Consider the following 288358-nt stretch of genomic DNA (forward strand, 5'->3'; position numbering starts at 1 on the left):
CTTTTTGAAAATGGCCATGCCAGTTTACCCTCGCCAAAATTTTGCGTACGTTTGGAGCGTTATTTACAACAAGCTAGTATGACACAATACAACCTAAAAATCGTAATGCGTTTAAGAAATTTAATGGCGTTAAAATGAATTTGTTATTATCGCTCACTTTGACAGCCCTAATTATTTATTACACATTAAAACAGTTCATATCTGTGGTTTAGATCTGCTTTGTCACTTTGTTGAGTTCATAATATTGACTTTTTAAACACATTTTTAATTCTTATTTCATTTGTAGCATTATCCATTGCTATTCTGATGATTGCATTTTATCATTTACTTTTCTCATGCATTTTAAGCTGTGCCCAGGCTGCACTATAAGCTCTATTGTAAGTGATGTTGGAACCATCCCGTGCTTTAAATCTGGCTCTTCTCTCTCTGTTTAGCATTGCCAGTCACTACACCATAAATTCACATATCTTGAGGCCATGACAATTTATCCTCGCCAACATTTTGCGTAAATTCAGAGCGTTATTTACGACAAGCTAGTATGACACAGTACAACCTAAAAATCTTAACGCATTAAAGAAATTAGTGGCGTTACAATTAATTTTGTTATTATCGCGCTCACTTTGACAGCCTTAATTATATTACACATTAAAACAGCTCATGTCTGCGGTTTAGATCTCCTTTGACTTAATATTGGTGGGATGAAGGACTTTTTAAACACATTTTTTAATTCTAATTTCATTTGGAGCATTATCCAAGTGAATTGCTATTCTGAGAATTACATTTCATTATTTTACTTTTCCTATGCATTTTAAGCTTGTGCCCAGGCTGCACTATAATCTCTATTGTAAGTGATTTTGCACCATCCTGTGCTTTAAATCTGGCGCTTCTCTCTCTGTTTAGCATTGCCAGTCACCACACCATTGGCCTGCGCTGCCGGCCAATCACAGCGCTCCGTATCTGCAGGGCGGTGCGGCTCTAGCTCATTAACATGCAGGTATCCAACCAATGGGAGGCGTGTTTACCCTGCTCCGAGACGCGAGGTACGCAGTTGCACCGGGAGAGAAACCGCTGCTCGGAGATCCGAGCCGAGATCCAGCCAGGCCGGAAGCCCCCACAGTCCCACAGCTGAAGCTGCTGAAGCAGGCTCCTGCAGCCTCACATTGGACATATATACTGTAGGATCTCACCACATGCTCCACTTCAGATTCTCATTTTTTTAAATGGGCGTCGCACCTGGCCTTGCTCCTTCCCTCCCTGTGTTTTTTTTTTGTGATTTTATAATTTATTGTTATGCAAGGATTTAACATACCAGTAAGTAGTAATTTTTTATACACTTTATTTATTTATTTTTTTAATTAATAAAACATTTTAAGGCCTGTTTCCTTATTGTGAGATGACTGTATTTTAGTTTTAAAAAAATAAATATATATGTGACAGGCTGTTCATTATACACAGTGCAGTGCTATAATTTACAAAATAGCAAAACAGGATGTGTGAGGTGTATCCTATGTGGAATAAATCCATGATTTAACGCATTCAGCTGACACCTTTACTATTATATTATATATATTTTTTTACCAATATTATTATTAATAATAACAATGATATGTTTCATTATAATTTGACGTTAGGAGTGTAATTAGATACAATATTTAATTACTAATCGACGACTTATTATGTTGATTTTAATTATCCTATTAGAAATAAGCTTTTTTTTTGCAATTAACAAAGATTTAAAAAACATTATTAAATTGTTAAAAATGTAGGCCTATAGCCTTTATTTTTTTGTTAAGGTGTCGGTGAGGTGTCGATTATGTTTTTAGTCTATTTACAATAATAAGCGGATAATTTGCATTGAGAGGAATGAGCGGGACGTGTTTCTACTCGAGCCCGGCCGAGGTGCACTCTCTGCCGGCCAGCTCAGCCACGGAGGGCCGCTCTCTCTGGCTCTCTCCTCGCAGAGCGGTGCGACTCATACAGCTGTAATTTGATTTATTATCTGCTTTCGATTGGATTCTGTAAATGCAATTGACGGCTGTTTAATGAATTACATTAGAGGGCGTCGATTATTTGAATTTAAAAAATTGTAGCTTATATATTTGTTGGAGGAGGGAAAGAGAGAAATGGCACATTGGAGCTCTGCAATGAAAGACCCGTGGGTGTTTGTGCACTATTGCGCGTAAAATGCATACGAATGTACATTTTTGGGAACATTTTTACAAAGCTGCAATATTTTTTAGTGGACATACAAGAGGTTGGTTGAATGCAACAGCATGGCGAGGCTTGGGGGAAGGTAATGGCTGACTGACTGAGAGGCACTTTCTCAGTATGGAGACAAAGGCAGTCCTGCTGACGGGCGGCCATTCACCTTGGATCTCTGCACACACACAGCTCTGCTCTGCTCTGCTCACACCGAACACTCAGCTAGATCATGCATGCAACAGCGAGGCTGCTTTTTGGAGCCACATGCATGCACACACATTATAGCACAGTGGATGAGATTTTTGTGCATTTTATTGTTGTTGATGTGGCACTGAATTGTAGCTTCAGTGCTGTAACTGGCTGCATGGGAAGATAATTGTGCTGAGGGTGAAATGGCATATATGATTATCTTACACATTGTATTTTTTATTTTTTTTTGGTAATTTAATTCATGGTAAAAAATTATGCTTTTATTTTGCTGCAACCCCATCGAGAAACCCTGTGAATATAAAACCACACATATACTGTATTGAGAAAATTCACTCATATGGATTTATTTCTTTATTTATTTTCCTCATTTTTGGAGCTACAAAATAAAGCTGCCTTCTGTTTTTTCCTGCTTTGTTTTTAATTATTACCAAGGGCTGGATGATTGTTATAAATACAAAAATATATTTTAACAGTAAAATTATTTTTAATTTATGCAATTTTTTTTCTCTCTCTCTCTCTCTCTCTTTCCCTCATCTCTCTCTATATATAATGCTATTTTTTTTGTGTGGCATAGGCAGAGGATGTAGCCTGTAATGTATTTACAACTCCATTTGATTACCTGACCTGAAATAGGTCAAGGCAGATGAAGACAGTGAGAGTGCAGTTATTCACGTGCACACACGGGCACGCGCATACACACACACACACACACACACACACACATAGAGAGAGAAAAAGAGTCTTTCAGGATCTGATGCATCTCTGTTATATGGAGCGATATTTTAATTCTAATCTTTGCTGATTTGTTTCTAAACTTTCTAAACTGACATCACCGCTTCCTTTTGTTGCAAATTGATCGATGCATGATACATATTTTTATTAAATTGCCAAATAAATTAGTTTATTTTGTATAGTTTGCAGATGGTGCAAAAAATAAAACAAATTTGATGGATTTATGCCACTTGATATATATGAGATCACCGTGGTGCAAAAAAAAAAATGTGAGAATAGTGTGAGGTGTGTAATGGAGGTTATATGGAGCCAGAAAAAAACCCGCCTGTATCAATCCGAGACAATAGGACGAGCAGCAGGAGAAGGCAGGCAGGCAGCGTTGTTCACCTTGAGATGTAGGCTTCCATCATTTTAACCCACCCACAACAGGACAGCACAACATCCTCCTCTATTACAACTATATGAGGCTTTTTTTACATTGTTGCAGCAAAAAAAATGCTTATTTTTTGGGGGGTGGAGAGAATGACAGCTCTTAATTGGATAAAATATAGTATGTGCATTATAGAATATATAGAAATGTGCTCGTTTTGCATGCGCACATGAAGTGCTCCTCTCCATATATGATGCATATTATAGGCCTATACATCCTATCACCGGCTGATCAATAGAGCTCAGTGCGCCTCTGGACGCCTCGCTGCTCGCTTCTATCTGCATGACTTCTGGTTATTTTGCATCAGTTTTTAGCTCGAAATTGGTGATTTCGGATAAATGCAAACGATATGACAGAAAGGTATCCAACGGAGCGTCACTAATGATGTGTTTTCTCTTCTATTTCACTGTTTTTTGTTGCATCGTGTGATTCTTTTCTTCCTTTTTTTGACAGAAAAGATGATCTGGGGCTTCGTTTTTGGCTGCTGGGGAAGCCTGCGATCGACTGAATGCAACACATAGACCCCGAAGAAGAGGAAAGGATTATTATATGGGTTGCTATATATTTGATTTTCCCTGACCGTGCCCCCTATCCGGATTTCGGATTACTCGACCACATTCTTCGGGTATGGAAGGACGAGACTTCGCTGCTCCGGCGCACCTCCTCTCGGAGCGGGGCGCTCTGGTGCACCGAGCCGCCTCTCGGATCGCTCCCTCCGGCCACGGCTCTGTGCAGCACGGCGGTCACTTCACACCGGGGAAATACTACCCCTCGCACATACCGATGGCTCCACACTCAGGTTAGTGCAAAAAAAAAAAACACTCATGCACGTCTATATACTGAAATGCTTCCCCATCATCAACATTTATCTATCTTAAAGGTCCCATATTATAAAAAGGGAGATTTTCAGGTCTTTTACATTATATTATAAAGGAGGTTTTAAGTGCTGTATAAATACTGTTAAACCATCAAAACACTCAATATACGGAGAAACACACACAGGAATTCCGAAATTGCACATTTGAAACAAGCCGTTAGGATTTCTGTCCATTTGTGATGTCACAAATATACAATATTTAGACTATTACACGGTTTTAAACGTAAACATTCTAAATGTGTCCCAGTTTATTTCCTGTTGCAGTGTATGTTAATAACATCAGCTGACAGGAATTAAACATGGACCAGAATTGTTGTTTAGCAATGCAATTCCATTGTAATTCCATTGAAATGCGCTAAAACGGAGCGTTTCAGACAGAGGGTAAATACAGGTATATTCAAGCAGATAGTACGAGGAAAATAATGTATTTTTTGAACATTAAAGCATGTAAACATGTTCTAGTAGAAACACAAAATACAAGTATGAACCTGAAAATGAGCATGATATGGGACCTTTAAAGCTTCTTCTCATAATGTTGCACTGTAATAAGCCTGTGCTGCGTTTGAGTGATGGCCTGCATGTGTGCTGCTGGAGCTGGATAGCAGATTTTTTTTTTTTTTTTTTACACAATGATTCAAGATTCAGGATGTTTATTGTCACGCTGGTTGTACAGGTACAAACGTGTGAAATACTTTTTGCTGGGAAGCTCCATTAAGATAATAAGTAATATTACATTTACATTACAATTATAAAGAAGAAATACTTTGTACAAGGGCATATTAAGAATATATACAGGCATATTAAGAACATATATATTAAGAACATATACAGTATATACAGTAAAAGATATATTTTTGTGTGAGAAGGTATCGTATGAATTATCTATTTAAAAGTCTGATGGCCTGGGGAAAAAACTGTTCCTCAGTCTGCTGGTGAGAAGAGTAGACTGAGGGGGGTTTTTAGTGCTCAGGTGTGGCTGTTGACAGAGTTTCCCTATTCAAATAGCAGCTAATAAATCAGGTGGAATTTGATTTGGGTCGATCAGGAATTTTGATTAAAGCTGAATCAACATTTAAATATCTCAAAGGTTATAAAAGGCATTAAACAAATTTGATAAGTTAGGTAAATGCCAGGGTATTTAAAAAAAAAAAAAAAAAAAAAATGGCATTTAATATCTGCTTTAGTTTGGAAGTTGGTTGGTTCCACTAGTGGCTCTGCAGGGCTGAATGTGGAATGAGATTTTTGTCACTTCACGTTAAATTGAGAAGTGTCACAGCAGTGCAAAAAAACCCCTGCAGGGCCATACCCAGAGCCATATAGCGAAGAAGCTGGGTGAACAGGTCTGCATGTTTTTACATTGTATAGTGGTTGCAGTAAGAAGAAGAAGAGCCATAGTAGAAAACCCTGCTTCTATATTGGGCTTCAAAGTGTTGGGGTGCAAATGTGTTCACAGTGCATGCATCAGGTTTAACAAGTGACTTGAGTGTCTCCTGCACCCAAATGTGCACCTTTACAAACATTGGTGTCCAGATAGAACAGCCAGCATTTATAACAACACAGCTGAACAGAATAATCTATAACAGCTGGTGTGTTTTTTTTGGGTGTGGACACATGAACAACAACCCTTTCAAAATACAAAACCATGATCTTGATTTATGATCATTTTTGAGTATATTTAATGAACAGTCGTCCTAATTTTTGTAAAGAACAACAAAAAAAAATATATTTATCGCACAGCTTTGTAATGGACTACATCACACTGCTTTTTTTTATTTCCTCCACCAATGTAAAACAAAAGAGATTTAAATAAGTCACATCGGTGGCATATTGATTCCATCAAACAGTTACACTCCTGAAACAATTTGCTTTGAAAATATGTTAATGTGGCTTCTAAAAAAAACCAACATGTGTTTATGATGCAGCAGCTGAGGAATGGTGGGTCACTGTAAAAGCAAGGAATATTTATCCCTTTAAAGTTATTTTATGTAACGTATATCAGCTAAAATTATCAGTGTAGGTGGCTGTTGTAAGCGGTTAAATGCAGCATCAAAGCAACCTCTAACAATGGTTTGTTTCGTATGCTGCCTTGCATTTTATTTGTTTATTTATGTTTTTTCTTTTATAATATCTTATTAAACGACTCTACTGTATAGGCTAATATTGTGGTTGAATAATCAAAGATGTGTTTTCAAATTCATTGTGTTTATGAAGATTTCATTTGCAAAATCATGCTAAACACGAGGTATAATTAGTCATTCAGGAGAATTCATGGGCACCATTCATCTCTCACCATTCATGTTTGCTTTTGGCAGCACACACACTCTCACACACACTCTCTCTCTCTCTCACACACACACACACACACACACACACACATACTGCCTGCGTGCGTATGTTTTTTTTATTCTTATGGTTGTTGTGTTGAGAGCATGAAGGGTAATGCTGGCCACAGGGTACAGGTGCTCCCCCCCCCCCAAACCAGATTTCTTTTGTATTATTGCACGACGACCGACCCTCCAAATGTCATCACTGTTCAATGAGCAGCACAGGTGGTTTATTGTTCTCCAGCAGCCTCGTCATGGGCGTGACTGGAGACAAGTCTGTCTAATATCCCTCAAGATCTGAAAAAAAACGACTTAATTCTTTACATTTCAGGTATTCTTTTTATTGAATTAGAATAATTTGAGTTATATTATCTAAATCCCCTCTAGGCGCCGTTAGAATTATTTTGTGATTGCGCTCCGCTGATGTGCAATCTTTGATTTATTATCTTAATAATGTTTGAAAATGTCAAGCATGTCATAATGCAGACATGAAGCATAATTCACAATTATTCATGGCATATGTTTTTTTAAGATTGATAAATTAAAATAAAGAAAAGCACACAATGCAAATGTACAATCCATGTGACACAAGAAAATATATATATATTTTTTATCTTTGTTTTATTATTTCTAGATTTAATATAATCAAAATCACGCTATTTGTTTTGCAATTTAATTATTTTCAACATTTAATCAGTTTTATGGCTGGGCCATATGGAGAAAAACAAACATCACAATATTTTTTACTAAGGGTGTAACGACACATGTTGATCGATATATCGATTCAATGATCAACGATCCAATATCATCAATGCAAAGTGAAAACATCAATATCATCATCTTTAAAGTACGCCTTTATTTTGAAATTCCCACTCTATATTTATTCTTTTTTATTAAAGAAAATAGATTGCTTTTCATTTAAATGTCTTCAAGAGCCCAGTAATAAAATTGTCAAATCATATTTTAGTTGCTTTTTGTGAGTTAATATAAATGTAACTGATTATGTTAAATGGGGATATATATTTTTTTACCTCGATATCGATATTGTGACGATATTGTAGGGTTGACTATTGGTGCTTTTACAAAATATTTACACAGAGTTTTTGATAAATAATCATTTACAATGTGGATATGATGACTAAGAGGGTAAAGGTAATAATAGGACAGTCTGGTAAGTTCAGAAAATGACATCACTTTACTGCAACACAGCCTTTAAAACCAGGAAAAGACAACACTTATGCCATATTACGATATCCAAAATCTAAGACAATATCTAGTCTCATATCATGATATCAATATAATATTGATATATTTCCCAGCCTTAGTCAGTTTACCCAGATGAATACAGGCCAGTCCCACTGTGTAAGAGCAGTCCAATGCTCGTATAGGTTGTCTGACCAAACTGCTCCCAGGCTGTTGTTGATCCTGACAGTGCAGGTCATTAGTGTCCCTTCAAGTGTCCCCGTATGCTAGCAACTTTAGCACAACTGAGCTTGTTGTTTGCTGAGTGCGTTGTCTCTGCTCTTTCCCCCCCTGGGGACTAACTTGCACACTGGTTCACATGAATACTTTACAAAGAGCATGAATATTTCAGCGTTGATGTAAAAATGCATTCAGAGGCAGGTTTGTGATGTGGCTCCTTGAAAGGGGCTCCTCTGACTTTGCAGAGGTATTTATTATTGTGAGCGCTCCCCTTCAACCTTCGCTGCTGAAAAGAGTGATGGCGGTTGCAACACCCTCCTCGCCGGGTTCCAGAATTTCAACATATTTTTGTGGAGGAAATCTCTCTAACGTGCACGCTGGTGAGTTTGGTTGCAATCAGGCAACAACAGACACGCTCCCTACCTTCTTGCCCAGTGAAGCATGTTAACTTTGAACCGGTAGAGATTCTGTCAGTGTGCATTTCCCTCCGTCCATCTTCACCTACTACAAGCCAGTCATTTGTAATGCATGTCAGGTGGTCGATTTGTGTTCTGGGAATGTGACATTGGAGCAACTCCTCTTTTTGTGTGCTCGCTGATACGGCGAGACAAAGACCTGTAAACTCATCTTACCCAGTCCGTTTACAAGGACTTTGAAATAGTAATTTTATCTCCTGCTGGCTCCGGCGCAGACTTGGAGACGGTCTTGACTTGGCTGTGAGGCTGGGATTCAGATGTTGGATAGTGTCAAAAGCAGGAGACACAGTGGAGCTGTCTTTACTGCTGGCATTTATGGCCGGGGGGCTCATCTTTCAGCCATATTGTTCTGATCAGTGTGCTCTGGCTGAGGTGTGGCTGTGTGAAAGCGGCAGGGGTTCGGAGGCTGTCCATGGCTGAGCTCTGCTCTAAACACCCCATGTAATCAAAGGTCATATTTGTGTCATCCCGCTCGCTCGGCCTCCCCTTCCTTTGCATCTCCCCTGTCTTCCTTTTCCTCTCTCTCCTCCCCTCCATTTCTCAGGCTCCTTTCTTTCCAGCAGGAAGACCCTTGTGTCTGGGAAGCGGTGGTCTTCCTGCCACCTCTGTTTCAGCCACCCTCCCCTGCCCCGGGCCATTGTTGCAGACCCCAGCTTTGTGTGTGTTTTACGGCTGCTGTTAAAGATAAAAAACAGTCCCTTCCACCCCCTTTTATTGTTTTCTGGTAGGATGTCCCTGTCATTCCCTTGGTTTTTATGTCCTAGCTGGATATCCGAGAAGCTTCCCCCTTCAAAGGTTAGCTATGCTGTCTGCCTTCTCCCATTTTTTTTTTTTTCCAAAGGGGAATAAATAACTTTACTGAGACTTTTATTGAACGTCTCATTGCTGGAATATCCCATGGGTCTGCGGTTGTTGAGAAGACGCTTCAAAGACAAACGCAGGTGTTTGGTGGAGTTAGCGAGGGGCTGGTTACAACCGGGGTCTTTAAAAGAATAAACCTCAGTGAGTGGGTTGTTTCTGGGAATGGAGGCTTCATCTTGGCCTTGTAGCTCTTGTGTTGTGAACACTCACAGTTCGTACCCAGCTTCCCTTTGGCTTTACTTACCCCCCACCGCCCCCCCCCCCCCCCTCAACTCCCATCCTTGTTAACCCCAGACAAGAGTGGTGGCTGGAGTGTGTTGCGTGCTCAGCGTAATTATTTAGCAGCACAGCTCCACTGAAAGCCAGTGGCTGTTCTTTCTCTCTGAATCTAACAATTTTGACACCGAGTACCGATCTGATACCAGTGTTTAATTAATACGCTGTATGCCTCACTGTGTGGAAGTGACTGGGATCTTTCTTTTATGTGTGAGGCAACATTAGGCCTGACTTTAACATCGCTTTCTCAACTTTGTAAAACAAAATGTAACAAATAAATACATAGATATACATTTACTGAATTATTTATTACTAAAATAATTAATTGTGCAGCAGCAACTTGGTAAAAAATCTTCAAATTTAACAAATTACAATTCAAGTGTAAACCGTTTTAATGCAGCAACAAATTGGTCAAAACTTAAACAGGAATTCAAATTCCAGTATATAGTGTATAAACATAGAACTGAATTGAATAGATCGGCTCCATTGTCACCGATACCTGATCCAGCTATTTGAGTCTGTGTCAGCCCGATATCTGATCTGGTATCGGTGCATCCCTAATAGATAATACAGGTGGGGGAAAAAATCGATCCAGCATGGTATTGCGATATTTTGCGTGGCAATATTTAGTCGATATATGGATGTCAATCATCGATCTTGTATTATATAAACTATTAACCTCTTAACACTATTAACCGCTATTCTGTCTTTCAGATGTTGTAGCGGGCTCAGTCTTAAGGATAGAGTGAAGATACTGGTATCATATGAAACTAGAAAATCTAAAGAATCCATTGGTAGCCTATGTTGGGGTCCCTTGACCTCTGACCTCAAGATATGTGAATGAAAACTCTGAGATGAACAGAGTGGAAACTATCTTATTAGATAAAACAGATGTTGAAAAAAAATGCATAATTTGCTGTTGAAAAAAGGTAATAAAATGCAATATATCACAATATGTTTTATCGCAATACTCAGCATATCGCAAAATGTTTTCAATTGCAATAAGATTGTATCATGACATACGTATTGTGGTAATAGATAGATAGAGTGAGTACTTTATTAATCCCAGCGGGAAGTTGTACCGTTACAGCAGCTTAGCAAAAAAAGACAAAGATAATATGCAAAAAAAACAATACAATACTTAGCAATATACAAAACATATCAAAAATAGCTTAAATAATGAGAGGATTTTACTGTTCACATATATATGTACATGTATATACATCTGTGCACTGTGGACATTTTGGGGATTTGGTGAGAGAAATTCAAGATGTGAGCCTCACCTGAGTGAAAAGAAAACCCATGTTAAATATTACATTAAAAGGCTATTTGTAGCCGGGAGCCACTGTGGTGGAAGTACAGTGACAGAACGTGGGTCTCCGGCCAAGTTCCATTTGATTCGGGCCTCACGCGCTCCCTCCCTCTCTCTCGCTCTCGCTCTCTCTTTTCGAGTGAGAAGCTTGGCCTGTTGTCAGGCTCGTTTGTGGATTGTTGTGAGATGACACGGTTCAGACGCGGTGTCACAGGAGTCCCCCTGAATGGTGGAGGTGTTGCTTGGCATCCTACACCTGGCTGAAATAGCACCTTGCCCAGTGCCGCCGCCATCTGTCACCTTCCCCTGACGCTCCCACTGGAAGCCCACATGACTTGCGAGGGCAGTCAATTGCTCTGAAAGGGTAAGTCCCTTGCATATTTTCAAATACCTTTTGGTTACACGGGTAGAATACGCTCGCCATGTTTCAAATGGATTCAGGCATCGGTAAACCCACTAACATCTGGCTGTTGTCTTCAGTGGGAAAGGTTCCAATCGGCATTCATTGCCGGGACAAATGACATTGCAGTAGTCACGGGTATTTATCGGCTCCAGCTCTTATCGACAGTTATGGAAACATGACACCCAGGTGGATACGCTAATATGCGCCCCTTTTCAGGTGCGATGCTATGTGACGCGCCTTGAAGTGAATATATGTTAAATAAAATCCTCAGGGATTTGGACGATTATTAGAATTTAGTAACTTACAAAACTAACCATTGATATGTGGTGAGACGATACATCGATCTGGATCGATGTTAGGGATGTGATGTTCTGAGACTCCTTAGGGAGCAGACGCTTTCACTGTCGGTTTGTAGAGTCCGTCATCTGACTATGTATCGATAACACGCCGCTGATACACCAAAATTAACTAAATGGGTTTTATTTCTGTTAAAAAAAAGTGACGGTGAGGGCAGTGGGCACGTAATCGGTGTGTGCCCGACCACCGCGTAACACCGCTAACACGGACTACCGGGGCAAGCCTAATCGATGTATCATATTCAATGATCAAAGATGCAAAGTGAAAACATCAATACATATCTTCATATTTAAGACACGCCTTTATTTTGAAATTCTCATGTCTGTGACACCAATTTCAGTCCAAGACCACCTCCTTCCTACAGAGCCCAGCAATAAAAACGTCAATTCATTTTTTAGTTGCTTTTTGTGAGTTGATATAATTGTAACTGATTGTGTTAAATGGGGATATGATATCGTCTCATATCGATCGCAGGTCCCTGAAGTGAATCGACTCAAAATCAAATCTTGGCAGACTTTGTAACATCAGCAAATATTGTATCATTTTCTAAAGACTCAATATAATATCGTCTTGTGATGAAAGTTGTGATTTTACACCCCTATTAATATGCTTTCCTCAAAGCCACCAGTCCCATTGACAGAAACAGTCATTTTACCTCGCTGATCGTCGTAAAACACTTAATTCAAACTCCACTAAAACAAAATGAAACTCATAACCTCATCGTCTTTCCACTGTCCCAACAATCACCAACTCTGGTTTGGGAGTTTGAAAGACAGACTGAATAAGTAACCGATTATAAAAAGAAGTAACCACCGTAACATGTTCAGTGTTTACTTATAGGCCATCCACATAGAACGCGGTTTGCGCTGCGCTCGCCCCACACCGAAAGTTCATTCAGTTTGCTTGGTGCAGCTAAAGGCCGTTGTTGCACTGTGAAAACCATTGAAAATGGTCTTCAGAGCACAGTGGTGCTGTTTGTCTATGTGAAAGGCCCGTAACCCCTTCTTCTGGTGTCAGCCGGCGCGCCAGTGCAATGGCATGGCATACTCACAATGGGAAATGAGTCTATCACCTATTTTTAGGTTTAAAAAACCTGCATATACACGTTCATTTTGGTGGGTAAACATTAAAACTCTGCAATGTTTTGTCACTATTAGATCATCATACCAAGCGTCCAATAACCAGTCATCAAAAAATAAGTAACAGCGTCTGGAATTCATTACAGTGAAGTAACTTAAGTGACAGATTTGACATCAGATTAGTGATTTAATCGTTTATTTTCCTTGCATTTTTTTGCTCATCAGCAAAACTGTTCACAGAAAATGAAGGCTTAGGTTGAGTGGGGGTGGAGGGGGGGGAAGCAGGGGTCTGGCTCTGCAAGAGGAATTTGGCGAGTGAGTGGCCATGCTGCCTCAGAGACGGGCTCTTCAAACAGGCCGCCACTCACACTACACCGTGTGGCACGGTGCCACGGAGCCCTCGCCTCCAGCACGGGGCGTGCACACAGGACAAACACAAAGGAGACCCACGGGTGAGAGTGACGGGCAGGGTAATACCTTCCTGTATCGGATTTCAGGGCATTGGATTTCAAAACCTTCCCATCTATTTTTACACTCAACACGAGGAAGTGAGAAGTTGCATTAAGAATCCAACGAGGCTTTTGCTCACTTCCCATGACGAACACACACACACGCACACACACACAAAACTTAGAAAAAAAGAAAATAGCTGGACTGAAAATGTATTGTTGCAAGATTGAATGGACTGATACATTCGCCCAGAGTCAACCGCTGCTGTTTTGTTTGTGATTTGGATCTCTTTTTCTCTTTCTTTCTTTCTGTCTCTCTCTCTCCCCCCTCGTCCTCCCTCACTCTCCCAGTATCAGGCTGCCTCCCATCAGGCAGCCCCGGGCCCACCTCAGTGCACGGCCGTATTGCATGTGACAGCTGTTCGACATTATTAACGGCTCAAGCAGAAAATCCAGATTACTTGTTTTTTAATTTCAATTTTATTATTGTAATCGTTCAGTGAGAAGAACAAAAAAGGGCCGTTGCCCTATTGTTGTTGGCAGATTTGTGGTCAGTGACCAATACTGTACGAGCGTGTGTGTGTGTGTGTGTGTGTGTGTGTGGTGTTGTTTGGGTGGGTGGGTGTTTTTCTTTCCGTGTGTGTGTTCTCCAGACACCCCCCACTAGAGCCGAGGCACCCTGTGGTTGGCTGTGAGGCCCAGACAGGTGCATTGTTAACCCTCTAACGTCTGAGTCTGTCCCTTCTGGATCTGGCGCTAATAGTGCTCCCGGCAGGATTTCATGCTCGTGATGCAGCTTGTTGTGTAGCGGTCCCACTTTTCTGATGGTGCACTCCTTCTCTGAAAATCACATTTTCTCTTCATCTGTCAGACACCAGTTTAGCGTACAGGGTGCCTGTCAGCACTGCCAGATGTACGATAATTATCGTATTTGTACAATGAATTTGCGCTCTGTACAATCTATGATCAATAATGCCAAAAGTGCCTTAATGTACGATAATTTGACCATTTTTTGTTGCTAAAAATTACTGGTTGGTTTTAGTCTGCGCTGTCTCATTTTAATTAATTTCCTGATGAATCCTACATCTGTCTTTTACTAGAGTTGTTCCGATACTAATAACTTTGTCGATCCAAAATAAAGACAGATTCAGCAACTGCATGGCTTATTTTTCGCATTAAATGTTTTCAGAAACACATTTCGGTGAAATAAGAGAATAAAGTTTCCAAACGAGCTGCCATGTTGGTTCCAGTTTGAAAGCTGGGAGCAGCAGCCCACGAGGGAAAGCTTTTGTCCAATCAGGTTCCTTGTGTCCAATGGTGGGGAGCGAGGCGATTCCTCGCGATAAAAACACCCCTGTGGACACGTACCATTAGTGCTCCAAACCTCGCCTTCAATCGCCCAAAAGCACATTCAACCACCATTCGGCCTCGACATGCTTTGTCCTCCTGTGACTGTGACATTTTTCAAATGTAAAGTAGTAATTAGTCCGAGCAGTGCTAACAAAAACGTAAAAAAGCCGGTAATCCGCCAACTTTGTTATTGTTTCTGGCGCATGCTCATTACGCAAAGCAATAATGGGCATGCGCAAAATGAGGAGAGGACGTCATCGTTTCCCAAACGTTTTTTGTGACCCAAAACTCCGTTTGCGTGTGGACGAGAAGCCAAAACGTAGAGGAAAATATCAGTTTTTAAATATATCCGTATACGTGTACACAGCGCCTAAGTCCAAATCTCTGTACAAAAGAACAGGCGGAAGTTTTTGATGTAACATGCTGTATATATTTACTGTAGATATATATATAATGTATGGGAATCATTTTTGAAAGGGAAACAATTAGAAGTTGTTCCTTTGCAGTGCTTCCTTTTTGTTCCCTTTTATGTCATATTTTCTGTATATTAGGTTCCCCATTTCAAACAGCCGACTGTGATCCATATGTGTCGATGGTATGTGGCGGAGGGGCGGATAAAACTCAAATAATGGCTCACGATTGTCATTAGGGAAAACAGCGGGGCGGTGGTGACGCACAGTACCAAACAATGAGGTGTGCCGCTAAATATATGCAGAGAATTTGCCATTAAATATACATGCAGCATGCCTTCTCAAGGATGTGTCAGCCCTTTTGTGGAAAAAAACAAAGATTAGCATCAGGAATTCCATTTTAATAAGTCTCTTGGGACCATCCAACCAGCTGCCTGGTCCTCAATCCAAAGGGAACTTGTTGCTCTCTCTCTTCCTCTGTCTTTTGCATGGATTTCCTGTGCTCCTTCTGACATTGATTAGTACAAAAAAAAATCCCGCTTTCTCTCTCCACCTTTTCTGTTTGTCAAATCACTTGTTTTACAGCGCAATTTCTTGCTTATGTACATGTTTTGTCTTTGATGATCCATGTCCATACCCTGCTGCTCCTCCCTGCAGTTCTCTTTTTACAATTTTTAAAGTGGATCCACCTCATTTTGCAGTTTTAGTTTTTGTCCCCTCTGCCTGGTGTGACCACTAGGCTACACTGCCTCCTCTTCTCTGATACAGTACGTGTCCTGAGGATCTGGGGCAAATGACTGGCTCCTCAGCAACAGATGTGTGTTTGTCTGCTGCTGCTGCTGCATGCATTAGCTGTCTCTGCTTGCCATGCACGCCCGGCCACTGACCTACCCTCTGGTGGGGGGAGGGGACCGAGAGAGAGAGCGAGAGAGCGACAGCGAGACTAGATGCACACTGTCACATGCTGTCATACACTTACTGGTGCATTGCAAGCAGACGTACACACACACACACACACATGCACAAACGCTGGCACACACTCACTCAGCTTGCTTCCCAGGAGGCCGTGGGGCCAGTGGGACAGAGCAAGCTTGAGAGTCTGCTTCGTCTGTTTACATCTAATTATAGAAACAGGACTATTTCTGCAACCGCTGCTCCAGCTTTTTTATATTCTTACGAGAGAGAGAGAGAGAGAGAAGTGAGAGCGAGGGAAAAAAAACAAAGCTTTGACAGCCTTTTCTCACAATGGTGAACGGTTATCTCATCCCCTCAGCGCTGCTACAGTCTGCAGGCTCTCGGTACAGTACAACAGGAGGCAGAGGAGGAGGAGGGAGGATGGAGGAGGGAGGGCGCCTTGTATCATATTCTCTCATCCTCATGTAACATGAATGTGCAAATTTACGAGAAGCGAGCAAAGGCAAACAAGGCGATGTGTTTTCCCCCCATTAGCCTCGCTGATGCGTACGGTTCACAATAAGGAAAAAAGAGAATCATTTCTTCAACCCCTGGCCCCCGCGGGCTCTCGCTTCAACCCGGCGGAAAGCGTTGTCCATCACGCCAGTCAAAACAAAAGGAAGAAAGAGTGTACGTTGAGGATTAGCGTTGTATAAAATGTATCTAGTATTAAAGAGACAGGGCCAGTGCGGTAGTTAATCCTCCAGCTTGGTGGCTGATATCCAGCTGAGTGGCTGTTGTTAGCCAGGGGGGCCTGGAGGAGCGTCGGGGGGGGGGGAACTGTCAGCCCTGTCGGCCCGCCCGGGGGTTGCCAGGTGAGAGCCGGAGCAAGGCAGGGTTGGGCCTGTGTGGGGTCAGACAGGTTGCAGTCTCTTGCAGGTGCGTTCATAAAGAGCCCCCGAGGCCAAATGCACCGCCCGCTGGATGCAACCTGAGCCAGGTGTTCCCCATCCCCCACCCAAATAACCACTACATAATGGAAAAATGTGTGCTTGCATACATACACCACCCAATCCACCTTATTTTATTCCGAGACATGGCAGGTAAATTAATTGGCCGTGAGTATGTAACGTATACGGCGAGATAAAGGTGCGCTGTCTGGCCGAGCCGTAGCGTAACGGCCGTAATGATGGCTCCATTGTGTTGATGTTGAGGGTGGGTAGTTAGCGGCACAGCCAGCGGGGCCCTCGCTGGAGGGCTGGATAGTCTCTGATTAATAGTGGGGAATGCTTTGAAGTGACACCCAAGTGCACCGGCTCACAGGCTAATAGCAATACCATCAGTATTAGGGAGCGCTCCCTCTTCCTCAGTCTTCATTAGCTAACGTTTTCCACCACCGCTATCTGGCCGCCCCTCCCCTCTCACGCCGCCCGCCTCATCTACACACAGGAGCTCTCAGGGTTTTTTATTTTTGCAATTGTTTCATGATTTCACTGTCATTTCTCTCTGTCATGTTTGGTAGAATGGGAGATTTTTTTATTTTTTCCTGGAAGGCGGCGGCGGCGGCAGAGAGGAGGTCTTTAGACACAGAGCTCCACCGCATACGTGAACCAAAGAGTAAAAAAGCAAAGAGACAAAAGTCCGGTATTTTTTGACAACAGCCACTGCCGCCGTTTTTGACTGCTTATTATATTTATTAGAGCTGACCCGAATGCTTCTGATCTTCGACCACTGCCATGGTAATCGACCTCCAAATCAGTATTCGAATGCTTTGTTTTTTGTTGTTTTATATAAGTGTGTAATAATAATGTATAGAATATGAAAATAGAATAGATATAATTTAGTTTTACTTTTGTACGGCACTTTTTAGGCGGATGTTTTACTGGCGTCCGGCATGGATGTATTAAGAGAACTGGATACAGTGTTGGAGGCGGGGCCCCGTTCATTCCTGTGAAAGTTGCTCAGTGGCGCATGAAGCCAAAATGGCTCGACTTCCGACTGGAAAAGTACCCGGATCTTCCAGCGATCTTTCGCATCCACTGGGCCCATTGAGCAGGCGCAGTATAGCATCCGCTGAGCCACAGGGTCAAAGCCGTCACGGTGTCGTCACGGCTTTCTAACTCCGCCTACCAGCCCTCGGTCTGGGGCTCATTCACATGAACGGAGGAAGGGAAATAACTCTGGATTCAGCTATTAGTGCCTTTTAGAACCTAATGATTTAAATAAGGGCTGTTCAAGTGTTCGTACTGGGAAGTTCATTCACCTCAAAAGTAATTATCCACTGAGTTACAGACGTCTCTTTCCCAATGTGAGTCTATGGGAAAAAGTATTTTTGGGCCCAATGGCATCATGTGACGGACACAGAAGTTGTAGTACCGTCGTTTGGCCACTACGAAAATTGGCATCAACAAACAGCGCTCTTCCCAGGGGGCTTGGCGTCCGGTAGTCACTTTCAGTCCAAAATGGTGGAAGCGTAGCTTTGCTGCTGGGTGCTGATGTTGCAATGGAACGAAGAATTGAGTTTCACTTCTTGGCAATATACTTATCTTTTGGTGAACGGTGGCGCGGCCTAAAGAGTCGTTTATGGGATTGATGTGGCACAAGTGGGACATGGCCGGGGACTATTCCCAGGATCCATTTTGATCTCCCGTACTGACAGACGAGCTACAGCTGTGTTTGTGTGTGTGTGTGTGTGTGTGTGTGTGTGTGTATTTAGGAAGCCGAGGCGGTGGAGGCAGGGTTGGGTCTGTCAGCTGTTGGAGTAAAGTAAACTATTAGCGGTGGGAGAAGGCAGTGTTTCCAGCGAAGAATTAGAACCACTTCTAATTGCAGTGAGGTTGGGCTATGATTACATGCTGGCTAATGCACTGACAGACCTCTCACTTGGCTGGCTCTCCGAATGCCGCCGAAATGGCTGAATGCCTTTTGGTTATACAGCGTAATGGGAGGGTGTGTGTGGACGCACGTGTGTGTGTGTTTGTGTTTGTGTGGGTGGCTGCCTGTGTGTATGTGTGATTAAACTTGCTTTAAAAGAGTGGTTTCCTGTGCTTTCTGCATGTTTTTGTGAGCATTTTGCTCGTGTGTGTGTTTTCCGTGTGATAACTGCTTGTTTTTTGAGTGCCTGTCGTTATTTGTAGCGGAGGCAACTTTTTTTCCTTTCCCAAATCAAAACTCAGCTGGCGCAACTGTCTCTGAGCAGTACAGAAGAAGTGTGTTTTTTTGTGTACGTGTGTGTGTGTGTGTGTGTGTGTGTATGCCCACGGGAAAGAGCAATCAAAGGAGCTGTGCGGTGGAGAGATTGTATAAAAGGAGCGAGAGAGGAAACAGAGTGGCAGGCAGCTGAGAGGGCAGCATGTGGGGGTGGACGGGGGGCTGATGCAGGTGCCTAATTCTACCTCAGCCCTGGGCGTTTTCTACTCCATCCATCGCTCTCTCTCCTCCACTTCTGCATGGCTTCTGTTGCAGGGGGGGGGATGCAGTAAATCCACCTGCTTCAATTACAACGCTGATTAGCCGATATATCTGTGACAGTAATCAGACTAACAACACACACACAGATGGATTTATACGGCATTATACTGTAAATCTGTTGCATAAGTAATCAGGTACGAATTTTAAGAAGCTGTGTTCATTTTTCACCTCATGATTTTAATTACTCTTTTTTTTTTTTGCCCGTGGAACAGCTTGTTCTCAGGTGTGCCGACGCCCCCGTTTGCGGCGGTTTTACTGTGTTTTTTTTTTTTTCCGGCGAGTGCTGTAAATCGCATCGCATTCCCAGCATATGGGATGACAGTTACGGGAGTGTGTCTGTTTCTTCATCAGGCCCTTGTTATCTCTCTCTTTTTTTTTTAACTAGACAGAAGGAATACAGACATCACTGGGGGTCAAGAGGTCAGCGAGAGAACTTTGAACACAGTATAGCAGGAATTTTGTTGTGCGCATCTCTGCTGATTGCTTCCTGGGTTAGTCATGGGTCACAGGCGGGCTAAAGGGGATTTCACGAGAGACCTCCACGAGGAGTTTTCATGCTTTCGGAGGTCAGCAGTAGAGCACGGTTGCTAAGGGATCATAAATGGACTCGGTTATGCACATGTGGATTCGTGTGCGGTTGTTAGGGAACAAAGCGGGACATGTGTTCGGTTTATTTTGATGATGTGGAAGGTCTGCAGCTTCCCGGCTAATGTGTGACAGACCAGTGAAGTATGAGGAGAGAAGTGGTCATCCTTGGTAACGGGGCATTACCAGACCCGGAGTCGTCTGAACACATGGAAACCGGATGGATCAATACCACCGGCATAGTGGTGGAGGTGGAGTAAAGTATGCAGCCGTGTGGGAAGGAGAGGATGGTCAGGCTTACTGGAACATGTGATGCTGCAGATGTCTGTTATTCTAGAGAAAGCTATGAGGTCCGCAACGTATTAACGCTTTTTTATGTGTGTGTGTGTGTGTAAATGTGTGTATCACCATTTGACAGATCTCCTTTCAGAAAGTGGAGCTGCTTTGAGGATCAATACTGACACACTGTCTGCACACAACACACACACACACACACACACACTTTTTACGCTCACTGTCTCATCTGTCAGTCGACAGAGTTTTTTCCCGCTCTGTGGCTTCTCTTTCCAGCCAAGCAGATGGTGAACATTCAAGTATGAAAGCAGATCCTAAGTCCTTTTTGGATCTCCATCAATTCGCCGGTCTCTGGGACCCGTCCTGCACGGGGCTCAAGTTTCTCAGCACCAAGTAGAGCCCTCTCCGGTCTCCAACCAGGGCGTAGTCGCCGCCGCCTTTACCTCCCTCCTCAGCGCACATATGTCCAGTGCTTTTTTAATCAGTTCAGCAACGCTCCGCATTCATTTTGAATGGTGCTGAACAAGGCAGTTGCTCCTTTTGCTCCCCACCAACTCAGCAGACACCTCCAAACCCAGCAAGGCGCCTCTGCTCTTCCACATCCTCGCCCAGTGTGTGACACCCTACTGTGTGCATATAGCTCTGAAGAGCTCATTTCCCTCGTCTCCCTTCGTCTGTCTGTACCTGCAGCAGCACCTCCACCCAGTGTGTGTTTTTATGTGACAGAATAAGCAGGATTTATTTCAGCACGCGTGCTAGGACCCCTTTAACAGGCCTGGTTTGAAGGCGTACCACTTTGAAAATGCCCGCACCGCTCCTCCTAACTGTAAGTGATTTTTACGAGACGTGTTTCTGTGCCAGTCAAGGCAGGCCGCTGCGCCACAACCAGATTGGTGGATGCCACTGCAGCACACACCATCTGGGAGACAGTGCGTGTGATTATGCACATATGTTTGTGTAGGTGTGTGTGTGTGCGTGCATGTAAAGGCAGAGGGGGCGGTTAGCGCTGGCTGTGAAAGGGGAAAAAAAAAAGTTTTTGAGGGAGGCCTCATACTGCCCCTGCCCGCGTCTAATGATTTATGAGCTTGTGAAGGAAATCTCCCATTTGTCACTTTTCATCTCTTCTCTCCACGTCATCCTTTTTTTTTTCTCTCTTTCACTCTCTCTCAGCTTTTCCCCCAAATCTTCCCAACATCTGAGAGGAAGGAGAAGAGAAAAGGAAAGCAGCCAGGAGGGAGCTGCTTTCTTTCTTTCCGTATCTGGTTAAAACCATGTTGGGGAGAGGACAAACGGCTTGTCTTAGTGGATATGTTTTAGTAAATATTCATAGGTGTTGACATGCCAGCGTAATGTATTTTGTTTGCGGTAAGGATGCGTGTCATTAGGCAGGGTATACTTTCTGCCTGTAAATAATTCAAAGCACTTGTTATGGTGCTGTTCCTGCTGCACTGTGGTTTGAGCGTTATTGTAGGCAAAAAAAAAACACTGGGTCTTGTGTGCGATGCTGTGTGGGTGTGTGTGTGTGTGTGTGGAGAACATTTGTGGCCACAGGGACACACAGGTTAGCCGGTACATTACCGCACTGGGGTCACCGTTGGGTCAACTGCAGTCTGGAGCCTTAGTGTGTGTGTGTGTGTGTGTGTGTGTGTGTGTGTGTGTGTGTGTGTGTGTGTGTGTGCACTCATTGTGTGTTAGTGTGCACCTTACTCACTCAGGTGATGGCTATAAATCTGCCTCACCCTTTCCTGGCTTGTTGGTTGTCCATGGGGGGGAGGGTATTCAAAGCGAGGGAGGTACGACGGAGTGTTAGGGCCACATTGAGGAATAATAAATGAATCTGAGATTTCGAGAATAAAGTCATAATATTAAAAGAATTAAGTCAGAAGTTTACAAGAAAAAAGTCGTAATATTATGAGAATAAATTCATAATATTATAAAGTAGTAATTTTAAGTATTATTTTAGAGGGGAAATAGAGCAGCTTATGAAGTTATACTTTAGTTTCAGATTTCAGAAATAACGAAATACTTAATCTCTTTCCAGGATCTTGAAAATATTGTGCAAGAAACTGTGTTTATTCCAAAGAAAGAACCACACGGACCTGCTGGGAAAACTGACTCTTCTGTGGAAGAGGAAATGACTGTTTTTCTCGTAAAGTTATGACTTTATTCTCGTAATATTACAACCGATTTTTTTCCCCCCTCAATGTGGCCCTAATACTCTGTCGTAGGGAGGAGAGAGGGTAAAGGGTTAGAGGGGAAGAGAGATAAATGAGGGAGGGGGCTTAATGAGAGCCCTGGCTCACATGATTATGGCACAGGCTGATAGAAATCAGGATCTTTCTCAAAGAAGTCAATTAACCCCCTCCCCCTCTGCCATAATTATGCATGGATTGCTCCACTGGCTCTTTACTGATAGCTCAGCTCAATATGCAGACTCATGCTGCCTGCGTCTACCAGGGCTTTGTGTGTGTGTGTGTGTGTGTGTGTGTATTGTGAGAAGCATTCGTCAACCTTTTTTTTTCTTCTTCTGGCAGTCTGCTGCTTTAAACTTTTTTTCAAAGCCATTAGTTATCCCCGACCCCCCTCATCTTTCTTCTCACCTGACAAGCCAGTACCACGGTGAGCCAGGAGGGGGCTCCACCCCTGGGAGGCCTCTCGGTCATTAGTGCATTAGAGGCTATAGATGATGGCTGCGGTCAGAGTAAATAAGCGGCGTTGTAGAATATCAACAGGACCAGGCGGCTCCTTCACAGCGCCCACTGTTGACATAACTGCTCTCTTATCTGAGGAGTGCAAAGCCCGGCCCCACAATAGAGCACTGTGCCAGAACAAATACAGTAAGGAGATAGAAACCACACGCTGGCCGTGAGGGAATGTGTCGTGTCGCATGGCGCTACCAGTCAAAGCTGCTGCATATGCCGGCATCGAATGTGGCACAAAACGATGCATGACTGATAAAACGGAGCCGTGCAGCAGAGGTGTAACGAAGTTGCGGTCCCTGGTTTGTGCTACCAGACCGCCTGGTGTTCATGTGAGCTCATGAAAATAATGGGGTGTTTTAGGATCTGGGTAATCTGGGTGAAGGACCTGGACTCTGCTCTCGCGCTGCTCAATCTGGCACAGAGTGAAGGCCAGCCTGACAGTCAGGAGCATTCATGCCAACCTTGAGACCTCAAAAATAGGGGATTTCAAAAGCAAAGCCGAAGATCTGGGGCTCCTCGTGCATTCTGGTGACTTTTAAAGAATGAAAACTGCGAAGTAATTATAATTATACAGTACACTGCAACAGCAGTTTTATGGTAAATGCTTTTAATTTTAATTTTAATTCTCAAGAATGAATGCAGAGTAATTGGCCTCTCTTGTGTGAACTTGTGTTCATTCAATCATTTCCTGCCCCTTCTTGAGTAGGCCTATTTCTCTCTCCTTCTCTCACTGACCAACCCAGTCGCACAGCAGTTCGTGAAATCGTCACAAAATTGAACGTATTGATTCATGTTCATAGACACAAATTTAAATTTTTTTTGTAATGGTCAGCACGTAATCAATTTGTATGTAATTGTGAACTGGGCAGTATAAAGAGCAATGATAAAACGCAGGACTTTCGCCCAGGAGACTGGTGTTCGTACCCCGTTTGAAACCAGAAGTCAACGTTGATTTATTTGCTACGTAACTTCCGTACTTAAGTTACAGCACTTTCAGAGTTATTCTAACCCAAACCACGATCTTTTCCTAAACCTAACTAAGTAGTTTTGTTGCCTAAGCCTAACCAAGTCGATCTATTCCTAAACCTAACTAAGTAGTTTTATTTTGAAAAGACTGGAGCGGAAATTGAGACGTGTGTTGTTGAAAGTCGTGCTGAGCCTCACAAAAAAGAAGGGAAATTCGTGTCTGTGTAAACAAATCAAATATATAAAATTTTGTGACTATTTCACAAACTACCGTGAGACTTTGTTGAACTCGCTGAAAGTCCTTTCAGACACAAAGCGACAACGGCACCACTGCGCTCTGAAACGCGTTATATCCAATGGCTTGTGCCACGCCACGATGGCTTTAGCTGCATCGAGCAAAGCACGACTTTGGGTGCAGCGAACACTGTTACGATATTGTGTGCTGAACCCAAAACCACATGAGGTGTCGCTGTATTGTCGTCCGGGAGGAAACAGTAGAGCTTATACACGCTGTACAGCGCCAGAAACAGGTTGAGATAATGAAAAGGAAAAAAAGTGTGAACATTTGTCATAAATCGGGAGAATTGTGACCCCGGGAGGAAACCGTGAGAGGGCAATGAAAAAGTCCTCCGGGAAAATCGTGAGGGTTGGCAAGTATGGTCATGAGGCGAGCTCCGTCGTCAGGCTTAAGTGAACGAGCAGTTTGTGGAAGTTGCGGCTGCGGCTATCACTCGTGTGTCAAGCTGAGCAGAGAGAGAGGGTACAGAGAGAGAGAACGATGGCGGCGGTTTGCTTTTCAACCCCTTGTTTAAGCACCTGTGTCACATTTGCTATTTTTCTGTGTCAAAACATTTCAGTAGGCCCTCTTCCCCTCATTGCCTCACATCACCCTAATAACTCTTCTTTATTCTCCCTCCGCCTCCCCCCTTCCTCTCCATTATGGCCTTTTGCGAGGTCTACGCTGCAGCTTGGCTCACACCGGCGTTGTGATAACCTGCTGAAAGCTGTTGCTCTCCCGTGGATATGAGGACACCCAGCTGAGGTTTCTCCCTGCGCTACCTCTCACTCGTGCTTCCTCCCTTTATAACTCCGCGACCACGACTCGCTGTCATTCCCTCCACAGAAATCATTTCGCTGGTCGGGCCCCGCCACATAGCTTGAGGCTTTCTGGCCCCAACGCGTAGGCGCTGACATGTTTTATGGCCGGCAGAGCTAAGCGTATATTAAAGAAAAATAAGAAAAGCCAACATGTGCACTCATAGGCACACTGTTCAAAGTGGGTTTAATGGTTACTCTGGGATGTAGGGTTTTTATTTGAGGCCCCAAACACTGCCAGTAGTACTATTGAGCAGTTGGAAAATATATGATTTTAATTTCCATCCTGTTAACATATATATATATATATATATATAGTGGTATTTCTGTGTGCCTTTTCAGTGTATCTGTGTGTGTGTGTGTGTGTTTGAGGATGTGCTATGGCAAACAAAACGAGCAGCTGCAGCACATCTGTTAACTTCGATCAGATGCTGCAAGCCTCCTGTAACCCCGCAAGGCCTCCCTCCTCCTCCTCCTCCTCTTTCTGAATACGATAAATACAGAGCGAGGGGGGGATGACACGTGACCGTCCGGCCCGCCCACCTGTCCGGCGGACTAGATGTGATCACGGCAATGGAGATAGACGACTGCAATGGTCGCTGCTGTGCAGCCAACCAACCAACCAGACAGACAGACAGGCCATGAGCAGTTGATCAAGATGATATCCCTCCCCTCTGTCTCCCGGGTTTGACCTTGGATTGCGCCTTTCCTGCTCCTAGCTGTTAAAGCCTACATCAAGCTAACCAGCTGGAGAAGGGAGAGGAGAAGCTTTTTTTTTATTTTTTATGGCCGCCCTGCTCTATGTTACACTTCATCTGCTCATGTTCGGGGTGAGGATGACCTTCTCTCCTCCGTACAAATTGCAGGAAATGCTCCTAATTTTTACTCATCTCTGCTCAAGTGTGTTGCTGCAGATGTTGAGCAGGCCCCGGCATTCCACGGATGACCAGTGTCAGCGGTCGGGAGAGACATACCTCATCTTTAAAGTTTGTCAGATGCGTTTCGTAATAGAATTTACTGTGTGATTTGGCCGACCTTGTAAGTGTAGGCTGCTCCAGTGGGGAAAGGAGGTGGTTATCTGTATGGAGCATTGTCCTTCCAGCTAAGAAGCTTTGCAACAACAGAAGTCAAGGAGACGCTGGCGTATTATACAGTGTGTTCTTTACAAGGTAATACTGTATATATCGTTTGGCCTTGGCTGCCCAGGTGCCTCCCCCTCCCCTTGTCTGTAGGTTATCAGAACAAAAAATGCTTGCATTTGTCTTGGCCAACGCGACAAGAATTAAACATTTCTCCTTTGTTCCCCTTGTGAACCAGCAGCAAATTATATTCAGGGCTGCAGAAAGACCTTGGGCCGGCTGTTGCGGCGGCGGCTCTCGGCTCCGTTATCTGCGCTGTTCTGTCTCCGCGCCCCTGACAGGCAACATCAGACGGAGAGAAGCCAGAGCAGGGAGCTGCCTTCTGTTTCTCTCACACACATCACTCCGGGACTTTATCATATTACAGGCCGATCCAGGAGAGCTCAAGAGGACGGCAGCAAAAGCAGTGTCTCAAACCAGGCCCCCTCATGTCCAGCACTGCTCTCCGTGACCTAAAGGAGGCGCCGGGCCACAGATGGACAAGGGAGGGAGAGAGGATGGGAGGACGGGACATTCCGACGAGCCCCGGTTGCCAGTTGAATGCCGGGACGCTGATTTATGGGCGGTTCTGATGGAGGGAGGGGGTGAACCTGTGACTCCCCATAAAACAAGACGTTCATTACCCTCCCAGGCCTCGGGAAAACTGATGGACGAACAAGAGCGGAGAAACAGAGCGCGAGTGTGGGACGAGGGAGTGGGAGGGAAAGCGTTTTTTAAAAACCCCCCAAAAAATGAAGAGAAAGTGTTTTCCATTTTGAAGCACGCGGGATGACGGCAACCGAGGGAAAGAGAGCGAGGTGATGAGGGAGGACAGAAATATGGAGCTGAGCAGCAGGGGGAAGGAGGGAGAGTGATGGAGGGATGATGGAGAGGGTGTGAGGACGGAAAGGGAAAACTGAGAAGGGGAGTGAGTGATGGGGCTCGAAGGAGCAAAGGGAGAAGAGGGGGATGAAAGTGAAAAAAGGGAAGACAGCAGGCAAAATCTGCCCCAATGAGTGGAGCTGCTTGCAGATTTATGTGGTGTTGTGGGTATCATTATACATCAACCAGAGGAGATGGGGAGACTCGAGCAATGTGACGCCTCTAGGGTTGTGTGTGTGTTTATCTGTGTATGTACTGCACCGCACTTTTATTCTCCATCCTCGCGCTGCTCATGTCTCCTCCAAAGCAAACTGACTTCTGAGTTTCGACAGAACACACTCGCCCGTGGTGAGGTAACATCCACCCACATCCACGCTCCACTTTTCCGAAGCCTATCTATCTAGCGCCGCTGGTTGAGAGAGGAGAGCTCTAGACCACCCAGGACCGGGTAGTCAAAGAGCTGCTTTGATGTGGCACAAGCATATGTGCAGTGCATGGGCACAATCTCTGCTAAAACGCACTCGCAAAACACAGTTTTACTGCCTCCTGTGCGGCATCATTACTCCTCGTCACTGGAGCGGTGGGATGCTAGAAAAGAAAAAGAACAAGAGAGTAAGAGAGAGAGAGAGAGAGAGAGAGAGAGGCAGCCACCTCCTGTGCCAGGCAGTGCCAGGCTGAAACACTGGAGCCGTATGGTCACCCTGAGGGAGGGGAAACCTGCCCAGTCTAACCACATCTCAATTAACCAATTAAGTTCAAAAGTTAACAGGGGACTAATTAGAGAGAATAGTGCTGAGCACTTGTTTTAATCTGCCTTTTTTTCCCCCACTACCAGGCATGTCTGCGTCCGTGACCTGGCTGGCTCAGCTCTGGCTGCGTCGGCTGAAAACATGGCACGCAAGCCGCCGTTAGTCACCCATCCATCCCCATTGGCCAGCGCATAAAACCCGATGGATTTAGACAGATCAGTCATCAGCTGTAAAACAAACCAGATCCTCAGCATTCCACGTGATGTTTCCAGTGGAACAGGAGAACCGTGAAAATCCCATTTTTGGAGATTGAGAGACCTGTGAGAGAACGTTGAGGACAGTTTTTAGTCATATCTGGCCGTTTCCTGTTTGCCCTCCCCCCTCCTCTCCTCCCCCTCGTATTTGGTCCTGCAGATGGGTTTTAATGGATGCCAAATGGGAGGTTTAGTGCCTTGCTATTGGCCTGTTGGAGTCTCATTTTAACACCCATCACATTAAATGACTTGTGTTTAGGACTCGAGGCTACGGCGTGCTCCTCTCGTTGACAATATGCCCCGGGCGGAGAGTGTTTGTAACTTACCACTAAAAGTACAAATTTTATCCCTGTGTTCAAGAGGAAGACGAGGAGGAGGGGGTTGCTATATTGGCTGCTACCACCAATAAAAGATATGTGGGCTATGTGACACAATTGTAGTGGGGCTGCTTTGAGCCCCGCAGCCAAATGCAGTGTGTTTGGAATCAGGCTGACAGCTAGATAGAAAGAGAGAGGTGAGAAATCCCTCTTTGACTCTGCTCGTTTTCCAGCGGGGATATCTTTGTGCTCTGATATTTTTGGGGGCTTTATATGAAGGCTGTGACAATTTTTAAGTTCCTGCATGGTTGATTAGCTGTGTGTGTGTGTGTGAGTGAGGAAGAGGGTGAGAGATGTCAGGATGCAGTTTGAGGGGTGAAGGACTTCCCTGTTGTACGCTTGGCCCTGGAGGATTCCTCCCCACTTCCTTCTCTTCCTCCCCCCTCCTTCGCTCATCCCTTCCTCTGCGAGATCCACAATGCTGGGAAGAAATGTGTCATTAACAGGGGAGACCAAAATAATGTTTATGGGCTCAAGCAGCACTGAAATCATTTTCCATATCAGTGCAACTGCATGGGCCCTGTGGGGGAGTAAATCTGATTTTCTCCTCCCGGTGCCAATGGGAAACATCATGGGAAAGAAAACAGATTGGATTGTTAGAGAGATGGCCTGACGCAGCTGTGGGCGGCTCTTTTTTGTGTTTTGGTGTGTAACTGTGTGTGCATGAGAGAGAGAGGAAGACGACTAGAGAGAAAGCAAAATACAAATGCGGATGTTTAGCGTGCATGTGGAAGAGCAAAGGAGATGGATGAGCCCCACTATGGTAATCACAATTTCATGCCTCAGGAATAAAGAGGCGGAACGCAGCAAACGGCCCTGAAACGCCCTCATGTAACAATGGGTCAGTTAACAAGCGCACTCACCAAAGTTTGGACAGATAACAAATGGTTCTCCTTGAGGAGTGTGTGTAGCTGCCCCGGATACAAAGAACAAAGTGCTTCTGGCCCTGCGAGCGCTCAGCAAAACGCCAGGCCATTATCGGCCATTCCGTAAGAAACATTTGAACCAAGACGCGAAAAAACAACTGCTTCATTAGGTAGCGCGGAGGGGGATTTAATAAAGTAAAACGCTGATTGAAATAACACAGCGGTGCTTGGAGAGAAAACACTCCTGGCCTCGGTGTAATATGCAACTTCCTGTTACATCATGAAGTTCTCAGAGGAAGGATACAGAGTGAGAGAAATTGAAAGCGTTTGGTGTTGTGACATGGCTTTTCTTGTGTGTGCTATTAAATCGGTGTTGTGGGAGTAGGGAATGTGAGTGTGCATGTGTGGGTGGGTGTAAAAGGAAGGTAATGGGCCTTGAACTCATTTGTCCCGGCCCGGTCCCGCTGCTGTTTCGAATCTGTCCTCCCACCTCCTGCGTCCCGGCCTAGAATGTCTGCTTGTTCTGCACAGAGGAGGCCAGTGACTCAGCACACTGCCGCACGTTCACACGGATCACAGCGAGCACACCTAAACACAGGTCCGAGTGACGAGGCCCAAACCTAACAGATCTGTACTTTTACCTCAAGGCTGGCCCACAATAAAACATTTTTCACATCTTAACAGATGTTGAAAATGTGAGAGGTCCAACACATAACCACATGTTATGTTAAATTTAACAGTTTTGTTTCTTCTGGTGTGTGAAGAGCAACGATTTGGCCAAAACAGCCAAAACACCACACTCTAACAGATTCATTCATGAACAACAAGAGTCCCGACTAAAAATGGAAATCTCACAAAATCTCTCGCTATCAAACGTGGCAGACGACGGGCGACGGGAATATTCACAATGAAAAAAGAAAAATAATGAATGAGAAACATTAAATAAACACCTGTGTTGTTACCTCAAATTAAAAAGTTGGTCCTCCATTTCTGAGATTTCTTTATGCTTTGCGTTTTGCATTCGCTCATGCATTAGCCGTGGCCGCCATGACAGCGGTTGTTGTCCTTCCGCTTCAGTCAGCTTGGTTTCCAATTGGCTATCGTCCTTTCCCATGTTATTGCGTCATCAGCTGTCCTCGGGGTTCCCCACACACAACAGGATATCCGATCGTAAATATTGAACATGTTTTTGAAAGGCTAAACGCCAACAAATATGGATTGAAGCAGAATGTATCGCTACATTTTGCTACTTAGTAGCAAAAAATACATATATTTAAACAGTTTTATATGCAGACTTTTGTATAAATTATCCAGTAAATGTGTTATTATGATTTTAGTTATACATTAGCAAATCGAATTTTGACAGCCCCGGTTGGGAACCACTGGAATACATCCATGTTAGAAATGCGAGTAACAGCCGGGCAGAGTTTGTTGTGTTGCAGTACAGAAAGTGTAGCTTAGTGTTATCTAAAAGATCTTCAACGTCACTGCTGAATATTCAGAGGATTTCAACAATGTGGACGAGGTCTTTGAATTCGATGGTTGCCCGTATTTATTTGAGCCAGAGTATACAGCTATTCAGATTTCACTACGAGACTTATCCTTTTTGAATGACGAATACAGACCTGCTGATGTGGAAAGTTATTTCATCTCACGCAGGGTCGCAGAACATCCGTGCTAACTGGCCGCCCGCTGTAGTCTTTGCGGTGTGTTCGAGTTTTTTGGCCAAGACGAAGGCGACGCAACAGGCGACCTTCGTCGCCGCCAGTTCTTTGATGTCGGGTTGATGTGTCTGGTCCTTTAGACGACACACTTCCTGGTCTGCATCTCTGCAAATAGCTGCACTGTTGCTGTGTGTCCAGCTCTTTATTTACTGTGCCCATAAAACACCTCTTCAGCAGGAACTCTTCCAGACGTTGCTATCTCTTCCTGTTGGCCATCATCCCCTCCTGCCTCCACACCACTGTTGGCACAGGAGTGATAGGATTAGAGGTTTGACAATGATTACCTTCTCTGAAAAGGGGCCTTTATGAATGATTAATTGTGGTTAATTCAAGGTGGAATACCCCTTGGAGAGGCTGGCCAGGTAGTGGCACACATGTGATACCAGCTGATGCTTTTGCAAATAGCGCAGGAGGGTGAGAAAGAGAATAGATGGAAACATATTGGTGGGATGTGTGCATGTTCTTTGACACCGCTCCACCCCTACTAGAACAAAATATCCCTCAGAGACATTTTCTCCTATCTGTTTTCTCCGCAGCATCACAGCCTGTGTGTGGATCCATTGTTGTTTTCAGGCTCCGTGCCAAGCCAGGGCGAGCCAGTTGGACTAATTTGCTTAGGATTAGAATCTCTTATCCCTATCATGTCAACTTGTATATTGTATAAACAGCTGGGTGAAGTGCGCGGGGGTGCTTTGGTCGACCTCCCCCCACCGAGCCAAATTTATTTACATAGTACTCAAAAAAGAAATTCCCAGAATCCATTTTGCCCCCGCCATCGCTTCAATCGCGAGCAAAGTGGCTGACCACGAAGCCACTCTGCAAACACAGGCTGTCAACTTTCATCGAGACGACCACCACACACACAATCGCGCACACACACACACGGAGGCTCGCATATGCTCGGCGACACACACACTCCCACACACTCCCTCTGCTGCTCTCAAACGTTTCTCACACCCTTATCTACACTTCTTAGTCTAAACTCTCGCCCCTTCCCTTACCCCTCCTCTGGATGTTGCCCTGTCGTCCGTTCTCACTCTCTTCTTCCTCCATCCGTTCTTCCAACTGCTTCTTCTCCCGCCCCCGCGCTGACCACATCCACTAAACTCACTCCACAGGCACGCAGTGTGGAGAGTGTCGGAGGCGTGCGCTGCTGGCACTTTCCCCCACCTCTGCACTGGGCCCGGCTCCAGGACCGGACCGCCTGCTCTCTCTCTGTCTCTCTCTCTCTCTCTCTCACTTCAGTGTGATCAGACCTGCCTCCTACTAGCGTTATAGAGGGGGCTCCGCTCCCTTAAAGTCCCACCATACATCCACCCACCAACCCAAAAAGTCAGAGAGGGAGTTTGTGACACACGGGGGGGGCAAGCAACTACAACAAAAAAACAACTGCAACAGTTGTTTCTGAAGTGAGGAGGAATTTGGCTACCAGTTGAGCTAATGTTTTCAAGATGACTTTGACTGTTTGAAGGAAATCCCCCCTCTTTAGTAGCCATTTGAAATTCCTTCTGTGTTTTATTGTGAGGAAGTAGGCGCTGGGTTAGTCAGCGGCCCTCCGGGGTAGCGTGTGCAGTCTGTCTGGGGCTGCCGGTGCGTACAGCTGCCCAGTTCAATCCCGGAGTGTTGCTGGAGAGGGTCCGAAAACTTTAGTTGTGTGTTTATGAGTGAATATGTGTGTGGAAAGTCTGGCTGGCGTCTGAATTCCTGGGGCCGAACATGGAGCTACATCGGTAGGAAAGTCTGATGAGAAAGACACATCCTGCTCAATATGTTTTCACTCGGTAAGTTAAATTTGAAATGTCTTATTTCTTCCATCGCTTCTGTTTTCGGTCTCGCTTTCAAATTCGTCACTTACTCGAGTATTAAAGAGCCAAACCAGGCCACATAACAAACTCCCAGTCTAATATGTAACCAATACATGTTCTGGTGTCATAAAGCAGTGCCAGCAGCTACTTCAACTAGCCGCAGGATTTGAAGCAAAAAGGTTTCTTGTCTTCTCTTTGATCGTCTAACTCTCGCTGATATTGATTTAATTTATTTGAGACGAGAAGGAAGAGGGTGTGTTTTTTGTCACAGTCAGGACATGACAGAGGGAGAGTATATGAGCTGTGATCGTTCATCGTGAAGAGCCACAGAGCCTGGCTGCCACATGGCACTGACCGCTGACAGTGCAACCTCGAACTGGATTGTGCTCACTGACTCTTTCTTTGATCGGAGGGCTTATATAGCAGCAGCTGTGTGTGTGTGTGTGTGTGTGTGTGTGTGTTTCTATCTCCTGGCATTACTTCTTCTTCTTCTTCTTCTTCTATCCTCCCCTCTCTGGCTGATCACTGAGCTGTGGAGAACAGGTTGATGCAGTCACACCTGCAATTTTCTCTCTCTTCTTCTCTTGTCACCATCACTCTCATCTTCCGTTGTCTGTCTGGCGTCCTTGTCTAGACGACACGTCCATCCGTCCCTTCAGGCTGCCATCTGCAGATAAGACGGAGAGCGGCGGACGAACCTGGCTCGTTTTTCAAGAGCAGACGGGGAAATATGATGCACGGTGGAATAATTGTACTTTATCTTCTCTTAGACAATAGGCATAGTCGTAGATCTTGTGTTATGTGTGTGTGTGTGTGAGAATGGGTGTGTGTTTCTCAGGGAGGAAATTTTGATCTGATTCCCAGCATTCAAAAGAACAACGTGTTGTGGGTGGGTGCTTGTTGTCTTCTCAGCTTTTTTTTCCCAGCACTGTTTGGCCCACATGAATCCCTTTACATCCTATTATTGTTTAATTCCTTGTTAAGAAACCAAACAACCACTCACCCTGGAGTTCCATTAATGAGAAGGGGCGAAGAGATTATGACACCTCCCTCCCTGCAGCCTAACAATTCATTAAATTCTGGAGAAAGGTGTGTGTGTGTGTGTGTATGTGTGTGTGTGTTTAGGAGCTTGGGTGGGGTTTCAAGGTAGGTTGGAGAGGCTGTTGTTGCTGAGCAGCACACTGACCAACTGCATCTGCCCACTGCTGTTGTAATGGCGAGCGTTCAGCCTCCTCGCCTCGAGCGCTGTTTCTCTTTCGTTCCCATGACAACTGGGCCTCCGTTCTCCCCGCACCGCCTCCCCGCCTGCTGCTCACTCCGTGCCGTGCACGAGGGCCTCTGCCTGGGCCCACGTTACTCTGTGTGCATGCATGTGTTTTTGGACTCCCTCACCCTACACGCCCACGCCGGAGCGTGGGTGGAGTAGCACTTAACACCTCCACCTCCAGAGGTTCTGGGATATTTGTGTGTTTTGTTTCTTGTGTTTTGCACATTTGAACCCATTTTGAACACGACCGTGCTAGAGTGAGGGGCGTCAGGGCGGGATGTTTAGACGTCAGGAAGGGAGGTGGGGTTCCCCCTTACCCACCCCCCCATCCTGATGCTCCGCTCTCCTTTAATTCTCTAATAGGATTAATCTTCATCGCTGTCAGGGATCGGCGCCGATTAGGGTGCACATGACCCGATTTTTTTCTTAAGAGCCCATACAAGTGCACTGCTGGCACCGCTTAAGAACCGTAGAAATAAATAAACAGGGTTAAAAAAAAAATGCAGGCCGAGGAAACGCAACTTTTACAAGGAGCTGGCATAGCGGTGGCAGGCTCCCTGGATCCATGTCATCATTTAATAAGCTGCTAAATAAACAGTTACGGCGAGTCCAGCGCGGATGCTGTCATGGCTCGGACCTTTGCTCTGCTTGTTCTGCACTGCTTTGGTTGGCACCCAAGGCAGACCAGCCCACTTTAATAACCTGTGTGTTTTCTCACCGACACCTCTGATTCATTAAGCTTTGAATGGGTTTAAGGCATCGTATTAAAACAGTGTGAGTGTTGCTCAAGTCCTTTGGAGAATGCAAGGCGAATGCATTTTTGCGCAGCATCATGTGCCGTATATTTCTCAGCGGGAAGTAGACATAACACAGAGGGAGGGTTCATTTACTGAGTGACAGGCTGTGGAGTCAGCAATGTGACAGAGGTGAACGCTGCAGCATTGTTATTCTGTGCTACAACAGCTCAGATTGGACCTTCTCCCAGTACAGACCCCTATGGCCAAACTCGATCGCGGAGAGGTCTGGTTGTGTATGAGTTGAGACCCTCCTAAGGTTTTCCTTCAATCCCCTTCTCCCCCTAACATCAGCTTAGACTTCAAAGATCCCCCTCCCTGACATCTAGACATTCCCCTTTTTTATGTATTGTCCCTCTCCTCTCCTTGTCTTTCTAGCAGCGGCTCTCTCCTCTCTTGGTGTGTGAAGAGGGGCTTCACGGCCTCTCTCTGTCACTCTCTACGTCTCTCTCACCCGTTCTCTCTCTCTCTCTCTCTCTGGGGCGAGGCTGTTAATAATGCAGGAGGATTAGCTGATTTATGTGAGCCGGAGGCGCTGAGGAAAGCTGGGGTTCCTGGGGGCGACAGGCAGAACGAGAGGGGCCGAGGAGTGTGCGATGTTGAGGGCGGTGCCATACAGGAGCCCTGGGTGTCTGGTGGTGATGATGATGGGGGCTGGATGTGTGCCTAGCGAGCACGCTGGCAATAATCCACCACCCCCACCACCACTGTCCCCCGAACTCCACCCTGCACTCCACAGAGCTCTGCCAGGAGCTCTCCGCAGGGTCAGGGGTGATAGGAGGTAGCAGCGGAGAAGGAAGGAAGGGAGGGAGGGGGGCTGAAAGGGAGGAAAGCATGGATGCTGTAGTTAATGCCATCAGCCTACCTCCCACCGACATGTACCATGTTGCTATGGCACCCATTCCTACGTGTCTGCCTCCTTTAAGATATTTAAAGACTTCCTCATCATGTATGTGTTTTATTCTGCAAATGTTTTTATAGTGGAAGTCCTCCTATTATTTGTTTGCATGTGATCTGTATTTCGTCCCTACCATTGCATCAGAAAGTTGATTTTGCTGACTTTGACTCAAAAGGTTGACTCATAACCCTCACAATAGACCCACAATACAAGTCAACAGTAGACGTCACAAGGAAGTGGTGTACATCCCCTGAAAGCTGGTAACCTGAAGATTAATTTGAGATGCGGCTCAGCACTATGTGTCAAGTTGTTCTAGTCATAAATCATAAATAAACATTAATTAAATAATTAATAAATTAAAATTGTGAAAGCATATAAGGGTTTAGAACATTATGATGGAAGTATATGATGGTTATTCCCATGCTCTATTGTGTAACATAAGTTGTTGCAGCATTTTTTTGGTTGATACCATTTGGCACACAGAATTGCTGAATTAAACCAATTTTTACCAATCAAGAATTGATAGAAAATGATCAATAATCCCTTCAAAATACAACATTAAGACACCAAGACCTTGAGGAACACCATAGGAAAAACATGCTATGATTTGGTATCAAACACGTTCCACATTTGGTGATTTCTGCAAGAATTGCATTTTTCAGCGATTGGATAGTGAGCACTTCTGTTCTGGAAACTGCTCAGAAACCCCCTTATTGTCAATCTACCTAAGAAAGCCATCCATCCTCTGAATGCTCTAGGTCTCTAGTTTGTGGCTGTAAAGTTTCATGAGGCTGTGATTATCCTAGAGGTCACCACAGGTCATTTTATACAGTGAGGTCAAGTATAAAAAAATGGTGGGCTGCCTAGATCAGCCATTCAGATTTGGCTCCCCTTCCTATGTCACATGCGGGCTCATTACAATATCTCACCCACGGCTTGAGAATAAACTTTGCAAAGGTGCACCATATTTTTCTTGCAAGCCAATTAGAGCAAACTGGAGGTTTTCTGGAGGGGGTCTTAAAGAAACAGGCGCTAAAACGGAGAATTTCGGACGGAGGGTGAATAGAGGTATATTGAGACAGACAGTAAAACAAAAATGTTTGTTTTTTTTTAACATTAAAGCATGTAAACATGTTCTAGTAAAAACCTCAAATACAAGTATGAACCTGAAAATGAGCATGATATGGGACCTTTAAAGCAGGTTTTCCTGTTGTGACAGAAAATCCATAAAACAAATGATGACCAGCAAAAACAACATTACTAATTACCAATATGGGAAACAAGGAACATAAAACACTTTTTATATTTTCTCCTGTGGCCAAATTTTGGAGGCGTAGTGTTAAATGTGCTAGTTAGGAGACTGTTCTTTTGTGAGTTTGTGATAGACCCTTGTGTGAACACACACACACACACACACACACACACACACACACAGGGTTGATTTTAAGGCAGTTTTCGAGGTAGAGTAAGGTAGGGGATTGTGGGGGATTTCCACCTGTCTGGGGTGCAAAGTGTGACGGCGGCGTGTCTGTATGTGTGCAAGACTACGTGTCCATGCCTATTTCTATGTGTGATGTGTGTGTGTGTGTGTGTGTGTGTGCCTCTGCATGCTCCTGTGCTCTGGCCCATGAGCCAAAGGCTATTCGGTGCAGCAGACTGATGGGTTTATCCCTGCTGTCTGCCCGGAGGATGCGCTCACTCACCGCTCGGCTGATTAAGACTTCCACGCAATTGTTCTCCTCACACTCCCAGAAAACAGATCGATTCATGTTTGGACTGATTCATGCTTAAAGAAAATCAAATCACACGGCCGTTCCTTGTTAGATCAGCTCGTCATGAGGGGCTGATAATGAATTTTTACCGTGTTGCTCTCCCCCCGACGTTTTCACAGCTACAGCCCCCCGTGCGCACAACGTAAGAAAAACACCAATGTGTGAGTTTGTGCAAGTATGTGCATGTGTGTGCTCTCATCCGGGCGCCATACATATGCATGAGACTTTCACGGCAGTGTGACTTGGGGGAAATGAATGTGCAAAGAGTCGGGCACCCGGGCCCCTCGCTCAAGTGCACTGGCGGGCGCGTAATGGGAATGTAATTTAAGCAGTGGTTAATCAGTGTGTTTTCTCCAGCTTGCCCAGCAATGCATAATAGACAATCAGCCCCCAGTCACACGGGCGTTGCTACGAATGGTCAATTACTCATCATAGTCTTGTTAAACACACAGTTCAGCCAGCCAGGGACAGATTGCTCTGCTGGTGCCATCATTATGGTAAAGAACAAAGCAAAGAAATGCTATGTGTCAGAAAGAAACAGGGAGGGGAAGAAGAGACAATGAGGGTTGGGGAGGAGGCATAGTGTGTTTCTGCTCATCACGATATGGGGCAGAGGAGGGAAAAGGGAAGAGAGGACACTGTGACAAAGCAGAGAGAGAGAGAGCAAGGAAAAAGGAGTAAAAACGGAAACAAAGAAGAAAGTACAGGATTGTCGGAGTCATGCAGAGCGAAGGGAAGAAATAGGAGGTGAAATGGAGCAGAGCAATGAGAGAGATTGAGGGCATGAAAGTGAGAGATGGAGAGCATAAGATAATGGAGGGAGGGAGAGAAATTGAGAAAGGGACGCTGGGGAGCCGGAGCAAAAAGTGTGTGAGAGCGAGAGGGAGAGAGCCTGAGAAAGTGTGTACTCAGCTGTGAGATGAGACCTCTGTCTGCCCATGGGGAGAGGCGGTGTGAGAGGAGAGACGACGGCAAGGGGAGAGGATTCTGCTGCCAGAGAGGGGGGGGAGGAGAGTCTCACACTCTCACTCATTCACCCTTCTCCCCAGGGGAGCGAGCAAATTTGCCTGCCGTTGTGATTCCACCTAGACAGCCAGTGGGCTCCATCCTTTTACATCTACATCTGATTTTTTTGGCTGGACCGCAGAGGGCCAGCCCTACAAACGCAAAAGTCTGTCATTGAGTGAGTGATGAAGTTACACGATTGGTTTGCCAAATGTTGGAGTTTCCTCATTGGCCGTTGCTCTTTCAAAAAGGCAGGAAAAGTCCTTTGTTTACGTTTTCAGTGGGGGCGTGTCAGCGGTTCCACTCACCAACCGAGTGCTCCTCTTTATCAGCCTAAGTCCCGCCCCTTCCGGTGGACCCCATGGGACCTTATTTTGGAAAAAATATGAACGGCGAGCGACAAATAGTGTTTTGATCCCGTTTGAATTGCACCATGAATCACACATATAATGTTTGTCAATTTAAAAGATAATTTTGCAAGTCAAGAAAGTCTCAATTTGTCGTAGTATCATTTAGTTTTGTGTGAAACCGCTCAGTGAACTACATCTCTCGTCTCGCACAATAAACGTCACCAACACTAGCTAGCTAGCTAACGTAGCTATGTTCCACGCACAAATGAAACGGTATCTTAGTGGATGTGTTTTGTCCAGAAACTCGTTGTGTCTCGCCGTTGACAACCGGTCATATTTTTTTCCGAAATAAGGTCACATGGTGGTCCACCGCCTGTTTATCCGGTGACGGAGGGCCTCTCAATGCTTTCCATTCATTTCCTATGGAAAACAGGAGGAGCAGTGCATTGTGGGAGTGTTGCGTCGAGTTGGAGAGGGTCTGTATTTGCATAAAGTTGAAATATCTCAACTTGATGCGAATGAGCCCGTCCGACTCACTAAACTTGGACCCACTGTCAAAAAAACAGATCTAGTTCTAAGATGAAATGAGTTTCAGCAGTGGCATCGCCTATTTCTCGTTTAAAATGTTTTCAGAAGTAGATTTTGGTGGATTGTTTAGATGGAATAACGGAAAGTTTACGAGCAGGAAAGTTTACCATATTGTTTCCTGTTTGAAAAGGCGAGCAGGAAACCAGGGACCAATCAGGTGCATTCAACGTCAGCGCTTGAACGTCCAGTTGAGTGGAGCAGCGAGTCCCCCAGTGTCCTCACAGGACGTGGTGGACATGTACCGCTGGATTTAACATCACAGACATGACCACGGACTATTTGTGTAACAATGTAGCCACAGACTGACCACACACGGTCCAGCCATGTACTCGGTTCTGACTGAGTCTTGTTTTCTTAATTCACACTCATGGTCACAGTGTACACTTCTAATTCTAACCATGTTTTCTCTCCTTCCCATTTGTCCCTGTGGGTATGCAGGCAGTGGATTGATGGGCAACTCCTCCGCCTCCTTCATGGGGACCTTCCTGGCCAGTAGTCTGGGCTCCCCCCCTTCCCACCCGTCTCACCCGTCCCGGCCGCCCTCCTCACCCTCTTCGCCCTCCTTCCGTGGCGGACCCCACTCCAGCACCTCGCAAATCTGGTTCCCCCATTCGCATGAAGGTACCTTAAAAGATCACACACACAAACACACATCTGACCACAGCATGATATTCCCGTCCTGGCAGTATTGGGAGTATACGGAGCTTTGCAAAGGGTGTATTGTTACTCTGATATTGTGTATTTTTAGGCCGTTTTAGGTTTCCACCAAAAGAGCGGCTTGTAATCATCCAGCAAGAGCCAGGCTCCCACCCTTTTATTTGTGCACCGAAATAGGCCCGGGCCCAGCATGTTTTGGGACGGAGTACAGTGCCACGGTTTCTGGATGGGGACACAGGGTCAAAAGTTCAGCCGAGGAATCTTGCGGTATTCGATTCACGTCAGCAGGAATGTCACTCAAGACTTCTGTGAAGCAGCACGCGCCTGTAAAAAAAAAAAAGTTGCAGTGATTGCAGAGCTTTCAGCTGGTGTCTCCATCACAGCGTTAATAGGGTAGTTCCCACCCGACGCTCAGCATTACAAAAACCCCTGGCAACACACACACACACACACACACACACACACACATACACACATACACACACAGTGAAGGAAATATAAACACACTCAGTTCCAACACCTCACATTTCTGCTCAGATACAGCCAGGAAGTCAGACAAGGATAGAGTAGAAAGATTAATCTGCTGGGGGTATTTCGGGAATCCAAATGCTCAGGATGACAGATAAATGTAATGCCGCCCACTGATATATTAATGCAAGGTCTGCCTTCCTGTGACTTCACTTGTGTCACTTTTTTTGGATTTACACGTTCATAATCTTTCGCTAATTACACCATCTAGTGAACCACGGTCTTTGAAGTTGTCTTGTTATTTAAGCCCTCTCGTGTTTACTTATTTATTTATTTATTTTTTCTAAGAATAGCCCAGCTGTGAGTCCACGGGGGGACGCCAGTGGGGGGAGTGTTTGTTATTTGTGGTCACTGATCAGCGGCGCCCCAGTTGCGTGATGTGTGGTTGGGGCTGATTGGGAGCAGTGCAGCTGAGATGCAGTTTTTTTTTTGTGAGTGTTAAGCCATTGGATGCCTCCCAGCCACTTCCTCTCTCCCCCCCACTCCGCCACCTCGCTCTCATGTCCCGGCCACCAGGGGTTGAGTCAGTGGACAGCTGCTACAGTGGTGAGAATAGGTGACGACTTCTCCAAACAAACATAGAGACAGGATGAATGAGAGACATTTTCCCCTCATTCTGTGCGCATCAGTGTTCCTTTTACCTTCGTATAGTTTCAGGGTTTCATTGTCAAGGATTTTCTTCTTGTGCAAAAAGTAGAATAATATTAATAAGAGTGATGATGATAATGCCAAGCCTAATAAAAGTAATGGAGGTGATTATGACTGGGATTATTACTCAGTTGGCAATGGAGGCCATTATCTCTATTGCAGTTTAATTGCATATAACGCACTAAGAGCATGATTGAATCCAGACTGTTCATCAACCACATTCAGCTGTTCCCTCCTCAAGATAATTGCATATTGTCTTTTTCCTGTTTTGCATAAAAAGCAAGTCATCAAAATGAGCGGCACAATTACCCAGACTCTCGCCTCCTCTCTCCGGGTGTTAGCAGAACCCCACCAGCAGCAGAGCAGCCACTGTCTCGTGTGTGTGTGTTTGGTGTGTGTGTGTCGGAGCATTAGTGTGTCACTTGTAACCTTAAAGATATTCTCTGGATTTTTTTTTTTTTTTTTTTAGGCGAGGTGTGTTTTTAAAGTGGCTGTTTGCATGCAAATCCGAGCATAGCAGCTCGAATTTGTATTCAAAGATTACTGTATGATCCTCGTGTCTCTGGCATATATACCTGTCACGGTGCAGAATGTCTTTGTCTCTGCTGTTCTTCTGACACATTCGCCACAAATTAAAGAGCTAAAATCTAACATGTATCGAGCAATAGATGAACAATGATCTCATTAGTCATTCGCTAACCAGTCACTCAGGGCTGTGTGTTGGCAAGAATCTGGCGATACGTTACGTATCATGATACAAAGGGTACGATTCAATATATTGTGCTACTCTAAGCAATGCGATATATTGTGATTTTTAAAAACTAATTTTAGGAAAACTTAACAAGATAATAATGCATTAATTCACATTAGTTTTAATGCCACTAATTTCTTTAACTCATTATCTATATTATTATTATTATTATTATTATTATTATTATTATTATTTTTATTTTTATTATTTTTATTGTTATTATTATTATCGCAATTGATCTTTCAGAGGTTGTTGGGGGCTGCTATCATATGAAACTACAAAAACCTAAGGAATCCATTGGTACCAGCCATGTCATACTAGCTTGTCGAGAAGGAGGTTAAATAACGCTCCAAACTTGCGATCAATATTGGCAAGGAAAAAACTGTCGTGGCCATTTTCAAAGGGGTCCCTTGACCTTTGACCTCAAGTTATATAAATGAAAATGGGTTCTATGGGTACCCACGAGTCTCCCCTTTACAGACATGCCCACTTTATGATAATCACATGCAGTTTTGGGGCAAGTCATAGTCAAGTCAGCACACTGACACACTGACAGCTGTTGTTGCCTGTTGGGCTGCAGTTTGCCATGTTATGATTTTAGCATTTTATTTTTTGCTAAATGCAGTACCTGTGAGGGTTTCTGGACAATATATGCCATTGTTTTGTGTTGTTAATTATTTTCCAATAATAAATATATACATACATTTGCATAAAGCGAACATATTTGCCCACTCCCATGTTGATAAGAGTATTAAATACTTGACAAATCTCCCTTTAAGGTACATTCTGAACAGATAGAAAATGTGCAAATAATTTGCAATTAATCATGATTCAATGTTTAATTTAATCAGTTGACAGCCCGAGTTCATTTGGATCTAGATCTGAAACAAAATTCACATAGTGATAGACAATGAAAAGACATGTGTTGACAATGACAATAATAATAATAGTGTATGGAGACAGATAATAATAAACCATGTCTGTGAGAAACAAGCTGACAATCATTAGTTTTTAGTAGTCCACACAACAAAAATACATCAGATTTGGAAAGAGCTTTGAAAGCTCAGTTATTGGGCAAAAATCCGAGAGAAAAAGATGTGTTTTCAACTTAATCCGTATTAGCGCGGACATTTGTGCGGACATGGTCTGAGTATGTGCGGAGAGGGCCAGTTAAGTCATGCACACAGACCACATTTCTACTGGGAGCACGAGCGACAAACCATTAGCTGAGTGACACGTTAAGCAAACCTATAAATAACGTCAGCGCATAACAGCGTTGGTACGGTCGTCTGGATCGAGATAACTTTGGCAGAGAGATTCAGTGAATGTGGTAAAGAGAAAAAAGTCATGTGTTGACTTTTGTTTCAAGATTTATTGTGTCGTAGAAATGCTGGGATATTTATATATAAGGTGACAAGAACTAAACCGTTGGTGGCTTTCATGATGTCAGAGAGTAGCACCACGGATTAAAAGAGGTTATTTAGTGTCAGATTGATTGCCAAATACAGTAACGGCCATTGTGTGTTCATGGGATTGTTCATTTGCTGAGCGGAGACGTGGACTCACTGACACAGAGACGGAGATAAAGAGCGAGATGGGGGGTAGTGTATGATTGTGGGTGGAAGAGAAAACAAAACAGTGTAGTGACCATTTTAATAAATGTAATGTAAAGTGTTTTTCACAACACCTGGTAAAATGGATTAGGCCCCTCTGAGCTTTTGAGAGATTTATTTTTTATGTTAGGAGCCGTTATATAAACCCTGAATAAACCCCCTCCTCCCCATCCCTAAATCAACTGAAAATTAAAAAAGAAAAATGGACTTTAAAAAAAAAAAAAAAACCTGCGGGCTCCTCGCAGGCCTGAGGCCAGCTGGCTGCGCTCCAAATGACTTCTTACGTTATGCCAAAAACAATCGCAGTCTCATATCTCTGTCAACACGTATAGACACACACACACACACATGCACGCACACACCATTGCCTGCACACACCTGTCTAATCCACTTCTGTTTGATACGCCTTTCCAAGCCTATCTTCAGTTGTCCATCTTTCCTTCTGCTCGCTTTTTCCTTTTGTGGGATTTAAGCTGCATCCCCCCCCCACCACCACCACCACCACCTCTCTTCTCGTCCATACTCCTGTTTCTTTCATTCTCTCTCTCTCTCTCCCTCCCTCTCTCTCTTGTGCCAGCCTGCATCCCTTCCTTTCAATTAGTCAAACCTGAAGAGATCCACCACAGTACTGCCCCTCCTCCTCCCTTTCTGTGTCTTGATGGTTCTGTCACTTTTTCTCAATTAGCGGACCTGACAGGCAGCTCAGCCTGCTCCTCCTCTTCCTCTGCCATGCTCTCTCTCTCCGTCCTTCTATCTCTGAGCCGATGTAACAGGGTCGTTATGTACCCTATATCTATCTTGCTCTCTGGTTTTTATAATTACACTAAATTGACGGTTTATTTTGACTGGTGGAACCTCCAAACCCAAGAATATGTGCCGTTCAGAGCCCCTCCTCCTTCATTTCGTCTTCTGTGGTCCCTACTATTAATGCCCTTTGCCCCTTCCCATCTCCCTTTTCACCCGATTTGACTGTTATCACGCCATTCAGTAGGCATTATCAGTCCTTATAAGCACCATAGATGTGGGTTGTTAGGGGCCTACTATGTTGTAAAAGTGAAAGTGAAACTTAAAAGTAACATGTTCTAACCCGTTGTAAAACTGAATGAAACGTCACATTTTGAACACAAACCAAAAAGCCTCTTTAGGTTTAGAAAAAAAAACAGTTAAGTTTAGGGAAAAACATCATGTTTTGGGTTAAAATAACTACGAACACAAAAGACAACTACACATCGTTGGTTTCACACGGGATGCAAATTCCGGTCTCACACTGTCTATAACTACAGCGCCTGACTTTCGCTTCGGCTCCTTTTATAATTACTATAGTCGCTGGAGGTCATGTTCTTTTATACCTTGTTTTTTGGTGATCTACCATGTGAATAGATGATAAGACCTACTCGTGGGTGTAGTAGGCCCCTACTGACCCACATTTATGGGGCTTATAGCGACTGATAACGTCTATTTAATAGCCTGACAACAGTACAATTATCCCGTGGGAGAGGTGGATGTCATTTATTTTTGCTGATTTATTATCCATCCCATTATTTATCGTACTGTTCTGTTTATAATGTCTATCCCAACCTGTCAATATATTGATTTCAACGAACTGACATTTAAAAATAGCCTTTTTAAGAGTAAATGCTGCTAGCTTAAAGTTACGGCGAATTTACCTAACTTCTGTACTGTATTCGTGTGTGTAGGAGCTGGAACGGGCAGTAGATATAGGCCAACTATAAAGAGATCCCGGTGTCACGGCGTCTTTACTATCTGACCAACACAACGCAGAAGTCCACCGGTTGTTACACCATTTCCCCGGAGACGATACACAAGTCGACATTTATGTTATTTCGCCTTTTAGCAAAAGGTATAAGAGGGAGGAACGAACCACTCTGTCGTCTGCCTCTAATTCAGCTTAATTCTTCGCTGCCTCTAGGTGCTGTTCTATATCCAGCCCCCTTCTTTGTCCTCCCTGTCGGCCTGCTTCTCTCAACCCACCACGCTTGTGTGAGAAATATCCTCAGAACTTCTGGAAATCCCTCCCTGGGATTGCAGCTCTGTTTGTTCTGCCTCTCGCCCCTGCTCCGCCCGTGGAAAGGAGGGCATGCGCTGTGAACTCCCCTCTGTCATTCACTTGCCGATGCTGACTTGTTTATGTGTGTGTGTGTGTGTGTGTGTGTGTGTGTGTGTGTGTGTGGAAGGAAAGAGAGAGCGAGGCTGCTGTGCAGTCAGCAGACTGCACTAAGACCCTGCTCACGTCGCCTGCAGCAGCAGCAGCAAGCGGCAGCAGCTTCCCTTGTCCTGGCCAGATTAATGGCTGAATGGGCTCTGCCGTGCCCAGCAGTCCCCCTCTTGCCGCCCCACTGGAGGGCATGCTGAAACTGAGCGGGCTGGCATTATCGGGCACAGCCAGACCACGCTGTGAAAAGGGATTACGCCGTCAATCGTCACGCTCACAAACAACATGCTGCCGCAGAAAAAAAAAAAAAAAAAAGCCCCTCTCCCAGCTTGGATAAAGACTGCCAAACAGCTCTGTGCTTTTCTCCCTCAAAAAAATCTGAGAAAAAACGTCTTGCTTAAACAAAGGATCCCCCCCATCCCCTCTTCTCCCACTGTAGATGAATTGGCATAAATGTGTGTGCTTGTTAATCATGACAGCAGAGAAAGAGACAGACAAAGGGGGGACAGATAGAAAAATAGGTAAAAGAGAGAAAAAAGTGAGGGTATGTAATTATCGCCCCGCTGCCCTCCTCAGAAAGCAGCACCTCCTGTGTTATTGCAGGACTGTTTGCCCTCTCTGAGCATTTCATTAATTAAGACGGGAGCATGCGGAGGCCGCTCAGAGACGAGGTCATTAAGCCCACCACAACACTCCTCCCTCCCCAGAGCCGGCTCACAGCACCGGCCCCATTGTTCCGCCGGCAGAAAGTGAGACATTCAACACTCGGAGCTCCTGTTAAATCCACGGCGCTGCACACACACACACACACACGCACACACACACACACACACACACACACACACACACACACACACACACACACACACACACACACACACACACACACACACACACACACACACACACACACACACACACACACACCACATGAACTGCATCTGCGCTTTCCGGGATCAGGTCGCACGCTTGCCAACACAAATACGTCTGTCTTTCATTTAGTTTGTAGAGCCCATGTTTTCCTCTCTTATTATCCCCCGCCTCCTTCCTTCGCTCTCTGTCTACGAGTTGAAAGTGAGACTGGAGGGTGGAGGCAGGTGCAAAAGGAGACGTGAGACACCTGAACTTCTCCAGATGACTCAGGGGGTCACTGAGATGGTTGATCGTGGCGCTGGTGTACAGTAGACGTGCTGTCTGAAAAGAAACACAAAATAACAGCACAAGTCTCTTCTCTATATATATCTGTCTCTTCCTCCTTCTTTTTCCTTCTTGCCTTGAAATTGGTTCAGTCCAGTGCTTGAAGTGGAAAAAAATAAGTGCCCCTTATTCACATGTTGGCGTGTGTATCGGTCAGTATCGGCAATTCTTGCAATTTATTCCTATTCCCATTCCTTTTAGCATGTTATACTGTGTCAGTCATAATCAGCTGTGGTTTTATTGCTATATTATTATAATACTTGGGCGATGCATCTTCTACAGTAGGCCTATAATACTCCAATAATATTCCAAGTGAAACATAATAGGGTTAAGGGGGTGTATTTGTATATAATGTTAATAGTTAAAGTGTTTTCCTGTGTTATTTATAGTATCGCTGCTGTATAATATATTATAGGATGCCTATAGCCTGGAAGATATAAGGAGATATTGGGTTTTGGGACTCTTCCCTCAAGAAAATTGGAAGGTTTTTGACCTTTTGCACGATTATTATTACTAATTAAATGATTATTATTATTATTAATCACAGCCTTCGTCTGAATATTAAATTCTTCTGAAAATGTTTGCCCTCTAAAATCATATTCTAAAAATCTAAATTTGTATCCATTATCTGTAATAATGGATAAAATGATTAATTATATTTGTTCACAAATAAAAAAAAATATGACGGAGTATCAGGGCCACATTGAGGGAAAAAAAAATCGGAGATTTCGAGAATAATAGTCATAATATTACGAGAATAAAGTTGTAATGTAGTGAGAATAAAGTCATAATTTTACGAGAAAAACAGTCATTTCCTCCTCCACAAAAGAAGCAATTTCCCCCAGGTCCATGTGGTTCTTTCTTTCGAATAAACACAGTTTCTTGCACAATCTTTTCTTATGATAACGTAGTGCTGATGCGTTCTCACCCCCCCTCCCTCGTCCAGATGCTCTCCACATAGTTTTTATGTTCATACGGCTTATGAGGCGCTGCGGCGTTATGAATCGCCATTATGAATCTCACAGAGAACCTGATATGGAGAGAACAGAGGAGAGTACCGGCAGCTTGTGAGAAGTTCCGGTACGCAAGAAAAAGTCACGGTACGCAGAGTAAAATGTAGAAATGCCGGGACTGTGTACTGGTGAGTACCGGCCCACATTGAGCACTGGTTCACTCATGGTACATATAGGTTAGTTTTCTTCTTTCCTTATTAATATCTCTGTAGCATGGAGTAGATGGGGAGGAAACTGGTTTAGTCATGGCTGTATCACATTACATAATATGCTCCGTAGAGGATATTCACTGCAGTTTTATAGCACTGATGTCAGCAAAGAGTTTGCCAAAGTTACAGCACTTTGATTTTTATTAAATCTCTGTCTCGTGTGAAATAATTAATTATACGGTTGTAGCGAAGGGCTAATTCAATTCACATTGATTTGTTTAGATGTTTTAGTTACCCAATTGTGGTGGAAGTGGGTTGTCATAGTGATTCTTTGTCCTAATATTGCGCTGGGCTTTCATCTCAGTCCATGTTTTCTCTCTCTACTCCACCTTCAAAGTCCTTTGTGGTTTTGAACGTCCCGTTGCAAAATGAGTTTTGTGTTTGGTCTAAATGTCCTCCAGATGGGTTTGATGCAATAAGCCCAGGTGTACTGGCTTACAGGCCCAACGTCCGAACGACCTTTTGCCCCCCGATGTAGGTCAGCAAAGGTCGGCCGCTCCGGCTCTTTCGTCATTGTAAACACAAGCTTCAGAATCCGTCCTTATCACTCCATTCAGATGGACAGCGGTGCCACTGCCAGCTCTGAGAGCGAGATAAAGAGAGAGCCATATGTTTCAAAGACAAATTTCATACATTAGAGCAATCCCCAAAGCTTGTCTTGTTTTGTTTGCTTTCTAAACTCAGGCAGGGAAGGCAAACACGACGGGCAGAGCCAACACTTATTTGCGTATGAACGCCACCAGCTGCATTGGACCTGAAGGATTATGCTGGGTTAGTCTGGATAACTGCATCTCGGAGGTTATTGTCCTGTCTTATCAATTCTCCCCCCCCCCCCCCCTCTCTCTCTCTCTCTCTCTGCTCTCCATCTCAGCAGCTCCAGGGTATCCTCGATTCTCAGGGAGTCTGGCCCACACTTTCCTTCCCATGAGCCACTTGGATCACCATGCCAACAGTGGGGTTCTCTACGGGCAGCACCGTTTCTATGACACGCAAAAAGGTGAGGCGCGAGATGATTAAAATTCAATCAGACAGAAATAAGACATTTAAATCCAATTTATACAACATAGTATGGTGTAATTTGATGTGGGATATTGATACAAGGATGCCTGGGGACGCTATCATGAGAGCTGAATAATCTAATTCTGTCATTGCCTTTTCCTTTCTTGACTAATGCGCTTGTCTTTACTGCCTTCCTTCCTCTCAGAGAACTTCTATCTCCGAGGTCTCCCGTCCCAGCCGCCTCTCATCTCAGCCAATCACAGTCTGCCGCCGATGTCCAGGGCAGGTTCAGGACACTCTCAGGGGTCCTGCAGCAGAGATAGAGATCCAGGGGTAGGGGCGGGTCTGCATAAGGGTCTCAAAGAGGCGTCTGTGGAGAGAGGAGTGGTACCTGTGAAGGACAAGGAGAGGTCCAGTAGCAAACAGGAGGCGAAAGAGAGACAGCAGCAGCAGCAGCAACAGCAGCAGCAGCAACAACAACAACAGCACCACAGCCACCAGCCGCCACAGCCCACACACCACCACCATTCCCACCCCCATCAGCAGCACCCACACTACCCACAGCACCCACTGCCCCTGGAGGAGGTCAACAGTCGGGCCCTGGAGAGGCACAAGGCGGCCCTCACGATGGAGTACAGCAAGGAGCACCCTCAGAGTATGGGCAAGCCCCTCAGTGCCTGCTTGCACAACGGCAAGATGCAAAACGGAGATGCAGGAACTGGAGCGGGGGCTAAGAACTCCATGTCCAGCTGTGGGGGGGAGGGCACCGCCCTCGGGGCCTTGGGGGGTGGGGGGAGCAGCCAGGGCAGACATATGGTGTCCAGCGGCATTAGCCGCTGCACCAAAGAGGGGGTGAGTGGGGAGATGAGGATCAGCGAGCAACCTTCAGACTGTCTGGAAAGGGGTCAGGCACCGCTCCACCACTCCCTGTCCTACTCTGTGCCCCCACCCTTACACATGGGCTCTGCTGCCGGAGGGGCACACCCCCATCCGCATCCTCACGCTCACCCCCATACGCATCCTCACCCAGGGGGCTTCCACTGTCTTCAGCTCCACCCCAGCCACCCACACCACCCACATCATTCCCACCACGCACACCACCACCCGGACTTCTTCTGCCCGCCCCCTCCTGCTCCTCTAGCCAACCCTGCCTCACATGAGAGGGGGCCAGCCAATGTGGGGCGAGATCCTAAAGTCACAGGGCCTACATTTGTGCCATCTGTGGCAGGCCTCGGGGACAAATCTAGTGGGCCATTCCAGCTTGGTAACCCCGACTGCCACGGTGTGGGCGGTGGAGGGGGAGGCGGCAACACCAAGGATAAGGTGATAGAGAAGAATGGAGGCAGTGGGCACCATAGTAGTTGGCACAGGAAACAGCAACAACAGCAGCAGCAGCAGCAGCAGCAGCAGCAACAACAACAACAGCAACAGCAGCACCCATACAGAAAGACAGAGAAGGCTCCAGATTGGATGCAATCCCACCACCAACACCTTCAGCCCTCACAGCTTCCTCCACCCCCCCAACTGCAACAGCCTCCGCATCCCCAACAGCAGCACCAGGTTGTACGATCACGCAGCGCCGAGTGTATCAACAGCGGCGTGGACATGGATGTGTTCAGACCCTCGCTGCCCCAGGGGCCCAAAGCTGGACACTCTGTCCCTCATTCTGTCAACACTTCTCCTTACAGAGACTGTTCCCATCCAGGACCCCAACCCAACTCCTCCCCACTTGGAAGTAAAAGCATGGGTCAACACGCCGGGGCTGGAGCGGCCCATGGTCCCGGAGGTAGCTGCTCCTTACAGAGAGACGGTCAAAAGGTAGCCAGGATACGCCACCAGCAGCACGGCCGACCTGGCCCGGATGCTCCGTCTCCTGCTGAGCTGAACCAGGGGGCTAATCAGGAGCTGAAAAGAAAGATGGAGATGTCTCCTTATGGTTACAGCAACAGCAGCGGGCAGCACCACCACCAGCAGCCCCCGGTGCCACCCTGGGCCATGAGGCCTCCCCACCACATGCCACAACAACCCGAGGAGGAGCAAAGGAAGTCTTACATGGAGTTAGGGAGCACTGGTGGGCAGCTCTCCCAGCAGCAGCAGCAGCAGCAGCAGCAACAACAGCAGCAGCAGCAGCAGCAGCAGCAGCCGGGAATGAGCCTGCCACCTCCCCAGCCTCCCCCCGCACCTCCCCTCAATCAGCAACAGCAGCAGCCACAGCAGCAACCTGAGCCCCAGGGCCCAACTCAGGGGGAGAGCAGCGCCATGAAAAGCTTACTAAAGTACAGCAACCAGCAACAGCCGCTGCTCCTCTCCCAGAAGAGTCCCTTCGGGGGGCTGGGAAGCCTCAAATCAGGTCCTGCTGGGGGGAGCTGTGCCATGCAGGGCAACAAACAGACTCTACCTACCCGAAAGGGCCCAGCCAATGACAACGAGCGCCCTGATTACAGCGGGCGGGGCCGGGAGATGGGGGACGCAGGTCACGGGGAAAGTGAGGTGCGACAGCCGCCAGTGGGGATCGCCGTGGCCGTGGCCAGACAGAGGGAGCCACCTTGTCGTTCAGCGGACAGTCATCCCAACAGCCGACAAGGCAGGGTGCATCCCTCAGTGAAAGGTAAGCAGTCTGGGTCACTGACTCATAAACAGAGGTGAAGGGAATGGAGAGCGTTTTTTTTTTCTTATCCGTGACCTCTTGATGACCTACTAGCTGGGAAAACAAAAGAAAACAGAAAGCTGAAAATGCATGAAAAATATTGGTGGCTCTGAGCCTTGGGATGAGACAAAAAAAACATTAAGTAGAAGTAGAAATACCATAGCCTAAAAATACTACATTTCAACTGATAAGCACTGTCAGTACTCTACGTCCCTTTGTGAGTCATAGTAGTGTTTTGATAAATTGTGTGAGACTTGGGAACATGTCCTTGCCAGGTGAGAGCTAACGGTTAAGCTAATGTTTGTCTTGCAGGACCGCCCCGCTCCATGTATCCTTCGGATCCCACCGCCGAAGAGGAGAGGAAGAGGATGAGCGGGGAACAGATAGGTTTGACTTGCTTGGACAGAGAGAGAGATGCATATATCAGGTAAACAACTCTACTGTAATGTAGAATACCCATTTCAAATCTGTCATTGTTAGAAACCTTCAGTGGTTTTCATTTGCATTTCCTCATGTTTGTCTCATTGTGATACCAGGGATAATAAGGAAAGGGTGGAGTTTGCAAGAATCCACCCCTCCAACAGCTGTCACGGAGACCTCACCTCTCATCTCATGGTCCCAGGCGGGACTTCCCTCCAGTCTGGCCAATTAGGAGATCCTGCTGCACATTCTGCTCATCATCATTGGATGCCAAGAACTGGAAGCCCATCCCTTTGGATGACAGGACACTCTTACGGTACGACATCATTAATTTGGAAATTAAGATTGTTCTTACACATCCCAGCTGTGTGGCTTTTTACAGTTACAGTAACGACAGCAGTACAGTCCTGCTTTTCCTTTTTATGGAAAAGGTAAAAAACAAAGGTGTTTCAATGCTCCATCGACTCACAGGTCATTTATGCTTTTATATAATCTTGCTCAGCAGCAAATATTGAGTTTCCTTTAGTGCCTACACAACTCTGTGTCATCTCAAATTTGTGCAGAATTCTAGCACCCAGGATTTTACATTATGCTGAAGAGGACACATCATTTCAACTTCAAGGTGCTAAATTCGATATCCAGAGCATCAATATAGCAGCAAATAACTCTTTGCTATGTGAAGATATGGAGGAGTAATGTCTACCTGAGCAGAGAATGAAGTCGCTCTCCCTCTGTGTGTGTTGTAATCCTTGATTTGTTGATATAGCCGGGCCGGCTGGGCGTTATTATCGCGTTAACTTTGACAGCCCTAGTTTTACCTAGTATGTGATGGGTATATAAATCTAAACTCATTCTTTCTATTAAGCAGGTATAGGTCATACGGCCCTGCACCAGAATCTGCCCCCAGGTTTCTCCGCGGCCATGCCAGGCCCTCTGCAGCCAGTCCTGCCTCTGCCTCAGGACCCCTCCGCCCAGCTGGTGGTCCTGCCCACTGAGCCCCCCGCCCATCCTGCGACCCACCACCTGGGTATGCCATAACCTTGATTTCTCCTCTCTAAAGCGTATTTATATGCATGTGCTGCCACACACACATGAACATTATTACATTAACATTAAAAGAACCGTCGGTTTAGTTCATCAGCAGTCTTCGCAGGATCACTTCCTGCGAAGACTTGCTGATGAATTTCCCCTTTAATGGGCTCATTCACAGACGCCACGATTCCAACATTTCCTGCGCGCCACCTGCTCGGCCCAGCAGGAATAGGGCTCTCAACGGGTTAGGGTACTCATCCGAACACACACATGCATACACTGAGTGCCACACCAGAGAAAGAGGAAGTGAGAGAGTGTGAGAGAGAGAGAGAGAGAGAGATCACTTCTCAAAACTCATTGTAGACGCATATTCAGCGAGCAGGCTGTGACATTTAATTAGCTCACGATCTTCGACGGTACGTTTCCCTCTGTGCTCCACGGGAGTTTCAGCTGAGAAGGGAAGTGCATCCACAAGAAGCTTTCCCACAGGAAACATCCAAGTTTATGTCTCTGAACAAGGGTTGTTGGTGTGTTGAGGAGAAAGGGGGTGGAGGGGCGAGTCGAGGGGGAGAGAATAGAAAAATTGGGATTTTGAGGCTCCTATAGGCCCACTACTTCCCAAGTGGGTCATAGCACATCACCCACACCACGAGTTGTACTGATCCTTAAAGCCACATAATAAGAAAGGTTGTCCACCCACAGACATGGGAACTGAGCTTCCTGCTGGGCCCTTTCGCAAACCCTTTCCTGCACTTGGGCTGGGCAGGTGGGACTTTTTTTTGGGGGCGGAAAGTCCAAGCTGAATGCTCCGGCGAGACACATTTCCCGCCCAGAGTTTTGACCTCTAATCAAACTACAGCTATCATCATCTGTTCACATTTCATCATTGTCATAACTTTTTTTTTTCCAGCATTCCAGCTAATTCTCAAGGCAGTTCTTAAAAAACAGCTTTCTGTTCAGAGCGGGGGAGAGTGTGGGATCGCTGCAGCCTGGGGAGATGTTGCTCTGTGAAGTCAAAATCTTTCTTTTTTTTAATACATTTGTCTATGTCCTTGCGATGAAATGTGAATTCAATGATTTTTAAATGATCCATAATGGTTTCACTTTATTTGAAATGGGTGTGTGGGAGGTAGATAATGACAGGATAAGGATATGGATAACTGTATTCTAGTGTTGTTGTGCGTAGTGTTGATGATGAATCCAAGAGAAAAAGGTTGTGCGTATGTGCGTGCACGTCTTTTTGTTCTAAGGTAGCCCCCTCCATCACAATCCTCCTCCTTTTTTTTCTCATTAGATGTGATGGAGCAGCCAGGGCTGTGGCCCCCTGTGTACGGCGCCCGGGGCCCACCCTCCCACATGCAGCATCCTGCTGTGTACTCCCGATCCCAGTTTCTACGGCAACAGGAGCTGTACGCTCTCCAGCAGCACCAGCAGCTCCAGCATCAGCATCAACACCACCACCAGAGCCACCAGTCGCAGCAACCACAACCACAGTCTCAAACCCAGCAGCAGCAGCAGCAGCAGCAGCACAGAGCTGCACATGGCATGGACATGCAACATCATGCCACTCACAATTCACAGGTGATTATTATATTCACAATATGCAGGAAACATTAAGAATTTAGTGTGAAGCAAGTTTGATTAACACCTATCTATCTATCTATCTATCTATCTATCTATCTATATCTCTATACCTCTCTATATCTATCTCTATACCTCTCTTTATAACTCTATCTCTCTCTATCCCTCTCTTTATATATCTCTATCTATCCATCTCTTTATATCTCTATCTCTCTCTATACCTCTCTCTATATATCTCTATCTATCCATCTATCTATCTAGCTATCGCTATCTATCCATCTCTCTATATCTCCATCTATCCATCTCTCTATCCCTCTCTATATCTCTATCTATCCATCTCCCTATATCTCTATTTATCATCTCTCTATCTCTATCCCTCTCTCTATCTATCTATCCATCTCTTTATAGCTCTATCTCTCTCTATACCTCTCTCTCTATATCTCTATCTATCATCTCTCTATATCTCTATCTATCCATCTCTCTATATCTCTCTATACCTCTCTATATCTCTCTATACCTCTCTATATCTCTATAATCTCTCTATCCATACAAAAGAGAAGAAGCAGAGTGAGTGAGTCACGAGTCAGCTTTTCTCACATGACTATTTAGTCTATTTTTAACTCCCCTAAAATGTTCTGGGATGCTGACTTTCTCTCAGGAGTGAGAGCTGGAGTAATGGAGTAAATCACTGAATCGAGGCTGCGGAGCAAGTAGCTTTTTGTGTCACTGACTAGATTGCAAGGAGCTGGTTATTATGTAGAAGTGAAAATAACTTAATTTTAATGCCACAGATGCAGAAGAGGCCGGAGGAGCCCTCCAATGAACTAGAGGAACTAATTTCGGAGCCGAGAACATCCAAACCTGCCAAGCCCTACTCCTACAACCCACCTCAGAGGAACACGTCTCCCCCCGGGGCCTGCGCCGCTCACCTGTCCCCTTGTTGTCAGTCCCCGTCGCTGCGACCGCATCCCAAAAGCACTCCTTCTACACCCTGCCCCGCTCCCAGCCCCGCCGCGGCGGCCCCTCACTCACCTGCCATCAGCCCCGCCCCGCCTCAGATGCTCAAGGGGGCTGAATCCCAGGACAAGCGAGGAGAGGGACAGCCCGCACAGGATTACCCACAATCCCTGGAGCCCGGTAAGCAAAAGCATCTAGATGCAAACAAAAATATACAAATGTGCCTCAAAGTCTTCCAGCTGCCTTTGATGCACTGTGTGCTGCGGCTTCAGTATGAGTGATAACATCAAATAAAAGCCCGTCAAAGAACATGCTGTTTGTAATCAGCTTAAGATGCAGCTAGTTACAGATGTTAAAGGGGAACTACGGCCATTTTCATTGGCCATATTCCTATGGTCTAAGACAGTCCAAAAAATATTAGTAAACATGAACAACCTTCTCCCAAATCTAAAAACTAGAGTGCTAAAGCGCAAACTTGTGATGTCATAGGGTATAAAGTGTGGAACTGCTCCATAGACAATGAATGGGGAGAGAGATTTAATCTATTTTATTTGTGTACATGGAGATAAATTTCCTTTTTTTTTCAGCACAACTTTCAACAACGTAGTCTTCAGAATCCAAATCAGAAATACTTTACTGATCCCCGAGGGAAATTTGTGGCGTTACAGTTGCTCTTGTATAAACATAAGACATGTAAGAAAATAGAAACAAAGCAGTATGTAACATATAAATTATATACATAATGCTATAATATAAACAAAATATATGTAAATAAATATAAAATCTAAAATTAAGAAAAAGAGAATATTAAAAATATAAATAAATATAAATATTTATATTAGGACGTGCAATAAATAACATATAACCACAGTGCAAAAAAATTAAATACAAAATGCTGAGAAATGGGATCTATCTTTCCTACGAATGTCTAGCAGCACATGACGCACTTGTCAATTTCCACTCTAGTCTTTTCAAAATAAAACTGCTTAGTTAGTTTTAGAGAAAAGATCGACTTGGTTAAAAAATAACACCGAGAGTGGCGTAACGTAAGTACGGACGTAACATGACAAAAACTACTTGATTAGGTTTAGGAAAAGATCATGGTTTGGCTTAAAATAATTCTGGAAGTGGCGTAACTTACTGTATGTACGGAAGTTACGTGACAAATAAATCAACCCTCCTGGGTGAAAGTCCGGTGTTTAATGACCCATCCATCCACCTGATCTCCTCTCCACGTAGCGTTTGCAGCTCTTTTTTCCTCCCAGTTCACAATTACGTGGCTTACATAAGAATTGATTTTGTGCTGACCATCATGAAAAAAAGGGAAATTTGTGTAAAAGTACACAAATCAATACATTAAATTTCAGCGTAAAAAAGAAAACAAACATTCTGTGGGTCCATAAACTCAGTCTCCCATTCATCGTCTATGGAGAAGCTCCAGAGTTTATGCTTGATGACATCACAAGTGTGAGACTTACTTGTCTGGTTTCTGGCTTTGAGAGAGAGGAGCTCATGTTCACTAATATTGATTGAACTTTACTAGGCAATGGAAATAACATGTTGGAACTCTTAATTTGGGTGGTATTCCCCTTTAAGCCAAATAACTGACACAGCAAGAGAAAGAAGGCCAGTGAATTCTAGGATCACCTTGTACATTATATCCAGTGGTAATTGGAATAGCCACTGTTGTAAATGATCCTTTTTGTCTGCTGGTGTGGTGGTAATATGTGTGGGTGGCTCTGTTGGCAAGCCCCTGATTGACTGAACAGCTCAAAGCTGCAGAAAATGGCTGCCGGCTGAGCCGGGGCTTTCCGCTACCGTTACCTCAGTAATGACTGAGAAACACCTCAATAGCAGCCCCTCGCCTCTCCTCCACCCCCACACAGGCCCCGCACTCTCTTCATCATCATTAATGTCTGGCTAACGGCCGCCGCACGCCAGAGGAATTGTGTCAGGTGCTCTGATAAACCAAAGCCTGGCTCTCTTCAAATAACACACTCGCACAAGGTTGCATGTGGTCCTCTACCCTTCCTACCGCTGAGAGATCAAGGCAGATTGCAGCTCCTTTTCCTGGTTTTTCATCGCTTGTGACCTCAAAGGTGGCGAGGGAATTACGTTTAGAGTGGGTTCGATGGGGAACGACTTTGGATTTGCATAAAATTGTGCTTTCTTTTGCATTTCAGCCAAAATATCACTTACAGAATAATGTCATTATGAGATATCTTTGTGGGAATTGTTTAGCCAGTATTGACAATTGATGATTTTATTATCTATATTTCTTTCTCTCCATAGACTTGCCTCCTGGATACATCTACCCGGCGATTGCCATGGGCTACAGGAGCGGTCCCTCCCCCCAGGATGTTCGACTGGCTGAGCCAGCCGACCTGGAAGCGGTCCAAGTGGAGCCTGCTGAGCACGCTCCCCAGTCTCTCTCCAGTCTGGGGGAGGAGTTAGACTGCCAAGCGGTGGTCAGGCCCCTTCCAGAGCCACTCCCACCTGAGGAAGTGGAGCAGGAAGAGGAGGAAAGAGTGGTTGAGCGAGTTCTGGAGCAGAGGGAGGAGGCGGAGATAGCGGCGGTGACGGCAGCCAACTATAACGTGCCTGTAGAGAGAGAGGTGGAGGAGCAGGGCCCCGCTGAGGAAGAGGTGCTGGTTTGCCTCCCTGCTAAGAGCCCAGTGTGCGAGGCCGCCTCCTGTCCGGTCCCCCTATCAACAGAGGAGCCTGAAAGGCCAGAAGCTGTCATCACCTTGGAAGAGGAAGAGGATGACGAGGCTGCGGGTGAGGAGAGCCGGGTGGAGCACGCTCAAAAGGTCAACATGCCTGGAGAGCAGGAGCCAGAACTCCCCACCATCATCGAGCTTGACCCCGCTTCCCCTGCAGCTCCCGAGCCTCAGTCCTCGTCCCTCGAGGGAGCAAAGGACGGCGAGCAGCAGCACAAGAATGAGACGACCCCCGATGACGCCTCAGGGGATTTTGCGTGTCTTTCCCCCGCCTCAGCTTCCCCCCCTAGCCCAATCCAGGCGGCTGTCGCCCACAAACCTCTCGTGCCCTGCTACTGGAGTCTGGAGCTGCTGATCGCTGCCGCCTTCTGCACAGACGTACCCCCATTTCCCCTGTTCCCTCTTAGCGCCCCATCAGTTGCCCCGTCGCATCCCAACCCCCACCAGGGTATGCAGCTTCTGAGTGAGCTGGCAGATCTGGAGCTGCAGCAGCAAAAGCGCACCTGTGGGAAAAGCCAGGGTGAGGGACAGCGGGTCTTCCATTACTCATACACATTAACACGTGCAGAACACACACTCATATCAGCATTATCTCACATAGTTTACCCTCCTTCTCCTCCGCGTCCACCGAGACAAACTCCCACTCCCCCCCTCAGGCCTAGCCTCCGTCGCTCGGCGTTCCCTCCCAGATACTCCTCTCTTCCTGCTGGTCTCGAGAGCCTCTGGTGGATTCTAACACGTCCCCAGAGAAGCTGTCTGCATGCCTGTTTGCCGTTTCTCTTCTTTGGTGTGTTAAAGGCACTTTTACTTTCTAAAAGGCTGTTCTAACGATGCAGAGGCCTCAGGAGAGGGAGAAGAAGCAGGAGGACAGGGCTGAACCGCTAGCGAGGGGTGTGCACCTCCCTTCCCTCGCTCCCTCTCTCTCTCTCCCTTCCAGCTTTCCTCAGGGAGCTGTCTCACTGTCTCTCCATCCCGCCGCTGTTTGATCCACACGTGTGCACAAACGCACCAACACACATAAAAAGTCACACGCAATTGCGAATAGACACACTTTAACAAAAAACAGAGACACACCAATTGGCTTCCCTCTCTCCCACACACACTGAAAGTTAGTGTGTAATCACAAAAGCAGTCGATGTTTTCAGCACCCTGGAGCATTGCCTGGCTAATTAGACCCCATTGTTTTAAAGTGCCTTTAAAAGCTTCCTTGTTTTTCAAAGCGCCATGTGTTTTTTTGTTTTTTGTTTTTTTTATTCATGCAAAAGGATGTTTTGTGTTTACCACAGCATCCTAATGCATTTAACTGCTCCCAAAAGAGGTTTTCTATAAAAAGGGTATCATCAACTGATTCTGGAGTCAGTGATGTTGTCTTTGTGATGCGATACTGTTGACAGCTCAAGGAAGTGGCACATGTCGAGTCACAACAATCGTCTTTACCAAAACAAGTACTAAAACAAGCGAGAAGAATCAGTATCTTTTTTTTATTTATATATATGTAAAGACGTGAGATATTTTGTAAACAATATTCTGTGTTTCTTCTCCGTGACTAGACTGCGACCCCTGATATTCACACTTTATCTCAGATAGTCCATTCAGTGCCACAGGCAGATAGGGCTCTATAGGAAGAGCTTGGCCCAGATGGCCACTGACATAGCAGCATCTGGTGAGTCCACATTGACATGACCTCTGAAACGATGTGCCGCTGCCTCCTCATACGGGTTTAATGCGTCCAATTTCAATTTATTGTCTTTATCACGAGATAATGCTGAAATAATAAACCACGTTTGATGCGGAATATTTGCCCTCACATGCACAAAATCTTTAACTGTTCACTTTGACATGAGTTACATTAAAGCATCTAAACTTGTTCCAGTAGAAACCCAAAGTACAAGTATGAACCTGAAAATAAGCATAACAGGTCCTCTTTAGAGAAAACAAGCTTGTAATTGTAGTGTCTTTAAATCAAGCATGCATGGACGCAATATGAACCAAACAATTCCTTTTGTTCCTGTAACAGAAGACGAGTTGCTGATGTTTGACCTCCAGAGCCTTGCTACGCTGGCCACAGCCCGGGCACTGGAGATGGGCTCCCAGGAAGACAGCACTACGAGTTCAGGGCGACACTTTCCGGCCCGCAGGATCCTCAATTTACGGAGGAAATGCAGCTGGACGCCTCGCAATGAACCAGTAAGACTCAAAAGAAAAAAAGTTCTCAGAGGGTTTTAATGTCTTTCATTCAAATAAATGAAAAGATAACCTAGGGATGTGTTTCTTAAAATTTTAAGGATGTTAGTAATATTAAAAATTACCTCTAATGATGTTTACCTCAGGTTTGTCCGGCCAAAGGTAGCATGGAAACAATGGACGGTCCTGAGCTTGAAATGCGTGTGAAGTTGGCTGAGCTACAGCGCCGCTACAAAGAGAAGCAAAAGGAGCTGGCCAAACTTCAGAGGAAGCACGATCATCAGTGAGTGTGACCTCATCCTACCATACCCTTAAGCTCGTCTCCACTCTTTGCATCCAGAGATTTCAAAAGTAATACAAACTTAAAGGGTAACTTCAGTATTTTTCAACCCGGACCCTATTGTCCCATGTTTTTGTGTCTAACTGACCAATCGGGAAAACAACTTCTGAAAGTGGTCCAGTATTGAGGGAGAGCGTTGTAGACGGCAGCCGCCATGTAATCCTATTGGGGCAAGCTGGCAACGTCATTTACGTCCACTAAAAGTGCTTGTTTGTGCCATGACAGGCTCTGATTACTATCATAAATGTCTGGCAAAAACAAGCACTTTTAGTGAACGTAATGTTACATTGATGATGCTCACTTGCCCTCGAGCTCGTCTCAGCTGCCGGTTGCAGCGTTATCCCTCAATACGACGCAAACACATGGGAAAATACAGAAGTTACCCTTTAAACACAATTGCTTCTAGTTTTCAGAGGATTCATTTCTATATTCTTTGCTTCTACAACCTTTTTGAGTTTAGATATGTGTCGTATCTCAGACTCTCTCTCTCTCTCTCTGCTTGTCTGTTTACATCTGCGTGTGCGAGCAGGAAGGAGGAAACACCTCGCAGCCCGGCGCGACGAGGACCGGGGCGGCCGAGGAAGCGGAAACCCACCCTCACCACGGGTCCAGTGTCCTCATCTGAGGGCCAAAGAAAAGTCAAGTGAGTATCACTTAGCCCCATCTACGCTGGCTGGCTACAGTCCAGCCCCGCCTGATAAGCCCCCTCTGTATCGCTGGCATACAGGGACTGCCTCTCATTGGCATAAACAGGAAATGGGGAGAACACACAGCTGAACCATTCAAGGAAGTCCACTTCAACCCTTTCTAATCTAATCAACACTGGCGTTAATTGTATAACAGCATAATAAGTGTCAGTTGCGTGTACGTCTGCTAGCACAGAATATTTATGTATGCTTGATATATGGACCTAGAAAACGGCTCGCTGGTCTCATTAGGCTTCAACCCAGCTAATCTTAAACCTCAGTGGCATTACTGTAGTGCATGTCAAGCTTAGCTAGGCAGGGTTCGGGAGCTGGCTGCTGGCTGCTGGTTGATGGGGGATGACAGGCAGAGGATGTAATTAGAGTACTGTGAATTCTCCTGTAATCTGTCCCAGCAGCAGGAATGTGACACACCACTGCCATTACAGCCCCACGGGGGTCACCGGGGGTCCAGAGGATAACATGATGGTCAGACAGTCCAGGCACTCAGAGATAAGCTGACATTTAGAGCTCTCATACAACGTCCATGTGTGTACGAGGGGGGAAAAAAAACAATTAGTGGAATACAGAAGGAATAAAAAATGAAGAGGGAGACAGATAATGGAGGATATTCAAGAAACAAGGACGCTACTTTATCTCAAAATGTGTTGATGACATTTAAAAAAGTGCAAGCGTCAGCTTTTTGTCAAATAAGGGGTTGTTTGGTGGAGGTAGGGGTGGAGATGGGGGAGCTGATAAACCAAAGAGGGTCTAGGGGGATAAAGGTTTCCTGTCAGGCTTCAATTAGCCTTGTCATCAGGGTTTGGAAAGGCTTAGAGCACCAAATGTCACCTCGCAGCGCTCCCTCTCTCGCCATCTTCTCCTTCTCCCTCCTGTCCCCGCTGTGGTTTCTGGGCAACGGTCCACCGTGTTCCCAGCTGCCCCTCTGCGGTGTCACCTCCGCTCTCCTTCCACCCGTGTACCCTTGCCCCCTCGCCAGGCCAGAGTGGGGACGCTGATGCCGGGTGACAATGACACCCAAGTGAAAGGGTAGCGGGCCTGGGGGGCCCTGCAGCGTAATGCAGTGGATAGAGGGAGGGAGTGGGGCCAACATGGGGGGGTGGTGGGGTTTTCTTTGCAGGCCACAGTACAGTAAACTCTCTATTGTGTTAACATTTGAGCCACAGCTCAGGTTCTGGCACCCCATTTTGTTTCCGCGGACGTGTACAATGCAGCAGAGAATGACACGACACATCTGAACAAGGAGCAGGCAGACTGGGGACTGATTAGCCCCATGTTGCGTTACATGGCAGGGTTATGTAAAAGCATGTACTGCACCTGCCACTCATGCCACTACAAGATGCTGACGCTTGGGTGCTATGACGGAGGCCAGTGGGTCAGCGGGTAACAGAAAAAAAGACCCTTTTTTAGTATCTCCTTCCTTTTCCTTATTTCGACACAGTGTGTGTGGTTTCAGCGAGCGATAAATCCAATCCCTGCCTGCACATTTTATGCATCTGCGCAATTAGGTATGGATGCAGCTGTGTGCTTATGAGCGTTTATGCAGGCATTGTTTGTTTTTTCGGTTATTCCTGTGGGTAGAGCGCTGGGGTCCTTTGTGGTGCTGCTTTGATTGGGGGGGGGAGGCTGGAGAGAACTACTGCTAGCCAGCAAACCCTGCTAATCAATTCTGTTTAATTAGTCACTGTATGCTCAGCCCCCCCGCTGAGGGGAGGGACTCTGTCATTTTGTGTTTGTCAGCAGCGGAAGGCGAGCCGTGGCGGGATCTGCCTCACAGGGACAACTCACACTCCACTGCCACCTCTGTCACTCTGCTGTCAGTCAGCGGGCAGACAGTCCCGCCGCCCGACGATCGCCTTCATTCTGTTACAGATGCACGCTGACACACTCTCTCAACTGAGGCCTACACGTACAGACAAAGACATTTGATTGTGTAGTTACAGATTTGTACAATATGCAAACAAAGAAAAGTGTGCTTTATTTATCTACTTCACATTTACACCCTGCTTACTCTGTAAATGTGATTTCCTGGGCTGCGCGCTCACTAGGAGAGGAGGGGGGGGGGAGTTAATCTTTTGTTTGAGCACGGCCTGGCTCACGTCGGTCGGTGTGGTCTGTGGGCAGGCTTCCAGAGGGAAATTCAAGGGCATTTGGAGTGGTTGGCCTGTGATGCTGCTCAGCGTAGGGGAAAGAGTGTGCCACAGCGATATGAAAATGCAACTGGAGAGCTATGATATTCGCTGAGAACAATAGAGCCGCATACAAATGCAATGCCTTCCAACCATTACAGTGTATCTTTCAAAGCAATGCAGCGCTTCACAGGCTGCGCAGACACTCCCTAGATGAAGGCTTCTTACGCCACACTGCCCTCAAACAATCCCAGGTTCCTTGTTAGATCCCAATTTTTCAAGTGTGCGGTTCAGACGCTGGGCTCTCCGTGTCCTTTTTTTGTCATTCTGTTCATCAGACAGAGAAAGGAGACTTATTAGATCCCACAGAGAGGTGACTCAACTCTGTTTTTCCCCTGTGATGTCCTACCCCCTCTTTTTTTTCTTTCAAACCACCACCATTCTTCTCTAATGAATGCCTCTCCCTTGTTTTGACTGGCAGGTCGTTGGGGGCGGGGCTTGCGCTGTCGCCTGAGGACCTAGGAGGGGGCGGAGACAGCCAGAGAAGGAAGAAGAGGCTGTCCAGTCGAGGCTTTGAGAGACTCAGCAGCACACAGGTCAGGGTCCCCTTGTCCTCCTCCCTTTTGTCCTCTACGCAACTAGAAATGAAAGAGGCCACTCTTTGTTTCTTTGCGTTTGATATGTTCCTTTGTTGCACACTATTTCTAATTAGGTGCTACCCTCAGGAGTCAAATCCTCTGCTCTCCATATTAATATCTTTTTCATTGGGGCTTCTACTGTTCCCTTTTCTTCTCTGTGTGCGAGCAAACGAGAGCCCTCTCCCTCTGACGTTCTGATGCTTTCGCACACTGCTGTGACCGGGAGTGTAACTGGCTCTCTCTCATCTCTCTCTGTTGCAGCAGATAAAAGCACAGGGCTGCAGAAAAAGCAGTCTTCACAGCATGCTCGGCTCCAAACTGGCCGCTGATGTGACTCAGCTCAAACAGAAAGCCCAGGGTAAAAAGATTCTCTCAGGGACGGGCTCCAGGGACAAGGAGGTTTCGCCCTGCAACTCCAACCCCAAGCACGGACACAGAAGCCAGGGCACGAGCAAAGCCGAGTCCAGGCGAGAGTCTGGGGGACAAAGTGACACAGGTAGACACTGGCAGTATTGATTGTGCCTCGTGCTGTTTTGTTTTTAATAAGCACAGCGCTGTTCCCTAAAGCCCCATTCTTAACCTAGATGTGTGATTGGTTTTTGCAAACTTTCTCAGCAGCCAGTGTTGACAGTGGCCCCCAAGAGAGCTGGACTGGACTGGTGCGCCGTGGACGTAAGAAGGGATCCACCACGCTGTCGCAGGGCTCATCCCATCTGAGCCAGCCCAGAGCAAGGGTTCTCCGTGGCAAGAGGCGGGAGGCATTGGAGGAGGGGGAGAGCTCCCCTGCAGAGAGTGACTCCTCTGATCAAGGTGAGGCCACTGAGAGCTGGTTATGAGACTCACACAGTGATGCAGGTTTCCGTCAAGAAGTTCCTGGTAATTTTATTCCCAGGACTACTTTTCAAAGAACTAAAAGGTTCCTCTATCCCTCTCGAATTAATTAAAATGAGTCGGGAGGCCGACAGCAGAGCCTAACTTTACTTTTAATGTTATCAAGCAAAGAGAAATGCTCTACCCCCTCATGAAATGGTCCTAAATCAATACTAGAGTACTTCCTTGTTTTATGAATGAAGCGGTACAGCTGAAGCAGCGACACTGTGTGTGTGTTTGACCAATCAGCGATGGTCATACCTGCAAACCACACCCCGAAAGTTCCTGTACTTTCAGAAAATACTACCCCCGACCAGGGCCTTTTTTGGGGGTTGAAACGGCCCCGTATAATGTCCCCGGTACTTAGGGTGCGTTCCAAATCGCATACTTTTTATTTTTACTTTTAGTACCGCAGCTGCCCTTACAAAGTGCGTACTGTTGCATGCAGTATGCATACAATTGGGACATAGTACTTTGTCATAACTTTGCTCCTTGAACTTCGACCCCCCTTGCCCATATATCTGCAGGATTGTGGGTCAGAATAATGAGAAAAACATGCAGACTTGCATACTGCAAAATGCGACCGGATGTAGTAGGACATCCTGGTATTTTTGGCATACTGTATTTGACATACTGGGACATAATAAATCTTTTTCCGGCATACTAAATAGTATAGTAGTATGGGTATTGGAACGCTCAACCAATTTAGACCCTGGTCCCTGCGGTCGAACCGCGATTGAGTTCCTCAAAAGGTTCCTAGATCCGGGGGAAAGTCCCTGCGGTCGAAACGGTAATGAAACTGGCCACAGCCACTCATTATGGCTCAGCGGTAAACGGTGTCGTCTCACAGTAAGAAAGACCTGAGTGTGATTCATGGCCTCGACCCTCTCTGTTTGCATGTTTTCCTATGTTCATGCTGTTGACTTTTGGGTTCTCTGCTTCACTCCTACAAATACAGACAAGTGTGGTGAACCGGAGACTTCTAATTGGCTAGCTATGAAAGTGAGAAACAGCCACATGTCGAGGGTATTTTCGGTTCTTCAAAAGACTCTATAAACATTGACCCTACACAGAAATAAAATGCTACAGAAAACAAAGGGCTGCAGTGCATCAAGCCCATTTGACCTGTTTCAAGTTAAAAATAAAGCAACAACCCTTTGACATATTGTTAGTATCACTAACACAGAGAACCCAGTGTCCTCTTAAAGTGGGAGTAGGCAGCATATTTTTGCCATTAGAAGCACCGGAGGACACAGAGGCACATGATTATCCTCAGAATACCTGTCTCATGCACTACTGTCAGGACATAGTGACCATTTTACAAAAGAAATTTTAATCATATTTGCTCCAATACTACTTACTGCTGCTTTAAATCCAGTGTGCCTTTTGTTAATGTGTAAATCACTTTAAAGGCAGTCAAAGGTGAGTGAATAGGTGTTGATGAATGTCTCGTAACGGACGGGGGGGAGGTTGTGCACACAGACAGTCGACACCTCAGTGATCGGCCTCGTCGGCCGGTCTGGGCTCGATGTGCAGCCACAGCTGTGGACACTTGCCTGTGAGAGGCTCTGACAGCCCTGGAGACCAGCAGACTGGGTCAAAGAGCTGCTTGAGAAAGTGCAGCGACAAACACACACAAACTCACTCCCACACTCCCTTGCTCATTCGCTCTGTAGTATGTGGGTTCACACCAGGAAATACCACCGAGGCAAAGCACTTCATACATCACTTCTATGAACAGTTAAACTATTTACTTAAATGCTAATGAAGTGCCTGTGAAATGATGGGGAGTCAGTTAAAGAACTTGGCTGGCTTGTAATGACTTAAAGAGAAGGATTCGATAAGAAGTTCATAAAACCTAACTAACAGTCTCAATGCTGTATTGTTTGCTGTCTCCATTAGACGATGAAGAAGAAGAAGGAAGTTATGATACCGATGAAGGTCAAGACTACAGAGCCCAACCCCCCAGAGACGTCACTTGTAGCTCCTCCGTGACAGATCCGAGTCCCTCGTCTGTTGTAAAACTGGAGGCCAACCAGAAAGCCAGGAACAAAAAACAGAGACAGGAGCTTTATGGTGAGACTGTCCTTTGAAACTGATTCACGAGTCAACAACGCTGCCCCACATCTTCATGGGAAGCATCTGTTTTGTGTTTCTCCTTCTTGCTTGTTAGCGAGGTCTAAATCTGTTTCTCTAATTGAACCACACAGGCTCCCAGAGTCTGTCTGGAGCGGAAGGCGAGGTCAAAGTGAGGAAGAAGCCTCCCTGTAGGCTGGGCCTGGCCACTGCAGGCAAAAACCGACGCGAAGATCACCGGACCGAAGGGGTCAGAAGGCCGTGTGGGCCCAGGTCTAAGGAGCCTCGGTGGGGCAGCCTGGGGACGAGAGGCAGCCGCTACCGGAGGAGCATGGGACTGGCCACCTTCCCGACCACCAGTGAGAGGCTGAAGAGGGCGACCCGCAAGAGCACCATGTTGAGAGGAGCAATCAATAAGGTTAGTGGAAAGTATTTATGTTATATCATAAATATCTGCCCCTGAATTAATAATTCTACAACAGTGTATTAGTAGGTAAAAAAAAATATATATATATGGAGCCGGGGGAGGACCGTAATATTCAGAGTAAAAAATCTGAATTTCTGAGATTTAAGTCATAAATTTCCGAGAAAAAAACTTGGATATTCTCTGAGATTAAAGTGGCAAATTTACAATAAATAATGCATAAATTTGCAAGATTATAAAGTCATAAATTTACGAGAAAAAACTTTGATATATTCTGAGATTAAAGTGGCAAATTTACAAGAAAAAAACTCACAAATTTGCGAGATTAAAAAGTCAAATAAATTATAAAATAAAAAAAAATCTTAAAAAATTATAATCTTAGATAATCTAAAAATAAATAAAAATAATTTTGAACAATAAATAAATAAAAAATATAAAAAAACACATTGAAAATGTGAAAGAAACGCATATATGTATCTTTCAGGACCTTTGCATCGCTCAATTTACCAAGTTTTTCTCGTAAATTTAGGATTTCATATCACAAATTTGTGATTTTTTTTTTGTAAATTTTCCACTTTAATCGGAGAGAATATCCAAGTTTTTTTCTCATAAATTTATGACTTTAATATTGCAAATTTGTATTTTTTCTTTTCTCTGAATATTACCCCTCTCACCCAGCTCCGTAATTATTATTTTTTACCTACAATGGCCCTAACATGCCGTCATAGGGACTCAAATTGTGCAAACATTTCTGCAAATAAACGATTATTTTTGAAGATTTATGTGCACAAACTGGGACCATAACCAGAGTGCTTGTGGAGTCTCTCACCACTCATCTTGTTCCTCCTCATGTCGACTTCAACAGAGGAGAAGTTGCTGGTCAGTTGGGGCGCCGCCTTCACAGAGCGAGGAGAGCAGCAGAGTACGAATGAACAAAGACCAGCAGGTACTAGACAAATACAAAAAGCACTCAATCTTCACTCATGAAACCACCAAACAGAATCCAATTCTACAAAAAAATGTCTTCATACATTCTATTAACATTTGTGGTGATGTCTTACTGTCCTAGATTTCTCACCCTGAGGACCGTTACAGTAGAACTATTAAAAGTACTTAGCACATCGCACATAGCCCAACCTCCTGCTGAGTAATCTTAGAGGAGGAGAGGATGGGAGAGGAGATGTGGGAAGGGGGCGGCTCACACCTTCTGCTGTGACAGAGTGAAAAAACGGCTACTGATAGGAGCTAGTACAGGCGCTGTGAAGTCCCCTGTGGATAATTGCTACTTTGAGGAGCATGCTAAACAATTTCTTCTTTCTTCTATCACACTTTCCATCTCCACGTTTTAATTTTTTTTATCCATCCCTGCATCCATTTATTCTTCTGTGCGTCCCTTCTGTTATGTTTTACAGCCAAAGGGACGAGCGGTGAGTCTGCTGTTGGAGAGCTTTGCGGCCGATGAGGGCTTTCAGATGGACGGCAGCAGCTTCTCAGAAGAAGAGGAGGAGGAGAGCAGCCGCTCATGCAGCAACAGAAGCCCTGAAGGTGAGAAGATAACACTGGATATCTCGCGACAGCAGCAGATAGTTTCAGTGATGAAAAATTAAATGTGATGTTTGCTTTTTCCTTATGCAGCTCCTAACTGTATCCTGACCAAAGAGCTCCTAACTGATGGACTGAAGGTGCTGATCTCCAAGGAGGATGAGCTTCTATACGCTGCCAGGGTCCACACACTGGAGCTCCCAGACATGTAAGCACACGTGACGTGGCTCAAGTGACCAGTCACTGATATGTCATTTAAATACCTCAATCAGATTCTTTTTAGGGCTGTTAAAGTTAAAGCACTTTTAACGCAAAGGACAAACCAAACCAAAACAAATCAAACTTTTCCTGCTTGGGCTAGAGTCGATAAAGTTACTAGCTCCCGTCGCCGCCGCTCTCTCTCTCGTGCTTCACCACTCACGTCCCACACACACATGCACTGGATCTGCTTCGAACGTCCTACACTGGCTCAATAGAGAGACATTCTCATTTTCTTATCAGCCACCATAGATCTCTTACACTTTTGGTACACGATAGAGGCTTCAATTGGTCACAATATGCAACCTCACCGCTAGATACCGCCAGATCCTACACACTGCTCCTTTTAAAGGAGCTACGCTACTCTTATAACATGACGATAGCCTGCCAGAACTTCCTGTAACTGGTCCGAAAGTCCGAACAGTACAAAAATATGTATCACACTAGAAACAAATCAAACGGAAAAGTCACTTGGAGGTTGTGAAAGGGTCCTTAGATTACTTCAGTCTATCAAATTACCATGACATGATTACGCCTTTTTGTTCATTCTGCACTAAACCTTGCACAAAGTGGCATTTCTATGTAGAAGCTGAGACGTGGCTAGAAGTGGTTGGATATCAAATTAATTAATAATCCTTGAGGCTAACACATCCTTCCAGACATCAACACACCATAAAAGAAATCATGCATACAAGGTTTATCGGGTAGGCATCTTCTGGATCATGAAAAGAGGAATTTAGCATGAAAAGAGTAAAAGTTATCACAAGTATTTGCCTCTTTTTTATATATCTCTCCTCATGTCTTTCTACCTTACCTTCCAAACCTCACATCGTCCCATACCTCGCTCTGAGTATCAATACGGCTCCTCCGGCTCAGGCAGCAGAAAGGCGCTTTAACAACAGCAGAGTGGGAGTAATATATGACATGTGGCCAGGCGAGCATAATACAAGCATCTGAAAAAATGTATCTCTCTCTCCGCTGTGCTTTTTTTCCTCTAGCTTCAGCATTGTTATCTACGGTGAAAGAGGAAACCGCCCAAGAATCTATTCATTGGAGCAGCTGCTACAGGAAGCTGTAAGTTCACCCCGCTGCACTAAAACACTCTTTGTTACAGGAAGAACCATCAGTTGCTTGGTCTTCTGGGTCACTCAACACTTCTATTTCTCTTAAACATCCGTCTCACACTCAGCAATTCTCCATAGGCTTCCAGCCTCTCTGTAGCTCTGCCAGTCCCTTCGTTTTCCCTCTTTAAACCTCCCTTGACTGTCTCTCAGGGTCATAGAGGCCATTTAAAGCTCTTAGATGCACATGAACATATGGGAGGCAGGATCTTTGGGTTTGTGTGTGTCTGTGGATGTCTGTTAAACCCAGCTCTGTGTGTGGGTGGGTGGGATAATCCCACTAACACCTGGATCCATTCACTTTTTGGGAGTTTAAATGGAAGATGACATGAACTTTACACCCCTACTGCTGCCGAAGCAACAAGTTGTTTAAAGGGTCTGATCAATATGATGAGAAGCTAATGATGATCCAAAAGTGTAGGGCTATCCAGCTATTAGAAGATATATATATATATATATATATATATATATATATATATATATATTTCACAATAAAATAGTTTTTTTCAGTTGCTCCTGGGGTGGTGCAGATTTTTCTTTTACCTAAACCACAAGACCGTTTGGATTTGTAATTCTCACTCATGTAAAGATACAATTACAGTTTTAGTCATCCATGTAATGAGACATAATTATACATTGTAGAAAACCGCAGCACATTCTTGGCTGGTGTTCATTTGCATTTAGGTAACGTGCTTCCTGGTGTGCTCTGCATCCAGAATGGAGTTTTAGTGTTTACTGCAGCAGGTGAACTTTATCCCATTTCTTCACTGAGAGGATGCTGGTCTCTAAAGTAAAGCTATCATACCCACATCTTCTCCAACTGTGGACACAAGTCTTGTTCACTATTGCCAAACAGGGCGCAGGACATTGTGTTTGCACACAATGGAGTTTCCAGAGATGATGATCCTGGAGGAGTAGAGCAGAGTTTAACTGGTGTGATTGTGCCTTGGATTAAACCTGCTGTAGGTGGAATGTTTTTGGCATCATCGGGCAAAAAAATCCATAATAACCTTTCAGCATATTGTAATTCAAGTGTCCCGAAAGACTTCTGCACCTCCTCATGGCTCTGTTTTCAGGCTTTAAAAAAAAATCTAGCCAGTGACGGGAGACTTTGGCCAATCACAGGTCATTTCAGAGAGAGAGCGTTCCTATTGGCTGTTCATTCAACGGCGGCAGCTGTCAATCACTCGCCAATCAAACGGTCAAACTAGGCAGTGCTGATCAAATATGAATCAATATTCTGTTACTGTAATGCCTATTTCTCACCTCAAATGTTTTCAGAAGCATCTTGTAGTGTACTGTTTAGCTGTAAAATGAGAAAGTTTGCTCCGGCTGGTGGGCGTTGCTTGGTATTTCCTCAACTGATCTCAACATGGCTGCCGGGTCACAAACCTTCTCATTTTACTAAAAAACTGAGGCGAATTCTTTCTGAGGTGAGAAATAGGTATTACAGTAACAGTGTATCTCCCTATTGGCCAGGCGTTACCGTAGCATCTAACTGTCCACGAGACCAGCGTTCATCAGGTGCCTGTTGTTCTGCGGTGGAAGATCACACATGTATTAGTCCGATCACTCGTCTCCTCCTTCTGGCTCCCTCACACCGATTCTCCCGGCAGTTCTACACAAAGCACTTTAGTCTTATTTAAACACTCATCAGATAGCAGCTGGTCCTAATTATGCCATACTTCCACTTTCTTCTCTTTAAATTAGCCCCAAAGCCATTTATTTGACTCTGACACCAATGCCCCGATTTTCACCGTGCTCCTTCTCCCTCCCTCCCTCCCCCACGCACGCACACACACACACACACACCCACATCCACACCTCATCAGTCAAAGGGTCCCTCGCTATGGCAACAGTAAATGAAAGCAACCTGAAAGAGCCCCCAGTGAGTGGCGGATGCTGGGGCTGCCTGCATTGTTGGAGGGAGGATCTGGCAACCTGCAATCACAAGCCCCCTATTCAGGCCCTCTTTAGTATTACTCAGCAAGTCAGGATTTACTGCATCATGGCTTCCGCTCTTTTCAGCCCTGACTGGCACATTGGCATGAGATAAGTGCCGCTTGGAAATGTGGCACAGTGGCTGCCCATGCACAATGCTCTGTGGCTCACACACTGTTTGCATGTGTGACTGTGTGTGTGTGTGTGTGTGAGTGTGTGAGTGTGTATGCATGCATGTCTGTGTGTGTCCAGCCTGTAATGAATCTTAATTATGTTTTGGTCTGGCCTTCAGGTCCTGGATGTGCGGCCGGAGTCGGAGACTGTGCTCAGTGAAGGAACCAGGGTGTGCACTTACTGGAGCGAACGCTCCCGCTGCTTATACCCAGGCTACGTTCGCAGAGGTGAGACAACAGCTTCTTCTATCCTCTCTATCTTCAGCTATATATTAAGTCGTACATACAATCTGTTTTTTGCTAATTTCCCTGCTCACCTGAGGACGTGTGTTTTTCTTGCAGGTGGTTCATCTGATGAAGGGAAGCAAGCAGGAGTGATGGTGGAGTTTGATGATGGAGACCGAGGGAAGATTTCTCTCCAAAACATCCGCCTCCTGCCTCCAGGATACCAGGTTCACTGTAGGTGTCTCCTCTCTGTGTAACTGGGAATTTTCCCTCTTGGTCTTCTCTACCTGTAAGTAAATGCTAATAATCTTCTGGCCCTCATCCTTTATAGGTGGGGAATCATCTCCCACCCTGCTGACATCCAGCGAGACAACAGCCAAGAGGAGTTCTAGTCTGGAGCAGGCCCCCCTCAGTGAGCGAGCCTCTGACAGATTCAACATCATCAACACTTTAACTAACAGCCAAACTCTAACCATTCACAAAAGAAGACCAGGTAAGAATAAACCCCTGAAACTCTTCATTTTAGGGCTGCAACTAACGATTATTTTCATTGTCGATTAATCTGTCGATTATTTTTTTCAATTAATCGGTTAGTTGTTTGGTCTATAAAATGTCAAAATGCCCAAGATGACGTCCTCAAATGTCTTGGTCCACAATTCAAAGATATTCAGTTTACTGTCATAAAGGAGTAAAGAAACCAGTAAATATTCACATTTAAGAAGCTGGAATCAGTGAATTTCTTTTTCTTAAAAAATTACTCAAACCGATTAATCAATTATCAAAATAGTTGGCAATTAATTTAATAGTTGACAACTAATTGATTAATCATTGCAGCGCTACTTCACTTCACCTTAAATTACCTAGAACTGTAAAGTTATGATTTTTCCCCCTGTATAACAGTATCACATATATTATTTATGTGCTTGTCCCAACAAATCTTTTAAACTATAATGCTTACATTGAGTGAAATATTTAAACAAAATTGTATTTCATAGCTGCCCCTTTACATCAAAGAGAAATATACCAAATGTGTCATTTTAGACAAAGCAGAGGCTTTACACAACTTATTGTGCTGGACTGTTTTAGAGTACCAAATAAATGTACATGTTTCATAATGATGCTGAAACATGACGTATATTTTGTTTATTCTAGGGAGACCAAAGGGTTCTGGGAAAAAGCAAAAGCAGCAGCAACAGCAGGCTGAGAATGCTAATAAAAATCCTGCACCTTTCCTGGGTTGGCCTTCGTTGGGCAACACCAGGAAGAGGTCGTCCGACAACCTGTTTCAGCTCAATGGGGCACCCAGGAAGGCCTCGAGAGGAACGGATGATCTGTTTCCCTTAGCTAGGACCCAGCCGATGGCCTCCACACCGGCCAAAGGCCTTTTCAGCAGCAGCTCCTTCGAGGTGGACTCCTTCAGCAGCATTGCAAATGGCTACTCCTCCTTCTGTACTCAGTCCACAGGGCAGAGTCCAGGATTATCTCTGGGCCAAAGAGGTGGGCCGTACGGCCAGAGCCGGCGCAGGCAGGACGAGCTCGTTGTGCCAAGGAGCAGGAAGTCAGGACAAGAGTTCTTGGTGAAGTTGGATCATGAAGGAGTGACTTCCCCCAAGACGAAGAACGGCAAGGCTCTGCTGCTGCGAGGTGGGTCTACCAATGCGAGCGGTATGCCCAGGACAGAGGCGTACTCTCACCCAGTCCTGCTGGTTAAAGACAACAAAAAGGGTGGTGCCTCCAGGGTGGAGCTTCTCCTGAAAGGAACCACACCCCAAAGAAAGCCTTCCTATTCTCTGCGTCTGGATGAATATGGCGACTTGGGCTTCAGCTCCCACAGAGAGTGTAACAGCTCCTACTCTGACCTGGAAGATGACGAGGAAGAGAGGAGGAGGGCGGCTGCACTGGCTGCAGCCTCAGGAGGACTAAGGACGGCTGGCCGCTTCCTGTCTCGTCTCTCCGTCTCCTCCTCGTCTTCTGGTTCTTCAAGTTCCTCCTCGTCAGGCTCCCTCTCCAGCTCCAGCCTGTGTTCCTCGGACAACGACTCCTCCTACAGCTCAGAGGATGAGGACGGTTCTACGTTGATGCTTCAGAGTTGTATGTCTTCCCACCGGGGGCTCCTGCAACCCTCTGAACCCTCCACTTCCTCAAGGTCACACCAGCACTCCTTTGTGGCCAAAGCTGTGGCTGTTTCCAATGCCAAAGGAGGCCCCCCAGACCAGGTCTCCAACAGCAAGTCCCTGAAGAGGAAAGAATGCTCCGGCTCCACCTCGAAACCATCCAAGGATTTTGTGAAGAAACCGAGGATGCTTCCAGATGAAACCTCATTTATCCCGAGGCCCAAAATGTCTGCGTTCCTCTCAGGACGACAAATGTGGAGGTGGTCAGGAAGCCCTACACAGGTGAGAATAGTCTATCCTTGTTTATACTGTATCAGTAGCTGTGATTCCATTCTTCGTCTCCAGACAGCATGAAACATGGCCAATACTAGCTGACATGAAAGAGCAATTATACCTTACCCAAAAGTCCTAAAGACCTCTTTCCATTTTTCTACCGTAGATGGTTAGATGGCCAAGTCGACTTGTTTTGTTTCCGTTTCGCAACCTCTCCTTCTTCTACTCTGTTTACTGGCGGATTACAGACATGCAAAGCCTATGGCGCCAACTACTGACCAAACTACGCTGTTACCGAGTTTATTCGCTTCAAACCAGTTGATAGAAATCGGCCTTATTTGCATTTCTTTTTTTGCGACATTTCAAAGTTTGCTTAAAATTCGCTTGACAACTAAATGGAAATGTAGCAAAGATTTGTCCTTTTTCACTTTCATAATATCAGCTCAGTTAGCTGAGAATACTAAAGCACTAGACGTCAAGAGAGGTAATAATAATAATCATCAAGTGTCTGTCTTTTCCACAGCGGCGAGGTCTAAAGGGCAAAGCCAGGAAGCTTTTCTATAAGGCCATTGTGCGAGGCAGAGACACGGTGCAAGTGGGAGATTGTGCCGTGTTCCTCTCAGCTGGACGCCCGAACCTCCCATACGTCGGTCGAATAGAGAACTTCTGGGAATCCTGGACTTCCAGCATGGTGGTCAAAGTCAAGTGGTTTTACCACCCTGAAGAGACCAAGCTCGGCAAGAGGCATCGAGATGGCAAGGTGAGCCGTGATGGAGGTTATGAGTTTATGGCGACTGTAAAATCATTTGTAGTTTATGGAACTTTCCTATGACAATTATTCTTTCTTTGTTGGCTCAAAGGGCTGGGCGATAATTCAATATGTTAATTTATGGAATTTAAAATAGACTTTACCATGTGCATATCGTGATATATATCATTACCGAGATATAAAATAACATATATCGTGATAGAAGGTTTTGGCCATATCACCCAGCCCTATTCATAAATCTAACGATGCAACTTACCCTGTCTTTTCCCTGTCCATGCAGCATGCTCTGTACCAGTCGTGTCACGAGGATGAGAATGACGTCCAGACAATCTCTCATAAGTGCCAGGTGGTGAGCAGGGAGGAGTACGAGTGTCTGACTCACAATCAGAAGCCGAACAGTACCTCCCCAGACCTTTACTACCTGGCCGGGACGTATGACCCCACCGCCGGTCAGCTGGTCACTACTGCAGGAGTTTCCATCTTGTGCTGAACCTCCAATGAGGACACTACTGAAGGAAGGATAAAAGTCCATGACTTTACCCACAAGACCCTCCAGCCTGGCGTCCTTGGGTATGCCTCAAGGACCCATGGACTAAATGTCAGCACCACAGCAGGGCTGTCTGAGGGGTTACACACTGGAGTCTATATAGGCGTCTTACCTTTGTGGAAGTGAAGGGGATGTCCGTAACTGGTTGATTCTTTCAAGAAGAATAGAAGAAAGTCTGGGTCTTCCTGGGCGTCGCAAAATGTAACGAGTGGCGTTTCGATCGTCTCTTTTTTAACGGATCCATGTGATAGACGGCTTCATAAATGGTTTTAGGACTTCCAGCTCCTATCACGTGTCACCAAAGGAGAGCTGAGAGTGCGTTTGACTGTGCAAAGTATCACGAGGCTGAATCGTCTCTGCGGACCAATTCTTTTAAAGGTAGCCTTACCTAAGGGAATGGAAACGAAAGTGAGGTCTCCCTTAAGACCTCTTCATTCCAGGGAAGTTGAAAACATGTAAAGGATGTAAAGTTGATGTCTGTAAATATTTTTCAATTTGTTTCCCAATCAAGCCATACACTTCAGTACCTCTCGCCTGTCTTAACTGTTCAGGTGTACATTGTACAGGTCAATTATTGTATTGTCGTCTGTTGTCTATATGTACATAAAAGCTATTTTATATAGGAGTTTATTGTATATATATGAGATGTATCTTTCCATGTTTGCGATTGATTTATTTTTATATGGGTGTAGAATACATTACGTCGTTTTTTTGTTTTTTTTCCTTTTGCTTTGGGAAGTCAAGATTGGAGATGTTAGTGTTGCACTGCATATGCCCTGCTGAGACAGACGGAGACAGAGCACAAACAAAGAAAGAAGGATTTAGTCTTTAACAGGTTTTAAGACTCACTTTCTGAGAGAGAGGGGTCATCCTGTTTAAAAAAATAGGTCAAGTGGCTTTTCGTCAAAAAAAAAAAAGTGTTCTGTTACTTTGCATTTTTTGTTATCCTATTTTAAAAAACACCTTTTTTTTTATTTATGTACCTCTCAGTTGGTCATCATCACAAGGCAGATCCCACTGGACTGCAATCACGGGTCAAAAATGATTTAAGATTGATGATATAACATTTTGACACAATATTTGTGTGTGACGAGTGTCCTGGCATCACTATAATCATGTCCACACAAATCAATTTAGAACAAGAGGGGGTCTGGAAATGTGTTTAAATGAATGCATAGTTCAGCACCTACGAAATACCAAAGTGTCTTTTAATATCTTTATTTCCTTTTATTTAAATTTAACATGTGTCAAGCACCTGTACTGAACTCAAATCAGAAATCACTGGTAACTTATAGAATATTTGTCCTCCACTATGTGCATATATATTGGCTCTGCATTGTGACAATGGTTTCTTGCACATGTACCTGCAGTTTTGTTTAGTGCAAACATATGCAGAAAAAGGCCACCTGGGAGTGTGACTATGAAGGTCAAGGTACTGACAAAGTAAGATGTTGAGTACTGACAATTTGTTGGAATGAGTCTATTTTAGTTTCATCAGCCATCTGTGTCTATTTTGTACAGTACACGCACATACTCGATGCTAACTGTGAAGGACAATCAGATTCACAAAGCAATGGACATAGAGTAGGTTCACTCAATCTGAAAATTACTTATTTAATTTGTGCCAAGTACATTTTATCTATTTTTTTTTGTCTTATTTGATATGCAATCCTGAGTATTCTTTGTTCACAAAGTTTTATTTTGTTCGCCAACATTTTATTTATTGTCAATGTTGCTGTTTGTTCATGCCAAGAGCGCTTTATGAGAATGTGACATTATTGTTTTTCTTGGTGTGATGTCGCATTTTGCATTTCTTAAATAAAACTGGTCTTGTAGAGGCCATCTAGTGAAAAAGAAATAAAGCAACACTGGATTCTTCTCATCCGCAAACCTCTGTGAATTAATTTGTATTATTCTGGCTGTGTCCTCTTCATCTCACTGCACCTGCCCATTTCCCCATCAACACATTTATGTTAAACCATTTTGCAATGACTAAGATAATGCTTTTGAAAGATGGAATACATTTAATTTTCTCATCCGAATGGGACAAACAGACACATAATTATACCAAAGAGACAATGTTTTAAGAACAGACTATAGTGCCAGTGCACTGGTACGTTTTTCCACAAATGTCTAAGGTAGATTTATTGGTGTTTTTAAAGGTGCTATTGATAACTTGTTAACATTCAGCCACTAGATGTCCCATTCTCCCTCTCACGTTCCATTGCATTTACTTCATAACAAGTCGTTGCCAGGTGCTTACCGTCAATCTCAGACATTTATCCGTTTTTTCCACACTAATACCACGTAATACCAACTCTGTTTTACTATTGGCTCACAAGCCTTGTTAGAAGTGAGAACCAAACGTCAAATATCTTCCACAGATATAAACTAGGGCTGTCAACCGATTCAAATAGTTAATCGTGATTAATAGCAAATTAATCGCACATTTTTTATCTGTTCAAAATGTACCTTAAAGGGACATTTGTCAAGTATTTAATACTCTTACCAACATGGGAGTGGGCAAATATGCTGCTTTATGCAAACGTATGTATATATTTATTATTGGAAATCTATTAACAACACAAAACAATGCAAATATTGTCCAGAAACCCTCACAGGTACTGCATTTAGCATAACAAATATGCTCACATCATAACATGGCATACTCAAGCCCAACAGCTGTCAGTGTGTTAACTTGACTATGACTTGCCCCAAAACTGCATGTGATTATCATAAAGTGGTCATGTCTGTAAAGGGGAGACTCGTGGGTACCCAGAGAACCCATTTTCTTTCACATATCTTGAGGTCAGAGGTCAAGTGACCCCTTTGAAAATGCCATAACAGTTTTTTCCTCGCCAAAATTTAGCGTAAGTTTGGAGCGTTATTTAACCTCCTTCGCGACAAGCTAGTATGACATGGTTGGTATCAATGGATTCTTTCAATTTTCTAGTTTCATATGATGAAAAATCGCAAGTTGCATTAATGCATTAAAGAAATTAGTTATGTTAAAACAAAATTGCGATAACGCCTTACTATCGCGTTAACTTTGACCGCCCTAATATAAACAAAACATTCATTTTGGACCCATCAACATTTTTTAAATGATTAATTCACAATGTTTTTTTGTTCTTTTTATGAAAAGCTATACTTTTATTTGGCACCTTTCTAAAAGCTCTTCGGATGTATTATTATTATTTTTTGAATATTTGTTTACGTAAAGATTTTATCAATAAGACCTTTAAAAGGAAGAATAAAAACAGGGAGTTCAAAAGTTTACCTAACACAAATGATGTAACTAGCTGATCATTTGACTATAACAATCACCAGGAAGATGAGTCAACAAGTCAATAAAGAGTCTTTATGACAAACTTGAACTCATTCTTTTGATGATTTGTGCTGCTACTGGTTATAGACCTTTTCATTGCCATTCTGTTGCTACGGCAACAGCTTTGGTCCAAGTGTACTTCCTGTCAGCTACTGCATTAACAAACACTGCAACAGGAAATACAACAGGGGCCCATTTATAATGTTTGTGTTGTCAAGTTTGAAAAGGTCTATACTGTTTATTCTTACCTATGTCGGACAGATGATTTCTCACTTAATCATCCCCCAACCTCCACCTGTTCTAGTTTCTTACTACCAGGCATGATGATGGCAGCTCTTCCCTTGTTGTGCGTTATGTGCATCACATATCTCATTTATGTGCTGGGCTCCGTTCTTTTATACCCATTAGGGAGTTTTAATGTGCTTCCCTGAGAATTTTGATTCTACTTGGATTCATTTGTAAAGCACCATCCAGCACAAGGCCCCTTTTCTGCCAAATTCTTTTATTTGTTGCGTTAAATCCTTTGATGTAAGTGTCTCTGGCTGAACTAAGTTTATGTGAGCTTTGAGTTCCTTAGCAAATAGAGACAGATCTGTCACAGCATCAAATAAAGCCTACTGGGTTTAGCTGCCAAGCTCTGTAAATATGATGTTGACTGATCAGAGATAGATGTGAATTTTTCGTGATTCATGATATTCTTCATGATTTTCTTTTCAAAATGAATCGGTTCTTTGTCGGTGTATCTGTGGTGGGGTGGTAGAAAAACCGCGAGTTAGGCTCCCAAAAGCAAACTAAAATTAAAATTTTTATCCCAAGCCCTTGAACAAATCTGTCAGCATTGAGTGTGTTCATGTTTTCAAGATTTGTAAATGTGTAATTTCTGTATTTGTGCTGCATTTTTTACTTGATTTTTTATAGATGATATATAAATAACAAAGAATGTACGATTTTATTCAAATTAAATGTTTGTTTCTGATCAAAATAAAGGGATTTATATACATGCATTTTTCTCTCTTAAATGAAGAACAGATGTAAAGGAGGGCACTCTCTAGTGGAAGACAAAGCACACTACATCACACACAATAAGCAAACTGAAAACACCTTATTTTTTCTATTTTGACTCAAACACACAGTATAACATTATGATTTTTTTGTCTACAATAGTGCACAGCAGCAATATTCTCCATTCAGAGCTCTATCCCACATCATCACGCTTAACCTACAGCATTTGTCCATTTGCATACATCAGCTTTGACGAAGCCAATCTCTGTAACCTGAATCAGTGAAATAACCACTGGCTGGGCCTGAAGGAGACACAATATGGGTCAGTGACCTTTCTCTGGAGGCCCAGGGGTCTTTTTGTCCTGCGTGGAGCCCGAGTGCCGCCACCCCTCCCCCTAATGCCCAGACAGGGGCTAATGGGCACATCAGTCATCTCCAACAGCGGCCCAGTGAACACAAACAGCTCTGTTTACCACCACAACCTTTTGTGTTGTCTATGGCCACTGCCCCGTGTCCGAGCCGCGGCCCTTCCTGCATCATCGGCATGGGGGTAGGAGGGACTCTCCCCACCACTGGAGCTGAAGACGGGGTTAAGAGTGGGTGTGTGGAGGTCTTAAGGTTATGTTTGCCAAGGTTTTGCTTCATTACTCCTCTGTGCTTAGAGATGCACGGTCAAGATAATATTCATCATGGATCTAATGAGGACAATTCAGGTTTATTTTTGACATATTACACACAACCAAACATGCTGCATCCGCAGGAAAGATAAGGTCACTAAAATAGGTCAATGCAGCAAAGTTGTGTATTGCTTCCCTCATTTTGGACCCACATTTTAAAGTCTGTAACCTGGATTCTGTTACCTCTCACTCGACAGACCGCCTCACTTTTCAGTGTGCCTGTCTGGTTCGGCTCGCTCAGCATCCAGACTGTGTTGCTCAGTGTCAACAGGAGGAATGCTTCCCTGCACAAATATCTACACCTCATAAATGTCTCGCCCTCTGCTCGACCCTGTCTGGCCTCTGACTGTGAGGGGGTTGAACAGGGGACAGACTAGCCAGTGTGTGTGTGTGTGTTTGGGTCTGTGTGTGCAGCAACAGGAAGGCAGAGGTGAGGTCTTGGGTCTTAACAAGGTGCTAGGTGAAGATATTTATTGTTGCTTTAGTAAAATGTAGCCTGTTTCACAATGAAAACACCCTCTCCTGAAATTAGTCTTTTTCTTTTTTTAGACCAGGCGGCGGTCGTGTCTAGAAGGAAACCCACAATTTGGGGAAAGTCTCGCGAGATGTCAAAGGTTAGGCATTGAGCTTGCGTAGTTAAGGGCCCAATACCAAACCACAGCCTACACCCTCTCCCTACATTTCACAAGTGTATTATGAAACCCTCTAACAGTGAGTCTGCATCGATGCCGACTTAACCAGCTGCCTTTACTGACGACGTGCAACGCCTTTTGGTGTTCTACATGGAACACGCCCCAATGTCAGTTCTGTGCAACTACAAACATTTACACGTAAACTGCTCAAACTAAGATAGACATTTAATTTATTCTACTTTATTGTCCTACAGACGTTATCAATTTAAAGTAATTATTGTATTTAGGACCAAATGTACCCTTGTCTAGTCTAGAAAACAGCAGACATCTTCATTTGATTGTATTTGTATATATATATATATATATATATATATATATATATATACATACATACAACATAAATGTATTATTTTTTACCCCTATCAGCAGCTATACTGATTTAATAGTACAATAATATAGTACAATAATTCAGCTGTACAATAATCTGATTTACTCTGGTATTAACATTGCATTTAGTTATACAGTACATTTAAACTAATATTCTTATTTATTTATACTATTCTTGCATTTTTTTTTACACAATTAATGATAGATCCTATTTTTAGCATTATTATTTGCTGTGCTTTTTGCTATTTGCTTTTTTTTTATGATTTCTCTATGTTTATATATGTATTTTTATTCTAGATTAGGAGCAAAATGTAACTCAATTTTCCTCAAGGGATCAATAAAGTATTTATGTTGTAGTCTAAGTTTTATTGGCATGAATGTTCAGGTTACATTATTGCCAAAGCGAAATTACATATTAATGAATTTAAAGTAAATAATAACCATCAAGTATTCAATCAAGCCATAGTATAAATAGTATTTTATATTGGAAAATGTATAAAAGAAAATCTGGGGGAGATAGTTTGAATGGGCCACACAACATAACAAACAAATAAATGAATAATATACAGTGCAGGAAGTGGCAAAAAAACCCCACTGGGCTGATCTGAATCCTCCACCTAGAGACAAGATTAATATAAAGAAATAATATGACTACATAATAGTGATAACAAACAATTAGAGCAAGATATATAACAGCAATAACAATGAATATATCAAAAAATATATATTTTATTATTATTATTTTATTATTTATTATATATAATAATATTAGTATTGTTATCTTTAATTTGCAGGTGTTCTGCAACTAAAGGCGTATGTTTACATTGTATAGTCAAAGCTAGTTGTGTGATATTGACTGAACTAATTACCAGGCAGCAAAACCAAAGCTCAGTGTTATATTTTATTACTTTCTACATTTCACAATTTATTCATTTTTTTTTTAATTAATGTAAATATTCACTGATCTTAAGATTCTATAGAAAATGTAATTTATTGAATATTTTATTTTCTATACACCTCATTCTGTATAAGTTGTCACAACCTGGCTCTCAGTCTATTTATTCTTAGACAGACAGCTGGAACAAACTGTTTTAAAGAAGGGAGGATTGTAGTGGGAGCACTGGGGTGTTAAGGCCCTGACACACCAAGCCGACGGTCGGCCGTCGGACAGTTTGGGGCCGTCGGTGAGCGTCTGTCGGCCTAGTTTTTTCGGTGTCCTGCTTAGTCTGCCCGTGTCGAAGGTTTTTCGGCCGATTCAGTATGAATGAATCGGCGGTGGAACCTCACTGACGGCCCCAAACTGTCTGACAGCCGTCAACTTGGTGTGTCAGGGCCTTTAGGTGTGACTGTGTGGCAATGGTGAATGGTTTACATGGCTCACGGGTCAGGAACGGCTCTGTAAGCAAAAAAATAGTAGCTGGCTGGTCACATGACCTGAGAAATTTACTGATCTAGACCAACTATTAGCTAATACTGGAGTGAGTTGTATGTAGCCCTCATCACTGAGTAAGTCTCCCTCAGTTTACATGTAGCATGTCTTTAATAGGAGAAAGAGAGCATGCGCATGCGTTGATGTGAGTAAAGGTCCATTCAACAAAACTTTTCAGGGGCCCAGCCATTTCTGTGGGCGGGCCTTATTACTGTGTAGAACAGGATCTGGTTTACATTAGACTGTAATACACTTTGTAGTGTCAATGTTAACTATAAATATAACTTTACATTTTACAAAAGTGTATTATTGTTGTATGATTTTTACTTTAACTGTCCGTTGTGTTGCACGTTAAGAAAGGTGCTTTTATTCGTCACACATATACCAACCTTTTGTTTTGGTTGTACAAAGTTTTGAGCTATCTTCCATGAAAACCAGTATAAAAGGTCTGTTTAAAAAGTGGTGAACCAGGGTCTGTTATTGGAGCAGGTGAGACTTGATATGTTTTGTAAATGTCTCTGTTTTCTGTCCAGACTGCTGAATGAACAAAGGGATTTGAAGGGCCTGGAGGAGACGAGAACTGGAACGCCTGGTAAGTATCAAATCAACTGGTAGTAGTTGTTGTAGTAATATTAGTAGTAGTTGTTGTTGTTGTAGTGGTAGTAGTCCTAAAAAGTCATTTTATAGTATAGAATCATAGTATAGTATGCAATAAAATAATAATAAAATCATAAAAAAGTAATTAAAAATGCCATAGCATAGTATGTCATAAAAAAGTCAAAGTTTATACTATGAATATACTATGATTTTTTTTTCGACATACTATACTATGACTTTTATATTATTTTTTTTGACACATTATACTGACTTTTTTATGCTTTTTTTCGACATACTATACTATGACTTCTTTATACTTTTTTTTACGATATACTATACTATGATCTTTTAATACATTTTTTCGACATGCTATACTATGACTTTTATATTATTTTTTTGACATACTATACTGTAACCTTTTTATACTTTTTTTGACATACTATACTATGACTTTTTTTGACATACTGTACTATGACTTTTTTATACTTTTTTTCCCGACATACTAAACTATGACTTTTTTTTCGTCATACTATATACTATGACTTTTTTATAAATTTTTTCGACATACTATACCATGACCTTTTTTTCGACATGCTATATTATGACTTTTTTTTATTATTTTTTTCTACATACTATAATATGACCTTTTTTTCGACATGCTATACTATGACTTTTTTATAATTTTTTTTGACATACTATACGCCGACTTTTTTTCAACGTACTATACTATGACTTTCTTTTTTATTTTTTCAATGATACTATACTATGACTTTTTTATAAATTTTTTCCGATATACAATACTATGACCTTTTTTTCGACATGCTATATTATGACTTTATTTTCTTCATAATATACTATGACTTTTTTTCCAACAGAATGTACCATGATTTTTTTTTAGACATACTATACTATGATCTTTTAATAATTTTTTTCGACATGCTATACTATGACTTTTTAATTTTTTTTTCTCCAACATACTATACTATGACTTTAATATATATTTTTTTACATACTATACTATGACTTTTATATACTTTTTTTCCGACATACTAAACTATGACTTTTTTTTCATCATACTATACTATGACTTTTTTATAATTCTTTTTGACATACAGTACTATGACTTTTTTTGAACATACTATACTATGACTTCTTTATACTTTTTTCCAACATACTATACTATAACCTTTTTTTTCGACATACTATATGACTTTTTTTGACATACTGTACTTCTGACTTTTTTATAAATTTTTTCGACATACAATACTATGACCTTTTTTCGACATGCTATATGACTTTTTTTTCTTCATAATATACTATGACTTTCTTTCCTACAGAATGTACTATGATTTTTTTTCAACATACTATACTATGAATTTTTATAGACATACTATACTATGATTTTTTAATAAATGTTTTCGACAAGCTATACTATGACTTTTTTCATCATACTGTAGTGACTTTTTAATGTTTTTTCGAAATACTAAACTATGATTGTTTTTTCAACATAATATACTATGCCTTTTTTTATTATTTTTTCGACATACTATACTATGACTTTTTTTTCTTCATAATATGACTTTTTTATGCATTTTTTTCACATACTATACGATGACTTTTTTTCCACGCTATACTATGACTTTTTTTATTAATTTTTCCGACATACTATACTATGACCTTTTTTTCGAAAAAATGTATTAAAAAAGTCATGGTATAGCATGATGAAAATTTATTAAAAAAGTCATAGTATAGTATGATGTAAAAAGTTGTATGTCTAAAAAATTTATGAAAACTCACAGTATAGCATTTCGAGAAAAAGTCATAGTATGTCGAAATGTCCTAAAAATTGACTGTATAGTATGTTGAAAAATATAATAAAGACGTTATAATATAGTGTGTCAAAAAAAATAATTGTACAATGAAAGAATTAACAAAAAAAGTCATAGTACAGTATGATATAATAAAGTATGATGAAAAAAATAATTAAAAAAAGTCAGTATAGTATGTCAAACAAGTAAAATAATTTCAGTCATTGTATATAGTATGTCATAAAAAAGTCAGCATTGAAAAACAATTTACAATGACATAAATAATAATACATAATTTATAAAAAAGTGAAAGTATAGTACATTTTGCCTATGCAAGCCTCAATCATATAGTGACTCCCTAATTTTGCACTCATTCATCAAAACTTTGAGAAAGCCTGTTGTAGTAGTTGTATTTGATGTCGTAGTTATAGGCATATATCTGAATGTTATGCAAACTCTTATGTCTTCTTTCTCCCAAGATGATTACAGAATTTCTTAACTCACTTCACTTCATCCACACTATCTTCTTCTACTGTATAAACTTACTCAGAGGGGTCAATCAGGATCATGTCTTTGTGTGCCGCAATTTCAATAAAGAAAATAATTAAATGTTGTGGTTTGTGTTCCATAAATCCCTTTTTCTATCTATCTGAAACAACGGGAGATGATGCACGTCTACATACTATACTATGACTTTTTATGACATTTTTACAGCATACTATACCACATTTTAATTTGAATGGTACACTATGATATTTTATAACATACCATACTGTGATATTTTTCTGACATTTTTCTGGTATACTATACTTTGACTTTTTACTTTTTTATGATATACTATAAGATTTTTTATGGAATACTATACCTAATGAAACAATCAAATTACCAAGACAATATTTTGGTTTACAAGTGTTTCCTTACTCTGAGCATTCTCTGCTTGTCTTAGATTTTGTCTCAGCAGCAGCTCCTCCAGCGTTTTCTGGAGGATGGAGACAAAAAAACAAAACAAAATAACAAACCATTACAGACACAATCATTAAAATACAAAAAATATGTCATTTTACTGTTGCTGTGTTCAGATGTTAGTGTTTTTCAGGTCGACCTCTCCTCACCTTGATGTCCTCGTCTCCATCCACTCTGCTCCTCCTCCAACACCTCATGTCTTTTCTAAGATAACCAAAAAGACGACAAATGAGCACCTTAAATGGGCTGTAATGTCAGCTTCAGGTATTCTGAAGTTCTGGACATCAGAGATGGTGTTCAAGTAGTTCATAATGAAGCTAAAGAGGCCACTGAATTTTAAATATGTTGTATATTTTCAATATTCAACGATATTAAAGACAAATGAGAAAGTCATGAGAAATGAGAAAAAATTTCCTACCTCAGCTTCAGCACAGAGAAGATGTTGTCTCAGTTGGTCTGTATAACGTTCCTCTTTTTCCCAGATGTCATCCATTGAGGCTGCATATCTACACGTGTGACAAATAAAAGCACCTTTCTTAACAAGCAACACAACAGTTAGAGTAAAAAACATACAATAACAGTTATATAATTTAGCATTAATACTGGAAAGTGGATAATTGCATAATGTTCATGAATAAAATGACAGAGATTTGGACAAACCTGAAGACTCCATAGTTCACTTCCATAGTTCTCACGGGTAAATGTAAAACACAAGTCCACCTGCAACCGCCTACACGATGAAACACAAAATATATAAATTCATCAGAATTGCATTAATTTCAAGGTGAGCCATGTTGCACAAATACAAACCAACCTTGGTGGACAGCATGAACAAAAGAGGATATTTGCACTGATAAATTATCTTTAATTTAATTTCCATTCCAACTTTGTTCCAACTATGTTCCTGCCATATACAGTGGTGATTCAATCAATCAGCCATTAATATAGAAATAAGTCATGGTGTATGTTGTCCCAATAGTGGTAGAAGATCTTACTGGAGAGGAGTGGATGTGACTTTGTTCATTATTTTTTTAGTCTTTGGCATTGGAACCCACCCGGACCTCTCCAATATGCGTAATTTGTGCACATATAACAATAGTTTTTTAAAATAAATACATATTTTGATATTCATATTGCTTTGAGGTGTAGGGCAGATATGAGGGCACTATTAGTGCAAATTTGAACTAAATCTAAGCAAAAGGTGCAATAGGCACTTTTTCGTAAATGGGGTGAGTCAATTCTTGTTCTTGCTGTATTTTGTTGTATATCATATTATTTGTTACGACCATCATCATCAAAGTTATGAGAAAGATGCGCACACACAAACCTTTGAAATCAAAATTCTCCCCCTTATTCAGACGCTGACAGCTTCTTCTTAAAGGGCACTAAAGCCCCTTTTGAGAATATCAATTATGGAGCCGTTACAGCCACTGTAGAATAACCTCAACCATACTGTAAGCAGTTCTTCTATAGAGTGAAGCAAAAGTGCAGACTCGGTGCGAAAAACATCTTTAATGTCGACATTTGGATTTATACAAATATTGGAGAGTGAGACTTGCAGATGAATTACGTGCTGTGTCGCGTATATAAAAAGTGTAAATACAAAAAAACAAAAATTACTGGCAAGTTTGAACGTCTTTCAGTGGATCTGATGGTAAACAAGACCCCCATCATTTTGTTTAGGGACGAATTTGAGTCTTTAATCAAGTGCAAGAAAGCTGAAATGGTGTGCACATTTACAGCATGCATAATGGAAAGCTTTCAGAGGTGACTTGAATGCTGAACCAAACTGCTGTTTGCAAATACCTACACTTCTTCATAAAAGATAAGCCGGACTAATGCATACGCCTGTGTTGCACAGAGACATATGCCGACACACAGCCAACTCACTAACTGTGCTGCCTGTGTGCTGCTTTCCGTGGCCCAGATCCAGCCACGCCACCCCTAATCCATTTCTCTGTTGCTCATTATTAGTGGCTTGTAAAGATTCTGTATCAGCTATGCTAAGAGAGCTTTTCACAGTATTACATGGGATTACTGTTGCTCCTCGCTACATATGTTGCTCACAAACTCTGATGTAATATTGCCACCGTGTTTACATGGCACTGACAAAATAACACATGCATGACTCATTATCGGGGTCTATTTGCTCTTTTTTGTTTGTGGGTTAAATTGTGTCACGTCATCTTTTTATCCAAAAATCATCCCTCTAACACTTTTCTAGATCTTTCCGTCTGTTGTGTGATACAGCCGTAGTGTGTCCATGAATGAATAAACATGGGAAAGGAAAGGAAAGGAGAAATCAACATGCTGATAAGAGTATGCAATTTAAGAAAGATGCTCGGGGGGTAATGACCACACAAGAGTTTAAGTTTAGAGAAAAAGATTTAATAGCCACACACAGCCTCCAACCATCTCAGATATATATCTGGTCTAAACTGCTCACTCATAACGTATTTACCCAGCTTGGCAGCAACCACAGAATACTGCGTAATCAGGGGATGCAGTTTGTAAATGGGTCTCCGAATCCAAAAAGATCAAATCTGTCCCAGCCTCAATTTTATGCACATGACCTAGCTGTAGAAAAAAAGACAGAGGATGACGGGAGTTCAGCAGTCATCTGAGCCCGTCTGCACAGTCAGAGGAGCTGGCTGTCACTTGTGACGCCTTAGGCCGTGTCTAAAGGTATACAGATAGTTTTAAAAACGGATATTTTCTCCTTACTATTGTTTCACAAATTATCTCTGTCCACACTCAAACTCAAAAAACAACTCCAAATGCTCGCCATAATATTTACATGTCACAACAAGTGAGCTCACAAGTTAAGGGTCAAGGAATTTTGTTACCACCCAAACGCTTCATTACAGTCAGTTGGATAACAGCTATTGTACGTCATGGCTGGGATTTCTGGTCGAACTGCATGACTCTCATCACTCTGCTGTCATCAACTGTCTCCTTACATGCATACATCACAAAATGGAGGTCATTCAGGTTTATGTCCAGCCCTTCTGAGTGCTCCAAACCTCCCCTTCAATCGCCCAAAAGCTCATTCAATCACCATTAGGCCTTGACGTGTTTAATGTGTTGCCTACTTTGGCCTCCTTTGGCTGTAACATTTTGCAATTATAAGGTAGTAATAAGTCTGAGCAGGGCTAACAAAACACAAAAAGGCCGGTAGTCTGCCATCTTTGTTATTAATTCTGGCGCATGCTCATTACACAAAGCTACAATGGGCATATGAGGAGAGGACGTCATCGTTTCCCAAACGCTCCGTTTTACACGTCCACACCGATATAAAGTAATTGGAGTTTTTAAAAATCTCCATCTTTGAAGGCGTTTCAAAAAATATAAGTTTTTGTGACCCAAAACTCTGTTTGTGTGTAGACAGGGCCTTAATTCACCTCAACACCTACATGAAACTGGGTTTGATCTAACCTGTATGGATGTCTTCCTCTGTGCCAAAAGCCGCAGTTCTCTCACTGTCCACAGCACTCTACTGACCCATCAACAGGAAAAGTTACAGCCCGTCATAAAAAGGGTCAGGCGCCTTCTTGTACTTTCCTATTTGTAAGTGCAGGACAGCTGGAAACGCTCTATATTTCATAAATAACACAGAAAGGCCGTTGCAGCTGTGAGCTCAATTAATCAGTTGCAACCAAAATGTAATCATGTGGTTGATAATTAACCCATCGGCTAATATTCAGATTTCAAATGTGAGAAACTGGGATTGGTTTTCAAGGTAGCAGGTATGATTATTGTCTCAATTCTTGTAATTATCTGTCTCATCAAAGTAAAAAATATGCAGGTCAGGTATTGTATGGGAACCTGAGGCTGGAGTAGAGAACTGCTGTTTCATTCTTTCGCAATACACCCCCCACCCCCTTCCTTTCCACACCCTCCTGTGTAGTGGTGTTTGTGCATTCCTGTGTCGACAACCCCTCCGTCTAGTTCTCAGGGGTGTTTACCCCCTTTCACGGTAGCAGGGAAGCAGCTCCCACCATCCCATCTCTGTTTACATTGCTCTTCTCCTCTATTTACTCTGTGCTCCAGCGCCCTGGCGCACCGCGCTCCAAACAGCTGTTCCATTATGGGGAGAGCAGGCGCTTCAACCACACAGTGCTGCCACACAGCTCTCTCTTGACAGCCCACCACGGTCGCTAACGTGATGACTGCCTGGCTCCGCTGGCACGCCTGCCATTGTTGCCATAAAGCTCAGCCTCCTTCAATGCCAGAGTGGCTTCTGGGCATAGAGTCAGCCGGGGCAACTGTCGGAGATTGTCTTCAAACCGCAAGACAAATTTGCCAAGTTCAGCTTTTGATTAAGTGTCTCTGTACGGGATGCAATTCTGCGGTGATTTAAGCAGCAATCATATCCAGATGATCTAGAATAAACTGCCACAAACATCTTTACACTGAAACGGGGCTTTTATAGTATGTCATTACAAAACATTCTGCTTTTTCATCATTTTGGCACATCTTCTGTAAGTACCCTATATATCCTGCTTCTACACGACATCATGCATAGGGGCCATTATCCCACAGAGCATGATGATCCTTCCTCTGCAACGCTTTGCCCGGCTAGCTGTCAGCTATAAGAAAGACTATTGTCTAACGGACTGCCGTAGGGGTCATACTATACCATGAATCTACAGTGAATTATTTTTACCCTTTGCGTGTTCTTTTTCCTGCTGGTGTGCACAGCTGGTGCTGAGTCAGGAGACAGGAAACCTGGGAGAAAGGCCACCAAGCATCCCCAGGCTCCCGGTGGACCGCTGCAGGGCCCTGTGGCTCCATGGACAGGAGACACTCCATTTATCACAATACAATAGATACTGCTTGAGGCCAGTGGAATATGGGCCTGTCTGTGTCTATATGTGCTTTTACGTGCTATGTACAAGTGCTAATATGTGAACTGGCATCACTATGTGTGTGTGTCTTGTCCATAGACTGTATATAAAGATGGACGACATGACAGCTCCCCGAACGTGAAGCCAACACATCTCGATCGCCCCCTGGTGGCTGGTTGCTGGTTGCAGTATAGGTCATACATCCCACCCTCTTCATGTTAGCAAATGGGACGTGGGCCAAACTAAAAAGTTAAAGTACACATCTAATAGAAGTAAGTAACAGTAAGAACATTTAAAGACTTGGTGCAAGGCAATCTCGTCCTCTGAATGTACAGAAATTCTGACCTGAGTGATAAAAAATGACTATGGTAACAGTATACAGTAAACACAATCCACAAACGTCATCCATGTTTCACACAAGTCAGTACGCCACTGATCACAGGGCTATAGATCCCCTTCCCTCTCACTTGCTGGATCTTTTTTTGGTTTAATTTGTAGGTTTTTGATCAGATATCTCTTCTACTCTTACTTGGTTTAACGTTAAGTCACTGCATCTCCTGACAGAACAACACGTCAGTTATATTTCAGCCTACATGCACGTTTTTTTCAGCTCAAAATTGTGGAATCAGAGCAGCTGATATTGGTAGCGAGAGCAACAAGCTAGCGGACGGCTGAGTGCCGTCTCTCAGCTCCGCTCACACAAACTGTGTCCCAAAGCTCTGCCTCCACCCTCGGTGACACCCATGAGTGACACACAGTGCTCAGAGGAGAGAGAAAGGGATGAGGGAAGGAGAGGGGAAAAAAGAGGAGAGAAACAAGCGCGAAACAAGCGCAAAAAAAATTGTATTTTTGGAGGCGACAGCACACTTGTAATGCACTGCAGAAGGATTTACATTTTATTTGTGTAATGATTATGTACTGAGGTGGGTCACAAAGATACTGGTATTGAAAAGATGCAGCTTTTTATATTGTAGACTGTTGTAGTCTAATTTTTGAATCACTTTCAAATAAAAAGTCAGTTCAGTTCTCTTTTTAAAGAAGAATTTGAAAGTGTAAATGACAGTTGTCGGGGCATGAAAAACAATGATCTGTTGATCTTTACGAATCAAGATGCCATGGACTAACAATGGCATGTTTAGATCGAAAATCGAATCTCCAGATATAAAAAAATATATATAATTAGAAAGAAAAAAAGAGGAAAATCTCCCCTCTCCTGAGATGCAGGTGGTCGAAACAACTGATACTCTGTCGCACATTCTCCGAAGACCTCTCACGGTGATGAAAACACATGCGTGCAGCATTTTAAGCTGCTGCACACACACACACACAGAACCTCTTTCTCCTATCTAGCCTCTGTAGTAGCCTCACCCTCGATGAAAAGGGATATCAGCATGTATAATGGCACAAGTGGTGAGTGAGCGTATTAAAGAGAGAGACATACAGAGGGAGAGACAGAGCGTGAACTCATGCATGCATGCCTGTGTGTGTGTATAAAAGTGCCAGTCATAGCAGGATATAAAAGAAATCTGCCCAGCTGCCAGGCCCCCAGTACTGGGTTGCCAGAGCCCTTAAACACATCCATATCCTTCACTGGATGGGCTCCACTCTCCTCTCCTCCTCGAATACATCTAGCACTTTAAAAATATACAATCTGCTTAGATACTAGGCAGTCATAAGCTCCATGACTGGCACTTGGACATCTTATCAACATGAGTTGAAGCCCCTGGGCAACTAAGCCAGGCTTTGATCAGACATTTTGGAGACATCTCTCATTTTCTTCAAACAAATCCATTGGGGTTGGTGTGCTAAATTCGAAACAAACTCAAAGCACTAAATGTACCTTATGATAGCAAGAAACAGGCACATCTATATACGGTCTGTTTAATAAAGAGGTGAGAGGGCTGAAGAACAATCAGCACGTGTGAGTGTGGAAGAGAAAATGTTAAAAAGAGAGGTGAGGACAAAAAAAAAAAAGGTGAAAGAAATTCAGTCAGAGAGGGGGAGAGGGAAGAGCCCAGCATGCAATGGGCCACGCTATGAGATCAACTGACAAACATCTCTGCAACCTTGGCAGAGCCAAATCAGCATCCAACCCTCTGAATGGCCTGTGACAGTTGTTATGTACAGAGACCCAATTTAACCTTATATCTCCTCCTGAATTTTAGCTCCGCTACCCGTTGGTGGGAGAGAAACAGAAAGTGAGTGAGTGAGAGAAAGAGATGGAAAAGTCGGGCTCAGCGCCTGCTGCTGCTCAGTAGGTAGTAGTAGCAGAGAGAGAAAGATGTAGACAAGAAAGAAAATGAAACCTAAATGGACCAATTCAGCTGGTGGAGCCACACAGAGAATTCACCTGAGGGCAGTATCATGCCCTGTTTGTGTCTCCATGGAGACGGCCCTCCTGAGTGTGTGCTTCTGTACACACTGACAGTAGTCCAGCTAGCTAGTCCTGCTATTGATTTCCACACAATTTCCCTGGAAATAGCTAGCCTGTGGTCAAGCCCTCCGCTGCAAACCGAACTGGTGTCGACGCCAGCAGAAAGCAGCTGTGTGCTCTCGTCAATGTTTAGATTCTTTTCTTTGCGTGTTTGACAGTTGATAATTTACATTCAATTAGTATTTTAAGGCTCTTTCACAAGCCATAGTCTGTTTGGCTCGTCCGAATCAGTGAAATTGATACTTTTGGTTTGTTTTCTATTTAGTCTGGTTCGATTTCACAGTGCACAAATTAAAGCGGACCAAATAATAATAATAATTTGCTGAGGGGTGTGTACAAAGGAGTGAATTTATCTTTTTTCGTCTCGAGAGCTGCCACTTCTATGCAGGGAATCGCAGACTTTGATATACTGCTGTCGAAGTTTTTTCACTTTGACTCTGCACTGATCTACTATGCGCACAAATCCCTTCTATTCCCATTTATCTTGAATGACTTTATAAACATCACTATTTTTGTGGACTTTATTTTGCGTATTCTGCATGTTCTCTTCGGCCCAGATGTCAAGCAAACATTGGACTTCTGCAGAAGTCGTTTACCCATGTCCATTAAGAATGCACCGATCCAACTTTGGGTATCGGCTGATACCGGGTACCAAGTACTGATCCGATACCAATGTTTAATTAATAAGCTGTATGCCTCACTGTGTGGAAGTGACTGGGATCATTCTTTTATGTGTGTGTCAGATTTAAACATTGCTTTCCTGACTTAAAACGTAAAACAAAATGTAACCAATAACTACATAGATATAAATTTACTGAAATAACCCAAAATAACAAATCGGACACCGGCAACTTTGTAAGAGATCTTCAAAGTAACAGGAAATACAATTCAAGTGTAAACCTTTTAAATGCATCAAAAGAATTAAAATTCCAGTCTATAATGCATTTCGTATATAAACATAGAATTGAATTGAATAGATCGGCCCTATTGTCACCGATACCCCATCCAGCTATGTGAGTCAGTATCAGCCTGATATCCGATCCGGTATCGGTGCATCCCTACTGTCCATCTCAACAAATGGCCACACAGGCAGCCTGTGCTTTGGTTCGCTTGGAAACGGTCAGAGATCAGAGACCACCCCTCGCAAACGGTCCCGGACCGGTTGTCCGATTACTGCAGTCACAACTGGCCAAAGAAACTACACTAGAGTTCGAATAAAACTGAAACAATTTTGGCTTGTGAAAGCACCCTAAGAGACATTTCACATGTGCATGATGCATTCCTTCACTGAGTTCTGATGTATGGCTCCCATCGCATCAGATAAAGTATTTTCTCAGCTGCTACCAGGCATTTGCCGGGGAAATCTGCAGCTTTGAATATATTAAGTCTTAAAGACTTCGACCAACTGGGCTAAAGGCTCGATAACATCTTATAGTCTGCTGCCTTGAGATATAAATAAATCTACAGTACAGGACATATCTGTTTTATACCCTGCATGGTTTCAAGCCCTGAGGCAGTTGTCCTTAATGACAAGGCTTTTCTGTCATCTCTCCCCACTCAGCTCCACTTCCCTTGCTATCCTGACCATAGGAACCAGATCAGAGGCTCAAGACGGCCTTTATCTGGGGTCTATTGGCCAGTGTCAGCTTACAGGCCCCACTCTGTACACACGGCACATTATGGAAGTTTTAATAAGTGATCAGAGCAGCTGTTGCAGGCACAGCGTTGATTTACTGTGGCTAAGAGAGGGCTTAATGACTATAGAGGCAGACAGCCCTTAACCCTTTGATGTGCGTTGGATAATGTAATAGGATCAGGTAGCCCCCTGGGAAAGTTGCATGCACTGACATAAGCATACACTAGCATAAACTCTTTTAGAATACAATTACACAGTCTAAAAGCTCCTTGATATGAGAGTGCCAACCTCTTACTGTTATACAGTAGAAAAAACAACATATGGGTTTGACTTGTCCCACTAGTCATGGTTTGTGACACGCTTGTAAGGTCCATGCATGAACATATAAACACACACACACACACACACACACACACACACACACAAACACACATCCACACACAGTTGTGTTGCTTGCTGACAGGTGGTGCATGCTCAAGGAAATACAAGCTTACCCAGCACAAACAGCCCCAGTAGGCTTAGCACGTCAGCAGAGAGCAATTGGAGTACTTATGCAGAAGCTAGCACTATTCAGACCATGCAACATCCATCTCAAGGGTCAAAGGGCAACAATTCTGTTTGCACCTTGAAGACACCAATATCCACTCTTTTACGGTGTGTCCATCATCACCGCTGGGCAAACAACAGGCACTGGTTCTGGTCAAACAGTCACGAGATGAGATGGATTAAACATCTGATGATTTATAGGGTTTGTCAAAACAAGACTACGAGCCTACAGCCATGCTAGAGGCTCTGTGAGGCTAAATGCAAACGTCAGCATCAGGGCTCAACAATAAGGATTGCCCGCATGCCAGAGGCAAGTAAAATGCCACTTTGGGCTAGTACATCTAGCAACTCACTTGCCCGATTGGGCGAAATTATTACAATTCATCCTGCGGGAGTCATCATGGATGTGCGTACCAAATTTCATGGCAATCCATCCAATTGTTGAGATAATTTCACTCAAAACCACAACCTCTAGGCGCACGCATGTTAGCAAACATGGAAGGGAAACACCACACAAACATTTATATGCAGCAATCATTGCTGTAACAACTGAAAATCTCAGCCAACCTACTGTTTTTGAACCCCAACATAAACCTCCAGCTCGGGTCCCATTAACCCATCTAGCAATGATAGCTAAATTGCCCGCTAGCTCTCCGAGGCCAGCCAGGATGTAATCAAAAACAGACGGAATAATCAACAAAAATGCTCTCTATTCCGGTAAGGATGCCTCCCAAAAGCACATGAATTATATTGAAGCAGGCGCTGGGACTGTGAATGATGTTGGGCTACCAGCACCAGCCAAGTCACCCAATGCCAAGTGAGAGGATGCCAGGCACTTCCTGCTGTAAACAATCGACCCACAGACGGAGAAAGAGGGGAGGAAACCTCTGAATGAGAAACAACAGGAGACGGGGAGAAGACCCAGTTGCTCAATGAAAATTTCTCCAGTGAACAAATGTGCTCAATTTGTCAGACAAGCTACCGTAGTCTGTTTGAGGGGAATGTGTGTGTGTGCTAGGACAAATGGCATCTCTCTGTGTAGATGAACACATAGCAAGTGCTCAGGGCTTATGGAGACAGACGTTGGATATCGAGCTTGGCTGAGTTCACACTACATAATAAGGGCTCCCTCTCCTTTCTTCATCACTCTTTCCTCTCACAAATTATCCCCTCTATTCCAACTGCAGGCCTAAACTGCTGCCTTAGTTTCATTAGATATCAGCGCCAATATTGACCTCACATGTAGTAGCCATCATATTGTTAACTTTGAACCCTATTTGTAATTGTCTGTGATGATCCCTAAGGTTGTGCACTTGCACTGTTTTGAATAATTCCTCTTCTCTTACCCTCTGGCTAATATACTAACAATCCCGCTGACACATTTTGCACACATTTCCTGCTGACACATTTTGGGATGCTAAACAAAGATGCTCCTCTGACCCTCTTAAAGGAACCTGGGACTAACTGAAGCTTTCGAATCAGCAGAGGGAGGGGTATCGTGCACCGACTGTATCACCAACCCACAGTATTTATTCACTTGTGTGTAAATCACTCTCTTTTACAGTCTCTGCGTGTGGGAATGCAGTAAAAAGTGAGGGAGAAGAAATGCAATGCGACGCATGTCTGGCTCTTGCAGAATGGCAGAGCTTGTACATAAACCTCGGAGTGAACGGACCAACATGTGGAGAAGCTGAGACACATGTGTTTGCACATAAATTACCATGTATGCATGCGCACGCACGCACGGGCAACAAACAAAAAAACACACACAAGGATGGTGAGTATTAGCTGCGCATGCAGGCTCACATCCACTTAGACATTAGCTCAAACACACACAAACAAGCACAGTTTTACCGACAGACACACATACCTGTCATTGTAATTCACATGATCGTTCTCTTTATATGAAAGAGACAGGGGAATTGTCAGAATGGCAGAAGCTGAGGCCTCATATTAGCCCTGCTGTCAGAGCCAGTGAGCAAAGGATGACATTAACATGAGCGCTCCTGTCCCTTAAAGCTCACCCTGTCTGCATCGAAACAAGAGCCCAGACAGTGCGCGGCTGTGCGCAGTGTCCACCACCACCAGTCTGCAGTTTAATCAATGAGAAACTGCTTTTATTGCTTACCTATTTACAGGCTGCTTTCGCTAAGAGTTGACGTATCTTTGTCAATAATGTATTGCGCTGACAGCGATGTAACCTCCAATTAAGTTATACCACCTTCTCTCTCTCTGCATGAGCAGTTCTCTGTCTTCACTCCTCGGAGAATGAGGATGGTGGGGGTTGGCTCACTCTAAAAACAAATGGCAACCTACAAAACAAATGTGGCATTACAACTGAGTATTAAAAGGCTTGACATTTACCAAGGCTCATTTATATGGCTGCCCATACTTAGCTCATTGGCAGCCCCCATTACACTAGGTAGAGCGGGAGTGAGAAGGCCGGGGCTGGGCTGGGTTGGGGCCGGGCAAACACAGTGGGGTGAGCCGTTAACGGCCTGTGGGAGGATCGTCCTGTAGATGAATGAACACCTGGATTAATGGGGTCAGTGAGCACCAGGCTGCTGAGGAAGGAGAATCCCAGCCAAGGCAGCCATTTTACATTTTACTTTTACTGCGTGTCTCATGGTCCGTTTTCCTCTGCTGGTTTTAGAGGGGGCAGCGGGAGGGTCCCACGGGGGCACAAGAGAGCAAAGAAAGGACATTTTTGGACCTGTGTGCCGTATATAGGACACGAGCGGTGGGGGTGCTAGTTATACAGTTATGATTTTATGAACCTACCGCCGTTTCAATGACACGACCCCAAAGGTTTATGCTGATACTGTACAATCATTTCTACACTTGAAAAAATATAATAGTGTCGAATTTGTCAGGAACTGAGCTCACCTGAATTGGTATTAATGCACCTTTCAGGAGTGGGGATCACCAGAGGCCTCACGATACGATGTTATCTCAATACTTAAGTCACGATACGATGTTTGATTTTAGACATTTTGCGATATTCTTGAATATTGCGATAATATATATAGTGATTTATTACCTATATTCAACTGCAAATTATGCAGTTTGTCAACAAGATAGTTTTCACTCTGTTCATCTCAGAGTTTTCATTCACATATCTTGAGATCAGAGGTCAAGGGACCCCTTTGAAAATGCCCATGCAAGTTTTTCCTTGCCAAAATTTAGCATAATTTTGGAGCGTAATTTAGCATTCTTAACGACAAGCTAACATGACATGGTTGTTACCATCGATTCCTTAGGTTTTCTTGTTTCATATGATACCAGTATCTTCACTCTAGCTCTAAGTATGACCCACTACAACCTCTGGAAGACAGAATAGCGGACCGTTGGATTGTTAAGGTTAATAGTTTACTTACTTGACGTCCGTCTATCGATACAATATTGCCATGCATAAATCGCGATATATTGAGTCCTAAAATCCGTAAATGAGTTAGCAATTTAGCACTTCCAGTTCCCTCATCTGGAAGTCAGTGGGTTTTTAGTTAGATGCCTGAAATAAAGTCTGTGGTTAACACAAGCTTAAGAGATTTTAATGTTTTGTTTTTAAGACATAAAATACATCGATATATATATCCCACTCATGCATTTTGAAGCCTTTATGTTTCTTAAAAAAGACGGTTACTAACAAGTGGCTAAATGAGACTACTAAACGTCATCACGCCGACTTGTCAGTCTTTACAGCCTTGTTGTGTATACGCACGCTCATGCGACCGCGGTGTAGTTCGTTTATAGGCTAACGTTAGCTTTTTACTTCTGGCGATTGCATTCACGCTTCAAAAATCTGAAAAGTGGTGTTCTTTGTGTAGATTTTCTTTGCTGAACAAAACATGTAAATATCATAAATATTTGTTTGACAGAGTTTATTTTCTGCAATAATCCAAAACCCAATGGAAAAATCGTATTGGCTTTTTGTTGAGGGAACCACGTGGATGCTAACATCCGGGCTGGCCTACAAAAATACGTCATCCCTGGAGTACTTTACTAAGCTGTATTGATTTTTTCCCCACCCCTACTTTCTGATATTTCATTGTAAAGAGATGTACTGTCACATTCACATCCTTTTTTTGAGTGTCATTTTTCTGATTACTTAAAACATTTGCACCTTGGTCATTTGGGAGTTAGTTGGGCTCAATTCGCCACCAGACAACCTTGACTTCTTTCTGAAAGTGCTTCCCAATGCGAGCTAAACGAGGAGGATACTGGCCCTTTAAACGCAGCTCTGAGAGCTTGGCAGGCTAATAGATGCAGTCTAAAGGTGCTAGTGGATGGCAACCTGAAAAATGGTCTTATCTGAAAAGGTCCAGGACAGTTATAAATGAAATAATCGCGCTGGGCACATTAATCCATGTTCATGCCCTAGGGGGAGACGTCCGCTCACCATTTGATCTGTGTGTGAGTGCATGTATACAGTATGCGTACGTGGGTGCACATGCATGTCTGTGTATTTGCGAGTAACCAACCCCTTTCACTCATTTCTTTTCCCCCCTCCTTCAATCATTTTCTTTTAGAGCCAACAGCAAAGGTTACATTATTCTTTCTGACTTGCTTTTAACCAGGAACACCAGCAGGGGATATGACACGAGGAAAGAGAGGGAGGAGTGAGAAAAAAGAGAGACAGGCACAAAGACAGGAGGACAACCAAGAAAGACAAAGAGGGAGAGAAATTAAAGACATTTAAGTCACTATTTGCAATTTGGCATGGCCACTGGACCACTACAGCTTAAATGACATACAGTTATTGCTCATAAGGTTCCTGGAGAGCCAGGCAACCCAGAATTGCAGGGAGTGGGGGCATCTGAAGGACAGGAGAAACACCGTCCTCATTTGTTGAATATTATTTCCATTATCAGAGACTCGTGGCATATCAGTAACAGTACGTCCTCAGCAAAAGATTCTTACATATTTTCAGTTTGTGTGTTTGCAAAAAGAAATAGGAAAGTACAGTAGGGGTGTATGGAAATATTAATATATTATGCTTTGTGATACTGTATTGATTCTCAAAACACTATCGTTTTTTAATTAATAGTTTACATGCAAAGATAACTCCGTCAATACTTTTATTTAATTTGCAAAGATATGCACCCTCTCAATATATGTGCCCTCTAAAAGTAGTGCTACAGTATGATGTTGGATGTTACAGAGACTGTGATAAATGCTAATCTTACTGTCCTGATTGCATAAAAAGTACTTTTAACTATTAAATACTCAGATTTTACGCACATGGCAGTATGTTCTTAAACTATGACAGTTCTACAAACAATATATCGCCTTGCTTACAATATATTGCAATATATTGAATCGTAACTCTTGTATCATGATACGTATCGTATCGCCTGACTTGCCAATGCACAGCCCTAATGTACAGCTGATTAAAGATCTCAAAACCAGTTTATCACTTCACACCTGCAACAAACGAATCCTTTTGTATTTTTTCATGATTCATGTTACACTTTCCGTCTGTATCATTATATTTGGGAGCCAGACAGCTCACACAAATGGCAATCTAAAGTCTAATATGTTTTACGTATTTATGTAATTTATTTATGTTTAATCTCAGATATAGAAGACAATCACACTGTAATTTGTAAAATGTTATACTAACAATTATCTATTTTCCCTTGTTCTAATAGTCATTTATCAATAAACTGTCAAAATTGCTCAGGTGACTTCAGACTGATATATAAGTGCATGGATTGGTTGATTGAGACTGTCCTATCCAGAAAGAGAAAAGGAAGAAATAAAGAAAGTCTCTCTTATATACTCTCAGAAATCAATTTGCTGCACTGTCATGAATTAATTCAGCTTTTGCTTTGTGTTCAACCAGCCATGCAACTCCTTTCTATGAGGAAGCTTGAAAAAAATGAGTGACATTCTTCTCATGAAATGTTTCTCATTTCACAGCATAACAATTTATAGTCAACGCTGCCATCTACTGGATATTTATAAATTGTACCATGATCCACAGAAGCACTGCTGTACGTGCAGAACTGCAAAGTTAATTGAAAGCTGGGCCGTGTCCCAAAATAGATAATTGGGTTATATTTTTAAAAACAAATATCATTCATATTAGGGCCTTAATGTCTCATAATACGTCTACTAATTAATTCCAGTATTGATTGTGATCTCACTTGTATTTTCAATTATCTCTGCTATTATAACAGCACAACATATCTAAACCTTTTCAAGCTAGTGATGTCATTTAGATCCCCAAATTCTCATAGTTGATGAATAAAGGGATACTCTGAAATTAGTATTGCACTCCCATAAAAGTAGAGGACTTGTAAGACACAGATTTTAAAAGGATTAGTCAAAGATAATGCAGCAGATGCAGAGATATCCTGACCTGTATTTCCTAGTATGGGTCAAGCTTCACAAAGACTGGATCCTAAACCCCTGTTATGCAACTCAATAGTGTCCTTTAGACTCTCTCTGCCTGGAGAACGGTCATATCTTTCAAATTCCAATTGATTTCTGTTAAATAAATTTGTTGTCTCCAAGCCCAAACCGAGATTTCCAAGACTTGACAAAGCTCCTGCAGAGCCGCAGAATACAATATACAACCGTTTTAACAGATTGTGTAATATTCCTAGCATATGACGAGTGACATGTGAAATTGGTGCAGTGTCCCTTCAAGAAAGTTTGCTATTGTATTTCCTCTTAATCATCTAGTAGCTCAGTTAGTATTTGCAAATAATCTAATAAGCATGGACCACCATAACATACATTTCAGTTACACAACACTATTTGACACAGTTATAAATACTAAACTGCAAAAACGAACCGTTCAATGACGTACAAACCAAACCGTGGGCTTGTTGAACCATTGCACCACTACTAAATACAGGCCTGCTAATTATTTGATGAGGTGCCAGAGACATAGAAGAGGTAATGATCTGAACATAGGCCTACCTGTATGGAGGACGGAACCTGCCAAATCTAAACTAAATGAATGAATGATTGAATACATAAATAAATAAATAAATCATTAAATATAGCAAAAATAATAAAGAACTAAGAAATATGGAAAGAAATGTAGAAAGAAAAGAATACAGAAATAAATACATTTCGGGAAATAAATAAGTGGTGAAATGCAAAGGGAAAATTGTGCTAAAATAAATAAATAAATAAAATGAATATGAAATAGATGAATAAATAATTTAAAAAATAAATAAATACATTTTAAATGTAATACAAATAAATACATAAATAAATAAAAGGAAAAATTAAGCAGAAGAGTAAATTAATACAAAGATAAATATATAAAGAAGCAAATTAAAACAGAAATATTTATTTGTTACATTTGATCAATTAATTAATGGCTACATTTATATTTAATATAATTTTTGCTTAATTTATTGACATATTTATTAATTTATCATTTATGAGTCATTTATTTATTTATTTTTTATGTTGGCAGGTTCCATTCTCCATATACTTGACCATTAAGTAGCCTGCCTTATGTCATGTATAAATGTGAGTTATGGCTTCATATAATATATAAATATCAATCAATTTATATATTTTGGAGTTCAAACACAGGAAATGGTTATGATTTGCTTCTCCCTAATGTTCAAAACCGTGACCCAAAAACTGCAATACAAACCGAGCCATGGGCTTGTTGAACCATTGCACCACTACAATGCTCACTATCTCATTATGGGAAGTTGGGTTTATAGATAGGTGGATAGCTGGATTTAGAATCCTCCCAACTAAAGTATACCCTAAAATGTATTTCTGAAACTGTGATACAAATATCCTCTCTTAATGGGAACACATCATCTACCTGTAATAGTAAACCACTATTGTGTACTGGTACAAGGCAATGCTGCCATCCAGTGAGCACAGGGTGAAAACACATGAACAATAATGTACACTGTGTTTTTGAATGATGGGTGGGGGCTCAATGTGAAGGTTTTTTTTAATCACAATTCAAGGCAAGGAAGAGCTGACCAACCAATGTTTGGTCAAGTTTGAAGATTGCTATTTTGCCAGTTTCATTGATTTTGAAATTCAGCAGCCCACACAGCTAGCTGGAAGGAAATATAAGATAATACAACCTACAGTAGACTAGTAGTGTACGTATATTTACAGCTTGAATCTGTACTTTATGTCATGATGATCGCCATCATCATGACACTGTGATCTCCATTAAGGCTGTCCTGGACCAAAGAAATTCTTAGTCGACTAACACTCATATGTTGATTTAGTTGACAGATCTGTAAAACTGAGCTTCTCCACAAAGAATAACACAAAAGCACCACTTTAAATCTTGTGTTTACCAGAGATGTGCTTATCAGTTTCTTGGAAATAAGTCATTTAGCATAAAATGCATAAAAAATTACTTACAGTCTAAAGAAAGCTCTTCACCCAGCTAAACAGACAGACCTGGTCGGACAACACGTCATACAAACTGGTTTGTTTTGGAGCATAACTCGACACGTACCAGTGAGTTCTGGGTCCCCAAGTTGGCCTCCATGGGGAGGTGTCTGAGAGGCATCCTGATTAGACGCATTAGGGTCGGGTTTTGCTCGACAAGAAGTACTTTGTACAACGTGTTGGCCGACCTCATCGGGGAATCAAATGTGTTAACAGTTGTTTCTAACGGCCACATTGGAAGGTGGGTTTGGAAAGCAGGCCATTGTAGAGAGGGAGAAGACGTGGTATCAACTGGGTGTGAATGTTGGCTTGTCAGTTTTTGGAAAATTACAGAAATGGTCCGACACAGTCCCCCTAATTACAACGTCCGAGAGGTGAGGTGAGGGGGTTTCTGAAGCTATTCGACCATCTGACAGTTCTGATGAAGCATACTGGTATCTTAAAAAAACAAGCAGAAGTTCTACTCAAAGCTCCTTCCGGATATCTGAGCTCCTCACCCTGTATGACCTAAATAAAAGGAATACTGTTCTTTGGCTACACACATCAACATAAATATTTTTGTGCTTTACAAACAGCTTCTTTTCAGCTTTGGGCTTTTACCAACCTTTGTCCTTAAATTAACATTAGAGCGTTAACCCCCTATGGTGGTCTGGGATCACAATGCTAATCGCTCTTAACTGTCAAGGCTAATAGACGAGAGCATTTGCCTTTAAAGACCATCAAGTAGAAATGAAACCCCAAGGATTTTGCTTTGTGCTGTAGTTTGAATCACACACTTGTGATTTTGGTATTTACAATTTGTTGTCCTTGGTATTACTCTCAATATCCCCAGGAACCTTAGTGAAAGAGGGTGGTAATGCTCTTACAAAGGCTGAACTTGGTGTGAACTGTGACAAAGGTCATGGAGTTGCGTCATCTATTATCAATTGACTGACAGAATAACAGGGGTGGGTCTGGACGGATTGGCAATAATTAGGTTGGGACTCAACGAGGTGAAAGTGGAGCAAAGGCAAATGGGTAAGGCTTTTGCATTCAAATATGTGCTATTCAAATCCGTCTTCGCTATGCTCACTGACTTCAGAAATGTAAATTTCTCTGAAGACTGAAGCAAACATAATGTTGCTATGCAGCTCCTCTGTACCTGCATACTGGGGCAAGAACTTCTATAAAGAAACCTTTGTACCACATTGGGAGTTAAGACTATGCCTCTAAATCAGTCAGCCATGTACATTAACCCTGCTCCAGTGCAATGTGAAAGAGGCTCTTTGTGAATACGATTTTAATCTTTACAAATCTTTAACAAGCAGAAGGTATATTTATGCTTATATTTACACAAACTAACCTCTGAAAAACTTACTTTATCGGTTTGAAAAGGGACTCAAAAGAGAAGGAGAAGCAGCGGGGAGCAACCAACAGCACCTTTACTCTCTGGACATTCTCCAATTAGGCTGTGGCTCGCCAGCAGATCAAAGCTAGGATAATCCTATGGCTGGATGGCCAGGCTGCTAGTAAATGGACATAAATATGACAGTAACAACCAATAGGGAGTCAGGTTGACAAATAAGTGTTCCAGTGTTAGTTACAAGGGTGGAGGAGAAAAGTAAGAGATGAGAGTAAAGGGAAGATTTGGAAGAGATAGAGAATGAATCTGCACTGTGTGTGTACTGGAGAAGGAGTGGGAGGAGGGGAGGTTCGCGGTTGGTGCACTGGTATGTGACGTCAGCGGCTTGTTGGATTGAGGTGCAGTGTCCTGCTGATTTTAATCCTAACTCATTAAGGAACAGAGAGCAAGTGCCTGTGCAAGCCCTCTGGGGGAAAGAGAGAAAGTGACGGGAGGAGGAAGGAACACTTAACAGTCCATCAAGGGAGATAAGTGGAGCTAATTTACAGCTTGAGAGACAGAAGAGAGGAGAAATCAAGCATTTTTATTTTTTTTTGCTTTTCAGTTTCATGCCTGCGTTTCCTCATTACCCCTTCCCTTGTTTGTCCTAAACGTCTTTGCTTGCGATCTTAACGCGAGGCCTGTTCAAGCATGCCCACGAACGGAATTAGCCGGGCCCTGAAGCTGCAGTTTGGCCTCATCAACTATGAGAACCGCTACCTGACGGCCGAGGCCTTCGGCTTCAAGGTGAACGCCTCGGGTGTTAGCATGAAGAAGAAGCAGATTTGGACCTTAGAGCAGGACGATCAAGATGGCCAAGTGGTGTTCCTCCGCAGCCACCTGGGACGCTATCTGGGCTCTGACAAAGATGGGAAGATCGCATGTGGGGCGGAGAAGCCTGACCCTGACTGCCGTTTCCTTATTGTGCCTCAATCTGATGGTCGCTGGGCACTACAATCAGAGCCTTACCTGCGTTACTTCGGTGGCTCGGCCGACTACCTGACCTGCTTTGCCCAAGCCATTGGCGAACAAGAGCTGTGGTCCATCCATATGGCTTTACACCCACAGGCCAGCCTGCTCAGTGTGGCACGTAAGCGCTATGCCCATCTGTCTTCTTCAGATGGAGAGATCTCAGTGGACAGCAACATTCCCTGGGGAGTGGACTCCCTTGTCACCTTGGTATACCTCGATGGCAAGTACAGCCTCAAGACCTGTGACAGCCGTTTTCTCAGCAATGATGGCAAACTGGTGAAGGAGAACACCAACACTACTAGCTTCACACTGGAGCTGAAATCTGGCAAGCTGGCCTTTAAGGACTGCGATGGGAAATACCTGACCCCGGTGGGTCCCACGGGGACGCTGAAATCTGGCCGATGCTCCAAGCCTGGAAAAGATGAGCTGTTTGATCTCGAAGAGAGTCATCCACAAGTAGTTTTTCAAGCCGCCAATAAAAGATTTGTCTCGGTCAAGCAAGGTAAACAGTCTGTGATGCAGTCTTGAGAAAAAAAACACATCATCTAAAAGTGAATAGTTTCATAAAGAAAATGGATTGGAGTGCTGCAGTTGCATTGAGGGAACTTTCAAAGCGGAAATGATTTTCATTGTTGAAAGTCACTGAGGTTAAAGGAGATTTGATGGTTTGCAAAGAAACTTGAATGTATATTAAATGAGGCAAAGTAAAAGTACCTTCATGGTAACAAATGGGCATGAAAACAATATTGCGAACTACGTAAGCTAAACGCAGCAAAAACTCCTCTCAGAGGCTCCGTGCTGAGTTCACACTTAAGAAAAGAAGAAATTATGAAATTCTTGACAGACTGAAAGACACAGCAATTTCCCCCACTATGATTTTGCAATCATTATGCAGCTGGAGTAAGTCCTTGTGCACTTTACCAGTGTTAGCACCTGGGGCTAGGTGACACCATTTTTAGATCCTTTAGAGAGCAGTGCTATATACTTTTCAAAATAGACTGTACACCCTTTTTCAAATGACTCTTAGATTGTTGTCCTCTCAGATTTAGTCGTCACCTTTCAGAATTCAGTTCCCTGCATTTCTCAGCTTAATCTCTAAAAGATTTTTGCCATTGACAAATAAGAATACAGTACATTCCTGAGTGGAGCAGTACCACTGTTGGGTGTACTCTATAGCAGTGAGGGGTTGATAACTTCAGATCGCCTGAATTTGTTTAATTGAATCTTTACAGTTACATTACAGTAACTAACAAAAAAGCAAATCAGCAACATTTACCAGCTAATGAGAGAAAGCCCAGTCTTTCTTGTCTACATGCTGGATCCAGACCGGTTGACGGCCATACTGTGGAGGTAATTGTGGTAATGGGCTTTGTCATTTCCACTGTGTGTCCATTGAAGATTAAGCAGCGTGCAAATGACTTTGGGGCAAAGCTGTGCCCCACGGGTGTCAATTACCATCAATAGATTTTAAGTCTAGCAGCTTCTCGCTCTTTACAGTCATCCATCGAGTGAAGTTCTCCAAATTATGTGGATCTATGGGGCGGCGAGGTAGCGGCAAAACAGAGCTACAGCCAGGCCTTACCAGACAAATGAGTTACAAGGTCTCTTGTCGAGCTGCATGATGTGATCTGCTCTGTCCTGTATAATTATTCAAGCGCACAATGTGGGAGGACAGGGGAGCAAATTGTGTCCTGTTGCAGCAATTAAAACACCTAACAGCCTTATATAAACTAGCTGTACAATGCAAATGCAATACTATAGCACATCTGAGGAAGGAGGTTCTCAAGCTAACTTTAGACTGCAGTCATCGTTATGCTTATGCATGAATAAAATTCTGCATTCAAATAAAGGTCACCGTCAGGGCAATATTTCAACAACCTGGCACTCTATTCTCCCAATATAGGGCAAATAATTACATTTTTTAACTGTAGTGTTTGGCCTTGTGTCAGTTCCACGTTTTTTAAGGAACAAGGCACTGAAAGCTGCTTAGTGGGCCCTGCAGCGCAGATTTGCATTTCACCACTCAGGGAATTACAGCAAGCGAATGAACAGGAAGGGTGGAGGGGTGACTGTGGGGGATTAGGGTTGTAACAGGCTTAAGAGAAAGGTTGAAGGACATTTCTGTGGCTTCTAATTTGAACTACAGCAGACACAGTTCAGTTATAGGCTTTGTGTCTGTGTATTCATCACAACCTAACACACCTCAACAGACAGGGTTGATACATGTGGGCTAAGTGTAAAACACTAGATTGGTTTAGTGAACAGAGCACTCACTGACTAACTGGAGAGATGGGCACAATTTGATGCAGATTTTGCATGCTATTCTGTGTTGGGTTTAGCTTTACTTACACACTTGCTCTTGTATGCAAAACAGATCACATGAGTTGATAACATGAAATTTGTTCAAAGGTTCACAAAGCGAAACATGGGAACATCCACAGCTCTCAAATGGCCAGAAAGCAGGTTAACTGTTAAAAGTGATCCTCTGCATAAAAAACATTTTTTGAGTATGAAACACTCAACACCTATAAACCTATTGAACGATGAAATAGATTCTAATAATGACATGTTTTCATAGTGGAGAAAAAGGGTAAAACATCCCAATCTCTCATCCTGTAGTACCACTACTCCTCATCCAATCCAACCTGACCATAGCTTCTGATTTTCTATGATAGAGCAAATATATATGGAATATAATATTCATAACTGTTTTCTTTAGGGCTGTCAATCGATTAAAATATGTAATCGTGATAAATTGCATGATTGTCCATAGTTAATCATGATTAATTGCAAATGAATCACACATTTTTTAGCTGGTCAAGATGTACTTCAAGGGAGATTTGTCAAGTATTTAATACTCTTATCAACATGGGAGTGGGAAAATATGCTGCTTTATACAAATGTATGTATATATTTATTATTGGAAATCTATTAACAACACAAGAATGACAAATATTGTCCAGAAACCCTCACAGGTACTGCATTTAGCATAAAAATATGCTCAAATCATAACATGGCAAACTGCAGCCCAAAAGGCAACAACAGCTGTCAGTGTGTCAGTGTGCTGACTTGACTATGACTTGCCCCAAACTGCATGTGATTATCTTAAAGTGGGCATGTCTGTAAAGGGGAGACTCGTGGGTACCCATAGAACCCATTTTCATTCACATATCTTGAGGTCAGAGGTCAAGGGACCCCTTTGAAAATGGCCATGACAGTGTCCTCGCCAAAAAGTTTGGAGCGACAAGTTAGTTTGACATGGTTTTCTAGTTTTATATGATACCGGGATATTCACTCTAACTTTGAAACTAAGCCAGAAAAACTGGCGTTGCCATTTTAAAAAGGGGTCCCTTGACATCTGACCTCCAGATATGTGAATGAAAATGGGTCCTATGGGTACCCACGAGTCTCCCCTTTACAGACATGCCCACTTTATGATAATCACATGCAGTTTGGGGCAAGTCATAGTCAAGTCAGCACACTGACACACTGACACCTGTTGTTGCCTGTTGGGCTTGAGTTTGCCATGTTATGATTTGAGCATATTTATCATGCTAAATGCAGTATCTGTGAGGGTTTTTGTGCTGGTAACTAATTTCCAATAATAAATATATACATATATTTGCATAAAGCAAACAACACTCCCGTGTTGATAAGAGTATTAAATACTTGACAAATCTCCCTTTAAGGTACATTTTGAACAGATCAAAAATGTGTGATTCATTTGTGATTAATCGCGATTAACTATGGAAAATCATGTAATCAATTGCAATTGAATATTTTAATCGATTGACAGACCAAAACTGAGTGTATGAAGAAGTAATTAATATGAATATGATATTCATAGCATCAAGGCATTTTATTAATCTGCCAAATAAAATGCTGTATAACCTAAAAACTCCTGCATCCTCCTATATGAGGAGACAAAACCCTTCAATGAGTCATTGTAGGTATCACACTGCAACAACAGAGAATGTACTGTATGCATGTCATTAAAAGTTGGATTAAAAGTGTATTATGCATGCACGTCTCTTTGGCAAAGCCTGAGAAAGCAAATGACATTCAAGAGGATGCAATATTGTAATCCATAATTGCTACTGAACAAAGACATAATTATGGCTGTCTTTTCTTCCCTTATCACCAGGGGTGAGTATTTCAGCCAATCAGGATGTGGAGACAGACATGGAGACCTTCCAGATGGAGCTTGATAAAGAGAGCAAAAAGTCTATGTTCAGGACCAACGTTGGATCCTACTGGACTCTAGTGACGCACGGAGAGATCCAGTCCACTGCTACTGAAGTGTAAGTAGCTCTTGTAACTATCAAAGAGGAGGTTTCCTCTCTGTTTTCTCTCACCTCTCCTTAACCTCTCCATGCCCTTTCTTCCCCCCCAGAGAGGTCAATACAATGTTTGACATTGAATGGCGAGGACAGAGGGTGGCCCTCAAAGCAAGTAATGGAAAGTATGTTTGTACAAAGAAGAATGGACAACTCTCAGCAGTCAGCGATACAGTGGGTAAGTGCTTTCAGGCAAGCCACTTGAGATTGAATGCTGTGCCAAGGGTACAGTCTTCGTTGACCCAAACATGCACAAGAGATGAACTGTATTTGTCCTTCAATCCAGGTGAAGATGAATTGTTCCTGATGAAACTCATCAACCGCCCCATGATGATCCTTCGTGGCGAGAATGGCTTCGTGTGCCACCACAAGAACTCCAACACTCTGAACGCAAATCGATCCGTCTATGACATTTTCTCATTGATCTTCAATGATGGCGCCTACAACGTAAAAAGTCAGTGTTTTTCAAGTGTGCACGTCACGGCCTACTGCATTTCAGCATAACACTTTCAATATCTGTATCGTGATTTAATAGATATTTAGCATATACTAAATCAATTGTTAATTTAAACAAATAGCTAACGTATATTCCACTGATATCCTTCTGCAGGTGTAAATGGAAAGTTCTGGTACGTCTCTAGCAGTGGCTTCGTGTGCTCAGATGGAGAAAAGCCGGAGGACTTTTTCCTCGAGTTCCTGGAACATGGACGCTTCGCCATCAAGGGCTCTGATGGCAAGTACCTTCGCGGAGACCAGGGAGGCACGCTGATGGGTGATGGTCCAACTGTTGATGTATCTTCTCTTTGGGAGTATTGATCCCTTTCAATCAGGGTCCTCAAAGAGGGAGCAAGAAGGCGGGGCGCAGGACCTGCCTCTATCAGCTCAAATGAAACGGACTGACCGGGTAACATTTTCCTGCCTGTTTTTATACTAGCTGCCAGGTGCCCGAACCCATGTCTTTTGTTGTTGTTTTTTTAATTGGGAAGATGTGAACATTTTAGGAAGATGTGCGGTTTTTATTGTAAATGTTAAATGTTTTGTCTTTCAAATGACAATGCCAACAGCAAACAACACGTACTGTGTGAAAACGTGTCATTTCACAGAATAAGACAGCGGCTGTCCCAATTCTTCAATATAGGCAACAGTGACAACCAAATATCTTTGAGGGCAACCACACCGATCAGTCACTGAACAAAGATAAATTGAGTAACTGCGATGCCAAGCGTAATATATATTTTCAAATGAATTCAGACTTTGATTGCCAAAAACCGTCACGAGGTTGGCATGGGTTACCATGGTTACACGTCTCCAACCGGCAAGGAGGCTATCAGGAAGTGACGACGTAAATTACTGCTTAGTGCGTCCGAAAAGATACATACTACTACGCTGCAAAAGTATGTTAAACTATAGTACACATGTTGGGAATGTAGTGCATAGTATGGGATTTCGGACGCAACCTTTAACTGAAAATCAATGAAAAACAAACAATGAAGGATCAGTGTGGCTGCATTCTTTACTACTTTGACATGTTTTCTATTAGAAACAGCGTGGTCATTGACGTCACTCTAAGTTAAGGGTAATGCACCACTGTCTTCAAAGACAGCGAATGGCTGGTGCCGACGGTGTTTTCATTTATCTTAATAGACCATTTACAGCTTCCATAAAAGCACAGTTTGAAGTAAATGAGGTGGACTGGAGCAAATAGACTATACTGTCTCAGGCACCTCTGCAATGCTGAGCAATGTATATCCAAAGAGGACTTAGCTCAGCATCACTGCAAACGCTGACTATGTTTTTGTGTAACACGTATAGAAATACAGAGATCAGGAACAAAGGATATCAGTAGAAATGGCATATATCCACATCAGGGACAAGCAATAAACCAAAAGGGGGAGCACATTCAAAGCATTTGATGGACTATACATCATTTTTAATGTACCAGGTATGAACTCAGAAAGTGCTTCTCTGGTGTTTTGCCTAGGGGCCTTAAACCATACTGAAGTCTATATCCCTTTAAACACTGTTCTCGTGGTCAGAGTCGGGTGGTAAGATTAGAAAATATAATGGATTTAGATAACAGATATAACGTGGAAACAGCTTAGAGTGATCATGTCTGTCCGGGTCAAATTGATCACTATAAGCAGATGATTATTATAACCAAATTTTTGTTGTTGTGCTTCATATCTCATGCAGATTACCATCTAATTGACATTTGTATATTTATTACATGAATACAAAGTAATGAAACGGACCTCTTCGCTAAATACTGGCTCGCTGCCAGCTCTTCTGCCTTTTCCCTCTCCAAGGGTGAGGCATTGCCGTTTTTGGCCAGCTCTGCAGCGTGAGCGTGCATGCAGATGGACGGTGCCCCCCTTTGTCAATTCAATTACGTTAGTCCGACTTAGTTTTAAAATGTTTTTCCATATGTTGTCATGCATGAAAAGACACAAAATGAGCACTGTAAGCGGACTATTACTATAAGCAAATTATTCAAACAGGAAATAGGAATGATTCTGTTCAAACCTTTTGATCCATATAAGCGGTTGATCACTGTAATCGTGATCACTATAAGCAGTTTCCACTGTATCTCTTACTTAAAGATTTCTTACTGGAATACAGTACAACAGTGACATCCTATAAAACATCATGCAGAAGCAGATGTGTTTGAATACAAATCTTAAAGTAACGCTTGTTTGTTTTCCGTCTGTTTGCCCACAGTGAGATGAGAAACTGTAGTGAATTTCATTTGTGAAGTGAGCGCTCTGTGCACTCCAGTGGTTGTTGGTCAAACCCATCTCCAATGTGACAGCAATCTGCTTCTTCAGACAGCTTTGGAAGATATGTTGTTTCACGTTGTACAAAGCTGGGGTATCAGTCTTCCCTCTGAGTCCTTGTGCACAGCTAGGCCAAGAACGTCCCACTGGAGCTGATATGAATCTTCTCATCTAACTCTGGACAAGACAGCAAACAACTATATTTCACAACATGCTGGAGTGTTCCTCCTATCCAACACTGCTTTTGTAAAATGTGATCAGTAGCCTCTAGTTGATCCTTAGCCAACAGGAACCTTTTTATGTATTTCGATCTCACAGGACTCACTGAATTTATGACACACTCCTGACACCCATCAAAGGGCACAAGCTGCCCAGACGTTATTGACACAGAGGACAACCTGAACCTGTATACAATTTATCCTGTAGATTCTTGTCAGTTATTTCCCAGGAAGAGAGAAAATCTGCAATAGTTCAAGTTTAATGTCTAAACCAAAGGTTTTGTGATGTGTGCAAGTTGCAATTAATAGAGAGACATTTTAGAAAGCAAGGTCTAAAAGGCTTGGTCACCTATGCATCCTGTATCAGCTCTATACAGCCTCCAGCCATATTTTAGAAAGTATTTAATACATGTAGATGTATGTTGTTTTACTATACTTGTTTTCTGATATGATTTTTGAAAATGCTGATGACAATAAAAACTTGACAATACCTTCATTGACTTTGGGACTAGAATTGTATGTCAAGCTAAGAAAATATGAGTGAAATTTGTGATTCAGTATTCAGATGGTAGGGGGGGGTTGGCCAATGTTTGGAACCCTGGCTCCTGCTGTCTAACGGTACATTTACACCAACCATCATATTTGTCCAAGACCAGACGAAACTCTGTGTATAAATGTATGTGTATAAACCACAGACTGTCTGAAAAAAATAAGAATGTCGCTGCCGTATTTATGCCTAGATGATGGTATGTTGAGTGTTGATGGAGCAGCTACAATGTTAGCATAGCCTGGCACTGATCGAGCCAAACTCCATTCAGAAAACAAGCATTTTAAAAGTTTTTGCCTGTCGTCTTGCACAGACCTGACAAAGCATGAATTCAAACAAATCTTCATTATTATGTAGTTGTTTTGGCATCCTTGCATCCGTGTATTGCAATTAAATCACAGCACAATCTGTTTATTTTGGGTTCAAACGGCAGTGGCGACGTGTGGCTTGCTAGATATAGTCAGTGCAATGGCACTGTATGTGAATACACCTCGCCGCCGGGTGATGTTATGAACCAAGACATGACGGCGTTTGGTTTTCCGACATATCTGGGACTTCCAGAACATGTATAAAGCAGCAACAGTGGTTATTTCTTCCATGGTTGATGGCGGAAAGAACAGTTGTTTGTATCTATGGAGACAAGCCTCTTCTCCTCTCCAGCACATCTAGCGCAAATGAACACAAATGATACTGGCGGTCCAACTCGCGCGAGTAAAGAGAGGCTAAAATTTGTTTCGCTCTTGGTGTGAATGCGACATAAATGTCCTTGGGTAAGACACTGGACCCCAAATTGGCACTTTGGACAAAAGTGTCTCCCAAATTATTGTAATGTAATGTCCAGAAGTCAGTATTATCCTACATTCTATTATTTGCAATTACTGGTGGTTTTAGCTTAGTTACCATGGAGCACAGATGACTCAATAAGTCTTTTTTTATAGCAGCCATTTTTACTTGTCTTAGTGGGAACGGTAAATGGTCTGCACTTCACATCACTTACAGCACTTATACAGCACCTTTCAACCTTAATAGACAAAGCGCTTTACAATTTACCTGTCATTCACTCACACACACCGATGGCGGCAGAACTGCCATGCAAGGCATGGCCTGCCCATCAGGAGCAACTTGTGTTCAGTGTCTTGCCCAAGGACACTTCAACAAGGTGATCAAAACAATTTTTTAAACTTGCAATGGCGAAAATTAATCATGATGTACATGAAGCAATCACTCCACTGAAAAGATGAAATATTGCAGCAGACAAAACATCCGATCTGTGTGGACTGATGAGGAGACCGTAATGTTCCTCAACTTAATACATGAAACAAACATAAATGCAATATTTTCATTAGTTTTTCAACATGGTTTTCCACTGTTTGAGCTTTGACTAGCACTCTATTAAATACATCAGAGAATAAGTGCCACCAGCTGTTTTTCTTGATGCACTCACTTAAGTCTAATATTCACATTGCGGTAGTTGATAGAAATGCACTTGCACTACATTTAGATGTAAACCTGACTCATAGCAGTGCGACAGTAAAGGTCTTTGCACATTTTCATATGCGTTTTATTCAATCCGTCATCAGATAAAAAATGTTATGCACAGAAACCTTGCACACTGAGTCCGATGCGTTTTGTTATTCTATTCGCTGCGAAAATTCATATCAAAAGACAAAACTGAATTAATTACGTGGGTGTAATGGATAGTGCTAGTCCCAAACGGGGCTAATGAATGAATGACATTAGCAAAAAAACTATCATTTAGCAGCCTAGAGCACAATCACTACCGTCTTTCCTACATCCTTTGTTTTGGGATAAACCCCAATTCCAAGCTGTTCTGCAATCACCTGTTACAATCTTTCTTTAAATTCCGCATTTTCTTTCTTTTTCTTTATCGTAAGGTGCTTTGTGCTGGGAGATGAGTGATATGTTTATCATGCCATTTTGGATGATGATGTTTGGACAAACAATGGCTCTGAGTGGTCAAACAACCATAAAAACTGGCCAAACAAAACGCAGAAAATCAAACCTGTTCCGTAAACTTTAATGACGGACGAATGTTTCGGAGTCGATGTGTTAACGTGAACGTAAACGTCCGACAATTTCGGATGAAAATATGTACTTAGTGTTCAAAGGCCTTAAGGCAGCATGCACAGCAGGACCCTAAAACTGCATAAATCAAATTCAGCCATCATTGATATTGTTAAGGATGCACAGATACTGATACTGGATCGGATATCGGGCCGATACTGACTTAAATAGCTGGATCGGGTATCGGTGACAATGGGGCCAATTTATTCAATTAAATTTTATGTTTATACACTATATACATCATAGACTGGAATTTTAATTGTAATTCAGATCAGTGTTCAGTATCGCTATAGGTATCAGGACTGAAAAGGTCGGATCAGTGTATCCCTAAATATTGTTATTATTATCACCTGTGTGTGAAAAAGGCCTATTATAGTTAGGGCTCAATAATAACTATAATGCCATATTCAAATAACCCCTCACCGTAGAATGCCTCCGCCAACCAGTCAAGTTGCAGTTTACATCCATGTCTGCCCAAAATGTGATCACTTCATCATTTTATCCTGTTAGAAATTTGTGTGAAATTGTCATAATTAGCGTATGAATTGAGCTATGGCCAAAAATGTGTTTTGTGAGGTTACAGTGACCTTTGACCACCAAATTCAAATTAGTTCTTCCTGTAGTCCAAGTGGATAAATTGCCAGATGTAATGAAATTCCCACCGGGAGATCCTGAGATGGACGGACGTGAGGTCACGGTGACCTTGACCTTCGACCACCAAAATCTAATCAGCTCATCCTTGAGTCCAAGTGGACATTTGTGCCAATTTTCGATAAAATTCCCTCCAGGCGTTGTGGAGATATCGCGTTCACAAGAATGGTACAGACAACATAATAAACCTTTCCCCACAGGGCAAACTTTGACACAGTAAGAAAAGCAGTGTAATTAATAACTGCTGATGACTATATTCATTCTAGGTGTGCTGGCTCCAGGGTCCTGATGTAGGGCGTGCTGGCTCTCTAGGGGACATAAATGGGACTGAGGTATCATTAATTGCTTTTCCTGCTACAGTATGATGAGTCACAGTGTCTGCTGAAAAGGATAGATGAGCTACCTGGTTAAAAACAAAATTCAATACGTGGCCTTCTACTTTGTCAAGAAAAAAATCGAAAAACGATGGTAACCAAAAATGCTAAAATGTAATCTTTGCAGCCATTTCTCAACCCCAACACAGTCCAACCTTCATTCATTCATTCATAAATAAAAGACAGAGAGGACGCTTTGAACAGTGTGGTATTGCTATTGGGATTTTCCCATTCCCTACACTGGGTGGCAGTGTGTACCTCTCTTAGCTCATCCTCTGTTACAGTAATAGCCAGTGACAAGTGCTGCGAAAGTAACACATCCTGCTGCAATCCCGACAAGCTCAACACCTGCCCTCGATCCACCACACAATGCAACCGACCTCCCGACATCTGTTAATACACCTCTAACAACTCAGAGTTTTAAACTAGAACTGGCATCAGCTGTCACTTACAGTACACAACACTTGTATGACCTAAATATTACAAGACATGGTTTCACAGTATGTATAGGAAGTCTTTCAGGCTCCATAGCTGTTTATCCACAACAAAGTGTGGTAATTATAGAAGTATTCCAGTTTCCTCTCTTGAAAACACATACAAACTTTTCTCAAGCCCGACACATTTCACATTGACACTTTGCCTCCTCTTGTTTAATTCTATAATTACACTGGCAAAAGTTTTCTTCGAGCATCGCAGCCCATAATTGGTCTGCTCACTAGCCCTGATCATTACACACTACTCACTGAACTGGAGATGTTTTAAACAGATTAACTGGCCTTTAACGTGACATAGACTTTTAACGGGTCTGCAATAACAATGAGAGCACCAACGATTTTAGCAAAGCAAAATCATGAACTCTGAAACTAAATTAAAATGTTTTCAGTGCAAGTAATCAACCTTTCTGATCTTCTGTTTGTGTTTGAACCAGAAAGATGTATATCTTTGGTGAGAATGGATAGCTAGAGGTCAATATGTTTTACAGGCACTGTTTTTTCCCCTCTGTGTGCTGAACTGCAACACTGGCTACAGTATGTTTGCCTGCAGCTAGTGTTGTGCTAGGTTCAGGTCAAACATTAGACAGAAATTCAATTCTCATTTCTTGGGGATTAAAGGCAACTGCTTGTTTTAAACAGATGTGCTAAACGCCCTAAGCTTTTATGCAAATCACGTTTAAATGACATTCAGCCAACCCCTTGAATCAGCTGCATTTCATTCCAGAAAAACACACACACAAAATTTTTTTTTCACAGAATGGCAGTGTACTGTATAAGCATCCATGTAGATGAGACACCCCAGGCAAAAACATGTTTTTCATACACTGGTCAATTTTTCTTCCATAACATGTCTTCTTTCAGACTAGCGGAGAGAAAACATATAAAATACACATTTAGGTGTTTATTTTACTACACGTTGTCTGTAAATTTCTCCTAAATTCACAAAAAGTTAGCAATGGATAATGCCTCATTTGCATATTTTAACAGAAAATTTCAGAAAACGTATAATATAAAAAATAATTGTCTTAATGTAAGTAATCAACTAGGGAAGTTTCATGGTGATAACTATTAGTTAATTTTTTTACCCTATTCTAAATGTATGTGATTTTACAATACATATCTTTAAAGGCGTTTTTTTTAACATTTGATTTCTCAGACTCCGGGTCAGAAATCTCCACGTCAGTAGCACTTTCATCCACCAAACTTTCCAGTTGCATTCCTATCTATATTCTGAAGGTTTTTACAGAAGGGTTTGTTCATATATCATTCATAGCCTGATTTATAGAACATTTTATTCCTAAAAACATGGAGAAAATTGATGTTTTATGGCTGTTGACAGTATTTTCTGATTTATGGAGTGATAAAAAGAGATGTCCAAAATTCCCTCAGTAAAAACCTTTGGCTCTAATATGTCAACAAAATGAAACAAGAATTTCAATCAAATGTTCAGATTTTCTGTTTCTGGAAATGTACGCAAATTAACACATCTAATTAGATAATGCCTCATTTACAGGTTTAAACATAAATTACGATAAAACTTGTAATACAAAGAATAATTGTCTTCATGTAAGTAATCAACTTGGGAAGTTTCATGGCAATATCTATTAGTACATTTTTTACCCTATTCACCTGTAGTATCAGAGGGAGAGGGGGAGAGGCAAAGAGTAGTAGCCAAAATCAAGACCCTAAAACTAGGAAAGCCAAACACAAACAACTAACATTCAGCAACACAATGTGGAATTGATTTAATCTTGAAAGAGTATTCCACCGATCTAGCACTACATTCCTATAACATTGTGGGAGCAAGCATCTTTTTTTATTCCATGTATTCTTCTTCTTGTTTAAACCTTGCTCCTACATGACCCCCATTACCAACAGTTCGGTCGGTGATTCAGGTGTTTTATACGAACACTTATGCTCAAGCCATCCTCAAGTAGAGATGAGGATCAGGCTGTAGAGATCTGGTAAACTCATTTCTTTCTGACTCCACAACCCCAGATTTTACTCCACTTCAGAGTCAGACTAATAATACAAAATATCATTAAATAAATGATAATGTGTTATTATAGTTTAAGATAAGAAAATACTTTATTGGTCCCCGCGCGGATATTTATAAGCTCCCCAGCAGTATATAATAAAGTAATTATTATTATCTTGACCTTTACCAGCTGCAACATTAATGTGATATAATTCACATTAATCATAATCCAATAATATAATATACACTATTTTTTCAAGTGAGCCATTCTGCATTGTGAATACTTTTACTTCAACTATTTCAACTATATTCTGATGCTTATACTTTTATAATTTACTTAGGTAACAGAGTATTTTACTGAAATAAAAGATCTGAGAACGTCTTCCACCACTGAGGATTACCATGCCAGTTTGTTAATCTGAAAATAAATGTGACCCAACAACTATTGAGGCATATACGGTATGTCTAAGTAGGATCTGGACAAATTATTCTGCAGCATCATTATAAAAAATATCTTTAATATCATGTCTCAGTATAAGTCCGACTGACAAATTATCACACAACAAAGCATTACTTCACCCTTCAGATGTCCTTGGTCTCCATCTGTTAGATACTCTGTAAAAATGGAGAGGCATTACAACAACAGCTGCATTTTTTACAGATATTCTAACAGAACTGGGCCTTGGCAGTGAATCTGGGACGGAACAAGGCCATGATTTCCAAGGCAAAAAGCCCAAATGTCAGAAAGGGTTTTAAAACATAATTATATGGAATACACATTTCATCTATGGGCCATTTCTTCTTGAAAGCTTTCAAAGACGAAGGAAGGAGGACTTTATATGCCATAAAACAATCTCGACACCTACCTATACCAACGTGAACCTGGCTACAAATATTTAAATACATAACTGAACCATTCTGCTATATGGCAGGGATGTGTAGGGACACCGTGAAACAAAACAAGGCTACTGAAAATGGATTTAACACCCAACTTAAACTTTGCAAACTGAAGAGCCCACAGAAACACAACACACACTTGATGCCGTGCTGAAATAGACTAATTGCCGCTTTTAATTAGGATCCAAAAAAGAGCAATAACAGATCCGCAAACAACTTTAAAGCCAATGAGCCAAGCTCCTACCATTACAATGGAATGCTGCTCATCTACAGTGCACAGACCTCACACAAAACAGACCAACCAAATTATAGCCAACGAGAAGGACATTGAACACTTTAGATTAATACATACCTTAAAGCGATAGTTTGGGTGTTTTGAAGTGGGGTTGTATGAGGTACTTATCCATAGTCAGTGTATTACCTACAGTAGATGACGGTCGGCATGCAGCCAGTTTGGAGAAACAGACAGGAGTTACCACACAGAACCAAAGCAATGTACTGCTGTAGACGCGACCGGCAGCAAAACATATTTAGCCACCTAAAAGAAAGGCCCACCTAAAAAAAAATCAATATCAGTTTAAGTATATGCTATATTTAGAATATTTTCACCGGTTTACCTTACCATGAGACGGCCCTTTCCGACAGGGAACTCCAGCGTTGTATCCATCTAGGCTCACGCCAAAGTAAACAGACTCCATTGAAAAAAACAAATTTTAACTCGCAGAACACGGGGTTTCTGGTCTACCGCTGCCTCGATCGGTTAGTTAGTTTGTGTTATTGTGTGACTTGGGTTAGTTTGAACTCACCCAAGTCACACAATAACACAAACTAACTAACCGATCGAGGCAGCGGTAGACCAGAAACTCCAGTGTTCTGCGAGGTAAAATTACAGTTTTTTGTCCCAAAGGTGTCTGGTTGCTTTGGCGAGAGCATAGATAACAGCTTCAGTTCCCTGTCGGAAACTGTAAAGCTGTCTCACAACAAGATAAACTGGCGAAAATATTCTATAAATAATAATATACATAAACATAGCGTACACTTAAACGGATATTGATTTTATTTAGGTGGGCCTTTTTTTTTTATATGGCTAAAATACATTTTACTGCCGGCCCGTCCACAGCAGTACATTGCTTTGCTTCCATGCGGAAACTTCTGTCTGTTTTTCTCCAAACTGGTGGAGTGCCAACCCTCATCTACTGTAGGTAATACACTGACTATGGACTATGGATAAGTACCTCATACAAAACCACTTCAAAACACCCGAATTGTCCCTTTAAAGTAAACTCAAATGTTATTTAGCACTTATCAGCTAATACAGAGGCAGATTATCTGGGCACTGTGAGCAACTGATAAGGACATGAATGACCACAATCTGGCCATTGAGACTGGTGGACACAGACAAACCTGGCAACCCAGAGTTAGTTTGGCCAACAACAAAATGCAGAGCTGACACAAGGAGAGGTTAACTTTTCCTACCTTCTGACGCTCTGTTCCATCACGCTGCTCTCGCATCTTCATAAAGTGACTGAGTGAATTCCTCCAGCATTCTTCTGATGAATCTGCAAAAAAAACAGTAGATTTAGTGATTGATAAAATGCTTCAGGTTAGCTGTGGGAAAAAGCCTGTTGTAGCACAACGTGCAAACAGAAGGAGAGATTAATACCAGCAACATGTCCACTTGTTCAACCGTATTGCACATGTGCATTTATATGACACCTATGTGCTAATGGACGACATGGATTGTAGAAGGATGGTGTGAAAATTTCAATGTCAGAAAGTTCAAACTAGCTGTTGAGGGCACAGGTGAACAGCAAACTGACTTGTATGCTGCTTTACACTAAGCAAAAGCAAAAAGAATGTTTAAATATATGCAGAAATTTTAAGGAAAACAAATGTGCTTCATATTTAAGAGACAGGTGTGGAATTTCTTGTTTATCTTGCCAACAATAATCATAAATCAGCAGTAGTGTTATACTGCTTACATCAAGCATGAATCATTGTAGCTAAAACAATGCGGCAGAGGTTTTAAGCAAATTGTGGAAGTCTGCAAAATAAGATGAAAACACACACAGGTCAATAATGTTTTGGTGGAAAATACTCAAGAGCACTTAAAAAGATTACATAACAACTCAAAACATCAAGCATTTTATTGCTACTTTCCGACTAAAATGGCATTTGAGTTATTCTGATGAAAAGAAATTGCAAATTTACACAGGTTTCCGGGTGCAGTGACCATACAAGCCGAGGGTACATATCTTGAATAGTTGTTTTTATTTGATAGGAAATCAAATTGCTGCATTTATAAAAACAAGTTGATTGAATTCTTCGCTAGTCATAATCTGTGCAATCTAGTTTCTGAGATATGCCTGGACTTGAAGTTCTTACAGATAGATATTTAATAAAAATGTGTGTTGTGTGCAGCATGTCTTCTTTGCAACTAAATGAATGAAAATAATATCAAATAATTAGTCGGTGTTTCTGAGACAACAACCTATGTTGGTTGAATAACAATCAGGAGATGCAATTATGTTTGAGTTATCTAGATAGAGTATCAATCAGTATCAAAGTGGTTTTGTTTTTCATCTGTAGACAAAGCATCTCCGTGTGTATGTACTCTTTTGATTTCCCTACATGTCACAGCAGATACGTTCGTAGAAACTGAGAGGCAATTCAGCTACAAATTGGCTGCACAAGTTTTAATGCATCAGAAACTTGCAGTGATCTAGAGGAAGCTACACATTTTCCATCCTACACTGGCTTGACAAGTACACCTTTCCCTCTCCTTGATGTTAATGTATATAATTATGCTTTTTATAGAAATGGCCACAATTGGGTACAGAATACACCATGCCGGAAGTAGTTGTCTACCTATTTCTGACTAGAAAATTGTTTGGATATGTCTTTCTTTTTATCGACTGAGAACATCTGGAACGGCTGTCAAAGCTTTAACATTGTGTTCTCATTTGTGAGCTGTCCGTACCTACTACAGATTTATGAAAATACTGGGAAATCGTACTTTATTCAGGACGCAGAGAACACAAAATTAAGAATTTAAGAGGACTGTGCAGCACATTGTGTCAAAAAATGATAAAGTGTAGATGTACTTTTTGGAGCCAATGTGTGTGTGTGCTACATACTGGTACCACATCCTCTTCCAGTTGCATCACAGTGCTATTAGGGCCGCAACTAACTATTATTTTCATAGTCGATTAATCTGATGATTATTTTCTCAATTAATCGTTTCGTTGCTTGATCTATAAATGTCAGAAAGTGTTTCCCAAAGTCCAAGATGACGTCGTAAAATGTATTGTCCACAACTCAAAAATATTCAATTTACTGTCACAGTAAAGAAACCAGAAAATATTCACATTTAAGAAGCTAGAATCAGAGAATTATGAGGTTGTTTTAACGCAAACCAATTAACCTTCTGAGACCCAAAGAAGGCTGGGAACCTAAAGATTAATTTGAGATGCAGCTCAGCACTCTGTGTCAAGTTTTTCTAGTCAAAATCAGAAATAAACATGAATTAATTAATTAAAATAAATTGTAAAAGTGTATAAGGGCTTAGAACATTATGATAGAAGTATATGATGGTAATTCCCATGCTCACTTGTAACTGAACCTGCTACAGCCTCTGAAAGACAGTAAAGTCGGTCGCTTAAAATAGGTGCTGATGAAAGTTAAAGCCATTTCCAAGATAATTTGCAGGTACTGCAGTTGGTTCCTGTCACACCTCTACCTCTAATTTGGCTACCCTTTCTGACTATGTATCGCCCCCCCACCTAAGCATGTCAACTTAATATGCAAGTTTTATGATTTCCTGTCAAATGTTCTGACCAGTTCAGTTTTTAACATCTGCTTGCTGACCTGAAAAAATAATTACGCCGACAAGTGTGAAATTGCAATGAACATTAAAAGGTTAGATGTTGAAATCTCCTCTGCCTCCTTTTTGTGTGTGTCTTTTTACATTATGCTTTTACATCAAAAAGACCTTATATTTCTCCAAAGGGAAACACTGAAAATAGCTGGATTTTCTGGTGAACACCTGCTGCAGTCTGCAAGAGAGCTTGGTAGGTATAATATATTACTCAGGGAGGCAACACCACCAAACATGAAGCCATAAAGCTACAAAAGGCTTTCAAAACATCCCAGAGTAGTGGCCAAGTCAGAGTCCAGACCTCAGTCCAATTAAGAATTTGTTGCAGTACTTGAAAATTGCCTTTCAGTCACGGTTCTCATTCAATTTGACAGAGCTTAGACAGTTTTACAAGGAAGAATGGGTGGGAATGAGATGAATTGTCTAACATGTGCAAGGCTGATAGACCTATCCACACAGACTCCAGAGGTGTGACTGTTGCCAAATGTGTCTCTATAGCCTAGTACATATTGGCTTAATGCTAAACTTTGTTAATTGTTTTGTAATGTAACATTAATGTATATTGATTTGTTTGCAATTTAACCTTAAGACTCTGTTGGTCAGTGACAAAAAAATAGTTTTTTCTCTAAAAAAGATGCTGAGAGTCTAAGATCGAAATGCTTCAAATTTCCTATTGCACCAAAAGCGAAGGAGGTTCACTTTAAGGTTCTCAATGAAATATACCCCTCTGCTGAATTCTTAAGAAACCGTTTTGGTACTGATCAAAATAATTGCTTGCTCTGTGATGAACACATTGAAACTACAGAACATTTATTTTATGAATGTATTTTTGCTAATGCTTTCTGGGATGATTTGCATTATTGGTTGTCCACGAAATTTGTAAATCTTTCTAATCTAACAAAGGAAAATACTATATTTGGTACAATTGTGAAAGATACCCATTATATGACTTGGCAATCATTTCCATAATCAATATTGGAAAGTTTTTTATACATAAAAATAGATTCCTGAAATCAAGACCAAATTTCTTTGTTTTTCATAAGGAGATGTGTCTTTACTTTTCATCTCTGAAACATATGAAGACAAAGAATGCTATGAAGCTTTCAATGTTAGTTGAGGACCTTAACCTTACAGAGAACCCCTATAGCACTATTAGCACTATTCCCACATTCCCTTCCTTTTGTTTGTTTGTTTGTTTGTTTGTTTGTTTTGGGGTTTCTTTTTCTCTCTTCATCCACACGTAATTGCTTTGTAATGTAACGTTAATGTTTAGTGATTTGTTTGCAATTTAACATTAAGTCTGTGACCAAAAAAAGCTAAATCACATTGACTGGGGTTCAATGGTAAACACTTACCTCAGAGGCGGATGCTTCAACTTCATCCATCAGTGCGTCTCCACAGTTTTTACGTTATTGTTCCTCATACAACTATAACTGCCCTTCTCATATAGTTTAAACGGTTATTTAGCCGTCTGTTTACAAAGCTGGCAACACAACAGATGCGGTCTTTTCTTTAACATTTGACTCAGGTGTGAATCAGATGTGACTTCGTTTGACTCAGGTGTGCTGAACTTTAGACGCACAGCGTTAATAAGAAGCTGCCCCGCCCACAGGACCCTCTCCAGTATGACAGGCAGGTGTCTTTAAGTGCCTGATCATAAAAGTACAACAGGTAAGTATTTTAAATGATTGTTTAATGTCATAAGGATGTCATGCCAACCGAACTTAAATATGATTATCATATAAGCTGGGGGTGTTTTTTGTATTTTATTATTGAGTGTAGGTACATGAGGCAATTTGCTTAGCCTTAAATGTTGATTTTTATTTTATTTATTTATTATTTGCTTTTTTATTTTTTTGCACATATATAAAACTGCACAAAATCCAGTTAATGAAAAAAAAAAAAGAAATGTGTCAGGAGAGGTCAATAAGCCACAGGCTTATACAAAGGACCTCCCCCAAACCCCAGGAGAAAAAAAAAACAATACCAAAAAAGGAAGAAATATCTAAACTAACATAATTTTTAAAATACAACATAAGTTAAACAACAACAAGAAGAACACAAAATGTGCAGAAAAACCTAACCAAACAGTGGAAAACAATCCAATAAAAACAATGAAATACAATACAAAAAAACAGTACAGAAAAAAAGAAATATATCTAAACATATCAAAAAAAATAAGACATCATGAATTAAATGTGATGATAATTTCCTTTTAAAATATTCTAAGGATAACGAGCTCCTGATAACATGTATTTTGGTGTTCCATATTTGCACAGCACGATATCTGAGGGAGTACTGGCCATGTTTTGTTTTGTAAAATGGCAGGTGAAGATGGGTAACCTGTCTAGTATTATACAGATACAGATAGCTTTATTTATCCCCGAAGGGCAATTCAGTTTCTGCAGTCCACCGAGACATATACACATTCATACTGCACAATCATCAATGACAGAGGGAACACAGTAAGTGGCATATGGGGAGCTGCAGATCAATAAAAGTACAAGAATAAAAATATTCGCAATAAAAACAATAAATACAAGAATAAAAACAAGACGAGATAAAAGAATAAAGGAATAAATAGAATAAAGTGCCAAGAGTATTGCACATTGCAAATTACATTCCAGGAATGTACCTTATTGCCAACAATTGTTGGCAATAAGGTACTTAAGGTACTTGTCCTTAAGGACAACCATTATATGGTTAGTGCAAAATAACTTTAAATTCAAGTAAATAAAACATTTTTGTTATCGTTCATTCAAGATAGCTACTCTGCGTTCAGCAGCTTTATGTGAATGCATTTGAGAATTAGAATTAATAGTTAAGTCTGGTAGGCTGGGTACAGTTATACATTTCTGGTCAGGGCAGCAACCAATTGCGTTTGAAAATAGTCTGCAATTAAGCTACAGTAAGAGTCAAGTACATATCAGATAACTAAACAGTGACCGGATGTTGCATTAAAAAATAAATCCAAGCACCTTCACAACACGTTCTCGCGTTCTATTCTGGAATTCCGCACCGACAATGTTGCGTTTTATTCTCTCAACTTGACACAGTGTCTCAATCCAAGAGCGCTGTGAGCCTCAATTACCTGTCAGTGTGCTGGAAAACTGGTGAGGAGAAAGAAGCATCTCTCCTCTCCTCTCTTGATTTTTTTGTTTGTATTTTCCTTTTTAAAGTAAACAATTAACTGGGATGTGCATTGCTCAGTTTTCTATCTTAAACTATACGTTTTAGGACAGTGATTGCCATGAAGAAGCAGCACTTTCCTGGGAGTGGAGGAGAGCTTTTACGCATCGCACATCTTGGAGCGTCGATGCAGAATAGACAAATATAAAAACTGCTGTTAGTATAACTGCGCTCTGCGAGTGGACTGTATATATATATAATGAGGTACGGACTGGTGGTTGTAACTGCTGGGTTTATAGGTTTGCTCAGCTTTACCCTCCTCGCTGTGGCTATTGGGACTGATTACTGGTACATTATCGATGTGAATAAATCCAACTGCACAGGTTCAGACGACCTGAGTTCTCATTCTGGACTGTGGAGAATTATTGAAGGTATGTCAGCTCAACTTAAAGCCTACACATTATAGTCTGTAGTTTGCATGAGCTTTTTTATTTAGAGGGTTTATGTCTTGAGCTGTAATAAAATCAGATGCAGCCCTCATTTTCCCAGAATAACTTTTGCACTGCTTCTCACCCTATGGGGTAATTCTGAGTATTTTATCATGTGGCATCAACACTGTTGTGCATAAAACGCTTATTATGCAAATTCCTGTATTGATCGTCTCTCATGATGACAAAAAAAAAGACTAAATCGATCTATACTGTGGATTGCATGTGATGGTGTTGGGATCTAACATTGCATGGATCATGTTGCTGCGCATTCATTGTCAGCAGCAGCTGTATTTCATTGATTTATTCCTCATCACTCTGCAAAAACTGCTTGCTGTGAATCTTAGTTTTGTGATACTAATAATGCACAGAAGAGGTGGCATATGCCAGTGTTTTTAGTTTGGAGAAATAAATGACACAGATTGGGCTATGTGCTGAATTATTAACTCCTCATAAGATTCTTAAAATTCCACTTTTCATTCAGAGAGTAATGATCCCCACAGTGCAATAACAGATGCAAAATCTAATATCCGTAGTTATTCCCTTTCTATTCTAATAGCTATCTGTAGCAACTGTATAACCGCTCACATCTGTATCAGCCCCCTGCAGGCAGCTGCAGGTGAACATGCAGGGTGGGGGGGGGGGGCTGCAAAAGAGATTCTAAAGGATATTATTTGACACAGCTGCATTCTGCACAGTTTGAGGTGCCAGATGTGTCCAATGGGTTTGCTGGTGCCGCCCACAGTTCATGCAGCTAGGTAAATGATGTTTGAAGCCCTTCAAGCAGTGCACCTGTGACATAAAGGTGGAACATGCACTGACACTATTGTTCTCTGCTGCACCGGCTGAGCTCACAGAAGCAGCAGCTTGAGCTTTATTCTGCAAAACTCAACATGCAGGGCTGAGAAAATGTGTCAATCAGAGATGTCTTATGGTTTAATGTTGGATTTCTATACATATTGATTTTTTGCACAATTATAAGATAAAAAGAAGTGACCTTTTTTTATCAAGTAACAATTTTCTCGTCCTACAGCTCCGTCCGCACGTCTTGTCATGTGTAACCTTTTCCCTTGACATTTTCAGGAGCAAACATGAGCTCAGTCATCCCTTCTTTCACAGCCAATATGTCCAGCCTGTCAGAAGCGGAAAGGCAACTTCTTGGTGAGTGGCTTTGTTTATCAACTGGATTTTAAAATAGTGAGTCAGTGATTCCTCACAAATTAATTTACAGGTGCAGTTGGCTGCTGAAGATATTACATTCACAAGCAACAGCGTACTGTCAGAAAATCCAATAAAACACACGTTAAGCAAACATGAACGTTCTCGCAAAAGATAGTGTTTTCTGAAACTGTTCCCCCTACTGTGACAGAAGCTATCTTAAGAGAGCCTCAACACTCTTCAAGTTGATTTTCATACCCAACTGACAATGGAGATGGCTCCCTGGATGGTAGAAATAAATCAGAAAAACTCCCCAACTGCTTCTGCAAATGGTTTCTCTCAGCAGTATATCCAGCTGACTTGTAGAACAAAATCAAAGCCTTTAAAATATTTAAGCACTGCGTGTTTGCATGTGAATGTGTGTTTGCAGGCTTGCACAAAGTGGTGGTCATCCTGTTGCCCCTCAGCCTGGTCCTGCTGGTGTTCGGCTGGATCTTTGGACTCGTCAGCTCGTTGGCCTGCAGTCCCAAATTGCTGGCTGGATCCGCATCCTACGTTCTCTTCTGCAGTGAGTCCACATAGATGTTTTTTCCTTAGCCGATGGCAATTGCATGAACTTGGCGTGTACGCTGCTTTGAAGTGAATCCTTTGCTTGGTTATGTCAGATGTACAGCGCGTGAAAAAGTGTGTGGGCGGCACATTGTACATATACAGGTGCCTATGTGTGCGTTAACTACACATAGAAAACCTTGAAAAATTCAATTTCAACTGCTCGCTCTCACTTCTGATTCACTTCTGACTTAAGGCAACTGCATAAATCTAATTATAAAGCTGTAGTGGGTAGAAATGGAGCAAATCTGATTTAAAAAAAAGCTATTTTTTAGAAAACGGTCACTATATCTTGACAGAAGTGCATGAGACAGGTCACCTGAAAAAAAATCATGTGCCTCTGTGTCCTCCGGTGCCGTCTCTGAGCAGCTGTCAATCAGCTCCGATCAAACAGTCAAACTATGCAGCGCTGATCAAATATGAATCAATATTCTGTTACTGTAATGTCTATTTTTCACCTCAAATGTTTTCAGAAACATCTTGTAGTGTACTGTTTAGCTGTAAAATGAGAAAGTTTGTGACCCGGCAGCCATGTTGAGATCAGTTGAAGAAATACCAAGCACCGCCCACCAGCCAGAGCACAGCCAATAGGAACGCTCTCTCTCTGAAATGACCTGTGATTGGCCAAAGTCTTACGCACGGGCTAGATTTTATAAAGCCTGAAAACAAATAATGTCTAGTTTTCTCTCAGAGCACTTGAATTACAATATGCTGAAAAGTTATTATGGAATTTTTGCCCAATGATGCCAAAAACTTTCTGCCCACTGCAGCCTTAATCTTCTGAGACTAAGGTCCAATAATAAAACAGTGATTAGTGTTGTGTAAATAACAGGAGAGGACTGTTATAGGTAGAGTCTGCAGCTACATAATTCATATCTGTGTGGACATTTAAAATCCATTCAACCTAATTGAGTTGAGTTATGATGTTTTTGCTCACGCCATTATTAGAAGAGTAGAAATGGGGATTTTATAAGGAAATGAGGAGAAACTGTGGCATACCGCTCAGAACTTCCTTCTTTTTATTCGATCCTTCTGTCACATTTTGTGAATAGACAAAAGCATGATTGATCCGTCTGAGACACTCAGATGCAATTATAGTAGTGCATCCATCTGTGGGAGATGGGACTCCCATCTGCTATATCACTGTTTTGACACCCTTTACCAAACACTACAATGCTGTGGAATGGAGTGAATAAATACAGTCTGTAGTTGACAATGATTTTGTAGCACTTGTCAGTCAGATTTGCATAAAATAAATCATAATTACAAGTTTGTTCCAGATGAGCCTGAACATGATTTAAGGGCGCCGACATTTAGTCCATTTTAATCAAACTCTGGTGCTGTTTGTTTGGGCAGTTGTGAACGCAGTAATCGTACTCTGGTGCGGACCAAAACAATCGGTAAAAGACTGCTTGTGAGAGGTGGTCTCAGACCGTTCCCATGCAAACCAAAAGGCAGGCTGCCTGCGCGGGCTGTTATTGAGATGGACACAGTAAATCTCTGTGAACAGATTCTGCATTCACGTGTAGAATCTGCAGGCAACGGGACAAGATTTTGGCATTGGAAGCGTTCTGGTTTCCATTTGGAGTCTGAGTAGTATCGACCAATCACGTCAAACAGTCCGTGTGGAGAGCAAAAGAGGCGCAGCGCATTGGCTGAAATTCAATCCTGGAAACCCACCGGCCACACGGTCTGATAATGATTTAGCTTTTCATTGGTTCATTGGAGGCTACTTGTCTCTCAGCTCCAAGTCCAGTTTTGCATCTCAAGTTACTAATTGGACTGTAAACAATGAGCAGCGCACAGAAAAGGAAGTCTTGATAGCCGGATATCCGCTGGCTACACCAGAACCCCAGAAATATAAAGCCCCCTGCCCCCAGAGGCTTATGCGTCGTCAGACCGATGGGTTCTGAGATTGACGACAGGTTAAAATGAGTGGGAAAGGACTGACTTGGACTTCTGCAGAAGTCCGATGTTTGTTTGACATCTTGGTCAAAGAGAACATACAGAATATGCTGAATAAAGTCCACAAAAATAGTGACATTTATAAAGTCATTCAGGATAAACAGGAGGAGAAGGGATTTGTGCGCACAGTAGATCAGTGCTGAGTCAAAATCCACTTTCCAACAGGACAAAAAACCCACTGACATCTGGATTTTGTCTTCAATGGAAAAGGTTACAATCAGCATTCATTCCCGGGACAAATGACTCTGCAGTAGCCACGGGTAGCCTATCTATCGGCTCCAGCTCTGCTTCTGCCACTCTTTGTCATCTCAGCCACAAAGTCTGTCCGTCTCTGTCCAACATCGTTCCAAATTAGTCAGCCTCGAGTTTGAAAGAGAGACAGAATATGTAACAGATATAAAGAAAGAAGTAACCACCGTAACATTTTCACTGGCCTCACACTGTTTATTAACCCTGTTTTCCGGTGCGTCCGTGACGTTGAACATGACACACCAAAAAAGAAAAGAAAAAAAAAAGTCATACCATGGCATTGGGAAAGGAGTCTATGGCCTATTTCAGTGGGTTCCCAGCAATACAAAAACTGCATATACTGTATGTGCTAATTTTGGTGGGAAAAGGGTATAAGTGAAAAAACTTCGGCACCAATATATCAAAGTCTGCGATTCCCTGCGTAGAAGTGGCAACTCTTGAGACAAAAAAGATAAATTTGCTCCTTCGTAACATGCCCGTCAGCAAATATATATATATTAAAAAAAAATTGGTCTGCTCTAATTTGTGCACTGTGATTCTGAACCAGACAATTTCACTCTGATTAGGATTAGCCAAACGGACTATGGCCTATGAAAGTGCCCATCGACACCAAACCTTCTCACTCTGGAGATGGACATAATTAAGTATTGATTACAGCATGTGGAGTGATTGCTGATCATGATAAAGTGGCACATAATAGCAGAAGAGCTTGTTGTTGAGTGAAAGATTCAGTCAGACTTAGCCCTGGAATCATCAGCGCACATTCTCTTGTGTCATTCGGTTTTCAAAGGGCGTCCTTAGAAAATAAACAAAATAGAATTTCCTTTTTGTTGAAATTGAGTGTGATTACATAAGACAGTCCATTAGACATATTGTGGCCTATTAAACAGACTGTTGTCCCGATAATCTCGGACAGTCAAATCATAAACAGACAATCTTCCTAAAATGTAAATATGATCTCATGAGGCACAGCAGCCCGGGCGTTTGGTGTACTACTTACTTTGTGAACACTTAAAAGCATGTCTGTCTGTAGGTTGGTCGGTCCCCTACTTTGGTCCAGACTGAAATATCTCAACTATTGGATGGATTGCCATGAAATTTGGTAAAACGCATTTATCTTAAAGCACTGCCTCAAAAGAGCATTGTTGTAGACTCTTAAAAGTATAATTTCTTATCTGCACATCTGCCTCACACATAACATAAACCCTTAAAATTGCATTCTTTCTAACAGCCAGCAGGGGGCGACTCCTCTGGTTGCAAAAAGAAGTCTGATTGTATAGAAGTCTATGAGAAAATGAGCCTACTTCTCTCTTGATTTATTACTTCAGTAAACATTGTAAACGGGAGGTTATGGACTGAATCGCTAGTTTCAAGTCTTCTTCAATACAGCATGATGTTCATTTAGTAAATTATGGTTCTATTTAAACTTAAAATTAAACTGTATTATATTTGTCATATACATATACATACATATAAGAAATTTGACCTCTGCATTTAACCCATTCTATGAGCATTTATGAGCAGTGGAGTATTGAAAAGAATATCGAATGCTCTAAAGTATAAACTGAATGACCAACAGAATTGAAGCTCAAAGATAAAACTGAGCATCATCCTCTTTGAGGGCATTGGAGAGTCCTCTTTGGGCAGAAATGTCCTTGGTTTGGTCCATACAATAAGAGGTTCCTTAAATGGCACTACAAGGATATGCTTTCATCAGCAATACAGTAACATAAAGATTGCTTTTTTCCCTTCACTGTGGGTTTCAGCTGTTGCGCAAGCACAATAAATAGAATATCCGTCAAAGAAAAGCATATGAGGTCCAAAACTCGAAGGGAATGAATCCCGATTTGGGTACGGTTGAGGTTGAATGCACGAATCTTTCACAGAAGTAAAGGGTCTTATTACTGTTTTTACTTCTCCATCTCTGCTGACAGGCCCGGCCTCCCCGACAACTAATTTCATGCTTTGCACCAAACAGCCTGTCCACATCTCTACATCAAAAGACCTGCAAGCACTTACTGTCAGGTACTCTCAGGGATAACAGGTTGGACCCAAAATGCAGGTAATGATGAGGAGGCAGTAGGCTGAGTGCAATGATTTAATCAAAATCAAGCTTACTATGAACAAAAAGGCAGCTCTTACACTTTCAAAACTGCATCCAATACTGGGTAAAAAAGAAAAATGCACAGCAAAATACTCCAACAGAGTATTGACACTGGCCAAGTGTTTAGATATACATCCACACTAGTGACTGTGTTAAGTGAAGTGTTAAGTTTAGTATCATTTCAGAATAGGGTTATCATACATAAAATTGACGGTTATCATACCGTGTACATTTGTTTATCTAATGTAATGAAAAAAATACTGACATAAGTGAGTGTGTGTGAGTTAAAGGTAAAGACAGGAGCATTCTGGCTGTAGCACACATTGTTAATAATCATAGGACGTTATTTTAAAAGCTCACAGCTGATGTTATTTTTCATGCTGTAATAAATCATTCTGAAGATCAAAAGATTAGCAAAGTAACTTGTATTGTTCGACAAACTGTAAGGGGTCTTACATTAATTAATTCTGTTCTCCTAAAACTGCATGAGGTTTTGAAATCAAAGAGGACTTATTATGCTTTTGTGCTTTTTCCCTTTCCTGTAGTGTGTTATGTAGTGTTTTGTTCATGTAAAAGGTCTGCAAAGTTACAAAGCCCAAAGTCCACGTCAAAGGGAGTTATTCTCCCCCACAGAAACGCTGCTCCTGAACTGCCTGAAAGGCCTTGATTGAAGTCCCGCCTTTTCTTCTGTAACATGGTGATGTCAGAAAGTAACACATTTGCATGATACCTGCCTAGTGGCTAGTTTGGCCCGCCCTTATACAAAGCTAGTTAGAGCGGAGCTGGAGCACAGCCGGTATGAGAAAAATAAAGTGTTTTTTGAACATTAAAGCATGTAAACATGTTCTAGTAGAAACCCCAAATACAAGTATGCACCTGAAAATTAGCATAATGGGTCCTATTTAAATAAAATCATAATGGAAAACACATTTTACACCAGTGAAATCAAAGGCATCAGTACAGGCTATCACCTGAACCACATGTACTTTGTAAATCTGCAGTGTCTGCTTTGATAAAATCCTTCTCTTCTGTGTATGAATGACAATGGACACTGAAATGGTCAATCAGAAGCTCATCGACAGCAATGTAATAATTTATTATTGAGATATTTATTATAATTTATCTTCCGCATGGATGTCTCACATACTCACAAAAATGACATGCAATTGTATATATTTCTGTAGAACAGCAAAATTCTAACAAAACTAATGAATACTCACATAGTCCTTTGGAGAAATGGCATCATCCAGATCGGGAAACAACCAAACAATCCCCAAAGCACGTACCTCTCCATCTAACTTCAGGCTCCTGTAAAAGACAAACCAACATACGCCCGCATAAAGAGAAGCAGCCTAAGAAATATACTTGCAGCCCACGTTTCTCTCACTGGTTTTCCTATTGTTAATTATGCATAACGCAAATGTCAAAGAAGCTTTATTCTGTTGTCGTGCTTTAGAGAACTGTTTGCTTTGTATCCCCAAGTCATCCTGACCTCCTGCATTTCATCAGCAAAACATCTCTGACCGTCTGGTCCCACAAGAGAAGTAACAGACGAGAAATAATATTATAGTTATATTAAATAACATTCAGCTGTGCTTACTGAAAGATTCAATAATGAGAATTGTTCCACCTCATTTATTTCCATACATTGGATCACAACATAATGGAAAATGTCAACTTCGGTGTCAGTGTGAAATCAGCAATAAGGCACACACTGCTGTTACCTCGTTTGCGGCCTCCCATTCAGAATTGCTGCTTCTAGGACGATCTTGCCCCCCCCCCAAGCCCCTCCACTGTTGGAAATTGCTCATTCTGTGCTACTCTCTCCTTCGCTTGTAAAGCAGAACAGGTTATCTAGTGAGGGAACTACAACTTGAATAGCTTACAAACATAACGGAAAGACAACTTAGAGGAATAGTTCTGCATTTTGGGACATACCTTCATTCAGTTTCTTGCCTAAAGTTAGATGATAAGATCAAAAACACTCTGGCCAAGAAATCATTTTTTCGCACGTAACCCCCGTAAAACCAAATCTTTTTTTACATTTGTTTGCGTACCGATTGAACAAACAAGATATAATTTGTCAATTAGTGATCTTTACGTGGTGCTGATTGGCAAATACTTTACAACCTTTGGACATAGCCAGGCTAGCTGTTTCCCTTGCTTCCAGTTTTTAAGCTAAGCTATTCATCTTCTGGCTCGAGCTACATACTTGAAGGGCAGATATGAGAGTTGTATCATTCTCATCTCAATCTCTGCAAGAGAGTTAATAGGCACATTTCCGTAGCCCCATTGTTTGTGGACTGCCATTGAAGCCTCAAGTTTGGCATTTTGGCTGATGCCATCTTGGATATTTGCAACCAGAAGTGACACAAGAGGGTGGAGCTAATTACAACCGAATGCTAAATAAGACATTTTTAGGTGACCAAAATGTTATAATTAACTTCCATGAACTGAAAACACACTGTGAAATGGTTAAAGTTGAAAGACGAAAACACGGACAACTCACAGACCGGACAACGCCGTGGTAGAGCCTTGTCAATCACAAGGTAGCCACGCCCTAAAGCATCCCCTGCTTTATCGTCTATTTGACTCTAAGTGGGACCATAATTTACTAAATGAACATCATGCTGTATTGAAGAAGACTTGAAACTAGCGAATGAGACCATAAACTCATGTTTACAATGTTTACTAAGGTAATAAATCAAGTGAGAAGTAGGCTCATTTTCTAATAGACTTCTATACCATCAGACTTCTTTTTGCAACCAGAGGAGTCGCCCCCTGCTGGCTGTTAGAAAGAATGTAAGTTTAAAGCACTTCAGCATTGGCTTCACTTTTCAGACCTGGATGTTGCCCACTGGTTTCCCATCAGTGGCTCTGTCACATTCATTAGTCTGCTGCCAGAAGTCAATCTAGCCATGAGAGAAATCAAATAAGTTGTTATGGAAACAGATTTCCCTCTGACAATGATTATGGTTTCCACAATGAACACACATAGCAGCTACTCAACTTCAGTGATGAAATCCGTATGGGAATCCAGACTGAAGGCTGATGCATTTCTTATTTGAGCTTCATCTTCACCAGCATGGTTCCATCTTCATTTCCTCACCTCTGGAACAGAGGGACAAAGAGGAATAAAGCTGCTTCATTTACCAGTTTAAGTAAATAACTATTCTCTGCTATTCCTCATAAAGATATATTATTGTTTAATCAAAACTGTTCTGTAACCATCTAATGTGATTTGAGAGGTAGGCGTCATAAGCGTCTTGTTTTGATTGAGCACATGTGAAGCCATTGAAATTACCTCGATGAACTGTATAATAGTTGTTATTTTAAAGGAATACTTCATCCACAAAAGGATCATTTGTATATCAATTACTCACACCGTGTTACCTTGAATTCTTGAAGAAAATTAGTCATGTGAGAGTTTGTAAAGGGATGTTTTGATCTAGCTGTTAAACGCAGCCCCAATTTACTTCAATTCATCAAGACTTTTCTCAGTTCACCATTTCTAAATATCACGTAGGCACTAATGAAAATGAAAAACTAAAGGTCATATAAATCAGTGCCGAACCTGCATTGGATCTGCTACAGCTCACAGAGGAGCGAGAGAAGAATGGATGTTAAATTGGCTCTGAACAGTTGCAGTTGAGCGAACCCGCTGAAACCATGCACCCCTCAGAGAGTCCAATCATCTACTTTGTGGAGTTTGAAAGAAATGGCCGTTTACTAGGTCTGACTAGATGGTCAGACAGGAAACATGAGAGCCAGGGTTGCTCCTGAGAATTGGCTCTGTCACTTGCAACAACACTGTAATCCAAAGGATTAACATAGTACGCTAAGACCAAACAACAGCTATTTCATTTTAAAACCGAGGCTTGTGTGAGGTTAAAATGTTCCTTTCAGCTTATGCAGATTTAGCTGCTGGAAAGTTGTCAAAAGAAGTTTGGTCTTGATTGTCTCACCAAATCTACCGTTCCTTCATTGCAGACAGAGCAGATTAATGTCCTGAAGGAACAGTAGTACAAATAAGGGCAAAATAATAGTATCATCTGCCAATGTTATCCTATCCAGTCTAATAATTAATATCAGAAAGGTGTTGATGCATATTGTTTTAACCTTTGAGGTGTTGCTGTATTGTTATTTTCAAACTGAAGGACCGTGAACACAACTAAAACATCATAAACAGAGATGAATAAAGAACACTTTGTCCTTGACGGATTTCGGCATCTCATTAATCAGCTGCATCATCAGGCAACAACAAAACCCTCTTCACACTTCATAATCTAGTATGGCGCTGCTTCTATGTTTGCAAAAACACTCCATTGACATCATATTTATTCGAGGATCAGTTCTAGGCTACATGTCTTTGTGTAGATCAGGAAGCTGCAGACAACAATGTGTTGATATCAATTGGTGGTCTTAACTTAAAGCAGCAGTGGCTAGAAATGGAGCAAATATGATTTTAAAAAGTTTTTTTTATAAAACGGTCACTATATCCTGACAGTAGGGCATGAGACAGGTAATCTGAAAAAAAATCCTGTTGTGTCCTCCAGGTGCTCCTAATGGCATCTGTAGGATTTCACAGACCGGAGGAAAACAACCAATCAGAACCGAGCTGGAGCCTGCCGTCTCTGAGTTGCTGTCAATCACTCGCCGATCAAACGGTCAAACTAGGCAGCGCTGATCAAATATGAATCAATATTCTGTTACTGTAATTCCTATTTCAACATTTCCTCAAATGTTTTCAGAAATATCTTGTAGTGTACTGTTTAGCTGCAAAATGAGAACGTTTGTAACCCGGCAGCCAGGTTGAGAACAGCTGAGGAAATACCAAGCACCGCCCACCAGCCGGAACAAAGGAACGCTCTCTTTCTGAAATGACCTGTGATTGGCCAAGGTCTCCCGTCACAGGCTAAATTTTCTAAGGCCTGAAAACAGAGCCATGAGGAGGTGCAGAAGTCTAGTTTTCTCTCAGAACACTTGAATTACAATATGCTGAAAGGTTAGATAGATAGATAGATAGATAGATAGATAGATAGATAGATAGTAACTTTATTGATCCTGAGGGAAATTCAAGTTTCCAGCATCACAGTTCCATAGTGCAAATATGTTAGTAAAAAGACACAAGTAAGTAATACAGAGTATAAAAAAATATACCAGATATAAAAATAACAGGAGATGAAGAAACTGTTAAAAATGAATATAGTGCGGGGGAACAACTGAGATACAGGACTATTAAAAATGTGAATATAGTGCAGAAAGTGATATAGTGCTGGATAATAGAATATAGTAGATATAGATATTAAGAAATGTCAAATATGGAATATAATGCAGGATAATAACTGAGGTAGAGAAGTTATTGTTAAAATAGACTAAAGTGCAGAATTAAGCTGTACATTGTTTGTAGAATACAGTAAAACATGTCTATAAAGGTGCAGAGTAGAGCTGTTTGTGGTGTGCAGATTTAAAAGTAGCTCTGTCTATTAAAGTGCACTGTGTGCATTAACTGTCCTGCAGACTGTCCTCTTTTGTCCCCCTCCTCTCCAGAGAGGTGTTGTACAGTTTGATGGCTCGGGGGTTAAAGGATTTCCTGAGTCTGTCTGTGGAGCACCTGGGGAGCAGCAGCCTGCTGCTGAACTTTGGATGGATTTTTTGCCCAATGATGCCAAAAACATTCTGCCTACTGAATCTTTAAGTGAAGAAAAAAAACACCCATTTGAACACAAGCCAAACTCAGATACACTCTAGTCTACACGCCAAGAAATTACCTACTTCGGAGTTTGAAATTTTAGTATGAGAGACGGTAGACTAAATACAAGTTTAATGTCGAGCTATGTGTCAATTCTGTCTTTGAAATTCCACTCTGAGCACTCACATCACGTAGCGGCGTACTGATTAATCTGGCCTCGGGTCTGATTTTGCAGCTCTGCACAACTCGAGGTTGTTCTTAAAAAGCTACCTTCATGCCATTAAAATGTTAAGATTGGTATTGCTTTTCTAATTGAGCACGAAACCTTAGTGTGTTGTGGGTGCAGTAACAACGTAGACCTCACATGAAGTGCAAGGGAACTATACGAAGTCAGACTGTGCTGTACAAAGAAGACTTTACATGCAAAATAGATGTACTGTAGAGTAGAAATGAAGGGGAAACCTTGCTGAAGTATCTAATCAACTGCAATCTGCACCTGAGTGCAAGAAAGACTGTGTTCATGAGTACTTGTACAAATCGGTGTAGGCATTTACTCCAATTATATCCAGTAGGCCGCAATTAACACTGTAGTTTAAAATCATATGTGAAAATGATTTGCTATTGAAAAAAAGGTCCGCTGTGTTTCTTATAGCATGGTTAATGACATTTGCACCTGCTAACCTTTCTTTCTCTCTCACTATCTTCTGCGCTTATGTGCCAGTTAGGCACACTGCATGGGTAGACATTGAGAGACAAGACCACAGTTGTGATTTAAAATGACCAGTAATTAACAGGGTCTAAATGTAGCAGATGATTACCCTGTGTTGTGCTTCTGCCCTCCACGGTGCCACGCTAAAGGTCAGTCTGAATTGCGCAGCGGTGACTACACTGTATTTAAAAGTGTTTTGGGGTTGACATTCACTCATGTTATTCTTGTCGGCACACCTCTGCGGTTTGTCCGTTCGGAAAATCAAAAATGATACACAGTAGAAATTCCACAGGTTCCCACTGTAGAGTAAATGACGAATGAATAGAGGCACCTTGCTGGAATAATTTGCATATGAATGAGACAATTTTTTTTTTTTCTTGAAACGGTTTTAAATCTTTTATGGTTTAGGATTATACTAATTGTTTCTCATTAACAGGCTTAGGTCTATATTATCTAATACCGTCCATTGAGTTAAGTGAAGACAATTATGTTAGGGAAGGATTTGCTAATTAATGCATTATCACCTTAATGACCTCCTTGTAAAAAGTGTAATACATCATGGTGATTATGGTGTTTGATTAGGCAGCTAAAGGGTCTCACGTCTAGAAAATTCATTACAATTCCTCAAGATGGATCAGTCAGTGTTACAGGTCAACATATCCTCGTACAACACTTCAAGTTTTTCCTAATTTTTTCGTGCTTTGTCCAGCAACACATGGCGTATGTGTCAATTACCGCTCCAGTCTTTTCAAAATAAACTTCCATCTTCACAGGAAACAACTTGGTTAGGTTTAGGCAACAAAACGACTTAGTTAAGTTTAGGAAAAGACTGTGGTTTCTCTTAAAATAACTCCGGAAGTGTCGTAACTTCATGGAGGACGGAACCTGCCAAAGTAAAAAAAAAAAAGAAACCTCGGGGAGGAGTTTAACGGTGGGTCCGTGAAACACTTCAGGTTCAGATGGTTGATCTGCACACCGTGGCAGCAGTGGGGGGAGCTGCAGCAGGTCGACGACCCGCTGTACGGAGCCGATAATGAAGACTGGGGTGCAGCTAGCTGGCTAGCATGTAGTCGATCTATGCAATCTGACCCCATGACACATGTTGAGTGACAGCCCCCTCAGGCAGAAATGCATAAATAAATGTAAAAAAGAAATGTGTAAAGGAAAGAATATAGAAATAAATAAGTTTGGGGAAATAATTATGTGATGAAATACAAAGGGAAAATCATGCATAAATAGATAAATATATTTAAAAATAAATAGAAAATAAATAAAAATAAATAACAAATACTAATAATAAAAAATATAGGGGGAAATTATACAGACAAGCAAATAAATAAAGATAAATGAAGAAGCAAATTGAAACAGAAATATCAATTTATGTCACATTTTATCAATTAATTAATGTCTCCATTTATTTTTTATATTATTTTTGCTAACTTTAATGACATATTTACTGTATTTATTTATCAAGTCATTTATTTATTAATTCATTTATTTTTTATTTTGGCAGGTTCCGTCCTTCATATACCTTAAGTACAGAAGTTACTTGACAAATAAATTAATGTTGACTTCTGGTTTCACACAGGGTACAAACACCAAGGGTTTTTTGAGCCAATTTTGTGGATTACATACAAATTTATTTTGTGGGATATATATGAATTGCAGTGCATTTACCTTTCATAGATATAGCTATGAGCGGTGTATGAGAACAGCCTGGACAAGTACAAGGTAATGTGTTCAAATCTGGAAGGTTTGTTTTCCCATCTGTTTGTTTCTGTGCACTAACAGGTCTTTTCACCCTCTCCGGGGTCAGCATCTACATCAAATACTCGAATCAGGCCATGGAGGAGTTCCAGCGGGTCGTGTCCCCAGAGAACCTCGCCCACGTGGACGTTTCCTTCGGCTGGTCCTTAGCCATCGCCTGGCTCTCCTACAGCCTGGAGGTGGCCAGCGGCCTGCTGCTCCTGCTGGCTGCCAGAATAACTCAGATGAAGGGGCGCTATGACTCTGGTGTAGTCATCGCCATGTTATAGATTGATGTTTTATGATGGTATTTTATTGCTTTTACTTATTTATTTTTGGTACTGAAGTAAAAACAGATTTGAAGAGTATTGTAATACCATCAAGCGAGCTGGATTTACATCACTGCTGCAACTATAGATACACAGATGGTGAATAAGTGACGCAGTTTTCACTCGCTTGTTGTGACGCCAGCTGCCTTTCATCCTCTCGGTATCATTTTCTGTCTATTGTCCCATATACAATGATGTTATAAATGTGGCCATGCAAACAGAACAAACAGGCTAACCACTCAGTGTGTAATTACTGTAGATACTGTATAAGCAGTATTTGTTTGTTTTTTTAAGTGTTTTTCAGTAATTTCAGCCTTTTGTTGCCATATTCCATCCATATGTACATTTTGTATAACTAATTACATAATATTATGTATTGTGTATAATTGACCATAATTATGTATTGTGTTTGTAAGTCACATTTGATTCAGCAGTAGGTTTTCTTTGTTTTGAAACATGTTTGTAATTTACAGAGAGCAGATCCATCTACGACCCAAATGCAAATTCACTGCCATGCAATATGAACACGGGCAAAAATGGGAAGTGAAGTTGCATGGGATCATTTCCTCTTTGACGGGTGCTATATAAAATCCTTTGAGGAGGACTTCTGCATCTTCGCTACACCCATATTGCATTTAAATATTGTTCATATCAGTGGATCAAGTCATGTGAAAACATTGCTGATTCTGCAGCAGATAACCAGCAGGCAATGGAGCCACCTAGACTCTAGCACACAGTCAGGACTGGTTTAGTTTCTAGTATTTCATGATAGAACAGCTACTGCATGTTGATCCATGGGTCAGAGAAAATTTGCATTTCACAGCTTTTGAAAAGCAGTTAGCATTTGGCCAATGTAGAAGTTAAAACAATGTGACTTTTAGAGAAAATGTTGAGTTTGTGCCTCCCGTTTAAAAACGTCCTACACTCATCCTACTGGTAAATACATTAATCACAGAAACAGGGCAGAAGATAAGTGTGCTCTCGTGGGATCCTGCAAGTTGATTTCAGCCGTACAGAATATGTGCCCATGTTGCTGCATGCTTTGCAGTATAGTTAACGGCTAGATATTGTGATATTCTGTCTGTGCTGTCCACTTTTAGAAATGATATTTCTTCTCTCTGCATACTGGAAGTAAAAAGAACAAATGCAACATTTGGCACTTTGCGTTGATGTAAAATGTATTGTGTTGTTGTTCCGTTTTCGCAATCGTAGCAAACGTTGCTTATGCTTTCATAACTGATCAGCTTAAAGGGTAACTTTGGCATTTTTCAACCTGGACCCTATTTTCCCATGTTTTTGTGTCTAAGCGACTAATAGGGACAACAATCCTTAAAATCGGTCCATTATTGAGAGATAATGCTGTAACCGGCAGCCGAGAAATGAGCTGTGAGGGCAAGTGAGCAGCGTCAATGTAACGTTACGTTCACTAAAAGTGCTTGTTTTGCCACTGACAGGCTCAGATTGTTATTATAAGTGTCTGACAACATTATGGAAAGGACCCTACAGAGAAATAAATTGTTTTTTTTATCTTTCGCTTGATCCGTTCTGTTTGTTATCGTCTCCAAGTCTCGCTCAGGGAGAAGTGTCATTGTGGAATCTGAATATCCGTATACTCTGGCTCAAATAAAGACGGGCGGCCATCGAATTCAAAGACCTCATCCACATTGTGGAAATCATCATAATATTCAGCCATGATGTTGAAAGTCCTTTAGATAATGGCAAAAAACAAGCACTTTTAGTGGACATAAATGACGGTGTCAGCTTGCCCCAATAGCATCATATTGCAGCCTGTGAGCAGCTGCAGGCTACAGCGCTCTCCCTCAATACTGGACCAATTTCATAAATTGTTGTCCCTATTAGTTAGACACAAAAACATGGGAAAATAGGGTACAGGTTGAAAAATACCAAAGTTGACCTTTTACATTTTATTGTTAACTGTGACAGAAAAGCAATGAACATCAATCCAGCTGTAGTGTGAATGCATACTGTAAGTAAAAGTCCACATTGATCAAAAGCTTTTAAATGTCAGTGACACACTCTGTAATCTAATTGTGCAAAATGTCCTGAAGATTTTTGTGTTGTGAGACAATAAGATCATCTAAAACATCACCATTATATGCTCACTCATGCTCTGTATATTTGTTTTACATGCTCTGTGTACAATACAAAGCCTTGCAGAAGACCTAGTGACAGTGCCCTAGGTTAAATTGGGACTGTCTGCCTCTGAATGAAAATGAGGCACATCTGGAGTCAGGCCAGATAGAAAAGCAATTGGGCAAAGATAAGCCAAAGACAGCCCTGAGAATAATTCAGAATTGTCTGACCAATATGTTGCAACACTGTTGTCTATAAAAGTGACATTAACTCAGAATGTATTTGCACATTCAAACCATGTTGTGACAACAGTGGGTTCATAACACTTTTATGTGGGTAATATGCCGTAAAAGGTGGGAATGTGCCGATAAAAGCGGCAATGTACACAATGCAGGTTCCAAAGCTTCCAAAATGGGCTTTGCAAATGTTTTTTGTTGGAAATAGAAAAACGCATCTAAAAGGGAAATGCATTTAAAATGGTGAGGAATATGGAATGTACAAAAAAAAAAATCATACACAAAGAAAACACAGGAATTTGCAACTGTTAAAGGTGCAGCATCTAGCAGTGATGTTGCAGATTGCAACCAACTGAAACTTCTCCCTTGGGCCAAGCGTGTAGGAGAACTACGGTGGCCGACACAAAAACATGAAAACGTGAATGGCCCTATCTAGAGCCAATGTTTGGTTTGTCCATTCTGGGCTACTGTAGAAACATGGCGGCCGGCTCCGTGAAAAGGACCCGCTCCCTTTGTATATATAAACGGCTCATTCTAAGGTAACGAAAACACGGCGATTCTTATTTTTAGGTGATTTTACACTAAAGAAAACAAACTTATTCATATTATATCTAGGGCTGTCAAAGTTAACGTGATAATGCGTTAACGCAAAATTGTTTTAACGCAACTTGCAATTTTTAGATTGCAGCGGGCTCATATGAAACTAGAAAACCTAAGGGATCCATTGATACCAACTATGTCATACTAGCTTGTCTTGAAGGAGGCTAAATAACGCTCAAGACTTACGCCAAATTTTAGCGAGGAAAAACTGTCATGGCAATTTTCAAAGGGCTCCCTTGACCTCTGACCTCAAGATATGTGAATGAAAATGGGTTCTACGGGTACCCACGAGTCTCCCCTTTACAGACATGCCCACTTTATGATAATCACATGCAGTTTGGGGTAAATCATAGTCAAGTCAGCACACTGACACACTGACAGCTGTTGTTGCCTGTTGGGCTGCAGTTTGCCCTGTTATGATGTGAGCATATTTTCTATGCTAAATGCAGTACCTGTGAGGGTTTCTGCACAGTATTTGTCATTGTTTTATGTTGTTAATTGATTTCCAGTAATAAATATATACATACATTTGCATAAAGCAGCATATTTGCCCACTCCCATGTTGATAAGAATATTAAATACTTGATAAATCTCCCTTTAAGGTACATTTTGAACCGATAAAAAATGTGTGATTAATTGCGATTAATTTATGATTAATCGATTGACAGCCCAAATTATATTCCATTTCTGCCAATAGATCCCCCTAAATGCTACACACTGTTCCTCCAAGACTTCTCAATTCAGCAGATGTTTTTGTATCAAAATTAATTTGAAAAGAGCTCAGGGGAAAAAGAAGATTCATTATACATCAAAAGGTTTAGGAGTTGCAAGCCAAAATGTGAGGTGCACTTTCGACTGATTGTGTTTTAAGTGGAATTTCTGACCCTAAGATGTGGACCTGCACTAAACACACTTCTAAATTACACCGCTCGGCGCTCAGCAGCGATGGAGAAAAGTAGTTCAAAGTCTTTGCTAAAGACTCTCCTGGCAGAGATAGACACTATAGCATTAAAAGGTGTGCTTACGTTTGCCTGAATGTGATTTGCAACGTGATTACGCGCCTCAGTCAGTGAATCAAAATCCAAACCATGAAATATTGTGTCCACTCAGCTGTTTGTTTGGCAGCGTCCTGCCCAGTAATCCTTTCTCAGATGGTACGAAGTGCAGAAAGCCATAAAGGAAAGACCGAAGCCCAGCAGCTCAGTCTTGCAGCCCTCCTTTTATATATTAGGCCTGCTGAAATCCCATTAAACTTTTATGGAACATAATAATTCAATCCACTCTGGCAGAGGAACACCAAACTTGGTGCTAAGCCATTACTCTCTGGTTTGTGCCCTTGTCCTTGACAGAGTGCAGTCATTTTGATTTGGACAACCTCTAGGCTCTCAGTTTTAACAATTTATTGAACCCGTTTTCCTTTTTCTCGCTAACTAAAATCGCTCCTTGGGCAGCTGTTTTTTAAAACTACCAAACATGCAATCACTCAATACATGTATAAATCAAATCCTCTTGTTTTATGAGATGGTTTTCAGTTGGGTTTGCGAAATTCGTCTTGAGTCCTGAGACTTTTGCCCAGTGAAAGAGCCTTTTGAACTGCCCGTGATACCAAACTTAATTAGGCTTTCAGTTTCTCTGTGTGATGGTTCAGTCACATTAGGAATAATTTTTTAATGGCGTTGCTTGTGCTTGACTCAATGAACTCTATGGGCAATATCCTGTAGTTCTCCATGAATTGCCATCAGGGGGGGGTTAATAATATATAATATATCCTTATACGCACTGTGGGAGCTCATACAGTTAACTGGAACCTATTGAGTTCATACGTCTATTATATGGCCATGTAGAACATTCACAGAACATCATATATTTTACAGAACAATACATGGCCTTAAGGAAAAGTTAAAAACCGTAACATTTTCTAAAGTGATTATTTAAATGATGAATATACCGGTGTAAGCCGTAGAGCAGAAACTAAACAGCTTCATTTATTGATTTTGCTGAATGAAACCAGACTTGTCCCTGCAGTCATCGCCATCAGTCCTTTTTTTCAACAGCCACTCGCTCTGATGTTACAGAGAAGTGAATGAATCACTGAGTCAAGGGCAGTGATCTTACTTACTGAATCATGCAAGACGGATTCTCACGTAGCCGAGAAGGATTTCGCCCTTGTGGTTTGGAGAGCAACGCGTTGATGGAGTGTCCTTAATAATGAAAGCACATTCAAGAACAGCACAATGAAAACGAGTCATTTACTTAGTTAAGGCAGGATTTTAAACGAATTGGGTTTTTGGGGGAGTCTGGACTGTACAAGGTTTTTATTTGTGAACTCACATTAACATTGACTATGTTTGTTTTTTATTTCACATAAAATGCTTCAATAGATATTGAGCTGTTACAAATTGATGACATTCAGGAGTCCGCTGAGATTGCAAGGATATGATCATTTTGCATGTATAATCCTGAACCGAGACTGTTCTTTGATACACAACCTGCAATTCTTACAGATGCAGCACACGGTGGGGTATGCTTTGGTGGAATTTATAGAAAAATAACTGACCCCTGAAGTAAGGGACCTAAGTAAGGGATAATGTACAGCGAGCCGGTCATTGTTGTGAAATAAACCCTGACGGGACGGGGTTTATTTCATAACAATGACCCGCTAGCTGTACATTATCCCGCTTATTACACAGCTACTTACTTAAGAAATCAATAATTTGACACAAAAATGGTCCTCCAGAGTCTGAGATCAGAACTGCGTCCATAGATATACTGGATTTCTAAATGCTCTTCGTTATTACATGGCTTTGTTGAATACTTGATTCTGATTGGTCAATCACGGAGTTCTACAGTCTGTTATTTCTTTATAGCAGACCGCTGCTATGGACTCTTATTGATTTGTTAAGCAAGTAGCCGTGTAATAAGCGGGATAATGTACAGCTAGCGAGTCATTATTGTGAAATAAACCCCCTTCAGGGTGATGAAAGCTTTGTGGAGGTGCCACATCGCCCTGTCAGGGTTTATTTCACAATAATGACTGGCAATGATCTTTTGATTTTCATGAATTAAAACTCTGTAGTCTAATGAAGGCATAGCAGTCAGTGCTGAAAAATAAATTTTTCAATCGATAATCGAAAGTCAAATCGAATCATGGATTCGGAGAATCGTGACACCCGTAGGTAATTTGATTGATTTTTCCCCTTACGCGAAAATCCTCCCTACTTTGCTTCTGATTGACTAATAATCGTGTTCTCGTAACTTGTATTTTATTGCTGATGAACAAATGATTTCCACTCAGATGTGGTTGACGGCCTTCTTGTATAGTGCTCTTATATACAATTACAATGTCCTGATTATGGGAGAAAAATGTTTGTTTTTTAAATGTTGCTATATGGAATAAAATTACAGATCTGTTGGAGATTTAATTTTGATTTGGTGTCATATATCAATTTAATGATAAACTTAATGTTGATATGGCACACTGATTAACAAGAACATCTAAAAATGGCACTCCATATCACCCCTACTGCATATAATATTCTTACAGGAAATGAAAAGTGAGTGATTCATGCTCATTTACTCATATTTTCACACCCTCTCCTTCCGAGGCAGCAGGGTTACAACAGTCTGACGATTACTTCTACACCGCTTTCATCTCCATGTTCTGATTCAGAACATCTGTTTTCTCTGTTACAGTATACCTCAATCTTTGACCTCTTTAGACCCTTTAGCACATCACATCGCTTCATTCAAGCTGCGCTAGTTGAGGGGCACGCATGTGGCTGTTGTCTCAGGATTGAGTGGTCTCATAAACCGAGGAGGGACTCAATCCCTGGAGGAACGTGAATAAGATGTGTTTTCTCTTTTTCTCCTAGATGTGGGAGCCACTTGAAAAGTTAATTAGACTTGGCCCTTGCCCAGTGAGCACCAATAGTAATGGGATCTTACTAGAAATTGAAGATGCTATGGGTCTCAAGTTCATTTGCTTCCTGCGATGAGTAAGTGATGAAACGGGAGGAAGAGCTTGCGCAAGGATAATGCGTAAATCATGAGACACAAATACAACGCAGAGTGGAAATGCTGAGAAGAGTGGACTGACGAGATTTTAGACCTATAGGACTTAATGCCTGTGGTGAATTGAAAGGAAAGACTTCAATCCTGAAGCAATAAAAAGTTACATAATGTCAGACAGGCCTTATATTATAATTCCATATTTTATTATCAGGCCTGAAGTAAATTCAGTCAAAGGGATTAAATGGAGAGCTCAATAACTTCTTTTTATTCCCATTACGTTCAGAACGTTTTGAGTAATGGTATTACTTGCCTCACACTGTAGCCCCACAACTTAATATAGTACAGCATACATTTATCTGACTTCAATCATTGATGTTCATGCAGTTCTGAATGTCATTTATTGTACTGTTGTGATTCATTTGTTTCAAGCAACTAAGAATTATTATTGATGCTTTTAACCCCCTGAGATCCGCGGGATCGCGGGCAATCCTGACCAACTTTACTGTCTTTCAGTAACCGTTCAGTTTTAGAGCTAGAGGGAAGCTCTTGTCAGCAAACCCTTATGCATTTAAACAATTTATTTTAATTAGTTATTCATGTTTATTTCTGATTTATGACTAGAAGAACTTGTCACATAGTGCTGCGCTGCATCTCAAATTAATCTTCATGTTCCCAGCTTTCAGATGATGTTCACAACTTCTATGTGGCTCTTCTATGTATCTCCCCCTAAAGACCTCTTGTTCTCCCCTAAAAAAAGGCAAAAATGGGTCTATTGTGGGTCTCAGTGGGTTAAAACCATATTTTGTGCCAAAAATGAACAAAAAACAGCATTTTCTCTGTAGAATTCTTCTTCAAATTATTCATTTTGAATGTTTAACTATAATATTGTGCCAGGCCTTGTGCATGTAGCCACTGTTAAACTAATCATAACCAGAGTTAGCTAAGCGTATATGCCTATTTGCCCAACTTTTTCCTGTAAGAGCAAAGGTTTCAAGATAGGTTTTGAGTATCTGCATGTAGGAATCCAGTGTACCCACCAGAAAATAAATAAACTTCAATTTAAATGCATTGAAAAGACTTGGTTTCAGCTCAAATATGCTCTAACAACTTTGAAACCATAGACTGTATATAAGAAGTGGACGTAGTCACCGTGACGTCACCCGTTGGTTTGTGAACTGCTGTTTTGTACAACCGAACTCTGAATAAGACATATTTAGGCGACAAGAATGTTACAATTATCTTTCCTGAACTCAAAACACACTGTGAAAGGGTTTGTTTGAAAGTTGTAAGATGAAAATGCCCACCCAGACCAGACAACGCCATCAATCACCTGTCAATCACAAGGTAGCCCCACCCTAAAGCATCTCCTGCTTTATGGTCTATTTGACTCTAAATGTAACCATAATTTACTAAATGAACATCATGCTGTATTGAAGAGGACTTGAAACGAGCGATTGAGACCATAAACTCATGTTTACAATGTTTACTGATGTAATAAATCAAGTGAGAAGTAGGCTCATTTTCTGATTGATTTCTATACAATCAGACTTCTTTTTGCAACCAGAGGAGTCGCCCCCTGCTGGCTATTAGAAAGAATGCAAGTTTAAGGCACTTCAACATTGGCTTCACTTCCCAGACCCAGAGGTTGCCCACTCTTGGAAAGGTTAAGGGTAATGAAATGGCTCATTATTATAATCGGAAACCTGAATGATTTGCATCTTGACTTGACAATTGGCTGATGAAGATTTGTGACGTGACTTGGATCGTAAAGCTTTAAAAACAGCTGACAAAAGAAGAATTTTTCTATGTATCTCAATTGTTCCAGCTGAGAAGGTAGCGGACTGGAAAGCCTCCCTATAGTGGGTTTGGACATTTGTAAAGAATAAATAGAATAATGTCTCAAATATATTCTATGATTTCAGACAGCCAGATGGAAATAGAAGCGGAGAGAAAGGATATGAGTAGTTGGATGGATCACATATTCTCTGAGTGAAGGAGGGTCGCTTCCTGTTGATGAAAGCTGCACAATACTGTCTGTCACGACCCCAGAGAAAGGAAAAAGGGAGAAAGGACAGTGAGAGCGTCACACAAATGGCTTTCTTTCCTCCACTTTTGTCACCCTCTCTCTCTTCCACATCCTCTGTCTTACTGGGTTTCTTTCAGCGGACAATGACAAAGTGTTCCCGTGGAAGCTAAATGTGTTCTTATCTCCACAGTGCAGGTTCTTTCAGGAGCGCGACCAAATTGCCAGAAAACCACAGTCCATGTGAGGCTAATAAGGTTAAATGAAGCCAAAAAATAATGCAAAGAGGCATTGAAGTAAATTGCCAGTGAGAAACAGGCTTCATTTCTTCCTGCTGCCTGGAAATATCACACAGGGTAGTTGCAGCTGCTGTAATGGCGTCATGCCTTCCAGACACATGGTAACCTAATAAACCGTGGTGCACATGGCCGCTAATTTGGTTCAAGACACCACCTGAATCCTTATGACGTCCTCTGCCTACGTTTATATAAAACCCACAAAGCCAAAAATATTGTGTTTTTTTTTGTCTAAATCTGGATGTAGAGAGAAATATTCCTGGAAGCCTTTGAAATCAACAGCAATGATTGCAGTCGATGCCGTGATTAGACCTCAGTGTGTTGCAAAGGAGGCCGTGATAGACAACCACAAGCTTATAAAGCAAAGACAACTTAAATTTAAGGGGAGACGCCACAGGTGAATAGGGTAAACAATTTAACTAATAGAACATGCAACTTCCCCAGTTGATTACTTACATTAAGACAATGTTTTTTGTATTACATGTTTTCTGAAACGGTATGTTTAAATATGCAAATGAGGCATTTTCTTATCAAATATGTGCTAATTTTCACACATTTTACACATTTTGAGATTTTTTTTATTTTGCTGACATATCAGAGCCGAAGGTTTTACAGAGGGGATTTTAGATGTCTCTTTTTATCACTCCATAAATCAGAAAATACTGTCAACAGCCATAGAAAAAATCCATTTTCACCATGTTTTTAGGAATGAAATGTTCTATAAATCAGGCTATGAATGATATATGAACACAGCCCCCAGTAAAAACCTTCAGAATACAGATGAAACTTAGTAAGTAGAAAGTTTGTAAGTGTTACTGAAGTGTCTGAAAAAAAAGAAAAGAACACGTCCTTTAAAGATATGGATTGTAAAACACTACAAGTTAATAGGTTAAAAAAAAATAACTAATAGATATCAACATGAAACTTCCCCAGTTGATTACTTACATTAAGACAAGTATTCTTTGTATAACATGTTTTCTGTAAATTTAAGTTTAAATATGCAAATGAGGCATTATCTAATGGTAACTTCTGGCGAATTTAGGAGAAATCTAAAGACGCAAATAGATAAAGTAGTAAAATAAACACCTAAATGTGTATTTTGGATGTTTTCTCTCCACCAGTCTGAAAGAAGACGTGTTATGGAAGCAAATTAGCCCAAAATCTCAAAATTGACCAGTGCATCAAAAACCATGTTTTTGCCTGGGGTGTCTCGCCTTAAAAAAAATCAGCGCTTTCCCCAGATTGTATAGCTGTAAAAAATGATTTAGGAATTTTAGCATTATTGATTAAATGTCAAAATGTTTCCTTTGTTTTATTTTGCACCTGTATCCTTGTACTCCTTGTAATCTCTCCATCAGCTTTAACAAGCATGCATGTCTCAAACAGTAAACAGTTGCCTGTTCACACATCCAGCAGGGCAACATTAGCATTCATTTGGAGTCGTGTTTCTGGCAGCCAACAAAGTTCAATATTTACTCTCCTGGTTTGACTCCTGAGGGAAATGCAGCTTAATGCTCCACTATATTTTCACCAGAACTTCCATTAACTTTGTCTGCCGTTTGGTGTTGGACAGGAGTTGCCCGGAGCTTTTCTGCAAATTATACAGGAGTTGCTTCAACAATGAGGTGAAAGCGGCTAAATCCACCCATCGAGCCGAGTGGAACTGCAGAGTCAGGTGTAAAAGTCTCTGTGGGTTTGTCCCTTCAATATTGATTAAAACGCATTTTTCAAAAGTCTATACCCACCCAATCTGACCTGTCGATGGGGTGAGAGAAATAGGGATCTCCAGGGATTCATCCTCTTGGGACCATGAATGAATTTAATTTTAAAATCAGAGTTTAACATGGCCTAATTAAAGAATATTTAGCATTTTATGGCTTATAGTTCTTGTAGAAGTTGATAACTTTGCAGTGGGGACATGATAAAATCGAGCACATGTACCAAAAAAAAGCTCAGTAAAGTAAAAAAAAAAGTGCATTATTCTTTGTTTATGTTATAAAGAAGACTTTAATCTATAATTCAAGCCATTTGTTATACATATTTTAAACACATTTTAAAGAAAATATGATTAAGTAATTCATGGGGAGAGAATTGTTGCTGCATAACAGGAATAAATGACCCAAATGAGAAAAGTTGATCTTCAGGAGAATAAATATTTGAAAGCTATACAGAATGCCTGAGAGCCTCACTATGGCCAATTATATTTTTTGATATTGAATTGTCACCTGGTGCCTGGATTTTGTGTTTTACTTTACATAAATAAAAGCATTTCCACCCTAAAGTGGTGCAAAAAAAGAACCAGAATGCAGGAAACTAAGTGTTTGGAGCTCAAAATTTCCCAAAACCTACGCCCTTATCGTAATAAAATGTTTGAAATTGTAGCAATAGCCTAAAAACAAACTCATTAGGAATTAACACCGGGGCAAATGTACCCTAATGGTTTCTCTGTGATAAACACAAGCTTATCCGACCTTTATCACAAACTCATTATGCATGCAGCGAGCCTGTAGGCGAGTAATTAATCATCCAGATGGATACACAATGTAAGCAGCCGTCACATTGATCCAACCCTCCTCCTCCTCCTCCTTCTGGACTCACTGTATTCGGGTGATATCCCATAATCCACTAGGTGTCAGCATGCACCTGTTCTCTACACATGTCGCCCTGCACAGACTGGCCAAAAAAATGATGTCTCTGTTCACCCAAATACACACCTTCATCATCCTGTCACACACTGGGGCTGCAACACTGTGACTAAGAGTGTTCAGGTTGTTTCCACTGTTTCAATACAGTAGAATTACTGTAAAATGGTATGTTTTTTCTACTTTCATTTTACATATCCTTAAAATAAAAACAAAACGTAGCATACTGAATGTATAAGTAGTCACACTGAAGGGTTATGTTATTAATAGGGCTGTCAAAGTTAACGCAATAATAACGCAAATTTGTTATAATAAATTCTAATTTCTTCAATGCATTAACGCAAGTTGTAATTCTTAACTTGTAGCGGGCACAGTTTTAAAGCCAGAGTGGAGATACTGGTATCATATGAAACTAGAAAATCTAATAAATCCATTGGTACCAATCATGTCATTCTAGCTTGTCATGAAGGAGGCAAAATAACGCTCCAAACTCTAAATTTTAGCGAGGAAAACTGGCATGGCCATTTTCAAAGGGGTCTCTTGACCTCTGACCTCAAGATATGTGAATGAAAATGGGTTCTATGTGTACCCATGAGTCTCCCCTTTACAGACATGCCCACTTTATGATAATCACATGCAGTTTGTGGCAAGTCATAGTCAAGTCAGCACACTGACACACTGACAGTTGTTGGTGCCAGTTTTCCATGTGCCATGATGACACATGGCAAATGGCACATAGTTTCTGGAGAATATTTGTCATTGTTTTGTGTTGTTAATTGATTTTCCAATAATAAATATATACATATATTTGCTTAAAGCAAACATATTTGCCCACTCCCATGTTGATAAGACTATTAAATACTTGACAAATCTCCCTTTAAGACACATTTTTAAAAGGATTCATTAACTACCGACTACTTTACAGGAAAAGTATCCGTACTTCCTGTATGATGCAAGAACACTGTGTACACAGTGTTGTTCTATTACATCTATTATTGGCTATTGTCTGCCTGCCAGTCACTAAACGTTTTCTGGCTGGCATGAGGTGGCACACATGTGTCATGTAAGGAAATCCAGAGGTCATTATACTTCCGGTAAGGCCCAACAGGGTGTGTGTGTCTGTGTTTTGGCACCGTTTCCTCCTATTATCTTCTATTACAGTAAAGTCCTGTGCTCTGTCCGGAGATGGCTGCAGCTTAGTGTTTATCCTGCAGTAGAATCTATACAAACACTTATCTTTGAATAAGTATTCTTAGCACGAATAAAGACAACTTCCTTAAGTTTTTGCATTTAGAACAAAGTCATTGCAGCCTGCAACCGAGGCTTTTGAATAGTCTATCCTGATCCAAACCCTCTCTTGCAAACTTCCTCACATTTTTTATTTTCAAGTGTTTATTGGCTTGCACTCAAATGACCCTGCAGCCATTTTTCGCTTCCTGCTTTTTTGGAGAATTACCATGAAATATGTCACTTTCGAACAGGGATGTATTGTCCTAAAAGGTTCAGGTTTGTTCCGATCAAAGTTATGGTTGACTGGGGGCTTTCAGACGGCCATGTCTCGTAGGAGGGAAAACTCCTTTGTTTAGTGTTTGGAGTGCCTTTTCGACCCATTGTTGATCTCTTCATGTGGACGCAGAACAAAGGCCCACATTATGGTCTTTTTGCTGTGTGTGGGGGTGAACTACATGTCCCTCTCAAAGCTGCCCTGAGTCATATACTTATATGGTAAACAAACAAACAATCACGCAGTGTTTCCAAGGATAGAACTCGTTTCCATTTACACAGCTAACATCTGTTGACTGCTACGTCTGCAATGCTGGATCCAGCGCCTTCATTTGGGCTCAGCTGAGACGCGTGTGTTAATTCCCGTAGCTTCCAAAACAAACAGCGCTGTGGGATGGTCGCTATGTGCCCTTTACCATCTTGATCCACTCGGCCTGTGCCCTCCGCTGGCAATGCGAGCTCCCTCCCACTCCCTCCAACAGAGGGGCCCTAAACACCTCACCGTAAAGCTCGTTCGCCAGCCTGCCTGGGTGCCCCTGGGGGGGATGAAGCAAAAGTCAAGCCAAGATGGGAAGGGCCAGCATGAGCTCATTGTTGCTGTTCCTGCCAACCCTCCTGCCCTCCATACACACACACACACACACACACACAACTTCTATGCACCCCCTCCTTCACTCCGTCTCCGCTATCTTCCAATGAAAACAGACGGCAGCTTTGGATTTGGGTTAGATGAGGTGGTTTTATTCAAATGCACGACCATGCTGCAGCCAGGTGTTAGAGTAAAAAATATGAAAACATTTAATGTTTGTGTTTCCATTCATCTGTCCAATTTTTCACCCTGCTCATATTTCTTTTCCTCCCTTTACTAGGAAACTGAGTGAGCCTGACCAGAATTTTACAATGTCTATAGAGCAACATTTCTTATTACAACAACAAGAATGGGGGCCACAACAAACCGACCAAACCAAACTGTTGAGCGTACAGATTAATGAGTAAAGGTTACCTCAATCCTTCACTGACTCACGCTTCCATCCAGCCAATGAGCTCAGTTACAAATGCATGCTCTCGCAGATCCCACTATTACGCTAGAAGTCAATGATTAACCATCTGACTTTCTGCTAAATTCATCCCGATAAGGGTGGGAACTTGACATCTGCTGTTACTGCAGGTCAAACACAAGAGGGGCCGGTCTTGTCTGATTACTAAGAAAGAGGAAACTGTTGAACGAATCGTTTATATTGTGTCACTGACAAATTTCCACGCTACTGTTTCTTATTAAGCAGGTTGTCATAGTTCATGGGAAGTTGTTGAAAGGGGTATACTATGTAAACGGTAGCCACTAATGCACGGTGTCTGATCTCAAATTACACAGAAGTGTGGTTGAAATTACCCTTTAAGGTCAGTTCCACGATAAGAACACTTTCTTTCTGAAGATGCCTTTAAAGGAACAGTGTGCATTTCAGGGGATCTATTAGCAGAAATGTAATATAATATTCATAACTATGTTTTCATTAGCGTATAATCACCTGAAACTAAGCAATATAACTGAGTACGGTGCTTAAAGAGGACCTATTGTGCTTTTGTGCATTTTCCCCTTTCCTTTAGTGTGTTATATATATATTTTTATGCATGTAAAAAGGTCTGCTAAGTTACAAAGCTCAAAGTCCACACCAAAGGGAATTACTCTCTTCCACAGAAACGCTGCTCCTAAACTGCCTGAAACACCTTGATTGAAGTCACGCCTTTTCTTCAGTAACGTGGTGATGTTACCAAGTAACTCATTTGCATAATACCTGCCTAGCAGCTAGTTTGGCACGCCCTCAAACAAAGCTACTTAGAGCGGAGCTGGAGCAGAGTACGAAGAGTTTGGTTCAGTTGACCAATCACAGCAGAGTGGGCCAGCTGACCAATCAGAGCAGACTGGGTTCAGACAGAGAGTGTAAAGAGGTGCTGCAGCACAGCTGTTATGAGAAAAATAAAGCGTTTTTTGAACATTAAAGCATGTTAACACGTTCTAGTAGAAACCCATAAAGTATGCACCTGAAAATGAGCACAATAGGTCCTCTTTAAGTACAATTTTAGTTACTAGTCGTATATTCTACTTTAGTGTCTCCATTTTATATTTGTACTCTATACTTCTACTCACCTACTTTTCAGGTACTATAATATATATATTTACTTTCATACTTAACACAAAAAGAATATGATTCAACAGTATATAAAGTAGTTCAAATCAGCTTCTTTCCAGGATTTTTCAAGGGTATTATTTTTACTTTTGCTTAAGTAAATGATCACAATACTTTACCCCCTGCTGCTTGAAATACACAATTATTTTTTATTTTATGTTCCATTTGAGGCCCTCCAGGATGTTTGTGAAATAGCTCATGTTGAGACTTATATGACAGCTTGATTACTCTTTCTTTGGCGAGGTTTGGAGAATTTAGCAAACTATTGCACATAAAGAGAAATGGTCCAAAAAAAGACAAATTCTAACCACAATCCTCCTAACCCAAAACTGCAACCTCATTGTGGACTGTACAAAGTTATTTCTCTTGAATACAGATATAACCTGACCACAGACACACACACACATACATACACACACGCACACATACATACACATATGCACGAACGCACACGCACAAACACACGCACACACACACACACACACACACATTTAAATTTCCCCCTTAAGTTCTTCCCACATGATGTGGAAAATGTTTGCCCTTTGATCTCCAGTCAATGTGATGCAGCCAGACTCTGATTACTGTGCTGTACCTTTACAGTCATATTTCAACAACATGCCTGAGTAGTAGTGGTGTGTATCATGTGTAGTATTCAGGTGAGTTAGACCTGAAAGAATCCCACCACATATTCTCATAAGTGTTGACAGTCTGTCTGTCTGTGCCCTGAGGGAGGTTTTACATAACAGGTTACCTGATACCCAGAAGAACCTGCACAACCCTTGATATTTACATTGTGCTGTAGTTCGACCTATTACAGGCTTGTGGGAACAAACTCAACCAGTTGTACGTCAACTGGTTTTAGCACTTGATTGTTTTTTGCGCAGTAAGTGTGAGGATGCCTCATATTAACTGATATGTGTTTCTTTTATGCATCTTCACAACGTATCCTCATACAACGGTTCGTATGATATCTTACGAAAAGTTATTCCTCAATTTTTGAGTGTTTTCCTACGAATGTCCAGCAATATGTGTCAATTTCCACTCGTTACATGCATACAGTCTTTTTAAAATAAACTTCCATCTTCACAGGAAACAACTTGGTTAGGATTAAGCAACAAAACTACTTAATAAAATTTAGGAAAAGATCAACTTGGTTAGATTTAGACAACAAAACTACTTAGTTAGGTTTAGGAAAAGATCAACTTTGCTAGGTTTAGGCAACAAAACCACTTAATAGCGTTTAGGAAAAGATCAACTTGGTGAGATTTAGGGAACAAAACTACTTAGTTAGGTTTAGGAAAAGATCAACTTGGTTAGATTTAGACAACAAAACTACTTAGTTAGGTTTAGACAACAAAACTCGTAATTAGGTTTAGGCAAGAAAAAACCTACTTAGTAAGGTTTAGGCAATGAAACTACTTAGCTAGTTTTAGGAAAAGGCCAACTTGGTTAGGTTTAGGCAACAAAACTATTTAGTTAGGTTTAGGAAAAGATCAACTTGGTTAGATTTAGGGAACAAAACTACTTAGTTAGGTTTAGGCAAAAAAAACAATCAGTCAATGTATCTTTATTCCACTGTCAAACTTAACACTACTACAAATCCACACTTTCAGAAGCAATCTCTCTCTGAGGAGGTCGCTGTTTCTGCATTTCTCTTTCTCGTCCATCTATTCTACATTAGCACTCCTCAGTTTCTTCAATTAGTCATTGATGAACTTCGCTCATAGATCACAACACTCCTTGAAACTTTTGATGGCTGACAAAAGGAAGACAGATTTTTTTTTAACACCATTCTTCATGAGGATTGAGCTGTCATCCTGACGAAATGAAATAGTTTGATCTATAGACCCAGGACATCTTTTGATGGGCCTTTATAGCTATTTTCAGCTCTAGGAGAGGTAAAAAACAACAACAAGAGTGTCAACATGAAAGAGAGAGAGACAGGGAGAGAGTGAAGGTGTCAGCGAGGTGATTAAAAATGGAAGCGCCTCTCCCTGGTCTCCCTGCCGTCATCCGATCCACTCATGCAGCCGTCTGCAAACACTATAGCATTACCTCAGACCAGACGAGCTTGGGTTTCACACAGTGGAACCCAAGCAGGACAAATGGAGTCTGGCCCATTCATTGTGCAACAGCAGCTCTTTCTTTCACAATCCACCGAATCCCCAGATTGATTCAAAAATGTGCTCAATGGCTATCCAGTTTAACATTGTTCATAACATATTTTGGTTTTATCTGGCTCTGAATAATACAGTACTGTTCTATTTTTTTTTTTTAGAAAAGAAGTCACTGAGATGATTTTAGGTATTTTACAGTAACTACATCTGCTTTTCACAGTCTGAAAATCAACTTTCAGACTTAAAACATGCTTGACAAAAGGTATTCCCGACATAGTGAGCATTATTATTCTTATATTATTGTAATGCAGTAGAACTTACAGGTCGATTTAAAAAAGCACTTCCAGTTTGGTGTGTACAGTTGCTGGTGAGGAAATTTGACAAGCAAAACTTCAGAGTTTAGTATCATACTTTAAGTTTTGTTTTGATGGTCTGGGTGAATACTTGAATCTGATTGGCTGCAGAGTGTCCATTCATTCCTGATAATATAACTAAGTAGTTCCAGTGAAACTTCTCTGCTCACCGTTAGAGTGCTGCAGGAATGAGTCTTAAAACCTGGAAATGAGTTCACATTTTATCACTTTCAGTTTCCTCGTCTGGAAGTCGATGGTTTCTTTGAATGGGTGTGACACCTGAAGATAGTTTATTTCACAACAATGCCCCGCTAGCTGTACATTATCCCACTTATTCCACGGCTACTTACTTAGGACATCAATAAGTTGATGCAAAAACGGTCCGCCAGAGTCCCGACATCAGAACTGCGCCCGTAGCAACGGTCTGCTATACACAGCAACGGTGTGCTATAAAGAAATAACAGACCGCAGAACGCCCTGTTTGACCAATCAGAATTGAGTATTCAACACAGCAGTGTAATAACAGGAATTAATGGACGACGGGGAGGCCAGAACCGTCTGACATGCAGCGTCCACTAAGTCCATTAATCCCTTACTTATACAGCAGTCCTAAAAAAGTAAAATCAATTTTCACAGCGCTCAGAATTGCACTTTTGAGCCCGCAAAATGACACCTGACTGATTCGATAATTGGATAATTGGTTTACTGTCTACTGAACCACACGTCTGACTGCATTGTTTCTTTCTGCAGGCGAACTATGGCACAGATCTTGACTCTCATTGAAAAAGAGCAATGAGCTTGATTTACTCAAGCTGGAGGTTTTCACTCCACCGTGCCAAACGTCTACTCCTGCCTGCCAGTTGTGTGTGTGTGTGTGTGTGTTTTTTCCTGTATAGACATGCATGTGCATGATTGTATTTGTGCTTATTTGACTGGAAATGCTTGAATGACTCAATAGAGGTGAACACGGGGCTTTGGCTGGCGTCACTGCCACTCTGCTCTGGTCAGGGTCAGACTCTGTGGTCTCCATACCCCTGTCAGGCTGCCTGACCGCTCGGCCTATTTGCTCAGCGAGCGAGGGCGCTGCATGCCATGTCACCTGGTCGCCATAGTAACAGTGTGGTCAGGCTTTCCTGTAAAGAGTGGAATAACAGATCCATACCCTGCATTGCAAAGAGCCGCAGAGGGTTTGGCTGAGAGGAATGGCTCTCTTTCTCATGTGCTTGTGTTTAGCCAGTTTTTCTTTTCATCTGTTTTCTCTTACAGTTTGTCCACCTCTCACTTTTCTCCTTTTGCCTCCTTTATTCTCCTTTTGTTTTTATTCCTCTTTAGCTCGTTGATTTCCATGAATATCGCTCCTCTTGCTGTCGTGATAAAACTGAGGTGATGCCGAACAGTTTGTCGGTTATTTGTGTCCATGTCTATCTGTTTACTGATTCAGGGCTTCACTCCAGAAAAACGTTCCACACCTCAACCCACTGACCTTTTGTGGCTCACATGGAAAATAAGAAGCTCGCAATCACAAGTTTCCTCATATGAAACTGTGCATTACAAAATATAAAACTTCCCATGGCCTTAATGCACTTCCTCATTGGAAAATTCATGGTTATCCTATCGTGTTATGATTCACAAGTATCATGAAGTAATGCTTTGTGAACTCAGGTGAATGAAGCGGTCACTTCTTAAGAAACTTCTTCTAGATAACAAGGAAAACTGAAGTAAGCAGAACTGACCACTTTAGTTCCACAGAAGATGTGAGTTCAAGCTGCACACATGCAGATTTGCATGCTTAGACTTTTCTCTCACTTATATGGGCTTATACTGTAACTCCTGAGTTGCCATCTGTCTTTTATTTATCCAACAATATTCATATGAGGCTGAGTACAGTATGTTGTCTCAGAATGACAAATTACTGCTTGTTTGCATCAAATTAGCAACAAATTAGCAGCACGCCACTTATTACAAGAGAAATTCCTCACGATAGTCTCTTAATGGGCCGCAGCTGCTTTTGTATATTCTATCCTGCCTGCATCTGACCTCATACTTCGTAGCTAATGGAAAATGTTATGACTTAGTTGAGACCCTTTCCCACATGTACCCTTAAACAACTGTTCAGTTTTCTGTGTGTGCATGATGTGAAAACAGGAGCTGGAGTTACCAGTTTTAATCGTATGTGTCATCCTGCATTCCCTATTTTCCCTAATTTCGCAAGCCATTTGGCAACTCACCATTTTTGGGAATGATCATGTCATATGGGAAAAGACTCAATGTGGATGTATTTGTACGTGTATGACAGTAAAAAACACTATTTACTGAGTCTAATGTGGGAAGGGGGCCTATCTGCTATCTAAGATACATATTAACTTGTCCTAGTCTTTAAATGTCAAGAATATTTGCAGTATTTCTCAGTATCCAGTGAGAAAACACACTACATCTGCACTGAGCAATGAATTCATGTCAAAATGCTTCATAGAGTGTAGAAATCAAAAGATAAGCTTCACAAGCACGGGTACACAGATGTTCTGCTTCTGCACATGTGCAGACAGCCTCAACGTATCCTCATACAACAGTTCGTATGATATCTTACGAAAAGTTATTCCTCATTTTTCATGCATTTTACTAAGAATTTCCACTCATTACATTACATTACATACAGTCTCTTCAAAATAAACCTCAGTCTTTACAGGAAACAACTTGGTTAGGTTTAAGCAACAAAACTACTTAGTTAGGTTTAGGCAACAGAACTACTTAGTTAGGTTTAGGCAACAAAACTACTTAGGTTTAAGCAACAAAACTATTTAGTTAGGTTTAGGCAACAAAACTATTCAGTTAGGTTTAAGCAGCAAAACTACTTAGGCAACAAAACTACTTAGTTAGATTTAGGCAACAAAACTACTTAGTTAGGTTTAGGCAACAAAACTACTTAGTTAGGTTTAGGCTACACAACTATTTAGTTGGGTTTTAGCAACAGAACTACTTAGGCAACAAAACAATTTAGTTAGGTTTAGGCAACAAAACTATTCAGTTAGGTTTAAGCAGCAAAACTACTTAAGCAACAAAACTACTTAGTTAAGTTTAGGCAACAAAATAACTTAGTGAGGTTTAGGCAACAAAACTACTTAGTTAGTTTTAGGCAAAAAAACTACTTAGTTAAGTTTAGGCGACAAAACTACTTAGTTAGGTTTAGACAAGAAAACTACTTGGTTAGGTTTAAGCAACAGAACTACTTAGTTAGGTTTAAGCAACAAAACTGCTGAGTGAGGTTTAAGCATAAAAACGACTTAGTTAGGTTTAAGCAACAAAACTACTTATTTAGGTTTAGGCAACAAAACTATTTAGTTAGGTTTAGGCAACAAAACTACTTAGTTAGGTTTAAGCAACGGAACTACTTTGTTAGGTTTAAGCAAAGTTCAAGGTTCTTTGTTCGTCACTGGCCAATTCGTGGAAAGCAAATAAGTTGACAAATAAGTCAACATTGACTTTTGGTGTCACATGGGGCACAAATGTCAGTTTCCTGGGTGAAAGTCAAAAATCAACCTCAAACTGTTTCTTTATACTTCCTGGTTCAAGATTACGTGAATTACACACAAATTTATTTTGTGGGATACATACGAATTACAGTGCATTACTTTTCAAAGGTATAGCTATGAACGGTGTATGAGAAGAGTCTGACAGCGTTGCATACGCAGTGTTTATAGATGTATAATGTGTTTATGCAGAGACAATATGAGAGCTCACTGACCCTTGTATCCCCTTTGTTAAACATTTACATGTTGTTCTCCCCTTTTTACACACTCCATTTAACAAGCAGCTGCACTATCTGTCCTCAAACCACCGGACAGTAAAACTGACCAGTAGGTGACTTTATGAGAGTGATGAGGAGTCAATATAAGACGTGACAGGAAATTATAGCTCATATTCTGACATTCATATTCTAGTATGGGTGTCGGTGACAACACGTATGGATTTCAGATAATGTGTTATCTTGTGCATAAACCTGATTTAAAAAAAAAGGAAGAGAAATAAACCATACCTATGGTGGGAAATTCAATAATCAAAACTAATGAATGACAGGAAATGCTGCATGTGTGCAGTGGAGTGTAATGAGCCATTTCCCTATGTCATATCTGAATTACTGGAATAAATGGGCATTTGAATGTTGCCTGTGGTATTTGGCTTCCAAATAAGGCTACCATTTGATTTCCAGGAAGGTCCGATCAGGGGAAGCAGTGTCCTGACATAATACTGAGCTATTCAAATCTAAGAATTTTCTAGCCGCAGTAAAAAGCAGCTTTTTTTTTTTTTACATGTCACAATATTTCATCTCTGCCTTGTTTCTTTTTCGTGAGAGCCAAGTGGTTTTGTGATGTTGCAAGCCCGTCGTTTATGGGAAGCTTATGCTTTCTGGCTGTTTTCGCGTGTCAAGAAAAACTGGTAGTTTTGCAACAGACTTTTTCCAGGAATCAGGGAGAGGACTTTTTTTTTTTATAACGCAGCACACCTGAGTCAGATTAGCATAAAGATATGACGTTTACATCTTTGATGTCCAAGGTCTCAAGTGTTTCACTCTCACTTCACACAATCTACCGTGTGAGTTTATCTCGCTGCTCGCTCTCTCTCTCTCTCTCTCTCTCTCTCTCTTGCCATCGCCTTTTGTATGTTTTTCTCTGTTCTCTGCCTCCCCCACCACACATGCACACGCACACGCACGCACACACACACACACACACACACACACACACACACACACACACACGCACACACACACACACACACACACACACACACGCACACACACGCACACACACACACACACACACACACACACACACACCGGATGACAAAGTCGCATACTTGTGAAAAACTATGCCAGACGTGGTAAAGTGAGTGCATCTGCTGTCTCTCTTTAAAGAAAATAAATAAAAATACTCATGCTAGCTTGGTATTAAGTACAAAACAATTACACCTTTACAATCAAAGATCATATTAATATATATATATATATGTATATATATATATATAATATTGATAGACTCCCGAAAACAACATATTATTTAAATTAAGCCAAAGATTTGTTATAAACAAGTACGCCTATCCCCATCCCAATCCAAATTCCCCCCTTTCCTACACCCTTTTGTTTTGTTTTGTCTAGCTTTTGGTTTTGGTTAAGTTTTGTTTCCGTTAGTTATTTTCTGCTATATATTAATTCAACCTGCATAAAAACTAGGGCTGTCAATCGCTTAAAATATTTAATTGTGATTAATTGCAAATGACTCGTGGGTACCCATAGAACCCATTTACATTCACATATCTTGAGGTCAGAGGTCAAGGGACCCCTTTGAAAATGGCAATGACAGTTTTTTCCTTGCCAAAATTTAGTTTGGAGCGTTATTGAGCCTCCTTCACATCAAGTTAGTATGACATGGTTGGTACCGATTGATTCCTTAAGTTTTCTAGTTTCATATGATGCCAGTATCTTCACTCTAGCTTTAAAACTGAGCCCGCTGCAACCTCCGAAAGATCAATTGCGTTACCATGTTAAAGAAATTAGTGGCGTTAAAGGGAATTTGCGTCAAAGCGTCATTATCGCATTAACTTTAACAGCCCTAATAAAAAGTATAAAGATGTGCAATGAACTTTGAAGTAAACAATAGTCTGGAAGATGATTAAAGAAACATTGCATTAAAGTATAAAAAGAACAAAAAAAAAGTACAATACAACACTTCATTGTTTAGGTATGACAGAGTCATTACCTGTGAAGTATGTAAGATAAAATCAGAATTTATCAGTAAACCGCCCCCTAAAAATGATGAAAAGGTGATGATACTGTAATCATAAAGCAAATAAAAGATGTTTCCACGAGAGAGATGAATGTATTCTCATAATATGTCACTGAGTGTTGCTCTTACTAATTTAGTCGTGGAAAGAATCTGTGTTTAAGTGGCTCTCTTTGAGGGGCTATAGTTACTACCTGACGGTGACTTCCTGTCTACGTCAGACCTCTAAACACCACCACCACCAGTGTGAAATCTTACAGGAACTGTGAGGACTCATATCCACTTTGCCCACCCAACAACGTGGAATCATTTAATCTGACTAAATACAACACTTGTACATGTGTGGTAAAGATACGGAGTTTAGAGGAAACCAATCATCTGGCAGGAGTGGGCCACCGGGTCTTATCATCACTGCTGTTGAAACAGAGGGGTCCCAGGGGTGTCACTTCCTATCACTGCTGCGGGTGAGATGAGGGGGGGGGGGAGGGGTTTCTGCTCCGTCGCACACCATGAAAGAGAGAGAAACCCGAGGGAGGTTTCTCCGTCTTTCAACACTGATGTTTTAGTAGAAATAGACATGTTTAAACATGCTTCGTTTTCAATGAAGGACATGAAAGTCCAGTGAAACGTCTTCTGATTATACTGGGTTTACACACCCACACCACACACAAACACACACAAATTCCAGATGTGTGATTCAGATGTTTGGCTGGAGTGACATGTTCTTATTCCTGATTCATTTGTTCTTTCCAGACATTTTTCTGTTGAGCAATTCATCCTTTAAATGGCTTTTTATGAGCCTCACCGTTTACTTATCTGCTGTAAATAATACACAACCAGTAACTCGGGCTGACTTCAGCGTGTGTCTCTGTTATGGGAAGTGGGGATGAGGGGTTAGGGTTGAACTGACGAGTCTAGGATGTGAAATTTTGTCACTGTGTAGCCACTTCCAATCACACGCGTGTGTCAATATCCTGCGAGAGTTTCAGAGTAAAGTAAAACTGCGTTGGGGAGATACAGAGCAGGTTGTGCGGGGGCTGAAAGCAGGGGCTGCCGTGCCTACGCGTATATGGTATAAGTTTTCAGAGAGAGAAGAGGAATGTTTTGCATAAAATGTGGTCACATTTGCTTAAGGCTCACAGGTTGTGACCAACATCTGAAGGGTTTCCTGACACGCCACAGGATGAGTCACACTTCTCAGAGGCCAATATCAATTCCTTGAATTGTTACTAAGAGAGCAAACCTCCACTCCCCTCCCCTCCCTCTTCTCCTCCCATTCTTCTATCTATGGTAGTCATTTTCTCAGTCATACGAAGTGTGTCAGACCAGCTGTGCTGATAGCGGCTCACTCTTCATGTTTCAAAGAAAAGTTTCACTGCTTTTCTGTCCCATTTCTAACAGCTGTAACTAGTGTATGTGTATACTTTTTGTGACTTCTATCCTATGTTCTTTACTTTCCCCTGCATTTGTCCAACACTTAAAAAGTAGCAGTGCCAAGTAAGTTAGTTCATATCAGTGGGCAACCTCCGGGATCTGAAAAGTGAAGCCGATGCTGAAGTGCCTTAAACTTGCTTTCTTTCTAATAGCCAGCAGGGGGCGACTCCTCTGGTTGCAAAAATAAGTCAGATTGTATAGAAGTCTATTAGAAAATGAACCTACTTCTCACTTGATTTATTACCTTAGTAAACATTGTAAACATGAGTTTTAGTCTCAATTGCTAGTTTCAAGTCTTCTTCATTACAGTAAATTATACACATTAATTACATTAATACAAAATATAATTAATTAATAAATAACAAAAGAACAAATAAGTTATGATGTATTAATATAGATTAAACTATCCAGCAGTATATTAGTTCAAATTAGTGCCACCTCCTCCAGCTGCAAGATTAAAGTAAACAACACGAAAATGTGAAATACTCTCCTGTAAATATTATATGTCTAAGGCTTTTATTGTGAAAGGTAAGAACAGAAGGAGTGGATTTGGTTTGCGTTGCCTTTGTCGAAATTGAAAAGAGTACTAAAGTTTGCCGTCCTGGAGTGGACTACACAGCCTCCATGTTGTTGTTTCATAAATATACTCACAAGTCAAACCTTTCCACACAACGTGAGTGGTCGATGCCTTTATTTGCAGTGCGAAAGCTCCGAAAAATCTACCTCGTTCCGAAAAAACCCCCAAAAAACACTTTTTCGCTGCGTAATATTTGCGCTCTGTGTGAAAGTACTCACGAAAAAAACAAGAGTTTGATAAATATATTGAAGTTCAAATTAATTGCAAAAGCCGATGTGTGATGTCCTTTGTACGTACATTAATGCATCACTAATTATAATCCAATAATATAATATATATATTTTTCTAAAATGGGCCAATCTGCATAATGAGTACTTTTTCTTTTGGTACATCTTACTTTTACTCAAGTAACATTTTGAACGCAGGTATTGCTACTTTTACATTAGTAAAAGATCTGAGTACTTCTTGCACCACTGCAGACCAGAACCACGCTGTGATGAAATCAAATTACAGTGAAACAGATACTATCACATTAAGATGACCGGTTCCTTGGAAAATGATTCAGAAACACACGACTTAGATATTATCTGATAAAGGATTATCTTAGAAAAGCATCACATCATCTATTTTTCCAAAATCACCCCTTTCCTCAGAATGGAAGTGATGTACGGCAGGTTCATTACAACACAATGATCAATTTCCAGTTTAACTACAGCCCCACCAACACTGAGTGACCTTTACTGAATGTTTCACCTGTTTTTCAACACATCGACTGTACAAATTATCTACTTCCCTTCTCTGCGTATATGGCGTCAAAACACACATTAAGCAACACCAGTACATGCATCATTGATAATGAACTTCCCAGTAAGAAAAGATTTCACAACTGCAGCTGTGGTTTGCAATGATCTGTCCACCGCACACTTGTCGTCTTTCAACGTTTGCACCTGTGCAATCAGCAACATGTCATACTTCATACACAGAGCTATTTCAGCACTTCCTCCGCTGTGTAAATTGAGCAAGTGTATTTCTAGTTAGAGGCATTTTGCAAGCGTGTACTGTACGTTATAGCTTCTTTGTGCCGGGATCTACTGCAAAATGCTGTATGAAGCAATGTGTTTTTTCCTGTTTTGAGCAATTTTTGCATTTATTACAACAGTTCCAGTCTGTCTGGAGTTGCACTTCCCACATGGATATTCATGATGACCGAAGGTAATCTTCAGTGGATGAGATGTAAGAGGCCGAGACAGAACATTTTGTGGTTCCGGATAACTACTTTGGCTATAAAGGCGAAGTAACATGAAACATTTTTTGAGATAAGTAGGCAGGATGTGATGTGAGGCAGATGATGGGAATAGTGATCCATCCCTGTTTACAGTCAGTGTGTGCTTTGTGACTCAACCTGCTAGAGTCTAATAATCAACTTTATTCATTCAATAGTTTCTTCTCGCCGTGTGGCTTAAGGCGTTTCCTCAGACTGCCACAAATAAATCACCAATTATAGTCACAGACCCATTAGATTAGAATATAACGGTGTCCCCAGGGAGCTCTTTATTACCTCGCATTAAATCCACGCTGGTGGTGTTTTGAGTAAGTTGATTCCCAAGCTGATGGATGTTATTGTGGCAAATAACACAGTGAAACGTGGTTTTGTTTGTCTAAGAAAACAGGAACACTGCGTACTTTATTCTTGTGTCATATTGGTAAACCAGCTGGAACAACCACCGACGCCGCATAGCAAAACTGAGAAGAGAAACACTATTATGCCATTATGATAATTGCCCAACTATAATGGCATGTAATGAATGCAAAAATGAGTCTTACACTGAGAAAGATTATTTAAAAAAAAAAGAGAGAGGTATAAAGAAGGTGTTAAATCCAAGTATCCACGTCCTCTAAATCAGTGGTTCCCAACCTGGGGTCCGGCGGGTGATGCCAGGATTTGTCTGCTCTGAGGTTGTCAAAATGAGATTTGCACATGTATAACTAACATTATAATAACACACTTACTGGATAATTTATACAAATGTCTGCATATAAAACTTTTTAAGAACACATTCTTTTTAAACCCTGTATTTGTGCACAGTTGCAGATCAAAATTGGGCTACAATAATGTTATTAGCTTTATAGTATTTGTAGAATTAAATTCCAGTGGTGGCTGTGTAGGATTGTTTCCAACTCGTGTGATCCGAACGCTTCCAATAACTCCAGAGCGTTGTGATGTAGGGCTGCACAATTAATCGAATATTAATGACATTTAAAATGCTCCGCTCATATTCTCGCACTTTCGCTCCACTTTCACGTGCATGCGCACAAACTACACACTGCAGAAGAGTTAGTTTAGCTCTGAGAATATCTAGTGAATGTACAGTAATCGTTTGTGCAGAAATAAATGCAGCAGCTCCTCCAGATCAACAGAGGTTTCCCCGTGTCATGTGAAGTGACTGGGCTCCGCAACGAGTTACGTTATCGCCTCCGACCGGGTGCCGGTGTCTTCCTCCGGCCGTGGTCGGGAGGCTGAGGCAGGAAAAGCCAACATTAGGTTCAGCAGTAATTCATGGAGAGACCTTCTTCTGGTCAGCTAACATTACTGCCAAGCAGGTGAAATATAGAGTGATGTTGTGGTTTTAGCTGATGTGTGTCGCCTCACTGTTTTGTCGGATGCTCGCACACGGGCGAGCGCGAGCAACAGGAAACTGACTTTCGTTGACTTAACGGCCACAGGTGTCGCTGTTACAACCAATATCTGATTCTTATAAACAGTCCCTTTAAGAAAAAAAAAATCCTATTATGAATCTGAATTTGTTTCGGGAATCCGTCAAGACGTCATCACTTTACTTATGCTGACGAAACTGAAGAGTTATATTCATTAAAGAATGTTGATTTGATAAAAAAGACTCATTTGGGACACTGAATCGGCAGCTTTTCTTCGGGGGCTTCAAGGAAAATAGGCTGGGAACGACTGCCCTAAATCTCCGTATATTAAACATATGAGTCAGTCCAGTGAGAATGAGCCTGCGTGTGTCCTCTTCTGACCTGTGAGCTCATTTTTCTAAACTACGTGTTCACTTACGATTACCACCAGGGAAATGACATTAAGCGAAGCTTAAATATTCAACACGTATTGCTTAATTTCTCTCCGTGCTTTGTATTTTCTCTCAGTTTGTTACTAAACATCATTTCCTCATTTAGGACTTTGCTGTTTCCAAGACTGTGACTCATTACAGTTTCCAAGAAAAGTCACGTGTTCACATCTGAACTTTTCCTTTCTTTCATTAATGCGCATTACACCACTTTAAATGTATGTGCACACTCTCAGCCCTGCGCTAAGCCTTTAATAATGACAAGTAATATACCTCACTGCTGTATATTTATCTTTATATGAGGCCCACTCTCCAGAACAGACCAAATTCCTTTCCTTCAGTCAGACCCTAAAACTGTTTCACAGAAATCTCGGTCCGGTTCATGTGAATCTTTCAGTCATGCAGCAAATATCTCATTCCATCTTGGTCTGTGTTGGGACTGGTGAGTTCACAGCCTCATGGAGAAAAACAAAGCCAGTGATCGTTTGTTCTCTGCCAGAGTCTTTTGAGTTGATCACATGATGAGACCTGCACCTGGCCAGCTGTAATGTTTCATTAAGCTATCACACTCAAATGAGGCTCGGCCGTTACGAATTGGCCTCATTTATCCAATGGCATAAAAACAGTCCCTGCATCATTACACCTCCATGTTGAACATGCGCTGACATCTGCAAAGATAACAGTCTGTTATGTTTATGTCGATAAGAGCCTTTAGCATGTTGCAACAAATACTTAATTAGTTTGAAGGGTGTATTCTCTCATCCTGCTATTATTCAGGTTTTGTAATCATGTTGGACATGATTAATGTTCCTTCTTTTTTTTTTTTTTAGATGAACAAAGTGAAAAGTAAAAGCTGCGATTTTCCACTCAAAGTCAACTGAGATAATCTTGAGCACATTAGTGTTATTACCATGCTCGCGAACCTTCCTTTCCTCTCATCATATTTTACAGCAAAAAGTGCCTCAGACCAGGTGTTTGTAGTGGATAGCTAACCAAACATTAACGCAACATTAACTAACGCAACGTTACACAACTTCCAGTAAACTTCACGGAGAACAATGAGAGCAAAACATCAGTGATCTATTTTAGCCAAATATTCTCTGGTCTAGCTCAGTTAAAAACACAAGAACACTGAATTCGTCAGCCCGTTAGCATGTCGTTCACTACAGAGCTTGTTTGTAACTCATACCCAGAGGTGGAGCTTTTACTGGCGGTTTACAGTTTACCCACCTATCAGCCAAAAGGCCATTTGAATATATAGGAGAGTATGCCCACTTCCTCCTCTGTAACCTATCCATCTCTACTTACACCCACCTTATCAATGACCACTACACTACTTCCTGTACAAACAACATTATCTTCACCTATCTTTCCTCTGCTCCGTGTATGTGTGGAGAGGCTATCGTTGCATGCCACTCGATCTCAGATCCAATAAATTAACGTTTGTTATGTTAGGAATCAGGGGTTAAATAGGCGCTCCTGTGGCAGATTTTTCTGACGTGTCCGCGTCCACGTGTACCTAAACATTCAGTGAAATACAAGAGCAAAGGATATTAATGAGGAAAATAATGATCGTGTGAATCATTCAGCGCACCGCTGCTGCAGAATGAATATAGGGGAAACACAGAGTTTGTCATAAATGCGAAGCAATAAACATTCTTGCATATCCAAAATAGTATTTTTACCACTTGCATGATCGGGTAAGTGAGTTGCTAGATGTAGGCTACTAGCCCAACGTGGCATTTTACTTGCCCCAGGCAATCCTTATTGTTGAGCCCTGGACTATATACGCAACAAGATTTAATGGATGCAAGCTAAGGCAATCAACTAGGCTATACACGCTTTGGTACATATATCACCTAATCAGGCTAATATTGTTAACAATAAGGCCTCTCACACAACTGCACAACCCCATAACAATCCACACAGCACACTTGCCTTTCTCTCTCTCTAACCCAACACACATACACCTGTGTGTTGCTGTATGACGTTTTTTATGCACACTCAGTCTATCACAACTCAGTCACACAGCAAACAGCTAGAGATCGAAAAATATTCAATGTTACCTTTAAAAAGAGAGGACCTCAGAGGCCTGGGCTGGTCTTCTTCTAGTTGCTTTCTCTTTGACATATTTCCCTGACCTGATGCGTACTGAGTCTGTAATTATAAGGTATAAGGCTTTTTCAGGTTGTACGGGGTAACGTTCGTTAGGTTTTCTAAACTACACCACCTTTGCATTGCAGACCATTTGCAACGTTGCCACCCAATGAAGAAGGCCTTACCAGAAACAACTGGGTATTCAATGGCAATATAAGAGAAAACACCACAACAATATTTTCCTGTGTTCATATTTTTGAAGAGATATTTTGAAAACTGAATAATGAACACCAAAAATGTTGCAGTTGAGGCTTTCAGGGGGTCTCAAGTGCTAATCTCGGGGTGTCCAAGACCTCCTGTATTTTGCACACTTCCCTTGCCACAGTATAGTGTCCATAAATCCCATTTTACTTGACCCAGCACATTAAGCATCAATGTTCAGAGCAGCTTAAATCAAGCGTCTCCTTGTAAAGCTTAATTAGAAACTGAACCTCTTCTGTCAGCATGCTTCACACTGAATTAAAGCCACCAACACGCAGTAGATATGCACTGTACACTGTACTGTTTTTAAATTCATATAAACAGAAAATATACCCTTGAGTGCTACTAAAACATTATGTGATTAGATCTCTACTCCAGCTGCACTCTAATAATAAACAAAAGCCATTTTTTTTCTCAGATTCACAAGTCCTGACAGTGTCTGAAACGTAAATGGAAATATTCATAAACTCTTTTTTTTTGCCTTATTGATGTTTACATTTCTGTAACCGAAGACACTTTTCAAAGCAATGGAAAAAGCACTGGGAGTGAAGCCCGTTTATAGTAGGGTTTTCCCATCAGGAAAAGAGCAGAAAGACTGTTTCCTCTTCGGGGCCAGCAGGCCCATATAATGGCAGCTTTTATTGTCATGGCAGTGACATTTGAGGTTGAGGTTTGTTGTGTTGTGAGAGTCAGCGTGCGGCGAGGCGTGCTTTGGAGTTGGTGTGTGGGCTGCGCGAGGCCTGCTGGTACACAGCGAACAGCGTACAGTATCAGATTGTTCCCCGGGCTGCGTTTCCATGGAAGTGAGCAGGAGCTGTTTCTGGAGCGTTATTCGTGCCGTGCGGTTTCCTGTGACGTGAGAGTGTCTTCGGCGGACATCTCCATGGCAGCCGCGTGTTTTTCCTCGGACACCTTTCATGTCCTGACAGGAATTTTCTACTGAAAACAGAGTACAGGGGTCTGCCTGCATGTTTTCTTTCTTAGAGTTGTGTTGGATTTTCCAAAAAGGATTAGAAATACAACACCAGCACATTTTTCCTTGTCTCTTTGGATATAAAACCGAGGGATTTATCTGCAGATGCCTCTGTTGTGACTTATTGTGTGGATGACTTGTAATCATATGTTAATTATCATGACTCATTTTCATAATCATTCCCAGATAGTTTCTGCAGAATGTCCAACAAGTCTAAGTTTGTGTGTTCTCAAGAATGATTGGGTAAAACTACACAGTTGCACGAAATTTTCAAAAAGTACAAGTGAGGACATGTGAAGTGATGAGCACAATGTATCACCAACACTTCCTCTAAACAAAACAGCAGACCGAGAGTTACTACATCAAATCCAGAAGCCCACACACACTGGGCTGAGCACTTTTCAAACTCAATCAGGAGACACTAATGTTGAGCCTATAACAATAACAATAACAATATAGTCTTTTTTTAATGGACTACAGCACAACACTGCTCAATAACTAAACACAGGCAAGAGCTGGGAATGATTTAAAACTGGCTCTTCAATAAGGACACAACATCCATTGTTGTCTGTCTTACATCCGTTAACGACGCTCATGCACTTGTACTGTGTTTTACGTGGCACCTGAGGATTTCCGGATTTACCACAGTTTCACAAGTGTGACGGAGAACTACGGTGGCCTTCAGTGTAACGTAAAAACACGAAAGTCTCTAGAACAGAGGTCAGCAACCGGAGGCTCCGGAGCCCTTCTGCAGTGGCTCCTTGTGGATTTCTAAAAATGGAAGTGAATAACTGTTTTTTGTTTACATTTTCATTTTTATTTATCATTGTTGTAGTTCTATGGTACGACGGTACGACGGAGTATTATGGCCACATTGAGGAAAAATAAATAATTCTGAGATTTCGAGAATAAAGTCAAAATATTACGAGAACAAAGTCATAGGTTTACGAGAAAAAAAGTTGTAATATTATGAGAATAAAGTTAGACGTTTACGAGGAGAAAAAGTTGTAATATGAGAATAAAGTCATAAGTTTAAGAGAAAAAAGTCGTATATTATTAAGTAGTAATTTTACGTGTTATTTTCTTTTTCTCTCGTAAAGTTATGACTTTATTCCCGTAATGTTACAACCTTTTTCTTGTAATATTATGACTTTATTCTGGAAATCTCGGATTTTTTTTCCCTCAATATGACCCTAATACTCCGTAGTACATTTGCACTTTGGCCCTCACCGCATTAGACTTATATACTATATACTTAGACTATAGGCTCAAATGTTTTGCGGCTCCAGACAGATTTTTTATTTTTTTTATTTGCCTAAAATGGCTCTTTTGATAATAAAGGTTGCTGACCCCGGCTCTAGAGCCAGTGTTTGGTTTGTCCGTTCTGGGCTACTGTAGAAACATGGCAGAGCAACATGAAGAGGAACAGCTCCCTATGTATTTTTTTTTTTTTTTTGGTACTTTAATTATATTTTGATGCTAATACTTCTGTACTTTTACTTTAATGCAGGACTTTTCCATGTAATGTAGTATTTCTACACCGTGGTATTGCTATTTTTACTAGTGAAAGATCTGAGTACTTGCTGCTGAACATGTCTGTCATATTAAACAAATCATGCACTATAAATATGTGGTGGCCTACATGACATTGGCCTATATGACATTGATAAGAAAGTATAAAATCCATTGGCATTGGTATGTTCATATAGAAATATTAATATTCTGTATAATTGTATAACATTGAAAGACTGCTATGACTCTTCCTTGTTTTGTTTTGTTTTTGCCAGAGATCCAGTAACTGGTTGCGCTCTTTGCTGACGCAGCGTCCCGGCAGTCCTCGAGGGCAATCAGGGTCACTTCTGGTCACCGGATGACCTCTGTTACAGGAAAGACCTGTTCACGCCACCTGACTGCTTTCAGCCTTTTGTTTTCTTATCGTTACATTTTTGTCTAATGTGCACACATGCACACGTTAGGTTACACATAAACACACACTGACATCTCTTTATCTCTCTCTCTCTCTCTCTCTCTCTCTCTCTCTCTTTCACACGCACACACACACTGCTGTCATTGTATACTGAGTAAGTGGCTTGATGTATTGAATGGCTCGACTGTGTGTCGAATGATTAGATGGTTTCCAGGAAAGCTCTTTCTGCTGGCTTATGATCCACACATGATCCGAGAATGTGGCTTTGGATCATTTTGTTATTTCAAATGGCCGAGTGTTTAGTCACATCACGCATCCTCACATCAATTTCCTCGTTGGACAATCGGAAACTTTGTCTGCTGAGAGTCGAGCTGATTCGTGGAACAGAAGGATAACAAGAAACGATGAGGAAAAAAAAAATCTGACTTCATGAGTGCTTCTATAATTTGATGACATAAATCCTGGGTTTGCATGCAGTCTGCTTCTTTCTCTGTCTACATACCATACTGAAGCAACAGCAATACCCCTAATTGCACAAACCCCATTTAAAAATCTGGTATTTACGTAAGTTTTTACATAAAAGTCGATACCAATTCTAGTTTCTTTGGCCAAAAGCAACTGGTGTCATCAGGTTTCTCTCAATCCTTTTAATGTTTTAATGCCAGAATCAATATATTTGCTTCATTTGAGTCTATGTGGAGGTTGAAGGAAGTTACCGCTTTTATTGTTGTAGTCTGAGTAACGCGACATCATATCCGTTCCGTATCCGTCACAAAAATAAACCGCAGTGAGCCGAAATGTGAAAGTACAAACGGCGGAGGGTCCGCGTGGATACGGCCTGAACCCTCACATTTGAAAGTATGGAAACACTTTGGGTTTCACACATTGCAGGAAAAGCAGAGCTAGACATCATGGCTCAAGCTGCATGCTAACTCTGTCATGGACAGGAAACGTTATCGTATTGCGGTAACATGCGGTCAAGCCGGCCGTCACTCTCATCTCCGTGGTCAAATGGGCCGATGCTACAACTGTAGAGCACCCATATACTGACATTTATGTTAAATGCATTCAAACGGCCGCGATGGAGCTGACCATGGATGTATAAAGAGAACGGGGAGAGCTAGCGACGGACTTTGCGAAATTCGGGAACTGTTTTATACAAAATACAAATATGGAAATAAGATTGATTGGATTATATTCACCAGAAGTATAAAACATTACATGTCCCCATGCTAAAAAACCCAAACATTTTTACTGTATTCATTTAGATATTTTTCAAAGTAAAAGTCCCTAGAAGTGTATGATTCAACTTTTTCTCATGGTCTAGTGTTAAAAAAAGTTAACAAAAATCGCAATAAATCATAATATCGAATCGCAATACATATTGAATCGGCACCCAAGTATCGCAATAGTATCAAATCAGGAGTTAGGTGCATGGTCCCAGCCTTAATAATCAGGTTTCTTACATGCATAACAATAGTGAATGAGCCTGACACTGTGTCCATATTATTGTATTTAACCCTATTGGCTCCTGCTTTTCATCCGACTGGTTTACAGTTGAGGCCACTAATATAATGATCACTCACTTTTATCATGAAGTATGAGATAAAGATCGTTTTAACAGGAACACACACTGATGTTGGACAATCATTCACATATTCATTACTGTCGCATGCTGAGAAGAATTATATAACGTATCATTCACCTGATAAGAACCTGACTATGCAGGAAGGGAACCATTCAATTCAATGTCTTTTCAATGGAACAATTTATAACCACACACACATGACTTACAGCTGTTTAATGGCAGCTTTATGAGCTGCCATATACAGAGATGGTGCCATGCAGTGCCAGGAGGAGTAGGCTCCAGATATAGCATTAGCTCAGCATGAAAGCCTGCAGGCGAATGTCACATGGTTTCTAAGCCTTGACGTACACGGATCTGCAGCTCACCCGTTGTTCAATAGAAAACACTTTTATTTCTATTGGCTGATGAAGGCCAGGACAGCTAGCAAAGGAAAATCAGAAGGGTAGAAGAAAAAAAGAGGCAACAGAAGACATGAGATCAGTAGGGTTGTCCCGAATACCATTTTTTTTGGCTTCGAAGCTTCAGTGAGAAATATTCAAAGCTCCGCCTGTGACGCGGTAAAGTGCAGCAGGCTGACGTGTTCTTCTGTCTGTCTCCATCTCCAACATTTCAGCGCTGCTGACGCACTACTGTACACACACACCGCTCTACACACAACAAATAGTGATATCCATCTGAGAATAACTAATAATAATGAATGTTGAATATAAATAATGAATAATGTTGTGGGATTATTCCTTATTTCATGGGATATTTTGGGATTTATATATTATTATTACATACTTTTTGGGATTTATCCTATGATTATCATTACTGTCAATGTATACTTTATTTTTTATTATTTATTTTATTTTAATTCATAATTTTTTTAACTTGTTTTTTTTTCTTTTTCCAAATTTATTTTAACTTTGTTTTTTGTTCTTTATCCTTTTTGCATCGGCAATGGGTGAGGGTTGGGTTGGGAGGAGGCTTTAGGGGGAAAAATATCAAAATATGGAGGGACAATGCTCTATTTGTATATTTCTGTACACCTGTTGTTACTCCCAATAAATTATTACTTAAAAAAAATGATTACATACTATACATATGTATATACAAAAATAAAATAAAAGAACAGAACAAAACGAAGCATTCAAATAGTGATTTGTAGGCTGATTATTATGGCAACGGTCAAAGCTTCGAAGCATTTGGGTCAGCCCCAGAGATCAGACCAACTTTGCATGTTAAAGGATAAAGCTGGCGTTATTCTATATTGTTGTTACTGTCAACGAATCCCATGAAAAGACCAAAACCAACAAGGTTGGTTTAGTCCATCTCTAAGTACTCTGACTTCCCCTGTCCAGCCCATTAGAAGAAAAAAAGGCATATGAATGAAAGCATGCAATAAGAGCGCCGTTCTTGCTTTTGGTGTGTACGCCACATAATAAATCATAATATCGAATCACAATACTTGTAGAATCTCAATACTTAAAAATCTTAGTACATATCGAATTGGCACCAAAGTATCGCGATCGTATCGAATCGGGAGAAAGGTGAGTTGTCCGAGCCCTTACTAAAATGCACTTAAAGCACGGCCCGGCTATTTAAAAAGCACGGAGAAGCTCGGATTACAACACACACAGAGGGAAAGTGACTTCATTCTCTGCTCAGGTAGACAATACTCCTCTAGATCTTTACATAGACAATAATTGTTTGATGCTATGTTAATGCTCTGGATATCGTATAGAGCACCTTTAAAGTAAACTATTCCTAATACTGATTAACACTAACCTTGGCAGTGAATAAAATAAAGTGTTCAGCTGTATCATATTATGTTGACAGGTGTTTGAATGACTCTGTTTCGTAGAAGTAAATCTGTGTCGACATGTCATGGTGACACCTTGATGTCTTTACTAATGTAGCATATCTCACCACAATAATCAGTACAACACATCAACACAGGCTGAAAGTGAGAGAGAACACAGGGTATATAAAGGTTATCTGGTAATCTATTACGTGCTAAAGCGGCTATAAAAAGTCAAACTCAAAGGGAATTTCTGAGGAACTACTAGTCACGCCCCCGTATGATAATTGTGTGTCTGCCAGCTTTTAGTTTCTGTTTAATAGGGTACGCTAAAGCAGGACAGACAGCTGCAGGTTAGACACAGCAGTGCTGTGGGTAGAGGCCTTATCTTCAAACAGGGCAAGTTCTAAGAGTGTTTGTCTGGTGAGTAACCTTATTGATACCCAAGAAAAGTATCAATGCTTCAATACTTCTGAGGAAAAAATGCTTGTCTACTCTTGCAAAAGGTTTCACAAGAAGGAGGAAGTTCCAGTATTAGTTTTTTTCCTTCTATTTAATATGCAAAACTGCTGAGTTTCCACTTCTCTCTTTAAACGTAAGAGAAGTACTGTTATTAAAATCATATTCCATTTGTGCTCAGTGTGGGCAGCATGTGCCCATTAACTTTTAATTAGGACTGTCAAAGTTATATAAGTTAAATAATAACTCATTAACGCAAATTTACGTTTTAGCGCCACTGATTTCTTTAACGTATTAACGCAACTTCTGATTTTTAGATCATAGCGGGCTCAGTTTTAAAGCTAGGGTGAAAACACTAGAAACTGGAAACTAGAAAACCTAATGAATCTATTGTTACCAAGCTACATTATCTGTCAGTATATAGTTTATAAGTTTATTATAATTAAATGTATTTTATTTATTTTATTTATTTTATTTATTTTATTTATTTTATTTATTTTATTTTATCTTATCTTATCTTATCTTATCTTATTTTATTTTATTTTATTTTATTTTATTTATTTTTATTTTTTTATTTTATTTTTTTTTAGGCTGTTAACGCGATAATAACGCGTTAATGTAAATGAGTTTTAATGCCACTAATTTCTTTAACGCATTAACGCAACTAATGATTTTTAGGCTGTAACTGGCAGTAAAGTTTTTCTTTACTTTAGAATGAAGCTACTGGTATCATATGAAACTAGAAAACATAAGGAATCCATTGATACCAACCATGTCAACTTACACAAAATTTTGGCGAGGAAAAACTGTCATGGCCATTTTCAAAGGGGTCCCTTGACCTCTGACCTCCAGATATGTGAATGAAAATGGGTTCTATGGGTACCCACGAGTCTCCCCTTTACAGACATGCCCACTTTATGATAATCACGTGCAGTTTGTGGCAAGTCATAGTCAAGTTAACACACTGACACACTGACAGCTGTTGTTGCCTGTTGGACTTGACTTTGCCATGTTATGATTTGAGCATATTTTTTATGCTAAATGCAGTACCTGTGAGGGTTTCTGGACAATTTTTGTCATTGTTTTATGTTGTTAATTGGTTTTGAGTAATAAATATATACATACATTTGCATAAAACAAGCATATTTGCCCACTGCCATGTTGATAAGAGTATTAGATACGTGACAAATCTCCATTTAAGGTACATTTTGAACAGATGAAAAAAATGTGTGATTAATCACAATTAAATATTTGAATCGATTGACAGCCCTACTTTCAATGCATAGATGTGTGGAAATGCATATATCTGCACACACAGCCCAGAGCAATACACTTCACATAGACTTCTGCATTATTATGGTTTCCATGGTGAGGACATGCTGTGCTGCGTAATGAATGAGGACAGTATTAACGTCAATTATGTCACAAGCACCGTGACTAGACAGAGACATACCCTTTTTCCTACAGTATCAGTGACTCTTACACACACAGTGGTGTCGTATTATAGTCCAGCACAGGACAAAAAACGTCATAGCACTAGATTAGATTAAAAGATTACGTTAAGAACAAACTGTTTTGTCAACAAATGTCAAAGTGTATTAAAATAGAACTGTTCATGACTCAGAGGAAAGTTATGCTTTTTATAATCCCAACATTCAGCACACCAGAGAGAAAGGTATCTCTGCAGCAGCTGTACTCTATTGCTGCTTATAACTTTGAATGTGCGATAACCAAAGATAGTCGACAAGTGTTTTCCACTCAGAGAAGATGAGCAGGAAGTGAGTCAGGGTATCACCACAGCGGTGCGTAGCAACAAGCTTGTCAAACACCCACATTTTTTTTTACAATATCTGTTCAGTGTTATTTGACACCTGATCACATTTTTTGTGCAGCTCGTAAATACCCTACTGCGTATGGGTGCCCTGTGTTGTAACTAATGATGGCTTTGCACAACGTATTGAAGTATCTGGTGAAGTAACCATCCACCAGAAATACGTCATTTCCCTCTGTTCACGCCTACTGCTACGGTACACCAGGCTGCCTTTTTGCAGCGGTGACTCAGAGGGTGTTTCCCGGCAGAGCAGGAGGACTGTTAGGGATTTCTCTTCAGCTGACATTTGTTTACTTTCAGTGCCAGCCTGACAATTACAAGCAATCCAAACGGTAATTATAGTTTCTGGAAATGCAGAAAAAGAAAGAAAAACTGTGTAGTGATTTACCTGAAGGGTAACTTCACGACATGATGAAATGAAAGCAAAACATACAGCCTTATCTGTTCACACACACCACTCTTTTTCCAGTTCATTTCGCACCTTTGCACCAGCTTAATGAATGGTTTGCAGTGTAAATCTATGATGTGCTGACTATTGTTAGCTCACTGTGTACTGTAGGTGTGTGGAAACACGCTGTGACACAGCCTAACTGCTGCTATCGTGTGACTCAAAATTGGATTTTTACGTCAAAGCCCATCCTCAAAAAAGGACAAATTGTGCAACATGTACCAAATCACCAAGGAAATCTAAATATCTCAAAGTGGCCTGTTGGTACTTGTGTGACTGGTTTCCAGTAAAACTGTAGGCAGGTTTTCACGATATACATACTGTATACAAAACAGGAACTTTAGTAAGATTAACACTTTTATGACTCGAAGCATTTCTACATGATTCCATCTACAAGTGACGACTTGTGAAAAAGCACTAAATTACCACTTAAAAAGTACACTCAGTGGCCACTTTATTAGGTACACCTGTAACATGTATTGCAATCCAAAACACCAGCTCAGCCATAAATCTACATTTATTAATAACTTAACTATATGTTCATTATTGAGGTTGTAGTTTGCAGGGGTGTTGAACTGGACTGTGTTATATTGAAATATGATAATCACGTGCAGCTTGGGGCAAGTCATAGCACACTGACACACTGACAGCTGTTGTTGCCTGTTGGCTGCAGTTTGCCATGTTATGATTGGAGCATATGTTTTTATGCTAAATGCAGTACCTATGAGGGTTTCTGAACAATATTTGTCATTGTTTTATATTGTTAATTGATTTTCAATATTAAATATATACATACATTTCCATAAAGCAAGCATATTTGCCCACTCCCATGTTGATAAGAGTATTAAATACTTGACAAATCTCCCTTTAAGGTTCATTTTGAACAGATAAAAAAATTTACAATTAATGTGCGATTAATCGTGATTAAATATTTTAATCGGTTGATCATTATCCATCTTGGTTATAAATGTGATATTGCCTTTGAAATTTGGATTATATACTAGACAAGGATAAAAAAATGTATTTTTTCCTCTATTGCATCTCCATTTACTCTGGGATGGTAATATAAATAGGTTTACTTACAATGAGTTCATATTATTTCCTTACCTTTGAAAGGAGAGCAGAAATATGCATATAAACCTCATGGTTGAGGAGCTATTCCTGATTAGGCTTATGTTATTTTAGGCCTTTTTTTTCCTAGGGCTAGAGCTTAGGAGGTTATTGTAAAGTACCTCATGGAAAAGTGAGTCCTAATCCAATCCTAATATTTTTGTGTTCTTTGTTTATTGCTTTCTTGGGATCTGTGAAATATAAGACTAAAATAGCTATGAGAACTGCCAGAGGAGTTCATGCACAATACCGTCAGTGGTTTCTAATTTAGTACCATTGCCTCATATTTATTCCTGCTTGGTCTGTTTTTTCTCTGCTTGGACCCCCCTCTACTGAAGCAAAGCAGAGCAGATATAACAGTCCGCACAAAGAGCTGCTGAAGTGGCCGAGGATTCAAAGCTCAAAGAATACCGTGAAGTGCAGATTTATGGTATTACAGCCCGGCAGTGGAGAGAGGAGCACAGGGAAGTGGAGTGCTAACAGTAAATGTGGATGCCTGGAGGAGGAACAGGAGGAGCGTGCCCGGAGAAGAGTCTCAGGGGGTGGGACTTTGCGGGCCATGGTGACTCACTGCTGCTCCCTGGTTGGCTCTCATATCTGGCATCTGGAGCTCATTGACAACGACTCCATGGCAACCAGCAGTTGTGGAATTGTCAACAGACTGAGAGACTGGAAAGACGAGCGGGAAGCAGGCTTTTCGCTGTTTCTCCACCGCGCGCTCAACAGGGCTGTCAGCATAAGAGTGTGCTGAGGTCAGAGGGAGCAGATGAGGCGAAATGACCAGGCACATACAGTAACTTACAAATATATATCAGGATTCAGTGAGGGTTGTTTTTCCAGATAATAAAGATTTAAGAGTTATTTTTGCTACTGTAAAAAGTGAATGCAGCATAATAATAAATGCTAAATACCCCCTTGGGGACTCGCTCATGTGACTGGCTGAAAAGGAGGGAGACATCTGATTGGCTACTTCACAAATGACAAGAAGTTTGTAAATGCAGGTTCAGCAGTTTGTATCAACTGTAAAACTGCAAACATAGCCCGGCCTTTTATTTGCTTCAATCACTGAACTCAACAGGCGTCTATATAGGACGGGCCTTTAATTCCTTTCACACAAAACTCGTGCTCAGCACAGATGGGAAATACTATCAAATTGATTATTTATACCAGTACAAAGCTATCGAATAAGATTTTAATTATGAATCATTCATTTGATCGAGCAACAACGCTCATTTTACAGCACCGGCTTGCCAACACAACACCTTCTTTTATCCTGTTATAACCCGGCTGCTCAGTGGAGGTGGACCGCACGCAATGTTTCGGTAAAGTATTAATAATAATTTGAATGTCAACGTTATGAATGGACCTTCAAACTATTTGGCGGGCTACAGCCCTACGAGCCACACAAAACTATTTTGAATTTGATGAACGCGGAAATCGGACCGACCAGCCTATTATTTTATTTTCTAGACCGCTTCTTCATTTAAATTATTTTCCTGTTGCAGAAAATTGGGCTTTATTTTGTTGAATTTATTCACTGTGTGACCTACCATTGAGGTAATCAATATGTAACCCACTCCTGGGTAAATACACCTCCATCTAGGTTCAGAAGGAGCTACGTTTTGAGTGCAATAACCATAAACACAAACAAATTCAGTTACCTGCAACTTTAGTTTGCCTATAAATAACAAAACAAATGCAACATTTACATGGAAATTTAAAATAATGAGTCAGAGTGCACTTACCAGCACGTAACTGGCACCTTCACCACGAAGTTGTTAATCTGGCTGTTTCGGTGGCAGGTTCCTGGGAATCGAGCTGGGCGGTTTGCCATCCACTGGAACCATTGGATCTTTCTTCACTGGATCTCTTCACTCAATGAAAGGCCTGAGGAATCATGTGAAGGGCAATAAATTAAGATAAAAACCGGCACCTTAGACGATCTTGTGGCTTCATTAGGGAAATATTTCACCATCAATCGGATAACTGCTCGACTTCAATAACAGTTTTGAGTTTCCTACTTTTATGAAGCACAAGGTTGTTAACTAGCAACCACTTCTAGCTCAGAGGTCAGCAACCTTTACTATCAAAAGAGTCATTTTAGGCAAAAAAAAAAAGAAGAAATATCTGTCTGGAGCCACAAAATATTTGAGCATGGTGATGAAGGTAACACAGTTTAGAGTCCAGTATATAGTATATAAATGTAATGCAGTGAGGGACAAAGAGCAAATGTACTACGGAGTATTAGGGCCACATTGCTTGCTGTTTTATGAGCCTCTGTGTCTTTTTAAAAAGAATTATGTCTGTAATTTAGTGTTTAAGTTCCTGTCAGACTCAACTTTAGCTTCCATCAGTCTTTGACAAATAGGCATCTGGTCAAAAACGTCATGGGAGAAGATGCAAAACATGCTACCTCAGCCCTGAAAAAAAGATACGTCTATGTAAATTAAAGTCCTGAATCAAAATGTAACTGGAATTGTTTTGAATATAAATGGATTATCGGTTTATGCAAAATTATCTGACCATTTACGGTCACTTCTGTTTGTTTGGGTTTGGCTATATTTAACCGTGTGTCTCATGAATACCTAGCCAAAGTTCAGTCCAACCGTCCCATGAGCTCCATCCTTTTATTGACCTATTGCGCAATATTGTAGAAAAAGTAGATAAACAGGGTCTCAAATAAGCCTATCTATGTAAGCAAGGCAAAAAGGCTTAGATCTAATCTTCTACAGGTTTTTACTAGTTTAAAGGTCACACAGTATTTTGTAATGTTACTTTTAAGAAATCTAATATAGCCGATAGCAAAAACATGTTTTTGCTTGATACCAGTGAATGTCAGCAGATTACAGAGTATTTATCTTATAAAGGGACTTTTTTTTTTTACATCTCATTACTATCGAGTTTGACACATCACACGGCCACATTCAAAGGGATTTTTATTACAAAAAAAACAAGCATAAATGAATTTCATCAGACATGACACTACTCCCTTTGCACAAATAGAGTTGTTTACATTGTGTGAGTATACTGTTTGTGTATTACGCATTTGTTTGAACACGTCAATAATTTGTGACGTCAACCCGAGTCTACAAAATCCCACGTCCAAGAGGCTGACATGAATGGATTTTCCCAGTCGGCAGGTTGTATTTAAATATATAAATCCAACATGACATTAGGCGATTCACTGTGCTATAATTAGTCCGGCTATGTTCAGGGAAAATTGTCTAATTGTTATACAGCCATGGTATCATTTTATAAAACCATTATACTTTGAAAAAAAATAAAAATACCAAGGTAATCTTGAGGTAATATTTTAAATATGGCAGATTAAAAGATATTTATTGCACATTTAATAAGAAAAGTCCTGCCTGGCCAGATAAGGCTGATAAGTAGTTTTATAAATGATGATATCCAGAGACATTCTTTCAGGTTAATACCCTTAATGATATAAAGTATGTCTTTATAGGAGAAATTACAATTGTTGACACCTACTATACATTAATAAACACTAATAATGTCCTTATAGGTGCTTACAACTACATTATAATGTGTTATAAACCATTTATTAAATGTTTATGTAGTGATTATGAATGCTAAATTATCAATTCTCATAATAATCCAATCAGAACTAATAACAAATTTTACTAGAAAGTAAAAATATATAAAAAAAAAAAAAAAGTAAAATGAATTAATCTAAAATCTGTTGATATTAAATTTGGATAGTCAATTGCTGATTCAACTATCGAGTTAAAAAACATACGTATGTTATATGTATCCTGGAGCTCCCCTCCCACTGACCCTAACTCCTATTATAAATGATATCAAGAAACACTCTTTCAGTTTACACGAAGCATAAACAACTGTATTGTAGCCAAAAAATGGTGTGTTCAAATGTTATAAAGTTACTTAACTGACATTATAGACTCTTTATTTTAAGCAATACTGATGTACTTTATAAAAAAAGTTTCTACTTTGCCTCGAGCGGTCTTTATATAAATAAACGTTCTTAAGAAAAATAAAAAGAAGGAGTAACCAGGAATGTTATCTCTCCACCAATCAGTTCTGTTCTGTGCTAACTCTGTGACAGGTTGAGTACAGCTGCGGAGAAAACACCGGCACTTCCACAGAAAAACCTGATGTGGGAGCTGTAATGGTTTCAGATGCATGCTGCATGGTTGGCTGCGGGTGCTGCTACAATGACAAATGGCTTGTGTGAGCAGCGCTCTGACTCTGCACGGCTTGTTCTCTAGAATCACATGACCGGGGACTACCAAAGAATTTCTCCTGAGCTGCGCAGCAATAAGCCAGCATGCTTTTAATAGTCCTCTGCCGAAGGTCAGACAGGTTTCAGCTGGATAAGTGTCACAATGCCTTTGAAAGGTTATTGATGTTCTTCTCTTTAAATACCTCATAACACTACCAGAGCTGAACTCACTGACAGATACTATAAACTAATCATCACATAATAAACTGTACAGAATCATGTGTTTTCTCGTGCTTTCCCATCTATCTCCCTTACGTGTTGTTTATACATGGAGCTCAGGCACTAAATGGCACAAGAATGACACAGTAAATCGTTATTTCCCGTGAAATAAGAACGCCGTTCTTGCTTTTGGTGTGTCATTTGTACACCATGTAGTACTGACTGCAATGTATATGCATCCGCATAAATATGCTACGCTCAGAGCTAGTGACATAGAATAAAAAAGTGAGAAAGAAAAACTGCTTATTGTGAGTGGGAGAGGAGGTTATTGGGTTCAACAAACACAGGACTTTCAACCATGGATGTATTAAAAGAACTGGTTACAGCGTTGGAGGCGGGCTCCCGTTCATTCCTATGAAAGTTGCTTAGTGGCGCATGATGCCAAAATGGCTCGTTTTGCGACTGGAAAAGTACTCGAATCTTCCGGCGATCTTCCGCATCCACCGGGCCCATGGAGGAGCAGGCGCAGTAGCGTCCGCTCGGTCACATGGCTTGGTAACGGGGTTACACCGTCACGCTGTCGCCACGGCTTGCCAACTCAGCCTCCCAGCCCTCGCTCCAGCCTCAATCTGGGTCTCATTCTCATGAACGAAGGAAGGTAAATAACTTTGGATTTGGCTATTAGTGCATTTCACAACTTTTAGGACCTAATGATTTAAATAAGGGCTATTAGAGTGTTCGTACGGGGAAGTTGATTCACCTCAAAAAAAATGATCCGCTGAGTTACAGACGTCTCTTTCCCAATGTAAGTCTACGGGGAAAAGTCTTTTTGGGCCCAATGTCATCACGTGACGGACACAGAAGTTGTAGTACCACCGTTTGACCACTATGAAAATTGGGATCAACGACCGGCGCTTTTCCTGGGGGGCTTGGTTTCAAATAGTAGACCGGTGTTCATGTCCCAAAGTGTTGTTGAGTGATTTTTGAAGTTGCGTTAATGACGCTCTGTACTTCTGTTACGTTATTTCCGTACGTATTCTACTTTGTTTACGTACTTATTTTAAGCCCAACCATGATATTTTTCCTAAACCTAAGTGCGACAAACAATGTTAAGTGGTCGCACACATCCAAAACCGTAGTAGGCCGGTGCTGGACCAGCAGAAGACAGCAATGAAAAATGTAGAAGAAGGTCAGCACACCGTAGCTCACTTTAAGTGCAATTTATTGGTACATCTTTGTTAGGGAGTTATCCAGCTGGGAGGAGACGGGGAAGACCCAGGACTAGGTGGAGAGATTATATCTCCACACTGGCCTGGGAAAGCCTCGGGATCCCCCAGTCAGAGCTGGTTAATGTAGCCCGGGAAAGGGAAGTTTGGGGTCCCCTGCTGGAGCTGTTGCCCCCGCAACCCAATCCCGGATAAGCGGTTGAAGATGGTTGGATGGATCTTTGTTAGGGCACGGGGCCGCGTAACCTACGTAAGGTACGTAAGCTATGTAAGCTACGTAAGCTACATAAGCTATGTGGCCCCGTGCACTAACTAAGATGTGCCAATAAATTACACTTAAAGGGAGCTACAGTGTGCGGACCTTCTTCTTAACCTAAGTGTGGCCAATTACCGTAGTTTTGTTGCATGGCGTAAGAATGACACACAAAAGAGACGTACAAATGGCCACGCAAAAAGGCTAAAATGCATCCTCACGACACGCGTAGATAGAGTTGATCAAGAGTGATGTTTTTTTAATGCTCGGCAGTTTTGTTGTAGTCTGCACTTATTTGTTATTGTTACACACAAAGGAATGCATTCAGTACTTCCAGCCTCATCCTGCACTCATCTCCTGAAACCAAATTCAACAAGAAAAATGATTCATGATGTTTCCAAAAAATCCTCAAATTGTTTAGTTCTGAGTAATTAAAGGGGGGGGGGGGGGTGTTGTGGTTTATAAGGAAATAGTGTGACGCATTTATAACTGGGCATCTGACTCTGTGTTTCAGTGGAACCATATTGGTTCCACATCAAGACATTACTGAGAAAAAAAAAAAGGCATTTTTTTCTGGACCACTCACAGAGCACACATCACCTCAGAGACCCCTTATCTCTCTGAAACCTCTTCAGGAAACGACAAAGTGCTGTGGAAGCAGGTAGAGCAGGAGCGGATTCCCGTAATTATGTTGGATGTGGAGGGTTATTGCAGATTCCCGTTCATCCATCATTTTAGCAGTTTGCCGTAAATGTGCACGACGTTCCAGGCTGTAGTGGCTCTTAATGTTATGTCGAGTGAAGAGATGAGGGATGTGTGCTTTCATGAGGAATAAAGATGCCACATCTGGGGGACAGTTCATAAATAAGTCGTTGTTGAAATGTAAAATGTTTTGTTTGACATTTGCTTTTACTTTCTTCTTTTTCTTCTGACCTTATTAAATCACAATATGTAGAAAAGTGTTGACGTGGTTATCCTTCCCTTTGCCACAAACTGGGCTTACAAAGGTCACAAAATACAGAAACGACTCTAAAGCGTAGTTATTACAACAAATATGGAAATATTTCATGCTTCAGAGGTTCGCAAACCTTTTCTGCAGGGCACCCCGGGCCTTTAGTAAATAAAAAATATCTTTAAGCCCAGTACAGAACATCAATATTTAGCCTCGCCGCGGCCCCCCTTTTATGACTCTGGGCCCCCCTTAGGGGTCGCACTCCCCAGTTAGGAACCACTTTATACGGCAAGAAAAGGTACAGTATGTTATGCTACATAATGATGCCTGAATAAAGTAGGACTGTCAAAGTTAACACGATAATTAATATAAATTAATTTTAACGCCACTAATTTCTTTAACACATTAATGCAACTTTTAGGTTATAGCGGGCTCAGTTTACAGCTACAGTGAAGATACTGGTATCATATACAACAAGAAAATCTAAAGGAATCCATTGGTACCAACCATGTCATACTAGCTTATCAAGAAGGAGGTTAAATAACACTAATTAGCGAGGAAAAACTGGCATGGACATTTTCAAAGGGGTCCCTTGACCTCTGACCTCAGGATATGTGAATGAAAAGTCTCCCCTTTACAGACATGCCCACTTTATGATAATCACATGCAGTTTGGGGTCAAGTCAGCACACTGACACACTGACAGCTGTTGTTGCCTGTTGGGCTGCAGTTTACCATGTTATGATTTGAACATATTTTTTATGCTAAATGCAGTAGCTGTGAGGGTTTCTGGACAATATTGTAATTTTTTTATGTTGTTAATTGATTTCCAATAATAAATATATACATACATTTGCATAAAGCAAACATATTTATCCACTCCCATGTTGATAAGAGTATTAAATACTTGACAAATCTCCCTTTAAGGTACATTTTTAACAGATAAAAATGTGCAATTAATCGCGATCAAATATTTTAATCGATAGACAGCCCTTGAATAAAGTGTCCATAACAGACTTATTTGAGATTTGGGAAGGATAATGTTGCATAAAAAAAGCCCTGTCAACACCAATCACACATATATATCATATAAAAATGTTTTACAGCAGTTGTCTCTGAGACCCCGGGTTAGAAAAACTGCCAAATTAAATATTTCTTCTTCGATAAAAGTCAACAAAAATAGGTTTTGGGAGGTTTTTTTTAGATTTCAATGAGAACGAGACAGATGAAAACCAGGTACTTTTACAAAGGAAGAGGGCCATTTAGCACAGGATGTCTTGTTCTAAAAATAAACCGAACAATTATTCCCACTTGACGCTGCGGTATAGTAGACTGTGTGCAGGTAAACAGACAGTCTGTCAGACAGACATGTTGTTGAACATGTTGTTCCAGTAGTGAGCTGGAAGCACTCAGCTCGATTACTGGATAAGGTTCAACGGTAAATAGGACTTCTCTTTGAATTCTTTTGCTATGAAGCGGATGTTGGTATATTTTTACCTGAGTAGTTGTGTACAAGGCGGGGACTTTTCTGAGAAGTTGTATACTTGTCATTATGTGTGTGCATGTGAGAGCGTGAGAGCGTGTTGGGTCACGCTGACACCTACAGAGAATCGGATGAGTCACACTAGACTAAAGGGCTGGTACTTCTCTAGAAGGCTGGATTGTTATATTTACAGTTCTGCTGTATTTTGTCTGAAGCAGCAGCAACAATGAGGTGTCATGTTTGCTCTGTTTGAAGCTGCCTTCTAGGAAACTTATCTTTAAAAGATAAACTTTAAAGTTCTAAACTTATATAATATATTGAGATATGTTTAGTGTATCTCTGAAAATGCAGAAGAGCTGTGGTTTTCCCAATCTGGTGTTGAGGCAGGAGGCTTAAAAATTAAAGAGATACGAAGAGAACGAAAGTACCCAAACTTAACTTAAAGATCCATGAATAATAATGTGTTTCACTATTAGTCAGTTTACTCTGCCTGTGGAAACAAAGTCATCACAAAACAAATCAAACAGCCAGATCTCATTTCATAGAAAAATAGTGCTCTTTTTATTATCATAAATTAATGAAATGTCCGTACAAATATAAATAAGTGCAAAGTCGTTATCAGTCTGCTTGCTTCGTCAAACAAAATATCTTCAAGCATCCACAGCCGGAGGTTTGGCTGGCTTTATAGTACATCTTTATAAAAGACAGCACAAAAAAAAAACATCTGCACTCATGTAAACTCATGAAAATAAGATACATTATTTTGACTCTTCTCCTTATTGGGAAAAGATCATGTTTAATACATTCATTTGCAAGCAATGGCGATCCTGTCTGTGCCATGAATACTACCACATCTTTTGGTGCATATATATGTATATTTCTTCACCACTGAAGGCATATTAAGCAGTGGTGCTTTTCTCTCAAGTAAGATCTTCTAGGATTCAGTCATGATGGTGCTCCAACAAACTGTTTTTTTGGCGTAAACCTTTCCTCTAAACAAAATATCAGAAACACGTCTTCTTTTCCACATTTTAAAAAAAGTTTTCCCATCGTGTCTGGGACAAATATGCACCCATCACTCATTTTGTACTCTAAAAGTTTCCATTGTCTGTGAATTTCCAGCGTGGTCAGAGATCCCAGGATGCTGGACGGACGTGTGTGTGTGTGTAATACGTCCAGGATTATCATCAGAGGTCAGCAAAAAAAAAAAGCCAGCCTGACCGTAAAAGCCAGGTTGGGGCTTTAATGGATGGATGATTTTCTGAGGCTGTGGTGTGTGTGTGTGTGTGTCTGTGAGCTCGACGGCGTCACAGCACAGTTTGGTTTAGCAGCAGCAGCAGCAGAGGGAAGCTGTGTGTCATCAGATTGCAGACAGCTGACTGTGAGCCTCACTTCAGTTTTCAGTAAGTTGTAAGTCATCAGTGAGGCAGAGGAGGACGATCTCTCTTTTGCCAGATTACAGCAGTGCTCTCTCTCTTTTCTCTTTGTGGATCAGTCCTCAATCCAGAGTCTCTTCTGTGAGACCTGCACACATCTTGTCAGTACTCCTTTTCACAAGCTCCATCTCTTGACTCTGCTTCTCCTGAGACACAACACGTGTCTTCGATGGTCAGCTGCGCTGAAACCATCCAGTTTCTTTATAGTTAGCCCCTTTCAAGGGCATCAGTCCAACAACGCCTCTTAGATAGGAGCATCGTACTCCTGGAGGAACTCCTTAAGAGGATGAGGAAGCTGTTCTCTTCTAGTAGAAACGTCCAAATGTCCATTCACTGTTTTCCTGCACAAGTGCTGCAAAGTGGACAAACTGCAGGCGAGAGGTCTGATGAGCTCCAGGGGGATCTTCTCCCCTCCGGAGTAAATGTAGTACATATTCCCACTGCGAGTGTTCCCTTTGCTCTGAGGCATGTAGAAGTGGACAAGCTTGAGGACGCAGTCAAAGTGGGGGACGGACTGAATGTTCTTAGGGTCCGTCTGCAGGTAAAAAGAGGAGGCGTCGCATTGGATGCGAAGGTTCTTGGTACCCGACCCCGTCTTGACACTGAGGGCAAACAGGTGCCGGTTGTCGGAGCTGTCCCGGACCACAAAGGTGCCGGTTGCCTCGGACGCCAGCATGGCGTTGGCCTCCTTCCCGTTGATGGCGCCCCAGTAGAAGCCGCTCTCCTGGAGCTTGTGCAGCGTGGCGAGCACCATCTGGTACTGCGTCTTGGAGGTGAAAGTCTTGTAACGGTGAGGCAGCCGCATGCTGGAGTCCACGAGGCTGCTGCTCATTGCGGAGTCAAACTTGCTGTGAGTTACCATGGCGCTGTGCCCGCTCTCTAGGTAGCCTGGGGGGAGCTCTGGGCGCCGTGCAGACAAAGAGAGACTGAAGAGGTGGGGTCAAAGTGAGGTTCAGAGAGGTGAAGAGGTCACTCTGTCTGGAAGTGAGACACCTGAGGAGACAAGGAGAAGGGGAGTTTAGTGTGGAAACAATGACACTAGTTTGAAAGTTTAACACAGAGCAGTTAGTCATGTTGAGGTAACACTCCTCAGCTCCAGCAGCTCTACTGGAAACTATTTTTCCAGATGTGCAAGCTCTTTAAACATCCCTAGTGATGATGGGGGAAATTGCCCCAGAGCGCCATGACTTTTTCTTTTTGTCATCTACAAAGAAAAAACTGCACAACTATATCCTCTCTCCTCTGTCTGCTTGAGAGGGATTTTAACAACGTTGAAAAATGCTTCCATGAAAAATCACAGCTATTTCGGGGAAACTTTTTTTTTTTGTGCGTAATTCGCCCTCGGGATTTGGTCAGTTCCAGTAAAGAAATGGTAATACGGATTGCGCAAATGTACACTCCATGCCTGGCTTCACTATCTAAACAAACTACACTTACACAAAAACACATTAAAGTATCCACGTTTATATTGCAAAAAAAAAAAAAAAAGAACATAATGTTTGAGAAAAAAGAACAAATTCTCACCTTTTTCAATCCGCTCCTTTTAAAAGATAAATCCAAGTGTCGGTGGATGATAGATGCGCACAGATGTTCACAGATGTTCACACAGATGATACGAATGTAAAAAAGTTCTTTGGCAACAAACTCGTGAAGTAGTTTTCTCTCTGTGTGTCTCTGTGAGTGACTGTGTGCTCCAGCCCTGCTGAGCTGTGAGTTACTAGTGAAGCAGGTCAGGAGGAGGAGAGCTCTCATTATAACTGCGAGGTGGCTCCTCCTCTCTGCCAGGAAGCCTCTCTCTCTAGCAGATTGACAGGAAGCATGCTTTTTTTTTTTTTTTTCTTTAAAGGATTCCTGCTATGAGAAGCTCCCTCCCCCCAGCTGTTCCTCCAAAACGAAGTTAAGGAGGAGTTCCAAGCAATCATTATTTACCTTACCGACCTAGTGTCTGTCTCTTTAGCGTCTTTAAATAATAACTTTAAATAATACTTTTATTGAGAATTAAAGAGCCAGCTATATATTTATATATTTGGTCATATGTTCTTTTTTTTTTTTCTTTTTTTTTAGTACAAGTTCCGCTTTAGCGTCAACTATGAGGTAATGATTCAGTATCTGTGTAGTGACTGTGTTTCCCAGAAATTCACAGTAATAGTAGCTTTGCATGTTGAGCAGCAGCTCTACCAGAGAGGGCGCCAGATCTTCATACAGCTCATTGACACATTATTTCCCAATAGCAGCAGCTGGTATCCAGGGGCAACAGCTTATTATTTACACATAGTTGTGAAATTGTCTGTCTGTTTTTCCCCCTGCAGTAATTTTTTTTAATAATGCTTATAAGTAGTATCCTCAGATTAAAGATGCAAATGTGTACATTAATATACACTTAGTTTAATTAATTAATTATGCTATTTATTGTGTCTCGCACACACAACTGGCGCCATTCACATGGACTAATAAGACATCAAACATACAGTTTCAGCACTGGAACTTTTCTCAGACAACATATAACATTACATTGCAAACTTTATTTCCTATCCTGAGCTTTATAAATAAAACCTGCTGCAAAAAAAATACCTCCCTAAGATAGAACTTTTAATAAAAACACATTATAATGTAGTTGTAGAAACTTTTCTTGGTATAACAATACACTATTTATCTTGTTATAATATGAAACTTTTCATGTTAAAACGTTATTGTTGTAACATAAATTGTATCACTTTATAACAATATAAGCGATGATCATGTTACGACATAATATGTTGTTATAGCTTGAAATGTTTCAAGATTTAATTTGATAACTTGTATTGTTATAACGTAAAACATTTCATGTTATAACAATATACTAAATTATCATGTTTTAACATGAAAAGTTTCACATTATAACAAGACAAGAATTGTATATTTTTATAACAAAAAAGTTTCTTGTTATAACGTGATAAGTTTGTATGTTGTAATAACGTGAAAATATCGTGTTATAATAATAAACTCTCATGTTATAACCTGATACTGATCTGTATCCTTCCGTACCGATGATATAGAGTAAGTATTTATAGGAGAAATTACAATTGTTGACAAATACTATACATTAATAAACACTTACAATGTCTTCATAGGTGCTTACAACTATATTATAGTGTTATAAACCCTTTATTAAATGTTTATATAATGATTATGAATGCATTTCTTATAATAATCCAACCAGAACTCATTAGAGATTTACTACAAGGTAAAAATAAGTTTAAAAAAGTAGTATTAATTTACAGTTTTTTAGAAAAATCTTATTTTATATAACGTCTATTAACATTAAATTTCATCGCTGATTCAACTATCAGGTTAAAAAAACTGAATTTCCTGGAGGTCCCCTCCCACTGAGGTGACCTTGACTCTTCTCCTGACCCCACCCGTAGCGTAACACTTCCTTTATCATCACTTAATAATAATTTGTATATCAGCATTTGGCTTTCTAGAGGAAGCTGACTTCAGTTCCTCATGTAAAGTCTCTTCTTTGGTAACGTGTGTGACTGATGAGGTGCTCATACTCTCCTCATCATTTCCTTCCCTGCTGACTCAGCTATGACCACCATTAGCCTCAGGTGGTTATTGTGCTGCACATTACCTCCAGGCTAATGGTGTCATGTCACTCAATGTACTCATCATGTAGAAGACGACCTGTTAGTGTAAATCAGTCAATAAAGTAGCTCTTTAAACGTCTGTTTCGACGTTACCGAACCTCGGCTGGGAGCCGGACGGAGGGAGGAGGGGTTGTGGGCGACGGATTGACGCCACAGAGGCTGATGGGTTTTGGTAAAAGCCAGCTGTATCCACAGAGGTGAGTCAGGTGTTGTCTGATTCAGACCACCAGCAGGATAAGAAGGAGGGGGATAGCCTCGTAACAGTCCACTTGTTTCCAGAAAGTCTATTGTGTCATCATCGTGAGGCATGAATTTAGCATCCAAAGTCTCCTCTGGGACCTTAATGCGAGTCAATGAAAGGAAGAGAGGAAGAAGAGAGGAAGAAATCCCCTCCACGTCTCCATGGAAACCACTATGCACATCATTACTGTAAGGCATGCTGACTTGGCTTTTTAGTATGTATACTGTAATTTCCCCAAAGTCAATTACACTCTTTGATAAAGTGGAAAAGTAGGACCTCTAAGCTAAACAAAGAGGAAGACTACACACTACAATGTAGTGTTAATAACTGATGGTAAATAAGCCTATATACTTGAACATCCACACATTTGTTTGTATTTCAAAGCATGTATCTTTTCCTATGCGAAATGTTAAATTAATTAATCTGTATGTATGTTTTATTTTATTAATTATGTTTGCTGACTTTTTTATTTTTTTATTTTTTTTATTTTTTATTTATTTTTATTTATTTTTTTATATATTTATTTATTTGCTTTTTTTAAATTACAATGTTTTTTAATCTTATTACTCAATTTTGAATGATCATTCCCTATGTAGATGTTATTATATGTTATTTTCTGTTTTTCTGTGTTAAATATCTATGAATAATATTCTTTTTCTTAAATAAAAAATATTATAAAAAAAAAAGGGAGGAAGACATTGGAGAGAAAAAAAGACCTGTAAAGACGTCAAGAAATAAAAATAAAGAAACGTAGACGGTGTGTATTTAACCAGAGGTCAACCCTCAAATAGCTGGTTAGTCGAGGCGGCTGACGAACCAAGTGACCTGGAGCTGAGAAAGCTTCCTACTCTGTTTCTGTAAGACGCCACGAGACGTCACGGCGGCCAAACATCTGAGGCTCAGGGTGTGAGGCTTGGCGAGGACAGATTTGGCTCTGTAGGCGACATGTGTGGCTTTTTATTTCTAGTAAGAATCTAAATAGAAAAACCAAAAACATCATTTTTGTTCATGTTTTCTTAGGTTTCTAAATGTGTGTCCTCCTAATCCCTTACAAAAAAGAAGTATACTTCAAGTTTATTTCACGTATATTCCCAAGTATACTTTATGTAATAACTATACTAATATCAATACACTAGTAATATACTTGTAAGTGTACTACTTAAGTACTTATTGGGACTAAATTGGGCCCACTTTTTAATTTATAAAAGTAAAAATACTTTAAATGCAAGTGTAGTAAACTTTGAGTACACAACTACTTTACATCCAAGTTGTATTTTGTACTGCAACTATAATATGAACTTTACTACAAGTGAACTTATAGGTATACTGTTTACTTTATAGTTTACTAGTTATATACTTGTAGCACATTTTTTAGTTTATGAAAGTACACTCTCAGTAATAGTCCAAGTATACTTTATGGATTAATCATACTAATATCAATGTACTAGTAATATACCTGTAAGTGTAGTTTAGTTTATGAAAGTACAGTCTCAGTAAACTACTAGTTTAATAGTTTTTACTGCAAGTATACTTGTAAATTTGTTTTAAAACTTATAGTATATAGCCAATTATACTTTTATGTATACTTTTAAGCCAAGTATATTTGGATTTTTTTGTATACTTGTTGGTATAAGTTAAGGATACTTAAGTATAATTTTGTTAACTATACTCTGATGAGTACATTAAAAGTAAACTGAAAGCATACTGTCTTATTTTATGTTTAGAAGAAGTATACAAATAGCACACTTGAATAAACTTCTTTTTTTGTATGGGATACTCCAGACATGACACACGCTTCAATTCACATGCGAAGTTGATTAATTCAACCTTAGTTTAGAATATGAGACAAGGCCTCGCATGACATCTTTGTTGGTCCAAACCGATGTTTAGTGGAAAAGGCAGCTGTTTAGGTTTTCCCACACTGACTCAGAGATTTACTCTAGCTGATGGTTCCTGTAAACCCGCTGGGCACGAAGGGGGGAAAAGCGGAGCTCTCGACTGGAAAGAGGGGCGAAAAATGTTATTCGACAAAATATTTTGGAGCTGCTCGGCCCAGCGGATTTTCACTGAACAGGGAGATCCTTTAAAAGCCGCTTATTGTTTGCACAGCTGAACACAGTGAGCCCTGAATTCAGGTTGAATCAACACCATCATCAGCATCATGGGGGGTTGAATTAAGAATCAAAATCTGTGTTTTACTGAAACCTTTGAGCTAAGGCTGTCAATTGATAGACAAATCAGTTATATCTGTTCAAAATGTACCTTAAAGGGAGATTTGTCAAGTATTTAACACTCTTATCAACATGGGAGTGGGCAAATATGCTTGCTTTCTGCAAATGTATGTATACATTTATTATTAGAAATCAATTAACAACACAAAACAATAACAAATATGATCCAGAAACCCTCACAGGTACTGCATTTAGCATAAAAAATATGCTCAAATCATAACATGGCAAACTGCAGCCCAACAGGCAACAACAGCTGTCAGTGTGTCAGTGTGCTGACTTCACTATGACTTGTCCAAAACTGCATGTGATTATCATAAATTGGGCGTGTCTGTAAAGGGGAGACTCCCATAGCACCCATTTTCATTCACATATCTTGAGGTCAGAGGTCAAGGGACGCCTTTGAAAATGGCCATGACAGTTTTTCCTCGCCAAAATTTAGTGAAAGTTTGGAGCGTTGTTTAACCTCCTTCGCCACAAGCCAGTATGACATGGTTGGTACCAATGGATTCAGTAGGTTTTCTAGTTTCATATGATACAAGTATCTTCACTTTAGCTTTAACACTGAGCCCGCTACAACCTAAACATCTCAAGTTGTGTTAACGCGTTATCACGTTAACTTTGACAACCCTACTTTAAACGATACTGACTGAATGAGGGGGTGGGGAGGGGAGGGCGGGGGGGGTTTATAAGAGGAAACACTAAACTTTGTATGATTCAAATTACTGAGGAACTGTCACTGATGTTCTGAGATAGTTAGGAAGATTCCTGGCAAATTAGTCAATCTAATTCCTGTTAGCCCAGTATCATTACGTACAGTATAACTTTACTTCCTGCCTGTTCACTACCTGTATGTCTCCCCCTTAATGTCAACGTTTGTCCATTATCGAGCATTTCTACTGACAGCTGTTAAACTTCCTTGTTGGTTTAATGAACGCCTTTTTTCTGTGTGGTTACCAATCATCCAGTAATGATTTCCTGGTAACTCTCTCTCTATCTCTCTATCTCTCTCTCTCTGTTGCTCAATGTCATCCTTTGTGTAATTTGTTTGAATTATGGGAAGTGTCATGTGTGACCAACACAGACGACAAGCCACAAAATCCAGAGTGGCAACACCGTTTTTCACAGTTCATTCTTAACAAAAAATATTCACAAATAAAAGTCCCTTTGTTCTAAAAATGTATTCATGTACTTTGTGAGTACAGTCTTCCCCTGGTATGTGGAGTGATGCCATGAATTCTCTAAAGAACATTTTGTTCAGAGACACTCGTCTTCAGGGTGGTTTCGCAACTGTACCGTGGAGCATTACTGTAAATTTAACAGGGAAGAACACCTTGTTATTATCATTCCTTTGACATTGACACCCGCAGCAGGAAGTGACCTCACCATGCACTGTTAGCGAGCCAAATGATTGACATAAAAGCTCACGTAAAAATCATTGCATTTAATACCAGAAAAAGTGAGATCCTACCATGCACAGTACTAATTGTGCAGTTATGTCAACACCTTTCAACAGACACATGTTTTTTTTAACCCCTGTGTCAATAAACAGGTCACTTCTAAGTGGAGGATTGGAATCGATGATCAGAAAAGGTGTGAAAGTTGGCAGTGAAATGTTGCATAACATGCCGGGCACGTGTCGCATTTTGCATCCCCTCGCTCTATCGCATGACATCTATTTATGGCAGAAAGCCATAAATAGTCATTGCTGTCACAGCTGTCTTCTGGGAAAAGCTAAAAGCAAAACACAGTATCAGTCAAATGTTTTTCTTAATTGTTCACACCCACAAAACTATCCACAATGATCGACAGTCGCAACTAAGTAAATATGAGGCTTTTTCTAACCTTAGTTCACCGGCTGCAACCTGTGTTTTTGATACTTAATCGTATTTTACTCATACAAATAATACTCCTACAAATCATGCATTTAAAATGTAAAGGTTTAGAGGTATTAAAGACAATTTATGCAGAATGATTCCTAGTTTCATGTGATAATATCATTGGATAATTATTATTGAGATTGGAAGCGGTACTTTAATGTGGTGAAGATGGAGCCAATTTTAGCTACTTCATATAGTATTCCACCCACTTGTGCTCGAAGACTATATTTGGTATGATAACGGAAAAAATGCCTTAACATTTGTTCTGATTAGTCAAACGTCTTGAAATTTGGTACAGACATACTTTGGGGAAGTGTCTAAAAGTACAGCTTTGATATTTTTAGATCACATGAAAAATCACACTTTTATTAATAGCCAAAGTCAGGATTTTTCGAAAAATTAGGAAAACGTTGTTTATTAAATGTTTTTCATGTGAAATATCTTTTTTAACACTGATAGTTGATATTCAACTAGTTATGAGTTCATAGATACCAAATACCTGCCTGAATATGTTAGTTTGTTTGTGTTATTGTGTGACTTTGGAGACCAGCAACCCCCCGTGTTCTGCAAGGTAAAATTACAGTTTTTTTCAATGAAGTCTGGTGGCTTTGGCGAGAGCAGAGATGGATACAAGGGCTTCAGTTTCCTGTTGGAAAGGGCTGTCTGACTAAATATACTAAATATAGCGTACACTTAATACTGATATTGATTTTTTGTTTTTAGGTGGGCCTTTCTTTTAGGAGGCTAAAATATGTTTTGCTGCCGACCCCGTCCACAGCAGTACATTGCTTTGGTTCCGTGCGTTAACTCCTGTCTGCTTCTCCAAACTGGGGGCGTGCCGACCGTCATCTACTGTAGGTAATACACTGACTATGGATAAGAACCTCATACAACCCCACTTCAAAACACCCAAACTATCCCTTTAAGGAAAACGGAAATATTCAAGTAAAATAGAATATTGGTGCTTAAGTACAGTAGTTGAGTAAATGTACTGTCAATCACTGTCTTAGATTATTATTATCCCTTGACAATGTGTCCGTCTATCTCACAACAGCTGTGGACCCTCTTAACAGAAGCCTATTCTATTGCCAAGAATGCTCTTTGAATTAATTATTTGATTCCTGATTTCATGACGTACTTTCTGGCATTGTTTGTCGTCGGCCCTGCCAGCAAATGACCTTTCAGCTCCGGGCATCGCTCCAATATTTACATTTCTCCACACTGTGGCTCATTGACGGGGCCGGGGCAAATTCTGCTCCACTCAAGGTTAACAAGAGGAAAAGGAGGAGGAGGAGAGCTTTTGATGCGACAACAGGAGAGCTGTGATAAACTCCCACAGCCTGTTGTCTTTTCTTTACTTCTATTTTCCTGGCATAAGCTGATGAGACAATAATAGTGCTGTTGTGATAAGTTGCAACTGGAAGAGCACGTGGGTCAGTTACCACCATTTCAGCCATGTGACAGCAAGCTGGGAAGTTCAGCCGGGGCTATTATTGAGACCAACATCACAGGACTGACTCCTGAGAGGCCTGCGCTGGAATTTCAAAATCCTCTCTTTGCAAATCACATATAGCTGACACAATTGGGGAAATAACTATTTTAACATTTAGCGCTAACTTGTGAAAACTGTTAGGAAATGCAGAGTATAGCAACGTGTGATTCAGTTCAGTTTGACTGCACAGTCACGGTTTTGAGGAAGAAGCTAAAGAAAGAAGTGAATGTCGCAAACGTCATCAGGGCCAGGCATCCAGTGTGTCATTATTTTCCACCACGAGCCACATTGTGCAGCTAGATGTGGTTGCTAGGCACATGGCACCTCAACATTTACTGGAAAGCTCAAGTTCAAATGTTCAAGATTATAGTGTGTAAATCAGCTGATCCACAGTTCACCACATCTCATTCTGTCTCTGTCTAAAATTATAGAAAATTATTATATTAAATATGAAATAGTCTTAATTGTTGATATTCTACTGGGTGGGAAAGCTATATTTACTTTGAAGGTGCTAAACCACAGGCTGTATATAAGACGTGGGTGTAGTCACCGTGACGTCACCCATTGGTTTGTGGACTGTCGTTTTGAAGCCTCAAGTTTGTCATTTTGGCCGTCGCCATCTTGGTTTTTTGCAACCACAATTGACACGAGAGGGTGGAGCTAAATACAAACAATACAATTAACTTTCATGAGCTGAGAACACACTGTGAAAGGGTTAAAGTTGTAAGACGAAAACACGGACAAAACCCAGAGCGGACAACGCCGTGGTAGCAACCTGTCAATCACAAGGTAGCCACGCCCTAAAGCGTACCCTGCTTTATGGTCTATTTGAATCTATATTTGACTCTGAATTTACTAAATGAACATCATGCTGTATTGAAGAGGACTTGAAACTAGCGATTGAGAACATAAACTCAAGTTTACGATGTTTACTGAGGTAATAAATCAAGTGAGAAACATGGTAATTTTCTCATGGACTTCTACACGATCAGACTTCTTTTTGCAACCAGAGGAGTCGCCCCCTGCTGGCTGTTTTGCCTGGACTATTTCTTGGTCGGACAGGTTGCACCTGTTGCCAGGCAACCACTGGAGACTCCAGAAAGTCACTTGTCCCAACCAAGAAATAGTCCCACACACAACACCTCAGCAGAGCTTTGCACAACGAACATATATTGTGAAAGACAATTATTCGTTCCATTGCAACATCAACGCCCAGCAGCAAAGCTACGCTACGACCACCGGACGTCAGTAAAACATCGGCCTAAAAAGTGGCATACAAAGGTAAAACAAAATAATTTCTTCTCTATTGTCATATTCTACCGAAATGACCTGTGTTGATCAATAAAATATAATAGGCGTTTTCAGTCCAAAATGGCGGCAGTGGCTGTTTTGTCGCTTTGCTTCTATACTCTCTGCTTTGAACATGCTGGTAGGTGGATTTAGTTATCTTTGGACAGAGCTAGGTTAGCAGTTTCCAGTCTTTGTCCTAAGCTAAGCTAACCGGCTGCTGGCTGTAGCTTCATATTTACCATACAGGCATGAGAGTTGGATCACACAATGTTTCCCACAATATGAAACTACTCTTTTAATATCTTTTACTATGCATGAGTCGTGCGAACAAGAAGGAAAACTAATTAACACCCTGAAGGAAACCATCATGTGCAAGATTACAATCTGCTCCCCTTTGATCTATGTGCTTTCCGACAACAAAATAAGCATGTGAGGTCATACCACCATGGCGGTACGAGCTGCATCTGGAAAATGCAAAATCTGCCACGTTCCCCGAAACGGCCAGTGTCCATGATCGTGATCAACTGCCGCCTCAAACATTCAGATTGCATCATGGCAGATAATATGATTGATCCGATGCTGCCCCCCTATCTCGGCTCGCCTGCCACTGCCGCCTCCATCCGTTTATCAGTATCAAATGCTTGGAGACAAAGGGAGCCAATGACATAATCGGGATCTTCAAAATGGACTTTGATTCCCACAAACCCCAGGAATAGCTGGCTGATGTCATTGGGCAGATGGTAATAAATCTGTCTACACTATAATAGCAGGTTGGCTGAGAGATGCTGTTACACACACACACACACACACACCTTGTTTAAATGCACTCAAGCGAGGGCGCACACTGCCAAATAATACATGCAAATGTGCATCATGCATACAGTATTCATACAGAATAATAAGCTGGTTATCCATACGCATCTACACTCATGACCACATGGAAACGCAGACACACACACTTCCTCTATAACACAGTAGTAGTAACTTGATCCTGAGCTGTGCCAGTAAGTCCGACATTTCCGGATAGATTTAGTGTGTATGTGCAACGTTCACACACCAGTTTTGTGGATACTGTCCAGATAAGAGCGCTGATAGCGGCGTGTGTGATGTGTGCCAGGCAGAGGACAGGGACGTTTCAGAAGATCAGAGGGGATTTACCTGGAAGATGTCCTGTAATCCTATAGAGGAGCCAGATCTTGATTGCAAGTTATCCCTCAATGATAAGTCACATTATCCTGCACATGGGAGGAGTTTACTTTTCTGCCAGAAATCTCCTTAGGTTTAGGCAACAAACTTACTTGGTTAGGTCAGCCATACAGACTGTTATCAGGCTAGTTGTAGTTGGTTTTTGCCTAAACCTGTTTTTTTCTTTTTGCCTAAACCTAAATATGTTAGAGTTTTGTTGCCTAAACCCAAATAAGTTGTAGTTTTATTAGCTAAACCTACAGAAGTTGTAGTTTTGTTGCCTAAACCAGTTTTTTTGCCTCAACCTAAAGAAGTTGTAGTTTTGCTGCCTGAAACTAAAGAAGTTGTAGTTTTTTTGCCTAAACCTAAAGAAGTTGTGTTTTTTTTTGCCTAAACATAAATAAGTTGTAGTTTTGTTGCCTAAATCTAAAGAAGTTGTAGTTTTGTTGCCTTAACCTAAAGAAGTTGTAATGTTGCTGCCTAAACCTAATGAAGTTGTAGTTTTGTTTCATAAACCTAAAAAAGTTGTAGTTTTGTTGCCTAAACCTAAATAAGTCACAGTTTTTTGCCTAAACCTAAAGAAGTTGTAGTTTTGTTTCATAAACCTAAAGACGTTGTAATTTTTTTGCCTAAACCTAAAGAGGCCTTTTTCTTTGTGTTTAAAACGTGACATTTCATTCAGTTTTACAACATGTTAGAATGTGTTGCCTTTAAGTTTAAGTTTCACTTTTACAATGTAGTAGGCATAGTAGGCCCCTAATGACCCACATCTATGGTGTTTATAGCGAATGATAACGTCTATTTAATGGCCCGATAACAGTCAAATCAGGTGGTTAGGTTTAGGTAAAGATCAGAAAGCCCTGAAGGCAAACTTTTCCCATGTGCCCTTCCCTTCCACATTGTCTAAAAGGGCCTGACTCAGTCACAGATGTTTCAGGATACTACCCAGGATGCACCAGTCACCCAAAGGAAAGCTTTGATCCTATAGCTATTCCCTCAATCTGTAAATGATTCCACATGTGTGTATGACTGGGCCTTCGATGACCTTGCACGAAATGTTTTCATGGCAAACACAATGAAGTCATATCAAGGGGACTATAAACTGACTGCTAGCCACTGTGACGGTTGAATAGAGCCTATTGTTACTGGTGCAGGTGTGTTTCTGTTTGCAGTGAGCTCTTTCATCTCAGTCATCTGCGAGTGTTTGCTCCCTGGTTTTAGATAGCTTCTAATAAAATTGCAGCTGCATTATTTGTCAGTATATATTCATTAGGGCTGTCAAAGTTAACGCGTTAACACAACTTACAATTTTTAGGTTGTAGCAGGCAGTAAAGTTTTAAAACTAGAGGGAAGATACTGCTACCATAACTAAAAAACCTGAGGAATCCATTGGTACCAATCATGTCGTACTAGCTTGTCACGAAGGAGGCTAAATAACGCTCCAAACTTACGCTAAATTTTGGCGAGGAAAAACTGCCATGGCCATTTTCAAAGGGGTCCCTTGACCTCTGACCTCAAGATATGTTAATGAAAATGGGTTCTATGGGTACCCACGAGTCTCCCCTTTACAGACATGCTCACTTTATCATAATCACATGCAGTTTGGGGCAAGTCATAGTCAAGTCAGCACACTGACACACTGACAGCTGTTGTTGCCTGTTGGGCTGCAGTTTGCCATGTTATGACGTGAGCATATTTTTTATGCTAAAAGCACCACCTGTGAGGGTTTCTGGACAATATTTGTCATTGTTTTGTGTTGTTAATTGATTTCCAATAATAAATATATACATACATTTGCATAAAGCAGCATATTTGTCCACTCCCATGTTGATAAGAGTGTTAAATACTTGACAAATCTCCCTTTAAGGTACATTTTGAACAGATAAAAAATGTGTGATTAATTGTGATTAACTACGGACAATCATGCCATTACTTTGTGATTAAATATTTTAATCGATTGACAGCCCTAATATATATGTATTTATTCTTTTACAGCTCAGTTCTCTTTGTTTCGGCTGCATTAATCCTATTTTGCATTGTAGATGTACGACGCCTACACATTCAAACTTCTGCAAACAGCAACTCAGTGTCCCAGAGAGGCCAAACAGAGGGAGCCAGTGTCTCCACAGCCTCTCCTACGTGTTTCAGATATGTATTCTAATTGCAAACATCACACAGAGGAGCTCAATGGGACTTTTTACTGTGACTCTGACCCTCAAATGGTGATCAGAAAGGAGCACTGAAGGCCTCTCTCGCTCCCTCTCTTAGAGCACTCCCTGTAGACAGGAAATTCTTCTGGAGGCGCTCCAAACCACGTCCTCCTTTTCCTTTCTTTTACTAGAAATCTTGGAAGGAGGGTACAGTCTGTCCCAGCCTCCATCCTGCATGTAAACAAACAATCTGCCTGTTCCAGAAATCACTCCATCTTGTCCATCTAACAGCAGTTGAGATTCCTGCAATGCCTGTACTCATTAAGCTGCACAGTACAATGAGATAATATACAGGACGCTCCATTAAGAGGCGAGATAAATCGTAAAAAGTCCCACAGGGAAAAAAAAAAAAGTGCTTCTTTTCGCACCACATTGAAAAAGTTTCCCAGAATAAGAGCCACCCACAGTTCAATGAATGTGCAGAACACAACAAAAACAACCCACAATACCATTCTCCCACAGGGACAAACAACCTTCTGTCTTGTTCACACAGTTATTCTGCAAGTTCACTACCAAAAATATTGCTGTTGATTCTTCTTTTCCAGTAAATCTAATGGATGTGGCACTCAGACGGCGTCTATCCCTCAACTCGATTCTATTCGGGTCAAATTCAATTCAGGAACAACTACTTAGATTTAAACTTAAGATGGCTGCTTCATTTCTCAGTCGTAATCCAAGGATGCCAGTAAACTGCAGTTACTCCACAGTACTTCCAGTACTATTTATTAGCCAGGCATGACTCCGAGCACACTTCTGTAACATAAGGTGTGGTGAACCTGTTTGTTTTCACACTCCTTTCATAACTTTAACCTCTCATATATACAAATGTAGGCAAAGTTGTTGGTAACGTTCCGTTAAAGAGAGAAAAACCCACAATGGTCACTGAAATAACTTGAAACTGACAAAAGTAATAATAAATAAAAATTTACTGAAAATTAACTAATGAAAATCAGCTGTTGCTTTTGAATTGTGGTTCAACAGAATCATTTTAAAAAACAAACTAATGAAACTGGCCTAGACAAAAATGATGGTAGCCCTGGAAAAGATGTAAAATAATTTGACCATAGGGACATATTAAACTAAGGTGTGTCCTGTAATTAGCATCACAGGTGTCTTCAAACTTGTAATCAGTCAGTCTGCCTATTTAAAGGGTGAAAAGTAGTCACTGTGCTGTTTGGCATCATGGTGTGTACCACACTGAACATGGACCACAGAAAGCTAAGGAGAGAGTTGTCTCAGGAGATCAGAAAGAACATTATAGACCTTCATGTTAAAGGTAAAGGCTATAAGACCATCTCCAAGCAGCTTGATGTTCCTGTGACTACAGCTGCACATATTATTCAGAAGTTTAAGGTCCATGGGACTGTAGCCAACCTCCCTGGACGTGGCCGCAAGAGGAAAATTGATGACATATTGAAGAGACGGATAATACGAATGGTAACCAAAGAGCCCAGAACATCTTCCAAAGAGATTAGAGGTGAACTCCAAGGTCAAGGTACATCAGTGTCAGATCGCACCATCCGTCACTGTTTGAGCCAAAGTGGACTTAATGGAAGACAACCGAGGAGGACACCAAATCATAAAAAAGCGAGACTGGAATTTTCCAAAATGCAAATTGACAAGCCACAAAGCTTCTGGGAGAATGTCCTTTGGACAGATGAGACAAAACTGGAGCTTTTTGGCAAGTCACATCAGCTCTATGTTCACAGACGAAGAGATGAAGCATCCAAAGAAAAGAACACTGTACCTAATGTGAAACATGGAGGAGGCTCGGTTATGTTATGGGGCTGCTTTGTTGCATCTGGCACAGGGTGTCTTGAATCTGTGCAGGGTGCAATGAAATCTCAAGACTATCAAGGCATTCTGGAGCGAAAGGTGCTGCCCAGTGTCAGAAAGCTTGGTCTCAGTTGCAGGTCATGGGTCCTCAAATAGGATAATGACCCAAAACACAGCTAAAAACACCCAAGAATGGCTAAGAACAAAACATTGGACTATTCTGAAGTGGCCTTCTATGAGCCTGGATCTAAATCCTATTGAACATATGTGGAAGGAGCTGAAACATGCAGTCTGGAGAAGGCACCCTTCAAACCTGAGACAGCTGGAGCAGTTTGCTCACAAGGAGTGGGCCAACATACCTGTCGACAGGTGCAGAAGTCTCATTGAGAGTTACAGAAATCACTTGATTGCAGTGATTGCCTCAAAAGGTTGTGCAACAAAATATTAAGTTAATGTTACCATCATTTTTGTCTAGGCCAGTTTCATTAGTTTGTTTTTTTAAATGATTCTGCTGAACCATAATTCAAAAACAATATCTGATTTTCATTAGTTAATTTTCAGTGAATTTTTATTTATTATTACTTTTGTCAGTTTCAAGTTATTTCAGTGACCATTGTGGGTTTTTCTCTCTTTAACGGAACGTTACCAACAACTTTGCCTACGTCTGTAGGTCACCATGTCACCTCAGGACACGTCCTCCGTGGGAAAATTGCATTTGATATGAAGAGATATGTCTCAAACACAAGCCTAAAGTTATCAATTCACTAAAAAGTGAACACGCAAACAGCAGCTTCCCCGTTTTTATCACCATTTTAAGGAGGACCTATTATGCTTTTGTGCTTTTTCCCTTTCCTTTAGTCCGTTATATAATATTTTTGTGCATGTAAAAGGTCTGCAAAGTTAGAAAGTCCACACCAAAGAGAGTTACTCTACCCCAACAGAAACACTGCTCCTGAACTGCCTGAAACACCTTGCAATGAAGTCCCGTCTTTTCTTCCGTAACGCGGTGATGTCACCAAGTAACATGGAAGGGATAATGTAGAGCGAGCCGGTCATTGTTGTGAAATAACACACAATTGTGGTTTATTTCACAACAATGATCCGCTAGCTGTACATTATCCCGCTTATTACACGGCTACTTACTTAAGAAATCAATAATCTGACACAAAAACGATCCGCCAGAGTCCGATATTAGAACATCACCGATAGCAACGGTCTGTTATACATAGCAACAGTCTGCTATAAAAAAAATAACAGACCGTAAAACGCCGTGATTGACCAATCAGAATCAAGTATTCAACAAAGCTGTGTAATTTGCGGCTAGTTTGGCACGCCCTCAAACAAAGCTAGTTAGAGCGGAGCTGGAGCAGAGTCCGAAGAGTTTGGTTTGGTTGACCAATCACAACAGAGTAGGCTTTTTTGGGGGGGGAAGGAGCTCAAACAGCGTTTCCAACAGAGGGTGAATAGAGGTGCAGCAGCACAGCTAAAAATGAAGTGTTTTTTGAACATTAAAGCATGTAAACATGTTCTAAAATACAAGTATGCAACTGAAAATAAGCATCATAAGTCCTCTTTAAATGTCGAGATGTGAGATTCAGTCACATAATTCAAAATAAAAACAAGTGAGGCCGTAGATCTTCGTTTTCTTTTCTGCTCCAGCTAGTTTTAATTAGATGTTTTGCAAGATTTTGTATGCGGAGTGATTTTCAAACTTACACAACTGCATGTTTGTGGCAAAATACTTTGAACCAAATCAGTAAATTATACATCCCGAGTCCCAGCAGTGTTTTACTCGCTCGCTACACTGAGCGCCAAGCCAAAGTTTTACTGCCTTTTTCACTATCAGTGCTATAATAACCTCACTCTCAGCTGGCCCAAGATGCTGTGATATACTGTAAACATGGTGCTTGCATGAGTGTGTGTGAGGCAGAGAGCTGTAGAGAGAGATAGTGGAAGGGGGGAAGGAGGAGGGAGAGACTTTGTTGTGGTTGTTATTTTAACTCCCTTTCTCAGAAATCCTGCCCAGAGGATGAATTCAGTGTCTCTCGGCAGCGCAGGAGATTCCTGAAGTGATTTGAGCAGGATTTATTCTTCCAGTAAAGTAACAATGCGCCTGTCAACACAGCACCTGAAGTGTGCGTGCACTTTAAAACACTGCAGCATCTCAAACGATGTTTGATGATGAGCTGTAGCTGCAGGCTCCAGTCAGTCTGTGTGCAGAGCTTTTTTGTATTCGTATAAACATGATGGTAGTGTTAATGACGGGATTCTCTGTTTTATGAATCGGCCTTGACAGCTTCTTATTGTCTTAGAACAATGATTGGCAGCGTGTAATCTTATAATGTCAACTTCAAAGCGTCGCTCTTCTTAAATTAACTTGGTAATTGTATGCAAAACTGAAAAACGACAAACCTGTCGGAGTAAATTTTCTGCAGCTGTGTGAAATGGTTTGCAAACCTCCACCGTGGCTGTGTTGCATTACGTTTGCGTGACAATGTGTACACACGCCAGTCTGTGTGTAACATTCTTTGCCTGCATGAAGCCTCGTACGAGAAAAGGGCCCTTCTCATGCCAGCTGAGGTCAGGTCCGGACACCGTGGGGTGCACCCTTCTCCCGCCGCGGTGGGCTGGGAGGCAGGGGGAGGCCTCCAGCGCTTCTGGGAAACAGTCTGGGCCTAATTGGAGCCTGACTGGTCTCACATGTCTCCACTTACTGGAGGAGACGGAGGATCCCGCCGCCCGGCCTATGAGGGCTGCTGTAGGCCCGGGCCTTTCCCCCCTTCATCAGCATAACCACACAGAAGTGAATTCACCGAGAAGGCCCGACATGACAGCATGACTGAGCGGTGTGGTCTGGGGTGTCTCGGTGCACTGAGGTCAGGTACTCAGCTTTATAATATCTCGTTTTTTGAGCTTCAGCAATAATGACAATAACTTTAATATTAGGCATGCATCAAGAGGTTGTTTTTTACTTCATGTTTCAAAAACTAATGCAAGGCGACGCACTGTTGTGTTCACAGGAATGCATATATCGAATGGTTTGCCATCACACATTACACATTTAACAAGTTTTTAAAGAGTTTAAAGACATACCTGATGGCACAGAACAACAGCCCCTCTTCAAATGTGACAAATTTTCATACATAATATCTGACTTTATGATCATTAATGAGGAATTTTCTTGGTTAATTTATATTTCGGCAACTGTATACGCTGTTTTTAACGGTGCTGCTGTTGTTTTTGAGCCGTATCGAATGTTTTTAGTTTTTTTGTAATTAGTTTTTAGTTTTTTCTTTTGTTCCCTTTTTTGCTTTGGATTTTAATGACATATTTGTTTTAACATTGTGATGTAGTGCCTTGGTAGGATACCCAGGAAGAGTAGTTTCTACCATGGTATTAACTAACGGGGATTCCAGGTAAATAAATGGCCTAAATAAATAACACATGCAGCCTTTTTGGGACAGTTTGTTCCAGGGATCGTCTTACTGTACAGTACATGCACCCTCCTCCTATTGTCAACTCATTCTGGGTCAGGACTGCTGAAACCTCCCTCTCCAACTGTACAGTATATCACATTCCCCTTCTCACGAACCTCACAAACCTCACAAAAAAGAAGTACAAGTACACCGTCTTTTCATGTGCCTGCCTATCTACTTTGCAGAGAGAAATACGAGAAGTGAAGAACAGCACAAAAACAAAGACTTCCCTGCTGCTGCTGCCTCACCACCACCGCCACCACCACCACACATTCTCAAACTTTTTTTTCACTGTTTTTCTTTTTTCTCGCCGTGGCAACATGCCTCTCATTTCCCATCAGTCACGGTCACCTCCTTGGCCCCTGCTCTGTAATTCTCAAAAAAAAAACGTCCTGTTTTACAGCAGCGGTGCAAAAAATATAGTTTGACTGCTAAAATGAGTACAATCTCCAATCCGTCAAAACATTTAATATCAGAATGCACACATGCACAGCAGGAATTTTGCTTTGCTATTATGTCTTTTCAACGCACATCTGGAACAAATTGTTTCAGAATTTGTACTCATACTATAAACACTGCAGGCTACGGCCCAGAGGAGAATAAGCACCTATTCATTTAGCCCTGAATTTGGGGCATAATTTGGTTTTGCTGGGAAGAAAAATATAATTTTAATCTTTCACAGATCAAAAGGCTTGTGAAAGCAATTCTCTCTGCTCAGATAAACACGTCTCGACTTGAGTGGAACAGAACTGTTGTAGGTTTTGACTTTATCACTGTACTTACTACCTGCTCAGCTTTACCCACAGGCCTCTGCAGCTCTACAATGTATATGTCGGTGCAACCTAGCATTTACTGTGCATGTTCAACGGGGATGGAAGCTGATTTGTGTGCCTACAAAGTGCGTTTAAAGCAGAAATGTTTACCCAAACTGCTTTGAAAGGCAGCCTCCTCCGTCTGCAAGTCACACATTTAAGATGCAGGAAAGCAGCTGTGCGTTCATCAGCAAATTTGTGCAGACTGCTCATCGTTTCGTAGAAATGAAATGTAAGAATGAAAACATTTGAGTCACAGTTTCACAACTTCTGCAACCTGGTTGTCAACCCTTCATTCATATTGTAATGTCAAAACAATGTGTTTTTGTGTCTCATGAGGCATTTACTCTTTTCCACGGTATAGTGCAGGATGACAGCATCTCCACAATGATAATTTATCTTTCATAAAGTCATTTAATATCACCCATAATATCTGAGCCCAGTGTACACTAACCAAAATCCAAACATGCATGAGCATGCGTAGCTCTCAGCTGGTTTCCTGCGTGCCCCGTTCCATTGAGAAAAAGTCATTTCTATTGATCGCTTTTCCAGGCATCATTTAATATGATACATATTCACTTGTAAATATCGACCTTTCCCTGCCGCCCCGACATTTGTGCCATAAATACTTTAAAGGCGAAGCTTGTGAAAAGATATGAAATGTTACGAAGCTGTAAATAAAGGCTGGGTTGGAACAGTAACAGGAGATTTAGTTTTATAGAGGGTACATGTGGTTGGAGTAATGCAAACTATGCAGCGGTGGAAAGTAACTAAGTACAACTGCGTGTTTGAGGTACTTGTACTTTACTTGAGTATTTCCAATTCATGCTATTCTATGCTTCTACTCCACTACATCTCAGAGGGAAATATTGTACTTTTAACTCCACCACATTTATCAGGTAACTTTAGTTACTTTGCTGATTCAGATTATTAATACAAATTATAATCAACTAATAAATTAAGATTATTATTATTGATTTATTCAGATACAACTTTATTGATCCAAAAGGGATCACAATATTCTGCACAATGGGTACTGTTACTTTTGGTACATTAAGTTTACATTAAGTGATGCTAATACTTTTGTATTTTTACTTAAATAACATTTTAAATGCAGGACTTTTACTTGTAACAGAGTATTTCTACACTGTGGTATCACTACTTTAACTGAAGTAAAAGATCTGAATACTTCTTCCACCTTGTGAGTTTTGTCAAAACAGAGGGAATGATTCAACTTCAAGGCCGCCCTCCAGTGGAAGCAGTGTTCAATATTGATGGGCAGACAGCAGGTTGGCCCCTCTTAAAACATTTCATTTGGGATTGATTTGGCCAGACTGTAATTCAGCTGTAATTAATAGGAAGCAAAGAGGAGAAACACACATTAAACTTCCCTGTTTGCTGCAGTAGTTAGACGTCTCTGCAGCAGAATGCCTCTACAGTGCTTATCACATACTGCCACCTGCTGGACATACTTTACTACTGATCAAGCTGGTGCTTAGTACCATTTGTTCTCTTTGATGTCATTGGAACTATTTAAGTTCTATTTAACTAAAACTTTTCAACCTAAATGACAATGAAACTAAATACCAGTTTCATAGTAATCAACAGAAACATTTCAATTTGAATCATATTAATATCACTTATGCATTTGGACTCAACATGACAGCATTTGTACTTTTCCAAGTAATTGATCTTAAAAGCTTTCGAAAAATTAACAGTAGCAAGACAAAACATAGTACTAATAAATCCAGATCTTGAAACTTACCAGTCTAAAGCTGACTTTAAGTGCTTCAGCTTCAAAATAATGAACTTATTGCTGTGTGTCACAATCATATCAGAGTTTCTATTTACCCAAAGCTAACATGGGTGGGTGTAATGGACACAATATGCTTGTTTTATTGCCGCAAATCGCCACTGACCCCACTTTAAGAATCACTGCTGTAAAAGACATTCACAGCCAGCGTTGCGACAAATTTGTCTTTATTTCAGCTTGATTAAATGGCAATGATACAAACCTCAAATCAAACATTATTGATACCAAAAAGAAAAATGGCACAACTAATAAGAAACAAAATGAATACCCACTATACATTTAAGTATGTACAACTTTGATAAATAAACCAATACTGTCTAGAATTATGATTGTTTTGCATTTTTGTCCTTATGTCTCTAGGATTAGTGCGGTGCAGAGGAGCAGAGAGAGGAAACAGAGGAGGAGGCAGGGAGTGTGAGGATAAACCACCAGCAGGCACAGATGAGACGACTGTAGACGAGAGTAGAAAAGACGACCGCTTGATTCACAACTCGGACTGCGTTTGCAAAAAAATTGTACCTCGATGCAGTTTTTGACAAATGTCGCTGACCAATCAGCCATCCTGACCGCCGTCTTTTGGTTCACTACAGTACATTCCTCATTCCTTCCTTTGTATTGTTTCACATCACACTTTGGATCCTGAGACGGGGACAACCCATTCTTCTCCAGGCAGAGCTTCAACGTGAATTTGTGCCGCTTTAAAGCCTCTACAACAATATGTCATATATTATGTCTTTATTACATAAACAACCTGAAGCGCACAGTATTGTACGGAGATCTATGAGGTCGTGCTGACGGCTGGAAATGATTTGTTTTTACCATTAAATAGGTACAAAGAAAAAGCATATTAAAAGGTAGGAAACCGATAATTAAATGTGGTTCAACTAGGAGAAGAAAACTTTGAATTACTGTCGCTAACCAGCAGCTTTTCTCGTAACATTTCATCTAGAGCGCCAGGCACTGTGCAGCAGTAATGTAAATATGTAAAACGAGGAAATTAGGGAAGAGAAAGTGGTGACAAAATGATGTGGGAAAAAAAGAAAATAAGAAAGGGGCCACCAGTTCTAGTTTCCAGACCTCAAACAGAAGCCCAGAGTGATGAACACTTTACAAAGACACTAATCCCCAGGATGCATCTCCAGGACCTTCAGGAAATGAACAGCGAGATCCAACACTGAGACTCCGTCCAGACATCTGCAGCGGTTCGTCCCCACACATTTACAAAAAAACAGTTCAGTCTGGGACACAGATGAGGCTTTTCGTTCCTCTGAAAGTGTCGTGTTGTGAACAGGGATCCATGTCAACGCCGACATGGAAAGTTTCAGTAACAATCTCCTGAGTGGCAACTTTTTTTTTTCTTTTCTTTTTTACTATAAAATCACTAACAGTTGGCAAATCATACCCTCCCTCCCACACCCGCCCTCCCTTGCAGTTTCAGTTTTTTTTTTTACAAAAGCAAACAAACAAAAGAGCCTGAAGAGGATTTGACATTTAAAGCTGTAAAAATATCACCCGAACATATTAAAGCACATCAGAAAAGGTCTTTTCTTTCAGAGAGCGAGGAGTATTTTGGTTGGAGTGCCACACTTGGTCAGACCGGCTGAGTTTAATCGATGTGTGCTACGGGGGGGGGGCTGCATGAGTGTATGCATGTTGTGTACGTGTGCAATGTATATGGGATTTGTTTTAAAGCATCTTCGAAGGGGATTTCGCCGCGTTACACAGCAAGATTTCCTTTTGGCCTCATAGACAAGAGAGCACACACAAAGCTGAGAGAGAAAGAGAGACAGGAGGTTAGAGGACGCTTTGGCCCTGACTCTTATCTAGAAACCCCAGCATGCTTCCTGTTTTTCTGGCCAGTAGAGTCCCAAAGCCAAACCTAGTTTATATCCTAGAGAAAATCCCCTGGAGAGGTCTCTCGACCGCGGCCTCTGCACCGACCCAGACGGGGCGAGCAGACACCCGGACCCCTCCCCTGCTCTGTTCAAGTGCAACATCTGGAGCGCTGAGCAGCTCTAGTGCCTCTTCATGGACGACACCTTCTTCTTCCTGGCTGCCAGCATCTCGTAAAAGGGGTCCCTGCTGATGGCGGCTCTGTGGACACAGACGCAGAGGGAAATGTCAGCGAGAGAGGCATAATAACATAAGTGTGCAAATTGCTGCACTTATACTGTAATGTTGGACATGCATGTGGAAATGCAGGTGCATTTGCATCTAAGTAGTGCTCATTTTTTCATTTACGAGTGTGATTAGGATCAACATCTGCAATACCTGACTACTGATTAACCATTCATTGAGGTTTTTTTATGCACTTAGGAGGAACTGCTCAGCATAATCAGCACTTGTGCTTTAATCCCACATATTTCTCTCTACGCTCTACAACCGTAAAATCGTCTAAACTGAGCTCTAACATCGTGGAAGTGAGGTGACATAAAATCAAAGTGAAAATTGGTTTAAACCAATCAGCTCTAGCTGAAAAAATACAGGTGACAAAACATTAAAAACACTTATCCCATTAGATTCAGACTTACACTTTCTGAGGACATCATTATCTCAGATGTCCATCGCACATAAAATGTCCATAAATCCGCTTGGAAATCATAGAAATAAATCGCTCCGTATGACTCCAGAACTTGTCAGGAGAATCACGTTTTTAGAAATCCAGTTCTCCAGATAGTCGTCTGCATATCCGTGGGTAAATTGGGTGCAGACAGGAACAGTTTGGCATACTTTTAATGGTGCCAAGTTGCCGAAATGCAAACAAATACGGGCGGATTCAAGTTGTTGCAAGACGGGAGAGAAAACAGTTTTTTTGACCCCAGTGAAAATGTTGGCTAAACGCCAGGATATATGGATTGAAGCTGAATATTTCGTCAGATAAAAACAAGTTGTGATTTTTGGAAATGAATATATCTATCTTTTTTTCTCAATACACTTTGACTTCACAACGCTCTGGAGTTATTTGAAATGTTTAGATTACATGAGTCGGAAACAATCCTACGCAGCCACGAGTGGAAAGTAATTCTACAAATAGTATAATACTAATAATATTATTTCAGCCTAGTTTTGATCTGCAACTGAGCACAAATACCAGGTTTCAACAGGATAAATACATGCAAAAAAAATAAATAAATATGCACAGTATTCAAATGTTGATTTAGAATTTGAATGATAATGTTATGAATGAAGCTTCGAAGCTTTGAGCTGTCTGGTACAGCCCTAAACAGGAGTGACTATGAGCCTTACATGCAGGTTACAAACATGCCCTGTATCATACTATGCCTTCAACAAGTGAAGGAAGAAAACATTTACTTGATGCTGTCCATCCATTGTTCTTTCTCCTCAGCGGTGGGGGCGGAGATACGGTAGAAGGTGTGGTTGCCCTCGACGACGCGTCCGTCAGTCTCAGTCTTGCACGCTTTTATCACCTGATCCTTGTTGTCAGGTATGAAAAGCTCAAAGCAGTTCTGCAGAAGTGAAGAGGATGGAGGTCAGAAATTATAGAAAGTATAATGCTTACAGACAAAAATAACTGTATTTATAAAAAAAAGAAATGCTATAAACTATTAGCTCATGTAACTACAGTTCCATATGTATAGATTTAGAAATCCCTCTTTATGGCATATTGTTTATATACTGCGTCATATAATGTTGTGAGGACGTAACTGCCAGTAAAAGGGTTTTCTATATACAGTATACTGTATATATACAGATATTTTGATAAATCAACAAATTGATTAATCGACTAAGAATTTCTTTGGTCGAGGACAGCCCTTATATTTTTTGAATAAACCAGTTTGATTGATTTCTAGTTCGTCCTCAAATTTCAAAGAAGTGCATGGTACACACCACCTTTTATCAACGAATTTATGGCTACATCTATTTTTAATTTTATTTTTGCTACATTTAATGATATTTATCGAGTCATTTATTTATTTATTTTAGATTTTTTTCCGTCCTCTGATACTGAGGAGAGTCCTTCTTTATTGTCCATTAAAATAATGGGTTGTAGTTAGAGCTGCCACGATTAATCGATTAGTTGTCAACTATTAAATTAATCCCCAACTATTTCGATAATTGATTAAACGGTTTGAGTAATTCTTTAAGAAAATAAAAAGTCCATTCCAGCTTCTTAAATATGATTATTTTCTGGTTTCTTTACTCCTCTATGACAGTAAACTGAATAACTTTGAGTTGTGAACAAAACAAGATATTTGAGGACGTCATCTTGGGGTTTTAGGAAACACTGATCGACATTTCTCACCATTTTCTGACATTTTATAGACCAAACAACTAATCAATTAATCAAGAAAATAATCAACAGATTAATTATCTTATTAATTGTTATTTGCAGCCTTAGTTGTAGTAAAATCTAAATCCCAGTCCTGACTGTAATCACAGGAAGAACCACTAGAGGGAGCTATACTTACAGGCTTCTTATCCTCCACCTCCTTGATGCTCAGGTTCTCCAGCGGGATGATTCCTCTGGGCTCTTTGTCCTGGACAAACATAAAATATGTGAGTGACGGAGTGCTGCACACGGGGGAAAATGACAGGGAACAGATTATTCACTGTGACTGAGAGACTGATTCTGCACTCACTGTGGTGTACTCAAAGTAGTACAGACAGTTGTCTGTGAGGATGAACCACCTCCTCTTCCAGGTTTTGACTCGTCCCCCTGTCGTGGAGCAAACAGCCAGCGTCAGAGAGGATCAGCAGGAGAAAAGAGAGAGAGAGAGAGAGAGAGAGACGAGCACCGAAGCACCGGGTCGAGCAGCAGACAGGCAGACAGATGTATGGGCAGACAGACAGATGACGGCTCCACAGGACTCCTTTTACCCAGAACATCCCGCCACTCTCCCCTAATCCACCATCGCACCATGAGCTCACCATCACCACAACTGCAAAGCCTTCAGCTCTCTGACTTTATAACTACTTATTCCTTTCCCCCTTTTACATGTTAATGTAAATACTTTTAGCTATTTTCACACCTAAATGGACACTTAACAGTAGAGATGTTCCGATACCATTTTTTCCTTCCCGATTCCAATACCTGAACTTGCGGAATTGATTTCCGGTTAAACAAGTTGATTTTTTTCTGGGTTAATAAATGATGGTATCGGATCGGTGCATAGACTGGCGTGTCTGATACTAGTATTGGAACAACTCTACTTAACAGATTTATCTCAAATAGTTGATAAATACCATAATAAGGCTAATTGAAGTGGATGTGAAGATGCTACACAATAAAGCTACATGTCTCCAGAAATCTCTGGAAACTCACTTGGCCCTGTTTCTCTATCCTTAGTTGCTGACTCAGAGGAATGAGCGTGGAAAGTATCAATAGACTGCATACAGCTATATGCACTTTGCACTAACTGAGCTTAGTAACTATAAGATGGTTATATAAATGTGGAAAGCACTCCAGTGACTTAATACGAGGGGCTGAATGTGGAGAGTAAGGGAGGATTAAGCTGTCTTTCACGCCCAGTGGGGGCTCTCTGGTTAACTCTTGCGCCCGCTGATCTGTGGCTGACCTCTGACCCCCTTTTGTCACCCATACTTCCTGCGAGGGGAAACCTGATCAAAGTAGCAGATGGCACTCTCACTCTGGGACGATGGGATGCCAACAAACTGAGAGGGGGCAGGAAGCTCAGCAGCGCCTGGAGCTATGCTCGGCTTCTCTACAGGCATCTCAGACTTGAATTTCCTGTTTGTTAAGTAACTTCTCAGTCATATAGGAGCAGTGTCCAGTGAGTCTGGACATGGCATAAAGACCTTGTCTAGACTAGGCTATCCCACCACCAGTGTTAGTAAAAAAGCTGCTTTGTGAAACCCATCTACCAGGATAGAGGATGTTTATATACAGACACGTAGAACACACGCGTATTATCATATAACAGAAGTAGCACTGTTATATGATATCCCATCATATCACATGATTGGTCAAACACTTCAGTCTATGCTTGTTATAATCTACATCGACACACGCTCGAGAGCCCCCTCGCCACATCTCGACTTGTGTTGCGACAAAAAAGCAGACAAACAGAAAAAACACAAGACGCGATGGCACAGAATCACACAGCTGACGGAGTTGATTGAGTCGGTTGTGATTGGGTTTTTCACGGTCATGTCAGCTCCTGTCACTCCCGAAAAAAGAGAGAGAGAGAGAGAGAGGTGACCTCCTCCCGTGCAAGAATGTCTGGGACGAGGCGGGGCGTCCCAGGAGATTGTTGCAGAGATGCGTGGACGGTGCTGGGCCGGAGTGGAGCTGAGTGGAGGGGGGGGGCGCCCATGCAAGACGGGGACTGTGGGAGGCTGGGCGAGTACAGGTGAAGAGGTTGTCTTGTAAATCATATCTAGTTGTTGATAGTTTTATGATTCCTTTGGAAATGATTTATCTCAACAGGATAAACTCTTCTTATCTAATGTTTTTACAAGGGCTCTTATTTTGTAATTAATAGGAAATATGCATAAATTACAAGCTACTAACCATGTGCACTTTAAGTGTGTACACCCTTTCGATACACTCCTCTGCCCATGCCTCTCTCCCACAGTTTGGTCCAGTCCGGTCTAGCACCACACCGGGCCGCAGCCACACTTTGTTACCTTTCAGATCCATTTACAGCGTCAGATAAGGAGAGCAGAGCCACATTGTTGAAAAGGTGCAGTATTCCCTTTCCATGCAACCAGAGAGCAAACAACAATAAGCCAATGGGTGAATGGGTTCATGATCAATTTCAAGCAAAAGTCCTTTGTTGTGCTCTCTGTGTGGAAAAAAAGGAATAATGCAGCTTCCAAAAAAAAAAAAAAAACAGATCAAAGAGAGTGACCACCACAGCATACAGAGAAAAGAGGGTCAAACTGCTCGGTAGCGTGGTCACAAAGCATCGGCTCGCCGAGCCGAGTCCACGGGGTGGCGAATGAACCCGGTGACCGCCCGGCAACCGCCCACAGAGATAAAGAGAGCGTGGACAAACCACCGGCTCAATGAGAGACTGAACAGACAAACATCTGAAGTTCAAATGAGTCAATGGAGAGACAAAAAATAAAAACAAAAACCCTGTGTGAAGAGAACAAAAGCATGGCGGACCACCAAAAGCACCCGAGAGCTGAGAGATGGACTAGCGTTTGGGAAGAGCAGGTGTACATACCTCCTGAGGAAAGACAACAGCCAAAATCATGGGAACAAACAAACAAACGAAGAGGAAAAGAAAACAAAAAAATCAAATTAAATGATAAGGAATTATTGCACCACAGTCCTTTTAATCTGGTTCCAGGGAGGCTTTGATGCACTGCTTTACAGCTTTAATTTAGCAATGATGGACAGCAGATTTCTGCTGTTATTAAATCCGCCCAGAAGGGGGAGATCTACTCAATGTCATAGCTACTGTAAAGCACTACATTAAATTATCGCCTCCACTTCTGTTATATCCAGTAATATACCTTCCACCCTGATTGTTTTACTCAAATCTGCCAATTTGGAGTCATTGGAGAAAGAGTAATTCTTCACTTTCTTGGCGTAGTCGGTTGTAAAGATTCACAGCGAATGGAAGATTTAATTTCACTTTCGTGCTTTTTTATTACATTCATTGTGAATCTGTACAACAGAGAGAAATCTCAGAGGAAACAGAGGATGAAGAGTTCAGGGCTTTTCTGCTTGTACTTGTGACCAGTGAAAGTAACAGCTGACATCCTGTAAAACACAGGAAACAATACAGGCATGTGTGTGTGTGTGTGTGTGTGTTCGAATATACTTTAAAGTCAGAAATCAAGGCAGGTCAAAAAGGCCTTTAAAATGTCACGAAACACTGTTAAAAAATGTATTAGGATAAGAAAAAGAATTATAAACACCAAGACAAACCCTTCATTATTAAAAAAATTCCAAAGCCTGCTGGGAGTTTCCACAATGCGACAAAGTATTCGCTTCAAATCTCCAATAAAATCAGGATCAAAAATGTCCACGAAAAAAAGCAAAAACAATCTGATCAAATGTCCTCTCAAGATAAATGTTCTAAACTAAGTGTATGTGCAGTATGTGTATGTTTGTTTATGTGCAAACACTTGATTTACAAGCTATAAAAGTTGGGATTCGTACGTGTGCATGTCAGTGTATGAATATGCCCTGCCTTAAATAATTCAAAGGGCTCCGCATATGCCGGCCTGATCTCATGGCCACATTCATAATACATGAAAGCGGGCAGAGATGTCTTCAGATGTCTCGGGTCGAGTGAGTACAAAACTATCCACACATGCTCACAGCAGACACCTTAACACACACTCACGGGTTATTGACCTCAGGGAGACATACTGTATTAACCATTTTATGCAGCCTTGAGATTATTTACCAATACGTGCTGCTATGAAAACACAACACAAAGTAATCCACGTTGATGAGAGCACCATTATTTTAGTGATTCATTATAAGTGTGTACACGTATTTACAGCGTCACTCACCCAGTTTTAGCAGCCAGCCCTCTCTGTCTGGGTTGAAGAAAGTGTGTGTGAGGTCGTTGCCGTCGTCCTCTGGGATTTTGAAAGGCTCGTTCTTGATGCTCTCGTACAGATTCTACAATAAAAGATAGTCGACTATGAACACAGAGCGGGTTTGAGAAATCACCCAGGAGGAGGGAAATAGAGCTCAACAGTGAAAATCCCGTTCATGTTCTGGATCGCGGATTTGATTATTAACCATAATGTTGTAACCATCCAAGGTAGATTTAACACGAGCCACCAGATCATGAAACGATAGTATATGCTCCTGTAGAAGCCACAAGTCTGTATGATATCAACCTTGTTTTTAAGAAAAATATGTATTATTCACAATGTCATGGACAAGTACTACACTACCCACAATCCTAAGTGTAACAGTGACGTCTCTGATTGATGGAGTTTGCTATTACCAGGGAAATTTTTACTGCACCTGTGAACAGCTAGTGAGTGTACGTGCTCGTACGTGCTGCTCCGTGGTCTGCTACCGGATTTAAAACTGGGTCAACATGGCGGCTCGTTTGGAAACTTTCCCTTTTTTTTTTTTTATTATGAAATTAGTTCACCAAAATGTATTTCTGAAAACAATCATTTGAGGTGAGAAATAAGGCCTGCAGTTGCTGAATCTGTCTTCATTCTAGATCAACAGTTGTTAAGTTTAAATGTTTAACGGAGTTTCCAAAACGCGGCGAGTCGCCATTCGCAATGGTTTATGGGATGAGTAGTTCCTTCACTCTTAAAATAATTATGTACACAGTGTCGTACCTTTGCCTTTTTTCTGTTTTCCAATGTTTTTTTTGCTCTGAATCAAATGTTTTATGGTCTTGTAATTGGTTGGTTTGATTCCATGCTCAAAACTCTTTATACAAGGATTTTCTGAAACGTCAATGGAGTGAATCACTTCTGGAACCTGAGCCGGTGTTTTATAGCCATACTGACCCTGAGCAGGTCTTCAGGTAAGTCTCCTCCATCGTTGATTCCTCTGTTCATGGAGATGAATCGTTCCACAGCGGGCTTGTCCTTGACATTCGGGTTGTGCAGGCTGGTGTTTAGCATGATGATGGCGAACGACAGGATGTAACAGGTGTCTGTAACACAGGATGACACCATAAGAGAGGGATGAACAGAAAGGTTGCTGTTTACCATAAAACTGCTGCCGGTGTTTAATTTAAATGTGAATGTGAATTAGCTGAGCTGAAAGGACTGCACTTAGGGGACCACAGCCAAACAGAGAGGAACAGATAGGCGAAGCTTCGTTAGCGAGGGGAGTGGGTGGGAGTGAAAGGCTGCGAGTGGGCAGCTAAGTATGCATGTGAGTTTCTGGACGTGCGCTCTAATGTGTGTGTGTTTGCTGAAAGACAACGTGGCCAGCACGCGGCTGACGCAGCAGCACTTTATCTGGCCTGTTAGGCTGTTGAGAAGTCCCATGCATTATTCACATCCATCTGCATCCATGTTAGAGGCAGGCGGCTGTCTGCTATAGGCATTATTTCCCAAAAGCCAGACACTCTTATAGAGCATAGTTCACCTCGGCAGACTTTGTGTCTGCTAAACAAAGCAGTTTAGTTCCATTGACATGCCATTAGATATGCAATATGGAAAAGTAAGTGCATCAGGAAGACAAAAGTTTATCTGATAAAGTCCCTAAAAATTAAGAAATTGAGAGTTTAAATTAGTTATTTATAATATTCTGATTAGGAATTTGAATTATAGTAATTGAAATCATCAATATTGCTGACAAAAATGGCTATATTTGCATGGAGTGGCGGCGCTACCTGTGGACTGGAAAACGCCAGGGTTGCATTGGCAGTAGCGCTGAGCGAAGGCCTCCATCATGCGGTCGATCTTCTGAGCTTCTCCCGGTAGCCGAAAACTCCACAGGAACTGTCTGTCAGGGGGACACAGCTCAGTAGTCAGATACAGATTCACTTCCACTTCGTAAAAAATCACAAGAATGAAACTGACAGCTGCAGCCTTCCAAAACTGTATCACACATGATTTACATAAAAAGGAGGGCAAACCTACAGGATCTAGTCAAGGACTTGGTGAGTATGGAGCAGACCTGAGGATGTTGTCTTACCTTAGGGCCTGAACCAGGTTGAGGTCTGTGAACTCGTGAAGCTCCACAAAGTCATGCAGGACTTGGAGATTGAAATCATCTCTACAGGAGACAAAACATGACACAATTCTTACTGGTAAACATTTCAAAAGTGTTTTTCTGCTAAATAAATACACAAAAGATCAGAGCATTTTCTCAAATAATCAACTAATTGCTTGGTCTATAAAATGTCAGAAAATAGTGAATAATGTCCGACGCCAGTCCAAAACCCAAAGATATTCAATTTCCTATCACATTAAGACAAAGAAAAGCAGCAAATCATCACATTATTAGACTCAAGGCCAAGACTAAACTGTGCTTGTATTCTAGCTGTTCGTAAGATTTTGATCGCTGCCTCATTTGAAAAGTCGTCGTCCCATCAGGACGGTGTCTGAGGACTCAGCTCAGGGTGTGATCTGGCTCACATGGGCTTAAAAAGGTCTGCGATACGCTGCATACTCCCATTAAACCCAATAGAGCAGGAAAAACACCCACCACCTCCCTTTCATTAATCATCTAATCTCGATCATGACATCACTCCCGACCTTCGTGCCCTTCAGAGTAAATGATCTGCCCTGTGGGATTATGGGAAGGCTCTAAGGAGCTCTCGCTGACATAGAGTCATATCCAGTCACTACCGTTCCCAGTGGACGAGTGACCAATCGTGTCTCAAGGCTCTCACGCTGCTCCTCACAGATTGAAACACACGTGGAGAGCTGGATAATAATCAGACTAAGAGCATCCATCAACAGCCTGAACTCCATTTCCTGGTTTGACCTCACAGAGCACATCCTGACCGCAACCCTTTCTGTCCTGTAGTCCCTGAGCGGCGCATACTGTACATCAGGCTCATTGCTATTTCCTGTGTTATGTGTTCACTCTAACGAGGACGGTCTCAGCTCTCGAGTGAAATTTTTAATTGCCCTCAAACATTCCCGAGTCGTGAGTTTCTTCATCACGTTATGAATGAGTAAGATAACCAAAGACAGATGGAAGCTGTTGAGTAACGGACACCGTCTTGAGAGGATGGTCTAAATGTGGGACCAATAAACTAGAAGGGATGGGTGTGTCCCTGACCAAGAGGAAACACAGCAATACGGAAAATATGCACTCGCTATTCTATGCTTTTATCAACCACATGGATGGGTGCTGGTGAGTCATGATCGAGAGCATGAGAGGGAGATGGTTAGATACTGACCTCTCTCCGAGGTAATCTCCGATGGCTGTTTTGTTGAGGCCTTCGCCCTTGTAGAGGAACTGAGCGATATCGGTGCTGGTATGCTTCAGCAAGTCGTTCTCAATCAGGAACTGGATCCCCTGAGAAAGAGACAACACCCCGGGTTATTTCCTGTTTATGAGAAATCATATTGCTGAAGAATCACAACAGTTTCTTTCCACCTACCTTTTTGGGGTCCATGTTAAATTTCTTACGGCCCATGGCCACCTGTTTATTCCTCTGCATATTTTTCCTGGAACATAAGAGTGAAGGTTGTTGTTAGTTGTTCTTGATGTGAACATAATGCTGTACAAATTTATATCTATTTCTTTGTTACATTTTGTCTTACAAAGTTAGGAAAGCCATGTTTAAGTCAAGGCTAATGTTGCCCTACACATAAAAGAATGATCCCAGTCACTTCCACACAGCAACGCATACAGCTTATTAATTAAACACTGGTATCAGATCGGTACTCGGTACTAACTTCCCTGAACTCAAGATAATGTCCTTAAATTGCATGTTTAGTCCGACCAATAGTCCAAAATCCAAATATATTAAATTCAATATTACAGAAGACTCACGAAAACCCAAAAATATTCACTTTTGAGAAGCTGTTACCAGCAATTTTTGCTTGATATACAACTCAATCATTGCTCTATCGTGAATACATTTAATTTTTGTTGCCTTTTAAGTATGAAAATCCATTACAGTCCAGGCCCATTATAATAAATGGATTTGCCTCATTTCCCGAAAGTGTCTTTCCCATTAACATTTTTCATTTGTTTGGCGGAGGCCGGCCTTTCCTCCCCCTCCACCGTGTGATGACAAAGCATTGATAACATCACACATATGGGAACGTCTCATTTCTCAGGCCTCCAGTTATTCAAGGGGTCAAAGTGCACTCAAAGAGTTTCGGCATCACCATGGTTACATCTCCATCTCCAGCCGGTGAAGAGGTCACCACTTCTTCCCACTCATTCACTCGCGGCAGCATTCCTTCGGCTCTTGTCTGCCAACACTCCAACACTCGACTAAACAGACGCTCCGTGACTATCATGTACTTTCTTCAAAAAATGGATCGAAGGAAACTTGGATCACAAGAAGGTGCTGAAGCCTTTAATGGGTTTTAGATCCAAGAAAGATTATTCTGTAGCTGATGGGATCCCTATCCACTTGAGTAGACCAAACATCAGCCCTCCCTCCCTTGGGACCATCCATTGTCTGCCTCTGCCCGTACACCCACTGCATTATTCAATGAGGCCTCCCATCATGGGGGTGTGCCTGATGAAACATTTAAACTGCCTTAAAAGCATAAGCCAATTTGGGGAGAGTTTGGTGTGACGGGATCGCCCGACCTGCCCATCAAACATTAATAATTGACAGCTTCATTTGCTAAGTTAATAGAAGACAAACAACAAGCCGGTTTAGGCAAAACAGAGATGGAAATGTGGGTGTAGTTGGGGGAAGGGTGTGATCATTTTTCTTACCTCTCCTCAGTGGAACCCAGGTTTTCGATCTCACTTGTCACTTCTGCTATCTCATCCTTCAGCCGCTGCAGAAAAGACATAAATGTTAAGTCTTAAAATGTCACGAGAACGACAAGAAGATGAATTCATCATCGGCCTACTAATTTCCCTGACACCAGGAGGCGTGGACGACCAACACGGACAACATGCAAAGCATTTGTATGGCTCTATTAAAACAGTGCCGAAGGAGAGCCATCATCTCTGAGTCACCTCTGTTTGTCTATAAACCAGGTGGCCTTTTATCACATCCTGTATATAGTCACAGCAGCTAAACAAAGAGAGCAGAGTCACTTCTGATGAGCTGCAAATCCATCTCTCCTCAGATCCTGCTTTGCTTGATCAAAAAAGAATTAAACACATTGTTTTTTCCGGAGCTGATGAAGTAGTAGGGCTGTGATAACAATGTGCTACAGTGAAAATGGTATCATATGAAACTAGGAAACCTACAGAACCCATTGGTACCAACCATGTCATACTAGGTTGTTGAGGCTGTATAATGCTCCAAACTTGCGCTAAATTTTGGCGAGGATAAACTGGCATGGCCATTTTCAAAGGGGTCCCTTGACCTCTGACCTCAAGATATGTGAATGAAAATGGGTTCTATAGGTACCCACGAGTCTCCCCTTTACAGACATGACCACTTTATGATAATCACATGCAGTTTTGGGCAAGTCATAGTCAAGTCAGCACACTGACACACTGACAGCCGTTGTTGCCTGTTGGGTTTGAGTTTGCCATGTTATGATTTGAGCATATTTTCTATGCTAAATGCAGTACCTGTGAGGGTTTCTGGACAATATTTGTCATCATTTTGTGTTGTTAATTGATTTCCAATGATAAATATATACACACATTTGCATAAAGCAGCATATTTGTCCACTCCCATGATGATGAGAGTATTAAATACTTGACAAATTTCCCTTTAAAGTACATTTTGAACAGCGATTCGCGATCGCGATTAAATATTTCAATCGATTGACAGCCCTATGAAGTAGCTAAGGAGTGAGCCACTTTGCTTCCTTCTCATCTCTGTTGAGAGTTGCACAATGTGCAGTACCGATCGGGCACTCGCAAGACAATGGCGATGGGTAAAGACAAAGCTTATGAGCTGTAGTGCAGGAGTTTAGTTGGGTGGCGTTGAGGATGTGGGCGAAACTCCAGATTCATTTACTTAAGTAAACATGACAGTTAACTTAGTCCTTGCTGTTATTTGATAAGCACTAATAAATAAAACAATTTGTAAGTACAAATTGACTTTGGGCAAATAGATTGTTGAACCCTGCTTAAACTAAAAACTGTCTTTATCTCATATCAATGCATATGTTTGTGTACTCTCCTAAACAATCCTCTCATTCTCAATTCGATTAGGCGGAGAACATTCGGGGATAACCTCAATACAAATGCAGGAAGAAAGTGGATTATATTTTGTGTAGCGTTTTAGTGATTAATGGCCTTAAAAGGCAGATTTAGTCGATCAAGCCAGGACCGCTGGTGCCAGACTGGCGCAGTGAGGGCATTACAGAGGGTAGAGGATGGAGAGGGTGACGTCAGCTTGATGAAAGTGTGGAATAATAAGTCCTGTATACAGAGAGAGCTTCCTCTTGATCAAGCGAGGCTGCATCTCTTCAAGTAAAAGGTTACAATCATCGAGCCTCTCCATTCATATATACAGTTTATAATTTCTCCTGTATAATACCAACTCACTATAGGCCAAACCACAAAGGGAACATCTGTGTTTTCAAGGCCTGCGCAATCACAACACATTCCTCAGATGCTTGTATCTGCAAACAAAGGCTGTGCTCATACAGGGAAGTGGGTGGTTAGGGTGGTGGGGGGCCTTGACATGCAGGACCAGGGTGTAGGAGTCGAGAGGGAGGAGAGGGGTCAGTGTGCAGAAAGAAGAGGAGTAGGGCTTTTCTATTGGCAGTTTTGGCCATGCAGTGTTAAACCATGGCTTTGTTGTGCAGCCCGGCTAAGACGAACCATCTCCCGAGTCAGGCAAGGGTACGCCCGACCTGCCTCCAAGCAGATTGCGGTGACATCTTGCCGGCCACGGCCAACCCATGACAACCCCACTTCTCCCCCTCAAACAAGTTTAGTTTCTCTCCTGCGTCCCAGTTTGTACTTTTAGATATCTGCTTCATTTTGCTGTTTGGCTTTCAGCTGTACAGGAGCCGAGTTAAGTTACTGCTGATGAAAACCCAACATTTCCTGATTTTGTTGCTTCATAATAAAAGCGTGTAAATAACGGGAGACATTTATTGTGAAGAATATTGGAAATTAAATGTGTTCATCCACCGTTTTACAGCCACTCCTTTGACCACTAGTCATATCAATGGTTCCAAACACCCTCAAGTGGGTAGCTCTGTTGTAAAGGAGAGACAAATCCCTGCCTTGCTGGGCTGAAGTGCCGAGTCAAACCGAGTCAAGCCAAGCTAGCCAGTACATGTGTATGGAAAAAGGCAAGAGGTGACGAGGAAAGGAGAGGACGAGGGAGGAAGCAGTGGTGGCCAGAGAGAGGGGGAGGAGCAGCGATGGAGAGCCAGGCTCGTAAAAGAGAAGGTGTCGGATCAAGCCTCTGATGTTTGTCTGTCAGGGCTAGTGGACGTTGAGACGCCCACTAGGACATCTGGAGGCCAACTCTCTGCCATGACAGTTCTGTCACCTCTCTGTGTCATTTGCTTACGGAGCTGGTTATTGAGTGACTGAGCGGCTCGCTTCGATAATCAGCTCTGCTCCTGGGTCAAGGCAACAGCCAAAAAACAACGATCATGGGTCGTGGACAGGAATCAAACAAACCACTTTAGGGAAATTCGGCCAAGCTGATTTGAATCCTGGCAATCCTTGGAAATCAGAGAGTACACGAGGGATATTCGACTGGCTGCAAGAGCATAATCCTATTTTATCTGTATGCTTATCTTATTTTTATACTCACGATATATTCAAAACCACTTGTCAATAAAAAGATAACTTCTATCCATAAATAGAGGTCTTTGTTGACACAGTACATCTACAAAACACAAATGGCTCAACAGTAAACAGAAATGGTTTGCTAAGGAAGAGAGCACTTGGCAGGAAATACCTCAAATTCCACTTGGGGTGAAATGTTTTAAGGACTCCTTGGAAAAGAGACATTTCTACAACTAAATATTTAACCAAAATGCAAAGGAGTTGTAGCTGAAGGTAGTGGAAATGAGCCAAATGTCTGGACCTTGTAAGACAAGAAAAATGAAGATGCTCTTGCCCCCTTGAGCCTCTAAATCTCAAGACTGGTCATTTTAATGGGTGAATCACTTGAATATTGTATTAAGATTAGCCCGACTGTGGTATAAAATTTAACTGGGTCCAATCTGCATAGTTAGTTTACATTAAATGCAAGCAACCAAAGTTACAGCACAAAAAATATTTGTTTCCAGTTAAAATTAGTAGTTTATTTTCTCTTGAGACACTTTTTTTTATAGAGAACTCTTGAAACAAGTACAATTTAAGTTGAAAATGTGATTAAAAAATCAAAAAGAAAACTGAAAATAAGCTTAAGATGGACATTTTCTGCAGTCAAACACATGGAGTGCATGCATCTGTTTCTATGTTTTAAGATTTGCACATATAAACATTACAAAAGCCCCCATATCTTATTCCAATATTACCTGAATGTCCTCCAGCAGCTCCTGCTTGCGCCGGCGGATATTCTCCAGCTCCTGCTGCTCCTCTGGGGTGAGGTCGTCCGGCACTGGGGAGAGATGAGAGAGAGGATGAAGGGTTAGGACAGAAGCGCCCAAAATATAATGCACCTTAATCCTTCTATATGCGTATCTATCCTCTGAGGCGTGTCCCTGAGGATATCACAGAAATATTCTCCTTGATATCAGAGGGTGATTGAATGCCCACGGCGAGGGGTGTGGAGTCTGCCAAGCAATCGATATGTGGTTAGAAAGGAGAGGAGAGGGGGACAGGTCAGACAGCAAATGAAACATCTAAACCAACAGTAAACCAAGTGTGCAGCAGCCAGGTGCACTTTGAAGAGGATTTAAACTTTTGTGTGTAATCTGTCCGACTAAATGAAACAGTGCAGGTCAGCCAAGCAGCGCTGAGCATCGGCGCCAGAGTAGCACAAATGTGACAGGTCTCAAAGCGCTGCCAGTCCTCCTGTCATTCACACTATAGGCTGCTATAATTAACTTTGTCTGAGGGGCGAGCAATGTGTCCTGATTGATGGACAGTGTGTGTTTGTGTGTGTGTGTGTGTGCAACCCCTACCTGCACTACAAGCATAAAGGGACACCACTAGTATCAGCACTCTAATCATAAAAGCAGTCCAAGCAGCACAATCTCTGTTTCCTTTACAGCACTGCGCTGGAAGCATTTTCCCTTTACTCTCTTCTCCATTTTTATTTCAGACTATAGGGCTGCAACTAATGATTGTTTTCACTGTTGATTAGTCTGAAGAACTGCATGATCCAACGTGCAACAACAACGATCTCCTTTAGTGAATGCTAAACTTTAGTTTAACTTCCTTCCTGTGAAATTACATGAAAGCCTGTGCCCTCTGAGGTGTGAATAAACCAACCACTTGGCCGCTCTGCAGCAAAATAAACTGCTGCAAAGCGTTGTTTGGTAGACACTGGCACTTAGGGCTGTCCTCGACCAAAGAAATTCTCAGTCGACTACACATTTTGACGACTAATTGATTAGTTTCTCCACAAAGAATCACACAAAAGCACCACATTAAATCTTGTGTTTATCATATATGTGCTCTTAAGTTTCTTGGAAATGAGTCATTCAACATGAAAAAAGCATTAAAAGCAACTAATCAACTAAAGAAATCTTTTACTCAACTAATAGACTAAGAGGGGGAAGCCCTACTTGCACTGAAATATTGTCACAGTATTCACAAGACTGGAGATATTTGCATAGATGGCAGTCGACCCCGCTGAACCCTGACAGTGTCATGAGCTGCTCAAGTCACAGCGGTTATGTTGGAAGATCATCTCTGTCACTCAGTGACTCTTTCTGATTCCCCCAGTGGGCAAGCACAAGCCGCCTCCTGTGACCTCCTCCTCCTCCCCTCATTACCTCAGCAGCAGGGTTCAAAGGTCAAAGGGGTCGAGGCTAGGGTTGACTGTGGATCTCCGCAAACGGTTAACAAGGTAATGGTTATAGAGTGATAGAGGACAGAGGAATCTCCAACACAAGGTTTTATATTACTCATTTCACAACAATGACCTGACAAAAAACTCCCTTTTCCTCTGACTTTTTCCTTCACTCTCCTAAATGAAAACATTAATTCAATATTGGTCCAACATAATCCCAATAAAACCGCCAAAAATCACGACTAAAATATGAGCGGCTAAACTGTGGACGCAGTGTACCTGCAGTAAGTAAGAGGTCAGTGGAATGAAGGTTACGAAAGCTAAACAAAATCTGGCACAGCAATCAATAAAGCAAGGCCAGCCATCCAGAAATTATGAGCTCCGCTGTGCTTCGACACACACAAAACATACACAACGTCACAATTAGCGAAATACAAGATCAGCGCATTTAATTTTACTGCAACGAAGATTTTAATCCAAGCGTAAAATGATATCCCAGAGAGGCTGCATAATGCAGAGCACTTATTTTAATAACAGAAAGTATGCTAACCTAAACATCTTGAGGCCAATACCCATGACACTCACTGGAATGTCTGCTAATATTTAACACAGGGATAATAGACAATGGAAGTCCAAAACAAGAGCCTTATAGCGGGCTGTTAAGGAGCTCCAAAACAAAGCCATGTTGTCTTGTTTTCAGACAGCCGGGGGAGCACACCAGTCCACTCGAGGTTGACCTTTCACACATACCTCACAGCCTACAGGAACCCTGGCGAACTGGCCGTATCCATACCAAATGTTCAGGGTATCCATGGAAACGATGGTTAGCTCTACACAACTGTTCTCACTTACTTAGGGGAACTGACACCAAAATAAATAGTTGCACAACCTTTTGGTCAGACAGTTCCCTCGAGAGCAGCTCATATTGGGGAAAACATGTTTTTATACAGACTGAGATGCACAAACAGACACAAAGTGCCGACAGGTTTGAGAATATGCGTTCTTCTAGCATTTAATGACCCTGTCTCCCGATCGACTGGGGGAGTTAATGTCACGCTGAGTAAACCCAGAGAGGGCAGCAGCACAAACAAGAGCAACAGAGAGGATGAGCTAAAACGCAGGAAGTCCTTCCTTTTTCTGGAAATATGATGTCAGGTTGGGCGGCTGGCGGACGCTAAAGGGCGGCCACGCCACACAAAACAAGACAGCCGGACCCAAAACAACCACAGCATTTCTGTCTTAAAAGAGGACCACAAAGTGACGGACTGACAGTAGAGAAGAGGACTATAATTAAAAAGAAACGGAGCAGAGGAACGTTATCATTTGGAGGAAGGAAATCATCTGTTCCCTTGCCTTCTTCAAGAGCACAACAACTTGTAGGAAATCAGTATCTTAGTCCATCAGCAGGGCAGATGCATGATGACACCCTGGTCCTGGGATTAAAGGGCAGGATATCTACCCCGCCACTGCACACGTCATCTGTTATCACCCACACGATCAGATTTAGGCTGCAGTAGAAAAGTCCAAAAATTACATCTTTTCCTAACATCCATAGAAAACGTCATGAGATCAAGGAAAGATGTGAAGGAGTCTTCAGAAGGACTTAGGAAAAGACAACCGTGGTGTCAAGAGAATCCGACTGCACTTAGACTAGGCTCCGTAATGATGATGTGATGGCGGCGGATGTTATGACGCAGCTCTGCCGTGGTGAAACTACAATGGTCTGAAGATGGACTACAAAAGGCACGTCATCGCCCCGTGCGTTCTTAAATAGCTCTTTCAGTGACAGGCTGCTTCACCCACGGTGTGTGAAAGCGAGATACAGCAGGTCCTTCTGCTGCTGTAACACCTTACATCAACATATAATAAAGAATTATCTGACCTAACGTGGACAACCGGTGAAAAATATTACTTCACTACCAATGTTGGAATTGAAATAAAAAAGGATTAGCCTATAAGCTACCACAAAAGTATATGTGATAAATATTGAGTTTTGAGTCATGGAGAAGGGGTAGAGCCATTAAATGTATACTTTGGATGTAATATATGTATGTTGATTGTTTAGACAGTTTGGTATAGGTTTACTGTTTAATTTTATTTGTTATTCTTGCCTTGTTATTTACTTATTTGCTACTTGTTTGAAATAAATAGAAATAAAGTGAAATGAAATGGTTCTCACTCAAAAAATTGTCAAATCCATGCAAGATGGGTAAATATTCAAGACCACATTAGGGAAGGGAAAGGCCCCACCCACGCATGAGCCAAGGGTGGGCACCAAGTGGGTGTCATTTCCCGGCAGATGAGGGGGGAACCCATCCACTTAAGTAAATGCTGATCGCTGCTTGTTTCCCTTCCATCTGGGAGCGCTGCTTGGCTGTCATTCAGCAAACCTCTGCACTGGTATGCCAATGAAAAGAGGCCGTCATCAGAAACAGACAGGAAGTGACAAAGATACAAGACAGAAAGGGTAAATAAGCTCAACAAAAGAGTGATGGAGAGGATCGGTTTCTGTAGTGAAAGCTTGATTTACTCATACCTTAATAATATCCATCGCTTGTTGATGCAGTGATACAACTAAAAAAGTTTGAGGAGCAAATGATATGAGAGGAAATGTGGTGTTTTTCCCTCCATGTTCACAACATGCACCACTCCTCATCTGCCCCATCTATATCTGACTTCAGAAGCAGAGGGCCCCTAAAGCTATACATCTGGGGCGACCCTGTATGTACAGTATGTAGTGTTTTCTACAGGCTGAAAGAGAAACACGGGCCGCCCACATCTCCACTCCTTCAGGGACTCACGCTGCCCGGAAAGCAGTTTATTCAGGGGAATCACATGCACACGGAGGCGTGCTTACAATGAGCGCAGTCGCGCACATACACCAGGGTACAGTCACGCGCACTCGCATGCGTAACACCCACACGAACACCAACGCCCGGGGCTGACACAGTGCGTCTCCCGTTGTGCCTGGCGCTGCGTCAGCACTCGGCAACTTGCTTCAACTTTCAACACTAACACCATCTGACTGGAACTGTCCAGACTGTGTTATTCAGACTGAATCCATTATATGACTGCAAAGATGTTTCAAATAGAGAGAGTGTTAACCAAAGTCAGCATCGGAAAACAAGGCAGGACATTTATAGTAGCAAGAAAACGATACTGAAATTGCCTCTTCACATATATACATCAAGTTTTTTACTGGATTGAATAACTTGCTAGGTGGTGCAAAGTGATTTGGGAACGTGCGAGTGGAGCGCTGATAATGACAATATCCCTATTTTAAGGAACAACTGCCCTTTTGTTAAATCTGGGACAGTATAATCTGAGCTTTGGCCTTCATTACTAGAGAGTGCTGTTTAATCTAAATTTGACTCAAAACACTTAATACATTCCCTTTAAGTAGGGCTGTCCCCTCTTAGTCGGTTAGTCGACAAATCGGTTGTTTTGGTCTTAGTTAACTAAGATTTCTTTAGTCGATTAGTCATTTTTAATGCTGTATGACGTATTTCCAAGAAACTTAAGATCATATCTCTGGTAAAAACAAGATGTAAAGTGGTGCTTTTGTGTGATTCTTTGCGGAGAAACTCAGTTTTACAGATGTGTTGATTAAATCAACTAATCGATTAGTCGACAAAATGCTGAGTGTTAGTCGACTAAGACTTTCTTTGGTCGAGGACGGCCCTACCTTTAAGTATAATCCTGGGGCCCACTCTTGAAGTGGCGCATCCCTAACCCTAGGGCTGGGTGCAATCTATTAATTTTGTGCCCAGATCTAAAACAAATGACTATTTTCAGAGCATGTCAGCGCGAGCAAGCGAGGAGCCCGCGTGGAAGGATTTTGGATGGAGCGTAGAGTGGATTTTTCAAAAAGCATCACCTTATCTCCCTCTCCATCTCGCTCTAGCAGCAATCAAACAAAACCAACAAGTTATTTTCATTAAAGAAAGTTGATTTAATAAAAAAAGACTCAGAACGATAAATAACTTTATTCAAATTGTGAATTTGGTTTGGAAATGGATTATTGTTTTTAGGGTCAAAGCTTCAGCGATCTTCACAGCCCTAATTCAAATACAACACGGCTTGTTTTTATTTTTTGGAGGGGGAGCGTTGATTTGAGTGGAGCAGCCATGGAAGTACTCTATTGGTATCGATATCACTTTAAGGGTACTGGTATTGGCATCGTCATTTTTTAAACAATACCGAGCCCTACCCATCTCGTACTACAACTATTGTTTTACTTAAACTGTTCTTGCGAAACTTTTGTGCCTTTAACATTTTTAACTCACCATAATGCTTCATTTGAGCCCTAAATCCCATTTAACAGTGTCTTTATCTCTTGCATCTAAAAGCATCTCTAGAGTTCCTAGATGGGCGAAGTAGTTTTTAGCGAGGGCTGGGTCAGCGGAGAGCACTGGGGAGGTGACATCAAGGGAGATACCAATTATAGCTCCCTCTCCCACAGCGGCGGAGCCCACTAATACACATCCTGATTGCCATCCTGGCAGAAGAGGCAGACGTCTCATTTCCACCCAGATCACTGAGGAACTCTCCTTGGAAAATAAGGAAATTAGAATTCTTGAGTGCTTGTAGGATCTCTCGGCCCCTCCTCCTCCCATCCCTGCAGATGTGACCCAATTTAGGGAGCTCCTCTCAGCTCACAGGGACTCAAAAAAACATATTAACTTAATAAGGTCCTCACCTAGGCTGCACCTAGTGACACAGCTACTGGACAGGGTCACAAGATACTAGGGGTGGGAAAAAAACAAAACAATTCACCTTCAATGCCAGAATCGATATATTTGGTTCATTTGAGTCTATGCCGAGGTAGAAGGAAGTTGCTGCTTTTATTGTTGTAATCTGAATAACGTGACCTCATATCCATTCCGTATCCGTCAACCAAAACAAACCACAGCGAGCCAAAATGATAAAAGTAAGAAACGGCGGAGGGTCCATGTGGATACGACCCACACCCTCACATTTTAAATCCAAAGTGGTAAACACTACACATACAGTAAAGTATGGAAAACCCAGGAAAAAGCGTATGATTCAACTTTTCCCATGGTCTAGTGTTAAAAAAAGTTAACAGAAATCGCAATAAATCATATTATCGAATCGCAATACTTGTAGAATCGCAATACATATCGAATCGGCACTCAAGTATCGGGATAGTATGGAATCAGGAGATAGGTGAATCGTCCCAGCCCTACAAGATACACACTGAGGAGAAAGACATATCTATGCTCCACACAGCGAGAATGACACAGTTTAGCGTGACACCGGATCTCTTCTATCTACTGTATATCTACTGGACCAGATGGAGACATCAGTGAATATATTTACGCTACAACGCTGCCTGTGATCTGCTGACTGAGGGAATATGCAAAGAGATACGCATCCATTCCTGCAGCCATGTGTCTGTCTGCCTGTACATAATTACATTTTGATGAAGTGCACGCAGTGATCGAGGCAGATGAATGACACCGATAGCAGAAATGTCTCCATGCACGAGGTCCTTCATCTCTTCTGTGACTCCAGCTTTGTTCCTCTTTGTGAAAGATACAGCATCCATTTGGTCCTCACATACTTTAGACTTGATTACCCATACTCTTCTACCTCTATCATCTACTCCTTTGTTACCCTCCTGTCATTCTGTTTCTAGCCAATCTTATCAGTTGATTTCCCCCCCTTCCTCCCTGTTCCTTAATGCTGTTGTTGCTGTTGACCAGCCTCTGTCCTTACATTTACACGGATAGTTACCTTTGAACTGCAAAATGCACCCTCCATCCCCCCAAGGTCCCTGTAGGCTCCAATCAATCGACCCCTAGCCTAAACCAATAAGAGCGTCAGCTGTAACAAGAAGCAGTCTACTTCATGATGAGGTTAAATGCATTCAGGACAAAACACAAACAATCGATTATATGAGCTGGGCAAAAACACACACGCAAGAGTACACCCAGGTCTATTAAAATGGCTCTAAGCTTTCTGATCGGTCCTGCTGTTTGCTGCTTGAACAACAAAGGGTGATTTAAAACGTGGACGTCTCATCCGCTGATCTCTGATCTGAGACTGAATCTCATTACTACGGTAAACCCCAAGGGGACTCTCCCTCATATATATTTGAAACCACACACACACATGCCTCTTCATCTTCTGAACCAGACAGCTTGTAACAAAGCAGAGCAGGGGCTATGAAGGAATGCCAGCCTTTAATATGGGCCTGAAAGTCTTGTTCACCTTTGACCTTTAGATCCATAGCTGCCAAACACAAAAACAGAACCCAAACAAAATGGGCCCGAAATGGACCACCAGTTATGGATCAAAAAAGCCACAAAGCATCCAACCTGACCTGGCCTGAGGGTAGGAGGAGGTGAACTGAGAGAGGAGAGATAACAGGAGAAGGAGCCCTGTGTTTGACCGGGGAGGCGTGGGATGGCGAATGGCAGGAGAACACAGAGACAGTGGGAAGAGCAGTGGGACGATTACAGCTTTCCCTTTGTGTCTGCAAGTGGCCTCTCAGTCAGGACATTCCTCAACAAGGCCCAGGCAGGGGGACTGATGGCTTCAGCATCCTTGGCTTTACTCAACATTTTTTTTGTTGGTCATCCCAGCTTCCTTTTGTGCCACTAGAGGTCCATAATAGAGTGAAAATAGTCTTTTTTTTACGACTTTGAAATTGATTTTTAAATGCCAGAATCTATATATTTGCTTAATTTGAGTCTATGCGGTGGTAGAAGGAAGATACCGCTTTTATTGTTGTAGTCTGAGTAACGTGACGTTATATCCGTTCTGTATCCGTCAACCAAAACAAATCGCAGTTGGCAGAGGCAAGCCAATACGAAAAAGTAGAAAACGGCAGAGGTTCCACATGGATACGACCTGCACCCTCACATTTTAAATCCAAAGTGATAAACACTACACATAAAGTAAAGTATGGAAACACTTTAGGTTTCACACATTCCCAGGAAAAGCAGAGGTAGACATCATGGCTAAAGCTGCATGCTAACTCTCTCATGGACAGGTAATGTTATTGTATTGCAGTAACCTGCAGTCAAGCCAGCCATCACTCGCATCTCTGTGGTCAAATTAGCCGATGTTACAACTGTAGCGCACTTATATACTTACATTTATGTTAAATGCATTCAAAATAAAATGAAAATACCACAAATATTTTTTTTATTTTTGGGTTACAGGAAACAAATGTATAAATAATTCCTGATGACTGATATGTTTGACTTCAGGACATCTGACTTCATACATGCTGAAAATCAAACATTTTTGCTGTATCAATTTAAATATTTGCCAAAGAAAAAGTCCCTAGAAGTATATGACTCAACTTTTCTCATGGTCTAGCGTTAAAAAAGTTAACAAAAATCACAATAAATCATAATATGTAATCACAGTACTTGTAGAATCGCAATACTTAAAAATACATATCGCAATACATAGCGAATCGGCACCCAAGTATCGTGATAGTATCAAATCGGGAGATAGGTGTTTCGTACTAGAGACAAACAAATACGCCTATATACCATCCCCGCCAATTCATACAGACACACCTCACCCCCACTGACAGCAGCACCACACTGCCCAGTCATTGGCCTGCTGCACCAGCACTCAATCATCTCCAGTGTCTTAATCACAACACAACAAACCACGCTGGAGAATGACAGGAGACGAAAAGTCAGACCTGTAGCACTTTAAATGACTCCTAATCCTATCCGTTTTTGTATCTGGGTAGCATGCATTATGCACAGCTTTACTGATTTAATCATAAAGTCAGAGTGTGGCTGGGGGTGGACACAGAGCCAATGAAAACTGACCAAAGTCCCACATGACAGCAAAGCACCGGAGACGACAAGCTACACAAACAAACCTGAAAACAACAAGATTCATTTAACAAATAAATAAGCGTCAGCAAATCGAAGTGCTAACCTGTGTGAGAAATCCTCCAAAGTGACAGTTTTGAGCTCCTCTTCTGTCTCTACTCCACCTTATCTCTCTTCCTCAATATAAAAAAAAGTCCCTTTTTCCGTCAGCTCTTCCTGTGGCGTAACGCAGACGAGCCGGACGTCCACATGACAAGTGTCAGAGAGAAGGAGCCTGCTCCTCCAGACAGGGAGAGAGATACTGCCGGGTTTCCTCAACTGTACAGCACAGCAGCTATCAGCTCCCAGCATGCTCACAGCACTCTGACATAGTCCATTTGAAGAAGGAGCCTTACTCACTACCTCCTCTCCCTCCCTTTCTCTCTCTCCCTTTCAATTTTGCTGTCTCTACCATTAACATGGAGGCTCCACCCAGTGGTCATTCCTTTCTCTGCCTCCACACACACACCTACACACACACACACACACATGGTAATATAAAAAAGGTCTATATCACAATAACCACATGCCTTTCATTAAATACAGATATATTATTAAATATGTCGAGCTGTGGTTACAAGAATTGTAATCATGAAATGAAGACAAATACTTATAAAATATTGATGTTTGACACCCAGCCATAATGATAGGATTAAGAACATGCACTTAAAAAAAACATACAAAAACAACGTTTTAGAGGGTAATAAAATGTTATATCATAAGACCCAGAGCCAGCGGCACAAAAGAGAAAACATAAAGTCTGCCTTATATCAAAAACTAGTCATATGTTCAAACAAGGATCCATTCAAAAGTCACATGTAGATAGAGATATAACATGTCAAGAAAAAAAGACAAATATAGCACTGAACTGGATGGTGAACACCATATATGGTGTTCACCATCCAGTTCAGTGCTATATTTGTCTTTAGTAAGCAGCAGTAAGTAAATATATATATATATATATATATGATAGGGGTGGGTGTATATATATATATATATATATATATATATATATGGTGTTCACCATCCAGTTCAGTGCTATATTTGTCTTTAGTAAGCAGCAGTAAGTAAATATATATATATATATATATATATATATATATATATATATATATATATATATATATATATATATATATATATATATATATATACACTGTGTTCACCATCCAGTTCAGTGCTATATTTGTCTTTTTTTCTTGACATGTTATATCTCTATCTACATGTGACTTTGGAATGGATCCTTGTTTGAACATATGACTAGTTTTTGATATAAGGCAGACTTTATGTTTTCTCTTTTGTGCCGCTGGCTCCGGGTCTTATGATATAACATTTTATTATGTTGAGCATATATATGATAGGGGTGTAACGATTCATCTACTACATCAATGTATCGATTTATATTCCTACGATCAACTACATTGATAGGTATTTGGCAAGTTGTCCTTCACAAGAGACGCATATCGATCTAAAATCAATTTGCAAGGTAAATAATCTATTGTTATGAGATGATGAGATAATCTATTGTATCAAGAATTTGCACCTTGTATTTAAGCAAAACAAATGTTTTATGAGTGTATTTTTTATCACTTTCAATAGTAAAGAAATGTTAAACATTACTCGGGTTCACTCTCCCTGTGTATGACGTCATCGATAAGCGCCAGCAACGTCAACCTCAGAAAGACGAGAACAAAACGAAGCATGGCTGATGGCGGGGAGGAGCCAGACGAGCAAGAGATTTTCAAGCCGCTTTTGAGGTGCAGTGTGTGGAAACATTTAGGCTTTTGCAAAAAGGGAGATGTCCTTGATAAATCGCCCGCTGTTTGCAGAATATGCAATGGCCAGATAAAATACAACGGTAAGTTACTGTATTGATTTCAAGTCATTGAATCGTATCATATCGTATCGCTAGATGAGCCAAATATCTTCCTTGAATAGTATCGGAACAATGGAAAGTGATACGTATCGTTGTAAAACATATCGTTACACCCTTAATATAGGAGTATTTATTCTTCTTTTCATCACAGTGAGAAAGTCATGAGCTGCTGGTATGAGTCAGCACTTTGAGCCAGGTCTTCTCTCTCCTGATCAGTCATGCGACCAGTCATGCAATCATTTTCACCTCCAGTTCAACAATGGAGTCTGTCCTGAAGACAATATGTTTTTGTTGGCGCATGAGCATTATCCCAATGAGCCTAATGACGCATGCCAAAAGATTGCAGCATTCCTCCTCGTCGTGTCCCGAGCGGCGTGTTTTTTTTTACAGCGTGAGTGTACACTTGCCCCGGGTACGTCTGCATCATAGAGCAGATGTGAGCGCTTGCTTCAGTCATGTCTGTATGTCTGTTATGAGTCAACCTGGAGCCCTCTGCTGTGCCGGTTGCTCTCTGCAGTCCCACAGTGACAGAGCTTCCTCTGACTGGTGTCAGTATGGGATCCATGTGTCAGCTGGGTTAAAGCCTCTTCTGATGATGATGATTTATATCCTGTATTAGACTTCTAAGAAAGACCATAATGCAATGCAGCAGGAAAATATTTTCACTTGGTCTATCACTATCAGTATCGTCATCACTCTTTTAAAATAAAAAACCCTATCGATCAAGATCAGGCACATTGTCTCTGGGTTTGGCTCAGGTTTTTTTGGGAAATGTAGGTGAAGTGAAGGTTGATTTATGTCAGAAATAAAATGTAAATAAATATGTATGGAACCCATATTCACAACACCAGTGGTTCCCAACCTTTTTGGCTCGTAAAATGAAGCAATAGGTGTTTTTGGACCAGAGGAACTTGTTCATAGTTATTAGAACATAGTCAAGTCAAGTCAATTTTATTTGTATAGCCCAAAATCGCAAATTTGACGAAGGGGGCTTTACAATCTGTACAGGATTGGACACCCCCTGTCCTTTACAGTACAACCCTCTCATCGGATAAGGAAAAGCTTAACCAAAAAACCCTTTTAACAGGGGAAAAAAGGGAAGAAACCTCAGGGAGAGCAACAGAAGAGAGATCCCTCATCCAGGACGGACAGATGTGCAATAGATGTCATGTGTACGGAGTAACAACATTGTGTTTAATCACCTTGTGAACCTGTAGATTTATCTTGAGACCCCTTGTGTTAAATTTATCTTGGGACCCCTTGGAGCCTTGTTTGTCCTACAAAAACAACCTGGTGTTGTTGTATTTACTTCACTCGGGTCAGGTGTATGCCACATTATCTAGTCACAGGATTCAAATGACTGTTACTCCCCTGAGAGAACATTTGACATCCCAGAAACAGTTCCCAGTCAGTCAGCTGGCTGTGTTGAGGAATGCTGGGACCAGAGGATGTGACTGGGTGGAAGCTGGAGCACGTATAGCGAGGACTGCCACCGGCGTACACACAGCTTCAGTGTAAAGCAAACATACAGACGACTCAGCAGCATAAACATCCGGCAGCTGCACGCAGACACACACACACACACACACACATACAATCCATCTCTATGAACACAAAAGATCAGCTTTCTTAAATAATCTCCATTCTGTTTTATTGGCATTTATCAACGTTAATTGTTTTGATATGCTTCTCAATGTTTTTCCTTAAAGGCGGAAGTGCTATTTCTACCCACAATGCATGCCTTTGTCCTCCAATGTTGCTGGCCTTGATTCTTATCGGGGTTGTCCTACTATCAACATCCTCTCTCTCGCCAGTAAAACACACACGCACATCCAGAAAACACATGATGGGAAAGCTGGAAGACCCACCAAGCTTTTTTTTTTCTCTGTATTTCTGTCTCTATGTTGAAGACTGAAATACTGTAGAAATTTTAGCCCACACACAAACTGTGGGATGTCATTTCCTGTCAAGCATATTGTCAAACTCTCAGCTTCCTGTTTGCGAGCTGTTCTCATAGTTTAGTGGAGGAGTGAAAGCTGTAGCTAAACCCACCCATCCTGTGGAAAATGTAGTAATAAAATAGCCATTCTTCCTTCTTCATAACTTTGAATCCTTCAGCTCTATAACATCATAATGGTATGCAGGTTCAACTATGATCCGAACAGTGCACAAAGCAGCTACACAAGCATGCATTGTTTACCTCTCTGACAAAGTTTCTATGGTGCCAGATCTTTCTCAATGCATTCTTTGCATTTTCAAAAAGAGACAACACACACCATACACATAGTAAATATCCCAAACCATTTGTAAAATCAACAAGAGGTGTGATAATCAACTCTAAAAAACAGCTTTTCCAAATCAGGAGCAAAGCATGTAATGTAATGGACGGACGCGTTCAGTTTTGCATCACTTTCCTGCAGCAAACAAATTATTCGCAAATAATGCTGAGCAGACTATTGTAAGCACAACCAAATCAACACACTCCTTCAAAATGCGTTCCCTATGGAGTTCCTGCCAAGCGCCATTTTGATTTTCTGGGCCCTACCAACAGGACTGATCACTGAGTTTTGTCCTGTATGAAGAAAATGACTGCAGGCGTGTCTATACCTGCTGCACAGAAACCTGCAAGTAACTCATATCAGTGCTGGCAGAGAAGAGAGGAAAATTAACTGCAGGCTAAACTGTGCAAGACTGAGCGAAAAAGGCAGAAGTGAAATATTGCTATAAATTACTGGTGCAATTTTGATTCCTTGTGAAATAAGAGGTGTGTGTGACTTCACATGTTTCAGACTGTGAGAAAGAGAAGTAAATTATTACCAAGATGGCTGGCAAACTCCATCCGCACTTTTATCTACAGCGTCCCATCCGCACGTTTTTAAGTTGAGGACCCGTTGATCTATTTGTGGAACACAGAGGATATGGCTTCTCACAAGCCTGCGTGATGACAAGCTTATGACTGAGCAAATACAGCTCCCATGCAAATCAGCCATAACTGTCAACTGTCTCAACAGCAATATGTAGTGACAACATGAGTTTGTCCTGTTATCCTGACAGGCAGCCCCATGAGAGACAAGAGGAAGTTTAGGCTATCAAATTAAATTCATTTAAGTATATAAAGTAGAGCTGCAACAATTAATTGATTAGTAGTCAACTAGTAAATTAATCGCCAACTATTTTGATAATCGATTAATCAGTTTGAGTAATTAAACTAATCTAAAATAATTGACAGATTAATCAACAATGAAAATAATCGTTAGGTGCAGCAGTGAAACAGACGCAAGCCCATGGTGACGTAGTGAAATTGACTGTTTTGTCTGACTAACTTCAAATTCAAAGATATCAAACTCACAAAACGAATAAAAGAGAAAAGAAGAGTACATTCTCATATTTAAGAGGCTTGAAATAGCAAATATTTGGAATTTTTCCTTGATAAATGCCTTCAACAATTACTAAATGATCAAAAATGTTAATCAATGAATTGTTTTGACTAAAGTTTAGACTTGGACAGAGAAATGAATGAAATGTTTTTATTTGTTTTATGTTTGGCTGCAAAAGAAGCTAAAGCTCAAAAAAACGTTTGGCTCTGGCAACCTATGATGGGCAGTAATTATTTTTGACATGTTGTAATCTAAGTGATGCATTTGTGAGTCGGGGCCAGCCATGTTGAGGAAGAAGGGGAAAGATGAAAAATTGACATTTCTGCGAACTTGGGCCTAAATTTTGGTGAAAGCTGCTATGTGCTAGCATGTACAGCTGATTTGTTATGAATTTTCATGCATGGGAAGGCAGTGTTCCTGGGAAAAAGAAGGAGAATATCCGGCAAACAAGAGGCCCCTAATAAACAATGAAAATATGTATTGATTGCAGCCCTACATGTAGCCAAACATTACTGCGACAGGTAGCAGTGGTTAAAATACTGTATATCATTGTTTTTCTGCCTCTTTCATTGGCTAGTGATACCACACTAAAACATTTCAGCAACGCAGCCTACTGATTGTTGCTGAGCTACCAAACATGAGACTCACAATAACACCTCTCTGCACACGTAGTAAACACACATTTGTCCAATTGCATTACAGCAGTAACTGTGCAGAGTGAACACCGGCCTGAGAGGAGAGGAGGGCTGCGACCGATGCAAGAAAGAAGGCTAAAATATGATTATGGGGAGAGGATGACGATTATCAAACCATCGGGGCATTAGTGCCAGGCAGGGCACATTGTTCTGGAGGGCCCATTAGAGCTCTCAGCGCCACTCATTAGGGAACCATTAGCGACAACAACTTTAACTTCCCGGACCTCTAAGTGGCAGAGACAAATGGACTCGAAAGAGAATCGACTGTTCCCCTCCTCTCATCCCGGTAAACACAATGCAGCATGTGTGCCAGCCGGGGCTCAGCCATGGTGGGGCTTAAGAGTGGTGCAAGTTCTCTCTCTCCATCCATCGGCAGGACAAAAGAGCAGCGGCATATAACAGGATCAGTCAGTCAGATGTTCACTGTTCTCTAACACGATTAATAGTGACGCAAGTGGAGGGTGCTAATTAATACTGGCAGGCTAACCCAAGACAGAGAGATGAAAGCGTCATGCTCAGTAACAACGGATTTGTGTCTGACTTCAAAGGCTTTCTTCATAGTAACACACTGTGGGGTAATAATAAAAAAAATAATAACCGCATGTAAAAGAATTACAACTATCCTTTTACACAGTTTAAAACAATATTACAACTGTTGGAATGGGCTTCTATTAAGTTAATATGGTGATTTTAACTAAGATAACCTCCACAAAGGCAGGGATAATAAAGAAATTTTAAATGTAACATGAATGTTTTGCTGCCATGCTGACATTGGAGGAGTAACCGTCTGCTCTTCACACCTGTTGATAGCTCAGCAGTCACTGAAAAATGACACCGACGATGTTCTCTCTCAGAAAAAAAGCTGGTAAATTGTGTTCTGCATCAAGGGCCAAGAGATTAAATGTGTTACTAAACTGTTGTTATACATGTGGTTAAGAAATAACACCTACAGTGAAAGTGCAAGAGCTGTTGCCCCCGCGACCCGACCCCAGATAAGCGGTTGAAGATGAGCGAGACAGTGACCCACAGTGAAAGTAAAATTAAAATCCACAAATATATACACTTCTTCAAGCAAGTATGGCAATTTGTTAATAACAATCAACAAACTTAAAATAGCATGGCTAACCCATTTATGTATCTAAGTCAATAATGTTTGGGGGTTTTTTTTGTATTATTTGAATCTCCTATTGCACACTATCAACTGTAACGCTCCCTATCAGTATTTTACTATTATATATGATATTAACTTGCTTTAATGAAATTAAACACACTGCACACAAACAATTAGCCTAATATAATATTACGACTTTTTTTCTCGTAAAATTTTGACTTTATTCTCGTAATATTACAAAAAAATTCTCGTAAAGTTATGACTTTATTATCGTAATATTACTACTTCTTTTCTCGTAAAGTTATGACTTTATTCTCGTAATATTACGACTTTTTCTCGTAAACATTTGACCTCAGTCTCGTAATATTACAACATTTTTCTCGTTATGACTTTATTCTCGTAAAGTCATGACTTTATTCTCTTAATATTACAACTTCTTTTCTCGTAAAGTTATGACTTTATTCTCGTAATATTACGACTTTTTCTCGTAAAGTTACGACTTAATTCTCGTAATATTACGACTTTTTCTCGTAAAGTTATGACTTTATTCTCGTAACGTTATGACTTTATTCTCATAATGTGACTTTTTTCTCGTAAAGTTATGACATTATTCTCGTAATATTACGACTTTTCTTCTCGTAATATTACGACTTTTTGTCTATGAAAGTTATGACTTTATTCTGCTAATTCTTTGTGTGCAGTAATATAGATACATAATATAGATACATTATTTTCTCTGGACAGGAAAAGTATGGGAAAATTGTACTCTGAAAAGTAACTAAATCTATCAGACAAATGTAGTGCAGTAAAAGTACAATATCTGCCTCTTGAGATGCACTCAAGTAAAGTACAAGTACCTCAAATCTGTACATAAGTACAGTACTTCCTGTTGCATTCCAAACAGCATCAGAAAACATGCAACATAAACCAACTATTGGCTCAACCATTTATTGACACTATAAATGACAACATATTATATTCTTATGTTGTACTTAGTGTTTTTAATGAAGGCACTAAAGTTTAGTGTTATAATATGGATAAAGTTGTCTCAGTAAAGTACAATAGTGATGGTATAAATGGCAGAGTAAACAGTGTAAACAAGGCCAGACTATCTTCACACGTTTGGAACCTGAGATTTAAACTAACGGTTACATTCGAACATTCTATATTCCATGTTCTACATTCTACATTCTAAACACGGTCCCGTAAAAACGTTTAAACGACATTTTAGGCGAAGAAAAGATGTATTTCCTTGACTGTTTCACTCACCTACGCCGTCTTCTGATTTTAACACCATGCTGTCTCCGTCTCCGTCCAGCAGGTCCGACTAAACAAAGTTTCTAGAAGGTTTCCGAGCGTTAACAACTTTTCACCGGATACTAGTATCGATGAATATATTGACTCTTTTTTCTTTTTTTTAAAGAAAAAAGTGTTTCTGCCGAGTTAACAAACCCACTTGGGTTGACTGGTTTCTCCGGTAAGTGAAGGGTGGCTCGCAGTCAGTCGACAGCTCAAAGGGAGTGGTTAGAAGACACGAAGGACTTTAACCAACCAATCTTTACTGCGTTGATCCTCTGCTGTCAAGACGACGCTGAGTTAAATCAACGAGCTTCCGGTCAGGACTTACAGAATAAAAAACCCTCATAATGCCTCACCAGGCAGATAAACTGGTTTTCTCTGACTACAGTGAGGACTAGGGCTTAAAGCTTCAGTAAGCAGAATGTTTTTGGCATCATTGGGCAAAAAGTTCTATAATAACCTCTCAACATATTGTAACTCAAGTGCAATGAGAGATACTTCTGCACCTCCTCATGGCTCTGTTTTCAGGCTTTAAAGGTCCCATATCATGCTCCTTGTCAGGTTCATACTTGTATATTGTGTTTCTACTAGAACATGTTTACATGCTTTAATGTTCAAACAACACATTATTTTTCTCCTACTTTCTGCCTGAATATACATGTATTCACCCTCCTGTCTGAAACGCTCCGTTTTAGCTCATTTCAACGGAATTGCAATGGAATTACGTTGCTAGGCAACAGCTTGGGTCCATGTTTACTTCCTGACAGCTGATGTCATAAACATACACTGCAACCGGAAATAAACTGGGACACATTTAGAATGTTTATGTGTAAAACCGTGTAATGATCTATATAATTGTATATTTGTGACATCACAAATGGACAGAAATCCTAACGGCTTGTTTCAAACGCACAATTACTGAATACAGGCTGTGCGTATTTCTCCGTATATTGAACGTTTCAATACTTTCACAGTATTTATATAGCACTTAAACCTGCTTTATACTATAACAGACATGAAAATCTCACTTTTTACAATATGGGACCTTTAAAGCTAAACACTACACTACGAGATGTTTCTGAAAAAAAACATTTGAGTCGAGAAATGGGCATTACAGCTACAGAATATTGATTAATATTTGATCATCGCTGGAAATAGAAATGAAAATATAAACCTTCTGGTTTACAGCAAGTATAGCTCATTTAATATTAGCCTATGAATGATTATAATTTTAGACTCTTATTTTGAAGGAAGGGCTGCTCCTTTTCTGGTAACTGAAGGTGCAGCAAATGGGCCTGATGACGCGTCTGCTGTTTGCACTCTGTTGCCTCGGGCACACACACACACACACACACGAGTGTTGCTGGGACTAGTGGGGGTAGGGAGGGAGAGGTTGTGATTGACACACACAGGCACACAGTTCACTACTGCTGATCTTTGAGTTTTATTCACCACATCCGCTGAGAGCAGACGTGTGTTTACAGTCAGACTTTTAAACCTCAGAAACTAAATTAAACCATTCTTTAGAAAATAGCTTCAACACATCACATGTCTGTGGCGAAGACATGACAAACACCTGTTGAATATTCAAATAAACTCAATTGTGTGAAATCTGTACAGCAGCAGCTTTATTCCGCAACTTCTTCTTCTTCTATTTATTTTCTTCTTCTTCTTCTTCTTATATTTATTTTTCTTCTCTTTCTTCTTCTTCTTCTACTTCTTCTTCTTCCGTACGTGTTTTGGACTCTAACTACTTCTGCATACTTTAAGCTACAGAAACCATTCAATTATCAAACTATTCAGCTCTTTAGGGATGTGCATAATGTTTTAAAATAAAAGTTAAGTCTACCCAAATACTACTCTTTTACTACTTAAAGAATTAAAGGGTCAACACACCCAAATACTACTTTCTAGAAGTCTATTCCGTATTTGCGCTTTAATATTTCTGTATTTTCAGCAATGCTTTGCAATTGATTTCAGCTTTCAGCATTGACATGCATTTTCTCCAGGAAATGCAATCATCTAGTATTTACTAATCTCACCACTCTTTGATATTATTTGGTATTTATTTCCACTTGAAATTACATATAAAATTTTGACAGCCACCCTCCTAAAAGCTGTAATTGAAATACTGGAGCTCTGTTTAGGATTAGGAATGTGTTTAGTATGATTAGGAATGTTTCAGTGGTTCAGATAAAGAGTTGTTATTATTACACAACTAAAAGAGTTGAATCACTCCAATAACACGACAACCACGCAGCTGCATCATTAATGGTGAAACTGGTTCTACCAAATCCTGGTGAGACTGATCAGCATGTTTTAATGCCTGATTCAACTTGCCAGCATCTGCTCAAAAATAAAAGTCTCATCTTTTTTGGTGGGATTTATTACTTTCATGTTTCATCGAGGCCCATCAACACACAGTATAATTCACATTTTATGCTGCTGCCTGTGATCAAAGGTGCGTCTGATGGTTGCTCTGATAAGGACACATTTTCTCTGGCTGCATATTTTAATGAAAACTGTAAGGGGAGACATCAGCTTGCCATCCCCTTGTTAAAAGTGAATAAATCAGCCTGCTGTTTTGTTTAACACCTGCTCGACCGCGCTGCTGTCAGTTAGGAGAGAAGGCCGAGCCTGTCCCTGCCTGTTGATGAAAACACAGGAGAGCCGAGAGGAATGCTGCGCTCACAGCCAATGAAAGAGGCCAGGAGATAACACCTCCTCTCTGTTTTTCTTTTCACCTCTGCAATCCTATCTGATGCAATGTGGCTGGATGTCTGGCTGCGTTTTAATAGTGTTGAGTAACCAACAATGCAGGAATCCAGACTGGGATTCACCCGTTTTCTGAAGCCCATATTTGGCTCAAAGAGTACAACACCTAAAGCATAAAAGCACAAACCCATTGAAAGGCCACTTCATTTGAGGGTCCTCGGCTTCAAACTGTGGCCCATGAATGCCTCATTTGTGCAGCCCGAACTCAACAACCGACAATGTGGTCTGTGTAAAGTGAACCCCTGTTCGCACAAAGTTTCAATTCATTGTCAAGAGTTCACCCGTTCCCCCGAGCGCTGCTGTAAATCTGCACTAAAGAACCCAGAACAAGTGAAACCAGAGAGCCGTTTGACCTTTAACTGAACAGATAATCAGTTGATACCAGCACTTTGTTGTCTGCAACTTCCTGATCTAACACAAAGAAATCTGATCCTCCAATAAATGTGACGTCAAAGCAGCGTCATAAACTAGATTATGAAGTGTTAAGAGGGTTTTGTTCTAAAAGATGTAGCTGATCAATGAGATGGAGAAATTCCTCAAAAGGATGACGTTTTCTTCTTTATTCATCTCCGTTGTTGAACACTTAATCAGTTGTACACTGTCAATAACCCTCTGAATGAATGCAAAAATAAATAAAAAAATATATAAAAATAAATACATAAATAAATAAAACGGAAAATAAAAAAATTAAATAAGATAATTAATACAAAGATAAATAAATATAAAAGCAAATTAGTCACATTTTATCAATTAATGACTACATTTATTTTCAATATTATTTTTGCTGCATTTAATAATATTTATCAAGTCATTAATTTATTCATTCATTTATTTTTGATCTTGTCAGGTTCCATCCTTCATAATTTACAAGTAAACTGATCTTGATGTGCAAAATCAGTGGAACGACGCTGTAATGAGAGTCTTGCTTGCAGGGTTATAGGGTGACGGGTTCCAGCCGTGTGTGCCTGCATGCAGGGGCAATGTAGTGGTCAACTCTCCACAATCATGACTAGAACTCTAACTGTAAGCTACAACGGGGTTATTCCTGAAACCACAAGGCTCTATTATTATCCATACGGCCATAACAATGCAGTTCCAGCTCCTGAAGTGACAATAGTTAATCTGTGTGTTCAAATAGCCTGAATTAGATGGAGAGAAAACATCCTATGAGAAGAGATGCCAAGAGTGACCCCTGCTGCTCATCTGCAGTAGTTACAGTTTAAAACTTCAGGAAAAAGACAGGGTATGAAGGGAACTTAGTATAACTAAATGATATCTGGACACACACATAAAAAAAAATATAATCCCTAAATGATAAATGATCCCTAAGAGCCAGACATGATTACACAAATGACTTACAGACTAAATTAATTCCCAGAAAAGAGCTCGTTGAGAAATAGGAGGTTAGTTTCTGCACACCTGCTTGAGACAAGTAAACACCATGAGGTATGACAAGATACCATCAAGATTACTACATGCATGGCAGACATTCTTTGGCATAAGCTGCTGCGGCTGGAGTTTCGTCGCTTCACGCATCGTGACTCATTGCTGATTCTGAAACCACTGCTTTCCTTTTACAGGTGCAGTCGGAGGTAATGAGACCTTTGGATCCTATAATTTTCCGAGTGAAGAGGGCGTGCATCAGACCTGAGCGATTAATTACTGACATGAGTCAGAATATATCTGACTCTTGTATTACTTTTATCATGTGAAAAACACTCTGTGGGGCGGCCAAACACCTCGCCATTACAAACATAAAGCTCTATTTTTAATATACGACGTGCTCTCCGCGTATCCTCAACAGCATTTAGAATCGTATCCTTTATAGCAGCCTATAACTCACATAAATAGAAATGCTGCCGTCAGGAGATGTGACTTCGCGGATCAGTTTTATGAAGAGAGTGTGAAATGCGGAGAGCTCCTGCTGAAGTAGGACAGCCTGTCGAGAAGTCACTCTTCCTCAGGCGAGACTCGCAGCATTCTGCACTGCATACATTTCCTCAGCTGACATCACCCCCAACAAGCCTCGGTAAATACAGGCTGACAAAGCATTTGTTCATCTGTAGTTCATTATGCATGAAGTCTTGACTAACAAGCAGTCTTTTAGCGAATGACGAAATAAAAAACCCTTCTGTTCAAAGATGGATGGCGTCCGCAGGCATGAAAGCTTGATGAGTCGGAGGCCGGCATGTCTACACATTTACAGAACAACAATAGGAGTTACAGTATGTCGCAGAATACAATCGAAAACATTATGTTCCAGTTCACCAGCCGACGTGCTGCTACCACCACGCCTGTTCATTTATTGGCATTTCATCAAGATAGAAAGAAAAGCCAGAGAAAAACAAACCCTCCCATGCAACCAGAAGGATCTGATTTGGCTTACAGAGCTGTGTGGACTTCATCTGCCTCTGTTTTGATTCCCACACACGCCTCTTTGAAGCAGCTCGCTGGCAGAGTCTGTCTCGCTCAGCTTCCAACACACGTCAACCTGAGCATCGCCAGTGGAATACAGTTCACCAGAAATCCAAGACACCAACATTATGATCTGCTTTCATGTAAATGTACACGGGAGCTTACTGATCAACTATGCCGTATAATCAGTTTGCATTACTTTAACATCATACAAAGTTAGAGGTTAGCATCCCATAATCCCGTAGCTCCCAACGTTGGGTTTGGAACCCTCAAGGGAAATCTGAGAGAAAAAAAACTGATATTAATATTTGATTTTCTGTTTTGAAATACTGGATACTTTTACCTCTTCAGGCCTCTGAAATAAATTGAAAACAACATTTGAACTTCTCAAATCTCATAGACATATTGTACGTATGCAACCTGTGACAAGGTTGATTTATTTCCATAGTCTGTATATAAGAGGGTGGACGTAGTCACCGTAACGTCAGCCATTGGTTTGTGGACTGCCGTTTTGAAGCCTCGAGTCCGCCATTTTTGCCGTCAACACTTGGTTTTTGCAACCAGAAGTGACACGAGAGGACGGAGCTACGTACAACTGAACACTGAATAAGACATTTTTAGACGACTAACATGTTATTATTATCTTTCATGAACTGAAAACACACTGTGAAAACATCCCAGTCTCACAGGAAGGCGTATAAATACTACGACGTTACACAGACATTCCCCGTGTCATGAGTACTCATTTTAGCCTGGTATTTTGGAGGGATTATTGATTATTTTTTATCAATTCTCGAGTGGTAAAAAATTGTTAAATTTAGCAAAAAATCTGTGTAACAAATGGTTTCAACCAAAAAAATTATGCAACAATTTATGAGACATAAATGGGAATAAATTCATAAATGTATTCATTATTTTTTGTTTCTTATTAATGACTAGAACAACTTGACACACAGTGCTGAGCTGCATCTCACATGATTCATCTTCAGGTTCCCAGCTTTCAGATGATGTACACCCCTAACATGTGGCATATACTGTTGACTTCCCTGAACATCCCCTGTCCCCTAATCCTCGAAATATAGAAGGTAAGGGGTTAAAGGGTCACACAAGCCAAACAGGTTGGGAACCACTACCACGATGACGTTAGCATCACCACGCACCGTCACTGCTGCACCATACCCTCCTTTACAACAAGCTGATTTGGCAAATACTGCAGCTGACGGCCTTGTTTGTACTCCCAAAGAGATCACTCTGTCCTCAGCTGCTGCTGGAGTCCACATGGAGTAATTTCCATGACAGAAAATCTCGGCAAAGCACCGGGCACACCTGCCTCACGGCGCAGGCAGACGGCCCTCGGGCCCCTCGTAACTGTGGCGGTATTAATCAGCTAAATTACTATCACGTCTGCTACGGGCGATACACTGTCCCACTATCAATCCCAGCCTGTGAAGATTAATTGGGCATGTTGAGTCACACTCACAGTGACTGTGAAAGTTAAGACTCACAGTAACATTTGCAGTCTGAAAGGGCACTGACGTAACACATGTGCTCGCAGTTCTTCTCATTCGCTTTGGCTCAATTCTTTAAATGAGAATATTTTTTAGTTCAAATCTCTAAACAATTTGTTTGTTGTTCACAACAGATTAGAAAATTGCACATGTTTTTGCACATGTTCAAAAGAGTAAATAGAATAACCATTTGCACGTCTTGCTGATCAAAACTGATGAGTTGATTCTCAGTGAAATGATCGTCCTCTTCACAACTTCTAAACATTATTTAATCGTTTGAGTAACACTTCATTTTATAGGTCTGCAAATTTCATGGTAATTAGGTGATAATTAGCAAGTAAACTATTAGAAATTTCTTTGGAATTACTGCCAAATTACCCCAATATTTACCTCAGAATTAATCAAAAATTACTTTGTTATAAACATTATTTAATAATTATATTCCGCTATTTCCCAATAGCTGGTAATTTATTTAATACATTTCCAGGAAAAGAATACAAAGTTAACTGATATGCTTTATTTCCATGTCTGCTAAATAGATAATAATTAGCATAATAACTTCTTTGACATTTCTTTAAAAAACTCCCTGAATTATGACATTAGCTACCAGGTTACATATGTGTAGACAATAAGTCACACAATGGTGAGATTTGTGCCTGATCAGAAGTGTCTTCTATTAGTTTTGGTTTTCCCCCTCCGATGAAGAGCAGCCGCTTCTCAAGCCTAAGGGCCCTATTTTAACCATTAAATGCCATTTCAGCATATAATTATTAAATTATGTTTATAATAAAGTCATTTTTGATACATTTTGAGGTAAATATTGGGATAATTTGGCAGTAATTCCAAAGAAATTTCAAATAGGTTACTTGCTAATTATCACCTAGTTATCATGAAATTTGCAGACCTGTTAAATGAAGTGTTGCCGAGTTTTTTTGGCATGAATGTCATTTTGTGGCAAAATTTCTGTTCACTGTAGTGAATTTTTTGTTTACAGTACAGGTAACACTTTGCTACACAAATACATTTACTGTATACGTACACAGATGCATATCCCTTTTCTGTGTAGCTACTACAGTATTGACTTTTCCCAGTAAACCTTGACCTGCTGTTGAAATGAGAATCTACAAAGCTCAGTGTGATACACAACAACATTCAGCTAGATAAAACAATAATACAAAGTAGAACAAACAGAGATTTGTACATAAGAAACATTTCCAGGATTGATGGTGAAAATACATTTAAACATTTTGAGCAGCACGATTCACACGATGATAAAACAACTTTTCATTTTGGTGGCTAATTTACTGACACAATAACTAGCTTTTGAAGCATGAATGAAGTATTTTTGGGTGAGTTACTACCTTCTGCAAACATGCAATAGTGTTGTGATGAAACAGCCAAAGCGATTAAGAAAAACTGTAGAAGTAAAGAGAGAAAGAGCGACTAAGAAGACTGAAACAATCAATCTGCATCCCCTAAATAAGACCTCACTACATTAGGTGACTTTTTAAGCTTCTTACTCGTGTTTGCACTTGTTTTTTCTCATGTCAAACAGCATTTGGCTTTATGTCAGGAGTGATTTAATAGTGCCGCTGATACAATGAGAACTAACTCGATGAGTCACACATGAATCACTGTTTGCATGATTCACGATTAAAAGGCAGAACCACCAACACTCACAGAACACTGCCCAGTCTCTTCCCACCACAAGGGGTCCAAAATGCGATGGCTGCCATCACGACATGTTTTTTTCTTAAAGTTTAAGCAACAAAAAAAACCTGACACTTGCAGGCGGGTGACAGCTGGAATTAAGCCTTTGGGAGTATATTACTTTCAGACTGGAGGCTGAGTATTCAAATGACAAACCAGTGTCATATCTAACTAGAACTTTTTCTTCAGTTCATGTCAAAAATTATTTTTGTTAGCTTGACAAAAATCTGTGAAACTCTGCTGTCACCGCGTTCTTGATACCAGAACAATCCAGACTACTTCCCCTCTTTTCCCGAACGTCCGTGGTGCTGATTCAGGTGTTTTGAAATCCCTGAGACAGCAGCGTTTCCCTTTGCTACGCACCCAAGTCAGCTGATTCACCACAACCCGGCAAAGCCGCTTTAGTCACATCAACACTGTCTGCCGGCGCAGTTTCAAACACTCCCAATGGGAACCTGCATGTGTACTACCCTGTAATGCAGTTGCAACACTTAACAACCATCCCTGAACAAACACATTAGCTCCATCACAACTCAGATTATGTTATTACTACAGTGTGAAAGGATAAATCTGAGAACAGATGGTGAGTGTAAAAAAAAACCCTCCTAAAGAGGCCACCGTCTTCGCCAGCTCCACTTCTCCTCCATCTGCAATGAAGCTGGGAAGCACTGCGAGTTGTTTATCCAGGTTTAAGGAGGTAAACACGACACTGCCGTCCCCGTCATCGAAGGACACGGCAACTAGTAACAGCCAGTCACTCTGTGTGGCCGTGTTCTCACCTCATGTTTCAATGTTGCCGTACAATACGTGGATCTGCTGCATGTGTGAATAAGGATGTGAAGTCATCACCAGCAGTTCAAATCATTTTGGCGGTGGATAGGTGTGAGATTGAGGTGTAAGGACATATCAAAAAGATCGGGGATCGCAATTTAATGTTTTGTGATACTGTAAAGATTCGCAAAAACACTGTATAGATTTTTAATTTAAAGAGGAACTATTATGCTTTCGTGCTTTATCCCTTTCCTTTAGTGTGTTATACAGTTTTTTGTGCATGTAAAAGGTCTGCAAATGTACAAAGCCCAAATGCCCAGACACACCAACCCAACATCAAAGAAGGCCACCAGTTGCGTCTCCTCACGTCGCCTTTGTCTTGGCCACTGCACGCGAACACACCGCCAAGATGACTGTGATGAATGCAGATCCGACTGTTCTGATTGCATAAAAAAGTAACTTTTTTTTTACTCAGATTTTATGCATATGGTGGTGTGATCTTTATACTATGACACTTAAAAAAATCTTAATGTATGTATCGCCTTGCTTACAGTATCGCAATACATCGCAACATATTGACTCGTGACCCCAGTATCATGATACGTATCGTATCAACAGATTCTTGCCAAGTGTGACACCATCTGGAGATTAGATCAGCTCAGTAAGTAATAACATTAGCTCGCTCCCTCTCTCAGTGTGTGAGCTTTAAGTTGTGCTTAATGAGAGAGCCTCTTCAGCTGCAAGAAGATCCCTCTATTTCCGTCCAAATGTTATCATCCCTGCTGGAGCCATGTGTTTCTGCCAGTGGTCACATGAGCACCATCAATCAACAGGTGTGTGAGAAGTCTTTCAAAACTAATGGTGATGACGGCTTAAAAATGATCTATTCTAGCCAGAGAGTTACAGCAACACAATACATGCCAACAAGCCAACCAACAACAAACATAATACACTGATAAGGCCACACAGCTGTGGCTTTACCTGGAGCTTGCGGCTTCACGGCTGGACACAAGAACGTCTGAAGGCTGGACACGCAGAGTTCACTCACTGACCCCATCGCTGCAGTGTGTTTGTGTGAAGGTATGTCTCCGTTAGGTGTGTGAACGCTCTCTCCTGGTTGAGACGGAGGAAAAAAGGGGAAGTTGCGGAGGCCCGGGCTCCCCGCTGTGGCTGCTCTCCGAGCTCCCAGCCGATCAGTCCATGGAGAGAGAGACTCCAACTGTAAGGTCCTGCTCTCTGCTGTCACTCTGCTTCACCTAATCCCCTCAGCATGTATGAATCCACCGCTCCCCGGCCAATCTCTCTCACACTCTCACCCACTTTCTCTTCCCCCCCTCGATTAGATCGTGCAACTTGCCAGGACGCCGAAATCACTTCTGCTTTCTCCCAGTTCCCCTTTTGTGCTGGTGTCTCAGCCTCCCTCTATCCTCCTCTGCTCTCTCTCTCTCTCCCTCTCTCTCTCTCTCTCTCTTTCTCTCCCACTTGCACTCTCTTGCTACTTTCCATATTAATTCAAGCAGATATTCTTAGACATAACAGATTGCACACACACAGGAAAAGCCTGCTTGTATTTTAAAGCGTATAATTATTAATGTACCTTCAGGACTGTTTGCTATTACTTTTTTTTTTTGCTGCAACCAAAAGTTGCCTGATAAAAAATGTATAAAAATCAATTAATGAAAGAAAGAATTAAGGAGAAAGTTGAACTATCGGCGGCACTTTTCTTTCTTTTGTGCGGCGCGGTGTTTGAGTTACCCTCTGTTGCTTTTGAGCCTCTAGTCACTCATCATTTTTTGGCTTCAAAAGCCTTGCACATAAAAATCAAGATTTCATTGTTGCTTGGCAACGGGGTGGAAGAAATGATGTGCTCCTGGGCCAAACACTGTGAGCCATTTGTTTTGATTAGATTATATCTATCACAGCTATTGACCACCACACGGACACATTTTGGGGGCGTCCTGGAGCCACGTAACACACATGGGGCTTTTACACACACAAACACACACAACAAAATAAACTGAAACTGCCACAGATGCGCTCATAATCAACACCAATTGATTTTCACTTCCTCTTGTGGAGCAAGGAGGGTGAAAAGAGGAGATGTCACGCGTCATATCTTTGGGGTGCAACCATGGATGTATTAAGAGAACTGGATGCAGCGTTGGAGGCGGGCTCCCGTTCATTCCTATGAAAGTTGCTCAGTGGAGCATGAAGCCAAAATACCTCAACTTCTGCCTGGAAAAGTACCCGGATCTTCCGGCAATCTTCCGCATCCATTGGGCCCATGGAGCAGGCGCAGTAGCGTCCGATCGGTTGCTACGTCCACCTCGCCCCAGCCTCGGTCTGGGTCTCATTCACGTGAGAGGAGGAAGGGAAATAACTCTAGGTTTGGCCATTAGTGCATTTTCTAACTTTTAATGTTCTCTTAATGATTTAAATAAGGGCATTCAAGTGTTCGTACTGGGGAGTTGAGACGTCTCTTTCCCAATGTAAGTCTACGGGGAAAAAGTATTTTTGGGTCCATCACGTGACGGACACTACGAAAATTGGGATCAACAACTGGCGCTCTTTCTGGGGGCTTGGTTGCAACACCTGCGCAATAAAATCTGGTATGCACTCCCCGAATCTGATCCAATAGCAACGCACGACTGCAGCTCCAGTTACACTGCGCATGTGTTATACCCCAGAGCTCAAAACCGTGTCCCAGACTCTTTCAATAAGTCTTGTTGCGGATGAAACGTTTACCTCCACTCCTGAACTGCTGCCACTCTGAATTAGCCTCCCTGTCACTCACACAAAGTGTCTCTCACTCCTTAACACCAGCCTCGCTCATTCAATGTCAGTCATTCATTATTATTTCAACTCTTCCAACTCTTTCAATCACGCTGCCATCAGAGCCAAAAGCATGCCAGTGACTCAGGCTGCCAGGTAGATCTGACGCATGCTGCATCTCTTTACAGTCTGCACGGCTATGACATCACCTCTGATCTAACAATCATTGCCCAGTTCATCGCCTCGTGGGGGCCGAGTGCCTCGGAGTGACCCCTGCATGAACTGCAAAGTCAGTCCTGACCACGTTATAATGCTGCAGCTGCACATCACCCAGAAGAGCAGCCTTGTCACAGGAGGAACAGCAGCACGCCACAGGAGGAACAGCAGCACGCCACACGGTGAAGTCAGCACAAATATCTTCTCGTTTTTTAGTATGCATCGTATTCCTCCACTTCCTCTCGGCTCCATGTTACCTCTCTGAATGAGAGTTTGTTGTCAGCACCTCACTGAGCACAGTATAAATAAGTAAACAGACAGACAGAGAGATAAATACTGTAGATAGATAGATAGATAGATAGATAGATAGATAGATAGATAGATAGATGGTGAGAGGCACTCGTCAGCTGAGTACCTCGCTGGCAAGGTCAAAAATACATCATTTCATTGCTGTAAATGGAATAACGTCAGTGTATTACACTGAACTGTCAAGTGGCCTGAGTCCACATAGCAAACTGTAAGTACCCTAATGAACGCCATAAAGGCAGATCAGCCAAAGCAATAACAGTAAATTTCAATTCATTATTCTTAATATTGCCCCACAAGGTCTAGCAGATTATTTTAGGCAAAGTGCAACACACAGTTAGAGACAGACAGCCTGGACGTCCCTTATTACAGGTTCCCTGTGGAGTTTTTGACATCTAGCAGCGCTGTGGAGCAGTTTTTCTATGAGTGGGTCTCCCTCTATGAGTGGTTCTATCCTTTTGTGGCTGGGCACAGCCTTAGAGATAGGGTGAGGAGCTCAGACATCCGGAGGGAGCTCGGAGTAGAGCCGCTGCTCCTTCGCGTCGAAAGGGACCAGCTGAGGTTGTTCAACATCTGATCAGGAGGCCTCCTGGACGCCTCCCTTTGAACACGCTGGAGAGATTACATATCTCGTCTGGCCTGGGAACGCCTCGGGGTCCCAGGGAGAGCTGGAAGACGTTGCTGAGGAGAGGGACGTCTGGAATTCCACGCTAAGCCTGCTGCCCCCGCAACCCGGCCCCGGATAAGCGGAAGAAAACCGGATGGTGGGTGTTACACTTCCTTCCGCAACAGCCCCATCGGTTGGGACGGCATTTTCAGCTGTCACCGCCGTATGAGAGCAGTGCAGATTGGCGGCCGTGAGCTAGCCAGTGGGGCACGCTCAAATGCACGAACATGCACTAAAAGCACGGCCAGCCCGGATATGTCAACAAAGCGTGAAGAAGCTCTAAATACAACACACACAGAGGGAGAGCGTCGGGGTGCCGCATCGCCTTGTCTGGGTTTATTTCACAACAATGCTAGCTGTACATTATCCCGCTTATTAAGCGACTTCTTACTTAAGAAATCAATAATTTGATACAAAAATGGTCCACCGGAGTCCAAGATCAGAACTGTGCCCATAGCAACGGTCTGCTATAAAGAAATACACCATGATTAACCAAACAGAATTGAGTATTCAACAAAACAGCGTAAAAATCCACTATATCATTATAGCAAATAGTTTGCTGCTATATTAATGCTCTGGATATTGTGTAGAGGACAGTCTGCAGGGGAAACATGTTACTGTCTGCCCACTATAATAGCATAATTGCTATAAAACTCACTCCAATCCACAAAAACGTATTACTAATAGAGCATAAAAAAAAACATAGTTGCTGTTCTGCAGCTGATTCTGCAATCTCTACCTCCAGGTGGAAGGTATTAATTAAAAACTTCCTACAGCAATCAATACATGTTCACACTACAACAATATCTGGTGCAGCTGCATGTATGTGGTTAATGTGCATCATGAGGCAAACATCTTCACAGTGGCAGCTGAGATGTGATTTCCTCTGCACGGTGATGCGTACTGTACTGTACTGTATGTAGTCCCGGCCTTGAACTGGACCCACATGAACACTTCACTTGAGCTGCTATGCATACATGCCACCAGGTGGACATAGCAGTGAACGACACCTTTATTCTTAGCTCGCTATAATATACAGGCCAGAAGGCTTCAGTCACATACAAACAAGTGAAGTTTACAATACAGACAGATTGAATTCCTCTGTGGTTGAACAACTCGTGTAAGCAGACAAAACATCAGCAGGAGATTCTGATGAATATCACTCATATGTTTGTCCTCAAACAGTTAGACAAGTCCTCTGTTCTGTGTGATGAAAGCGTTTCCCCATTTGGGTATAAAACCTTCAGAGAGCTGGCTGATCTGTGTTGGTGGAACTCCTACATAGCAGCACTGTTAGCATCACCTCCAGTGACTAACAACCGGCCGGGTGGGAGCAGAACGAGCACCTATGTTGGAACAACTCACCAGGATAAAGCTTGACAGGCTAAATATGGATTTGTTTCAGCTGTCTGAGAGCTTTAATATCCTCCCTTTGTGTTGCTTCTCTTTATCAACATGATGGAAGACAAAAGAGACGCTGTTTTTTTTATCATGACAATAATTATTTCTGGATCTGACATGGTTAAGTGAGAAGAACAACTGCAGCACACAACTGTGAAGAGACAGATTTCAACTTCTCCTTTTTTACCTTTTGATTTTCACACTTTTTTTCGAACAGGAATATGATATGTCTGCATAAGTCCACTGAGAGTTTGCTGCTGCTGCTTTGACAGTTTTTTGTGCTTTGAACGAGAGAGGAGTGAACCTGTCTAATCCCCATGGGTGAAGAGACTACCGTGACAGTATACATAAAATAAAAACAACATATCACAAGCCAGTAGAAGCAGCTATATTACAAACCGAGAGAGGCGTGATGACACCCATAATAACCACAGCAACCAACGCGTATACTGCCGCTATAATGCACCACACCTATAAAACCGGCACACTGTTTCCTTTGTGTGCATAAATTCCGTGATGCAAACTGAGCTGCATTGACAGGTGCAGGTAGGTGGCAAGAAAAGCACAAAGAGATAAAACAAAGTCACTTTTGACAACGTGCAGCTCAAAGTCTTTGAAGCGAGTCTTGAAACAGAGCTATAAATCCAGAGACAGTTCAGGGCAACATCACAGGAACGGAGTGCACAAGCACAGTGTGGTAATCCTGTCATACATTTTAGAATAAGACACCGAAACTAAGGCTGTAAAATACACAGATTATCCTCACAAACAGAACACGGTTTTGTTGCATAAGTCCACATTAATAATAAAATAGAGGAAACACAGCTGTGCCATAATAAAATAGAGTCAAGTCTTTGACAGCGGATGGATTATTTCTATCCTCTCCTTCTCAGACTATGATGAAAAGTCCCGGTGCTCAAGAGATGATGTGACTTATATTTACTTATTTAGCTCCACAAAGCGGCTGATTTAGAGGTGTGAGGGACAGGCAGGGTGTTATTTGAATGCGCTGGGAGCTTCAGTATGTACCTTCTCTTTTGCCTCTCACACTTCAGCAGATAATTACATAATCGTCGGCTGATTCTTCGGCTGCAAATAGGAAAGTACTAAGAAGGGAAGACGACTGCGAGTAAATATGATTATCCTTCTTGGGAGCAAACATGCTGAATGCCAGAACTGTGTTCCTTAATGTGTCAAAAACCCATCAAAAAGCAAATACTTTTAGTCATCTTAGAGGAGCTCATTATAAGATTATGACCTTTGTATTGTTGTTAGCACGCAGGCTAGCTCTCCAAACCTGCAACCTCCCAGTTACCATATAATGTAACTGGGAGGTTGCAGGTTTGGAGAGCTAGGTAAGCTGCAGTGGGTAGAGTTGGAGCAATTATGTTTAAAAAGTTATTTTTATAAAACGGTCACTATATCCTGACAGCATGAGACAGGTAATCTGAAAGAAATCATGTGCCTCTGTGTCCTCCGGTGCTCCTAACGGCGTCTGCAAGAATTCAGAGACCGGAGGAAAACAACCAATCAGAGTCGAGCTGGAGCCTGCCGTCTCTGAGCAGCTGTCAATCACTTGCAAACTCCGATCAAACGGTCAAACTAGGCAGCGCTGATCAAATATGAATCAATATTCTGTTACTGTAATGTCTATTTCTCGCCTCAAATGTGTTCAGAAACATCTTGTAGTGTACTGTTTAGCTGTAAAATGAGAACCAAAATTATTTTTTTTTTAAAAAGGCAAATACTTTAGATTGGTAAGTGTAACATTAGCACAATTTCCTCAGCATACATCTTTTATTTTGTACTTACATTAGATTCTTTACTTCTTTTATCTCTTATATGACTCACAGAAAGCCATGTGGGGTACCGGCCCTCCCTTCTTTCTACAGAGCATCAGTTTTGCAATGAGGCCATAGCTGGTGTTTCTATTTTGAGATGCATTAAGCTCACAGAAAAACTAAATAATTGAGACGAAGCCTCTATCATAGCCTGAGATGAGTCATCAGATGAGCCAGCTCATCCTGGCCTGACATCATCACCCCTATTTACATGATGTCAGGACATCGGACTTCCTGTAAAGATGGTTTTATAGCAGTGGGGGGCAGTTTTATAAGAAGGTGAAACTGTGTCATCTGAATAACCAGCATGATATAAATAAATCAGTTTGTATATTAATTCCCATAAGACTTTTTTTTTTTTATCTTTCTCTGCAAATATGTGGATTTCTACAGTGCTGTCATAGCTGCACGGCAATGCTTAATAATTTATTTCATATCCTGCTACACCCGATTCGACTGTTATAAGGCCATTAAATAGGTGTTATCAGTCACTATAAGCTCCATAGATGTGGGTCAGTAAGGGCCTACTACACCTATATGTTGTAAAAGTTAAAGTGAACCTTAGAAGTACCATGTTCTAACATAAAACTGAATGAAACATCACGTTTTGAACACAAGCAAAAACGCTTCTTTAAGTTTAAGCAATAAAACTACAACTTCTTTAGGTTTAGGCAAAAAAAAATATTACAACTTCTTTAGGCTTAGGCAAAAAAAAACTACAACTTCGTTAGGTTTAGGGAAAAAAAACTACAACTTCTTTAGGTTTAGGCAAAAAACCTACACCTTCTTTAGGTTTAGTCAAAAAAACTACACCTTCATTAGGTTTAGTCAAAAAAACCTACACCACCTTTAGGTTTAGGTAAAAAAAACAGTTAACATTAGGCAACATAACTACAACTTCTTTAGGTTTAGGCAAAAAACAGTTAAGATTAGGCAACATAACTACAACTTCTTTAGGTTTAGGCAAAAAACAGTTAAGATTAGGCAACATAACTACAACTTCTTTAGGTTTAGGCAAAAAACAGTTAGGTTTAGGCAATAAAACCTAAACTACAGTTGTGCTGCTCCCAACTTCTTTAGGTTTATGCAAAAAAAAAAACTACAATTTCTTTAGGTTTATGCAACAAAACTAAAACTTCTTTAAGTTTAGGTAAAAAAACCACTTTGAGAAAAACATAGTGCTTTGGGTTAAAATAACTACAAACAGAAAGACAACTATGTTTGCTAGAGGTCGCTGTTGTGTTCTTTTATACCGTCTTTTGGTGATCTACCAAGATAAAACCTACTAGTGGGTGTAGTAGGCTCCTATTGATCCACATCTATGGGGCTCATAGCGACTAATAACTCCTATTTAATAGCCTGACAACAGTCTAATCGGCTGCCTTTCTGCAGTGAATGCTACAGGATGCACCTGTTTTCAAGGCTACTTCCTTTCCTGTGCATGCATTTCAATCTAATCAACATGAGTCCCTTTAAGACTTCAGGAAATAATACACATGCACACAGTCATGCAACAGTCCCAGCAGGCAGGCAGTCAGACTGGCAGCAGCAGTGTGATCATATCTATGCTCAGTAGACTGTCTGTCATTTCTGCAGCCTATCTATCACTTGGCACTGCAGAGCACGAACAGCTGTAGACAGACAGCAATGCTAGAAAAACAAACTGTCAGGGAAGCAAAAGCGTCCACAAATATGTAAGAGTGAAGACAAACCGTGATTCTCCCCCTCCATCCTGGTGGTCCTGATGCTGCTGCAGGCGTCACAGCCCGGGGATAGTAGTCTCTCTCTCTCGCCAAGCGCCCGCAGCGATCCGGATATCTTCCTCCTTTCCTCCTTTCCGGTCTCCTCTCCTCTTCCTTCCTGCGTTCACCTGGTTTAACTTAAAAGAACAGCTCTCTCTCCGGCTGTAGGCCTACTTTTTACAGCTTGTTGCCGTTTTGTTTGCCCCTAGTTGTCGTATAAAACGTGTGAGTGTGTGTCGATGTTGTCTGACTGCTGATGTGAATCCAGAGCAGCCTGTGCACGTTAGCCCCGCCCACTCCAGATGTGATGTCACGCATGTGTCACGCTCTAACTTTAACTTAACAACTTTACTGAACTCTCTATTACCTAATGTTAAAAACAACAAGATCTTTATGTTAAATTAATATAATATAATGCATATAACACAAAACTCTTGGATTATAAAATGTAAATGTAATTATTTTAGTTTTGTCTTTTTTTTTTTTTGTATAAGAAATAAAGAAAGTACAAAAAAAAAACACTTGCTGAACTCAAATACATTTTATTTGAACTCTGAAAGGACTTAAACTTAATTCACATTTTTTTATTATTATTATTTTATTTTTTTTTTGTTAAAAAAAGTTAAAAAAAAAAATTAAAAAACTTTGCGGAACTCTATTACCTAATGTTAAAAACAACAAGCCATTAAGATCTTTATGTTATTAAATTAATATATTATAATGCATGTAACACAAACTCTGGCATTATAAAATGTAAATGTAATTATTTTAGTTTTGTCTTCTTTTTTTGTTGTTTTTTATTTTGTACTTATGTATAAGAACATGTGTAGTCTACAATAAAGAAAGTACAAAAAAAAATAACAAACCAAAACAAATACATTTTATTTGAACTCTGAAACGACTTAAAATGAATGGACATTGGACTCCCTAGCTTGTAGTTTTTGTTTTTGTAGCCAATGACACTTTTTGTATACTGCTTGTTGTAAAAAAAAATTAAGAAAGTTTTGAAAGAAAAAAGCACACAAACTTTACTGATTTTTGTATTTGTGTTTTTGACCATTCTTTGGAATTAATGCCAAATTTCCCCAATATTTACCTAAAAATGTATCAAAAATAGCTTTATTATAAACATTGTTTAATAATTATATTCCGCTATTTCCCAATAGCTGGTAATTTATTTCATACATTTCCAGGAAAAGAATACAAAGTTTATTGATATGTTTTATTTCCAAGTCTTCTGGTAAATAGATAATAATTAGCATAATAACTTCTTTGAAATTTCTTTAAAAACTCCCTGAATCTTGACATTAGCTACCAGGTTACTGGTACAGGTTAACTGCTAATGTAATGACTGGATGACTGGTGCCTGATCAGAAGTGTCTTCTATTAGTTTTGGTTTTGCACCTCTGATGAAGAGCAGCCGCTTCTCAAGCCTAAGCGCCCTATTTTAACCATTATATGCTATTTTAGCACATAATTATTAAATAATGTTTTTAATAAAGTCATTTTTGATACATTTTGAGGTAAATATTGGGGTAATTTGGCAGTAATTCCAAAGGAATTTAAAATAGGTTACTTTATAATATCACCTAATTAGCATGAAATTTGTGTTACCATAAAATTACTTTTTGATTTTCAAAACCACACCAAATGTTGACAAAAGCAACCCAAATTTCATCCACCAGCCCAACGCTATTTTTACCCACCTAATTTAATGAAAAATAGCCCAGTGGGGTAGAAACTAGCCCAATCTGGCAACATTGACAGTGACTTTTTAGAGTTTTTTTATAGAAACCTGCTGCCTGCTGTGGTCAAAAGTGACACTATGAGAGCAGCTTGACAGTGAAGTTGTGGGACAGACAGCTAAACAACGAGCTGAAACTCTCTATAAAGCTCCTTAAGGCCGAGGGGAGCTGCAGATTCAGGTGATAATTCTCTGTAGATTCATCGCTACAAGGGACCCCTTTCACATTGTCATCTGATATTAGGTATTGTAAAACTATCTATAGCTGCTTTAAAGTTTCAGCATCTCTTCTAGCTAATCAGTGATGTCATAGCAGGTGTTTGACCTCAGGTTTTCTGCCTTTTTGTAAATCAGTTTTCATTGTTTAAATGTGATATAAGCCCGATACAGTTCAATTGGCCTAAAAATACATTTATGTATAATGGATTTAGGCCAACAAACATTTCGCCAACCAGTCTAGTTGCAGGTTACATCCACGTCTGTCCAAAAATGTCATCACTTCATTATTTTATCCTGTTAGACATGAGTGAAATTGTCATAATTAGCATGTGAATTCTTGATTTATGGCCAGAATAGCTTGACCTTTGACCACCAAACTCTAATCACTTCATCCTTGAGGCATAACAATGAACAAATGTGATGTAGCTGATCATTCTCATAGGATTTTGATACTGTGAATATCAAATCCTTTCTACAGTGACATCATCAAATTACAAGTAAAAAAAACAAACAGTAGAAGACAGAAAGATACACACTCCGCTCACAAAAGTCACAACTTTATTGCACCTTTATAGTTAACTATAGTGTGGTAAGAGCCACTTTCATTATGAAAGGTCTCTTCCCTGGTCAGAAAAAGGTGGTGCAAAATATAGAGCCATCAAATGCAAACATGTGGACCGTCCGTTCACACCAGCAAATGTTCCTGTGTGCCAGTTTGAGAGTCGCACCCTACGTCGATTTCACAGCCGACAAACATGTCCTATCGGAATTAGTCTCTCTTGTACTGTACACACTACAGTGACATAGGGGACACACAAATGAGCTAACACATTTGCAGATTCTCAAGTCAACATCCACCGACTGATCCGAGTATTAGTAGCACAATTAAAGATCTGTCTTTTCTTCTTTAAATTATATATTTATAACATTAAATCCTATACTTTTTTTTTTTTTAATAGCCAATTCAAGGCAACATCTCTAGAATGAAAAGAAATGCATGTGGGCAAATCTTTACAGCGTCGGAGGGAAACGGGTAGCACAAGATGGACTGTACAGGCTTCTACGCTGGCAAAGCATTTTTGTTTTTAAGTTTCTCTACGCATCTGTGCCCGGACTGGTGCGAGATGATCCCATGGTTTCCACACCTGAAATACTTTTGTATAAAACAGTTTTTCTACAGGATGTACAAGATGCAAAGTGGTTGGTGGCTACTCTGATGTGAAACAGAGATGAAGATGGGTTACAGGATGTCTCTGGGTTCCTGAGTCTTAGCCCAGTTTCTAGGTGACCAGCATGAGCATCAGAAAATTGCATAGAGATATAAGATACAAGGAAGGGGGTGGGGGGGGGGGAAATTATTAGCATGTGGCAGTCCCATTCTAACACAGTGCCTGAAGTATAAAATGTAACCCCTTTATTTCAGTACATTGGTGAAGAACAGTTTGTGAACGCTGCACAGTAGAAAACAACCTCCCAACAACCCCAACTTCTGCTCTGCAAAATGCACGGAAAACAATAACTTCCAGGTAAACAATAGAGATATGATGAAACTTATATTGCGTCCAATTGCGTTGCTCATCAGTGTCGACACTTCCACAAACAGTTAAACTGTTAATCGGCAGAGCATTCTTTTGTGATCTAAAAATGTATCCACATTCAATCTGAAATAAACTGAATTTGTTTAAGGAGCAAAAAATGAAAGCACAACTAAAAACAAAATTCACCTTTGTAAATTTTTTAAACTTAAATTTAGACATGCATATTTAGAAAATAGTGGCAATTTTTAAAGCTTAATTTTACCAACAATATGCAGGCAAAATTTGGTCCTTAAAAACGAGCCACGTGGCACAGACACTGCAGCAAAAATAAAAAGGTATTAAAATAGGAAAATCATACAGAAATCTAAAATAATATACGTTCTAATGAGTAAAGATTTTTTTGATCTTTGTAATTTGGTATAGAATAATTTCAAGAGAAAGTTAAAAATGTCCAACTAACTGAGCCCTTGTGTCTGCAAAAAGTATGCTCTGAGATTGTGTGCAGTTTCCAAAACAAGACAGCCAAAGTGTTACTTTCTCATTCTTAGCCCACACATATCTAATATGGTAATTTAATTTCATAGTAGCTCATGTCGGGGCAATAACGAAAGCTCAAAGGAGGCCAACACAGTTATTCATTTAACATGGAGGTGTAGGGTTTTCTGTTAAATACTGCATGCATAGAAAAGTGTGAGCGAAGCCAACATTTCATGTTTGTTTAAAATTGAGATCAAAGGGGCAGTCAGTCAGATTGCGCTGCTTTTGAACTCAGATCAAATTCAAGAATTTGTGTCTCGATTTAACACAAGACAGAGAGATTTAAAAAAAAAAAAAAAAAAAAAAAAAAGAAAGAAAGAGTGAGAAAAGGTACAGAAGTTTGGTATACAGTATTGTTCTCTCGATTTCCAGTCAGCATGACCTCAACAGCAATCTGGACTCTCAGCGACGGACTCCAAAAGCTCTCTTCCCTCCAGGCGTTACAGACCACTTGCTCCGCCGGTCCTGGATCTTCTGGAAGATGCTGCTGCCGCTTCTCCACTTCTCTCTCTTATAGTTTTTCATTTTCTTCACCTGTTCATTCCAACAAAAACAAGGAGAGTAGTTGAAGATGAGGGACTCAGCTGATTATACACTAAAGAAAACATACTTATTAATATTATATTTAATTTCTGCCAATAGATCCCCTGAAATGCTACACACTGTTCCTTTAAGATGACATTCTTGTTTATTTTTTTTCTTCACCTTTCCCCTGTCAAAGTCTTCATCCCACTCGTCGATCACAGTGTCACATCTGGCGTGGCGGACGTCATCAGCAGCGTCTCTACTGATAGCAGAGATCTCTCCATCCCAACTGAGGACTAGATAAGAAAAACAAAACCTATAAAATGCATATATAAAAAAAAAAACATCTTTTACGACAAATTATCAAAGTATTGTTAAAGATTCTCATTCTTCTAATGTATCGCCATCAGAGCTGTCAATCAACTCAAATATTTAATCATGATTAATCGCAAATTAATCGCACATCTGTTCAAAATGTACCTTTAAAAGGAAGATTTGTCAAGTATTTAATACTCTTTTCAACATGGGAGTGGGCAAATATGCTGCTTTATGCAAATGTATGTATATATTTATTATTATAAATCAATTAACTACACAAAGCAATGACAAATATAGTTCAGAAACCCTCAGGTACTGCATTTAGCATAAAAAATATGCTCAAATCCTAACATGGAATTTTCCTCACCAAAATTTAGCACAAGTTTGGAGCGTTATATAGGCTCCATCGCGACAAGCTAGTATGCTAGTAGTAAGAATTCAATTTTGTCTCACCGTTGGCTCCGTAGGCCTTATCTGTGGCGTTCCTGAGCAGCTCCTCTACCACCCCACTTGTCTTTTTGCCGTCCCAGACTACAGGACGGCTTAGGGTGTCTCCTAACTCACTTTCATCAGTCGCCGGCGCCTGGCTGCGCTTGTAGCCGTCCTTCACTTGGCTGTCCCACACTACCATTGAGGCTGGAAAAAAAAAAAAGCAGATGAAAAAAAAAAAAGTGATTAAATCTGACATTCTCAGAATGTAGTGAGTCATGCTCTCTTCGTGTAATTACCAAATGACTGGTCACATAAATGAGAGGCTGTAGTGGAGCAGCAATTCTCGGCAAATTGATCTAATCAATACAGAGCGGGATTGTACGTTCTGTGTTGGCAAGTAAACAAGATTTTTCTCACTGCAGTTTGCATAGCATGAATGCATGTACAGCGTGTGTGTGTGTGTGTGTGTGTGTGTGTGTGTGTGTGTGCACGCTCTCATACCTGTGCTTTGTTTACTTATTTTGCCGTTCTCCGTGGCGTTCTTCTTGGAAGGGGGTTCCACTGCTTCGGGCTCGACGTTCGGCCCGTCCGAGCATCGCCTGCTCTCCTCCCACAGTCTCACCTCTTCTTTTAGCCTCTTCTTCTTTTTCTTCTTCATCTTTAATTTCTTTTTCAAATTTCCCGAATCATTCTGAACGACCGCGGCCTTCGTCTCAGAGGTGCTGTTGGGAGAAAAAAAAAAGAAAAGTAAGTTCGGTATGTTTATTGAAAAGCTGGCTGCATTGTGGGAGTTTCTGGAGGTCAACTGGTTGTTATAGAAACAAATATTTGCCTCTTCTTCCAAATTATGAACTGAAAATTAATTTCCGGCAGCAATTTTTTGAACAGAAAACACACATAACTAAAATAATCCTACAATTCAACCCACCTCTCTGGTGCAGAACATGATGGAGTCGTGTCCTGCGGAGCCTCCACCAGCTGCATCTTCTTTTTCTTCTTCTTCTTCTTCACAGAGTCCCTTCCCTGTTCTTTCTGATTTGATTCACACTGCGTTGGGGTTGAGGCAGCTAATATAGGCTTTTGTTTAGACTGTTCTGTATCTGAGTGGGATGTAAGGCTCCATATGCCACCCTGACACCAATCCTCTTCCTGGGTTGACGTATCCAGGTGAGACGGGACGCACTCCCTCTCCTCAACTCTCTCCCCGTCTTCGTGCTCCTTCTTCCGCTTTTTCTTTTTCTTCTTTTTCTTCTTCTCGCTGGCTGATTCCACGGCGTTGGCCTGCGTCGCCGTAGCTGAGGACGACGTCACCGGCTCCGCGTCGCGCTCCACCTCAGAATGGCGCCGCTTCTTTTTCTTCTTCTTCTTCTGAGCTGGAGCGCCGTTGAGGTCTGGTTCCTGGACCGAGGAGCTGAGGTTGTTGGAAGACTTGGGGCTCTTTGGGCCAGCACTGTGGAGCCCGTTGGTTTTAAGAGAAAGGCTGGCGTTTGGTTTTTGCAGTGTGGAGAGAAGGGACTGTTTCTGAGGGCTCTGCTGTTTGAAGGATCCACTTGAGTGGGCAAAAGGCGATGACTGGACTTTAGGTGAATGGAATGGACCAGCTCTGGGGAGAGAAGAGAAAACATCTGGATTTACTGGGCCGCATTGGGCAAATCTGCATTTCTTGTTCAGAGTTAGTTGTTTTTATTCAGTCATCACACACAATACAACAAAATATAATTAAAAAGTATAAATAGTCTAGACAGTGCAAGCAAAGTAATTAAGAGTGAGAGTTAAAGGTGCAGTGTGTAGGATGCAATCAACTGAAACTTTAGATATAAAAGGCTAATAATTCTTATTTCAGGTGATTAAACACTAAAGAAAACAGTTATCAATATTATATTTCATTTCTGCCAATAGATCCCCCAAATGCTACACAGTTCCTTCAAGCAATGATTGAAAAGGCACCGGCAGAATGCTTATATGCATATCCTACATTCTTATCAACATAAGATGCTCACCTGAAATAAAAATAACAATAAAATAAAAATCATTCACACTTGTAACCCTCAAAAAAAACAAAAGTGATTTCTTAAATTTATGTTAGCATTGTTCCATAATTTAATCCCAACAAAGGAAATACGTGTCCTTATAATCATGTGTGTACACAGTCTGGCAGTGACTTTGTTTTATCTCTGAACATTATTTAATAAAATACCAAATCATTAAATTCCATAGCATGAGGCTGTATAAATAATGTATTTGTGTGAGCACAGTAACCAGCAGAGGTGGGACCAAGTTATTGTTTTGCATGTCACAAAGTAAGTCGCAAGACTTTTGCACAAAGTCCTAAGTTAAGATTGACAAGTCCCAAGTCCCACATTTTGATTTCTAAACAGGTCATAAAGGGCTCTTCACCAAGCGTAATGCCATTTTAACAACAGAGTAACTGCCGCCAACTCAGTAACGTAAAGTTAGTTCTTCATAGTTTTCTCCTGCAACTTTTAGTCAAACAAAAACAAAACAACTTTTCGGGGATTCAGCAATAAACAACAAAAGATGAAAATTCAGTTTATTCAGTTCAGTTTTTTCTCCCAGGAGTGAATCCTCCTCCCAAACAAATCAATAAAAGATGATCTCTCAAAAAGTAAATAAACCCAACATCTCCAACGCTGTCGGAGTTACCTCCGGTACTGCAGTGGAACGCCTTCTTGCACACACTTTTTAAATAACATATTTTTTTCACTGTTTGGGTTTGGAATCAAGTATTTTCTGGTCAAAAGGCTCAAGTCCAAGTGAAGTCACGAGTCGGTGACGTTAAAGTCCAAGTCAAGTTGCAGGTTTTTTAAAATTTTGTCGAGTCTAAAGTTGTTCTTCTAAATAATTATAGATGATGTAAATGAATGTAAAATTGATGAATGTCGGGAAAATTTGAATGTCTGCTTTTTTAATGTAAGGCAGTTTAAAGTGAATATGAGCTGAACATAGCTTAACATGTACAATATGATGTTGTATATAGTATGTATATGATAAATATGATGTACATGATTTCGGACCCCAGGAAGAGTAGCTGGTCTGATTGGTATCAGCTAATGGGGATCCTTTTTAAATAAATAAATAAATAAATAAAAAAGTCATCAAATTTGTGACTCAAGTCCAAGTCATGTGACTTGAGTCCACACCTCTGGTAACCGTCCTTATTGATAATACGTAGAATCCATTTTTGTAATAAGATTATTGAATTTATGGTCGTTTTAAATGTTGACCCCCCCCACACAGTAAGATATGTAAGGAAGTATAAGCGAGCAATAGATCATATACAAAGTCTTATAATTTATTTGCTATTGACTTTGAAATGTTACCTGTAATATAGTTCATACCTGTGAGTGTGAGTGGGTGAGGCAAAGGTGAGGGGGTTAAGTTGATTTTGATGCGTGGGGTCACTGGACAGCTGGCGTGGCGAAGGGGGCAGAGCATCAATGCTGCTCGGTCTCCGGCTGCGAGCCTGCAGTTATCGACATAAATAAAAACTTGGTGGTCTAAAAAAAATAGCCATGAATGTGACAAAAATAAGGAAGAGAATCAAATGAGGAAGAGGAAGATTAAAGGGGATGGCAGGAAAAGATGGAGGGAGGGAAAACAAAGAGGAAGAGGGTATGGCAGAGAAGAATTAGAAATGGTTAGAAAAAAAGAACAAACTGAAGGAAAAGAAGACAAACTCTAAACAAGTGCTACCGTGTGGTTGATTAGACAGGCACACTTGGAGGAACAACACATTACAAAAGTAAGCTAGAAAAGGAGAGTTACTTGCCTTAACATAACTACTTATTGAAATCAATGGTCATATTTTGGGATAGCAGTGTAGAGTGAGGCAGCAGGAAACCACAGGAGGTGGTGCTGCTGCTGTGGATGGGAATGAAGTTCACCTTCTTGGCTGACAGGGCCAGTTTCTTGGCAGGAGGTGGCGACATGGTGCTGGTGGCTTCGGACGTGATGTTGTTGAGGGCCGGGGGTTTTATTTTCGCCGTCTTCTGCTCCTCCGTGCTGTGAGAGCGCTCCACGCTCTTGGCGGGAGACGCCAGGCCGTTGGAGCCTTTCCGTGGGGTGGAGGGAGTCTCTCCGACCGGCGCGCTTTTGGTGCCCACGGAGTCCTGGTCGAAACAAAGGCAGTGGTTAGGGTATGCTTCTGTGCAGCTACAGACGGCTGTTATGCATCTCCGTTAAACTCCATAATAGAAGTCTGCTGTAATGTCTGGCTCATTTTACACATAATATTCCATATACAGTTTGCAGTATGCATCAGTATGCTTATTCAAGGGGGCTACATGATGTTGTACACTAGAGCTGCAACATTAATCAATTAGTTGTCAACTATTAGATTAATCGGCAACTATTTTTAATAATTGATTAATCAGTTTGAGTATTTATTTTAAGAAAAAAAGTCAGTATTCTCTGATTCCAGCTTCTTAAATGTGAATATTTTCTGGTTTCTTTTACTCCTCTTTAACAGTAAACTGAATATCTTTGAGTTGTGGACAAAACAAGACATTTGAGGACGTCATCTTGGGCTTTGGGAAACACCGATACACATTTTCCACCATTTTCTGACATCTTTAAAGACCAAATAACTTGTATTTTGACACAATATACTAAATTTGCATTAGAGCTGAAACAATTTATCGATTAATCAGTTAGTAAACCGACAAATAATTTGTTCATTTGGGAATTATTTTGATAGTCAGTCATTTTATCTAGAAAAAAACATCGAAACATTCCCAATTTCCAGCTTCCCAAATGTGAGAATCTGCCTCTTCTCTTTAATTTATATCATTGTAAACTGAATATCATTGGGTTTTGGAACATTTTCATATTTGCTTCGACAACACAAGCCATTTTAAGATTGCACCCAGGCTTAATATAGATAACCCTTTGAACTCTGCAACTGAAACGGTCCGTCAGTGCGTACATTGGTATTTTTACTTATTGTGATGTCATTTCTTGGAGTATCTTCAAATGCTTCATATCCCTCAAATCTCTACAACCTAAGCTACAAGGTTATATAAGTCAATAAACCATAATAATTGACAAAAGTATTAAAATTGTGTCATAAATAAAAAAAATATATACAAAAATCTCACGTTTTTTCATAACATCTTACTAAATAAACAAAATGTTGATCCAAATGATTTCTAAATGTAGAAAACGTCTTTTTTCGTCAATGATATTGAATGTTTGATATCGTCACCGTTAGTGTTTAATGACGTCGGTGCCGCCTCGTCATCGTCTCGTTTTAGTCATGGAAAAAAAGGTCGTTGACGAACATATTTTGTCATAGTTTTCGTTAACGAAATGAACAGTGTATGGACACAGTTTTTATCAGCATTATAGTTTTTCTGTTCCCCACGTTGTTAAATAGCTTGTATGCATTTTGCGGACACAATATGTTTTTAGATCGCAATAAGCGCCTTAATACTTTCACATCTAGTCTTGATGATAAAACTCTTTGAACATTTTGGTGCAGCAAAACTATATAAATCTAATTGATGTTATCAGATGATTAATAAACTGCCGTGATCCTGCCTTTGAGCTAATATTTGTGTTTGTCTGTGCTTCTCCAGTGCAAATATTACCTTTGAGTCAGAGGTGTCGGCAGAGGAAGAGTCAGACAAAGACTTAAATGAGGTAGACGCTGACATGCCTCTGCCCTCGCCACCTTGCTTTTTATCTCCCTCCGTCCGGCTGACCCCGTTGTTGGAGGGGGTCGGCGTGCTGCAGCGGGACTGCGCTTGGCTCTGGGGAGACGGCTTCTTCAGCTTCTTGAAAGGCTCCTCGATAACCGTGGGTCCGCCTGGCAGCTTCGGCGGGCCGTTGGAGGACGACGTCCAGTTGGAAAGTCTGGGCTGTGGCTGAGAGCTCACACCGTTCCTGGAAATTGGCAGGCCCAAACCGCCGTCCATGGACTGGATCTTACGCAGTTGTGCAGGCTCGAGTTTCTGAGAAGAGGAGTATTGTATTTAGAACTTGTATTAAAAACTGGGCTGTACTTTTCTATCCACATCCAGTCATCTTGTCTCGTACCTTTGTGACCTGCGGGGAGGAGAGAGGCCCGTTCAGGTTGGCCCTCTTTATCTGCTCAGACGACACGCTGTTCTTCCCAGGATGCAACATCGCCTGCTTGGTGGTCAGTCCATCTGCATTCTTCTTGGTTTCAGGGATCCTTTAATACAAGAATCAAGACTCTGGTTTATTTAATTATATATCCAGACAAAACCTTGTTTGATCTCTGGCAGCCCTCCACGGTGTCTCACCTCAGGTAGAAAAGCACGTAAGCCTGCTGGTTCAACACCACTTTGATGTTACTGGAGTGCACCATTGAATCATTCATTTGGTACCATTGGCCGTTACTCGCCTGAGAGGAAACAAGGAAGAGATAACATCTTTAAAATAAAGCATGTATTAATTACACCTTTATTTATTCACAGTTAAACTATAAACAAGTTAAAAAACAGAACAGAATACTAAAAAAAATTGCATCCTTCATGTTTTATTTGCCTTAATTATGTTCATTTCTTTGTTTTGATTTGACTTTACTGTCTGTTAATGTCATGTTTCTGACCCTCGAAAACAAAGAGCCTCATCTCAAGATGTTTATCCTCAGATTTTGACATCATTTATGCACTTCCGCTCATCTTACCTTGACATAGCAGTAGTAGTGGCCAGCGTGACAACTGTAGCCAGAGTGCACCAGAACAGCGTAGAGGCCGTACATAACAGGATCGCCTGAGCTCTGAGACATGTAGGGGCGGATGTTCAGGAATTCTGGGTAACCAACGTCCTGGAGGAAAAAAAAAGAAAAGAAAAAAGGCAGACAGAAACATGAGATCACTGAGAAATGAGACGGCTCTTTCAAAAACAGCCAATAGTGTGAGACTTCTTTGTTAACCTTTGTTATTTTTCCTCCGCTGAAGTTGGCGAACCTCTTCAGTGAAAGTGTCAGCACGTTGGATGTTCGATGGACCGTGAAGCGCTTGGTCGCTGGCACTTTCTTTTTGCACCTGGAGAGAAAAATAGAGTGATGATACGCGATACAAAACGATGTCTAATGCGAATAGATTTACTTAAAAGGTAGGATTCTGTCAGACTAGATGAATGACACTTACTTGGCACACATGTAGGCATTCTCTCCACTTAGTACGTCTGGTTTAACAAACAGTTCTAGGGCTCGCACAATGTTTGCTGCTTGCTGAAAACAGAGATAGTTGGTGTTGCTGAGGCCAGTTTTAACAAAAATATTATTAAATATTTCCAGAGAAATAAAGGTTATATTGAGATCTTGTGCAACGTACTCGAATCTCCACAGCGATGTCCAGGTATGGGTCATACGTGTCGGACACACTTTTACAAATAGAGCATTTCACTGAAAGACAAAATTAAAAACAAACACGATGCGATCAGTGATCAGTGATTACTGGAATATTTCACACAAGCCTCTGTTCTACTTCCTGTAAACAGAAGAAACCAACTGACTCTCAGAACAAACATTGAGGGGAAATCCCTTCACATTTAGCACTCTCCTGAATATTTACATTTCAGATCTGACTGTTAGTAGTTACTCAACCAAACTGACGCTTGAAACCAGATGAAAATATACCAAAATATGACAAGTTTCTGCATCTTAAAGATTTATGATTAAACTTAAAGTTCACTCATTAACAGGAGGGGATTTGGTAAATGCTATTTAATATCATGGAGAGTATAATATAAGTAATATAATAAGAGAGTATAATAATATAATGGAGAGTGGAGAGACATGTTTTCCTACAATTTAACTTTTCTAGGGTTGCAACTAACAAATTATTTTCATTGTCAATTAATGTGCCGATTATTTTCTTAATTAATCGATTAGTTGTTTGGTCTATAAAATGTCAGAAAATGGTGAAAAATGTCAATCAGTGTTTCCTAAAGCCCAAGATGACATCCTAAAATGTCTTGTTTTGTCCACAACTCAAAGTTATTCAGTTTACTGTCATAGAGGAGTAAAGAAACCAGAAAATATTCACATTTAAGAAGCTGGAATCAGAGAATTTTGACCTTTTTTTCCTGAAGATATTACTAAAACTACTATTTTATAGTTGACAACTAATCGATTAATCGTTACGTTAACACCTACTACTTTGGATCTCCATGTATGAACGCAGCGTGAAGAGTATTGAACTACATCAAGCTGTTTCAGCATGTTGACACAGACATTAGTGTAGTCTGCTTGGTAATGGATCAATATGCAATAACAAAAGAAACAAATGTGGTAATTCATTCATGTGCACAGCACTAGAGGCAATATTATTCTACATTTCATTAAAGAAAGTCAATACCTCTTGACCTGAGGTAACCTCCAAAGATCTGGTGAACCAGCGTTGTGGCCTGGGTCTGCCTGTCGAGCCTGCAAACAGGAAGGAAAAAAATCATCAAAACAAAATTCACATAAAACCAGGCATCCGCTTATCCGAGGCTGAGATAGGCTGAGCAAGGTAGTCCAGACGTCTCTCTCCCCAGCAACGTTTTCAAGCTCTTCCTGACAGATATGAGATATGTAATCTCTCCAGTGTGTTCTTTATGGGGCCATTATTGAAGCAAAACTATTTGCAAATGTGTGTGGAGAGAGGTGTGTAACTGTATCTCAACCTGTGTGTGCGTAATTAGATATGTAAATGTGTAAAAGAATCTCTAAATACATACTGAGATTTGTGAATGTGTATAGCTGGACCGGAGAGAGCAGACACACAGACATCCAACGCTAAAGATTAAAGTAAGTGCTCTACATATAGTGAGCGTCATCTTTTCTTATAAGATGTCCGTTGTAATCGGTGACACCGGTGTTGTCTCGAGTTTATTAACCACTGGGAAGATACCCTCACTGTGACATCCCTACTTCCCAAAGCTCATGACCATAGGCTAAGGTTGGATTGACAGGTAAATCGAAAGCTTTGCCTTCTGGCTCAGCTCCCTCTTCACCACAATGGTACAAAGCATGCATTACTACTGACGCCGCAGCAAACTGCCTGTCACTCTCAAGCTCCATTTTACTCTCACTCGTGAACAAGACCCCAAGATACTTGAAATCCTTCAATTGGGGCAGCAACTCGCAACCGGAGGAAGCCATCCACCGTTTTCCGGCAGAGAATCATGGCCTCAGAAGTGGAGGTGTTGATCCCAACCACTTCACACTCGACTGTTCGGTGCACGGGCACAAACAGCAATCAGAGATTTCCTCTCAGCAACTCATACTCGCATAGAGGTGACCCTCTCGTTCTCCTGACTAACAGACGCTTGCCAGCGAGCTTCCCTCCCAGGTTTGGCTACAGGAGGGCTCCCCAGTAAAACCAGACAGTTTTTTAAAAAAAACATACTCATGCTTTAAACACTTTTAAGAAACAACAATAAAGCCTTACTTAGGGTAGCCGTTGAGACAGGCTTTCTGCATGGCATCGATGGTGTACCGCAAAAATTCATGGGCGTCCTCCTGGCTTCCAAAGCGAAAATGTCTGGCAATTTCTGTGGGAGACAAAAGAGCATGTTAGCTTTGTGCTGATTAAATGTTTCCAACTCTTGAGTGCATTAACATCAATTAAGTGCCTTATGACAAGTATTTGTTTTAGCCACACCACTTAATGAAACAGGAGAGTTCAGAGTAGCACACATTTTTTTATATTTGAATTATGACATAATTCAAATATAAAAAAAGACAGACAAAAAATGTGGGCTTTCAATCACATCACAATCCTCAGACACGCTGAGAACAAAAGGACAGCAGAGCAGCGAGAGGAAACATTAAGAACCCTTTGTTCTGCCAACATTTGTATTCTCTAAAAATAAGTTTCTGCAAAACAACAGAGACGAGGCTCAATAAAACACAAGTGCTCTGATTCATAACCTGAATATTTCCTGTCAGAATTAAAGGATACAAACAAGTGTGTGTTCTTTATTTCTAAAAAAACATTGATAGTATTATAGAGTAGCAGGTTATAATGTGGTTTTGAGTATTTAAGATGTTTACATATGGCAGGTAAGCACATGGACACATTATAAAGTAATTATCAGTGAAGATGATTTATTTAATAGAGCTGTGTATTGGCAAGAATCTGGTGATATGATAATGACCATGATACAGTGGTCATGATTCAATATATTGCAATACTATAAGCAAGGCGATATATTGCGATTTTTTTATCTAATGCATTTATCACAGTCCCGGTAACATCCAACATCATGGCACTCCTTTTTGTGCAATCTGAGCCGTTGACTGCCACAAATCTTTGCATGTAAACTATTAATTAAAACTCAATTGTGTTTTTGAGAATCAATAAAGTATCACAAAACATAACATTGCAATACGGTATACCGTTATCAAGGTGTACCGGAAAGTTGACGGTTATCATACCGTGTATATTCGCTTATCTACGGTGTTGAAAGATACAGACAGGATCAGTCTGGTTGTGCTGTCAGTATATGAGGCTATGGCTCAGAGGTAGAGCGGGTTGTCCACCAATTCGGAAGAGTTAATAGTACAGTAACGTTAACAGTAACAGTAACGTTAATATTGCCGTTGCTTAGCAGCGGTGTTCTTCACGACTTAACCACTTCAACAGCAAGCATATTGTGTGCATGACTTCCCATGTTGTAAACACGAGCTCACGAGTTTTATTTGAAGGCACCAAAAATAATCATAGGACATTATTTTAAAAGCTCACTGTTGTTATTTTTCATTTGGTAGTTAATTTAACATGCTATAGTGCTGCTAGCATGTAAACTAACATGCTTCAGTTATAAAACATTATTATCGTACTGTGAAATACTGTTACAACCCTACTACGAGGTTAGTTTCTCGTGGATCTCAGTCATGCAGCTCAACAGCCATGACCTCATAAGCAGCTTACGGTCACTTAGTGACTTCAGCAGACTGACGTCTCATCTAAAAGACTCACATTAGAGATAATGTAGCTCTAAACCCCGTTGCCTCTACAGTTATTTCTTAATGGAAAGCTGGTAGGAGAATGTGGTCATCACCACATTCCCAGCATCGCATCTCTGCACATTTACGACAATTGAGTCACCCCCTGAGTGGGAAAGAGGAATAAGACACCGTGCGTTAATGACCCGTTCAGGGCACTTCTCAGAGACATCTTGACAATATGAACGCTGTGGGCATACGATTGGGTGGTTGTGGTTTTATTTTGTTTGCAAAGCTCCGGCTGTGAGATCCTGGGGTGATTTCAGGATCAGCTCTAGTGTGATGACATAGCGTTGTATGGGGGTTTTTTTTATAGGGGGGGGCGTAATAAGCAAGAGGCACAGATGTTGAAATTTCATTGTATGCATTAACATCGCTCTAGCTGTGGAGGGAGATTTCTAACTGCGGGGGTGGCCACCAGCTAGATGAATGCAAAGAGAAACACATCTCTGAGTCGTGGTTGAAAAGGAGGGAAAAAGGGTGGACTGTACATTTTTTTTGTGCTAAAGCTGCTCCTCTCAGCCCGCAGTCACAAGGAGACAGAGAGGGCATCGGGGAAGGAGGGGTGAAGGGGAGGAGGGAGAGAGAAAAAAAAAGAGGCGCAGGAGGTGGAGACATGATTGCAGCAGCACATAAGGAAGCAGCAGGCAGGTAGGGAGGGAGGGGACGGGTGGAGGGAGGGAGGGAGGGAGGGCTCCTGTGAGACTACAGCACACAGTACCTCACCATGTCAAGGTGCAACTCACACCTCAGCGCTACCCTTTACATGGTGTTCATTCACAGCCTGCAGTCTCACCGCTCCACTTTTTGCACTGCAGTTACCGGCTGTCGTCACATGAGACGCTGTGGCCGGTGTTGCGTCATCACGCCTCCGGCAGCATTCGACCAAAAATCAGGTGTCTGTGACTCCTGACATTAGCGAGCACAAAGCGCTCAGACACAATCGCACAGTGTTGCAGGAAGTCTTACTTTTCAGGTCTCTGATGAAGGAGACAGGCTTGATGGCATTGCCGGTGTTGGCAAAGGCTTGGATGATGTGGTTCTGCATTATACAGATCATACAAAAGCCTGACTGGTGACCTGGAACACAAAGAAAATAAATCAGAATCATTGACAAAATTAAAGCACAGAAATGTATTATTGTGACAGGATTCAGAAAAACGTTATTGTTCATAACAAATCAAATGTAAAACAATGTAATGTAATGGTTATCACTAAAGCTTCAATGATTAATCAATTAGTTGTCAACTATTAAATGAATCGTCAACTATTTTGATAATCAATTAATCAGTTTGAGTAATTTTTTAAGTCAAAATTCTCCATTTCCAGCTTCTTATATGTGAATATTTTATGGTTTCTTTACTCTTCTATGACAGTAAACTGAATATCTTTGAGTTGAGGATGTTGGGCTTTGGGAGATACTGACATTTTTTACCATTGTATAGACCAAACAACTAATCAATTAATCAAGAAAATAATCAACAGATTAATCAATAATGACAATAATCGTTAGTTGCAGCCCTAGGTCTTTCAT

General features: G+C 41.2%; 6 protein-coding genes and 2 long non-coding RNA genes across 18 annotated transcripts in view; 3 read left to right on the forward strand and 5 right to left on the reverse strand.

Moving 5' to 3' along the window:
* Positions 1-901: 901 nt before the first annotated feature.
* LOC119501347 (BAH and coiled-coil domain-containing protein 1) lies at positions 902-78989 on the forward strand. 6 transcript variants are annotated; one of them, XM_037791668.1, is made up of 29 exons: positions 902-1311; positions 4028-4373; positions 40065-40247; positions 49287-49412; positions 49620-52022; positions 52374-52488; positions 52598-52797; positions 53350-53508; positions 54808-55094; positions 55886-56231; positions 58344-59291; positions 60789-60958; positions 61102-61238; positions 61825-61938; positions 64610-64724; positions 65028-65262; positions 65382-65576; positions 67539-67712; positions 67847-68130; positions 69002-69082; positions 69549-69681; positions 69772-69886; positions 70935-71010; positions 73291-73399; positions 73514-73630; positions 73728-73889; positions 74549-75792; positions 76307-76543; positions 76833-78989. In XM_037791668.1, the coding sequence occupies exons 2-29, from the start codon at positions 4202-4204 to the stop codon at positions 77040-77042; spliced, it is 8847 nt and encodes a 2948-aa protein (XP_037647596.1). In that variant the 5' UTR covers positions 902-1311; positions 4028-4201; the 3' UTR covers positions 77043-78989. The 6 variants fall into 6 exon arrangements, with proteins under 6 accessions (XP_037647596.1, XP_037647599.1, XP_037647598.1 ...); XM_037791671.1 differs by having other exon boundaries at positions 65385-65576; XM_037791670.1 differs by having other exon boundaries at positions 65031-65262; positions 76833-77042.
* LOC119501349 lies at positions 22553-53334 on the reverse strand. The gene is made up of 3 exons (XR_005209804.1): positions 53098-53334; positions 46982-46983; positions 22553-22582 (listed from the first exon to the last, which is right to left on the reverse strand). It is a non-coding gene; the product is annotated as an uncharacterized LOC119501349 (long non-coding RNA).
* Positions 78990-81285: 2296 nt separating the features above from the next.
* Positions 81286-128259, reverse strand: LOC119502312. The gene is made up of 7 exons (XR_005210040.1): positions 127723-128259; positions 123967-124049; positions 88583-88652; positions 88341-88428; positions 88072-88126; positions 87881-87926; positions 81286-82124 (listed from the first exon to the last, which is right to left on the reverse strand). It is a non-coding gene; the product is annotated as an uncharacterized LOC119502312 (long non-coding RNA).
* Positions 107466-115960, forward strand: fscn2a (fascin actin-bundling protein 2a, retinal). Of its 2 annotated transcripts, XM_037793197.1 has the most exons (5): positions 107470-108637; positions 112280-112436; positions 112529-112650; positions 112759-112926; positions 113083-115960. In XM_037793197.1, the coding sequence occupies exons 1-5, from the start codon at positions 107815-107817 to the stop codon at positions 113286-113288; spliced, it is 1476 nt and encodes a 491-aa protein (XP_037649125.1). In that variant the 5' UTR covers positions 107470-107814; the 3' UTR covers positions 113289-115960. The 2 variants fall into 2 exon arrangements, with proteins under 2 accessions (XP_037649124.1, XP_037649125.1); XM_037793196.1 differs by having other exon boundaries at positions 107466-108637; positions 112529-112926.
* Positions 128260-129394: 1135 nt separating the features above from the next.
* On the forward strand, positions 129395-146654 carry LOC119502311 (transmembrane protein 235). The gene is made up of 4 exons (XM_037793199.1): positions 129395-129927; positions 131068-131145; positions 131573-131710; positions 144262-146654. The coding sequence occupies exons 1-4, from the start codon at positions 129756-129758 to the stop codon at positions 144504-144506; spliced, it is 633 nt and encodes a 210-aa protein (XP_037649127.1). The 5' UTR covers positions 129395-129755; the 3' UTR covers positions 144507-146654.
* A 48170-nt stretch (positions 146655-194824) lies between these two features.
* Positions 194825-197574, reverse strand: socs3a (suppressor of cytokine signaling 3a). Its single transcript, XM_037793046.1, has 2 exons — positions 197251-197574; positions 194825-196719 (listed from the first exon to the last, which is right to left on the reverse strand). Exon 2 carries the CDS (start codon positions 196586-196588, stop codon positions 195971-195973), a length of 618 nt encoding a protein of 205 aa, XP_037648974.1. The 5' UTR covers positions 196589-196719; positions 197251-197574; the 3' UTR covers positions 194825-195970.
* Positions 197575-217908: 20334 nt separating this feature from the next.
* cyth1a (cytohesin 1a) lies at positions 217909-270767 on the reverse strand. 5 transcript variants are annotated; one of them, XM_037793041.1, is made up of 14 exons: positions 262722-262963; positions 262561-262681; positions 234736-234818; positions 231050-231114; positions 229749-229815; positions 229545-229663; positions 228329-228409; positions 228024-228136; positions 227188-227336; positions 226215-226327; positions 222360-222438; positions 222189-222257; positions 221071-221225; positions 217909-219852 (listed from the first exon to the last, which is right to left on the reverse strand). In XM_037793041.1, the coding sequence occupies exons 2-14, from the start codon at positions 262634-262636 to the stop codon at positions 219774-219776; spliced, it is 1248 nt and encodes a 415-aa protein (XP_037648969.1). In that variant the 5' UTR covers positions 262637-262681; positions 262722-262963; the 3' UTR covers positions 217909-219773. The 5 variants fall into 5 exon arrangements, with proteins under 5 accessions (XP_037648969.1, XP_037648972.1, XP_037648970.1 ...); XM_037793044.1 differs by lacking the exons at positions 262561-262681; positions 262722-262963 and adding an exon at positions 270495-270767; XM_037793042.1 differs by lacking the exon at positions 262722-262963 and having other exon boundaries at positions 222360-222436; positions 226216-226327; positions 262561-262623.
* Positions 270768-273028: 2261 nt separating this feature from the next.
* The window catches only part of usp36 (ubiquitin specific peptidase 36), a 22990-nt gene continuing 7660 nt past the window's right edge, over positions 273029-288358 (reverse strand). Inside the window, exons 4-20 of the mRNA XM_037792197.1 lie at positions 287794-287904; positions 285266-285368; positions 284189-284256; positions 283163-283233; positions 282977-283059; positions 282760-282871; positions 282511-282651; positions 282125-282225; positions 281895-282033; positions 281447-281809; positions 279743-279967; positions 279197-279321; positions 276766-277440; positions 276339-276559; positions 275859-276041; positions 275268-275383; positions 273029-275096 (exon numbers count right to left, since the gene is read on the reverse strand). Coding sequence (XP_037648125.1) covers positions 274965-275096; positions 275268-275383; positions 275859-276041; positions 276339-276559; positions 276766-277440; positions 279197-279321; positions 279743-279967; positions 281447-281809; positions 281895-282033; positions 282125-282225; positions 282511-282651; positions 282760-282871; positions 282977-283059; positions 283163-283233; positions 284189-284256; positions 285266-285368; positions 287794-287904 — 2969 coding nt within the window. The 3' untranslated portion in view covers positions 273029-274964. The remainder of the gene's footprint in view (positions 275097-275267; positions 275384-275858; positions 276042-276338; positions 276560-276765; positions 277441-279196; positions 279322-279742; positions 279968-281446; positions 281810-281894; positions 282034-282124; positions 282226-282510; positions 282652-282759; positions 282872-282976; positions 283060-283162; positions 283234-284188; positions 284257-285265; positions 285369-287793; positions 287905-288358) is intronic.

The sequence above is a fragment of the Sebastes umbrosus genome, chromosome 14, assembly GCF_015220745.1.
Source record: "Sebastes umbrosus isolate fSebUmb1 chromosome 14, fSebUmb1.pri, whole genome shotgun sequence".
NCBI lineage: Eukaryota > Metazoa > Chordata > Actinopteri > Perciformes > Sebastidae > Sebastes > Sebastes umbrosus.

What these genes read in the sequence shown, in the direction of transcription:
- cyth1a (XM_037793041.1), bottom strand. Translation starts at nt 262,636, where the DNA reads ATGGGGTCAGTGAGTGAACTCTGCGTGTCCAGCCTTCAGACGTTCTTG. An exon ending in TACCTGAAGACCTGCTCAGG is followed by an intron (nt 226,328 to 227,187) that starts GTCAGTATGGCT and finishes CTTTTATTGTAG; the next exon opens with AATCTGTACGAGAGCATCAA. An exon ending in GGCTGGCTGCTAAAACTGGG is followed by an intron (nt 222,439 to 226,214) that starts TGAGTGACGCTG and finishes TTGCTCCACGAC; the next exon opens with AGGGGGACGAGTCAAAACCT.
- fscn2a (XM_037793196.1), top strand. Translation starts at nt 107,815, where the DNA reads ATGCCCACGAACGGAATTAGCCGGGCCCTGAAGCTGCAGTTTGGCCTC. An exon ending in ATTTGTCTCGGTCAAGCAAG is followed by an intron (nt 108,638 to 112,279) that starts GTAAACAGTCTG and finishes CCTTATCACCAG; the next exon opens with GGGTGAGTATTTCAGCCAAT. An exon ending in CAGTCCACTGCTACTGAAGT is followed by an intron (nt 112,437 to 112,528) that starts GTAAGTAGCTCT and finishes CTTCCCCCCCAG; the next exon opens with AGAGGTCAATACAATGTTTG.
- LOC119502311 (XM_037793199.1), top strand. Translation starts at nt 129,756, where the DNA reads ATGAGGTACGGACTGGTGGTTGTAACTGCTGGGTTTATAGGTTTGCTC. An exon ending in ACTGTGGAGAATTATTGAAG is followed by an intron (nt 129,928 to 131,067) that starts GTATGTCAGCTC and finishes TGACATTTTCAG; the next exon opens with GAGCAAACATGAGCTCAGTC. An exon ending in ATCCTACGTTCTCTTCTGCA is followed by an intron (nt 131,711 to 144,261) that starts GTGAGTCCACAT and finishes GTGCACTAACAG; the next exon opens with GTCTTTTCACCCTCTCCGGG.
- LOC119501347 (XM_037791668.1), top strand. Translation starts at nt 4,202, where the DNA reads ATGGAAGGACGAGACTTCGCTGCTCCGGCGCACCTCCTCTCGGAGCGG. An exon ending in GAGTGACTCCTCTGATCAAG is followed by an intron (nt 65,577 to 67,538) that starts GTGAGGCCACTG and finishes TGTCTCCATTAG; the next exon opens with ACGATGAAGAAGAAGAAGGA. An exon ending in CAGCAACAGAAGCCCTGAAG is followed by an intron (nt 69,682 to 69,771) that starts GTGAGAAGATAA and finishes TTCCTTATGCAG; the next exon opens with CTCCTAACTGTATCCTGACC.
- socs3a (XM_037793046.1), bottom strand. Translation starts at nt 196,588, where the DNA reads ATGGTAACTCACAGCAAGTTTGACTCCGCAATGAGCAGCAGCCTCGTG.